Source organism: Hemitrygon akajei, chromosome 10 (assembly GCF_048418815.1).
Source record: "Hemitrygon akajei chromosome 10, sHemAka1.3, whole genome shotgun sequence".
NCBI lineage: Eukaryota > Metazoa > Chordata > Chondrichthyes > Myliobatiformes > Dasyatidae > Hemitrygon > Hemitrygon akajei.
Genome location: NC_133133.1, coordinates 18827942 through 19065018, shown reverse-complemented (window position 1 = coordinate 19065018; position 237077 = coordinate 18827942). Strand labels below are relative to the sequence as shown.

The following is a 237077-nucleotide window of genomic DNA, read 5'->3' as shown; positions in this document are numbered from 1 at the left end:
CACATTGCTTATAAATCTACATGCACTGGGTGGCTACTTTATTAGGTATGCCCATACATCTCATTGATGCAAATATTTCATCAACCAATCATATAGCAAGTCAATGCACAAAAACATGCAGACATGATCAAGAGGTTCAGTTCAGATCAAACAACAGAATAAGTAAGAAATATGATCTGAGTGACTTCAAAGTAAATTTATTATCAGAGTTCATATACAGATACATTTTCTTTTGGACATACTCTATAATTCCATAATAGAATAATAACCATAACAGAGTCAATGAAAGACCGCATCAACTTGGGCGTTCAACCAGTGTGCAAAAGATGACAAACTACAAATACAAAATTGAATAAATAATAAATATCAAGAACATGAGATGAAGCATTCTGAAAATGAGTCCATAGTTGGGGACTTCAACCAGTCTCCTGAACTCACTTTGACGGTGGACTGATTGTTTGTGACAGATGGGGTATACATATCTGCATATCTCAAACTGCTGATTTTCACATCACCACAATCTCCAGAATTAACAGAGAATAGTGTGAAAAGCAAAAACATACAGTGAGCAGCAGTTCCGTGGGCAAAAATGCCTTGTTAATGAGAAGTCAGACTGGTTCAAGCTTGACAACAAGGTGACAATAACTCAAATAACCACACGTTACAACAGTGGTGTGCAGAAGAGCATCTCTGAATGCACAACATATCGAACCCTGAAGTGGATGATTTACAGCAGCAGAAGACCACACTGGGTTCCATTCCTGTACCTAATAAAGTAGTCACTGTGTGTAATGTTCATTAATAGATTGTTTTGTGCTAAGAGTGTTAATTGGAAATACTTTATTTATTCCTTTTGATTTATCCCCTCCCAGTGGTGTTTAGATTATTGGTGACTAATGATATTCCATTTACAATTTTATTTATTTTATGAGAAATATTTTGCTTGGTTTGGCAAGACAACTAAAATCTGATTCCCAGATTTTATATTTAACTTCAATTAATGAGATGGAAGAATTTTGGTTGGCACAATAGAACAATACATTTTGATAACCTTTAGTCATTTTTGAGTGGTTGTGGCTACAGTCTTTCTATCATTCAACAAAAATGTCTATTTCTGTAAATTCTTTCCTGCTCCATTACCTTCTCTTGCTCTTGGATCCCCTAAGAGACCTGGTCTTGCCAGCCTCTATTCCTAGTTCTCACATTTCAAATCCTGCACTTTTGGTGGAAACTGTTGACCTTGTAGAACACTTAGCACTTTTACAATTGTTAGGCTGTATCTCTCAAACTTTCTGCACTGTAATCTTGGTGACATCCCTAATTTGGCCAGAAATTCCGATATGTGTTTCAACAGGTATCTGTCTGTCTTGTGTGCCATGGAAAGCTCAATTATTGGACAGGGGACCACACAAACTCACTTATATATCTTTTGTATTTCTTTGAAAATGAAGGTGAAATATAGTGGTAAATTCATCATGCTATGCAGTAACCTTTCCGTTGTGAGACTAATAGATACCACAGCTTAATTGAAATGACTTTGGGTAGTCCCACAGCTTTGTTTAGAGTGCTCCAGAACACAGATCTTCATTAATCAGAAGAGAGCAGGAAGCTGTTGTGAATACTATGATAGAGTTCTCACAATGAGTGAACAAGATTGCCTCTTGTGGGCTCTGTACTTGTACTCGGTGTCAAAATTGGAATCTTTATTTAAGTGGGCATATCATCTGAAACCACTAAGATCTGAATTAAAGCCTGCAGGCAATGGGAATCTGAAATATAAACAAAAAATTGCTGCATATGCTTGGTGTGAAAAGAGGAACTGTTATTTTGAGGTTGTATACTCTTGAAGGTTAGAAAGGTTGTAATAGGTTGCAGAGCAGGTGTGTTAGGGGTAAATAGGACAAAGGGAATAATCACTAGGTGAAGCCAGGATTGCCATGGTAATATGTTGATAAAACCTGGTGGACAAGATTGCTAAGGGAAAGACTTCTGTTTTTATTCATTGTAAGATCTAAGTTCCTTTCATGGAGCCCATAGGCTATAAACCTGTCATATAAACAAAATACTCATTGTGAGGCAGCCTCTGTGAATAATTACAGTTCCAAAATACTCATTTCTGCCCCCTACACAAGTTGCCTGACCACTGGGTTTTAAAGCATTTTTTGCTCTTGTCACAGATTTCCAGCACCAATGGTACTTTGCCTTTTGTGGTATTAAAGTAACTGTGATACCTGTGTGTCAGGTAAACCTGGGAGTAGGTTTTGTGAAATTTTGGAGTGGAAGATGTGTAGTTCAGAGTTAAGACAAGTTAGAATTAGTGGGAAAGAGTTGCAGGTGAAACTGAGGTAGAACTATAGCAAAAAATATGGGAAGTTTGAAGATTGGAAAGCACTTAACCCAACAGAAGGCAACTAGAAAAACTATAGAGAAAAGATGAAATATGAAGGTAAGCTAGTCAATAATATAAAAGAGGATACAAAATATTTTTTCAGATACGGAGTAAGAGAGATGAGTGTACATACCAGACTGCTGGAAATCATGAGGGAGAGGTAGTAATGGGTCAAAGAAATGGCAGACAAACTTGGTATTTAGCGTCAGTCTTCACAATAGAAGCCACTAGCAGAATGCAGAAATGTGAGAGTGTGGGGGGCAGAAGTGAACATTCTTGCTATTACTATGATACTAAGGTGGCGTTGTGGATAATGAAGTAGGTTTTCAAAGCTTGCAGAGAGATTTAGGCCAGTTAGAAGAGTGGGCTGAAAGATAGCAGATGGAATTTAATGTTGATAAGTGTGAGGTGCTACATCTTGGTAGGAATAATCAAAATAGGACATAACATAGTAAATGGTAGGGCATTGAGGAATGCAGTAGAACAGAGTGATCTAGGAATAATGGTGCATAGTTCCCTGAAGGTGGAATCTCATGTGGATAGGGTGGTGAAGAAAGCTTTTGGTATGCTGGCCTTTATAAATCAGAGCATTGAGTATAGGAGTTGGGATGTAATGTTAAAATTGTACAAGGCATTGGTGAGGCCAAATTTGGAGTATTGTGTACAGTTCTGGTCACTGAATTATAGGAAAGATGTCAACGAAATAGAGTACAGAGGAGATTTACTAGAACATTACCTGGGTTTCAGCACCTAAGTTACAGAGAAAGGTTGAACAAGTTAGGTCTTTATTCTTTGGAGCGTAGAAGGTTGAGGTGGGACTTGATAGAGGTATTTACAATTATGTGGGGGATAGATAGAGTTGATGTGGATAGGCTTTTTCCATTGAGAGTAGGGGAAATTCAAACAAGATCTTTCAAGAATCACTAGATTCTGGAATGGTGCTGGAGAACTGGAAAATTGCAATGCCACTTCACTCTTTAAGAAGGGAGGGAGACAGAAGAAAGGAAATTATAGGCCAGTTAGCCTCACTTCAGTGGTTGGGAATATGCTGGAGTCCAAGGATGAGATTCTGGGATCCTTGGAAGCACATGATAAAGTAGGTCAAAGTCAGCATGGTTTCCTTTAGGGGAAATCTTGCCTGGCAAATTTGTTGGATTCTTTGAGAAAATAGGCAGGATAGACAAGTGAGAATCATTGGATTTTCAGAAGGCCTTTAACAAGGTGCCATACACGAGGCTGCTTAGCAAGACGAGCCTGTGATATTACAGGCAAGATACTAGCATGAATATAGAAGATTGGTTGACAGGTAGGACGCAGAGTGGGAATAAAGGAAGCCTTTTCTAGTTGGCTATCAGTGATTAATGGTATGCTGCAGGCGCCAGTGTTTGGACCGCTTCTTTTCATGTTATGTCAAAGATTTGGATGAAGGAATTGATAGTTTTGTGGCCACATTTGTGGACGATTCAAAGATGGGTGGAAGGGAGGTAGTGTTGAGGAAGCAGGGAGTCTGCAGAATGACGGACAAATTGGGAGAATGGGCAGGTGGAATATAGTGTAGGGAAGTGTATGGTCATGCACTCTGGTAGAAAGTCTATTTTATAAATGGAGAGAAAGTTCAAAAATCTAAGATGCAAAGAGTCTTCATGCAGATTCCCTAAAGATTAATATGCAGGTTGAGTTGGTGGTAAAGAAAGCACATGCAATGTTCACATTCAGTTCAAGAGGACTAGAATATAAAAGCAAGAAACCGGTGGGTGCGTGGAATGCACTGCCAGTGAAGGTGGTAGAGGCGGATACAATAGGGTCTTTTAAGAGACCTCTTAGATAGGTACATGGAGCTTAGAAAAACAGAGGACTATGCGGTAGGGAAACTCTAGGCAGTTTCTAGAGTAGGTTGTGTGGTTGGCACAGCATTGTGGGCCAAAGAGCCTGAATATGTGCTGTAGATTTCTATGTTTCTATGTAAGGATTTAATGCTGAAACTTTGTAAGGCATTGGTCAGACTGCACTTGGAGTATTGTGAATGATTTTGGGCCCCATATCTTAGAAAAGTTGTGTTGACATTGGAGTGGGTCCAGAGGAATTTCACGTGAATGATCCTAGTAATGATAGCGTTGACATATGAGGAGTGTTTGAAAGTTTTGGGCCTGTACTTGCTGGAGTTTAGAAGAATGAGCGGGGAATCTCATTGAAACCTGTGGAATGTTGAAAGGCCTAGATAGAGTGGATGTGGAAAGGATGTTTCCTTAGTGGAGGAGTCTAGGACCAGAGGGCACAGCTTCAGGATAGAGGGGCATTCATTTAGAATAGATAAGGAAAATTTTCTTTAGCTAGAGGGTGGTGAATCTATGAAATTAGGATGGAGGTTGATGGGTTCTTGATTAATCAGGCATCTAAGGTTATGCGGAGGAGGCAGGAGAATGGAAAGGCGGAAGAGACTTGATGGGCCAAATGGCCTAATTCTAATCCTGTGTCATATGGTCTTATTTGATATAGAAAAAAATAGATTCTCAAAAAGTTTTTCTCCAGTAAGTTAACCACTTCAGGAAATCACAAGCCAGCGCTGAAGCCAGCATTTCAATTAGATGGAATATTGAATTTGGTTCATTTGGATCAACTTGTTGAGGATGGGTTGGAGGAAAGGATCTTTGTGGCCTCTGTATCTGAGAGCATGGCTGCCATTGGAGTGATCGAGAGGTCATTGTTGGAGCATTATTAGCCAGGATGATTATCAAAGTGGAGAAGATAGCTCAGTCATACTGATAAACATTGAATTAGAGGTCTTTTTATTTGGATAATATTCTTTCTTTGATCTGTAGGACCTCTGTTTTACTCCCTGTTAAGGTTTAGAAGAGAGATTCGACCCTTCGAGCTTTATTTATATCACTTTATATTGCCCTCCTTTGTTCCATGTGTCTGAACATCATCCAATAACCTCATTGCAAAATCTCCATGTGCAAATTTTTGGTGGGGCCAGATTTTAGTGTTTTGCCATCCTTCATGTGGAATAATGCAGTTTGATTACATGTTTAGATGGCAAACTCTTATTTTCAGGTTGCTCTGGATGCACTCTGGTAAAATTTTTTAATGCTCTATTTATTTGGGCAGGGCAGCTCTGCATTTTAATTTTAAATATATGAAGTGTCATTTTCTAGTTTCCAAGTCTTTCTGGGTTATATTAGGTTCACACACAATTTTAAGGTTATTTACTAACTCTGTAATCTGGCTGAAGGTAAGTTAACCTAGGTTCCCTACACCAAAATTGGGTGATAGCAGCAGCATAATCCGATGGCTAGATCTGGAGTACTTCATTATCCTGAGTTTTTGTGTCCTGTTCTTAAATTTGTTTGCTAGCCATTTGTGTATGGAGTAAACCAATGTATGCTTTCGCCTCTTGTAAAAGATATCCGGCTCCATGGGGTTGCAAGTAGTAAAACTTTTAGAAACTTTTGCAAAATGATACTTAAATTGCTTTTGTGTTTGGTTGTCACTAGAAAACATTTTGATTTATGTTGGATCTAAAGTGGATGACCTCAGTTCTGTAGATAGAGAGCAGCTAGAAATCAAGCTTCCAACTTCCATCCACAGAATTTTCTTTGCCTTTTGTATAACCTTCTTCATCAGATCTTTCTGCTTGAAATGCTGAAAGCATGAAACTAATCTGTCATATTGATTTTTCAGAAAGACTTTACCTTTTTTGTACTGCTGAGACAAATGAATCAAAAAAGAACAAAGTTATGAGATGAAATGTCTTGGTTCCTTTTGTAAAAGCCCTTTAAAGTAAATGGTATAGTGGAATAACATTGCAATAATTCTTAATTGCATCACCCCTACTGGGGCAATGGCTGCTGACAGCAGCTCATCAGTCTTTTGTCCTGTGTCAGTCCTACAAGTTGTCCCTAGGTGTAGCCCATCTTGAGTCTTCTGGGCGAAGATCCTTCCTCTCCCAGGGATGAGGTCTTTGGAGCTTCTGTAACTCTTGGGCTTTTATGGAGTGGAGTTGCCAGCCCTATGTCTAACCCCCTCCTTTTGCAGCTGGCTTGGGACCATTCATGGCAAAGTTATTACAATAATGGGAGATGCATTATTATAATATTATGGCCAAAAATTGGGGTTATTGCATCAATTTTATTAATTAAACTTGGGGACTACTCCCTCTTGTGGAAAGAATGTGTACATTGGAATTTCCATATGAATTTAAATTGAAATATAAGAATTTTCCCCCAAGTTCAGAGATGGGCCTATGGCAATCCTATGTTGAGATCAACGCTGACTGGCAATTTCTCTGATGCTACTGGTGCCAAACTCTCGGTTTCTGCTGTTCGTTTGGATTCATCAGCTGCATGGAGAGGGGGAGCCTGCTGCGGGGCAATAGCTTCCTCTCCATATCCTACTGCCTTGGATGCAAAATTCATGGTCAACCCTGACCAAAGGAAGGCCTCAGATGGGCCAAAATGCTTTGCAGTGAAGTATTTCTCAGATATGTTAAAAAAAATCATTTAGAAGTCCAGTAGTAAGCAAATGAACAAAGGACAGAACGTCTGACTTTGGTGTTAATTACTTGAGAGATGATTGCTGATTGGAACACGAGAAGTTCCTAATTTAATACAGATGAATGTTTTGCATCCACTTGTGCATTTGAATATTGTGTTACTTAGAGAATAGTGTCAAAATGTATCATTGTAAATTAAAATGAATTATTCTTTGTAATTGCGAGTCACCATGGAGCAGTTTGGTGCAGTATATAAAACTTTAAGCGTGAAAGCTAGATAATCTGGTAAGTTGCTTGATTATTACAATACAATTTTTTAAAATTGAAAATGAATTTGGTAAATGAAGTCACAGGATGAGCTAAGGATTAGGTCCTACAATTTCTAGTCAACAGTTTACACGTGCCCAAGTTGCTGGATGTTGCAGACAATCTTGGTGTCTGCAAGAGCTCTGTATGCATGTCACCTTTCTTGAATGGCTGAAGTCCAAAATTGGATCAATATCTGTACTAATCATTGAACAGATATTTCTACACTGATAATTTTGTTACTGAATGATGCCTAACGTTCTGTTCTCTGGATGAAAGGGTTATATTTTGGCATGTTGAAATAATGAGTCTCTACAACATGTGTACATTTATGTGTAAATTAGGTGGAAATTAACACTCACTTGTTGAAAGACTTGACTAATGTAAATGCACCTTTCCTGTTGACATAATGATCTTTTAAGAGACCTCTTAGATAGGTACATGGAGCTTAGAAAAACAGAGGACTATGCGGTAGGGAAACTCTAGGCAGTTTCTAGAGTAGGTTGTGTGGTTGGCACAGCATTGTGGGCCAAAGAGCCTGAATATGTGCTGTAGATTTCTATGTTTCTATGTAAGGATTTAATGCTGAAACTTTGTAAGGCATTAGTCAGACTGCACTTGGAGTATTGTGAATCGTTTTGGGCCCCTTATCTTAGAAAAGATGTGTTGACATTGGAGTGGGTCCAGAGGATGTGTCCAATGTGTTGAAAGATTTGACCAATATAAATGCACCTTTCCAGTTGACATAATGATCATTGTGTCCAGGCACCTGAATTAAATATTTTGGCCAATTATGCATTTAAGTGATGATAAAGCTGTTTGTCCCACACCTATCAGAGAGAAGACCATGTAGCATTCATTGCAGGACCACCAGACAGTCAAAAAGCAGTAAGACATATCAACACCTTCACCCACTAACCCACTACTCCACACCCCTCACCACCAACTACTTTATCATTTCCTGTCTGAGTCACCTTGTGTACAGACACTCCTGTGCCTAGTGTCACCTTATGGTCATACCATCACACATAAGCCAACTTATGTATTTATATTTATTGTTTTTATTATTCTTTATCTTGTGTTTTTTTTCTGTGCTGCATCAGATCCAGAATAGCGATTATTTTGTTCTCCTTTACACTTGGGTACTACAAAAGAAATTAAACAATCCTGAATCTTGAACTGTGACTTGTTTCAATGGAGTGGCTTTTATATTCTTGCAGAAATCAACTTTATAACTTAGAAGATAAGAGGTAAGAAAGTCTATAAGTTTGCTGATAAACATGGATATTTGGTGATATGTTTGCAAATCAGATAAGGGAGTTCATCGAATAAATGTAACTTTGTTTTAAAAGCACCTGTTTGTTGATTTCCATTTCAATTTATTTTATTAAATATAAACCTTTAAAAACCAGGTGATAAATCTCATTCTGTTATGGGAATTGACCAGGATGCTGGAGTGTGGGTGGGGGGTGGAATGGTGTACACCTATTGCTGAAAACAAACTTTTCTCATTTTTTGTGAGAATCAACCATATAAATGTGCTTAATTGTGCCTTTATCTATTTTCACCTCAAAAGATTGAAATAACTTTTTTTTTTAAAAAAAGAGGAGGTTGGGGCCAGTCTCGTATCCCTACTATCTATTTAAACTTACCTTAAACATTGAAATCAAGCTTGCGTGCACCACTTGTGCTGGCAGCTCATTCCACACTCTGACAATCATCTGAGTGAAGAGGTTTCACCTCATGTTCCCCTTAAACTTTTCACCTTTCACTCTTAACCCATGACCTCTGGTTATAGTCACACCCAACCTCAGCGGAAAAAGCCTGTTTGCATTTACCCTATCTATACCCTTCATAATTTTGTATATCTCTATCAAATCTCCATTCAATCTTCTATGTTCCAAAGAATACAGTCCTAAAATATTCAATCTTTCCTTATAACTCAGGTCATCCAGAATTAGCAACGTACTTGTAAATTTTCTCTGCACTCTTCCAACCTTGTTTTACATCTTTCTTGTAGGTAGCTGACCAAAACTGTGCACAATACTCCAAATTAAGCCTCACCAATGTCTTGTACAACTTCAACATAACATCCTATCTTCTGTACTTAATGCATTGATTTATGAAGGCCAGTGTACCAAAAGCTTTCTTTACAACCTTATCTACCTCTGACACCACTTTCAACAAATTTTGGACCTGTATTCCCAGATCCCTTTGTTATACCACATTCCTCAGTGCCTTCCCTGGTTGGTTTTACCGACATGCAAAACTTTTGCACTTGTCTGCATTAAGTTCCACCTGCCTTTTTTCAGTCCATTTTTCCAGCTGATACTGCATCACTCACTGTCCAATACACCCTCCAGTCTTGGTGTCATCTGCAAATTTTCTTATCCAGTTAACCATATTGTCATCAGATCATTGATAACAACAATGGCCTCAGCACCGATCCCTGCAGCACACCACTAGTTGCAGACCTGCAGTCAGAGCAGCAACCCTCTACCATTATCTGACTTCTCCCATATTGTCAATGTCTAATCCAATTTACTACATCATCCTGATTTGACTGAACCTCCATGGAGACAACATCCACTGCCTTGCCTTCATCCACTTTTCTAGTAACTTCCTCAAAAAAGATTTGTTAGACATGACCTACCACACACAAAGCCATTCTTAATCAGTCCATGTCTATCGAAACACATGTATATCTGGTCCTTTAGAAAATCTTCCGATAACTATCCCGCAACTGATGTCAGACTCACCGACTTATAATTTCCTGGTTTTAAACAGCACAACAACATTGGCTGTCCTGCAATCCTCTGGTACCTTTCCTGTCGCTAAGGATGTTTTAAATATCTCTGCTAGGGCCCCAGCAATTTCCACACTTGTCAGGCCCTGGGGATTTATCCACTCTGATTTGCCTCAGGATAGCAAACACATCCTCCATGAAGGATCCATGAAGTTGACACCACTTCTATTAGACTATCCATTTGCTGAGTAAATACAGATGCAAAGAATGCATTTAAAATGTCTCGCATCTGTTTTGGCTCCTCACATGGATTACCATTTTGGTCTTCCAGAAGACCAATTTTGTCCCTTGCAATCCTTTTGCTCTTAAATTATCTGTAGAATCCCTTGAGATTCTCCTTCACCTTGTCTGCTAAAGCAACTTCATGCCTTTTAGCCTTCCTGATTTCTTTAGTGTTCTCTTGCATGTCTTCTACTCCATAATAAACACCTCATTTGTTCCTACTTGCCTATAACTGCTATGCACCTCTTTTTCCCCCCCCCTTAACCAGGGCCTCAATATCTCTTAAAAATCAAGGTTCCCTAAACCGGTTATTTTTACCTTTTATTTTGACAGGCATATAAAAGCTTTGTACTCTCAAAATTTCTTATTTAAAGGCCTTCTATTTTCCAAGTATACCTTTGCCAGAAAACAGCCTTTCCCAATCCAGGCTTGCCAGATCATTTCTGATGCCAACAAAATTGGCCTTTCTCCAATTTAGAATGTCAACCCACAGACCAGACCTATCATTTCACATATTTACTTTGAAACTAATGGCATCGTGGGCAAAGTACTGGAGAGTATAACATCGGTAGCAGAGCGAAGGGCGCTGAGTAGGCTACGGTCAATTATGGAAAACCCTGAACATCCTCTATATAGTACCATCCAGAGACAGAGAAGCAGTTTCAGCGACAGGTTGCTATCGATGCAATGCTCCTCAGACAGGATGAAGAGATCAATACTCCCCAATGCCATTCGGCTTTACAATTCAACCGCCAGGAGTAAGATATGTTAAAGTGCCGGGGTTAGGACTCAATGTATTTAAGTAAACTACTTAAGAACTTTTTAAAAGCTATTATTAATGCTTTTTGAGAGGGTGATTTTAGATGCATATCATATTTTTACTGAGTTAAGTATTGTATGTAATTAGTTTTGCTACAATAAGTGTATGGGACATTGGAAAAAATGTTGAATTTCCCCATGGGGATGAATAAAGTATCTATCTATCTATCTATTGTGGTCACTGGATGCAAAGTGTTCCCCTACACAAACTTCTGTCACTTGCCCTGTCTCATTTCCTGAAAGCAGATCCCGTGTTTCACATTTTCTCATTAGGACTTCCACATACTAATGAAGGGAACTTATCTGAACACAATTGACAAACTCTATCCCATCTAGTACTTTTACAGTATGGAATTCCCAGTCAATAAAGTTAAAATCAGTTACTAAAACAACCTTGTGTTTCTTGAAACAGTCTGAGAGCTCTTTACAAATTTGTTTCTCTGAATCCCTAGGACTGTTGGGTGGTCTGCAATATAGCCCTGTTAACGTGGTCAATTCTTACTGATTTCTGAATTCCACCCATAATGCCTCACTAGTAGAGTTCTCCAGTTGGTCCTGTCAGAGCACTGCTGTGACATTTTCCCTAACTAGTAATGCCATCCCTCCTCCTTTAATCCCAACTGCTCTGACACGTCTAAAACGGGACCCCGGAATATTGAGCTGCCAGTCTTCCCCCTTCCTGCAACCAAGTTTTGAGCATAGTCTGCTGGAATATGAAAGTGAGAAAGTGGGCATTTAAACTAGTTTGAATATTCAGACATGATGTGGTGGAAGAAGCCAAACAAAATGGTATAAACAATATGGAAAATTCCTGATCTGCTAATCAGTGAAGTTCGAAAATGCTGGTATTCCCTCCCAGAGTGATACATGGTACCTTTAAGAGTTGCTAACTTGAGCTTCTGTCTCACTCAATAGAAATTAATTATTCTTTTAGGAATGTCATATTTATTAAATCAATCTATTACCTGTGTTAAACTGGTGTATTTGAAATATTTTATAATCTCTTTGATACTCTTGAAAGCCCACCAACTTTTACTTTGAACCAACTTGCTCTCAGTGATCCAGCAACTGCTTTTTTTTTCAAATTGTCACCTTCAAATTCTCAAATTTTTATTAAGTTTATCCAGACAGCTATTGTTCTTGGTTAAAGTTAAGTTAAAGTCTGTCCCGAGCCTTATAGGCTCATCAAGGCCGGTGCTTATCCCGGTTTCCGTGGCGTGATTGTTCCTAGTGCATACTCTTCAGTTTCAACAATCCCCACGATCTCATTTCCTCTACCGATCTCCATTCACCAACATTTTAAAAAAATTTCAAAAAAGGAACGCCAATAAATCAAACATAATTTCTCTTTCATTAAAATAGCTTTGCGAAAGTTAATTTTTAGATTCTTTATATTGGATTTTTAAAAAAATATATAAATTCCAGCATTTTCCCCAGTGATCAATGTCAACAAATAAGTTGGTAGTTTTCTTGTGCAGATCCCTTCCAATCTGCAGAAACTATAAAGTTTGGGTAGCATAGCATAACACTCTACAGTACAAGTGCTGCTACCTGTAAGGAGTTTGTACCTTCTATCTGTGACCACGTGGGTTTCCTCCCACAGTCCAAACACCCCCGGTTGGTAGGTTAGTTAAATTGTCCAGAGGGCTGGAAGGACCTACTCCATCCTGTATCTCAATAAACAAACAAACCAAAGCATCGAGTGTCGGGATGGCAACCTCTCAAATTACTGGAATGTAGCTTTATCACTTTTCAAGCTCATAGTTTCAAGTTTTAGCATCAATTTTCTTACTCAACCTCAGTTCTCCACTCTCTGCGGGAAGATTTTCCTTCTGAAAGCCACAAATTATTTAATCCTTCAAGAATGTTTGTATTTTGGTTTTAATTGGTGCTGAATATGTTAATTAGAGACCTACGATCATTTTAGCCCCAGGACAAAGGTTTACTATATCATTTGCACTTATTTCAATGGTGTCTACAAACTGTTCATTTACTGTTGACTTCCTATGGTGAAATATCTTGCTTTCCTAGATTTAATTTTCAACTTTGAAATTGGCGATAATGACTGCTTCAAAGAAAAGCCTTAACCACCCTGGCAATGGTGAGTTCTCCAGTAATGACCTGCAGTTTTTCACTGGTTTGAATTTTAACTAGCAATAACAGGAGCATACCTTCAAGTAGCAGTTATTACAGCTCATGCTTTCAGAGATTGGAGTTCAATTCTGACGCCATCTGTAAGGAATGTGTAGGCCCTTCCCATGAAATGCATTGGTTTTCTCCAGGTACTTTGGCTTCCTCCCACAGTCCAAAGATGTACCAGTTCATAGGTTAATTGGTTATTGTAAATTATCCCATGATTAGCCTCGAGTTAAACAGGTAGGTTGCTGGGAGGTGCAGCTTGTTAGGCTGGATGGACTTGTTCTGTTCTGTATCTGAATTAATAAATAATTCCCTCATTGCCTGTCTTCTTCTTTCCCCCCATCCCCAAAATGTTTCCATGTATTTGCACTCAAAAATCGAGATCGTGGGATATTTTACAAATTGATTACTACTGCAACTCTTGCAAAGTTTAAAACTAGCTTTGGAGTTCAGTCATGCCATTAAAATAAACCTGGTCAATAGTTCCCCATTATTTTGTTCAGTTGTGAGGTATGCTGGGGAATGAAACACAGCAATTCAAAAGCATGACCTCTAGGGCACTAGTGTCACGAATATAGTCGTCATCTCAAGAGTGACATTTCTGGGCTGGTATCTTGCCCCATTCATCTGAAATCACCAAAGCCAGTTTAAAAGCTGGTGAATTTTATATTAAAAACATTTCTGTTTACATATAAAATGGCTGGTTTTAAAAACTGGTTAGTGAAAAGGCACCAGACACAAATGAGGCCACAGTCCCAGACTGAGGTAATCTGTAGGTAATTTTGGGGGATGGGAAAGTAAGTAAAAGAATTGGTAAAACTGTGGCTGCTGCTGATAACAAACATAAAATGCTCCCCAGATCCAAGAGCTTTACAGTTCTGTTTGATTGTTACAATCAGTAGTAACAAGGAGATTCATCAAGCTAAGATGCAAGTAGATAGTTCGGAAAGTTTTTGGTTATTTATTTAGTCATCCCTTGTTACTTTACCCAAATGTCAGCTATTTGAGTTCTGTTCCTTGGCTGTTTTCAGTTGTGCTGCATTGAGGACCCAAGAGCTATACCTTGACCCTTTCATTGATGTCCAGCAACAAAAAATGATGCTAGAGCATGGACAGAACCCATAGACAGCTACAGTTTCAGTGCCAATTCTGTAGGCAAGTGATTCACTAAAGGAGGCAACCACGCAAAGATATTGCAAATAGGCAAATGTACATTATTATAAAGCTGATCAATGCCTAAAGATGTACCATTATTTTGAATAATTAGTTGCCCAACTGCATGACTTGATGGGTGGTGGTAAAATGGACTGAAAACTTTTACTTCTGAACCCTCTTGAATGGTTAGGGACATAATTAAGTGAAACCAAGACCCTCATGCACCCATTTACAATAAAAATGCTACTGAGGTTCATTTATCGCCTATAAAGAACAGCACAAATTTCCTTAACCCTGTAATTTCCAAAATGGTTTGTATTTTCATTCCCATTTACCACCATGCTGTAGACTACTTTTATACCTGAAGTCATCAGGTACAAATTATTTGAATTACCCATTTTGTATCTTAAAAAAAACCCTACCTTTCCTGCAGCTAAGCAAGAGTTGTATAGCAATCACTGTCATGGCACAAAGACCACAGGACCCCTTTTTAAAATTGCTACTGGTATAATCATCCAAATAATTGACACTTATGAACTAAGCACCAATGTAACCACTCGTAAGTACAACTATAAACTATCCATTGGGTCTCAAAATCAAACACAAGACCAAGTTTGAGAATGGAATAGAGTTAGTGGATTCTGGTTAATTGGGCTGTCAGTTAGTCAAGGCAGCCACTTATTTGGAACAACTCTTCAGGAACAAGAGCTAAAATAGCTGAGATTCCCTTTTTGTTTGGGACAGGGGACTGTTGCCGAACAGTTTCTAACTGTACCAGTCATGTGCACTTGTTCAACACTACAGCATGCTTAGAACAAAGTTTTTAAATAATGTCAGTTGGTGAGTGCTTGTTCTCCATTTGGGTTGACAGAAGCAAATTTGAAAAAAACATTTTTTGGTCATTTTTAAAAATCTGAACTTGATCTCAGACCCTTGCTAAGATGCATCACTTATCTACACTAGGTTGTTTATTTAAAACAAAAGAACACAGCAGCATTCACAGGTTGAATTCCTCAATAAGTATTAGGAACTAGTACAGTTTTTGTACTGTACAAGGTATTGGTAGTGTTCTAATTTATTCTGTATTTCATTTAAATACATTACTTTCTACTAAGATAAACAGTCTTTAAAAAATAGTTTAAAACTTTCCATGAAATTTCAGCTAATTTGAACAGCTGTTTAAATTAGCCCAAAATGTACTGGTCCCAGTAAGTCCCTTTTAACCAGAATCCATTGTAGTTTGAGACATTCACAAGACCTGCTGAGTTCCTGCAGCTTTAGTGAGTTCAATCTTCTAATCTATTTTACAACTGAATGCTTCCTGATGATCAGGAAGTATAATGTTTAGTCATACACCACAATGTTAAGTTTATAATTTTATTTACAAGTAGTGAGAAAATGTACAGTTTCTTACATGGGTTACGATAGTGCAAAGTTATACTGTCACTTCAATAGACTAATGTGCAGAAAAAAGGTACTTTGAACATCAGACAATACAAGGTACAGGGTCTCTTCCCATTTCCCACATCACTGCATTAGGTATCTGAATATACAAGTTTGGTCTAACATAACTAGTGGATTGCCGATGTTGGTAATTCTCGATAAAGTGAAAAGCACTTCATTTAGTTCAGTGGAAGGAAAAAAAAAGCATGCAGCAACAGCTCACACCTACACTCAACAGAACTAGAAACCATCACAGAAGTGACCACCCTGCTAAGCTCCAGGACCCTGGACATTTATTCAAAAAGGTTCAAAAAACTGATTTTTAAATACATAGACTAGCACCTTCTAGTAAGAGTTTTTTTTAAACTTGAGAACTATAGTGCTGGCTTCAGAAGAGGCACACATCTACTTTAAACAGAAGTGACGTTAACCCAACAGCAATTTAAACTTCTCACTGATATGCTGGATTTTGGTGAGGGCAGATGAGCGTCTTCCCACCGAGGAAAAACCACATGAAACCTGCACAAAATATGCAATGCAAATAACATTGTGTTACAGCACACCTTTATTATGTGCCTGATACTGCCCAGACAGTATGAAAAACCATCAGGAAAAGGCGGATGATGATAGAAGAATGTGAAATTAAAAGTTCCTTGGCAGGTGCCCTGGGTACAGTGCATGCACTTCGACATCTGTTTTGACTCAACGTCCAGGGGGCGAGGCTTCAAACGGGTGGCAGCAGTGTAGCAGTTTAGCTTGCAAAATAATGCGATGATGCTAGAACGAGGAGGACTCAGAATGCTTCATGATTCGCATGGCCCGACAGTGTTCGTAGGCACTAGGCAAGGTCAACAGTCCCGCCAGCTCTGTTCCACTATTGCAGATACCCGCTTTTCATATTCCCGTTTGTTCTCCTGATACAGCTGTGCCGCCTGACTGTTGGCTGGGCTGTTTGGATTTGGCTCGTCCAGTAAAGACTGAGAAAACAAAGAGAACAAATTTAGCAGGGACACATTATTCGTCGTTGTATTCATCTAAATGCCATTTCCCTAGGAAAGAAAAAGTGGATGAAGATTACCTACCTTCCCTGGGCTTTATGTTCTGCACTTGTCTCAATCTCCCCACACCCGGACTGATGAATGGAAGGCAGTACAAGATGTGTTATGTTGGCGCGTGGCCTAGTGGATAAGGTATCAGGTCTAGTGATCTGAAGGTCATTGGTTCGAGCCTCAGCTGAGGCAGCGCATTGTGTCCTTGAGCAAGGCACTTAACAACACATTGCTCTGCGATGACACCAGTGCCAAGCTGCATGGGTCCTAGTGCCCTTCCCTTGGACAACATCGGTGGCGTGGAGAGGGGAAAGGCTTGCAGTTTGGGCAACTACCAGTCTCCCATACAACCTTGCCCAGGCCTGCACTCTGGAAACCTTCCAAGGCACAAATCCATGGTCTCACGAGACTAACAGATGTGGTACTATACTGGGCAATGGATAACTACCATTATCCCAACAGCAATTTAGGCTGCTCACCGATGTGCTGGTTTTCTACCATCACCCTTGGCACAGTGTTAAAAAAAGTTACCTCTGACACTCACCTACTCTTCTCCCCCCCCCCCCCCCCCATTCCTTAAAACCATACCCTCTGGTATTAACTATTTCCACCTTGGGGCAGCACCATAGCAGAGTGGTTAGCACAACGCTTTACAGTACAGGTGACTCTGGGTTCAATTCCTGCGAGTGCCTGTAAGCAGTATGTACGTTCTCCCCACGACTTTCCTCCCACAGTCCAAAGGCATTCCGGGTCGTAGGTTAATTGGTCATTCTAAATTGTCCCGTGATTAGGCTAGGGTTAAATTGGGGGTTGGTGGGTGGTGTGGCTCAAAGAGCCATAAGGACCTACTCTACTCTCAATAAATAAACAAACAACATTCTATCCACACAGTGAACAAGACAGAAACAAGCCCATTGTGTGAATGCCAACCCATCATATCTTTCTACTAATAATCTCACATCCCTGCATTAATTCTATACAGGCTTCCCCTGCTATCTGAAGGTAGAGTGTTCCTATGAAACTGTTTGCAAGTCGAAATGTCGTAAAGCAAAGAAGCAATTACCATTAATTTATATGGGAAAAATTTTTGAGCGTTCCCAGACCCAAAAATTAACCTACCAAATCAAACCAAATAACACATAAAACCCAAAATAACACGAACCTATAGTAAAAGCAGGAATATGGTAAATATACAGCCTATATAAAGTAGAAGTATTGTATGTATGGTGCAGTTTCACTTATCAAAAATCAGGAAGATAGTGAGCCAAAATCTATTTGGAGAACAATAAAATCAGCACGTACACGCATACGCACACAACTGCCTGCACAAGGCTTCACGGTCATGGTAATCTTTCTCGGGGTAAACACACGTTAAAAGCGGGCATCTTTTTTTGGAAAAGTGAAAATCCTCTTTGGTTAATGAAAACAGGTACCAATGCATGTCTTTCATAACAGTTGAGTTGTGGTAAAGTGAACGTTTGAAAAATGGGGGCCACCTTTCATTGCCTTGTTGATTCAAGTACATAGAACATTTACAGCACAGTACAGGCCATTTCGCCCATGATGTTGTGCTGACTTTTTAACCTACTCCAAGATTAATCTAACCCGCTCTCCCACATAGCCCTCCATTGTTCCTTCATCCCTGTGCCTGAGTGTTAAATGCCCCTAATGTATTGCCTCTACCATGACCCTCTGTTTTATGCACTTATCACTGTTACCTCCCTCACCCCTCCCCCAATCATCTCAAAAGTATACCCTCATGTATTAGTCATTTTCACCCTGGCTGCCCACTGTCTATGCTTCGTTGGCATCTCTACCTTTCATCCTCCTTCACTCCAGAGTCCTCGCTCACTCAACATAAGACATGCTCTCCAATTTAGGCAGCACAGAGTAAAATGCATCCACATGCTTCTTAAATGTCACTGTCTCCGACAGCTCATTCCACATACCAACTGCTATGTGGAGAAAAATTATCCTAGATTCCTTAACCTTCTCCCACCACCTATACCCTCTAGTTTCAGACAAAGCTTACCATGGGAAACAAACACAGGCTATTTATGCCTCTCAATTTTGTATACCTCTTAATCACCTTAAAAACCTGTCAAATCTTTCCTTCAAACTAGGCAACCTCTTATGAATCTTTTCTGCAACACCACCACCTTCCCCCCCCCCCCCGCCAGTACCTTAATCACACCTTGAGTGTGGTGAGCAGGCCTGCAAAGCAATATTCCAAGTGCAGCCTAACCAACAATAAAATGGTATCTGAAATGTCTCAGTGCCTTAGCTGATCAATGCAAGCACATCCCCCTCCAGATCCTGTCAGTATTGCCACTTTGAAGGAACTACATACTACAAGCTCTCTGTTCAAGCACACTCACTTTGGGCCTTGCCCAAAACGTCATGTCCTGGCCTGGTTTAATTTCCCTTCATTCTGCCAGACCAGTTTGTTCCTGCTACTCTCCCCCTCAGACTTCTAACAGCCTCCCAACTGGAAATTGCCCCTTTAACTGTAAATGGCAGTTAACAATCAACTTTTTGAACGTTTGTCTGACATAAAAATTAGCTTTGCCTCAATTTGAGACCTCAAGTACAGGGCCAGTCAAAACACAAACACAAGAGTATCTTGAAACTAAGAATTATGGTCACTGGTTCTGCACTTGTGTTCAATTGGGTAATGCTGAGGCTTTATAAGGCATTGGTGAGGCCTCACCTTGAGTACTGTGAACAGTTTTGGGCCCCTCATCTTAACATGTGCTGGCACTGGAGAGAGTCCAGAGGAGGTTCACAAGGATGATTCCAGGAATGAAAGGGTTATCATACGAGGAACGTTTCATGGCTCTGGGTCTGTACTCGCTGGAATTCAGAAGGATGGTGGGGAGGAATCTTATTGAAACCTTTTCGAATGTTGAAAGGCCTAGACAGAGCAGATGTGGAAAGGATGTTTCCCATGGTGGGAGAGTCTAGGACAAGAGGGCACAGCCTCAGAATAGAGGGGTGCCCTTTCAAAACAGAGATGCGGAGAAATTTCTTTAGCCAAAGAGTGGTGAATCTGTTACACATGCAGCTGTGGAGGCCAGGTCGTTGGGTATCTTTGAGGCAGAGATTGATAGAGTCTTGATTGGACATAGCATCACAGGCTACGAGGAGAAGGCCGGGAACTGAGGTTGAGGAAGAGAAAAAAAAAGTTCAACCATGATTGAATGGTGGAGCAGACTCAATATGCCAGATGGCCTAATTCTACTCCTACAGTATGTCTTCTGGTCCATAAACCGAAGGTGAGCCAGGTCATTCACTGAAGCCTGAAGTCTACCACAAGCGCCAAGTCTAAGGTACCCAATTATAACCAGGCACCAGGGTAACAGTGAGGAGTTGGTACACTGCCACTCTCACCCAGTGTTGCTTCCACTATGGCAAACACCTAACCCGGGCTGGTCTTGAACAAAGCCAAGGAGCTAATGGCATCTCAGTTCCTGTTCAACAGACCAGCTAAATAGGTCAAGTACACGCACTTTTAAAACCACTGGAACCTTTCAACCACATTTACAAATGAGATCAAACCACCAACTTCAAATAGACTGCACCGATAAAATTTGCCCAATACTCAGTGAAGGGCCTGAACTCTTCTATATATCTGTACCCCATGGGGTCCCCGTTCTACAAAACTCTCCAGGGCCCATCAGCCCACAATGTCGAGCCAACTGTTTACCCTATGCTAAGATCAATCTAGTCCTTTCCTCCCCCATAGCCTTCATTTTTCAATCAATCTGTACCCAAGTCCTTTAAATGTCATTAATATATCCGCCTCTATCAGCAGCCCTGGCAGCCCACTCAATGCACTTACCACTGGGTTTAAAAAACCTGCCTGTAACATGCGTTGAGTGCGCTGTGCTGCACTGCCAGGAGTGCTCGTTATAGCCATTTCTGCACTGGAAAAAGTCTCTGGCAGTCCATCAATGCCATCTCTAAACCTCCACTCCAAAGAGTGACACCCTGTGGAGACATGGAATTTGGCGCAGTCGTCCTCGTGTGGAGTTCAGGAGTTGGGAAACCACGATGCACCATGGGTGACTCTATTATAGCTTGGGATGTTCCGGAGTTCAATCCCGGCACTGTTCCGTAAGGAGTCTCTGTACATCCTCCCTGTGGAATGCCTGGGTTACATCTTTTAGGTTTACAGTAACAGATACCAGAGTTCAATTCCCACTGTTGCCTGTAATGAGGTTATGCATTCTCCCCGTGTTTCCTCCGGGAGCTCCGGTTTCCAAAGACGTACTAGGTAGGTTATCCCACGATTAAGGTTAGGGTTAATCAGAGTTGTAGGGTTGTTGGGCAACGGGGTTCGAAGGACCACAAGGGCCTTGTGGTATTGCTAAATATAAGCATATACAACAGTACATGTAGTTGGTAAGACCACACTCAGAGAATGGACTTGAGCTTGTGCACAATTCAGGTGACTCAGCTACAGGAATGGCATTAAGCTGCACACGGTGCTGGAAAAATGCACAAGGATGTTACTGAAGCCAGGAGTGCCTAGGTTACAAGAAGCTGGATAGGCCGAGACTCCGTGGCCGCGATCGTAGGAAGCTGAGGAGTGATGTTACAGGCCACGAGGTGTAGATAAAGTGGATGGTCACCATCTTTTACCCCCAGGGTAGGTAAACTAGAGAGCAACTGATTTTAGATATGGGGGGGAATTTAGAAAGGCCCCGAGGGGCAACTTCTTTCCGCACAGTGGAAGATTTCTGACAAATCATGCTATTAATGGTGCTGGGTAGGGGATGAGATGCCAGAGAAAGCTGCGCAGCCAGGTACAATTATATTTATTGGACATTTGGATAGGTACCTAGTGGAAGAGATTTAGCACAGGGGTTCCCGACCTTTTCTATGCCACAGACCCTTACCATTAACGAAGGGGTCCCTGGTTTATAAGGAATATAAGCCAAACACAGGCAACCAGGAACACAAGATATCGGAACAGAATTAGACATTTGGCCCATCGAGTCTGCTCCGCCATTTCATCTTGGCTGATCCATTTCCCTCTTAGACCTAATCTCCTGCCTTCTCCCCATATCTCTTCATACCCTGACTAATCAAGAATCTATCAAACTCTATCTCAAATATACATAAAGACTTGGCCTCCACAGCTGCCTGTGGCAAAGAATTCCACAGATTCACCACTCTCTGGCTAAAGAATTTTGTCACCTCCATTCTAAAAGGACGCCCCACTATTCTGAGGCTGTGTCCTCTGGTCTTGGACAACCTCCCCCACCCCCACCACCAAAGGAAACAACCTGGTTAGCATTGACAGTGGCTATAGGATCTGCCTGTGTTCTGACTTTAGTCTCCGATCCCAATGGAAGAAGCATTAGTTGAGAAGGACAAGGCTGCCCGTAGGAAGAACGGTAAGTCACTAAAGGCACCTGTTGAACATTCCCCAGACCAGCAACACAGCGAGGAAAATTAGACGGAAAGACAAAGACGCAAGGCAGGGACAGACTTTCATATTCGGAACTACAATTTTCAAAACAACGGAGGTTCAGAGGTCAAAACAGCATCCTGCAAGTTATGACCGGGGAGCTTTAATCACTGAGACTAGCCAGAACTGATTTCAACCTCTCGATAAGTACCAGAACTGGTTTCAGTCAGTCTACCCAGAAGGCAAACCAAGGCTAATCAACGTGACAATGGAGCATAATACCAGACTGTTAAAACTTTGCCTGCTGTAAATGTTTACATAAATGAGAACTAATTTCTATACATGCAACGTGAACAGGAAATCTAAAATTTCCTGAATGTAGGATCAACTGCCAGAACAGAGCGAGGCAACCCAGAGCCAAATGAGACAGGAAGAAAGACCGGATAAAACGAAAAAAGTTAAGTTTAAAATTAAAACCCTACAACAGTTTATAACAGCAAACATCCAAATTATTCCCTTTGTCTACCCTCAAGGTTAAACTGGTATGTCCAAACTGTAAATCATGCTATTAATGGGGTCACAGTGACATTACCAGTCCCAAATGACTGCAATAGTTAGTTCCTTGCTACCTCACTAATCCAGCGATTACACGATGCTCAACAAGGGTGACCTCTAGCTTTCCACTGACCAAGAAGCTAGCCCATCTGTCCATCACGTCTAGCAGCACCCCTATCCTCCACTCATCAAGAAAGCACTTTCACAGAACTCTACACATCCCAGAATTACATCTTTTATATTCATATTCAGAGATACAGCTCAGTAACAGGCTACCCCAGCCCAATGAACCCACGACACCCAATTTCATCCATTCACCAATTAACCTGCAAACCCGTACGTCTTTTCAATGTGGGAGGAAATCCAAGCAGTCATGGGGAGAATGTACTAATTGCTCACAGGCAAGTGGCAGAGACGGAGGCAGGTTCTCGGCCTGAATTGTCCATTTCCACAGATGCTGCCTGACCTGCTGAGTTCTACCAGCATTTCGCGTGTGTTGCTGGTGCTGTAAAAGTATTACACTAAATCACTACACTTATCCATATTGCAGTTATAAGACACTGGGCACCAACTGTGCTTAGCTTTGGTTCTGATGTGAAATTAAAAAGAGTGCAGAAATGAGAAGGTGCAGAACAAGAGCAAAAAAGGGACTTTAACATGAGGAAATCTGCAGATGATTTTGTAAGGACTGAAGGTCCTGAGTTACAAAGAGGTTGCCTCGGCTAGGACTTCATTCCCAGGAATCTAAGAGATTGACAGCTGACCTGACTAGAGCTATACAAGATCATGAAGGATGTAGGCAAGGTGAAAGCAGTCTTTCACCCCGGGAGGCGGTGCTAAAGACAAGAGGGCACAGGTTAACGATCAGAGGTGAGGGATCTATAGGGGACATCAGGGGCAGCTGTTTCACATGAAGGGTAGTGGGCATTTGGTATGAGTTGCCAGAGAAAGTAGCTGAGGAGGGCTTATCAGCAACATTTAAAAGCCACTTGGAGAGGTAAATGGATAGGAGAGGTTTGTGTGCACTGGGGAACACAACATGGACAAGTTGATCAGAACATCTGCTTTCACGCTGCAGAACTGTGACTCCAAATACTTCTTTTTAAAAAAAAATGGATTTTCTGCCTTCATCCTCTCAATTTTTTTCCAGACCTTTTTTCTTTTCCACACTCTGCTGGCCTCCCCCGGGCAACCCTCAAGGTAGAACCACAAGAACTAAAAAACGACTCAACTTCACAGAACTGGCATTAGTTTACCAGCTCAGCAGCACATGCTGCCCTGTAACTTGTGGCCATCTCACCTTCACCACCAGCTCCCAGAAACCACCAGTCCTGCTGAATTAATGCTGGCACGGCTTGCAAAATAATCCTTTCAATCCTAACTGCAGAATTCCACAACAACCATTTTTACTTTCAATCCTGCTACGGTCTTAACAATTGACAACTCTCCAGAGATGGTGCACTGGAGAATTTCAGTTCAGACAAACGGCCTATTCTGTGCATCACTAAGTAAATAAAATTTTAAGTTGCAGGATTTTGTCATTTTCAGTGAACAAACAACTAACGGGGCAGCACAGTAGCAATGCATTTAGAGTAATGCTATTGACCCGGGTTCAATTCTGCCGTTGGTCTCATGGGCGTAACCGGGCAGTGTCAGCTCACTGGAGTGGAAAGAATTCATCTGAATGTATTGAAGTCATTTTTCTTTCAAAAAAATAATGGTTTTAAGTATCTAACACGTTGTTCCCCACTACACTGTGTTACCACATGCATTTCTTTCTGCAGCCTCATCTCATTTGGGACAAGATGTACCAGCAAGTAAAGAGAGACGCATGCTCAAGGCTAAATTCAGGGCGTGGGGGATGGAACAGAGAATGCTATATAGAATTGCACACACTGAAAAAATGGAAGTGAGTCTTCTCTGCAATGCCCTGAAGTGGGAAAGATCATCACTCACTGGCTATTTTATTATGTACATCTGCTTGTTAATCTAATCAGCCAATCGTGTGAGACCATAAGACAGAGGACCAGAACTAGACTATTCAGCCCATTGAGTCTGCTCCGCCATTCCATCATGGCTGATTCCGGATCCCCACTCAACCCCATACACCTGCCTTCTCGCCATATCCTTTGATGCCCTGACCGATCTGGAAACTATCAACTTCCACCTTAAATATACCCACAGAATTGGCTTTCACCGCAGTCTGTGGCAGAGCATTCCACAGATTCACCACTCTCTGGCTCTGTTCTAAAAATGTCATCTCCCAATTTTGGTGCTGTGCTCTCTAATTCTGGACACCTCCAACATCCACCCTAGCTTGTCCTTTCAACATTTGGTAGGTTTCAGTAAGATCCCCTTGCTTTTTTTCTAAATTCCGGTGAGTACAGGCCTAAAGCTGCTAAACGCTCCTCATATGTTAACCCCTTCTTTTCCAGAATCATCCTTGTGAATCTCCTCTGGACTCTCTCCAATGACAACACATCCTTTCTGAGATACCCAAAATTGTTGACAATACTCCAAGTGCATCCTGACTAGTGTCTTATAAAGCCTCAGCATTATCTCCTTGCTTTCATATTCTATTCCTCTTGAAATAAATGCCAACATTGCATTTGCCTTCCTTAACACAAACTCAACCTGCAAATCAATCTTCCAGGAGTCTTGCACAAGGACTCCCAAGTCCTCCTGCACCTCTGATGTTTGAACCTTCTTCCTGTTTAGATAATAGTCCACACTATTCCTTTTATCAAAATGCATTATTGTATTTCCCAACACTGTATTCCATCTGCCTCTTTTTTGCACATTCTTCCAATTTGTCTAAGTCCAGCTGCAATCGCTTTGCTTCCTCAGCACTACCTACCCCTCCGCCTATCTTTGTATCATCTACAAACTTTGCCACAAAGCCATCAATTCCACTATCTAGATCGTTGACAATGTGAAAAGTAGCGGTCCCAATACTGCCTGAGGAACACGAGTCACTGGCAGCCAACCAGAAAAGGCCCGTTTTATTCCCACTCTCTGGCTCCTGCCCGTCAGACATCCCGTTATACATACCAGTACATTTCCTATAACGCTACAGGATTTTATCTTGTTAAGCCGCCTCATGTGAGGCACCTTATCAAATGCCTTCTGAAAATCCAAGTAAATGACATCCACTGCTTCTCCTTTGTCCACCCTGCTTGTTACTTCCTTGAATACTAGCAGATTTGTCAGGCAAGATTTCCCTTGACAGACTTATTTTATCAACAGTCTCTAAGCACCCTGAAACCTCTTCCTTAATAATGACTCCAACGCTTTCCCAACCACTGAAGTTAGGCGAGCTGGCTGCTAAATTCCTCCCTTCTTGAAAAGTGGGCTGACATTTGCAATCTTCCAGTCCTCTGGGACCATGCCAGAATCAAGTGATTCTTGAAAGATTATGACCAATGCATCCGTCATCTCTTCAGCAACCTCTCTCAGGACTCTGGGATGTAGTCCATCCGGTCCAGGTGACTGATCCACCTTAAGACCTCTCAGTTTGCGTAGCAGCAACTGAGTGCATAAAAGCATGCAGACGTGGTCAAAAGGTTCCACTGTTGTTCAGGCCAAACGTCATAATGGGGAAGAAATGTAATCTAAATGACTTTGATCATGGAATGATTGTTGATGCTAGACAGAGTGGTTTGAGTATCTGAGAAACTGCTGACCTCCTGTGAGTTTCATACACAATAATCTCTAGAGCAGGGGTTCCCAAGGAGCAAAACTAATACCTGCTCCAGAGCATACAAAGAATGGTGTGAAGGGCAAATAAAAGAAATCCAGTGAGTGGCAGTTCTGTGGGTGAAAACACCTTGTTAATGAGAGGGGCCAGAGGAAAATGGCCAAACTGATTCACAACAAGAAGGTGACAGCAACTCAAATAACCACACATTACAACAGTGGTGTGCAGAACAGCATCTCTGAATGCACAACACGTCCAACCTTGAAGTGGATGGGCTATAGCAGCAGAAGACCATGAACATACACCCAGCGGCCAGTTTAATACACACACACACACACACACACACACACACGCACGAGGTACCTAATAAAATGGCCACTGTGTATATTCTATTAGACAGATTTTTAAAAGCGACAATTTTATAAGATACAATTACCTGTATAGATGTTAAAATTGAAGATACATCATATGTTGGACTCCAGCGATTCTGCAGTATGTCCAGACATATACTGCCATCTGCATAGACTAAAGAAAGTATATTCAGTTTAAAATTACACAGCAGTGGCTTCAAATATTTGACTATCAAACAATTACCATTAATTATCCTCCAGCTTCATAACTTCAGAAACTAAGGTTGGAATCTAACTCTGCATTATCAACAGCATCCAAATAGTTTAACCAGTCAGATGGATCAAACCTGGAACAATGACACCTCTCATTTCATATTCATCGCAAAATGGAATCAAAAGCCCTTTTACTGGCTGAAGCAGTATGTCCACTTGGGTTCAAATTTCACAAGCTTGAATGCTTACAGCAAGATGCTACTTGGCTATTAAGCCACACTTTGAAAGTCCAGCAACAGACAAAAAGTAACAAATTACAAAAAGAATTAGGGCACAATAAGTTCAAGTAGGATTACCAGTTTCCACTTTATGACACAAGGCCACACACAAAATGCTACAGGCAGTCAGCAGATCACAGGTCTCAGCCAAAGATCTCAACTGTTTATTCCTCTCCACAGACGCCGCCTGACCTGCTGAGTTCCTCCAGTATTTTGTGTGCATTGTTCTGGAGTTCCGGCATCTGCAGAATCTCATGTTTATGATAAATACAATTTTGCTCACTCATCACAAAAGGTCAGCCCAGTTCGTTAAAGGGCATTTTCAGGAAATAAGCCAGATTTACTTGGTTGCTTTCTTACAGAGAAATAAAGAGAGAATTGCTACATTTAAATTCCTACAGAGTCGCATGCCATCCTGATTGTGAAATCTTTCAATTCCTTTACCTTTACACAGACAAAAATGTAGTGCTCCCTAATCAAAAGCAATGGGGGGGGGGGGGGGGGTATCCTCAAACTGCACAGATATGGCAAGGGTTAGTAGAATGGTCAAAGCAGTGGGCAGAATTAGACTACAGGGCGATAACAATGAATTAGTGAAATGGCAAATGGAGTTTAATTCTGATAATGTGATGATGTATTTTAGACCATAAGTTAGAGGAGCAGAATTAGGCCATTCTATCACGGCTGATTTATTTTCCCTCTCAACCCCATTCTCCTGCCTTCTTCTGGTAACATGACACCCTGACTAATCAAGAACCTATCAACCTCTGCTTTAATTATACCCAATGACTTGGCCCCTGCACTGTGTGGGGCAATGAATCTCACAGATTCATCACGCTCTGGCTAAAGAAAGTCCTCAGGTCTTTTCTTGTATTCTGAGGCTATGCCTTCTGGTCCTAGACTCTCCCACTGTAGGAAACATCCTCTGCACATCCACTATCCAGGCCTTCCAATATTCATTAGGTTTCAATGAGATTCCCCTTCCTCATTCTTATAAACTCCAGGGAGTAGAGGCCCAGAGGCATCAATCGTTCCTCATATGTTAACCTGTTCATTCCTGTAATCATTCTTGTAAACTTCCTCTGAACCCTCTCCAATGCCAGCACATCTTTTCATAGACAAGGGTCCAGAACTGCTCACAATATCTGACCAATGCCCTATAAAGCCTCAATGCCACATCTACGCTCTTACATTCTAGTCCTCTCAAAATGAATGCTAATATTGCATTCATCTTCCTTACCAGCTCAACCTGCAAGTTAACCTTTAGGATTCCCAGGTCCCTTTGCACCTCTGAATTTTAAAGCCTCAACGTTTTGGGAGTACATATGGGGCTGGACATACACTCTGAATGGCAAGGTCCTAAGGAGCATTGGCATACCAGTGCAAAGATCCTTGAGGTTGGCAGCACAGATAGGTAACGTGGTTAAGGCATCAGATGATATACCAGCCTTCATTAATCAGAGGGCAGGGAGGCTGCACTCCGACCTCACAGAACATTGGTCAGACCTCAGTGTGCAGTTCTGGTCGCCACACCACAGGAAAGGTAGGAGTGCAGAGGAGTCACCAGGATGTTGCCTGACATGTAGCATTTCTATAACAAGATTATTGAGTCCTACACACAAGATTAACCACAGTAAAGTTTTTTTCCTTCAACAAAGATAAAGTCATAGAATATAAGCTTAGGTTATGGGTAAGAGACTTGGAGGGGATCTTTCCCACAGAGAGTGGCCAGTAGTGTGATGGAAGCAGGGTTACTGCCAGAATTTTAATGTCTAGATGAGCATTTGAATCACCCAGGCGTTAAAGGCAACGGGACAAGTGCCCGAAGATGGGATTTATGCAGACAGGTACCCACTGGAAGCATGGGTGCAGCAGGCTCAACTCCCTTTTCCCCTTGAATGGCTCTACAATTCATTAATAGGGCCAGGGACTTGATGGGATTCAAAATTCTAGGGTAAAGGTGACTTCTATATTTAGTACTGAAGGGGAAGGTACATAGGCTGTCGTAATTCACTAAGTATTATTTCTGTTGGGCACTATTTTTAACTGCTAATACACATACCTACTGTAATTGATTTACTTATTTTTTCTGCATCGTGTATTGCTTGCACTGCTGCCACTAAGTTAACAAATTTCATGACATATGCCAGTGATATTAAATCTGATTCTGATCACGATATGTCAGTGTAGGAAGTGGAAGTCTCCTTGGAGGTCGACAGTTCAGTCAAAACCTGAAATCTCTGTATCCAATGCAGCAATCTGAATTTTGTTCTCCCATTTATCCTGGAAGAACTGGATGCCTGAAAATGGGGAGCCCCATTCTTTGATACAGGAACCTGGAGGCCTCACTACGAGAAAGATATGGAAGCTTTAGACAAGGTGCAGACAAGTTTAACCAGGACACTGCCTGGCCTGGAGTACATGTCTAATGAGGAAAGGTTGAACGAGCTAGGGCTTTTATCTTTGGAGCGAACGAGGATGAGAGGCATAGATAGAATTGGACAGCCAGCACCTCCTCCCCACACAGAGTGGAAATGGCCAACATCAGAGGCCATCCTTTTAAGATGAGATGTCAGAAGTATTTTTTAAAAGTACAGAGTGGTGGGTGCCTGGAATGTACTGCCAGTGGTGGAGGCCGATACATCAGAGATAGTTAAGAGATAAGCACATGGGTGAAAGAAAAAATGGAAGGTGTGGGCTACGTTGGAGGGAAAGGTTTGATTAAACTTCTGTTTTAAGATGGCGCTACCAAAGATGTGCGACAGCTTACTGGTGGTCCGAAAGCTAAGGGATTTGATTGAACCCATTATTAAGAGCACACAGTTTTTGAAGTAAATTGTGGTAAACTATCACCGCAAGCAATGAAGAAGTGAGCGAAGGCAAAGTGAATTTGCAGGATGCGCCCAGCTGGTGTGCTGCAAAATCAACACATGGAATTGGAGCCGTGCTGGTTGGAGCGAATGACTTAAGGGGGAGAAGACAGGATGGAGGAGTTCTGATGCCCGTCCAACTAACCCGGGTACGAGACTAGATCACTCTAAACGCTGAGCCAAAATGGACGGGTTGAGAATGGCTTCTTTGGCAGCAAAATCCAGGTCCGAGGCAAATCGACAAGTGGCGTATTCAATGCCTGGGCCCTAATGCGAGGTACAATCTGAATGCCAGCTCACATAGACTAGAGAGGCAGGAAGTCAAGAGAGGTTGGAGAGGTCAAGAACGGCTCCTTCTGCAGTGAATCTAGGCCCAGAGTGATTTGCCGGCTGCGAAGCTAAGTCCTAGTGCAAGGCTTGGACAATTTAAATGCCAGGCTAGATAGTCTGGGGGCTTCTCTCTCTGCAACGCTAAGGCTTGAGACTCCCTCCGACTGCCGTGCTTCATGCCTGTGAACTTTGGGGCAATCTGCCCCACTAATATGATGAACTACTTTGGTCTACTCCTGGGATTTGGATCCAAGGACACAATCTGGCTTGGAATGCTGTTGCTGTTCGCTTCTACCGTTTATATGATTTATTTTGTGCTTTTTCCCCTCTTTCTCTGTTGGCACTGTGGAGGGGGGAGAGGGGTTTGGTCTTTTTTTTGATTGGGTTCTTTCCTTTGCAGCTGCCTGTAAGCAAACAAATCTCAAAGTTGTATAATTTATACGTTCTTTGATAATAAATGTCCCCAAGTTACGAACGTCCGACTTATGAACAACTCGTACTAACGAACGGCCTGCCCTAAAGCCTATCATATTAAAAATGAGTCAGCTCGAGGAAGGAGAACATCGTCCGCCATTTTAAGTCGGATCACGTTGCCATTAACACTGTGGTGAGTGTGTCCCATTTAACCTGTCTCAGAGCGGGTGCACTTTAGGACCCAGGGGGAGCTCAGGACCCGCCGCTCGCGGCTGCTGCTGAATCCGCAGTGTTTCTGTTCTGTTGACGGATGCGGTAAATGAGTTAAAATTATGGATCGACAATTCACTCTGTGATGAAGAATTTGTTGTGAGTAGGGGTCGGTTCAATCGTTTCAAAGTGAGGGCAAACTTACATAACATTAAAGTGCAAGGTGAAGCAGCGAGTGCTGATGGAAGTGCTGCGAGTGATTTTCCTGAAACGTTGTAAAAAGTTATTGAGCAGAGAGGTTACTTGCCAGATCAAATATTTAATGTAGATGAGACTGGCTTATGCCTACATTTCAAAAGAGGAAAAATGTGCACCAGGGCATAAGGCATCGAAGGATAGGCTAACCTGTTCCGACTTATGTACAAATCCCACTTAAAGACAGACTTAGGAACGGATCTCGGTTGTAACCCGGGCACTGCCTGTACTTTGAAACTCTGTGTAGTAGTTAATAGATTGGTACATCATCATGTTCTGAAGGCCCACACTGTACTGTTCTAATTCCTGTGTTCTATGTTATGTCCCAGAATTAGATCAAGATTCAATCGCAGACTATTGTTTTCCAAAGGTACCAGCAATGAAACCACAGAAACCAACATTCTGATAAATGGACCACACCGATACAGTTATTCTCTGGTGAACTAGAGGCAGTGCAGACAACAGCAAATCTGTATTTACTCTGAGATACACTGGAACAGGATGTACTCAAAGACGCTGGTATCACAGTAGATAATGCAACAGGAACAGGTGACCACTCCTACCCAAAGCAAAATATCTACAGAGAAGTTTGTGGTGACAAGCTGGAAATCAGTTTGTTTTCATACTCTAGGAAGCACACGGTAGCGATAGGAAGTACAGGAGAGAATGAACCAGGATGTTGCCTGGAATTAACATTTGTGCTATAAGGAGACAGGATTCATTCTTAGTGGAACAGTGAGGGCTGAGAGAGATCTTACCTCTATATATAAAAAAAATCACAAGGGATGCCGCCAGGTTGTATTTTTGCCCAGGGGAGGGGAGGGTTAAGTGTGAAAGGGGGAGGGTTAAGTGTGAAAGGGGAAATGTTTATGGGAACTTCTTCACTCGAGGGTGGTGAGAGTGTGGAACGAGGTGCCAGAGGATGCGGTATGGAGGGCTATGTGCAGTTGATGGGACTAGGCAGGTTAATAGTTCAGAATGGACTAAATGGGCCTGGGGCCTTCCCGTGCTGCAGTTTTTATGCCTCTGACTTGCCGACGAGAGGGGAGAAATTTAAAGATTTGAGATCTGCCGCACAGTGGGCGATGAATATCTGGAATGAGCCGCCTGTGGAGGTGGTGGAGTCACATACACATACAACATTTAAAAGGAATTCTGATGGTACTTTTACAGGAAAGGCAGAGTACAGCACTATTGCAAGCAAATGAGATCAGCGTAGCCAGGTATCACAGGGTGGGCTGAGGGCCAGCTTCTAGGTTGTACGACTCTACGATCCATTGCTGGCATCATCAAGTACACAGACACACACCACACAACTTTTATCTTCTCTATCGTTGCCGACATAAACTCATGCCAATAAACTGAACAAATCATTTACATACCATTTGGATGAAACATTTTTGAAACAAATCTAACTGTAGGTGGCTTGTTTGGGTATTCTTCTGTGAATTCTATTGTAAGTTTAAAAGTACCTGGAGAAGGAGAAAAATATTAATGTTCAGTTGTTGGTCACTTGTGCAGAAATGGTCTTCAAACCTGGAACAAAGTGGATGCATGAGCAAGGCTCGTCAGGCTTCCACAAGAAAAACAATTCACCAAGGCACACGTACGTATGTCTTGATACAGAAAGGAACAACCCGTTCTCCACAAGGAAACAGAGTGTGTACATTTGTGCAAAATAAATCCCAATAACCACGGCGTCCAATAATAAAAACAGGTGAACAATCAGATAGAAGGTGAACTGAAAGTACCAGGACGGGTACTGGTCTGTTTTTATAGTCAGATTTATTCTTTTTAGGATGACATTACAGAAATCATCTGGAGAAAAGGTCAAACTCTGCCCCAAGCAAGGTCCTGTAAACAACAGTGTTTCTAAAGTCCCAATATAAGGATTCGGCCCAAAACTTTGACCACCCCTCTGCATCCACAGATGCTGCCTGACCCACTGAGTTCCTCCAGCAGTTTGTTTTGTGCTCTTTATTCGAGCATATATTTTCTTTGATAGTCAGGTATCAAAGACCCCCACCATGAACTCTTCTCGCTACTACCATCAGGAGCTTAGGTCCCGCTCTACAAGGGTCAGGAACACTTAGTACCTACAACTATCAGGCTCCTGGTAACTTCCCTCACCTCAACTCTGAACCGATTCCACAACCCACAGACTCAACTTCAAGGACTCTACAAACTCATGTTCTTAGTATTATATATTTTTTTAAAAATTTGCACAATTTGTCTTGTTTTGCACATTGCTTGTTTGCTAATCTTTCTTTTTCATAAACTCTATTGTATTCCTTTAATTTTGTGTAAATAGCTGCAAGGAAGTGATCTCAAGATAAGATACGTACATACTTTGATAAGTTTACTCTGAATTTCACAGATCCTTTCTTCGATACCACATCACTATTCGTGGGTGAATAACTTCAATCATCACATATCTGAACTGATTCTACGACCTACACACTCACTTTCTAAGACTCTTTACAACCTACGTCCTCAGTATTTTTAAAATTAATTGTAGTCTGCCTTCTTATTTGTCAGTCTTTTTATGTATATTTTTCCTAAATTTTATTGCATTTCTCATTTCCTACATGAAAGAAATCTCAGGGTAGTACATGGCAACATATACATACTTTATTTACTTTGAACCCTGTGTTAGAGTATAATGGACATCGAGACTAGAAAGGATGTCAGAGGGAAGTGAGTGGCTGTAGTGGTGGAAGAGTGGAAAAAAACTCAAAATGTTAAGCTGCCTCCCCAGTTGTGGCCTATGATATGCGAAGATCTGTGGGTGTCAGCAAGATCTGGAATATGACAGACACAGTACCTACTTATTCAAATTGCCTGCAATAGTTTGCACTTTGGATTTTAAACAGTGTACTAAAGACCATGAAGCTCTACTCTATTAGGTATCAAATTTAGTTTTTTATTTAAAGATACAGCACTGGTCCAATGAGATACGCCACACAGTAACCCACCTATTTAACCCTAGCCTAATCACAGGACAATCTACAATGACCAATTAACCTGCTAGCAGGTACATCTTTGGATCGTAGGAGGAAACTGGAGCACCCGGAGGAAACCCACACGTTCAGGTGGAGAACATTCAAATTCTTTAGACTGCGTCAGAATTTAACTCAGAACTCCGACGATCTGAGCTGTAATACTGTCACACTAACAGCTGCCTGCTGTTCTTGGTAGAATAAACCAGTCAGTCCCATTTTTTCTGCTTGCTCTATAGTGTTACGAATTTATTAACTTCAAATACTTAGTTCTGTTTGGAAAGCAGAATTCACTCTGCACCTTGCACATGGCTAGTCCATTCACTCAAGATTATCAATCACTGTACACTCTTGATTTTTGCACGACTGTTAATCTATTCAATATACACATACTGTAATTTACTTATTTATTTTTACTTTTTCCCCTTCTATATTATGTATTGCATTGAACAGCTGCTGCTAAGTTCACAAATTTCATGACACATGCCGGTGATAAAAAACCTGATTCTGAATATTTTGTCAACTGTTTTAAATCTGCAGCCTCTCATTTTTAACCTCCAACAGGGCAAACTTTCTGCACAATCTCCACACAATCCTATCACCAAACCTTTTACACCCACCTGAGTAATCTGTGCCGTCCCAGTAACGTAAGGGGCGAGAGTGATGCACTGATCATTAATGTAGGCTCCATGCAGTTGTTATTCACATCTGCCTTTGGAATTACCTGCACCAACTCAAACCTGGAGCTCAGCACATCACAAAGCACACAGGCGCCACCCAGAAACATCGGGACTAGGACTGCCAGACCGGCTCACAGCTTCTTCCCTCCAGCTGTGACACTAATGAATACCCTGCCACCACAGAGGTCACGCACTAGGACAGTGAGCTGTTTACCTGTGCTGTGCACTACATATATTTTGAATTATACTTCATCTTATTTATGGGAACATTTTGGTTTATGTGCTGTGTAGGATATATTTTGTGGGTGCACTGTGCTCTGGAGGAACAATGCTTTGTTTGGTTGTATATACGTACAGTCAGATGACACCGAATTTAAACTTGAGTCTGTAGCACATCTGGGTGGCCCCTGACGATGGTCAATAAACACATGCTCTAGGTAAATTTGGTTTATCTATCTGGAATCCACGGGCAGCTTGGTAGCTGAGGTTAGCACAACACTTTACAGTACAGGCACCCTAGGGTTAAATTCCTGCTGCTGCCTATAAGGAGTTTGTACGTTCTCCCTGTGACTACAAGGGTTTCCTCCGGGTGCTCTGGTTTCCTCCCACAGTCCAAAGACAAACAAGTTGGTAGATTAATTAGTCATTGTAAATTGTCCCCAGGATTAGGCTAGGATTGAGTCAGGGGATTGCTGGGCAGTGTGTTTTGAAGAACCAGAAAAGCCCTTTCTGCACTGTATCCCAATAAATAAATTAATAGATCTCGTGTTTATGGCTACACTTTCAACAGTTGTCTTCTGATCAGTACTATTTCTCACAATGTACATCAAAACGCATCTCTGTTATGATTTGCTGTTTCATTGTACATGCTCTCTTCACACTGTTGTCATTGGGAGAGAAGTACAGGAGCCTTAGGTCCCACACCTCCAGGTTCAGGAACAGCTATTACCCTTCAACCATCAGATTCCTGAACCATCATGGATAAATTCACTCACTTCATCACCAAACTGATTCCAGAACCCATGGACTCGCTTTCAAGGACTCTACAACTCATGTTCTCAGTTTTATTTATTTACATTTGTCTGTCTTCTTGAGCACATTGGTTACTTGTCAGTCTTTGTGTGTAGCGTTTCATTGATTCTATTGCATTTCTTTGTTCTTCTGTGAATGCCCACAAGCAAATAAATCTCAGGGTAGCACATGGTGATGTATACATACTTTGATGTTGACATCAAAGTATGTATACAAATTCAACACTGACACTAATTTACAAACTGATCATTCGGTGTGCTTGAGTTACACCAAGTTTGCAAGCCTAACACACACTGCCAATACCGTTCTGCAGCACACCCTATACTGATATCAAAAATTACAGCATGTACAGAGAGCTGTAAATAAAATTAATCTCCATTGACATCACTTTAATCTGCTTTGGCCAAGATCAGCTGAAAATCCCGAATCAAAACCGACCAGAAGTGACGTGTATTTTGCCTCAAATTATACACGGCTATATGCGCGTGTACCTTCTACCCACGTTAGCAGTGAAAACGGGCTCAGTCACAACCATCAGGCCCCCAGACCAGTGTGTGGATAACTTCACTCACCACTACCCTGAGCTGAATCTATGACCTACAGAGCCATTTTTAAAAACTCTTTACACTTGTGTTCAGTTTTATTTTTATTTGCAGTTTGTCTTTAGCACATTGGTGTTTGTTAGTCTTTAGTTTTTTTTTGTAAAATTCTATTGCTTTATTCTCTGTAAATGCATGCAAGAAAATGAATTTCAAGGCATGGCACTTTGACAATAAATTTACTTTGAACTTTGAAATGTTTCCTTTATTTACCAAAAATAAAATTGTGAAGTTCCTTTACCTTTCCCTTTAATAGCAACTTTGCCCAAACTTGTTCAATCATGTCTGCCATCCAAGGTTCCCATACAACTTCTGAATAGCACAGCACATTAAAAACAAATGGAACAGGTGTCCTTTGTGATCGCTAAAATACTATCTTCTCACATTCCATCCAAACCATTCAAGAGTCAGTCCTCAGTGCTAGTTTATTTGAAAAATTGCAATGCATTCATTTAAATTGAGAAAATATAGCATTTCTATAAACTGAGTATTTGTCGATTTAAAAAGTGACCTTTGATTTACTGCCCGTTTGCCTACTTTTCTTCTCTTTGAACTCTCATGCATCCACACATTACTAACATACCAATTCCTCATCTAAATACACATAGCTGCAAGACGTTTAGACTTGGAGATAACGTTGTATCAACTTTAGCGTCCTCCTTTTTGCTGGACTTACCATCTTCAAAAGGGGTTCCTTCGGGCCTGATGAGGGAGAAAATTAAAAAGGGAAACAGCGTTATAAAAGAGAGGTACATACAAAGAGATCTAGCAGCCCCACTTAAAACTAGCACATTAAGGTGCAGTTAACAGGTAAAGCAGTTACGCAGGTTCTTATATATGTATATTATATAAACAGGTCTTTACAACGCCAGAAACCACCGCCCTACCGGGGACAGGACCAGGGAACGAGGAGGACAGGTGCTGATCGGCAGACGGAAACAGTGGGAGGGGAGAAAAAAGAAACAAACAGTGCTGGCAGGCCTCGGGCCGCCCGGCTCCTCACCCGAATATAACCGCATTCCACACCATGATGTTGTTCTCTGAGGGCGCTCCGCTCACGCCGGCCGGAGGATCCTCCTGCAACCTGAAGGCAAGAAGGAATTGAAAACCAATTCGTCCCCTGCCGGCCCCCCGCCCCGCCGCGTTTCCATTTTAAAAGTCAAAGCAGCGCCATGTTAAATTGTTGAGGGGGGGGGGGGGGAGAAAGGTGGAGAGAGGGAGAGGAGGGAAAATTGTCCCTCCTTCCCTCCCCCAGGCGCCACCCTACCGTTTGAAGTCTCTCATGAGGCGCCTCCGTGCTGGGGTAGACATCGCTGCCGCTGCCTGTGGCTTAATAAAGGGGCATAAAGGGCGGAAGGAACGCGGAGAGTGGCCGCCGTTCGCCCGCGACACGTATCAAAGAATATTGTTACTGAGCATTCGGTCCGCGCAGCCCTGCCGGCGAGGCTCCACGGAGCGCACCACCCCAGCTCGGGGGGGGAATCTCTGCGGGAATCCACAGCCGCCGCGGCTGCAGCACTGCACCGCACCTCCCCCTACCGTCCACAGCATGTCCCCCTTATCTATTTCCCAGTCTACTTTGTGCGTGCCAACCCTCACCACCGGGCCTGTAATGCGATTGTTGTCATTAGAGTCTCCCCCCCCCAACTTGCCTTATAATAACACGGCGGAATCACTGGTCACGTGAGCGAGGGACCCAGCAGTGACGTCATTGGACTCACCTGGGGTCTGGTGGGCTGCCGCTCGGCTCAGTAAAACTTGGCTGTACATCATGTCACGACAGCCTCACTCAGATGCCAAGGGTATCCTGGGTTTGCAAAGGATCTGGGACTGCTTCCTCGCCGACCTGCCTGACAGTTTCGTGTCGTGCGTTTGAACGTTGAGTTTCTCTTCCCTGTATCGCTCCTGCCGGTGCACCCGCGTGATTTAATTGGATTATATTGAAGACTCTCTTAGACAAGAATGGCTCCTAAAACAGAAAAAAAAATACAGTTTGCAAAATGCAAACAGTGCTTGTAATAAGAAAATGCTGTTATACAGAAGGGTGTGACCCACTGATTTGATATTGCGGATTACCTATTTGTTAAAGCTATTTTTTGGTCACGTATTGATATCTGCTTGAATGTCCCTGTGCAGTCTATTCAAAACACTGGACACTTGTTTGAAGTACAATAAGTCTGCAGTCTTTTGTCTTCAATAAATCTATCCAATTTTGGAATTGGTTTATTATTATCAAGGTACAGTGACAATAACAAAATTGTCTTGACAAAATAACCAATTTCAAAATTGTCTTGCAAATTGTTCACACAATTCAAACCATTATACAGTGAATTTGAGGCAGCACAAGGGAAAACAATAACTGAATGCAGAATAGAGCGTAACAGCTTCTGAGAAATCGCAAAGCACGTACGCAATAAGGTGCAAGGCCAAACTGAGGAGGACTGTGAGGTGAAAAGTATTTTATCGTTAGAACGGGGACCAACCCTAAACAGTTTATTCCAGAATCGGCTGCCCATGTTCTATTCCTGTCTATCTCATTGTTCCTATCATCAGTAGTAACAATCAGCTGAAGAAATTTGGCCTGTTCCCTAAAACCCTCACTAATTTTTATAGGTGCACCGTAGAAAGTATTCTTCTAGGGTGCATCACAACCTGGTATGGAAGTTGTCCTGTCCAAGACCGGAAGAAGCTGCAGAAGATCGTGAACCTAGCCCAGCACATCACACAAACCAATCTTCCGTCCTTGGACTCACTTTACACCACACGCTGTCGGAGCAGTGCTGACAGGATAATCAAGGACACGACCCACCCAACCAACACACTTTTTGTCCCTCTTCCCTCCGGGAGGAGGTTCGGGAGCTTAAAGATTCGTACGGCCAGATTTGGGAACAGCTTCTTTCCAACTGTGATAAGACTGCTGAACGGATCCTGAACCGGATCTGGGCTGTACCTTCCAAATATTCGGACCTGTCTCTCGGTTTTTTTGCACTACCTTACCCTTTCCTATTTTCTAATTATGATTTATAATTTAAATTTTTATTATATTTACTATCGATTTGTACTCCAGGGAGCACGAAGCGCAGAATCAAATATCGCTAGTATCAAATGTTTGGCGACAATAAAGTAAAGTAGATAGTAACTCAGCTCTTCCAGGTTATAATAGCCTGGGGTGGTAGTGGACATAAGCTCCCACTACCTATTAAATGCTCCCAATGAGTGCATCTCAACTGGCCTCTGACAACTAAGTCCAGCTCCTCGCCTTCACATGTGGCTTAGTCTGAGTCTGGCGGTACTGTTTCTACTGACAGGAGAAGGGACAAAGCCTTGTTACTGATGCGTTAAAACCGGTCGCTTTGGGCAGAGGGGACTCAGGAGCCGTGGTTGACTGATCATCTTGGAGAAAAAAAACTCTGCTGTCTTGTGGCAGCTGACCCATGCATGGCGAAAACTTCGGGAGTAAATCCCAAGGAAAAATCCGGAGCTGGTGTCCTTAAGACAATCCTGTATCGGGTTCAATGTTGACTGGCAAATCCTGCGAAGCGGCTTGTGCCAAACTGTATTGGTTGACAGTAGCTAACAACTCTGTTGTTTCTTTGGATTTACCAGCTTTGAGGAGAGGGGGGAGCCATGGGCAACAGCTTGTGTATCTTGTAGACAGCTAGGGCACAACATCCATGGCCGATCTCGGCCAACAGGGGGCCTCAAGTAGCACCTCACCCTCTTGTTCAGAAGATTGTGGTTCGAATGTTGTGCATTGCTGTTATAATGCCAGCACCTGGCCACAGAGATTACACACGCACTTCAGTGATCAAAATCAGAATCAGGTTTATTTTCACAGACATATGTCATGTAATTTATACGTACAACAAGCTGGAGGAACCCAGCAGGTCGGGCAGTATCCGTGGAAACGAACAGTCAGCATTTCAGGCCGAGACCGATCTCTTCCTGTCTGATGTCAAATTCAGATTCATAATTGTTCTGTTATATTGTCATACTCTCAATGCTATCTGTATATTTATTTGTTATTTTTTGTATTTGCACAAATTACCTTCTCTTACAGGTTGGTTGCTTATCAGTTTTTAATTGATTCTATTGCGTGCCGTATCTCTGAATAAAATAAAAATATACAACACTGACCTTTATAGTGGGGAGTTGGCAATTGTACTTGTTTCTTCGTGTCTAACAAGGCAAATGTGTTTGCCTTTAGGTACAAAGATTAGAAGTGACATTTTCAATATTGTTTTATGAATTTACCATGAAACTGAATATTACAAATCAATGTAAATGATTCTGTATTTTTCAAAAATTTCCACACCTCATAGCTGATGAATAAGTAAGTTTGATTAAAATACTTCTTTTTGTATATAAACTCATTTCCACAGTGTTAACCAAACTTCAAGTTAACAAAGAAATTTACAGCAGAATAAAGGCCCTTCGGCCCTCGATGTTGTGCTGACCTGTTCACCTACCGTAAGATACGCCTAATCTTCCCCGCCCCCCCCCATTGCCCTCCATTTTCCTACCCATCTAGGAGATTTTAAATGTTGCTAATGTATCTGCCTCTGTCACCACGCCTGGCAGTGCATCTCATGTCCCCACCACTCTGTGTAAAAAACCTGCGCCTGGCACCCCGCCCGTACTGTTTCTACCGACAGGAAAAGGGACAAAGGCGTGTTACTGATGTCTTAAAACCAGTCGCTTTGGGCTGACTTTCCTCTCGGATTAGATATTTGCACCCTAGTAAAATTATGCCCCCCTCTTGAAACATTTTTAATGTAATCTTTATGAAAAATAATAATGATGTAAAACAGCACACTCAAAATGCTAGAGGAACTCAGCATCTACGGAAAAGAATACACGGTCGACGTTTTGGTCCGAGACCCTTCTTCAGGACTGAGAAGGGGGAAGGTATTAATGCTGGAGTAATAAAATGGATTCAACAGTGGCTAGATGGGAGATGCCAGAGAGTAGTGGTGGATAATTGTTTATCGGGATGGAGGCCGGTGACTAGCGGGGTGCCTCAGGGATCTGTTTTGGGCCCAATGTTGTTTGTAATATACATAAATGATCTGAATGATGGGGTGCTAAATTGGATTAGTAAGTATGCTGATGATACTAAGGTAGGAGGTGTTGTGGATAATGAGGTGGGTTTTCAAAGCTTGCAGGGAGATTTATGCCGGTTAGAAGAATGGGTTGAACGTTGGCAGATGGAGTTTAATGCTGAGAAGTGTGAGGTTCTACATTTTGGCAGGAATAATCCAAATAGAACATACAGGGTAAATGGTAGGGCATTGAGGAATGCAGTGGAACAGAGAGATCTAGGAATAACAGTGCATAGTTCCCTGAAGGTGGAGTCTCATGTAGATAGGGTGGTGAAGAAGGCTTTTGGAATGCTGGCCTTTATAAATCAGAGCATTGAGTACAGAAGTTGGGATGTAATGTTAAAATTGTACAAGGCATTGGTAAGGCCAAATTTGGAATATTGTGTACAGTTCTGGTCACCGAATTATAGGAAAGTTATCAATAAATTAGAGAGAGTGCAGAGACGATTTACTAGGATGTTACCTGGGTTTCAGCACTTAAGTTACAGAGAAAGGTTGAACAAGTTAGGTCTCTATTCATTGGAGCGTAGAAGGTTGAGGGGGGATTTGATCGAGGTATTTAAAATTTTGAGAGGGATAGATAGAGTTGACGTGAATAGGCTGTTTCCATTGAGAGTAGGGGAGATTCAAACGAGAGGACATGATTTGAGAGTTGGGGGCAAAAGTTTAAGGGAAACACGAGGGGGTATTTCTTTACTCAGAGAGTGATAGCTGTGTGGAATGAGCTTCCTGTAGAAGTAGTAGAGGCCAGTTCAGTTGTGTCATTTAAGGTAAAATTGGATAGGTATATGGACAGGAAAGGAGTGGAGGGATATGGGCTGAGTGCGGGTAGGTGGGACTAGGTGAGATTAAGAGTTCGGCACGGACTAGGAGGGCCGGAATGGCCTGTTTCCGTGCTGTGATTGTTATATGGTTATATGGATATATGAGTGTAATACAGTGCCTGATTGCACTGCTGGATGGAAGGTTTCATGTTTTGAACGATCCAAACGAACTTCCATGGAAACCCAAGCAATGCAAAACATTTTAAGAATAAGCGGGGATCGTTGATAAAGTCATTAGAGGAAATTCAAGCTAATGTATTTCAAGATTTCTCTCCGGTGGATGAGCTTTTCATCTGAGACACTAGGGGGAGCAGTGGTCGATTATGAAGAACCTAGAAGAAGGTCAACCACCGAAGTTGATGCATCCAAATGATTTGAGAGCCCTTTCCAATACTGGCTGGGTTCATAATCATTTGCTTTTCCTTCCATTAAACTAAGACTCCATCTTAGAGTCAGCACTGGTCTGTTCACATTAGTTTTTAAAAATAAATACTTTGTCCCGAACATTTCTGTGCAATTTCTGAAGTGGATTAGCCACATTTTATGGGTGCTCATCACTGGTTATTTTTTATTTTATTGAGATACAACATGAACAGGCCCTTCTGGCCCTTCAAGCTGTGCCACCCGGTAATCCCCTGATTAAACCCTAGCCTAATCATGGACCAATTTACAATGACCGTTTAACCTACCAACCGGTGTGCCCTTGGACTGTGGGAGGAAACCAAAGTCCCCGGAGGAAACCCGCGCAGTAACAAGGAGAATGTACAAACTCCTTACAGACAGTGACGGGGATTGAACCCGGGTCACTGCTACTGTAAAGAGTTGAGCTAACCATTTGAATTGTATTCTGGTTCGAATGACCACCAATTTAAATACCTCTGGATTGAAAGCCCTTTAGAAAACAGCTTCTGTAGACAGATTAGGGAGTAAATATTCTCCTAGTCCTACTTCACTCTTTTCTTGAAAACAAGAACATTTGTCAATTGGAATATCAATCCCACTCGCAAAGTCAGGCTGGAAGTACTGAGGTGTTTGGCCTCAGACTTACATAGAATACACAGCAGTGGAACAGGCCATTGCAGTGCTTATGTCCCACTGGAGCTCCCTCCTGTCTTTTCTCACATAACCCTCTGCTCTTTTCTCCTTCATACACTCCCCATCAGTGCATCTGTACTAACAGGCACAGTAGTGTTGTGCTTAAACCAAATACACAATTAAAAACGGAATTGGAAGAAACAAGCTATGAACAGTGAAGCTACAGAGTTGTTGGAACTACTGTATGCCAAAGTCCTTCAGAGAAATACCTTTGCCACACTTTGTTGGGCTGGCCCACTTATGAACCCAGGTCCAAAAGTTTAGTTGTCTCACAACGAACTAGCAGTTCAGGAGCAATGTGGGATGAAAACTAAAACTAAACACCGATGCTGTCACAAACACCATCACTAGCCTACCATGTTTCCTACTATCTCAACGTTTTTCTTGACTAGCGTCACTTCATAATTTCCTGTCAGTTACCTTATGTAATCCTGCACCATATGTACTGTACGTATGATCAGTCTATATATAAAGCTATTAAGATAATAAGACCATAAGATATAGGAGCAGAATTAGGCCATTTGGCCCATCGAGTCTGCTATGCCATTTCATCATGGCTGATCCATTTTTCCTCCTTCATAACCTGACCAGTCAAGAATCTATCACCCTCTGCCTTAAATATTGATAAAGACTTGGCCTCCACAACTGCCTTTGGCAATGAATTCCACAGATTCATCATTCTCTGGATAAATAAATTGCTCCTCATCTCTGTTCTTAAAGGATGCCCCTCTATTCTGAGGCTGTGTCCTCTGGTCTTAGACTCACCCACCACAGGAAACATCCTCTGTACATCCACTCTATCAAGGTCGTTCAGCATTCGATAGATTTCAATTAAGTCCATAGAACCATAGAACACTACAGCACAGTACAGGCCCTTCAGCCCTCCATGTTGTGCTGACCCATATAATCCTTTAAAAAAGTACTAAACCCACACTACCTCATAACCCTCCACCCCTCACTCTTCTGAATTCCAGTGAATACATGCCCAGAGCCTTCAAATTCTCTTCATATGACAAGCCATTCTATCCTGGAATCCTCTTCATGAACCTCCTTTGAAAACTCTCTAAGATAAGGGGCCCAAAGCTGCTCACAGTACTCCAAGTGAGGCTTCACCAGTGCTTTATAAAGTCTCAACATTACATCCTTGCTTTTGTATTCTAATCCTCTTGAAATGAATGCTAACATCGCATTTGCCTTCCTCACCGCGGACTCAACCTGCAGATTAGACTTTAGGGAATCCTGCACAAGGACTCCCAAATCCCTTTGCATCTCAGATTTTTGTATTTTCTCTCCACTTGTAAAATAGTCAATCCTTTCATTTCTTCTACCGAAGTGCGTGACCATACGCTTCCGGACACTGTATTCCATCTGCCACTTCTTTGCCCACTCTCCTAATCTGTCTAAGTCATTCTGTAGCCTCTCTGCTTCCTCAGAACTACCTGCCCCTCCAGCTATCTTCATATCATTTGCAAACTTTGCAACAAAGCCATCAATTCGACCATCCAAATCATTGACATATGACGTTAAAAGAATTGGTCCCAACGTAGACCCTTGTGGAACACCACTAGTCAGCGGCAGCCAACCAGGAAAGGTCCCCTTTATTCCCACTCTTTGCCTCCTGCCAATCAGCCACTGCTTCATCCACACTAGAATCTTTCCTGTAATACCATGGGCTCATAGATTGTTCAGCAGCCCCATGAGGGGCACCTTGTCAAAGGCTTTCTGAAAATCCAAGTGCACAACATCAACCTTTGTCTATTCTGCTTGTTACCTCTTCAAAGAATTCTAACAGACCTCACCTGGTCCCTTGATATCACCACCCTGAACAAGAAGGCACAGCAGCGCCTCCAGTTTCCAAGAAAATTGAAGCAAGCGAGGCTTTCACCGCCACCCCCCCATTCTTAACTGTGTTTTACAGGAGCACCATTGAGAGTATTGTTGTGTCTGTGCAGCTACATATCAATTAAATAAAGCATGCAGGCCAGAGATGGCTTTAACTGGTGTACTCACATTGCAGAGGGAGGGAGAGGGAGAGGGAGAGAGGGAGAGAGGGAGAGAGGGAGAGAGGGAGAGAGGGAGAGAGGGAGAGAGGGAGAGAGGGAGAGAGGGAGAGAGGGAGGGAGAGGGAGAGGGAGAGGGAGAGGGAGAGGGAGAGAGAGAGAGAGAGAGAGAGAGAGAGAGAGAGGGAGAGGGAGAGGGAGAGGGAGAGGGAGAGGGAGAGGGAGAGGGAGAGGGAGAGGGAGAGGGAGAGGGAGAGGGAGAGGGAGAGGGAGAGAGAGAGAGAGAGAGAGAGAGAGAGAGAGAGAGAGAGAGAGAGAGAGAGAGAGAGAGAGAGAGAGAACACATTGCATGCCTAGACAACAGATCATATGTAGTGCAAAGGAGAGTCATTGTTTTAAAAGAAGTAGAACCATACATTACTCTTCCTTACCCTTTGGATTAATGTAATATAAAACTCTATATGTACAAAACATTCAATTTCCCTTACTCAAATCCATATTTCAAATAAACATGCTTTCACAATAATAGTCAATAACTAACTTCACAGTTCTAAAGGTTCAGTCTTTTGGGTGGTGCTCTGTTTCTTTCAGGATAGCGCCTCTGGACCTGTGGAGTGGCATCAGGTTTGGCAGGTGTCTTGTCTAAGACAATGTTCTCGGTTGCCGGTGTCACATTACAGTCCATGACATGACCATCACTGAGAGGAAGGTCTGGTGACTATAACGTGTCCATCTTGTTGGATGCAGTTGACTCAGGTGCGTTCTTTGGTTGAAGTATCTGACCCACTTGATGTCTCCATCAGTACATCAGTAGTCCAGTTCTAGTAGCTATCCTACAGTGTTCACTTGCCTTCTCAGTAATCACGTTCTAGGACCTCATGTCCAATCTCGAAGCTCCTTGCTGCTTCACTTGGCAACTGGTTGTACTGCTTATTCTGTACGTCCCTCCGGAGGTCTGGTTTCAGGAGGTCTACGCGAGATCTCAGGTCCCTGTTCGTGAACAGAATTGCAGGTGTTTGATTTGTTGTTGCATGAACAGAGTTCCAATGCACAAATAAGGAAGTTGTCCACCTTGCGCTTGGAATCTTGGTGTTGCTGTTTCGTCCAGTTCAATTCTGGCCTCCATGCCTTGAGTTTACCAATCCCCTTCTCAAACCTTCTCATTAGGATTAAGCAGCTGTGACAGCCTCTGGTTAGTGCCACCATTTGGGCTGCAGTCGCCTGTTGATGTCACCACTGAGAGTTTTGACTGAGTGCCAGTCTAGTTGGATTTTTCTCAACCATTCACAACCAAATAGCGCTGGCCCTCCACTTTTCAACACGTAAAGCTCTAACTGTTATGTTTGGCCTCCGTATGTCACATTTACTTTCAATTTGCTTTTGGGAGACACTTTCTCGCCTGTGTCTTCTCTAACAGTATTTTAGAAAATACACTGTTGTAGTCAGCCTATGAAATTGTAGAGAAAGCTGACCGTGTATCCAGCTCCATTTTCAGTTTTACGTCAGAGTATCTACTGTGATCTGCTTCAGTAACACTATGTAGTTTTAGGCATGACAGCATCAGACTCAGTGTTGTCCGGTTTTGTTTTACATTTGTTCACTTTATGCGCTTGCCTCAGCCTGAGAGCCAAAACCATTTTAAAGACTGGCGCGCTCAAGAGAATGGCAGCTCCACTTGCACCTCTGTCACTTGTATTTCCCCTTTCCAATGAACCCCTCTTGCTGAATGGTCACTCCCCAACTCAGAGAAACCGCCGCGAAACTCTGCCTTTAAAACCTTCATTGCCGCCCCGTTTAAAGAAGTACTTTTTACACACCCTGGACGTCAATTGTCCAAATCAGAGAAACTGGCTCGAAGCTCTGCCTTTTAAATCTTGAACGCAGACCTGACTGAAAGACTACTCTTTTTACGCACCTGCCTCTTGCTGAATGGTCGCTCCTCAACTCGGAGAAGTCGCCGCGAAACCTTGCCTTTAAAATCTCAATCACCTTCCTGATGAACACGGGTGATGCCAGCAGGCCTGATAAACTGATTGGATAGGCTGACTGTGGTGTAGGAGTCAGACACATTGGAAGCTGGTGTAGAACACTACGGAAAATCCCGGCAGTTCCGGGTAATGTTTCTCACCCTCTGCATGCCACCTTGGCTGAACAGAGGAGCAGTTTCAATGGTAGACTAAGACAACTGCTCTGCTCCAAAGAGCACTATATGAGGTCATCCTTACCCTTGACCATTAGTCTCTGTACTGAGTCAATCTATAGCCGGGGAAGTAATGACCCCCCCCTCCTGTTAGACTTTGTGGTAACTTATTTTTTATTCTTTCTACTTCTCTTCAAATATTTATATCTGTGCACTTGTAATGCTACTGTGACACTGTAATTTCCTTTGGGATATATAAAGTATCTATCTGATTAAAAAGTAGCTCTTTGTATGCACCTCTGACATTAATTATCCAACTCAGAGAAAACTGGCTTGAAGCTCTTTTTAAATGTTGAATGCACACTGAAAAGTTACTCGTATATTGTGTCTTACTGGATTGCTTTTATAATTATATATATATTGGATTTTTATGCTTATTATGGTTTTTTTTGTGCTGCATCGGAACCAGAGTAACAATTGTTTTGTTCTCCTTTACACTCGTGTACTGGAGAGTGAGAATAAACAATTTTGAATCGATGTTCTGCTCATGGGACAAGAGTTCCAGTTTCTTACCACTCATTAGGTAAAGAAACCTCTTGCAAGTTTCCAACTTGATTTCTCGGCGACTAAATTACATATTTAGCATTGGTTTATTCTTGTCACGTGTTCCAAATGAAAAGCTTGTCTTGCACACTCGTCGTGCAGATCATTACACAGTGCGTTGAGCTAGAATAAGGTAAAAACAGTAACATTGCAGAATGAAGTGCAAAAGCTGCTGAAAAAGTACAGTGCAGGTAAACTCTGCAGTGCAAGTTCATATCGAGGTAGACTGTGAGGCCAAGAATCTATCATTAAAGTTCCCTAGCTCAATCTCTCAGTAAGACTGGACTTCGTTTCTTGAACAAAATGAGTAGTGTGTATAAAAGATCAGGAGTTTATTAAGAACAGAATTCTGTACATAACAGCTGGTGTTGGTTGACAAGTAGCTCACAATCTTTCTTCTCTGGATGAGTGATGTCTTCAGCCTGTTCTCCTGTCCTGCCTTCTCCATGTGATCTTACACCTTCTTCCTCCTGTTTATCCTCAGTTGTCCATGGTCTTTCCTACAGTCTACTCACTTCCACTGACTCCATTGGACAGAAATCTGACAGCCACTGAACTTCTTTCAGCTCCATCCAGTTCAATAGCTCATGAAACTGTGGCTAGTATTTGACCACCATTTCCCCAACATTTCCCCACTCAATCGATTCTCACCTAACCCTTCCCGTCAGCCTCTGTCTTTCCCTTGTCTCCATTAAATTGATGACTATACATTTTATAGTTGCTTTCCCTTTGTGTGCATTCTCTCCAAAAACAGACACCATGTTGGAAACCTGGTCAATGCATAGACAAAGGAAGAGGCATTTACAATTGTACAAGTCCTAATAAGTAAAAGATCTGATACCATACCTCAGGTCACCGAATTACAGGAAGAATATTAATACGGTTGAAAGAGTGCAGAGAAGGTTTACAATGATGTTGCCGGGACTTGAGAAACTGAGTTACAGAGAAAGATTGAATAGGTTAGGACTTTATTCCTTGGAGCATAGAAGAATGAGGGGAAATTTGATAGAGGTATATAAAATTATGATGGGTATAGATAGAGTGAATGCAAGCAGGCTTTTTCCACTGAGGCCAGGGGAGAAAAAAAAGTGGGTTAAGGGTGAAGGGGGAAAAGTTTAAAGAGAACATGGGGGGGGCTTCTTCACACAGAGAGTGGTGGGAGTGTGGAATGAGCTGCCAGATGAAGTGGTAAATGTGGGCTCACTTTTAACATCTAAGAAAAATTTGGACAGGTATATGGATGAGAGGGGTTTGGAGGGATATGGCCCAGGTGCAGGTCAGTGGGACTAGGCAAAAAAATGGTTTGGCACAGCCAAGAAGGGCCAAAAGGCCTGTTTCTGTGCTGTAATGTTTTATGGTTCTAGTTATAAGATGTCACAAAGTAGAATCAGTTTCTTCACTACTGCCGACTAACTGTCAACACCACCCACCCAGTAAACTGCCTTTTCCAAACACTCCTTCTGGAGAGCACTATAGGGCTATTAAAACATAAAAAAAATTAATGCCATCTTAAAAGTTTCTTTCTCCAGGCAATTAACCTGATCAACCATTCTAGTTATTCCCTCCCACACCCCCTCTATTAACCCCATCACTACACTGCACTATAAACACTTTAAACTATTTTTTATAAAAGCTATTTACATTGTAAATAAATGCTGGTATTTATGCATACATTTTATTCTGTATCTACACTTTAACCTCTAACTTTATATAATTGTTGAATGCCATTGTCTTTTGTTGCACGTCACACCAGCATATAGCAGCAAATTTCTAATACATGTGTAGTGCCCTGGTTCACATCTTCACTGTTAAGCTGGAGGTATTTCATTTAGCAGCTCTGTAAGCTGTTCTCAGTCTGTTCTGCTTTCAGTTGTTTGGGTTGTTGTTGAAGATAAGGGATGATGAGGAATGTGTGCCATCCAATTAGTGGGAGGTTTTCTTGGTGAGGGACAGTAAGGTTGGTCTTGGGCTGTTGTTCGAGAGAAGATGCTGGGGCGAACCGGTGGTAGCATACGATCTGGTGGGAGACCCGTTTGTTCGAGATGGACTGTGAGTGACACTTGGAAGGTGGTGTGTGACTGAGGACCCAGCGCGTGAGTGACAGAGGAGATCAAGATGAGCTCCAGTTCCTGCACATCTGACTGTTTAATTAGAATGGGCCCTTTTCTTTTTGTTATTCTTTTCTAATCCTTCAGTTAAGATTCATAAATACAATTCCTTTAATCGTATGCAGTGTACCGTCTGTTATTTCGTGGCATTAATTTGTAACAGGGTAGCGAACGACACAGCATCCGCACAAACCGGGGTTTGGGGTGGGATCGCGCACACCTCAGTCTCACGGGTTTGGCAGGGCCAGAGGTCGTCTTCCCTGGACTTACACAGCCGAGGAAACCAGGGTGTTTCACGTGGAAGTGAACACAGCAAATAAATCTGATCCTCCCCCACCTCTCCACCCATTCCACTAATTCCACTTCCTTCTTCCTATACTCTCACCAACTCGCCAAAGGTATTGCCACGCACAGGGGGCAGCTTACAGTGACCAATACCAGTCTACACGTCCTGGGGCTGTGGGGGCAAACCAGAACACTCAGGAACCTGTGCAGTCACAGGAAGTGGAACTCAAGAGGTTCTGCAGAGGCTGCAAATCCTGAGCAACACACACTCAAAATGATGGAGGAACGCAGCAGGGCAGGCAGCATCTATGGAGGGGAACAAACAGTCAATATTTCAGGCTGAGACCCTTCATTAGGTCGAATGTGCAAGCTCCACAGAGACACTATCAGAGGCCAAGATGAACCTGGGACACTGGAGCCGAACATCCACACCAATCGTAAGAGTCTCCAGAATGGGATAACTTTTGATCCTTTGAAGAATTCTGCACAAAGGCAGGCTGTTTCTATATATACATGGCAGAGATGACTACTCTGGCCTTGGTTAAAGGTTTGTGTTAACTGTACAATTCTATGTGCAAATACTAACTTTAAGGCACTCATGGAGGCCAAGTCATTGGGTATATTTAAAGCAGAGGTTGATATGTTCTTGATTAGTAAGGGCATCAAAGGTCATGGGGTAAAGGCAAGATAATGGGTTTGAGAGGAATTTAAAAAATCTGTCATGAGGGATAGGCAGAGCAGACTCAATGGGCCGAGTGGCCTAATTCTGTTCCTATGCCTTCTTGTCAACCAATGCGGTGTAGATTGTAACAAACAATGCTGAAAGGTAATGTATCTATAACTACAGATAACTTGCAATGTCACAGAATGGAATTTTTGCTAGAACCGTAAATATTTACGCTTCCACCATCTGCACTTCCATCACGGTCAGATGATCTAGTGATGGTGGAGGAAACACTGCAGGTGACAAAGTATCTTTCCACGAGCTAACTCGTCATGGGTCCCAGGCATTTTTCACAATGCTTGATCATTCAACGTGTCGACACTGAGGTCTTCCAAGCAAAGCTCTGGATCTCCTTTCCATGATTCCTTTATCTCAGGGATGAGTTCGAAGAGCAGAAACACCAGGATTGTCTGTATAAATGCAGGAGAAACAGACAAAAATGTGATGAATTTACATCTTTACAGCACAATGCAGATTCATGACAGCCCTACTGATTCGTCCTTTACTGTTAGAACACAGAGCGAAATACAGCTCAGGGAGGGACAGGTCCCATGGCCCGCAATGTTGTGCCAAGCTAATTAAGCTAATAATTAAATGCCTAACTAAACTAATCCTTTCTGCCTGGGCAATCTCTACATTTCTCCATTCTCCGCACATTCATGTGCCTTTCACTGTTCCTTCTGAGCTGCAGAGGTACACAGATGCACAAGAACTGAAGTGCACCTGCGAACATAGCCTTTATTGGCACACTGCTGGAATTTTCTTATATATAATGTTAATTTTGAAATCTATAACCATATTACAATTACAGCACGGAAACAGGCCATCTCGGCCCTTCTAGTCCGTGCCAAACGCTTACTCTCACCTAGTCCCACTGGCCCGCACTCAGCCCATAACCCTCCATTCCTTTCCTGTCCATATACCTAACCAATTTTGCTTTAAATGACAATATCAAACCTGCCTCTACCACTTCTACTGGAAGCTCGTTTCACACAGCTACCACTCTCTGAGTAAAGAAATTCCCCCTCGTGTTACCCCTAAATTTTTGCCCCCAACTCTCAACTCATGCCCTCTTGTTTGAATCTCTCCTACTCTCAATGGAAAAAGTCTATCAATGTCAACTCTATCTATCACCCTCATAATTTTAAATACCTCTATCAAGTCCCCCCTCAACCTTCTATGCTCCAAAGAATAAAGACCTAACTTGTTCAACCTTTCCCTGTAACTTAGGTGCTGAAACCCAGGTAACATTCTAGTAAATCTCCTCTGTACTCTCTCTATTTTGTTGACATCTTTCCTATAATTCAGTGACCAGAACTGTACACAATACTCCAAATTTGGCCTTACCAATGCCTTGTACAATTTTAACAATCTATGTTAATATAATTGTGAAATACCCTGTAATTAAATAATCCATAAATTTTCTAAATAATAAATGTACCACAACCTTTACTTTGAAATGTTTTAGAGCTTCACCATATTTACATTGTCAGTGTTTCAAATTACAACATTATAACAAAGTGTAACAATAAACACAGAATGGAAGTCGGTAGTTCATTGTTAATAAACCACTGGCCCGCTGTATGCTGATACCATCTAGTCCAAACATTTTACCTTTGCCACTGTGCCTGTCAGCTGTTTTAACTGCCTGATACCATTTATTTGTGTTGTGAGTTGTGGTTTGTGTTTGTTTGATGTGCATATTACAAAAAAAACATTAAAGTGTCATGCAGTTTTCAGGTCGTGTAAAAATTTCCTACTCAGAACAATGGTTGGTCTGTGCTGTTGTATGTTGTGCCTATTTATGAGCCTCTTAAATGCCTCTTTTGTATTTGCCTTTACTATCATCCCTGGCAGCACATTCCAGTCACCCACTACTCTATATAAAGGATTTGCCTCGCACATCTCTTTTGAACTTGCCCCTTCTCCTTTTAAATGCATACCCACTTGTATTAGACTGTTTGACCCTGCGATAAAGATGCCAACTGTCTACTCTCTCTATGCTTCTGATAACCTCATAAATATTGTCAGGTCTCCCCTTGGCCTCCATCATTCCAGAGAAAAATCAAGGCAGGTTTGTCCAACCTCTCGTTACTGCACATGCTCTCTAATCCGGGCAGCATCCTGGTAAACCTCTTCTGCACCCTCTCCAAAGCCCACACGATCCTACGCGATATTCCAGATGCAACCTCACCAGGGTTTTATAAAGCTGCAACATAACTTTCCGACTCCTGAATTCAATTTAAATCCTAACTAAAGCATTTTGTGTGGGGTTGCCTAGTAATACTTTTAAGCTTGTCATTTTGTTCGAAAAAACCTTAGAAGCTGATTATTAATAATAAAAATAATCAATCAGTTCAAAAGTCAGGAAGTTATGTTGCTTCTTTATAAAACTCTAAGTTGCACCCGGAGTGTTGCGTGCAATTCCGGTCTTCCCATTATACAAGGTTTTGCAGAGGGTGCAGGAGAGGTTTACCAGAACGCTGCCTGGATTAGAGGGCATGGGCTATAACGGGAGGTTGGACAAACTTAGTTTGTGTTCCCTGGAGTGACGGAGGCTGAGGTATAAGATTATGAGAGGCACGGACAGAGTGGACAGACAATGTCATTTTCCCGGAGTTGAAATGTCTAATATCAGAGGGCATGCATTTAAGGTGGGGAGGGGGTAATTTCAAAGGAGATTTGAGGAGCAAGTTTTTTTCATATAGAGAGCATGGAATGTGCTGCCTGAGCGGTGTGAGAGGCAGAAGCATTAGAAACATTAGAAACAGATATTTCGATAGACCCATGAATGTGAGGAAAATGGAAGGATATAGATATTGTACAGCCAGAGGGGATTGGTTAGATTGGTCATTTGATTAATGATTTAATTGGCTCAGCACAATACTGTGGGCTGAGGGACCTGCTCCTGTGCTGTACTGTTACATCAGAACCAGAATCAGATCACCACCGGCATGCGACGTGAAATTCGTTAACTTAGCAGCAGCAGTTCAATGCAATATATAATATAGAAGAAAAATAAATAAAATTAAACATAATAATAGTCAATAAACAAGTAAATCAATTGTGTATATTGAATAGATGTTTTAAAATGTGCAAAAGCAGAAATACTGAATATTTTTTTTTAAAAAGTGAGATAGTGCCCAAAGCTTCAAAGTCCATTTAGGAATCGGATGGCAGAGGGGAAGAAGCTGTTCCTGAATCGCTGAGTGTGTGCCTTCAGGCTTCTGTACCTCCTACCTGATGGTAACAGTGAGAAAAGGGCATGCCCTGGGTGCTGGAGGTCCATAATAATGAACACTGCCTTTCTGAGATACTGCTCCTTGAAGATGTCCTGGGTACTTTGGAGGCTACTACCCAAGATGGAGCTGACTAAATTTACAACCCTCTGCAGCTTCTTTCGGTCCTGTGCAGTAGCCCTTCCATACCAGACAGTGATGCACCCTGTCAGAATGGTCTCCAAGGTACATCTATAGAAATTTTTGAGTGTATTTGTTGACATGCCAAATCGCTTCAAAATCCTAATAAAGTATAACTACTGTTTTGCCTTCTTTATAACTGCATCGATATGTTGGGACCAGGTTAGATCCTCAGAGATCTTGAACCCAGGAATTTGAAGCTGCTCACTCTCTCCACTTCTGATCCCTCTGAGGATTGGTACGTGTTCCTTCGTCTTACCCTTCCTGAAGTCTATGTTCTATGCTCTATGTTTTAAATGTTAGTGTGATGTTTCAATGAACACAGAAAGGAAAAAGCACAACTTGGAAGCCAGTACCCATAGCTCACTACAAATCTCAATTGAGTAAAAAAAAAGATAAGACAAAATTCTTATACTTTTCATCAGAGATCAGCTGTATTTGTGAGAGAAAACTCACATGAAAATGAAACAGAACACACTTAACTTATTCAGTAGATTCCAGTGTTCCAGCATGTTGCATTATTCAGCAGGACTTTGGCAGATACTGTGCCAACCTGATCTATATAGTTTTTTTAAAAAATCTGTCGGTCTGTGGCTTGAACATCACAACAGCTGATCATCCAAACTCTGATGTACCGAATTGTGAAGATTTACAAGCCTACTCAATTAAAGTTCTCCTTATCCCATTGCTAAATATCTGACCTAGTATCCTGAGACCATGCTGCTTAATTCCAGAATTTCCGGCTAGGATCTATCCTGACAATCCCTTTCAAAACCTTGTATGTTCCCCTTCGCATTCTTCTAAACTCCACTGAGTACTGTCCAATGTTAATCTCTCCTCACAGAACAATCTATTTATCCCAGAAATCAATGAAATGAATCCAAACCTAACACACTCCAAATACACTCAGTTGCCACTTTATTAGACACCTCTTGTACCTAGTAAAGTGGCCACTGAGTGTAAGTTTGTGGTCTTCTGCTGCTGTAGCCCATCCACTTCCAAGGTTTGATGCGATATGCATTCAGAGATGCTCTTCTACACACCACTGTTGTCATGAAGGAGAGTTTCGGCCCAAAACATTGACTGTTCATTTCCATAGATCCTGCTTGAGCTGCTGAGTTCCTCCAGCATTTTTGTGTCTTTTCCAGGGATGCCTGCCCTGAAGAAGTTTAAATCTTCTCTTCGACGGGGGTTTGGTGAAACTCTCCCTCACTGCTCCCCCTCTGTGATCCCTGCTGCTCTCCGAATCGACATGCTCACCCAGACCCACTATCACAGCCCTGTATCCTTTCTGAGAACATATCTTCATCCCTCCCCCTTCAGGTTTCACCTATCTCCTTGCGTTTCTCTCTCCCCTCCCCCCACCTTTCAAATCTACTCCTCAGCCTGTCCGGCCCGAAACGTCGACTGTACTTTTTTCTACAGATGCTGCCTGGCCTGCTGAGTTCCTCCAGCACTTTGTGTGCGTTGCTCGGATTTCCAGCATCTGCAGATTTTCTCTTGTTTTGTGTGTGTTACTGTTGTAACTTGTGTTTATTTGAGTTACTGTCGCCTTCCTGTCAGCTTGAACCAGTCTGGCCATTCTCCTCTGACCTCTCTCATTAACAAGGCATTTTCTCCCACAGAACTGCCACTCACTGGATAGTTTCTTGTTTCTCGGACCATTCTCTGTATACCCTAGAGCACCTTGTGGTCAATGAGAGAATGTGAGACATGGTCATATAGAAAATGTGACAGCCATTTTGAATGCAATGATAGCAAGGTGCGATGAATTTTAATGATGACGGTTGAAGGTGAAACAAAGGCAGGACATGGGAAGAATCATATTTTTCCTCTGACATGACCTTGGTTTAACATTTCATCCAAATGACAGGTGGACATCTCCTGGACAAGCTCCCCATCGTGCTGAAGTACCTAGACTGAGTTCTGAACCAACGGAATTGGAATTGGTTTATTATTGTCACGTACAAAGGCTGAGTGAAAAACCTGTCCTGTATTCTCTTCATACAGATCAAATTATTACACAGTGTATTGAAGTAGAACGCAGTAAAACAAGATGGAGAGAGGCATTGATCGAGTGGATAGTCAGAGGCTTTTTCCCAGGGCTGAAATGGCTAGCACGAGAGGGCACAGTTTTAAGGTGCTTGGAAGCAGGTACAGAGGAGATATCAGGGATATGTTTTTTACAAAGAGAGTGGTGAGAGCGTGTAATGGGCTGCCAGCGATGGTGGTGGAGGTGGAAACGATAGGGTCTTTTAAGAGACTCTGGATAGGTACATGGAGCTTAGAAAAATAGAGGGGTTATGGGTAACCCTAGGCAATTTCTAAGGTAAGGACATGTTCAGCACATCTTTGAGGGCTGAAGGGCCTGTATTGTGCTGTAGGTTTTCTATGTTCTATGTTTCCATGTTCTAATAGCAGAATGCAGAATAAAGTGTATGAGCTACTGAGAAAGTGCAGTGCAGGCAAACGGTAAGGTGTAATAGTGAGGTAGGTTGTGAGATCAAGAGTCCAATTTATCACACTATGGAACTATTTATTAGTCTTATAACAGCAGCTTAGAAGCTGCCCTTGAGCCTGGTGGTACGTTCTTTCAGGATTCTGTACCTTCTTCCCCATGGGAGGAGGGGAAGAGAGAATGTCTGGGTAGGTGGAAGGTTTGATGATGCTGGCAGACATAGAAGCATGGTGAAGTATAGACCGAATCCATGGAGGGTAAGTTGGTTTTGTGATCTGCTGAGCAGTGTCCACAACTCACTGCAGGTTTTTGTGGTCACCATCCCAAGCCGTTACGTATCCAGATAAGATGCTTCCTATAGTGGGAAGGGTTGACAGGACAAGCCAGATTTCTTTAGCTTCCTGAGGAAGTTGAGGTGTTGGTGAGCCTTCTTGGCCGTGACATCAATGTGGTTGGATCAGGACAGGATACTGGTGATATTCACTCCAGGAACATGAAACTTTTAACCTTCTCAGCCTCAACACTATTGATGAAGACAGGAGCTTGTGCACTGTCCACCCCCCCCCCCCCCCCATTCCTGGTCAATGAGCAGCTCTTTTGTTTTGCTGACATTGAGGGAAAGGTTGTTGTCATGACACATTTGACAATCTTGCAAACAACAGTCTTAAGCTGTCAACTGCATATAGTAAGAGAAGGTGGAGAGTTTTTGTGGTACTTACATATACTAATCTCTTATTGGCTTCCGTATCTTGAAATATGTTAAATAGATTGCTGACAATTTCATTTCCATGAAAAATCGTGCGAAAAATTACTGAAATAAAACACAGTGAGGATCACCAACTTGATGATAAAATGGTGAATAATTCTATTTCTGTGTCTACAGATGCAGTCAAACTTGCTGACTATTTCTAGCATTTTCTGTTTTTATTTCAGGTTTCCAGAAACTTCATAGAGTCATACAGCACAGACGTGAGTCCTTGGCCTAATGAGTCTATGCCAATCATGGTGCCCACCCAATCAGTCCCAATTTCCTGTGATTGGACCATAATCCCTAAGCCTTTCCCTCCAATTGCCTATCGTTAAATAATACCATCGTACCTGTCTCAACCACCTCCTTCAGCAGCTAGTTCCATATACTCACCAGCCTCCGCATGAAAACCCCCTTTTAAATCTTTCCCCTCTTGCCCTCAACCTATGCCCACTAGTTTTAGACTCCATTACCCTGGGGAAAAGACTGTTACCATCCACCTCATCTTTACCACTCATTATTTTATACACTTCTATAAGGACACCGTCCACTGCTCCCCCTAGGCTGCGCAGTAACCGAAATGCTCCCATCCACACAGTCTTTCTTGCCGCTCAGCTGGAATAAAGACAGGCGAAAAAAAGTTCACGAAATGTTGAAGATTTACTTTGTTGTATTGTGTTTCATTACACCCTTCTATTAATAAATAAAATGTAAAGTATGCGACTTTTGAGTTTTCATTCTAAATATTCATAGTATGCATATTATTACATTTAAGTGACGTGCAGTTTTCAGGCCGCATGCAGATTTCCTGCTCAGCGCAATGGTTGGTCTGCGCAGCTGTAAATACAATGAGAGGGAACCTTGTTACCCCCCCCCCCCCCCATCCTCCTACATACCAAGAAGTAAAAACCCAGCTTGGCCAACCGCTCGTGTACTTCAGCCCCTCTAGTCCTGGCAATACCCTTGTAAATAGAATATTTTCTACACTCATTCCAGCTTAACCCCATTTCCTGTACAGGGACCAATACTGTACACAGTACTCCAAGTGTGAACCATACAACTGCACCATAATGCCCCAACCCCTGTACTTAGAGCTCTGACTGATGAAGGCCTACATGCTGTCCACCTATGACACTGCTTTCAATGAGCTCTGCACTTGCCCTGCAGTTCCATTTCATCCCCTGCTGCCCTACCATTCATAGTAGAGGTTCTAGTTAGCTTTGGCTTTCCAGTTCTCACACTTTTCTATATTGAAATCCATTTACCATCTCTTGGCCCACTTCCCTAGCTGATCAAGAGCTCCCTGTGATCCACGACAACCTCCATCAACATGTCCTAATTTTGTGTCATCCACATCCATTTCTGTAAATTTCCACAGTCAAAACTTGTAATCAAATTAAAATGACACACATACACACACCCTGTGGTGAGCAAAGAGACCAAGGTCACAGTAAATGGCAATACTTGTGATAAATTGATAGGTTGAGCTAAATTTCAATGTCTGTGTTTTAATGTTAGTGCAAGTTAACGTAGGGCAGCATGGCAGTGTGGTGGTTCGGTTAACGCTATTACAACGCCAGCGACCCAGGTTCAATTCCCACTGCTGTCTGTGAGGATTTTGTGCGTTTCTGCTGGGTGCTCCAGTCTCCTCTCACCACCCTCTGAGTGACTAAGTTCCTCTTAGGGTCCCCTAAATATTTCACCTTTCATCCTTAACCTATGACCTCTAGTTCTAGTCTCACCCAACCTCAGTGAAAAAAGCCTGCTTGCATTTACCCTGTCTACACTCCTCATAATTTTGTATACGTTATCTATACCCCTGATAATTTTGTATAATTTCATGTAAAGTTCTGGATTTAAAAGATTTATTGGTATAGTACCACCTGAGTCCTTCAATCTACCTGAGCTTCCACCGGAGACGTTCTATACTCACTGGAATTTAGAAGATTGAGTGGGGATCTTATTGAAACATATAAAATTCTAAAGGGATTGGACAGGCTAGATGCAGGAAGATTGTTTCCGATGTTGGGGAAGTCCAGAACGAGGGGTCACAGTTTAAGGATAAAGGGGAAGCCTTTTAGGACCGAGATGAGGAAAAACTTCTTCACACAGAGAGTGGTGAATCTGTGGAATTCTCTGCCACAAACAGTTGAGGCCGGTTCATTGGCTATATTTAAGAGGAAGTTAGATATGGCCCTTGTGGCTAAAGGGATCAGGGGGTATGGAGAGAAAGCAGGTACAGGGTTTTGAGTTGGATGATCAGCCATGATCATACTGAATGGCGGTGCAGGCTCGAAGGGCCGAATGGCCTACTCCTGCACCTATTTTCTATGTTTCTTCTGTTTTCTTCCCCCTTTCTCCTTTCCCTGCAGCTTATGTTGTCAAAATATCCCCATTTGTAATATAAATAGAGCACAGAAACAAGCTCTACAGCCATCTAGACAGCAAGAACCTACTCCTCCACAATCCGTACATGGTCCATGACCCCTCTGTTGTTTAGCCTCAGTTCTGTAGACTGTGTCTGTCCCTGAGTAAATGCGGATACAAAAACTCCATTTAAGATCTCTCCCATCTCTTTCAGCTCCATGCTAATCTACAATAGGATCAATCTTACCTGCCTCGAGAATTCGCCAGCGTCATTGCGGTGATTGTGTATGTCCCGCCGCGTGCCGACGCAACGGTAGCGTGTGACGTCATCAGCTCCGCCGTTGCTAAGCTTCAGACACAACACCCTGAGGCACTGGTGTTAATTACAGGGGACTTCAACCATGTGACTTTGGACAAGACACTACCTGCTTTCTCCCAGTACGTGGATTGTTACACCAGGGGTAACAGGACTATTGACCTGCTGTATGCAAACGTACAGGATGCATATAGTGCATCCCCGCTGCCTGCACTGGGGAAAGCTGATCACAACCTGGTTTTGTTACAGTCAAGATATAAATCAATTGTGATGAGGCATCCCACTACCACACGCTCTTTTAGAAAGTGGACTCCTGAAGCTGAACAGGCCCTGAGAGACTGCTTCGGTACTACTAACTGGGATGTACTGCAAGGGGGGCTCTGTGGGGGCGTTGAGGAGGTCACTGAATGCACAACGGACTATATTAATTTTTGTGTGGATGCGGTTGTTCCTGTTAGAACTGTTCGCTGCTATCCCAATAATAAGCCCTGGATCACTAGTCACATCAAAGGCCTCCTAAACCAGAAGAAGAGGGCCTTTAAAGATGGTGATCGGTTGGAGCTTAAAAGAGTTCAGAAGGAACTCAGAGTACAGATAAGGGGGGCAAAGGAGCAGTATAGGAGGAAGTTAGAACAAAAGCTGCAGGAAAAAAGCATGAAGGAGGTGTGGGATGGGATGAAGATCATCACCGGATGTGGTGCAAAGCGGGGGGCAAACATAAGTGGAGATGTGGAGAAAGCGAACCAGCTGAACAACTTCTTCAATAGGTTCGACAGCACAATCTCACCCTCACTGCAGAACTCCACACCAGGCTTACTTCCCTCACAGGAAAATATCCACTCACAGGAGACCTGGCCCACGCCCAGGTTTACGGCTGCACAGGTGGAAGGTCAACTGAGGAAGATCTGTACCAGCAAGGCGGCTGGACCGGATGGAGTTTCCCCACGATTACTGAGGGCCTGTGCAACTGAACTGGGAGAACCACTACAGCGCATCTTCAACATGAGTCTAGATCAGAGAAGAGTACCCAGACAGTGGAAAACATCTTGTATTGTCCCGGTACCGAAGAAACCACAACCAAAGGAGTTGAATGACTTCAGACCTGTTGCCTTGACGTCGCACGTGATGAAGACCATGGAGCGGCTGATAATACAGAATCTGAGGCCACAAACCAGGCACGCCCGGGATCCGCTTCAGTTTGCGTATAAGGAGAAGGTGGGAGTGGAGGATGCTATCACGTATTTGCTGCACAAATCACTCTCTCACCTAGATGGGGTCAGTTGTGCTGTGAGGATTACATTCCTTGACTTCTCTAGTGCCTTTAACACCATCCAGCCCAAGATCTTAAAGCACAAACTAACGGAGATGGGAGTAGACTCTCACATGGTGGATTGGATAGTGGACTACTTGACAGATAGACCTCAGTATGTGCGGTTGGGAGACTGTAGGTCTGACACAGTGGTCAGCAGCACAGGAGCGCCACAGGGAACCGTACTCTCTCCGGTCCTGTTCACCCTGTACACATCTGACTTCCAATATAACTCGGAGTCCTGCCATGTGCAGAAGTTCGCTGATGACACGGCCATAGTGGGGTGTGTCAGGAATGGACAGGAGGAGGAGTATAGGAAACTGATACAGGACTTTGTGATATGGTGCAACTCAAACTACCTGCGTCTCAATGTCACCAAGACCAAGGAGATGGTGGTGGACTTTAGGAGATCTAGGCCTCATATGGAGCCAGTGATCATTAATGGAGAATGTGTGGAGCAGGTTAAGGCCTACAAGTATCTGGGAGTACAGTTGGACGAGAAGCTAGACTGGACTGCCAACACAGATGCCTTGTGCAGGAAGGCACAGAGTCGACTGTACTTCCTTAGAAGGTTGGCGTCATTCAATGTCTGCAGTGAGATGCTGATGATGTTCTATAGGTCAGTTGTTGAGAGCGCCCTCTTCTTTGTGGTGGCGTGTTGGGGAGGAAGCATTAAGAAGAAGGACGCCTCACGTCTTAATAAGCTGATAAGGAAGGCGGGCTCTGTCGTGGCAAAGTACTGGAGAGTTTAACATCGGTAGCTGAGCGAAGGGCGCTGAGTAGGCTACGGTCAATTATGGAAAACCCTGAACATCCTCTACATAGCACCATCCAGAGACAGAGAAGCAGTTTCAGCGACAGGTTACTGTCGATGCAATGCTCCTCAGACAGGATGAAGAGGTCAATACTCCCCAATGCCATTAGGCTTTACAATTCAACTGCCAGGACTTAAGAACTTTTTTTTTTAAAGCTATTATTAATGCTTTTTGAGTTAGTGATTTAGATGCATATCATATTATTACTGAGTTAAGTATTGTATGTAATGAGTTTTTGCTACAACAAGTGTATGGGACATTGGAAAAAATGTTGAATTTCCCCATGGGGATGAATAAAGTATCTATCTATCTATCTATCTATCTATCTTGTCCCTTGCTGTCCTTTTGTTCTTTGGACTCTGGTTTCCTCCCACAGTCCAAAGATGTACCGGTTGGTAGGTTAACTGGTCATTGTAAATTGACCCGTGATTAGGCAATGGTTAATTCATGAAATTGCAGGGCAGCGCAGCTCTAAGGGCTGTAAGGGGCAGCTCAATAAATAAACAAACAAATAAATTTTAAAAATGTATCTGTCGAAGCCCTTCAGAATGAAAAATCTTCGACCAGAAGTGTTAACAGTTTCTCTCTCCATATGTGCTGCTCAATCTCTGGAGGTAGTTCTAATGTTTACTATTTTTATTTTGGATTTCTAGCATTACTTAGCAGAGGATGAAACAGCTGGTTGTTCTAAACGTTTTTCTGATTTTCTAGAGAAGGCAAAACAGCTGGGAAATTCCTCTCTTCTTTGGAGCAAGTCCTGGGAATTACTCTAACCATGAGAAATTGATAAGTTTTGGTTCAGCAGGAAGACTGGCAGCCTTGGAAAAAGTTCAGGCCCGCTCCCTTAAGCAGGAAAAAATTGGAAGGATAACTGAGTTTTACCTGGAACTTTGCTCAGCAGTGTTTCTTCAGCCTTTTCTTTTGCAGAGGCTTTTTCTTCTTCAGATCTTTTTGGAGATGGACATACAGGGTTTCCATCTGGCCACAATCCCTCTCTCAGGTGATCTATGTACCAAGTTACCTGCTCTATACTGAAGAAATGGTCTAGGTATTTCTTTAAAGACCTATTGAGAGAAAAAAACCCAAAGAGTCAAACATCACACACTCTGAAAACTCAATAGCAAAACGTTTGAAGTGTGCTGTGGTCAGCTGTCTGAGTACTGTTAAGAATATGACCCTCACCAATTTTTACAGACGTACCATAAAAAGCAAGTTATCTGGATGTATCACAGCTTGGTATGGCTAGATTGCAAGAAACTGCAGAGTTGCCAATGTCTCCTGGTCTCAAAGTTAAAATAAACTTATCATCAAAGAACATATATGTCACCATAAACTACCTTGAGATTCGTTTTCTTGCAGGCATTTACAGGAAAATCAAGAAATACAATGGAATTATTTTTTTTGAACTATACATTAACAAAGACCGATAAACAGCCAGTGTTGAAATGAAGACAAATTGTGCAAACAATACACAGGTAGATAGACAGATGAGAACCTCAAAAGAGAGTCTATAGGTTGTGGAATCAGTTCAGAGTTGAGGTGAGTGAAGTTATCCATGGGGTTCAGCAGACTGATGGTTGTAGGTAATAACTGTTCCTGAACCTGTTATCATGTGCATCATGAAAACCAGCCTCAGCTCCATAGACTCTGTCTTCATTTAGCGCTGCCTTGAGAAAGCAGTCAACATAATCAAGGACCCTTCTTACCCTGGTCATTCTCTCTTCTTCCTACTTCCCACTGGGCAGAGAGTACAACTGCCTAAGAACATGAGCAACCAGGCTCAAGGACAGCTTCTGTCCTGCTGTGATAAGACTCTTGAACAGACATCTCATATGTTAAAGATGAGCTCCTGATCTTTCAATCCTGCTTTTCATGGCCGTTGCATTGTACTGTCTCTGTGACATACTGCACTTTCTCTGGACCCATCAAATAATATTCTGCTTTCCTTATGTGGAGCCTTGACGTACTGATCTGCAGAATGATCTGTCTGGATGGCACACAAACAAATGCTTTTCATTGTATCTTGGTACATAAGACAATAATAAACCAAGTCCAATTCATTTTAGGTTCGCATATTTCAATCACTTGGTTACATTTTGCCTCAACATGTAAATTATTTCTTTACGCATTCTCACTTCCTTTTACGAAAAGGAAATTTTGTTAAACATAGAGCACTACAGTACAGTGCAGGCTCTTCAACCCATGACGTTGTGTCGACCTTTTAACCTACTATAAGATCAATCTAGCCCTTCCCGCTCACATAGCCCACCATTTTTCTATCATCCATGTGACATCAGTGGTGGGTAAATTAATGGAAAGTATTCTTAGAGATAGTATTTATAATTATCTGGATAGACAGGATCTGATTAAGAGTAGCCAGCATGGATTTGTGCATGGAAGGTCATGTTTGACAAACCTTATTGAATTTTTTGAAGAAGTTACGAGGAATGTTGACGAGGGTAAGGCAGTGGATGTAGTCTATATGGACTTCAGCAAGGCCTTTGACAAAGTTCCACATGGAAGGTTAGTTAAGAAGGTTCAGTCGTTAGGTATTAATGCTAGAGTAATAAAATGGATTCAACAGTGGCTAGATGGGAGATGCCAGAGAGTAGTGGTGGATAATTGTTTATCGGAATGGAGGCCGGTGACTAGCGGGGTGCCTCAGGGATCTGTTTTGGGCCCAATGTTGTTTGTAATATACATAAACCATCTGGATGATGGGGTGGTAAATTGGATTAGTTAGTATGCCGATGATACTAAGGTAGGAGGTGTTGTGGATAATGAGGTGGGTTTTCAAAGCTTGCAGGGAGATTTATGCCGGTTAGAAGAATGGGCTGAACGTTGGCAGATGGAATTTAATGCTGAGAAGTGTGAGGTTCTACATTTTGGCAGGAATAATCCAAATAGAACATACAGGGTAAATGGTAGGGCATTGAGGATTGCAGTGGAACAGAGAGATCTAGGAATAACAGTGCATAGTTCCCTGAAGGTGGAGTCTCATGTAGATAGGGTAGTGAAGAAGGCTTTTGGAACGCTGGCCTTTATAAATCAGAGCATTGAGTACAGAAGTTGGGATGTAATGTTAAAATTGTACAAGGCATTGGTAAGGCCAAATTTGGAATATTGTGTACAGTTCTGGTCACCGAATTATAGGAAAGATATCAATAAATTAGAGAGAGTGCAGAGACGATTTACTAGGATGTTACCTGGGTTTCAGCACTTAAGTTACAGAGAAAGGTTGAACAAGTTAGGTCTCTATTCATTGGAGCGTAGAAGGTTGAGGGGGGATTTGATCGAGGTATTTAAAATTTTGAGAGGGACAGATAGAGTTGACGTGAATAGGCTGTTTCCATTGAGAGTAGGGGAGATTCAAACGAGAAGACATGATTTGAGAGTTAGGGGGCAAAAGTTTAAGGGAAACACAAGGGGGTATTTCTTTACTCAGAGAGTGATAGCTGTGTGGAATGAGCTTCCTGTAGAAGTAGTAGAGGCCAGTTCAGTTGTGTCGTTTAAGGTAAAATTGGATAGGTATATGGACAGGAAAGGAGTGGAGGGTTATGGGCTGAGTGCGGGTAGGTGGGACTAGGTGAGATTAAGAGTTTGGCATGGACTAGGAGGGCCGAGATGGCCTGTTTCCGTGCTGTGATTGTTATATGGTTATATGTGCTGATCTAAGAGTTTCTTAAATGTAGTGGTTACAGTACTTGAAAACGAACCAAACTCGCTCAGACTAAGCACGAGGTTGGCACTATATGGCGCTTCAAATAATGAAGTTCCAAAGTTCAAAAGAGTACATTTAATCATTTTTTTTTAAGAAACCAGAAAAGGTGAATGATCTTGTAGTGATAAAAAAAAACAAACGAAACTAAAACTGGCAATGTAACCCATTTATAAGATGGAGTTCAACCCAGGTAAGTGTGAGGTGGTTCATTTTGGTAGGTCAACTATTAATGGTAGGACTCTTGGCAGTGTGGAGGATCAGAGGGATCTTGGGGTCCGAGTCTATAGGACACTCAAAGCTGCTGTGCGGGTTGACTCTGTGGCTAAGAAAGCATATGGTGCATTGGCCTTCATCAATCATGGAATTGAATTTAGGAGCCAAGAGGTAATGTTGCAGCTATATAGGACCCTGGTCAGACCCCACTTGGAGAACTGTGCTCAGTTCTGGTCACCCCACTACAGGAATGATGTGGAAGCCATAGAAAGGTGCAGAGGAGACTTACAAGGATGTTGCCTGGATTGGGGAGCATGCCTTATGAGAGTAGGTTGAGTAAACTCTGCCTTTTTTCCTTGGAGCAACGGAGGATGAGAGTTGACATAATAGAGGTGAAAAAGATGATGAGAGGCTTTGATCGTGTGGACAGTCAGAGGCTTTTTCCCAGGGCTGAAATGGCTACCATGAGATGACACAGTTTTAAGGTGCTTGGAAGCAGGTACAGATGAGATGTCAGGGGTAAGTTTTTTTTTACGCAGAGACTGGTGAGCACATGGAATGGGCTGCTGGTGACGGTGGTGGAGGCGAATACGATAGGACATATATGTCAAACTCAAGGCCCGCAGGCCAAATCCGGCCCGCGGTGGAATTGTCTTTGGCCCGTGAGATAATATCTAATTACTATTAAACCTGGCCCCAGTAATCGAAGCGCCTATGGCGTATGATATGGCTAATGCTGAGTTTATTCAGGTACCAGGTTTTCAGGGTTTTTAGTGTTTTTTCGGCAGTCTTGCTCGGCAGTCTTCTTCATAAGAAACGGAATTTGTAAAGTGAAACACTTTGTAGTTATAGCAGAGACTGAGACACATGAGAGCAGGCTGAAAAAACGGAGGCAACGAAAGCTGCGTTCGCACGCGTCCGACTGATCCGGCCCGCATGAAGCTGCATTTTGCTCAATCCGGCCCGTGACCTAAAATGAGTTTGACACCCCTGCGATAGGGTCTTTTAAGAGACTCCTGGATAGGTACATGGAGTTTAAAAAAATAGAGGGCTATGGGTAACCCTAGGTAATTTCTAAGGTAAGGACATGTTCGGCATAGCTTTGTGGGCTGAAGGGCCTGTATTGTGCTGTAGGTTTTCTATATTTCTATAATGCTATGGGGGGGCATACAAGTCAACATTCTTGTGGTGTTTTGTGTGGGGGGGGTCGATGTTCTTGTTGCGTTTCATGTGAGGGAGGGGGTTGGGGTGTAGTTGATATTTGTGCAGCCGTTGGGTTTGCTGGTTCTCTCTGAACTGACTTCCATGGTTTTTCTTTGTTTCATGGCTGTCTGGAGAAGGAGAATCTCAGAGTTGTATACTGCATTCATACTTTTGTCATAAATGAACCTTTGAAGTAAGTTTTCTAATAACTATATGATAGCAATCTAGAGGGAAATTAACAATCTTAGTCTTCCAAGAGTGGTCAACAACAAATATCACCCTTTGGCTCACCCCCTGCTCTAACTCTCAACTAGACCAAACTGACCTAAAGACAACATGTGAATATGTAACTATACTCATTTGCTTCTACCACACCCCAACCCACATGATGGATTACCATAATGAACACGCAACACAAAATACAATATAGACACAGAAAATAGATACATGGATCTAATCCCTAATGTATCTGCCTCTACTACCACACCAGACAAGGTGTTCCATACACCCAACACTTGCTGTGTAAAAAAAAACAAACTACCTCTGACATCCTCCCTATACTTCCTCCAATCACCTTAGTAATTCCTCCTCTTACAGTATTAGCCTTTTCCACCCTGGGAAAAATGTCCCTTGGCTATCCTCTCTATCAATGCCTCTTATCATCTTGTAAGGTCCATCAATTCATCTCTCATCCTCCTTCACTCAAAAGAGAAAAGCCCTTGCTTGCTCAATCTATCCTCATAAGACATGCTCTCTAATCAAGAGAGTATCCTGGTAAATCTCCACTGCACCCTCTCTAAAGCTTCCACATCCTTCCTATAATGAGGCAACTGGCACTGAACACAATACTCCAAGTCTGGTCTAACCAGACTTTTATCTCGTAGCTCTTGAACTCAATCCCCTGGCTTAAGAAGACCAACACACCATACACTTTCTTAACCACCCTATCAACTTGCAGTGCAACTTTGAAGAACAAGAAGGGCATAACTAATGTTTGAAAACACATTTCACCAAACAGAGCAACATTTTCAAGTTCAGTATTTTATTGACTTAATCTAGCAGAATTCTCTCCATGTAATATGAAGATGTAAGTAATTATGGGGCAAGACAACTTCCCAGCTGGTGACCTGTGCTCCAGAAGAGGCATACAATATGCCTTCTTTACCATTCTTCCGAACTGTTTTGCCACTTTCAGGGAGCTATGGGCTTCGTCTGACTGTGGCCTCCAGTGTCCCAAGTAGAACTAAAGTCCATGGTCATGTTGGATTCTGATGTTTTAATCCAAGGTTCTTTTAGAAGTCAGGAAAGAGGCGCTAAACTTGTTACTTTTATTAAGAGTTAATGGAACAAAGACGGTGAAAGAGGTCTACTAAAGGAAGGAAGAGTTAAGATCTAAAATGGTTCTATTTGCTTGCTTATATATCTATCTTTCTATTTATCTACCCATATATCGATTTATGTGTGAATGTATGCACGTATGTGTGTATTTATGTATGTATTTATTGAAATACAAATTGGATTGACCTTTCCACCACTTCAAGCCACATTGCCCAGCAATCCCCTATTCCCTAGCCTAATCATGCGACAATTTACAATCACCAATTCACCTTTGGACTGTGTGGGGAAACTAGAGAATTAGGAGAAGACCCACGCCATCAAGGGGAAAACGTACAAACTTCTTAGAGACAGCAGTGGGAATTGACCCCTTGTTGCTGGTACTGTAAAGTGTTGTGCTAACCACATGCTACCATGCCTTTTTTTATTGCAGCTCTTTATATCAGAGTCAGGCATATTATCACCAGCATATGACGTGAAATTTGTTAACTTAGCAGCAGCAGTAGTTCAATGCAGTACATAATCTAGCAGAGAAAAAAATTAAAAAATAATAAATAAACAAACAAGTAAATCAATTACATATACTGAATAGATTTTAAAACTACAGACTAAGGAAAATTCCATTCAAATTTGTAGATAAGAGTCAACCAATGAGAAAATACTGCAGGACAAAGAATTGTCCAGAGCTATCCAGAATTATACTTTGTATAACCAGTAGGGGGACACACTGAACATTTATTACATAGTATTACCACCAGGAGGCAAAATAAACTGTTTTTTGCATATGTGCAGTGCTCAGTCTGGACAAACTGGACAGCTCATTTAGTGAGGCTTTATGAGCAGAACTGAGGAATACAAAAGGTATTGACCATGTTAATGTGATTATATTATAGACCACCCAACATCCACCGGGATTTAGAGGAGAAAATTTGTAAAGAGATTGCAGACTGTTGCAAGAAACATAAGATAGTGATAGTAGGTGATTTTAACTTTCCACACATTGACTGGGGCTTCCATACTGTAAAATGGCAGGATGGGAGTTTGTCAAATGTGTTAATCAGTACATAGAAGTCCCGAAGAGAGAATGTCTGATACTTGATCTGCTGTTAGGGAACGAGACAGGGCAGGTGACACAAGTTTGTGTCGGGAAACACTTTGCATCTAGTGATCGTAACACCATCAGTTTCAAGGTTATTATGGAAAAGGATAGACCTGCTCCTTGGGTTGTGTTTCTAAATTGGAGAAAGGCCAATTGTGGTGGTATCAGAAATGATCTGGCAAGTATGGATTGGGACAGGTTATTTTCTGACAAAGTTTGTGGATGATACAAAGGAAGGTTGAGGGGCAGGTGGTGTTGACGCAGGGAGTTTGAGGAAGAACTTCAACAGATTAGTAAAATGGGCAATGAAGTGGCAGATGGAATGCAGTTTGGCTAAGAGTATGGTCATGCAGTTTGGTAAAAGGAATAAAGGTATAGACTATTTTCTAAATGAGAGAGCAAATCCAGAAATCGGAGATGCAAGGGGACTTGGTGTCCTAGAGCAGGACTCCCTAAAGGCCAACTTGTAGGCTAAATAAGGAAGGCAAATGCAATGTTAGCATTCATTCCAAGAGGACTAGAGTATCAAAGCAAGGATGATATGTTGGGGCTTGATAAGGCCCCAGACAGCATTTGGAGTGTCGTGAGCAGTTTTGGGTCCCCTATCTATGAAAAGATGTGCTGACATTGGAAAAGGTCCAGAGGAGGTTCGTGAGAATGATCCCAGGAATGAAAGGGTTAATATACTGGTATGAGGAGCATTTGATGGCTCTGAGTTTGTACTTGGAGTTTAGAAGAATGTGGGGTGGCGGGGAGGGGGATCTCATTGAAACATCGAATATTGAAAGCCTAGATAGAATGAGTGTTGAGAAGATGTTTCTAATAGTGGGGGAGTCTAGGACCAGAGGGCATAGCCTCACTACATAAGGACAGAGATAAGGAGGAATTTCTTTAACCAGAATGTCAAATTCATTGCCACGGATGACTATGCAGGCCAAGTCATTGGGTATATTTAAAGCGGAGGTTAATAGGTTCTTGATTAACAAGAGAGTCAAAGGTTACAGGGAGAAGACAGGAGAATGGTGTTGAGAGAGAAAACAAATGGTGTAGTTGACTCAATGGGCTGAATGGCCTAATTCTGCTTCTGCATCTTATGGTTGTATCTCAGCACCAAGACAGGAGTTGCTGGTGCAGAGTTATTCACCATCTGCTGCTTCTTCAATGTCCTTCCTGCCATCACAAGGCCAGAAGAGTTGCTTGCACAATGTTCTGTCTGTTCCCAGCACCTCAGCAAAGGAAGCAAGCCATGCAATAAGCAGCAAGGCTTTGATCACATCCACAAAGATGCTAAGAAGGGAAGTAACACTTGTGCCAATATATGACCCAGGCAATGACTTTGAATCACTCAATTTTTCCATTCAGTTCCTGCAATGGGATTTGCACAGTCAGAGAGTCATAAAGCATAGAAGCAGACCCTTTGGCCCGACTCACCATGCTGTACCTCTGTTCTAAACAAATATCCTTTAAACATTGTTATTGTACCTGCCTCAACCACTTCCTGTGGCAGCTCATTCCATGTACGGACCGCCCTCTGAGTGAAGAAGTTATCCCTCAGGACCCTTCTAGACCTTTCCCCTCCTACCCTAATCTGGTGGTTCCCAAAGCGGGCAGTGGGGGTTTCTCTCAAGGCGATAAAGATGAGAGGCAGTGATGGGGAAGGGGTTCAGTAACATGGGGGCAGCTGTGGAATTGTAGGCTGAATTTTAGAAATTAATTATTTATTTTAAGCAATTGATCCTCAGTGCCTCATAAATGATTGCAACGATCATGTATCATCTTATCTTCTGCTAACCCAGTGTTTTCTTAGACTTTGCTCAAAGCGTGTTATAGTTGTTGAAATGCAATGTGACACCTCTGTGTCTGGCATGTCATGAGAGATCTGCACTGAAAAAATTATGCTATTTCTGGGTCTGGCCCACACTCTATTACCATTCACTGCTGTAGTACAGTGGTAACTAGAACAATTCACATACTCTAATTTTCAGTCACTTCGTAAAAACTTTCAGGAACAAAAAAAATTCAAAACATGTTGGCCAGCACTTCACAGCAAAGCAGTGATGGTTTGTGTGCTTCGTACAACACGTTGTAACTCCATGCTCAATCTGGAAAGCCCCACACAATTGGAGAAGATCTGATTCTGCCAGCAATAGGGAGGTGCGAGTACTGTTTTGCAATAGTCACCGGACCAAATAATTAAAGCAGTTCACTCAACGTTTAAAGACAAACAGATGAAATGTTTGAGAACGTGGCAGACACATTATGCAACATACTTTGGACAACAGAATTTGCTCTGTAGTTGGATGAATCAATGTTGCCAGGCAACCAATCTTTGCTTCTTGGCTATGTTAGCTTCATGAACGATGAAAGTGAGGTTTAAGAGTTGTTATTTACAAGGGCACAGGAAACAGAAACAAAATGTGAGTCGTATTTCAGGTTGTTGAGCCACTTTTCCGAAATGATGGATATTCCGCTCACCAACTTTCTTGCTTGTGCAACAGATGGGGCACCAACAATGACAGGATACCACTGTGGGGTTTTTACTTTCTTGAAAGAAGCTGTACCTAACATATTCACTGGCAAGATCTTGTTGCGAAAAAAAAACCTAAGTGATCAGCTGCACAAAACATTAAAAACAGCAGTAAGTAAGATCAAGTCCCATGCTCTCTATTCTCGACTATCTCAAGATCTTTTTATTGAGAATGATGAACAGTCCGAATACTTGCTGTTGCTCATAGAAGTCAGATCGCTCTCAAAAGAATACTGCCTGAGATGCTTTTATGCACTTTATGAAACTGATAAAATTCTTTGAAGACTGAATGCTTCATTCAATAATCAACTCGAGCGTATTAGGCATGACATTGCTTGTTTGTCAGAATTATTCACAAAGTTTAATCAAATCGATCCTCAATTGCAAGGAAATGGTGTGAATCTTATCAAAGTTAAATCAGTCATCTCCACATTTCTGTTCAAGTTAACCCCATTCAAATGCGACATTGGCTGTCATGACCTTTTCCAATCTCCAAGCCTCTCTGAGTTAGAGGGGAAAGAGAGAGAACACCAGGTGATGATCTTCAGTCATATTGTGCTCACCTGGATGAGCTGCATAAAGATGTCAGCGAGATTTCAGAATCTTCTCTTGTCCAAATACAGACTGGGTAATAAATCCATTCCTGAACACTTGTGACGAGGAATTAACAGGAAGGATGGAGGAAGAACTGATCTCACTACTTTGAGCTGAAGCCGAGGTTCACAAAATCGTATCAAACCTTTTGTTTGCAGAAAGAAATCTCTGAATGTTATCCTGCACTGTGGAAGAGATGAAGACGTTCTTTGTTGCCTTTCCAACATCATTTTTAGTGGAGCGTAGTTTCAGTGCAATCACCCAACGTTTTTCAAAGCAACGAAACAGACCAAGTTACTGAACGTGGGGATCTGAGATTCCTTCTGAGTGACATTCAGTCTGACGTTGAGAAGCTGATATCACTGTAACAAGCCTGTCCTTCCCACTGAGAAGTGAAAAAGCAATTAAGTAGTGGATAGTTGGACTACTAATGTATTTTCTAAAACTGTTGATGAAAATTGTTTTTACTGTAATTAAATAAAGAAATAATGTTATTTGTAGCTTTAAATAAATATTAATATTTTTTGCAATTATTCGTCACTGCTTTGAATTTGCAGTTCCTATTTTCTTTCACTGTGCATCGTAAATCAAAATAATTTACTGTTTTATGTAACGGCCAGAATGGGAGAAGGAGTGTTGGGGATATAGTCTGGGAGCCAAGGGGGTGTATCCCAAAAAATGTTTGGGAACTACTGCCCTAAACCGCTGCCCTTTAGTTTGTGATGATCTTTCCCTGGGAAAAGGCTGTATACATTCACCCTATCTCTACTGAGAGATACTGCATGGTAACAGGCCTTTCTGGCGCACTGAGCTCATGCTATTCAATTACAACCCTGTAAAGAGCTAACCTCCTCCCCAGTTCATCTTCGGAATGTGGGAGGAAACCGGAGCGTCCAAAGGAAACTCACGCGGTTATGGGGAAAACGCTCAAACTCCTTACAGACACGAGCAAAGATTAATCTGGGTCGCTGGCGCTGTAATATCCTTCTGCTAACTGCTACGCTAGGGTATTATCAACATTTAACCGAAGGCAGGCACACATCTTTTTTCAGCAGTAATTGAAAATAAAAGAGAAATAGAAACCTGAAATTATCGGGAAATACTGGAAACAGCAGGCCAGGTAGCAAAAGTAAAGTGCAAGGCTCCCTGTCTCTATTCGAACAACTTTCTGCAGACCGCTGAGTCGATCACTGGGGTCTCCCTCCCTCCTATTTGTGACATTTATTGGGACTGTTACAACGAAGGGCCCGAAGCATTGTTAAGGCTCCCTACCACCTGTCCCACGTTCTCTTTGACCCACTCCCATCAGGAAGGAGGTACAGGAGCATCAGGACTAGGACAGCCTGACTAGGTAACAGCGTCCTCCCTCAGGCTGTGAGACCGATGAATAACCTGCTACCATCAAGGTCTCGTCACGAGGACAACAGGCTGTTACTGCTTACTGTACTGTTCACCTGTGCAGTGCACGTCACATGCAGTTTGAATTAAATGTTATTAACTTGCTTGTGATGACAATAGACAATAGGTGCAGAAGTAGACCATTCGGCCCTTCGAGCCTGCACCGCCATTCTGAGATCATGGCTGATCATCTACTATCAATACTCGGTTCCTGCCTTGTCCCCATATCCCTTGATTCCCCTATCCATAAGATACCTATCCAGCTCCTTCTTGAAAGCATTTTGTTTTCTGTGTTGTGTGTGATATATGTTCTGTGGGTGCACCATGGTCTGGAGGAATGTTGTTTCGTTGTTTATATGTACAGTCAGATGACAATAAACTTGAAGATGAATTTGAACTAAAAAGAGAAATAAAGATGATGTTTCAGTTTGAAGATTCTATTTAGCATTGGAATGTTACTGCTGCACAATTACAGATGCTAGCTGACATACTGAGTGTTTCCAGTATTTTGTGGTGTGTATGCCTGTTTTCATGTGAAGGCTATCACATTCTGTAAGCAGGAACCAGGACCAGCCAAGGAAGTGAGTGCGGACTTCTGCTGGTGGAAGTCGGGAGAGCATCAAGAGACCAGCAGTGGAAAGGATAAGCAGCTTCAAATCCTGCTGAAGGGTCTCGGCCCGAAATGTCAACTGTTTACTCTTTGCCATAGATGCTGCCTGGCCTGCTGAACTCCTTCAGCATCTTGTGTGTGTTGACTTGGATTTCCAGTGTCTGCAGACTTTCTCTTGTTTGTGAGCAGCTTCAAGTTCCTGGGCATCCACATCTCGGGGATCGACCCTGGGCCCAGCGCACTGGTGCAATTACGGAGAAGCCATCCTGACAGCTCCCGTTCGTCAGTAGTTTGAGGAGATTGGGTCTGTTGCCAGAAACCCTTTCAACTTCCTACAGACGTATGGTGGAGAGCATTCTGACTGGTTGCATCGCAGCCTGGTAGGGATGTGCACAGGATCACTGGAGGCTGCAGACGGGCGTAGACTCAGCCAGCTCCATCACAGGCTGCCTCCCCACCATCGAGGACATCCTCAAGAGGCAGTGCCTCAAGATGGCAGCATCCATCATGAAGGGCCCTCACACACGCTGTTCCGATTACTACCACCATGGAGGAGGTACACACAGCTAACAATTTAGGAATAGCCTTCTCCCCAATGACAATGGACTTCTGAATTGTCCATGAACGCTACCATGTTATTCCTATTTTATTTATTTAGAGATACAGCGTGGAACTGGCCTCTCTGGCTCAACAAGGTGCATCGCCCAGCAACCCACCTATTCAGTGCCATAATGACCAATGAACCAACTAACCAGTATATTGATGAAACCCACAGGGTTCACGGGGAGAACATACAAACGCCTTAACAGATGATGCCAGAGTTGAACTCTGAGCTCCGGACCGCCCTGGGTTATAACAGTGTCACACTGACTGCTATGCTACCGTGTCTTCATACCGCACTGCTGCCACAAAACAACAAAATCATGACATGCAAGTCAGTGATAATAAACATGGTTCTGATGTGCAAAAGTCTCAGGAAACGTATATATAACTAGGGTACCTAAGACTGCTGTACAGTACTGTATTTGTCAACGTGGAGCAGAGAGCAAGTTTGTGAATCTGGTGGGAGCAAAGGATGCTGGCAATGGTGAGGGTGGAGCACCATGGGAGGGGTGCGGGACAAGTGGCAGAGAAGGAATGCTGGGGCAGGGGGTGGTGTGGGTGCAGACACACCCAGCCCTGAGACACCAGGCAAGGTCATTTGACTCCACACAATTGGTTTATTGATCATTACAGAATGTCTCTCTGGTGCTTCCCGCTCCCTCCCCTTCTCCCAACCATGATTCCCCTCTTTCTGCCCCCTTCCCACTCTCAGGCCACTATGGATACCCATATCAGAATAAGATCTATAATTGCTCAGAAGTGTCATGAATTTTTTTTTGTGGCAGCAGTGCAGTGCAATACATAAAATTACTAAAGTACTGTGCAATTGTTTTAGGCATCCTAGCGATATACTATATATGGGCACAGTAGTGCGTGCTATTTCCCGAAGTGACAGGCAAACAAATCCATAAGCCATTAGTCTGATGCATTAATCATGAGCCACTTACTTCTTCTTCATTGACAGGATATATTTTACCACTTGCATTACAACAGTTATCTTTAAATTGCGATGCTCTGCAAAAGAAAAATGTATTTGTGAGTAAAATTGATGGAAATCACATTCATTCAGATCACAAATATATTGATATCTTAAAAGAAGGTAACCACAGGAATTTAGTACAAAGATGAGGAACCGGGGGCTCACTGCTGTCCAAAAACAAGCCCAGTTTTGTCCCTGGTGATTCTGCCTCTCCACCACTGCATTCCATGCTTGTTTCGCTCTCCCTATTAGCCTTGTATCAGCCCTTTCTTTCCCGGAGAAAACGGTCTCTGGCTGTCCACTCGATCTACGCCCCTTATCATCTTGTACACCTCTATCAAGTCACCTCTCATCCTCCTTCACTCCAAACAGAAAAGCCCTGGCTTGCTCTACCCATCCTCCCAAGTCACTTTCTCCAATCCAGGCAGCATCCTGGTAAATCTCCTCTGCACCCTCTCTAGAACTTTCACATCCTTCCTAATGAGCTGACCAGAACAAACACTGAATAATTATACGTTGATTAATATCCTTGCATTCCTACAGTCAGGAGAATCAAACTTAGCTTCTATATTTCCGTATGCTAGAGCAATACCAGGATACACTAGATGCCAAGTGAAAACAACAGTAGTGGACACATCAAGTGGAGAGAAGTTTCTCAGAATAGACACATCCCAGAGGCGGAGAGTCAAAATCACAGTGAACATCCTGACTTCAATCAGCTGCTTAATTTGCTTGCTATTGTACTATCTGGAGATACGTCTCTACCAAAGGAGGTGTAAGGCACTCCTTCCCTCCGCTAGACTGCAGGTCACCCTTGGGCAAAGTGTAGCCCCTGCTTAGCCCCCTGAGTAGGGCCACATGAAGACAAGGAGCAGCTGGTGCATATCACAACTCCTGATTATGTGACCACTGACACCAGGCGACAATCTCTGAAGAGTATTAATAATGGCTGGGTTTGCCCGTCTTGTAAAGATTTTCTAAGAACAATCATGGTCATGAGACCATGATCACCTACATCATATGACTCGACACATGTGGATGATGATGAATGTACTGCCGTCAGTCAGAACATATAACAGCACTGAAAGAACCCTTTAATTCGCTCTACAAACTTCTCTTGAATAATCTGTAATACGTATATTACCAAGAGGTGGTAATCACTGTATTTTTCCATCCTGTGAGGCTGCCTTATTTTCACCTTAACTATGCAAACTATTTCTCAATGGTTTGTTCTCTCAATCACAAAGGTAACAGATATACTTTCAGTGGATGTCTGCGAGTCCACTGGGGAGGTCAAAGCTCGGTGTGTCTGCACAGGAGCTGTAGCCAGAGACCTATCCTGAGTTTAAAGGTCTGTGAATCTGAGAGGGAGGAGTGGAGTTCACTTCTGCTGCTGTAGTTTGTTGCTTGTTGTGGTCTGTGTTGTTCTGCCCAGTGTTGTGGGCACTGGAATGTGTGGCCCCCGGGTGTGTTGGTTGTTAACGCAAATGATGCCCTTCACTGCGTATTTCAATGCACACATGGCAAATGAATCTTCTGTTATAAAATATGTGTGATATATTTTTATGCATAAATATCAACACTGGAACTTCAGACTGTTGACATTGTTGTTTATGTACCATGCAATCTCCTTTGTTTTGTTCTCATTATATGCTTGGGTCAAATGTTTCAATTCTTAAAGGAAGGTGTACGTTGAACACAAAAATTCCACTGAGGTCTGTCTTCAGCTTGTTGTACTAAAATAGACAATATTGTCATGAATATGGAACATAGAACAGTACCATGCAGAATAGGCCCTTCAGCCCACAATGTTGTGCTAACCTCTAAACCTACTCTAGGATCAATATAATCCTTCCTTCTCAGGTATCTCTCTATTTTTCTTTCATCCCTGTGCCTCTTAAATGTCCCTGATGTATCTGCCTTTCCCACCACTCTCTGTAAAATAACTACCTCTGACATCACCCCTATACTTTCATCCAGTCACCTTAAAATGATGCCCTCTCATATTAGCCATTTCCATCTTGGGAGAAAGTCTTTGGCTGTCCACTATCTATGCATCTTATCATCTTGTACACCTCTTTCAAGTCACTTCTCATCCTCTTTCTCTCCAAAGAGTAACAGTCTAACTTGCTGAAACTATCCTCAACAGACATAACCATTTAAATAGGAAGAAATGCAATTCTGCTTCAAAAAAGGAAAAAGAAATCAAGGTTCACCTATCCATATTATTTCTTCCAGGAGCTTATGGACGTGGCCTGCAATTCCATCAGGCATTTCGGCAAGTCTTTCAGAAACTCTTGTGCTTTGCTTTTTGTGACGAACACTGTACTTTTTCACATCTTCATTGTCAGGGCTGAGGGGCAAGGACCTGAAAGTACCCTCAGTATCTGTATCCTCACTGTTTACTGTGGAAGGAAGTGATTCCACGGAATCTGTGTCCTGTACTTCCACGTTTGATGGACTAGTGTTAGCAGGCCCTACAGCATCGTCCCCATCATCCAGATCCTTGTCCCATGGGCCCTCTGAAATATCGCTCTCCACGTCAGTTTCCTGTGATACGTAGCAGACGTGTGAAAAAAAAATGACACAGAAATGATCGTGGAGCCCTAATTTTCACACTTCATGAATAATAACTTGCACAGATAATCACTTAAAGCAGTGGTTCCCAACCTTTTCTATGCCCCACACCCCTAGGAAATGTATGATTAATGTTCGTACCCCCTACAAAAGTAATATCACATTTGAAGACGAAGAAGTCTAATTTCTAATTTTTGAACCACATACAATACTGTGGGTGAACAAATTGAACTTAAAAAAATAAGCTTTTAACTCAGTGCATAAAATCAAATATAAATTGAGCAATTAGATTCTAATTTATTCAGAAAAAAATGTGAACAGTAAAATAAATCCCAATTGTGAACATAAAATTCAATGACTTCTTTGCTACTGCTTCTCATTCATGATTTTGTCAAAACATGGAACTTTCTTGCTGACTGTGATCTGCAGGTCTGCCTGTGGATTCAGGCGATTCCTGGATTTTATTCTTGATTGACAAAAGAGAACTGTATCCAGATTCACACAAGTATGTTGTTGCAAATGGAATGAGGACACGGAGTGCTTTTCCACCAAGTCTTGGGAACATATCCAGTGCTGCACACCAAAACTCCTCCAAAGTCTTGCTTTCAAATTGCATTTCAAGAGCTCATTTGTCTGCAAATCAATAAGCTCTTCCTTCAGCTCTTCATCGTCTGACATTTTCTCCAAATTGTAGGAATATGGATTCATGATCCATTCTTCTGAAATCTTCAGGTCTCCAGCGGCAAAATATCCATCAAACGATTCTGACAGCATTTCCAAATGAGCCACGATTTCTTCACGCACAGTAGAAGTTATGGATCCAGCATCATCAACCATCTCTTCTAGTGAAGGAAAATTTGAGAGACTGCCTCTTTCCATCCTTCGACGCCAAAAACGTAACTTTTCTTTGAAGGCATTCAATTTTTCACAAGCCTTCAATATGTTTATCCCTTTTCCTTGAAGAGAAACACTCAGATCATTCATACGAGTGAAAATGTCAGCTAAGTAAGCCAGCATTTGGGCGATTTCCTGTGATTCCATTGCCCCAACCAGATCACATTCACGCTCCTCCAGAAAAACTTTGATTTCTTCCCGCAGTTCAAAGAAGCGGGTTAAAGCTTGTCCTCGTGACAACCAATGGACTTCTGTGTGGAAAAGCAAAACTGTAATTTATTTTTTTTATTGAAGTTCATCATCAAACAAACATTTCCATAAGATGTATTTCAGACATTGTACATATATATCATATAATCATATATGTCACAAATCTCCACATAGTATTTATCTGAGGTATACACTTATAGAAAAGAGTGGAAAGAAAAAACAAGCAAAAGGAAAAAAAACTATCTACAAGTAGGGAGTGATCTTTTTTGTTTGCAACAGATTCATTGATTTGTGAGAATAAAATCAGGCCTATGAGGCATTATGTAGTTAAGCCATTTTTCCCAGTATGAATCAAATTGTTCCAGCTTATGATTAACAGATGCTGTTATTTTCTTCATTTTGTAAATGTCCATTGTAATTTCCATCCATACATTTAAAGTTGGGCTCTCCTGTGATAACCATCTCCTAGAAAGAGTCTTTTTACCAGCCACCAACAGTATATTCATTAAATATTTATCTTTTTTCAACCATTCTTGAGGTATATACCCAAAATATATGGTCTTACTCTCTAAGGGTATTTCACATTTAAACATGTCTTGTAGGGCATTGTGTATCCCCCTCCGATAGTCTTTGATAACAAGGCAGTCCCAAAAAATATGATAATGATTTGCATTTTGATTTCCACAATTTCTCCAGCAAATAGGGAGGTTACTATCATAATGGGATTTCTGAGAGGGTGTAATAAAATATCTTATCAAGTTTTTCCATCCGAACTCCCTCCATTTCTGTGAACTGGTACACTTCCATTGATAGCTCCATATTATTGTCCATTCTTCCTCAGATATAATTATCCCTCCTTCCTTCTCCCATTTTGTTTTAATGTATGAAGTTGAATGTGTTTTAAGATTTGACAGCCCCTTATACATGCTTGAAATGATTCTACTACCATTATCTGAATTATATGTTTTTCTAAAGAGCTCTATCAAGCATGTTTTCTTGCCTTGGTTGCATTTTTAAGTGTCCTATTAACATATTGTCGCATCTGTAAATACCGATAAAAATCTTGTTTTTCTAATAAGTGTTTCTCTTTAAGCATTTCAAAACTGAACAGTGTTCCTTCTTTCATTATGTTGCAAAGATCTGTTATTCCTTTAGCTGTCCAGTCCTTAAATCTAGCATCCAGTTTATTTGGTGTAAAATCCGAGTCATATGCACACCATTTAAGAATTGCAATATCTCCCTCTAGATTATATTCTTTTATAGTAGTTTTCCATATTTTAAGAGTCAATTTCACCCATGGGTTATCAATACTATTTATGTACCTTTGCAGGTTGTTATCAGCCAAAATTGCTTGTATGGGGTTGGGAAGTACCTGCTCCTCAATGTTTTTCCATTGAGTGTCATATGATGGGTTGCACCAACATATCACAGCTCTCAACTGTGCTGCAAAATAATAATCTCTAAGAGAAGGTAGGCCCCATCCCCCCCCTGGAAAAGCAAAACTGAATGCTCACTTCCCAGATCCTCACAAAATGATTTGAAGATGTGATGGTTCAAAGCACGCCCCCTGATCCAGTTGATGATCTTCACCAAGTATCAAGGACTTTCTTCAAATTTGGAGGCAATGGTTTTGATGCCAAAGCATGCCGATGAAGAAAACAATGGATAACTTGCAAGTCTGGAATCTCCTTTTTCATCAATGCAGAAAAGCCAGATTTATTTCCAAGCATTGCAGGTGTCCTGTCAGTGCACACAGAACCAATGACTTTGATATCTAAATCATGTTTGGCAAAGAAGTCTTTCACCAGCTGCATCACATCCTTTGCAGTTGTGTTTGTTTTCATATCTTTACAAAACAGGAAATCTTCCTTCACAGCACCATCATTGACATATCTCACTAATGTGATGAGTTGGCTACAACTGGAGACATCAGTTCACTCATCCAACTGAATAGAGATTTTAAGAGGACTAGCTCTGACATCTGAGATGACTTGGTCCAAAATATCTTCACTCAAATCACTGATTTGGTTGTGAATGACATTATTTCAAAGGGGCACCTGTTCAAATTTTTTTCTTGCTTCTTTGCCCAGGATAATTGTTGCCATTTCCAGCGCATATGGGTTGATGAGATCTTCCGCAATTGTATGGGGCTTCTTGGATTTGGCCACTTTATATGCCACTTGGTATGAAGCAAGAAGTAGTGGTTTTTCAACAGAAATGAAACCTAATTTTGGAAGAGTTCCTTGTGAATCAAAACGAGCTCTTTTGATTTTCAATGACCCAACATCATGTCCTTCAACATCAGCTCCGCCATGCTTGTTCTTGAAGTGCTCTTGAAGCTTGGAAGGCTTCAGATTTGAGTTGGAAAGCACAACGCTACGAAGAATGCACTGGGGTTTTTGCAAGCCATCATTTCCTGTTGTGCAAGTGAAACCAAAGCACACATAGTCATCATTCCATTTCCTTCTTTTTGACGTGATGAAGGGTTAATGAAGGGTTAAGGGTAAAGAGAAAAATATGAGCTAATATGAGAAAAACTATCTAAGTCAGGGATGACCGCTTTACTCAACCAGACACGCCTATAGCAAAGTATCGCGAGAAATACGCTTTTGAATATTATATTACGATATTACCTGTGGTTATGCCAAGATAAATCGTCAGGTGGAAATGCTACGGGGACGCAATGCGACTTATTAGGCTACTCTGTACTGAATTTACACACCTATTTCCGATGATTACCGGAGATATGAATTCCCATCACATGATTCAAAGTCCTCAGTGCTAACCATGCTAACACAATGCTAACACATGCTAACCGGTGCTAACACAATTCAAAATTATCAACAATTCAAGAAAAAAACCTTTTAAGAGAAAAAAAACCTTTGGAATTCAAAAACTTCTTTAATGCATTGACACAAATACAAATGAATGATTTCAGCTGCTTTTTATCAAAATGCTGCTTTTTAAAATTTTATAATTGAATAATTTACCTACTGTCTGCGGGTTTGGTTTTAACGCGAAGTCGTTACTCAATGATTGATTCGGGATGTATAAAGATTTTGGCATAATGAGATGATTTTTAACTCTGAGATGTAACCTTCTAGCTAACATTGATGAGACTCCTCAACTCTGACTTGGGCAGCGGGAGACTGGAGTGAGTTTACGTCTCTCTCGACTCGGGCAGTGGGAGACTGGAGTGTGCTTGGGACAAACGTTACTACCACTTCTCAAGGCACACTGGCAGCTGGCTGAGTGATGACTCGTGACTCGTCACTCAAGGACACAAGCCACTCTTTGTCGCAACCCCTGAAATTCCATCTCGCACCCCCTGGGGGTGTGGGCACCCTAGGTTGGGAACCCCTGACTTAAAGACTGTCTTCCCAGACACAACCTTCTCCAGCTCCAGAAGAGCACCTTCAGCTCTCACTTCTTACACAACCCTGAGACCCAGCTGCCAAGGCCCTAAGCATTACAATTTACTTCTTTCCGACGCACTTTAAAATCAAACTCTTTGATTGAACTTTGGTCAGCTCCTCCAAAGTCCCTTTGCCAAACTTTGTGAAAGGATACTCAGGTGACATTTTTAGTACATTTTAAGACATTAATGATTTCTCAGAACACTGCAGAAAATTGGGTTCCTTTGTAAGCAAACATCTAACTAGAGGGGTAGAGCCAGAGAGGTTTAAGGAATCTTCCTATGAACTAAGATGTGTCAAATGCTCTTTTTATTGCTTGTAATAATCTTGTGACAATAGAAACATACAGTGAAACATTCAGAAAGAATTGTGGTGATTAAATTAGAAAATAAAATATCAATAATTGGTAGGAGGCCAGACGATCCCCACAAGAAAAAGAAGTAAGAGTGAATGAAAATGTAAAGAACCACACACACACACACAAAATGCCAGAGGAACACTGTAGGTCAGGCAGGATCCAGGGAGAGAGAAACAAACAGAGAACGTTTTGTGCTGAGATCCATCGTCAGGACTGGAAAGGAAGGAGAAGGAGCCGCAGTCAGCATTGGAATAGAAGAACGTCCATTTAGAACAGGGATGGGGGGAATTTCTTTAGCCAGAGGATGGTGAATCTGTGAAATTCATTGCTACTAATGGCTGTGGAGGCCATGTCAATGGGTCTATTTAAAGAGGAGGTTGATAGGTTGTTGATTAGTAAAGGCATCAGAACTTACAGGAAAATGGGACTGAGAGGGAAAATAAATCAGCCATGATCAAATGACAGACTGGATGGGCTGAACAGCCTAATTCTGTTTCTATGGCTTATGGTTATATGGAGAAAACATGTCGACAGTAACAGTGTTCAATCAATAAATATTCACAGCACTCAAGTCTAAAGTTTCTTTAAAAAAAACTTGTTCACCAGGTTCAGAATGAAAGGGAAGAAATTTGCCACTTTCTGCGGTCATACCTCATCCTCCTCAGGAAACAGTGACGTTAGCAGCCCAATGTAGTCTCGGTCACTGGGTGAGAAGAAGTTAAGTACGTTTTCATTGCACAAAATGGACTCATCAGAGATCAATTTCTGTAACAGAGAATGCACCAGGCATTAATCTAACCAGAAGGATTTAAGATGTGTGGTTCTATAAAACAGCTTCCTAGCCAATGTAAGTGCAGAAGCAGATACAACATTGTAACAGACTCACTTCAACACTGCAATATTCCTGAAATAATCTACAGCCATCAACCGAAGGTTCTTTTTGGAAGGAGAATGCAGGTTCACTTCTAACATTTAAGAAAAACTTGGACAGGTATATAGATGAGAGGGGTTTGGAGGGATATGGCCCAGGTGCAGGTCAGTGGGACTAGGCAGAAAAATGGTTCGGCACAGACAAGAAGGGCCAATAGGCCTGTTTCTGTGCTGTAATGTTCTATGGTTTCATGGAGAGAGAAGTCCTGTCACCTGCCGGCCGTAACACATGATTTCTTATGCAAATACAGAAGCAACACAACACTTCAAATTTCACAAATGTTCTAATAAAGATTCCAGAATGCCAGTGTTCAATATAAGGTGCCTGGTGTTTAGATTCTCAGCAACGTTGAGGAACAGAAGGATCTTGGGGTCCACGTCCACAGTTCCCTCAAAGTTGCCACACAAGTTGATAGGGTTATTAAGAAGGCATATGGTGTGTTGGCCTTCATTAATCCAGAGACTGAGTTCAAGAAGCACGAGGTAATGTTGCAGCTCTATAAAACCCTGGTTAGACCACACATGGGAGAACGTGCTCAATTCTGGTCAACTCATTATAGGAAAGACGTAGAGGATTAAGAGAGGGAGCAGAGGAGATTTACCAGGATTAGAGAGCATGTCTTATGTGGATAGGCTGAACGAGCTAAGAGTTTTCTCTTTGGAGTGAAGGAGGATGAGAGATGACTTGATAGAGGTGTACAAGATGATAAGAGACAGAGAGTGGTGGGTGCATGGAGCACCCTTCCAGGATGGTGATAGAGGCAGATACATTAGAGATATTTCATAAACTCTTAGATGGGCACACAGATGATAAAAAAAAGGAGGGCTAAGTAGGAGGGGAGGTTTAAGTGTATCTTATGTCACAACATTGTGGGCCAAGGGGCCTGTACTGTGCTGTAGTGTTCTATGTTCTAGATTACCGAATGTGATCTCAGTATTTTTTTATATAAGGTGGATCAAAGGCACCTGGTGTCAGAGTCACTCAGCTTGGAAACAAGCCAAGCCTTTTGGTCCAACAGGCCAGAGAGGCATAGAGCACTACAGTATAGAAACAGGCCTTCCAAACCATCCGTGTTGAACTATTATTCTGTTTAGTCCCATCAACGTGTACTTGGACCTTAGCTCTCTGCACCCCCCCTCATCCACGTTCTTATCCAAACTTCTCTTAAATGTTGACCTCAAAATCACATCCGCCACCTCTGCAAGCAGCTCGCTCCACACTCTCACCACCTTTTGAGTGAAAGTTCCCCCTCATGCTCCCTCAAACATTTCACCCTTAAACCATGACCTCTAGTTCTAGACTTGCCCAACCTCAGCGGAAAAAGCCTGTTTGCATTTATCCGATCTATACCCCTTATAATTTTGTATGCCCCTATCAAAACTCCCCTCATTTTCCTATGATAAAGGGAATAAACCTTTCCCTGTAACTTAGGTCCTCAAGTCACAGCAATAACTTTGCAAATTTTCTGTAGGCTATGCTGCTGGCTGACCAAGATACCTAGCTAAGCGAGGCCCATTTAATTACATTTGGTCCATCTCCCTCGACATCCTTCCTATTTCTGTAAGTCTAAATGTCATTTATATGTTGTTAATGTACCTGCCGCACTCACTTCCTCTGACAGTTCATACCATATATGGGCCACCCTCTGGGTGCAAAAGATTCCCCTTGTGTTTCCATTAAATCTGTTGGCATAAACCAAAGTTCTCATTCCAGACTTTAAAGTCCTACAAAAAGTTGTCCTTTTTGACCACACTCCGCACTTCTCGTTTCTACCTCCTACCCGAGATCCACAAACCTGCCTGTCCAGGTAGACCCATTGTCTCAGCTTGCTCCTGCCCCACCAAACTCATTTCTGCATACCTTGACACTGTTTTATCCCCCCTTGTTCAATCTCTTCTCACCTATGTTCATGACACTTCTCACGCTCTGAATTTTTTGAATGATTTTAAGTTCCCTGGCCCCCACCGTCTTATTTTCACCATGGATGTCCAGTCCCTATATACCTCCATCCCCCACCAGGAAGGTCTCAAAGCTCTCCGCTTCTTTTTGGATTCCAGACTGATGCACCATCAATAACTCTCTGAGATGTGAGGCGAGATATAGGCTTTTATTGACTGGAAGAAAGAACAAGCAGCAATTGACCACCATACTACATCCTGGAGACTGAGGGCAGGGCTCAGGCCCCAATCGCCTTTATACCAGGGTCTGTGGGAGGAGCCACAGTCAGTGGGAGGAGCCACAGGAGCCGTCAGCAGGGGGGCGTGTCCAGACAGGTACATGTAGTTCACCACACGGACCTAACCAATTCCCCTCTACCACCACTCTCCTCCGTCTAGCGGAATTAGTTCTTACTCTCAATAATTTCTCCTTTGGCTCCTCCCACTTCCTCCAAACCAAGGGTGTAGCCATGGGCACCCGTATGAGTCCCAGTTATGCCTGCCTTTTTGTTGGCTTTGTGGAACAGTCCATGTTCCAAATCTATACAGGTATCTGTCCCCATCTTTTCCTTCGCTACATCGACGACTGCATTGGTGCTGCCTCCTGCACGCATGCTGAGCTCATTGACTTCATTAACTTTGCCTCCAACTTTCACCCTGTCCTCAAATTTACCTGGTTCATTTCCGACACTTCCCTCCCCTTTTTTGATCTTTCTGTCTCTATCTCTGGAGACGGCCTATCTACTGATATCTACTATAAGCCTACTGACTCTCACAGCTACCTGGACTATTCCTCTTCCCACCTGTCTCTTGCAAAGATGCTATCCCCTTCTCACAATTCCTCCGTCTCCGCCACATCTGCTCTCAGGATGAGGCTTTTCATTCCAGGATGAAGGAGATGCCTTCCTTTTTTAAACAAAGGGGCTTCCCTTCCTCCACCATCAACTCTGCTCTCAAACGCATCTCTCCCCATTTCTCGCACGTCTGCTCTCACGCCATTCTCCGCCACCCCACTAGGGATAGGGTTCCCTTTGTCCTCACCTACCACCTCACCAGTCTCTGGGTCCAACATATTATTCTCCGTAACTTCCACTACCTTCAATGGGATCCCACCACTAAGCACCTTTCCCTCCCCTCTTTCTGCTTTCCGTAGGGATCGCTCCCTTCGCAACTCACTTGTCCATTCGTGTCCCCCCCATCCCTTCCCACTGATCTCCCTCCCGGCACTTATACTTGTAAATGGAACAAGTGCTACACCTGCCCTTACACTTCCTCCCTCACCACCATTCAGGCCCCAGACAGTCCTTCCAGGTGAGGCGACACTTCACCTGTGAGTCGTCTGGTGTGGTATACTGCGTCCGGTGCTCCCGGTGTGGCCTTTTATATATTGGTGAGACCCGACGCAGACTGGGAGACCGTTTCGCTGAACACCTACGCTCTGTCTGCCAGAGAAAGCAGGATCTCTCAGTGGCCACACATTTTAATTCCACGTCCCACTCCCATTCTGATATGTCTATCCATGGCCTCCTCTATTGTCAAAATGAATCCACACTCAGGTTGGAGGAACAACACCTTATATACCGGCTGGGTAGCCTCCAACCTGATGGCAAGGACATTGATTTCTCTAACTTCCATTAATGCCCCTCCTCCCCTTCTTACCCCATCCCTTATTTACACACACACACACACACTTATTTATGTATTTATTCCCCCCACCCCTTTTTTCCTCTCTCTGTCCCTCTCACAATAACTCCTTGCCTGCTCTCCATCTCCCTCTGGTGCTCCCCTCCCCCTTTCTTTCTCCTGAGGCCTCCCGTCCCATGATCCTTTCCCTTCTCCAGCTCTGTATCCCTTTTGCCAATCATCTTTCCAGCTCTTAGCTTCATCCCTCCCCCTCCTGTCTTCTCCTATCATTTCAGATTTCTCCCTCCCCCTCCTACTTTCAAATCTCTTACTATCTCTTCTTTCAGTTAGTCCTGACGGAGGGTCTCAGCCTGAAACATCGACTGTACTTCTTCCTATAGATGCTACCTGGCCTGCTGTGTTCCACCAGCATTTTGTGTGTGTTTCCTGGGCACTTAGTAGGTTAGTGACCAAGATGGAGCTGATTAGATTTACAACCCTCTGCAGCTTCTTTCGGTGTTGTGCAGTAGTCCCTCTGTACCAGACAGTGACGCAGCCTGTCAGAATGCTCTCCATGGTACAATTATAGAAATTTTTGAGTATATTTGTTGACTCTTCAAACTCCTAATAAAGTATAGCAGCTGTGTTGCCTTTATAATTACATCGATACGTTGGGACCAGGTTAGATCCTCAGAGATCTTGACACCCAGGAACTTGAAGCTGCTCACTCTCTCCACTTCTGATCCCTCTATGAGGATTGGTATGCGACCTTCATCTTACCCTTCCTTAAGTCCACAATCAGCTCTTTTGTCTTACTGACATTGAATGCCAGGTTGTTGCTGCGGCACCATTCCACTAGTTGGCATATCTCACTCCTGTATGCCCTCTCATCACCACCTGAGATTCTATCAACAATGGCTGTATCGTCAGCAAATTTACAGATGGTGTTTGAGCTACGCCTAGCCACACAGTCATGTGTATCCAGAGAGTACAGCAGTGGGCTAAGCACACACCCCTGTGGTGTGTCAGTGTTGATCATCAGTGAGGAGGAGATGTTATCACCAATCCGCACGGATTGTGGTCTTCCAGTTAGGAAGTCGAGGATCCAATTGCAGAGGGAGGTACAGAGGTCCAGGTTCTGCATCTTCTCAATCAGGATTGTGGAAATGATGGTATTAAATGCTGAGCTATAGTCGATGAACAGCATCCTGACGTAGGTGTTTGTGTTGTCTAGGGATAGCTTCACTCAACTTCACTTGTTCCATCATGAACTGTTCCCACAACCTGTGGACTCACTTTCAAGGATCTTTATTGCATGTTCTTGATATTTATGGCTTAATTATTAATTGCTATTATTATTTTTTTCTTTCTTTTCGTATTTGCACAGTTTGTTGTCTTCTGCACACTGGTTGTCCACCCTGTTGGTGTGGCCTTTCAATGAACCTATTACGGTTATTGGATCTGCAGTGAGATCCAACGGCCAGGAAGGCGGTACTGCAATGCGAAGAGTGAAGAGCGAAGGGCATGACAAAGCGTAAAAGACGTCATGGTCGTCCACTGGAACCGAGGAAGACCCCAGTTTGTGATGCTTGTTCGTACCTCTGGACTTGGACTTCACAAATCAAGAGAGCGGAACAGCCCCAATGCAACGACTTTTCCACTTTAAAAGCTCTGTGCACAGGTTTCCTGTCATCGTCGGACTTGATGGACACACCACCACCACCATTATGGTTTTTGGATTTACTGAGTATGCCCGCAAGAAAATGAATCTCAGGCTGTATATGGTGACATAAACTGTATGTACTTTGATAATAAATTTACATTCAACTTTGAAGAGACAATATGTGTTTTCTCTATCCATGCCCCCCCCCCCGATTCTATACCTGTTTTGCTCTCTCGTTCCAGCCTTTGAAATCCTACAAAGTCACTCCTCTCTCTCTATAACAAAAGCAGCTTTGCATTATTAACTGGAAGCAGGCCCTTTAGCCACTTCCCCTCAGCTGAATCAATCCCACAACGTTTGGATCTGCCGTACTCCATTAAGGGATTATTTCAGTACAGCACCAGCACTAAATTATCTTTTCATGACTGAGCTTTTCTGCAGATGGTAGCATTAGGCTTTATTGAAAACCATCTAAAAAATTAGGTTAATTTAAAAGAAAACCTATTTATGCCACGTGATCAGGAAAATCTGCAGAGGTTTATAAGCTCTGCCAGCCCCATCACGGGCACTTGCCTCCCCACCAGTGAGGACATGTTCAAACGGCAATGCCTCAAGAAGATCACAGTCATCATTAAGGACCCACATCACCTAGGACTTACCCTCCCCTGATTATTACTATCGGGGAGGAGGTAAGGGAGCCTAAAGATGCACACTCAATGTTTTAGAAACAAACTCTTCCCCTCTGCCATCAGATTTATGAACAGTTAATGAATCCATGAACACTACTTCACCACTTTGTTTTCTTTTGGCACTATTTATTTATTTTTATACATTATTTTCACCTTCACGCCTTGCACTGTACTGCTTCCACAAAGCCATACATTTCATTGCATATGCCAGTCATATTCTTGATTCTGAGGTTCGAAGTTCAAAGTAAGTTTACTATCAAAGTACATGTTACCGTATACAACCCTGAGATTCATTGTCTTAAGGGTTTCTGTTATTAAGGACCTCCAGCACCCAGGGCATGCCCTTTTCTCACTGTTACCATCAGGTAGAAGGTACAGAAGCCTGAAGGCACACACTCAGTGATTCAGAAACAGCTTCTTCCCCTCTGCCATCCGATTCCTAAATGGACATTGAACCCAGGGACACTAACTCACTTTTTAAAAATATACAGTATTTCTGTTTTTTTGCACGATTTTTAATCTATTCAATATACATATACTGTATAAAGTATACCTAATAAGATTTATTATTATTTTTTCTTCTGTATTATGTATTGCATTGAACTGCTGCTACAATTTAACAAATTTCATGTCAAAAGCCGGTGATAACAAACCTGATTCTGATTCTCAATAAATCCATTATAGAATATTAACCAGAACAGAATCAATGAAAGACTGCACCAACTTGGATATTCAACTAGTGTGTGAAAGACAACAAACAGTGAAAATACAAAAAGAAAAAATAAATAAATAAATAAACAAACAATAAATCCAGAGAACTTGAGATGAAGAGTTCTTGAAAGTGAATCCATGGGTTGTGGGAACATTTCAATGATGGGGGAGGTGACTTTGAGTGAAGTTATCCCCTTTGGTTCAAGAGCCTGATAATAACTGTTCCTGAACCTGGTGGTATGAGTCCTGAAGCTCCTGTACCTCCTTCCTGATGGCAGCCGTGAGACGAGAGCAAGTCCTGGGTGGTGGGGGATCCCTGATGATGGATGCTGCTTTCCTGCGATAGTGCTCTGTGTAGATGTGCTCAGTGGGGGGAGGGCTTTACCCGTGATGGACTGAAGTGATTCCACTACTTTTTATAGGAGTTTCTACACAAGAGTGTTGGTGCTTCCATACCAGTCTGTGATGCAGCCAGTCAATATACTCAGATATTCTCCACTACATATCTATATCTTTGTTCTTTCGGTGGACCGTTCATATCAGATATTCATTTACGGGGTACATCACACAGAACCAAAGAACCATTGAAAATGTTTGACCATCTAACCTTTAAAATCCCGTTCAGCTGACGCTGAAAGTCTTCTCTGAATTCACTGTCGATGGTGTCAGCAGACAAGCCATTGAGCGAAGGCAGTTCTTTTTCACTAAGGGAGCTGAACACCTGAAAAACAAATAGAACAGATATCAAACAGTCCAAAGGGGTGAAATGATCTGGAGTGGGAGCCTTTTTCTGCATAACCTGCAATATTGACTTCTCTATCTGGAATCACAATCACACTCAGAATCAGAATCAGGTTTATTATCACCGGCATGTGATGTGAAATTTATTAACTTAGCAGCAGCAGTTCAATGCAATACATAATCTAGCAGCAAAAAAAACCCCAAGAAAATCAATTACATATACTGAATAGATTACAATAGTGCAAAAACTGAAATACTATTTTTTTTTTAAAGTGAGTTAGAGTCCAAAGATTCAATATCCATTTAGGAATCGGATGGCAGAGGGGAAGAAGCTGTTCCTGAATCACTGAGTGTGTGTCTTCAGGCTTCTGTACCTCCTACCTGATGGTAACAGTGAGAAAAAGGCATGCCCTGGGTGCTGGATGTCCTTAATAATGGACGCTGACTTTCTGAGACACCGCTTCCTAAAGATGTCCTGGGTACTTTGTAGGCTAGTACCAAAGATGGAGCTGACTAGATTTACAACCTTCTGCAGCTTCTTTTGGTCCTGTGCAGTAGCCCCTCCATACCAGACAGAGATGCAGTCTGTCAGAATGCTCTCCACGGTACAACTATAGAAATTTTTGAGTGTATTTGTTGACATGCCAAATCTCTTCAAATTCCTAATAAAGTACTGCCGCTTTCTTGCCTTCTTTATAACTACATTGATATGTTGGGACCAAGTTAGATCCTCAGAGATCTTGATGCCCAGGAACTTGAAGCTGCTCACTCTCTCCACTGCTGATCCCTCTATGAGGATTGGTATGTGTTCCTTCGTCTTACCCTTCCTGAAGTCCACAATCAGCTCTTTCGTCTTACTGACATTCAGTGCCAGGTTGTTGCTGCAGCACCACTCCACTAGTTGGCATATCTCACTCCTGTACAGCCTCTCGTCACCAACTGAGATTTTACCAGCAATGGTTGTATTGTCAGCAAGTTTGTAAATGGTGTCTGAGCTATGCCTAGCCACACAGTCATGTGTATTTAGAGAGTACAGCAGTGGGCTAAGCACACACCCCTGGGGTGTGCCAGTGTTGATTGTCAGTGAGGAGGATATGTTATCAACAATCTGCACAGATTGTGGTCTTCTGGTTAGGAAGTTGAGAATCCAATTGCAGAGGGAAGTACAGAAACCCAGGTCCTGCAACTTCTCAATCAGGATTGTGGAAATGATGGTATTAAATGACGTATGTGTTTGTCTAGGTGGTCTAAAGCCGTGTAAAGAGCCATGGCAGATTGCATCTGCCTGTTGACCTATTGTGGCAATAGGCAAATTACAGTGGGTCCAGGTCCTTGCTGAGGCAGGAGTTCAGTCTAGTCATGACCAACCTCTCAAAGCATTTCATCACTGTCGATGTGAGTGCTGGCAGGCGATAGTCATTAAGGCAGCCCACATTATTCTTCTTAGGCACTGGTATAATAGTTGCCTTTTCGAAACAAGTGGGAACTTCCGCCTGTAGCAGTGAGAGGTTGAAAATGTCCTTGAATACTCCTGCTAGTTGGTTGGCACAGGTTTTCAGAGCCTCACCAGGTGCTCCATCAGGTACTCCATCACTAGGTACTCCATCGGGACCTTCCATCTTGCTCTCTTTAGACATCCTAACATCGGCCTCTGAGACAGAGATCACAGGGTCATCAGGTACAACAGGGATCTTCACAGCTGTAGTCGTGTTCTCCCTTTCAAAGTGGGCATAGAAGGCATTGAGTTCATCTCGTAGTGAAGCATCACTGCCGTTCATCCTATTGTGTTTTGCTTTGTATGTAGTAATGTCTTGCAGACCCTGCCAGAGTTGCCATGCATCCACTGTCACCTCCAACCTCGTTCGAAATTGTCTCTTCGCCCTTGAAATAGCCCTCCGCAAATCATACCTGGTTTTCCGGTACAGGCCTGGGTCACCAGACTTGAATGCCACAGATCTAGCCTTCAGCAGACAACGTACCTCCTGGTTCATCCACGGCTTTTGGTTTGGGAACGTACAGCAAGTCTTTGTGGGCACACACTCATCCACACAGGTTTTAATGATGTCAGTAACAACTGCAACATACTCATCCAGGTTTGAAGATGAATCCCTGAATACAGTCCAGTCCACCAATTCAAAGTAGTCCTGTAGGCGCTCGTGTGCTTCCCCTGTCCATACCTTCTTGGTCCTCACTACTGGTGCTGCAGTCTTCAGTCTCTGCCTGTACTCAGGGAGTAGTACTTCCTGACGTGAGGGCATGGAATAGCACGGTAGGCATTCTTGATGTTGGTGTAACAATGGTCCAGTGTGTTGTTTCCTCTGGTTTTGCAAGTGATCTGTTGATGGTAGCTGCTCAGTGATTTTTTCAGACTGGCCTTGTTAAAATCTCTCAAAATGATGGTGAAGGTGTTAGGGTGCGCTGTTTTGTGCATGTTGATCCCATTGCTCAGATCATTTAAAGCCTGTTTGACATTGGCCTGAGGTGGAATGTAAACTGCTACCAAAATAACCCCAGAGAACTCCCGGGGTAGGTAAAAAGCACGGCACTTAACTGCTGGATATTCCAGGTCTGGTGAGCAGAATTGGGACAGCACTGATATATTTGTGCACCAAGAAGAGTTGATCATGAGGCATACTCCTCCACCTCTGCAGCTGAGAGACTATAGATCTAACCTGACTGTGCATAGTAAACCTGTCAATCTGGATCACTGCATCTAGTATGGAAGCGGTTAACCAGAATTCTGTGAAACAAAGGACACTTGCGGTCCTAATGTCCCTCTGATTCAGCACCCTGGCTCTGAGATCATTGATTTTATTCACCAGAGACTGCACATTTGCCAGCAAGATAGTCGGTATAGGGAGTTTAAAACCCCGTTTCCTTAAACGCACTTTTAACCTTGATCTACACCCACACTTCCTCTGAGGTGTCCTCTGCGGGCACTTGCAACACTTGCACTTGTGTTGCTTCTGTCAGTTTTAAGCAGCAATAGTTTGTTTAGATGCATTAAGACACTTCCATCACCAAAACTTGGTTTGTTAACTGCTGTCTTAAGGAGTTTGCATGTTATCTCTGTGAGTGTACTTCCTTCAGGTGCCCCAGTTACCTCCAATGTTCCAAAGACACACGGTTAGCGTGAGTATGTTGTGGGCATGCTGTGTTGATGCCAGAAGCATGGAGACACTTGTGGGCTGACTCCAACTGCGTTGGTCCTTGATGCAAGTGACACTTTTCACTGTGTGCTTCGATATTTCGATTTACATGTGACAAATAAAGCTAATCTTTCTTTCTTTACAGCTATTTTGTGAGTGTACTACAAGCAACTAAATAAATTTCTCAACGTCCTCAATACTGCTCAGTCCCTCAACTTTCAAATTTTGCCATATCACCAGTAATTTCTTAGGGCACATGCTCTCTCCCCTAATTGATAACATTTTTCTGACTATATCAAAGAGAAGGTTTCTTAAGGTTGTCATGACCAGGGGGTGGTTGTGGGGATGAGCTCCCACTATCTATTAAATGGTGTGCATCTCAAGTAGCCTCTGACAACCATGTCTAGCTCCTGGCCTTCACGTGTGGTTTAGCTACTAATCCTGGCTGAACTGTTTCTACTGGCAGGAGAAGGGACAAAGGCCGGTTACTGGCACCTTAAACCCAGTCGCTTTGGTTAGACGGGGCTTGTCAGCCGTGCATGGCAGTTCTTCTAAGAGATGGAAAACTCTGATCTCAAACTTCCACTGCCTTTGTGGCGATACTCTCATGGGGAAGGCTTCAGGAGTAAACACCGAGGAAATTTCTGAAGCTGGAGTCCTTAAGGCACTCCTGTGATGAGTTCCCAAGCTGATCAGCAACTCCTACAACGCTGCTGGTGCCAAACTCTATCGATCTCTGCCATTTTGTTAGATTGATCATGGAGCTTCTGGGGGGGGGGGGGGGGGGAGCTTGCTACGTGGGCAACAGATTGTTCTCTATATTGTACTGCCCTGGCTTGTTTATAATATGGACAGCTAGGATACAACATTTCAGAAAGACCCCAACCAACGGAGGGCCTCAGTTAAAGAGAACCATCTCCACCCATAATGCATTTTCCACCTCTCTGACTTTGCTGAGATTGTCAAGGATTTGCGCTCTTTAACGATAAAGATTAGCTTTATTTGTCACATGTACACCAAAACATAGAGTGAAACGTGTCGGTTCGTGTCAAAAATATCAGTGAGGATTATGCTGCGGCAGCTTGCAAGTGTCACTACGCTTCTGACGCCAACGTAGCATGCCCACAACCTACTAACCCTAAGCCTCAGTCACTGGAACGTGGGAGGAAATTGATGCACCCGGACAAAACCCATGCAATCGTAGGTAGAACTCCTTACAGAGGTGGGAACCAAACCCCGAAAAGTGATTGCTGGTGCTGTAAAGCGATTGCAATAACCACAACACTACCAATATTGGGATTCATCATAACTAATCCTTGAATACAGTTTCAAATGCCCCATTCTTTCTGAGGATTCCACCTCCTCCATGAAATTATGGTAAATTGTGAGTAGTAATGCTAAAATGCCTGTAATTAATAGAAACAAAAACAATGAATGCTTGGTGGAACAACACACACAAAATGCTGGTGGAACACAGCAGGCCAGGCAGCATCTACAGGGAGAAGCACTGTCGACGTTTCGGGCCAAGACCCTTTTTTGGTCTTTTTTGAGACCCTTTTTTTGAGAATGTTTGGTGGACATCTGTTTATATTAAACCTTGCAGCATTAATAGTGAAAATTATCCTTAATGATACAGACAACATAATAATGAGTGCACAGAACATTACACCAGACATGCACTGCATATTGCAAAGAATTATTATGGCAGAGAGAATGGAAAGAAAGATTAAATATGTAGTTAAAAACAATAAAGTAATTTACATTTGCCCCTGTGTTGATGACGATCTCGGAAAAAGTCAGCTCAATTTTGGCAAGAGCTGAAAGAACGTGAGGTGGATGGTAGATACGCTGAAAATCATTCAAGAACAGCTCTAAAGACAGAAAACCTTCCCGATGGGCTGAAGGAGTTCTCATTTAGAAAGGCGGCTTATTTCCTAAATCAGATGAGCTCTTTTGGACAAGGATGCCTCCTCTATGCACGATCATCTCAAGTGATTAGAAACTTGCTCCAGGGAGAAAAGGAGAGGGACGGTGAAACTAAAAATAACCACAGCAATGATCAAGTGTTTTTTTATAGATAGATAGATAGATAGATAGATAGATAGATAGATACTTTATTCATCCCCATGGGGAAATTCAACATTTTTTCCAATGTCCCATACACTTGTTGTAGCAAAAACTCATTACATACAATACTTAACTCAGTAATAATATGATATGCATCTAAATCACTAACTCAAAAGCATTAATAATAGCTTTAAAAAAAAAAAAAAAAAAAAAAAAAAAAAAGTTCTTAAGTCCTGGCAGTTGAATTGTAAAGCCTAATGGCATTGGGGAGTATTGACCTCTTCATCCTGTCTGAGGAGCATTGCATCGACAGTAACCTGTCGCTGAAACTGCTTCTCTGTCTCTGGATGGTGCTATGTAGAGGATGTTCAGGGTTTTCCATAATTGACCGTAGCCTACTCAGCGCCCTTCGCTCAGCTACCGATGTTAAACTCTCCAGTACTTTGCCCACGACAGAGCCCTCCTTCCTTATCAGCTTATTAAGACGTGAGGCGTCCTTCTTCTTAATGCTTCCTCCCCAACACGCCACCACAAAGAAGAGGGCGCTCTCAACAACTGACCTATAGAACATCTTCAGCATCTCACTGCAGACATTGAATGACGCCAACCTTCTAAGGAAGTACAGTCGACTCTGTGCCTTCCTGCACAAGGCATCTGTGTTGGCAGTCCAGTCTAGCTTCTCGTCCAACTGTACTCCCAGATACTTGTAGGTCTTAACCTGCTCCACACATTCTCCATTAATGATCACTGGCTCCATATGAGGCCTAGATCTCCTAAAGTCCACCACCATCTCCTTGGTCTTGGTGACATTGAGACGCAGGTAGTTTGAGTTGCACCATGTCACAAAGTCCTGTATCAGTTTCCTATACTCCTCCTCCTGTCCATTCCTGACACAACCCACTATGGCCGTGTCATCAGCGAACTTCTGATTTATTTATTTATTTATTTATTTATTTAACTATTTATTTAGTTTCACATATATTGTTGTTCCTTTTCATGCCTTGTGGCGCACTGAGCAGCCTTTCTGCCGTTTCCTTGGCTTTTGTCTGTTTTTTTTATGAGTTTGAGTTGCTAGCTCGATGATCAACCCATAATGGATGGAAAATGTGCAAGGAGCTGGCTGGATTCAAACTCAGGACTATTCATTTTGAAGCCCAATTCTGATACCACTACACCACTAACGTAAGTCTGCACCAAATGGGCGTTCAACCAGTGTGCAAAAGACAACAAACTGTGCAAATACAAAAAAGAAAGAAATAACAGTAAATGTTGAGAACATGAGATGAAGAGTCCTTGAAGGTGAGCCCATTGGTTGTGGGAACAGTTCAGTGATGGGGCAAGTGAAATTGAGTGAAGTTATCCCCTTTGGTTCAAGAGCCTGATGGCTTTCAAGTTCCTGGGTGTTAACGTTTCTGAGGATCTATCCTCGACCCAACATATTGATGCAATTACGAAAAAGGTATGACAGTGGCTATATTTTATTAGAAGTTCAAGGAAAACTGGTATGTTCCCAAAGACACTTGAGAATTTCTACAGATGTATCGTGGAGAGCATTCTCACCGCCTTCTATGAAGGGGCCACTGCACAGGATCAGAAAAAGCTGCAGAAAGTTGTAAACCCCTCCAGCTCCATCATGAACACCAGCCTCCTCACCATCTAGAACACCTTCAAAAGGTGATGCCTCAAAAAGCTGGCACCTATCATTAAGAACCTCCATCACCCAGGACATGCCCTCTTCTCATTGTATCATCAAGGAGGAGGCACAAGGGTCTGAAGACACACACTCAGCATTACAGGAATGGCTTCTTCCCCTCCACCATCAGATTTCTGAATGGACAATGAACCCCTGTATACTACCTCAATATTCTTCCTCTCTTTTAGCATTACTTATATAATTTCATACATATATGAAGTTAATAAACTATATATATATATAAAGTTAATAATAACTATGTATATATATTTAGTATAGTTTACAGTTTAGTTATTAAGTGCTGTGATGTACTGTGGCCACAGAACAACATATTTCACGACATATGCCAGACACGTGAAACCTGATTCAGATTCTGATTTTAATGCAGTTTTATAGTATTGTAACAGTATTAGTGTCCTAATTTGTTCTGAATTTTATTTAAGTATTGTGGTGAACTACATATACCTGTCTGGACTGCTCCTGTGGCTCCTCCCACAGACCCCTGCTGACTGCCCCTGCTGACTCCTCCCACAGACCCCCTGATGACTGCTCCTGTGGTTCCTCCCACAGACCCCTGCTGACTGCTCCTGTGACTCCTCCCACAGACCCCCTGCTGACTGCTCCTGTGGCTCCTCCCACAGACCCCTGCTGACTGCTCCTGTGGCCCCTCCCACAGACCCCTGCTGACTGCTCCTGTGGCCCCTCCCACAGACCCCCTGCTGACTGCTCCTGTGGCTCCTCCCACAGACCCCTGCTGACTGCTCCTGTGGCTCCTCCCACAGACCCCCTGCTGACTGCTCCTGTGGCTCCTCCCACAGACCCCCTGCTGACTGCTCCTGTGACTCCTCCCACAGACCCCCTGCTGACTGCTCCTGTGGCTCCTCCCACAGACCCCTGCTGACTGCTCCTGTGGCTCCTCCCACAGACCCCCTGCTGACTGCTCCTGTGGCTCCTCCCACAGACCCTTGCTGACTGCTCCTGTGGCTCCTCCCACAGACCCCCTGCTGACAGCTCCTGTGGCTCCTCCCACAGACTGCTCCTGTGGCTCCTCCCACTGACCCCCTGCTGACTGCTCCTGTGGCTCCTCCCACAGACCCCTGCTGACTGCTCCTGTGGCTCCTCCCACAGACCCCCTGCTGACTGCTCATGTGGCTCCTCCCACAGACCCACTGCTCCTGTGACTCCTCCCACTGACCCCTGCTGACTGCTCCTGTGGCTCCTCCCACAGATCCCTGCTGACAGCTCCTGTGGCTCCTCCCACAGACCCCCTGCTGACTGCTCCTGTGGCTCCTCCCACAGACCCCTGCTGACTGCTCCTGTGGCTCCTCCCACAGACCCCTGCTGACTGCTCCTGTGGCTCCTCCCACAGACCCCTGCTGACTGTGGCTCCTCCCACAGACCCTGCTGACTGCTCCTGTGGCTCCTCCCACTGACCCCTGCTGACTGCTCCTGTGGCTCCTCCCACAGACCCCTGCTGACTCCTCCTGTGGCTCCTCCCACAGACCCCCGCTGACTGCTCCTGTGGCTCCTCCCACAGACCCCTGTATAAAGGCGATTGAGGCCTGATGCCCGGCCTCATTCTCCAGGATGTAGTGTTGTTCATTCTTCTAGTCAATAAAAGCCGATATCTCGCTTCTTACGTCTCAGAGTGAGTTATTGATGGTGCATCAAGTATATAATTTGTTACTCAGTTAAATGGTACTTTATGTTTCAGATCCTTTTTAACTATTTGCAAGACATTTCGGCTAATTGAGGCAGCAGCTTAATTGGGCCAAAATGTACTGGTCCCGATTTGTCCCGATTAACTGGAATCCATTGTACGTTTGATTGTGCGTATTTGCTCCCCTTAGGAGACATCATTAGAGAGGTTAAACTTGACTTCCACAGTTGTGCAGATGACACATTGGTTGAGCTTGATAATGGTAACTCCCTATCTTCTCTGATTTCAGGTCTGACTGCAATAAACTAATGGATGAGCAATAATTTCCTAAAATTAAATAAAGATAAAACTTCTGGTTGGTCCCAAAGCAAAAGGGATAAACTTGGGAACTTGGCTTCCATTGTAAAATCAGCCTGTGCTCTGGTCACTTTCTTTACGTAAATTTGAATTTTAAATCCCACTTAAAGAGAGTGACCAGAACATCATTTCCACACTTGAGAAATATTGCAAAGGTATGTTTCTTTCTGTCACATAATGATGTTGAAAAACTGATTCACATCTTTGTATTGTATTACTGTAATGTAATTTTTACTGCCTTTCCAAAGCAATCTAGCGACAAACTTTAACTCATTCCAAAAGTCGCTGCTAGACTTTGAACCAAAGCCAGGGAGCATATCAAGTGCTAGCAAGTCTGCATTGGCTTCCTGTATCTTCTTGAATCGATTTTAAAGTCCTCTTACTTGTTTTTAAAGCTCTGAGTGCTCTGGGACAGAAGTACATCACGGAATTGTTTACGTTTTGCAATATATATTGCACTTTAATATCTTCTTTAATGCGTGCAATGCACTCAATGCACTGCTCTTGCTAACAACAAATTTCATGACATATGCTAGTGATATCAAACGTGATTCTGATTCTGAGGAGGTTGAGGACCTGAGTGCAGAGGAACTGAAAATTATTTTCTTTCTTATGCCCACTGATGCATACATACTTTGATAATAAATGTACTTTGAACTTTGGCTCCAAATAAACTGCTCATCAGAATTATGCACACAAAAAGCTGGAGGAACTCAGCAGGCCAAGCAGCATCTATGGAGAAAATTACAGTCGACATTTCGGGCCGAAAGCCTTCAGCAGGACTGGAGAAAAAAAGCTGAGGAATAGATTTGAAAGGTGGGGGGAGGGGAGAGAGAAACGCCTGGTGACAGGTAAAACTTGGTGGGGGAGGGATGAAGCAAAGAGCTGGGAAGTTGATTGGTGAAAGAGACAGAAGGCCATGGAAGACAGAAAAAGGGGGAAGGAGCACCAGAGGGAGGCGATGGATGGGCAAGGAGATAAGGTGAGGGAGGGAAAAGGGGACGGAAAATGAAGGGGGTGTGTGGGAGGCATTAGCAGAAGTTTGAGAAATCGATCTTCATGCCATCAGGTTGGAGGCTACCCAAACAGAACATAAGGTGTTGTTCCTCCAACCTGAGTGTGGCCCTATGCCGACAGTGGAGGAGACCATGAATGAACACATTGGAATGGGAATGGGAAGTGGAATTAAAATAGGTGGTCACTGGGAGATCCCACTTGTTCTGGTGGACAGAGTGTAGATGCTCGGCGAAGCGGTCTCCCAGTTTACGTCAGGTCTCACCGATATACAGGAGGCCACGCTGGGAGCACCGGACACAGTACATGACCCCAACAGACTCACAGGGGACGTGTCACCTCACCTGGAAAGACTGTTTGGGGCCCTGAATGGTAGTGAGGGAGCAGGTGTTGGGGTAGGTGAGGCTCTCCAGCACTTTGTGTGATTTGCTTGGATTTCCTTGGATTTCCAGCTTCTGCAGATTTTGTCTAGTTTGTGCTCATCAGAAACAGCCAGGTTAATTCACCAATACAACCTATTAGCTTGATATCCATTTGGATGGATGTACAGTGAAAACAACATCATTTGCCTTCCTGCGATTGATGCTCGAGCCAACTTGCTACCTTGTTCTGAAGCTCCTGAAATTCTCGGAAATTTCTTTTCACGGACCAGCATTCTTCTGCATCTTCCAGGTTTTCTACGTCGAAGGTACAAAGTGGGTCCTTCATTACATCCCAGGACACCTGCAGAATGTACTGTATTAGTCTCAAAAGTTCACCTCAGCTGCCCCAAGGTCCCCAGTTCAAAGCTGACATCGCTTAAAGCTGTGACATGCTTACACATCCAAATAATCTGCAAATACCACGCCTTCTCTCACATGAAACAGAGCAGTCACACATGTGACATACTACACGCTCCCTCACATGAAACACAACAGTCACGTGTGTGGCATTTAAGGTCAATGATACTGCCACAACACATTACCCAGTATGTGCCAAATTCAGAATATGTCTCAGTAGTTGAATTTATGCAGAATCATCGACCAGGTATGCAGGAAAAGATCAAAAAAATTGGTTTCTTTTAAAAAAAACACATTTGCAGAGGGACTGTTCATGTTCTGTTTTCTCCGTACATCTAGCAGGACTTCAGATAAGGCTTCTATCACAAAGAGCTTCAATCCAAACTGAATCTGAACCAACATCTAAAGAGAAAACTTAGGAGACAAATAAAAAGACCACATCTGACCCTACACTCCATTCCTTTCAGCTTCAAGGATTTCAGAAATGACAACGTTATGACTGCACTAGGGATACTGTAGAACATTAGAAAAAGGACATAGCTACCAATCAATCACAGGTCCGCACAGTGAGGTATAAATGATCCCTAGTTGCCAACGCTCAAACCGTAGAAGGGTATTTAGTATTGATTGGTATTCTTCCTGTTACTGTCATATGTACTTACATACAGGACATGCTTTTGTTAGCATATCCAACTGATAGCTCACTCCATACATGCACATCAAGGAAGCAAAAAGAAAAAAAGATGGAAAAAGAATGCGGAGTATAGTTTTGGAGTTAGTGCACTGCAGATAGTCAAATTAAGAGTGAAGGCAATCATGAGATAAACTGACAGATTAACAGTTTATCTTTTAACGTATGAGGAGTCCAGACAAGCATCTGATAACATCAAAATAAAAGCTGTCAATAAGCCTAGTGGAATGTGTTTTCAGGCTGGTTTATCCTTGACAGTGGGAAGGGGGATAAGCGAATTTGACCGGAGTGGGAGACATCCTTGATGATATTGGCTGATTTCCCAAGACAGAAGCAAGTATCACCAGAATCAATGGAGAGGAGACGGGTCTGTGTGACGGACTGGGTCGGTGGAGAGGAGACGGGTCTGTGTGATGGACTGGGTCTGTGGAGAGGAGACGGGTCTGTGTGACGAACTGGGTCTGTGGAGAGGAGACGGGTCTGTGTGATGGACTGGGTCAGTGGAGAGGAGATGGTCTGTGTGATGGACTGGGTTGGTGGAGAGGAGACGGGTCTGTGTGATGGACTGGGTCGGTGGAGAGGAGACGGGTCTGTGTGATGGACTGGGTCGGTGGAGAGGAGACGGGTCTGTGTGATGGACTGGGTCGATGGAGAGGAGACGGGTCTGTGTGATGGACTGGGTCGATGGAGAGGAGACGGGTCTGTGTGATGGACTGGGTCTGTGGAGAGGAGACAGGTCTGTGTGACGGACTGGGTTGGTGGAGAGGAGATGGTCTGTGTGACGGATTGGGTCGGTGGAGAGGAGACGGTCTGTGTGAGGGACTGGGTCGGTGGAGAGGAGACGGGTCTGTGTGACGGACTGGGTTGGTGGAGAGGAGACGGGTCTGTGTGACGGACTGGGTCGGTGGAGAGGAGACGGGTCTGTGTGATGGACTGGGTTGGTGGAGAGGAGACGGGTCTGTGTGATGGACTGGGTTGGTGGAGAGGAGACGGGTCTGTGTGACGGACTGGGTCGGTGGAGAGGAGACGGGTCTGGGTCGGTGGAGAGGAGACGGGTCTGTGTGATGGACTGGGTTGGTGGAGAGGAGATGGTCTGTGTGACGGACTGGGTCGGTGGAGAGGAGATGGTCTGTGTGACGGACTGGGTCGGTGGAGAGGAGACGGGTCTGTGTGACGGACTGGGTCGGTGGAGAGGAGACGGGTCTGTGTGACGGACTGGGTCGGTGGAGAGGAGACGGGTCTGTGTGACGGACTGGGTCGGTGGAGAGGAGACGGGTCTGTGTGACGGACTGGGTCGGTGGAGAGGAGACGGGTCTGTGTGATGGACTGGGTCGGTGGAGAGGAGATGGTCTGTGTGACGGACTGGGTCTGTGGAGAGGAGATGGTCTGTGTGATGGACTGGGTCTGTGGAGAGGAGACGGGTCTGTGTGATGGACTGGGTTGGTGGAGAGGAGACGGGTCTGTGTGATGGACTGGGTCAGTGGAGAGGAGATGGTCTGTGTGATGGACTGGGTTGGTGGAGAGGAGATGGTCGGTGTATTGATTGGGTCGGTGGAGAGGAGATGGTCTGTGTGACGGACTGGGTCGGTGAAGAGGAGACGGTCTGTGTGACGGACTGGGTCGGTGGAGAGGAGACGGGTCTGTGTGACGGACTGGGTTGGTGGAGAGGAGACGGGTCTGTGTGACGGACTGGGTCGGTGGAGAGGAGATGGTCTGTGTGACGGACTGGGTCGGTGGAGAGGAGATGGTCTGTGTGACGGACTGGGTCGGTGGAGAGGAGACGGGTCTGTGTGACTGACTGGGTTGGTGGAGAGGAGACGGGTCTGTGTGACGGACTGGGTCTGTGGAGGGGAGACGGGTCTGTGTGACGGACTGGGTTGGTGGAGAGGAGACGGGTCTGTGTGACGGACTGGGTCGGTGGAGAGGAGACGGGTCTGTGTGATGGACTGGGTCTGTGGAGAGGAGACGGGTCTGTGTGATGGACTGGGTCGGTGGAGAGGAGACGGGTCTGTGTGATGGACTGGGTCGATGGAGAGGAGACGTGTCTGTGTGATGGACTGGGTCTGTGGAGAGGAGACGGGTCTATGTGATGGACTGGGTCTGTGGAGAGGAGATGGTCTGTGTGATGGACTGGGTCGGTGGAGAGGTGTCGGGTCTGTGTGACGGACTGGGTCGGTGGAGAGGAGATGGTCTGTGTGATGGACTGGGTCGGTGGAGAGGAGATGGTCTGTGTGACGGACTGGGTCAGTGGAGAGGAGATGGTCTGTGTGATGGACTGGGTCGGTGGAGAGGAGACGGGTCTGTGTGATGGACTGGGTCGGTGGAGAGGAGACGGGTCTGTGTGACGGACTGGGTCAGTGGAGAGGAGATGGTCTGTGTGACAGACTGGGTTGGTGGAGAGGAGATGGTCTGTGTGACGGACTGGGTCGGTGGAGAGGAGATGGTCTGTGTGATGGACTGGGTCTGTGGAGAGGAGACGGGTCTGTGTGATGGACTGGGTCGGTGGAGAGGAGACGGGTCTGTGTGATGGACTGGGTCTGTGGAGAGGAGACGGGTCTGTGTGACGAACTGGGTCTGTGGAGAGGAGACGGGTCTGTGTGATGGACTGGGTCAGTGGAGAGGAGATGGTCTGTGTGATGGACTGGGTTGGTGGAGAGGAGACGGGTCTGTGTGATGGACTGGGTCGGTGGAGAGGAGATGGTCTGTGTGACGGACTGGGTCAGTGGAGAGGAGATGGTCTGTGTGATGGACTGGGTCGGTGGAGAGGAGACGGGTCTGTGTGATGGACTGGGTCGGTGGAGAGGAGACGGGTCTGTGTGACAGACTGGGTTGGTGGAGAGGAGACGGGTCTGTGTGACGGACTGGGTCGGTGGAGAGGAGACGGGTCTGGGTCGGTGGAGAGGAGACGGGTCTGTGTGATGGACTGGGTTGGTGGAGAGGAGATGGTCTGTGTGACGGACTGGGTCGGTGGAGAGGAGATGGTCTGTGTGACGGACTGGGTCGGTGGAGAGGAGACGGGTCTGTGTGACGGACTGGGTCGGTGGAGAGGAGACGGGTCTGTGTGACGGACTGGGTCGGTGGAGAGGAGACGGGTCTGTGTGACGGACTGGGTCGGTGGAGAGGAGACGGGTCTGTGTGACGGACTGGGTCGGTGGAGAGGAGACGGGTCTGTGTGATGGACTGGGTCGGTGGAGAGGAGATGGTCTGTGTGACGGACTGGGTCTGTGGAGAGGAGATGGTCTGTGTGATGGACTGGGTCTGTGGAGAGGAGACGGGTCTGTGTGATGGACTGGGTTGGTGGAGAGGAGACGGGTCTGTGTGATGGACTGGGTCAGTGGAGAGGAGATGGTCTGTGTGATGGACTGGGTTGGTGGAGAGGAGATGGTCGGTGTGATGGACTGGGTCGGTGGAGAGGAGATGGTCTGTGTGACGGACTGGGTCGGTGAAGAGGAGACGGTCTGTGTGACGGACTGGGTCGGTGGAGAGGAGACGGGTCTGTGTGACGGACTGGGTTGGTGGAGAGGAGACGGGTCTGTGTGACGGACTGGGTCGGTGGAGAGGAGATGGTCTGTGTGACGGACTGGGTCGGTGGAGAGGAGATGGTCTGTGTGACGGACTGGGTCGGTGGAGAGGAGACGGGTCTGTGTGACTGACTGGGTTGGTGGAGAGGAGACGGGTCTGTGTGACGGACTGGGTCTGTGGAGGGGAGACGGGTCTGTGTGACGGACTGGGTTGGTGGAGAGGAGACGGGTCTGTGTGACGGACTGGGTCGGTGGAGAGGAGACGGGTCTGTGTGATGGACTGGGTCTGTGGAGAGGAGACGGGTCTGTGTGATGGACTGGGTCGGTGGAGAGGAGACGGGTCTGTGTGATGGACTGGGTCGTTGGAGAGGAGACGGGTCTGTGTGATTGACTGGGTCGTTGGAGAGGAGACGGGTCTGTGTGACGGACTGGGGGTGGAGAGGAGACAGGTCTGTGTGATGGACTGGGTCGGTGGAGAGGAGACGGGTCTGTGTGATGGACTGGGTCTGTGGAGAGGAGACGGGTCTATGTGATGGTCTGGGTCTGTGGAGAGGAGATGGTCTGTGTGATGGACTGGGTCGGTGGAGAGGTGTCGGGTCTGTGTGACGGACTGGGTCGGTGGAGAGGAGATGGTCTGTGTGATGGACTGGGTCGGTGGAGAGGAGACGGGTCTGTGTGATGGACTGGGTCGGTGGAGAGGAGACGGGTCTGTGTGACGGACTGGGTCAGTGGAGAGGAGATGGTCTGTGTGACAGACTGGGTTGGTGGAGAGGAGATGGTCTGTGTGACGGACTGGGTCGGTGGAGAGGAGATGGTCTGTGTGATGGACTGGGTCTGTGGAGAGGAGACGGGTCTGTGTGATGGACTGGGTCGGTGGAGAGGAGACGGGTCTGTGTGATGGACTGGGTCTGTGGAGAGGAGACGGGTCTGTGTGACGAACTGGGTCTGTGGAGAGGAGACGGGTCTGTGTGATGGACTGGGTCAGTGGAGAGGAGATGGTCTGTGTGATGGACTGGGTTGGTGGAGAGGAGACGGGTCTGTGTGATGGACTGGGTCGGTGGAGAGGAGACGGGTCTGTGTGATGGACTGGGTCGGTGGAGAGGAGACGGGTCTGTGTGATGGACTGGGTCGATGGAGAGGAGACGGGTCTGTGTGATGGACTGGGTCGATGGAGAGGAGACGGGTCTGTGTGATGGACTGGGTCTGTGGAGAGGAGACAGGTCTGTGTGACGGACTGGGTTGGTGGAGAGGAGATGGTCTGTGTGACGGATTGGGTCGGTGGAGAGGAGACGGTCTGTGTGAGGGACTGGGTCGGTGGAGAGGAGACGGGTCTGTGTGACGGACTGGGTTGGTGGAGAGGAGACGGGTCTGTGTGACGGACTGGGTCGGTGGAGAGGAGATGGTCTGTGTGACGGACTGGGTCGGTGGAGAGGAGACGGGTCTGTGTGATGGACTGGGTTGGTGGAGAGGAGACGGGTCTGTGTGATGGACTGGGTTGGTGGAGAGGAGACGGGTCTGTGTGACGGACTGGGTCGGTGGAGAGGAGACGGGTCTGGGTCGGTGGAGAGGAGACGGGTCTGTGTGATGGACTGGGTTGGTGGAGAGGAGATGGTCTGTGTGACGGACTGGGTCGGTGGAGAGGAGACGGGTCTGTGTGACGGACTGGGTCGGTGGAGAGGAGACGGGTCTGTGTGACGGACTGGGTCGGTGGAGAGGAGTCGGGTCTGTGTGACGGACTGGGTCGGTGGAGAGGAGACGGGTCTGTGTGACGGACTGGGTCGGTGGAGAGGAGACGGGTCTGTGTGATGGACTGGGTCGGTGGAGAGGAGATGGTCTGTGTGACGGACTGGGTCTGTGGAGAGGAGATGGTCTGTGTGATGGACTGGGTCTGTGGAGAGGAGACGGGTCTGTGTGATGGACTGGGTTGGTGGAGAGGAGACGGGTCTGTGTGATGGACTGGGTCAGTGGAGAGGAGATGGTCTGTGTGATGGACTGGGTTGGTGGAGAGGAGATGGTCGGTGTGATGGACTGGGTCGGTGGAGAGGAGATGGTCTGTGTGACGGACTGGGTCGGTGAAGAGGAGACGGTCTGTGTGACGGACTGGGTTGGTGGAGAGGAGACGGGTCTGTGTGACGGACTGGGTCGGTGGAGAGGAGACGGGTCTGTGTGATGGACTGGGTCTGTGGAGAGGAGACGGGTCTGTGTGAGGGACTGGGTCGGTGGAGAGGAGACGGGTCTGTGTGATGGACTGGGTCGATGGAGAGGAGACGTGTCTGTGTGATGGACTGGGTCTGTGGAGAGGAGACGGGTCTGTGTGATGGACTGGGTCTGTGGAGAGGAGATGGTCTGTGTGATGGACTGGGTCGATGGAGAGGAGACGGGTCTGTGTGACGGACTGGGTCGATGGAGAGGAGACGGGTCTGTGTGACGGACTGGGTCGGTGGAGAGGAGACGGGTCTGTGTGACGGACTGGGTCGGTGGAGAGGAGACGGGTCTGTGTGACGGACTGGGTTGGTGGAGAGGAGACGGGTCTGTGTGACGGACTGGGTCGGTGGAGAGGAGACGGGTCTGTGTGATGGACTGGGTCTGTGGAGAGGAGACGGGTCTGTATGAGGGACTGGGTCGGTGGAGAGGAGACGGGTCTGTGTGATGGACTGGGTCGATGGAGAGGAGACGTGTCTGTGTGATGGACTGGGTCTGTGGAGAGGAGACGGGTCTGTGTGATGGACTGGGTCTGTGGAGAGGAGATGGTCTGTGTGATGGACTGGGTCGGTGGAGAGGTGTCGGGTCTGTGTGACGGACTGGGTCGGTGGAGAGGAGATGGTCTGTGTGATGGACTGGGTCGGTGGAGAGGAGATGGTCTGTGTGACGGACTGGGTCAGTGGAGAGGAGATGGTCTGTGTGATGGACTGGGTCGGTGGAGAGGAGACGGGTCTGTGTGATGGACTGGGTCGGTGGAGAGGAGACGGGTCTGTGTGACGGACTGGGTCAGTGGAGAGGAGATGGTCTGTGTGAGACTGGGTTGGTGGAGAGGAGATGGTCTGTGTGACGGATTGGGTCGGTGGAGAGGAGATGGTCTGTGTGATGGACTGTGTCTGTGGAGAGGAGACGGGTCTGTGTGATGGACTGGGTCGGTGGAGAGGAGACGGGTCTGTGTGACGGACTGGGTTGGTGGAGAGGAGACGGGTCTGTGTGACGGACTGGGTCGGTGGAGAGAAGATGGTCTGTGAGATGGACTGGGTTGGTGGAGAGGAGACGGGTCTGTGTGAGGGACTGGGTTGGTGGAGAGGAGATGGTCTGTGTGATGGACTGGGTCGGTGGAGAGGAGACGGGTCTGTGTGATGGACTGGGTTGGTGGAGAGGAGACGGGTCTGTGTGACGGACTGGGTCGGTGAAGAGGAGACGGGTCTGTGTGACGGACTGGGTCTGTGGAGAGGAGACGGGTCTGTGTGATGGACTGTGTCGGTGGAGAGGAGACGGGTCTGTGTGATGGACTGGGTCTGTGGAGAGGAGACGGGTCTGTGTGACGGACTGGGTGGGTGGAGAGGAGACGGGTCTGTGTGATGGACTGGGTCTGTGGAGGGGAGACGGGTCTGTGTGACGGACTGGGTTGGTGGAGAGGAGACGGGTCTGTGTGACGGACTGGGTCTGTGGAGAGGAGACGGGTCTGTGTGATGGACTGGGTCTGTGGAGAGGAGACGGGTCTGTGTGATGGACTGGGTCGGTGGAGAGGAGACGGGTCTGTGTGATGGACTGGGTCGGTGGAGAGGAGACGGGTCTGTGTGATGGACTGGGTCGGTGGAGAGGAGACGGGTCTGTGTGATGGACTGGGTCGGTGGAGAGGAGACGGGTCTGTGTGATGGACTGGGTCGATGGAGAGGAGACGGGTCTGTGTGATGGACTGGGTCGATGGAGAGGAGACGGGTCTGTGTGATGGACTGGGTCTGTGGAGAGGAGACAGGTCTGTGTGACGGACTGGGTTGGTGGAGAGGAGATGGTCTGTGTGATGGACTGGGTCAGTGGAGGAGACGGGTCTGTGTGACGGACTGGGTCAGTGGAGAGGAGACGGGTCTGTGTGATGGACTGGGTCTGTGGAGAGGAGACGGGTCTGTGTGATGGACTGGGTTGGTGGAGAGGAGACGGGTCTGTGTGATGGACTGGGTCGGTGGAGGAGACGGGTCTGTGTGATGGACTGGGTCGGTGGAGAGGAGACGGGTCTGTGTGATGGACTGGGTCGGTGGAGAGGAGACGGGTCTGTGTGACGTACTGGGTTGGTGGAGAGGAGACGGGTCTGTGTGATGGACTGGGTTGGTGGAGAGGAGACGGGTCTGTGTGACGGACTGGGTCTGTGGAGAGGAGACGGGTCTGTGTGACGGACTGGGTCGGTGGAGAGGAGACGGGTCTGTGTGACGGACTGGGTTGGTGGAGAGGAGACGGGTCTGTGTGATGGACTGGGTTGGTGGAGAGGAGACGGGTCTGTGTGACGGACTGGGTCGGTGGAGAGGAGACGGGTCTGTGTGATGGACTGGGTCAGTGGAGAGGAGATGGTCTGTGTGATGGACTGGGTCGGTGGAGAGGAGACGGGTCTGTGTGACGGACTGGGTTGGTGGAGAGGAGACGGGTCTGTGTGATGGACTGGGTCGGTGGAGAGGAGACGGGTCTGTGTGATGGACTGGGTCGGTGGAGAGGAGACTGGTCTGTGTGACGGACTGGGTCGGTGGAGAGGAGACTGGTCTGTGTGATGGACTGGGTTGGTGGAGAGGAGACGGGTCTGTGTGACGGACTGGGTTGGTGGAGAGGAGACGGGTCTGTGTGATGGACTGGGTCGGTGAAGAGGAGATGGGTCTGTGTGACGGACTGGGTCGGTGGAGAGGAGACGGGTCTGTGTGACGGACTGGGTTGGTGGAGAGGAGACGGGTCTGTGTGATGGACTGGGTCGTTGGAGAGGAGACGGGTCTGTGTGATTGACTGGGTCGTTGGAGAGGAGACGGGTCTGTGTGACGGACTGGGGGTGGAGAGGAGACGGGTCTGTGTGATGGACTGGGTCGGTGGAGAGGAGACGGGTCTGTGTGATGGACTGCGTCTGTGGAGAGGAGACGGGTCTGTGTGACGGACTGGGTCGGTGGTGAGGAGACGGGTCTGTTTAATAGTCTGGGTCGGTGTGGAGAAGGATGGTTTGTACAATGGATGGGTCAGTGAAGAGATTGTTTTACAATGGTCAATATCCAATTGAGTGGAACTGAAGGCTCTCTCATCTATTCATGTTTGTGGCCGATGTACATCTGCACATTGAGTAGTTTAAATATACTATAATGCCATACCTCAGAAATGGTGATCTTACAGTTTCTTAGCGATGACTGTTCTTCACTTGGAACCAAAATGTTTTCTTTCAGCCATTCAAATGCCTAAAAGACAAATACGTTGCTCTATGAACACTGTGGTATCAGAACAATAAATTTTCTTCTGATTAGCTTTACAGGTAGCCAGTCAGAATCCTTTCCCCATGGGGAAAATGTGAAATGCTGGGGGCATGGCTTTCAAGTGAGTGAGGGTAGGTTTTCAGGGAATGTGTGGGTCATTTACAGAGTGCGGCCAGTGCAGTTAATGCTCTGCTGGGGATGGTATTGGAAATAGCTACAATATTGTTATCTCAGAAGCTTTTAGTGAGGCACGTCAACATGCTGGGAATGAATTGAACGTAGGCAGAAGCGATTAGTTTAATTTGCATCAGGCTCGGTACGTACAGTATGGGGGAAAGGGCTTGTTCCTGTGCAGTAGTGTCCGGGTACTAAATGGAACATCTGTGTTTTACACCACACCTTCCACCAACGTTTCAGTTGCCCGATTAATCTATCCCGTTCCCAAACTAAAAACAGCTCAGACGATAATCCAAAGTTTAAACCATTGAAAGGTTCTTTTATGTAGCTCCAAGCACTCATGTCGTAGTTCCAATGAAAAACGGATTGGATTCTCTCTGCCACTGTAAAATCTGTCCCTGTCAGTTTGAGATATTTCCATTTCACGTCGGTTGTAAGGCAGACTTTTGAGTTTTTTCCTAACAGGAAGTGGCTGCCAGTAGGGGGCAGAGTGTCAAGATCAGCGTGTTGGCCTTTGCGACAGAGTCAAAATTTCCTCACCTCGAGGGCGTGGATCTTGGGAATTCTCTTTGTCGTCGAGTGATTCATGATTGAAATCAATAACATTTCAGACTAGTACAAGTGGCAACATGATCTTGGTGGTTATTATTTATTAAGATTCAAGATTCAAAGTTGTTTAATCTCATTGCCAATATACGCATGTAGAGGAGAGCAAAGTAATTGCCCCTCTGGATCCAATGCAGCACAATGAGATCAAGAACACAATAATAATTAGAAACGCAATATATACCTGCATAAAGTGACGATGAGCACAGGAGAGCCTGTACATAAGGTGACTGATAGGAAATGACAAAGTATTGGGTGCGGGGGGCCGGGTGTGGAAGGGTGGGCTAGAGGATGAAGGTGCTGATCAGCCTTGCTGCTTGGGCAAAGTAACTGTTTTTGAGTCTGGTGGTCCTGACATGGATGCTATGTAGCCTCCTCCCTGATGGGAGTGGGACAAACAGTCCATGAGCAGGGTGGGTGGGATCCTTCATGATGTTACTGTTATTATTTGTGGTAATATTACTTCATGTGGTGTGTGTGAGTTATATGCACTGTGTTGGTCTGGAGGAACGTAGTTTCGTTTGGCGGTATACACGCGTACAGTTGAATGCCATGGAACTTGAGCTTGGTTAGAGAATCAGTTACGATCTGACTGAATGAGGGCACCGCGAGATGTAATCTGATTTCTGTTTGTTGTATTATCAACCTGGCACCAGGCAGGAGATATAACAGGCAGCAGGGTCAATCCTGTTATTCATCTCCCACCCTCCCCTAACACATAGAACCTAGAACAGTAGAGCACAGTACAGGCCCTTTGGCCCATAATGTGCCAAACTCCTAACCTAGTCTAAGATCATCTAACCCTTCCCTCATTCATAGCTGTCCATTTTTCACTCATCCATGTGCCTTCCTAAGAGTTTCTTAAATGTATCTAATGTGTCCACTTCTACCACCAACCCTGGCAGGTCGTTCCATGTACCCACCAAAAAACCTACTTCTAACCCCTATATTTCCCTCCAATCACCTTCAATTATGCCTCCTCATATTAGCCATTTCTGCCCTGCCTGTCTATCTGATCTGCCTCTTATCACCTTGTATATCAAGTCAAGATCTAAGTTATCCAGTTAAGGTCATCGCAACCATTCCTCTTCAGTTTCTTCTTCTTCTCAGATTTTGGGTAAAGGCTTTCCACTGAGCTCACTGCTGTAAGTTGTTTTCTGCCAAGAGTCCATCTGTCACAATGAGTGCCACAAGAACAGGATATTCCATCACTAGATACTTTGGAGACAGTGGAAATTGCTCCAACAACTCTCTTGGGTACTTAGAACTTAGTGGTTGAGTGCAAAGGAAGCAAGTAGCTTTGTAATATGAAGGATGATCACAATAAAAGTCATTTCTGATCATAACGCTTCAACAATTGACAGCTCTGGGTCTGTACTCACTGGAGTTTAGAAAAATAAGAGGGGATATCATTCAAACCTACCAAATATTGAAAGGCCTAGATACACCCAGTGGCCACTTTTTGTACTAATAAAGTGGCCACTGAGTGAGCGTACATTCATGGTCTTCTGCTGCTGTAGCCCGTGCACTTCAAGGTTCGGTGTGTTGTGCATTCAGAGATGCTCTTCCGCACACCACGGTTGTAACGTGTGGTTATTTGAGTTACTGTCACCTTCCTGTCAGCTTGAACCAGGCTGACCTCTCTCATTAACAAGGTGTTAATGCCCACTGAACTGCCGCTCATTAGATGTTTATCGCACCATTCTCTGTAAACTCTAAGAGACTGTTGTGCATGAAAATCCTAGAAAATCGGCATTCTCTGAGATACTCAAACCACCCCGTCTGGCACCAACAATCACTCCACGGTCAAATTCACTGAGATCACATTTCTGCCCCTTTCTGATGTTTGGTCTGAACAACAACTGAACCTCTTGACCATCTCAATTTTTATGTATTGGGTTCTGCCACATGATTAACACACAAAATGCTGGAGGAGCTCAGCAGGCCAGGCAGCATCTATGGAAAAGAGTAAACAGTTGTCGTTTCAAGTCAAGACCCTTCTTCAGGCCACATAATTGGCTTATTAGATAATGAGCAGGTGTATTGGAGTACCTAATAAAGTGGTCACTGACTATACAGCAGACATGGAGAAGATGTTTCCAATAATGGGAGACAGCCTCAGAATAGAAGGATGTCCCTATATAACAGAAATGAGGAGGAATTTCATTAACCAGAGGGTGGTGAACCTGTGCAATTCATTGACACAGACCACAGCAGAGGTCAACTCATTGGGTAAACTTAAAGCAGAGGTTGATAGGTTCTTGTTTATAAAGGCCATCAAAGGTTAAGGTGAGAAGGCAGGAGAAGTTTCCATTTTCAAAATGGAAACATTAAACATCAAAATGGGGAAGAATAAGATCTCAGTGACCTTGACCATGGAATGATGGTTTGTGCCAGACTTGGTGGTTCTATTTTCCATTTCTTTTCTTTCCAGGTCAAAAATAAACAGACACTTTCTTGTGCATTTACACTTTGGTCCAAATGGGCCCACAGCAAGTACGTATTGCAAGGGATTTCCCAAGTCACTACATTTAAGTACGTTCAAAAGCCAGAGCAAGAAGATACTGATTTTCTTTCCAGCAAACGGCCAATGGGACACCAACATTACAGATATAGAGTGCCACGGTGACATAATGGTTGCACGATGCTATAACAGCTCCGGGCATCAGAGTTTGGAATTTAATTCTGGCGCTGCCTGAGTCGATTCTCGCCAAGGCCACGTGGGTTTTCTCGGGTGCTCTGGTTCCCTCCCACAGTCCAAAGATGTAGGATAATTAGTCATTGTAGGTTGTCCTGCGATTAGGCTGGTGTCAAATAAGTGGGTTGCTGCGTGGCATGACTTGTTGGGATGGAAGGGCCTCTTTCAAGATGGATGAGATAGATGGATGGATGGATGAAATACATGAGATGGCTAGATAAATAATTCTCCTTTTAGGGAAAATTCCAACTAACCTTATCGTTGGAAGAGAGATCATCTTCTTCGCCAGATTCACCATTAAGTTGCAGATAAGCACATCTGAAGTCCAAGTCATTTTCTTCATATTTATGGTATATTCCATCAACTTCATCCATGCTTGAGTCAAATTCAATGTCACTCTTCTTTTTGGGTTTCTTGAAGATTTTAATAAGACCGTTTTTTATCCTGCGATAAACTTGAACAGAACAAATATTCCAATCAAAATTAAATGCAATGAACTATGGAACGATGTTACACCACGAGAAAGAAATGTCATCATAGTGCGATCAGATTTGAAATGACTTGGAAGGTGGTAAAGAAAGTGTTAAAGTTCAAAGTTTAAAGAAATTTATTCTCAGAGTATATATAAAACTAATTTGCAAGGGGGATGGGACCCGGAGCGATAGAGCAGTGAAAGAAGTGCATGGAGTAAAGCCAGATCTAACATATAGAGAGGCTTTGAGGAAAGAGCAGCAGAATAAAGGGTATAAAGGTAGTAAGGTAGAAGGGCTAAAGTGTGTGTACTTCAATGCAAGAAGCATCAGGAACAAAGGTGATGAACTGAGAGCTTGGATACATGCATGGAATTATGATGTAGTGGCCATTACGGAGACTTGGCTGGCTCCAGAGCAGGAATGGATTCTCAATATTCCTGAATTTCAGTGCTTTAAAAGGGATAGAGAGGGTGGAAAAAGGGGAGGAGGGGTGGCATTACTGGTCAGGGATACTATTACAGCTGCAGAAAGGGTGGGTAATGTAGCAGGATCCTCTTTTGAGTCAGTATGGGTGGAAGTCAGGAACAGGAAGGGAGCAGTTACTCTACTGGGGGTATTCTATAGGCCCCCTGGTAGCAGCAGAGATACCGAGGAGCAGATTGGGAGGCAGATTTTGGAAAGGTGCAAAAATAACAGAGTTGTTATCATGGGTGACTTTAACTTCGCTAGTATTGAATGGCACTTGATTAGTTCCAAGGGTTTAGATGGGGCAGAGTTTGTTAAGTGTGTCCAGGATGGATTCCTGTCACAGTATGTTGACAGGCCGACTAGGGGGAATGCCATACTAGATCTAGTATTAGGTAACGAACCGGGTTGCGGGCGATCTGCTTGTCCCTGAGCAGGACTAAATCTCCAACTTGAAGATTCCTGCGAGGTTCTGTCCACTTTTGTCTGTGTTGCAACAAAGGTAGATATTCATGTCTCCAACGAGAACAGAACTGATTTGCGAGAGCCTGAACCTGTCTCCATTGCTTTGTGTTCAAATCCTTATCGGAGAAGTCCCCAGGTGGAGGGGGAGCTCCTGCCTTCTGCGTAAGGAGCATTGATGGCGAGAGTATGAAGGGGTTTTCTGCACAGTACCTTGTGGGTCAGTCGGGTGCGTTGCTGCAGAAACATTGAATCAAGGATCCTTCTGGCGATACCAATCATCCGCTCCCATGAGCCTCCCGTGTGAGAGGCGTCTGGTGTGTTGAACTCCCAGTTGCATCCCTGCTCACTGAGGTACCTTTGCACTGTTTTGTCCATCCCCAGCTCCTTGGACGCTCCAACAAAGTTCGTGCTGCAATCAGACCTTAACTGTTTTGCAGGGCCTCTTAGCGCAAAGAAGTGCCTGAGAGCATTAATGCAGCTGGATGTATCCAAAGATTCGATGACCTCAATGTGAACCGCTCTTGAACTCATGCAGCTGAACATGGTGGCCCACCGTTTGCTCTCTGCTTGTCCTCCTCTGGTGCGTCTAGTGGCGATATTCTAGGGACCAAATACATCGAGCCCCACATTTGTAAAAGGAGGGCAGGCTTCAAGGCGTTCTGGTGGGAGATCCGCCATACGTTGAGCTTCCAACTTGCCTCGCAGTTTCCTGCAGGTTACACATTTGTGAAGTACTGAATTGATCAGTGTTTTACCTCCCAAGATCCACAGTCCTGCTGCCCTTTATTGCTCCTTCCATCAGGTGACGGCCCTGATGCCTTACCTGTTCATGGTGATGGCAAGTAAGCAGTAAGGACACATGGCTGTCTTTGGGCAGGATTACTGGACTCTTTTCTGCAGCTGGAAGTTGGGAGTGTATTAACCGGCCTCCAATGCAAATGAGATCGTTCTTCAGGATCAGGTTGAGTTTCCTCAAAGGGCTGTCCTTCAGCATTGGTTTATTAGCTTGGAGAGCCGAAAACTCCCTTGCAAAAGCTGCTCTTTGAGTTGCTTTAAAGATGACGTCCTTTGCCTGGGCCAATTCGTCCGCAGTGCGAGGTAAGTTACATTTGTGCCATCCCTTGCATTTACTATTTCGGGATGAGTGTTTGTGAGATCTGGCCATGTGAATGAGGAACGCAAGTCCTCTCACTAAAGAATTCAAAGTGGAGAACCGCAAATCCTTACCTGCATCCCGCCTGGCGCAGACATCCTTGTTCACCGGACTAACGTTAGTACGTATCGATTCTTCGAGGTAGGTGACTCCTGTTTGTATTTGCGGCTGAATTTCCGAGTCTCTTTCGGGTTCGATCAGCTCAAATGTCTCGCTCATTTGAGTTTTTTCTGTTGGTGGCTGATACAGAAAGGGGGGTCCGGTGAACAAGGATGTTTGCGCCAGACGGGATGCAGGTAAGGATTCGATGCATGGTCTGCAGGGTTATCCTCTGTACATACATAATGCCATTGTTCAGGTTTTGATGACAGGTGGATACGTTGAACTCTATTATGAACGTACACGTAGAAACATTTTGATTCATTATAAATATAACCAAGCACTACTTTGCTATCTGTGTAGAACTTGATATCGTCCAGGTCTAGGTCTAGCTCGTCCTGGATAAGATCTGCCATTTCCACAGCCAGGACAGCTGCGCACAGTTCAAGCCTTGGAATCGTCGGCTCGGACTGAGGAGTGAGCTTCGCCTTACCAGTTACAAATCCTGCTTCATCTTGACCATCTTTCCCGACTACTTTCAAGTAAGCCACAGCACCGATGGCCTTGGTAGACGCATCTGAAAAAACACACAATTCTGTGTGCGCTGCCTCGGTGGGTGAGGTCGCAGTGTACCTACATCGGAAATGAAGCTGTTTTAGATCTTGAAGTGAATCTCTCCAAGCCTCCCACTTGCTGAGCTTGTCTTCTGGTTGGGGAGTATCCCAGTCAGAGAGCTCAGAGGTAAGTTCTCTGAGAAGGACTCTTCCCTGGATCGCAACTGGTGCCAGTAGACCCAAGGGATCGAAAACCCTGTTGACAGTGGAGAGAACTCCATGGCGGGTAAATGGCTTGATCACGGTCGGCACGGAGAATGTGAATGAGTCAGTCGTAATCTCCCAAAGGAGCCCCAAACTCCTTTGTGTGGGTATGGTTTCTCCGTCTAAATCTAGGTCTTTGATTGCCGGAGCACAGTCATCATGTGGAAAGGCCTCCATTACTGCCTGACAGTTTGATGCGAACTTGTGCAAACGGAGGTTTGACTCAGCGAGTGAGGCTTGTGTACGTCGGAGCAGATCGATTGCTTCGTCTTCTTTCTGTAGCGATATCAAGCCGTCGTCGACATAGAAGTGCCTTTCTACAAACTTAACGGTGTCATCGCCATGCTCCTGTGCGCCCTCTCTGATGGCTCTTCGCAGCCCATAGATGGCCACGGCAGGTGATGGACTATTGCCGAAAATGTGGACTTTCATCCGGTACTCAATGACTTCCTTGTTGATGTCATTGTCCTTGTACCATAAGAAACGGAGGAAATTGCGATTGTCTTCCTGTACTAAGAAGCAATGGAACATCTGCTGGATGTCCGCTAAGATTGTGACCTTCTCCTTCCGGAAGCGCAGCAGGACCCCGAGAAAGGTATTGTTGAGGTCGGGGCCTGTGAGGAGCACGTCATTAAGGGAGATACCAGGGCACTGAGCACTGGAGTCAAAGACGACCCTGATCTGATTGGGCTCTTGTGGGTGGTACACCCCAAACATTGGGAGGTACCAGCACTCCTCACCTTCTCTCAGTGGTGGTGCTACTTCAGCATGTCAATTAGCGAAGATCTTCTCCATAAATGCTACGTATTGTTGCTGCATCTCAGGTTTCCTTTTCAGGGTTTTTTGTAAGGACGTGAACCACTTGATTGCCTGCTCTTTGTTGTTTGGCAGTCGCTGGCGTGGTTCTCTGAAAAGTAGTGGGGCAACCCAATTATTTGCTTCGTCTCTGAAGACCTTGGTGTCCATTATTTTTAAGAAGATGGTGTCTTGTGCTGATGGAGCAAGTTTATTATCATGCTCAGTTTGAGCGAAGACTGACTGACCCAGCGTCTTGTCGGTTACTTTACATTTGTTAAAGCCTTGTCGTGCTTCCTTGATACACATGAAACTTGTGCAGGGTTGAAAAATTGAATGGCGGCCACTCTCTAGCACATTGGTCTTCAGTGTGTTAACTGTTGGTTTGTGTATATTGCCAAGGCACACCTCTCCTATCACCACCCAGCCCAGATCCAGGCATTGGGCAAAGGAGGCATCGTGTGGTCCATTGACCTGCTGCCTGACCTTGTGCACCTGGAGAACATCTCTTCCTAATAGCAGGAGTATTTCTGCTTTTGGATCCAGTTCTGGGATGTGCTTGGCAATGTAGTGGAGATGCAGCTGGTGTCGCACTGCGCTTGGCGTCGGGATCTCAGTGCGGTTATTCACAATTTCATTGCACTCTAAGAGTGGAGGGAGACAGATAACAACTTTACCATCCAGGGACTCGAGCTGGAAGCCTTCTGCCTTCCTTCCATAAGTTTCCACGCTGCCTGAGCAAGTTCTAAGGTAGTATGGGAACTGATTACTCTCAATGTTGAACAAGTCAAAGAACTCTGGTCTGACTAGTGAGCGATTGCTCTGGTCGTCCAGAATTACATAGGCTTTGATGGCCTTGTCTTTGGCTCCCTTAGGGTACACCTTAGTGAGACAGATCTTTGAGCAAGAACAGCTTGACTGAGCTTGATCGCAAACTTCTGTGCAGCTCGAGCTGACAACGGTTGTCCTGGAGTGAGCTTCTCCCTCCCTGCCGTCCTGTTGTGAGGGTAAAGGAGCGTTGTCGGTTCGCGGTAACGGGCCAGGATGCATGGCCCCATCGTGATTAGTGCTATTACATTCCGGGCACTTCGCAGAGATCATACACTCTCTAGCAAGATGAGAGGTAGAGGAACAGCATTTAAAACATTTTTTTCTCCTTGAGAAGGGCCATTCTCTCTTCAAGAGGTTTTTTCCTAAACGTTCTGCATTTTTTGAGGGGGTGGGGTTTGTTGTGCAATGGACAATTCTTGCTAGGGTCATTGTTAGTTGTAGAGACTTCAGTTTTACGCACTGAGACAGGTTTATTGATGTTAAAGTTATTCGAAGTGGATTTGACTGGCTTGATGTGAATTTTACTGCTACCTTGACTCATGAAGCTAGGGTTGTTTCGCTTTTTCGCCTCCTTGCACACAAACCTAGTGAAATACTCAAAGGAAGGAAATCGACCATCGTTCTCTTCCTTGTACTCTGAGCCAACAGACACCCACCTTTCCTGCAGCCCAAATGAAAGTTTGTCCACGATTGGTCTAATCCCGTATGAAGTATCTAGGTATGACAGGCCAGTTAAATAACCATCTTCTTTAGCGCCTTGAATTTCCATGAGTAGATCTCCGAGCTCTCTTAACTTAGTGTGGTCCTTGGCTGACACCTTAGGAAAATTTTCCAGACGTCGAAATAGTGCCGTTTCAATAATTTCAGGGGCCGCATAGCACTCCCGAAGTCTCCCCCATGCTTTGCATAAGGCTAGCTTGGGGTTGTTGATGTACACTGAACGTATGCGTCTCACCTGTTCGCATGATTCTTTTCCAGCCATTTCGTCATAAGATCCAACTCTTGGGTTGCTCCGAGCTGGACTCCATGAATAGCGTTGGCAAATGAGGAGTACAATGCACGGTAATTTTCAGGTTTATCGTCAAACTGGTATAGTCCTGAAGTGACGAGATCTCGTCGTGCTAAATACTGTGCCATGGGTTCAACTGCAAGTGGCATGCTGGCTGGGGGAATATGTCGGCGGGTATATGACTGAGGGTGTACATTTGTTATGGGATTTGCTGTTCTGAATTCAGAACATTCAGAGAATTCAGAGAGACATTGATAGGATGCAGAAGTGGGCTGAGAAGTGACAGATGGAGTTCAACCTGGAGTGTGAGGTGGTACACTTTGGAAGGACAAACTCCAAGGCAGAGTACAAAGTAAATGGCAGGATACTTGGTAGTGTGGAGGAGCAGAGGGATCTGAGGGTACATGTCCACAGATCCCTGAAAGTTGCCTCACAGGTAGATAGGGTAGTTAAGAAAGCTTATGGGGTGTTAGCTTTCATAAGTTGAGGGATAGAGTTTAAGCGACGCGATGTAATGATGCAGCTCTATAAAACTCTGGTTAGGCCACACTTGGAGTACTGTGTCCAGTTCTGGTCACCTCACTATAGGAAGGATGTGGAAGCATTGGAAAGGGTACAGAGGAGATTTACCAGGATGCTGCCTGGTTTAGAGAGTATGGATTATGATCAGAGATTAAGGGAGCTAGGGCTTTACTCTTTGGAGAGAAGGAGGATGAGAGGAGACATGATAGAGGTGTACAAGATATTAAGAGGAATAGACAGAGTGGACAGCCAGCACCCCTTCCCCAGGGCACCACTGCTCAGTACAAGAGGACATGGCTTTAAGGTAAGGGGAGGGAAGTTCAAGGGGGATATTATAGGAAGGTTTTTCACTCAGAGAGTGGTTGGTGCGTGGAATGCACTGCCTGAGTCAGTGGTGGAGGCAGATACACTAGTGAAATTTAAGAGACTACTAGACAGGTAAATGGAGGAATTTAAGGTGGGGGGGGGGTTATATGGGAGACAGGGTTTGAGGGTCGGCACAACATTGTGGGCCGAAGGGCCTGTAATGTGCTGTACTATTCTATGTTCTATATATATATATATACACACACACACAGTATGTCAACATATACAACCCTGAGATTCAATTTCTTGTAGACATATTCAATAAATCCATAATAGAATCAATGAGAAACTACACCAAATAGGATGTTCAACTTGTAAAAGACAACTGTACAAATACAAAATAAATAATATTTAAATAAATAAAGAAAGAATCAATAAATATTGAGAACATCAGATGAAGATTCCTTCAGAGTGAGTCCATTGGAAACATTTCAGTGATGGGGCAAGTGATGTTGTGTGAAGTTATAAGAGTCTGATGGTTCGGGGGTAATAGCTGTACCTGAACCTGGTGGCATGAGTCCTGAGGCTTCCTGATGGCAGCTTCAAGAAGGGAGCCTATCCTGAGTGGTGGAGGTTCCTAACTATGGACGCTGTTTTCCTGCGACAACATTTGTGTAGATGTGTCCAATAAGGAGAGGGCTTCACCCAAGGTGGACTGGGCCATATCCACTACTTTTTGTAGGATTTTCCATTCAAGGATGTTTCCATACCAGGCTGTGATGCAGCCAGTCAATATACTCTCCACTACGTATTTTTGGAAGTTTGTCAAAGTTTTAGATGTCATGCCAAATCTTTGCAAACTCCTAAGGAAGTAGAGGAACTGCTGTGCATTCTTTGTAATTGCAGTTATATGGTGGACCCAGGACAGGTCCTCTGACATAATAAGACCAAGGAATTTCAAGCTGCTGACCATCTCCACCTCTGATCCTCTGATGTGGACTGTCTCAAGGGCCTCTGGTTTGCCCCTTCTGAAGTCAATAATCATTCCCTTGGTCTTGCTACCATTGTTGTTATGACACCACTCATCCCTGACTTTCAATGTCCCTCCTATGTGCTGATTCATCACCGCCTTTGGCATTCAACCCACAACAGAGGTTTCATCAGCAAACTTGAATAAAACATTGAAGCTGTCCTTAGCCTCACAGTTATAAGTGTAAAACGAGTAGAGCAGAGGGCGAAGCACACAGCCTTGTGGTGAATATCACAATGCAGACAGAGACCGTCAAGTGTACTTTGGGCCTTTATCCCCAGAAAGCAGAGGGGAATTGAAATGGCAACCACCAGACCAAACCTTGGTTAGATCCACAAAAGGACAATGTTTGAGAAAGAAAATTCACAAAGCTGTTCCCTAGGTGAACCACTTACGAGCTTTTTTCTTCTGTTTCTTTTCCGCTTTCATCGTGGTTATGTCACCCTCACTGCAAGAACAAAAACAGGAACGTATCAACGTTATTGGCGTTGATGTCAACTTCCCCACAAGAGAAGGCAAAGGCAAAAGTACAACTGTCCCCAGTACAATAAGATGGACGCTTGACCTCACGATCTACCTCATTAGAACTCTTATAGATAGCGGGGTCAAGGGATATGGGGAGAGGGCAGGAACAGGGTACTGATTGTGTATGATCAGCCATGGTCACAGTGAATGGTGGTGCTGGCTAGAAGGGCTGAATGGCCTACTCCTGCACCTACTGTCTATTGTCTATTATGACCCTGCACCTTACTACACAGCTGCACTGCATTTTCTCTGTAACTCTTGCCTCATACCTCTGTAATACCCTTTACTCCACTGAAATACCGATACATCTGACTTCAGCTTCTCCTTCTCAAGTTCCAGGGCGAAATGTATTAACCATTTATTAACTTAACCCTTTAGCTTGTTAAGCCTGTTTCACCTCAGTACAAGACCAATCCAAACGGTTCCACTCACTTGTCCTCTCCCTGTATCCATGCAAGTTCTCTCCATTCAGATAAATTCCAGACTCCGGCCGAATGCCATGTCCGAATCTGCCTCCGTTACTACCCTGCATGTGCATTCCTGACTTCAAGTACTCGCTGCGCAATTTCCTCATGTCACTTTATTTCCCAATCACATTCATTCTATGTCCTCTGGTTCTCGACCTTTCTGCCCATGGGAAATGCACGCACTCTGTCCAGAGCATTCCTGATTTTAATGGTTCTATTCCAGCTGGCGAGTAGGATTAGTTTGGATGGAGCATCTCCAAATTCAAGCTCAAGTTTATTGTCATTTGACTGTACATATATACAACCAGACAAAGCAACATTCCTCTGGATTATGGTGCAACTGAATATCACACACAGCCCACAAAGCAGAATATTACCATAAGTAAATTAATAAAATATTGTTCAAAATCCATATAATGTGCAGCACAGGTAAACATTAAACAGTAAACAGTGAATAGTACAGTAAACAGCCTGCTGTCCTAGTGATGAGACCTGGCTGGTGGTCGTCTCACAGTCTGAGGGAAGAAGCTGTTATCCAGTTTGCTGGTCCTAGTTCTGATGCTCCTGTACCTCCCTCTTGACAGTAGTGGGGCAAAGAGTCTGTGAGGAGAAATCCTTGGGGCAAAGAGACTGTGAGGGGGAATCCTTGGGGCAAAGTGAGGAGGAATCCTTGGGGCAAAGTGAGGAGGAATCCTTGGGGCAAAGAGACTGTGAGGAGGAATCCTTGGGACAAAGTGAAGAGGAATCCTTGGGGCAAAGAGACTGTGAGGAGGAATCCTTGGGGCAAAGAGACTGTGAGGAGGAATCCTTGGGGCAAAGTGAAGAGGAATCCTTGGGGCAAAGAGACTGTGAGGAGGAATCCTGGACAGTACTTTGGGCCCTTTGTATACAACACACCCAATAAATTTCACAAAAGGCGGGGGGGGGGGGGGGGAAGACCCTGGTGATCCTCTCGGTGGTTTTTACTGTCCTCTGTAGGCTCTTGCAGTTTCTGTACCACACAATGATGCAGCCAGACAGGACGCGCAATGGTGCTCCGGCCTGTTGCCATGGTGCATCAACCTATGATTGTAATGTATTGGTCGCCAACCCGTCGATCGTGATCGACTGGTGGATCTTTGAGACTTTCCCAGTAGATCCCGAAGAAAGATGAAAAATAAATACACAAATACTGTTGAGAGATTGTTTCTGGGTTGCAGGGTTTTAGTTCCGTTCTTTCTGCCCAGTGCGCATGTGTGTAGCTCCCCCGCCACGCACTACACAGTGTACTTCAGTGGTCCCCAACCACCGGGCCGCGAGGAAACGATGTGATTTGTTGAACTTGAACCCACGCGAGGTCATCGGTCACATACAGTCGACTCTGTGCCTTCCTGCACAAGGCATCTGTGTTGGCAGTCCAGTCTAGCTTCTCGTCTAACTGTACTCCCAGATACTTGTAGGTCTTAACCTGCTCCACACATTCTCCATTAATGATCACTGGCTCCATATGAGGCCTAGATCTCCTAAAGTCCACCACCATCTCCTTGGTCTTGGTGATATTGAGACGCAGGTAGTTTGAGTTGCACCATATCACAAAGTCCTGTATCAGTTTCCTATACTCCTCCTCCTGTCCATTCCTGACACACCCCACTATGGCCGTGTCATCAGCGAACTTCTGCACATGGCAGGACTCCAAGTTATATTGGAAGTCTGATGTTCTATAGGTCAGTTGTGGAGAGCGCCCTCTTCTTTGTGGTGGCGTGTTGGGGAGGAAGCATTAAGAAGAGGGACGCCTCACGTCTTAATAAGCTGGTAAGGAAGACGGGCTCTGTCGTGGGCAAAGTACTGGAGAGTTTAACATCGGTAGCTGAGCGAAGGGCGCTGAGTAGGCTACGGTCAATTATGGATAACTCTGAACATCCTCTACATAGCACCATCCAGAGACAGAGAAGCAGTTTCAGTGACAGGTTACTATCGATGCAATGCTCCTCAGACAGGATGAAGGGGTCAATACTCCCCAATGCCATTAGGCTTTACAATTCTACCGCCAGGACTTAAGAACTTTTTAAAAGCTATTATTAATGCTTTTTGAGATAGTGATTTAGATGCATATCATATTTTTTACTGAGTTAAGTATTGTATGTAATTAGTTTTGCTACAACAAGTGTATGGGACATTGGAAAAAAAGTTGAATTTCCCCATGGGGATGAATAAAGTATCTATCTATCTATCTATCTATCTAAATGCAGTGACACCCTCGAGCCAGGGATCACTAGTTGGCCTCGCGCAGCCAGCGGGAAGTGCCGTTGCTACTGGCCTGGAGCGCGGACAGATGGGTGTCACCTCTAAACCTGTTTAGCACACCGAATGCTCGTGGGAAAGCCGGTGCTAAAATATTCGCAGACCTCAGGGTTTCGTAAGTAGCAGAGCAGCTACCTCGCTGCGATCTACTGAAACAAATTTTTGTCAGCTGATAGATCCCACAAGGGGGGCGGGTGCGCACTCTGTTGCACTCCTCCTCACTCGGTCGGTCGCTCTCTTTGGACTGCGACCGCCATGGCCCCGGCACGGGGACTTCCGGTCCTGACCTTGTCCTCTCACCCCACCCACGACCAGCCACACCTGACCAAGGCGTCTGGCGGCGGGCAGGCGGGAGGCTGGAGTTCGGGCCCGGAGGCTGTCTAATGAGGCAATGAAGCCCTCAAGACTGCTTCGGCACCCTGAGTCCAAGCACCCTGCATTTAAAGACGAACCCACTGAGTTTTTTCAGCAGAAAAAACATGAGCAAGCGGGACAGAAGCTAAGTGCTGAGAGCCACATAAACTAAATTGCGGAATAGATGGACATAAGGAACCTTATGTACAGCGTATCGCTGTATTCCGGCAATGTTTAACACCCCCGCCCGCGCCCCCCCCCCCCACCCCCGTTGGCCGGTCCGCAAGAATATTGTCAATATTAAACCGGTCCACGGTGCACAAAAGGACGCTGACTCCTGGTGTACATACATTTTTTCTACTTCTAGGTTGTGGGGTTTTACTCCCGGTCTTCTCTGCCCGCTGACTAAATGATTTAGTGGGGTCAATCTTGCCTTTCAATAAGGCCGAGGTAGGGGATCTTGGGCTTAAAAAGGTTGGTGACCACTACTGTAATGTATCCACTCACAACTTTGTCTTTTCCAGGAAAAATAATTCTATCTTCCCCAGTCTACTTACATAAGTTACATCCCTCAGCCCTCGAACCATTTTAGTAAACCTCTTGCGCAGCCTTTCACCTATTTCCAAAAGTGTGGGGTTTAGCAAGGCCTCCGTGTGTACACTGGACTTCTGGGGTGACCTCCTATCTCTGGAGAGTAGAGAATTGAGGTAACAACAAAAGAAAAGCTGAATTGGTGTTACAAGTGAGTATTTTAAGATGTTTCACCATGACTTCCTTACTCCTGATTAAAGATTCGCTTTATTTGTCACATGGACATTGAAACGTACTGTGAAATGCGTCGTTTGCGTGAACAACCAACACAGTCTAAGGAAGTCCTGGGGGCAGCCTGCAAGTGTTACCATCCAGTGCCAACATAGCATGCCCAAGACTTACTATCCCTAACCTGTAGGTCTTTGGAATGTGGGAGGAAACCCACACAGACACAGGGAGAACATACAAACTCCTCACAGTCCGCAGCGGGAATTGAACCCCGATCGGTGATAGCTGCCAGTGTAATAGCACTATGCTAGCAAGCCACCTACAGTAAAGTTCGCTGACTTTCCCAGGGTCTGATTACATCTTGTGACAGAACATTATCGCTAGAGATGATGATGAGGGGAGCCTTGCTGAAAATAATCAGTCCCGGTTTCAGAGCAAAAAGACAGATAAGAGTAATCCAAGTTGTATCAACGGCTCTGTACTTACGGAGTGATTTTAGTATTCTTCTCAGTGCTGGCAGGAACATTTGCAATAACGCCCTTTCCCTCAGAGGCAAGTGAGTCCTGATCCAGTAACATAATCAACGACTGATTGATAAAGTCTGCGTCACAAACCATGTTAATCGTTTTCTCCAAAACTGTCAGAGATAAGAAAGACAAGAAGGGGATAAATGCCTTCGAGCTTGCACTGTTGCACACAGCGTTGGTTGGAGTGGCATTTTTTATTCATCTATCATTTACAAGCTGGCTGTCTCTGAAACACAAGAGATTCTGCAGATGCTGGAATCTCTTGGAACTCAGCAGACCAGGCAGCATCTACGGAAGGGAAAGAACAGTCGCCGCTTTGAGCCGACACCCTTCATCGGACGGGAAGGGAAGGGGGGAAGAAGCCCAGAATAAGAGGGTGAGGGGAGGTGAAGGAGCACAGGATGGTAGGCGAGACCAGGTGAGGGGGAAGATAGGTGGGAGGAGATGAAGTGAGAAGCTGGGAGGTGATAGATAGATACTTTATTGATCCCAAAGGAAATTACAGTGTCACAGTAGCATTACAAGTGCACAGATATAAATATTTGAAGAGAAGTAGAAAGAATAAAAAATAAGTTACCACAAAGTCTAACAGGAGGGGGGGGTCATCACTTCCCCGGCTATAGGTTGACTCAGTACAGAGCCTAATGGCCAAGGGTAAGGATGACCTCATATAGCGCTCTTTGGAGCAGAGCAATTGTCTTAGTCTACTATTGAAAGTGCTCCTCTGTTCAGCCAAGGTGGCATGCAGAGGGTGAGAAACATGGTGCAGAATTGCCAGTAGGGTCCTTTTTTCTACCACAGCCTCCAGTGTGTCTGGAGGTGGAAAAGGTAAAGGTGGAAGAAGTAGGGATCTGATAGGAAAGGAGAGTGGACCTCCCGGCTTCTCACTTCACCCCCCTCACTCACCCACATATCTTTTCCCCTACCAGGCTTCACCTATCACCTTCGGGTGTGTACTCTTCCCCCTCTCCCCACCTTCTTATTCTGGCTTCTTCCCCCTTCCTTTCCAGTCCTGACGAAGGCTCTCAGCCCGAAACATCGACTGCTCATTCCCCTCCACAGCTGCTTCCCGACCTGCTGGGAGCCTCCGGCACTTTGTGTTGTTGCTCATCCCGTCTTCACACCTCTGGCGGCAGATTACGCAGGAGTGCAGTCCCATGGACGACGCCTGGCCTCTCTGACCACGTCATCTACGCCATGAGCCTATTCTGGTCTCGTCTGTTAAACCACAAAGGATCCCCACACCAACCCCCATTCCCGTTCCACGTGCTTTCCCCCGGGGACGTATCCCACGCGGACACATCACAGGAACTCGTCCATCACCGGGCAAGTTAAAGGATCAAGCAGCAGCTTTGTTTGCCATAAATATTTACACGTGTGAGGAGTTTCTTGTGATGTGTTGGTCGGGCGTGACATGTGAAAACAACAACATTCAAGATTTATAGAGAATTATATAAAAATAGAATTTGAGATTGAAGTACAGATGTGGAATAAAATGAGCATTTATTCATAAATACCAGCAAGTATTTACAATGAAAACAGCATTATAAAATGTGATTTAAAGTGTTTACAGTACAGAGCAGTAGTGAGTGTAATAGATAGAGGGGATGGGGGGGTGCTACATGAATAAGTCGAATGGTTGATCAGATTAACTGCCTGGGAGAAGAAACAGAAGATGGGGTGGAGTTTTTGATCAAACTTTTAAAGATCCACCAGTTCTAACCTAACTGCATCACATGACAGTACACAGCACAACCATTTGGGCTTAGTTGGCAAAACCAAAAAAAAAATCACATTTTACTTAAGAAGCTGTTGCCTTAATTGGAATTTCCACTTTCTCTGCCCCCAATCCACTCCCTCGACCTATTAGAAAGGGAGTTTGACAATCCTAAGGTTAATATTTATATATCAATTTCCATTGTAAGCTAATGAGTTTCAGATTGCAAACTTCTCAGCACCCCCGGTCCTCTGGGGCACAGAGGTCCACTTTGTCCAAATGTAGGGATCCCTATCCTTTGGTATGCCGCAGACCCCTACCGGTAACCGAGGGCTCCGTGGACACCGGGTTGGGAACCCCGGTTCAAAACAGGTGTTTTGACTAAAGGAAAGTGCATCAGGAGTGCAGGCCTAGTCATGTCAGGAAGAGAGGGGTGGGGGAGGAGAGAGAGGGAGGGAATAGAGAGAGAGAGAGAGAGAGAGAGAGAGAGAGAGAGAGAGAGAGAGAGAGAGAGAGAGAGAGAGAGAGAGACAGAGAGAGAGAGGGAATGACAGGGAGAGGGAGATAGGGGAGAGGAGGTGAGAGAGAGAAGAGGGAGAATGAGGGGAGAGAGATAGTGAGAAAGAGAAGGAAAGAGGGAGGGAGAGAGATAGACAGAGAGGGAATAGAGAGACAGGGAGAGGGAGAGAGGGTGGAGAGAGAGAAGGGTGATGACAGGGTAAGGGAAATAAGGGAGAGGAGGAGAGAGATAAAGAGAAGAGGGAGGAGAGGGTGAGATAGAAAGACAGACAGAGAGGGAGGGAGAGTGAGAAGATGGGGATGAGAAGGAGAGAGGCAGATAGATAGGGAGAGGAGAGAAATAGAGAGCGAGATGGAGAGAGAACGAGGGGAGAGAGAGAGTGAGGAAGAGATGGGAATGGGTATGGAGGGAGTTCATGAGATCGGGACCTTGCACTTGTTCCATCTCCTTCTAGTGTTGTTCTCTGAAACATTGTGGGCGTGTTATGTTGGCGCTGGAATGAGTGGTGACACTTGTGGACTGTCCCCAGCATAAATGAGGGGTGATTGATAAGTTCAGGGCCTAAGGTAGAAGGAGTCAATTTTAGAAAACCTAGCACATTTATTTTTCAACATAGTCCCCTCCTACATTTACACACTTAGTCCAGCGGTCGTGGAGCATACGGATCCCTTCTTTGTAGAAGTCGGTGTCTTGGACCTCCAGAAGTGGTCCACAGCAGGGGTGATTGATAAATTTGTGGCCTAAGGTAGAAGGAGATGAGTTATACAGCTCTCAACTGCATGTGCAGTTCAACTCTCTGAGTGATTATGCAGAAAGTTTGAAGTTGATAACTTTTGTGGTATTTCTGTTTCAGAAAATTGAAAATTGCAAGTAAACACTGTCTGAAAATGGACAACATCGGCCTTCATGTAGTCATCCGCTACCTCGGTCTCAAGGGCTTATCACCCAAGGAGGACCACAAGGACATGGAGGCAACACTAGGAGAGGATGAAAAATAAATGTGCTAGGTTTTCTAAAATTGACTCCTTCTACCTTAGGCCACAAACTTATCAATCACCCCTTGTACTTGGGTGTGTTGGTTAACTCCAATGACTCATTTCACTGTATGTTTCAATGTACACGTGATAAATAAATCTGAAACTTCAATTTCTCCTCGGCTGAGGTAGCAGAAGGACCAAATGACCAAGGACAAAACTGGAGAGTCTGAAGGACAGTAGGCCTGGTGAAGGTTTTGGAGACAGGGACTCCGCTGAGGTCTATGAAAATAAAGCTGACCATTTTAAAGAGAAGAGATTTTGCAGATGTTGGAGTTCTTGAGCAACACACACAAAGTGCTGGAGGAGCCCAGCGAGTCAGGCAGCATTAATGGAAGAGAATAAGCAGTTGACGTTTTGGGCTGAGACCCTTCATCAGGATTGGAAAGGGGGAAAGGCCAGAATAAGAAGATGGTGGTAGGGGGTGGAAGGCGGAGTACAAGCCGGCAGATGATAGGTGAGATCAGTGAGGGAAAGGTGGGTGGGTGGAGGAGGGGATGTGAGGGGGACATTTTCAAAGATTCCAGTTAGAATCTGGACCGTGCTGACTGAGGAGGGAGTGGAGGCAGGTACTCTCACGACATTTAAGAAGTGTCCCAAATTATCAGAGCATAGAAGGTTGCAGTCCAAGTGCAGCTAAATGGGGTTGGTGTAGGTAAGTACAATGGTCAGTATGGAGATGATGGGCCGAGGGGCCTGTTTTTCTGCTGTATGGCTCTCTGATATTACTGGTGTCCTCAGTCTAAACCCTTCAGCCTCGATCCTTCAACAACTCAGCCGGGTTGATACCTACCTTTCAGTGCAATAACTTCCCTTATCACATATTGGTAACAGTTTTCTTTCCACAACGAATCGGGAAGCAGATTGCATATCAGAGCTTCTGCACTCCTTCTCAGGAAATACACCTCTTCTTCTCGAGTTCGGAAGACCTTCTCTCTACAAAACATGACGACAAGTTCTTTTGTGAAAAAAAACACACCAAATTAGAACTTTTAATATACGGGACTACAGCTAGTTACAAAATCTCTATGGAAATCCTATCATTATACAGCCATATTTTAAACTTACATCATTGAGGCTTTGGCATGAGTTGAGTTGGATCCTGTGGTATCATTATAGACAGACAGGGCAAAATCCCTCTCCTATCTTTGTCTCAGTTGCCGCATAATGACTGATGCCAATGAAAGGGTTCACTTGCTCGGAGTTATGTGTGGTGCCACTAGCCAGTACCCTTGTGTAGGATCAGCGAAGGGCAACTATTACTTGTGGATCAGGACTGGCGGCTTGGATGAAGGGAGGATGTGCTGTGTCTGTGGTTGCTCTACACTGATGGTGTCATGCACCATTATAGACCCTCGTGTATCTGGGACACGCCCTCTTCTTATTACCACCATTGGGGAGGAGGTACAGGAGCCCGAAGACCCACACTCAACAGCTTCTTCCTCTCTGCCATCAGGTCTCTGAATGGTCCATGAACTAACTTGTAATTTGTCTTTTGCACGATTTATTTAGTTTGTAACTTATGGTTATTTTTACGCCAGGCACTGTACTGCTGCTGCAAAACAACAAATTTCAGAGCACAAACCAACTTGGAGAGTCCCAGGGAGGTTTCCAGACGGGGAGGGCACACGAGTCTCTGAAAATAAGGCTGAGAACTTTAAACCCAGGAGATTATGCTTGAAGTCTCAAGCAACACACACAAAATGCTGGTGGAACTTGGCAAGTCAGGCAGCATCTATGGAGAGGAATTAACAGTGTTCGTTTTGGGCCAAGACCTTTCAGCAGGACTGGAAAGGGAAGGGACAGAAGCCGGAATAAGGAGGTAGGAGAGGGAGGAAGGAGGTCAAGCTGGCAGGTGATAAGTGAGACCAGGTGAAGGGGACGTAGGTCGGTGAAGAAGGGGAGAAGCCCTTTTCTTTCCAGTCCTGATGAAGTGGCTCAGCCTGAAATGCTGATTGTTTATTCCTCTCCATAGCTGCTCCCTGACCTGCTCAGTTTCTCCAGCATTCTGCGTGTTTTACTCAAAATTTCATGACAAATGCAAATGATAAAAAATGTGATTCTGATTCTGACACTTCTTGTCCTCTTCTATAGCTTCCATCATATCAGAGATACCCAACCACTTTCCCCTGCATTTAACACCTTGAGCACCCTGTAATCTCCTTCCAGTTCTGATGAATGTGAAAAGTGCTTCTCAGGCTGCCTGACCTACTGAGTATTTTAATGTTCTTTCCTCTCTATATCAAGTGTAGCAACTGGAAGATGTCATTACAATTGTTGAGAGAACTACAAGTTTGTTACTTTCCTCCTTACAAAGCAACTGAAGACAAGACACACCAGTATCATTCAATAGATCAAAAATGAAATGCTGCAGAGGTTGAAGGTCTGGAGTAAAAACAGAAAATGAAGGAAATATTCATAATCTGAGGAAAAACTGGGTTGATGTTTCAGGTGAACGACCTTTCAGCAAGACAGAGCGGTTTCTGAGTTTACTAATTGTATCTTACCTGGCCCAGGTAAAACTGGGAATGTATCAATAATGTGAAATTCTGCAGATGCGAAGCTTGGCTGGATACATGGATGGTAGGGGTATGGTCTCGGTGCAGGTCGATGGGAGAAGGCAGTTTAATGGTTTTGGCATGGACTAGATGGGCTGAATGTCCTGTTTCTGTGCTGTACTTCTCTATGACTCTAGATGCTAGAAATCCAAAGCAACACACACAAAATGCTGGGGGAACTCAGCAGGTCAGGCAGCATCTATGGAGATGAATAAAGAGTTGATGATTCAGGCCGAGGCCCTCCTTCAGGGCTGGAATGGAAGGAGGAAGACACTAAAATAAAAAGGTGGGGGAAGGGAAGGAGGCTAGCTTAAAGGTGATGGGTGAAGCCTAGTGGGGAGGGAGGGGAAAGTTAAAGGGCTGAAGAGGAAGGAGTCTGAGAGGAGAGATGAGTGGACCACGAGAGAAAGGGAAGGAGAAGGGGACCCAGGGGAGATGCTAGGCAGGTGAGAAAAGGTAAAATATCAAGGTGTGGAGCAGAGGAAAGGTGGGGGAATTTTTTTTTACTGGAAGGAGAAATCAATATTCATGCCATCAGGTAGGAGGCTACCCAGAAGGAATATAAGGTGTTGCTCCTCCACCCTGAGGGTGGCCTCATTGTGGCACAAGAGGAGGCCATGGACCGACATGTTTGAATGGGAATTAAAACTTGGCCACTGGGAAGTTCTGCTTTTGGTGGAAGGAGCAGATCAATTCACAGGCCTTCAGCAATTCGTGACGATAGCAAGGTCAGATTCCAAGCACCCCGAAGTAATATTGCGAGTGAAGTAGGAAAGCTTCGCATTTCTTTATTCTGAAGAAATAATGGTGACTCCTTTGCTTGCATCTTCGGAAACAGCTCTATTTCTATCTTTAATATCTCTGTTTTTCCCTTTCAGGGTTCTTTCGAAGGCCCTGACCCGGAGTTACGCGCTGACTTCGGTTCTTTGCGGGAATGGGACCCGCTCTCCGGGTTTCACGACTGGCCGTTATCCAACATGCCAAGGGCTCGGCCTAAGAGCTCAGCTGGCCTTCGGAGGGCCGAGATCTCGTGGCTCTGGAGACGGGCGGGTCGAAGGTCGGTGTCTGGGCAGATCGTTGTGTCGTGGGAGATGGAAGATGTAAGGCTGTGTGCCCAGAGACCCGAGATCTTTGGGCACAGAGCTCAGAAAAAGCGACGCAACGAACCTCTAACATCTTAAACCAGCAAGTTGTTTGTTATGTCTCCCCTCTCGCTGTGAAATGGAGACAGCTCTTTCTCCCTTATTAGGGAGAGAGAGAGAGAGCCTGCAGTATGTCGAATACCGGGTGAACAATGTAGTCTTTGGGGTAGCTGAAAGTCTGTGTCTTTGCTGTTGCTTTGCTCACACTTGAGCGCTCGGTGGCAAGTGCCGATGGTTTTTTTTGCCGGTGGGGGGAGGAGGGGGGATCGTTGCTTGCCGCTGTTTACACACGGGAGGGAGGGGAACTGGGGGGGGGCACTTTGGGGTTCTAACATTTAACTGTCACTCATTCTTTGGGGCACTCCTCCGCTTTCGTGGATGTTTGTGAGAGGAAGCATTTCAGGATTGGATTGTACACATTCCTAAATGTACCTTTGAAGCCTTTGAATGCCGATTATCCATTGATAGTTCGAAGCAGGAAAGATAAAGATGAAGGTTTAGCTTTTATTTGTCAGATGCGCATCAAAACAACGAAACAAGCGGTAAGATGCGTCAGTGACCAGCGCAGCCCGGGGACTGTGCTGGGGGCAGCCCGCAGATGTTGCCACACTTCTGGCAGCAGTGTTGCAGGCTCACGAGATACGAACCTTTGGGATGTGGGGGGAGACCCGGAGCAAAGCCACACTGACATGAGGGGCAAACACAAACTCCCTCCTGACAGCAGCGGTGAGGACTGAACCGGGATCTTACAGCTCACGCTGTAAGGTGTAACACTAACCGCAGCCTACCGTGGCAGAATGGAGAAATATTCAACCAACAACTACTCTGCAACACACGCTGGGCCAAAGACTTGAACCCGATGATGAATGAAAATCAGGTTTTATATCACCAGCATATGTTGTGAAATCTGTTAACTGCGGAAGCAGCACAATGCAATACATGACAAAAGAAAAGAAAAAACTGAACTATGGCAAATATATATAAAAAAGTTAACTGAAATAAGTAGTGCCAAAATAGAAATTAATAAAGTAGTGAGGTAGTGTTCAAGGGTTCAATGTGCATTCAGAAATTGGATGGCAGAGGGGAAGAAGCTGTTCCTGAATCACTGAGTGTGTGTCTCCTCTCTGATGGTAACAATGAGAAGAGGGCATGTCCTGGGTGACAGGGGGTCTGTAATGATGGGTGCCGCCTTTTTGAGGCATCGCTACTTGGAGATGTCCTGGACACTACGAAGGTCGGTGACCACTATGGAGCTGACTAAGTTTACAACTCTCCGCGGCTTACTTCGATCCCGTGCCCCTACCTCCCCACACCAGGCGGTGAAGCAGCCAGTCGGAGTGTTCCCCATTCTCTCCAAATTTGCGATGAGATTAGATTTGGCGGTTAGATAATTTAGCTGCCGCTTGGCTACTTAACAAGGTGGAAGGGGATGTCAGTGTGCAGATTTGGCCTCTCTGGTTAGAGAAACATATTACTGCTCTGCTTCACCAGACTGACTCCCGGGATTAACGTGCTGTTATGAGGATATCAGAAGAATAAGGAATGAAATTCCCAAGGAGTACAACATTCCGAGAAGGATCAGAGACACTGGAGACTCTACAGAAGAAGTACCACTTTGGGATAGAAAGTCAACCATTTGGGATGAAGAAGACATTTCTCTGTGCAATGCATTGTAAGACTTTGGAGTTCTACCACAGAGGGACAAGGGACTCTATCACAAAGTCTCTGCAAGGTTAAGCAGATACATTTTGAGCACAGAGGGAATAGTACAGGGCTTGGGAGGAAGTAAATGAGACACAGGGTAAACACTGATCTTTCTGAATGTCAGAGCAAACTCCAGCAACCATCTGGTCTGCCTCTGTTTCTATTTCATTATCCTACAAATTTTTTACAGGCCTAGTCACATGTCAGGACTTGCACCAAGTTCTGACAAAAGACAACATCTCACTGGGTACATCCGGGTTGGATATGTTGACAGACTGCAGTTCTAAAAGTTATTGTTAGCTAGAAGCAATAGGCAGTGACTAAGTTAACACTGTACACTCAGGGGCCACTTTATTTGCTTCAGCATGTTGCGTGTTCAGAGATGCACTTCTGCACACCACAGCTTTAACGTGTGGTTATTTGAGTTATTGTCACCTTCCTGTCAGCTTGAACCAGTCTGGCCATTCTCCTCTGACCTCCTTTATTAACAAGGCATTTTCGCCCACGGAACAGCCACTCACTGGGTGTTCTTATTTTTGTTTTTTTGAAACATTCTCGGTAAACTCTAGAGACTGTTGAGTGTGATTATCCCAGGAGATCAGCAGTTTCTGAGACACTCAAACCATCCCATCTGGCACCAACAATCATTCCGTGGTCAAAGTCACTTAGATCACATTTCTTCCCCATTCTGATGTTTGGTCTGCACAACAACTGAACCTCTTGACCATGTCTACATGCTTTCATGCATTGCGTTGTTGCCACGTGATTGGTTGATTAGATATTTGCATTAACAAGTAGATGTACAGGTACCTAATAAGCTGGCCACTGAGTGTATATCCTGGGAAGAGTACAAGTTTGGGCAAAGGGAAAATTCTTTATTGCTTCAGCAGGCAGCCCTCTTCTCCGAATGCCTTTAGTTCTCAGCATCAGGGGTTAAGTATCTCAGTGGGACAGCTGCCAGATTTGTAGGCCAAAGGCAGGGAAAGAATGTTCAAAATACAAGAGGGAAGGGAAAGAGTTCAGAGCTGGAGATAACTCAGGAACTCACGCAGAAGGATATTAGACATGACAGAATGGGTAGGCTTTATAAAAGAGAAGATATCTGTTTCATACATACATAAAACACAGAGAATCACAGCACAGTACAGATCCTTCAAACTTTTAACCTGCTCTCAGATTAATCTAACCCTTCCCTCCTGCATAGCCTTGAATTTTCTATCATCCATGTGCTTGTCTAGCAGTCTCTCATGTATCTGCAGTGTGGCGAGGTAGAGATACAGCTCTACCAAAGGGGATGTAAGGTGCTCCTTCTCTCTGCTAGCCTGCAGGCCACCCTTGGACAAGGTGCAGCACCTGCTCAGCCTCCAGATCGGGGTGATGTGAAGCCGTGAGAGCAGGTGGTGGACGGTTGTACGAGCAGTCGGTGCACATCACAGGTCCCGATTATGCAACCCCTGACACCAGGCAGACAATCTCTGAAGTATTGATAATGACTGGGGTCACCCATCTAGTAAAGACACTGTCCAGAAGAAGGCAATGGCAAACCACTTCTACAGAAAAATTTACCAAGAACAATCACGGTCATGGAAAGACCATGATCACCTACGTCATACGACACGGCACATAATGAACGAATGCATGAGCAAACATATGTATCAGCCCCTAGCACCACCCTTGGCAGTATGTTCCATGCACCCACCGCTCTTTGTGTAAAAAAAAAATCCCCCAATAGTAAACACAAAGTACACTGCAGTTGCTGTGGTCAAATCAACACGTACAAACAAGCTGGATGAACTCAGCAGGTCAGGCAGCATCCGTTGAAATGAGCAGTCTACGTTTCAGGCCAAGACCTGACGAAGGGTCTCGGCCCAAATCGTTGACTGCTCATTTCAACATCCCCCAATACTTCCTTCCAACCACCACACCCCCTTGTATTGGCCTTTCCACCCTGGAGGAAAGTTTTTGGCTGCCCACTCGATCTATGCCTCTTATCATCTTGTACTCCTCTATCAAGTCACCTCCCATCCTCCTTCACAACAAAGAGAAAAGCCCTAACTTGCTCAGCCATCGTCAGAAGTTCTAATTAAGTCTGGAAGAAAGGAAGATATTTCCTCACAATGTACATGTCAAGTGTGGGACAGAGCATTAAAAGTGCGAATTGTACCGGTGGTTTGAGGCAGAGGTGGTTACTAAACGAGTGAGAGATGTAACAGGGAGCTGAGAGGCAGCTTGTCAGGGTACATGGAACGAGCTGGCAGAGGAGGCAAGTGGTGGGGGGAAGGTACAACTACAGTGTTTAAAGACATCTGGATACGTTCATGAACAGGAAATGCTTAAGAGGGATAAGAGCCAATTGTTGGCAAAGACTAGTTCAGGAAAACACCTTTGTCAGCATGCTTGAGAAGGGCCTGTGGCTGTGTGGTTACTGTGTTACTGTCTGTCTCTCGTATTCAGCCACTGGGTCTGTTAACCTGGCAACACAAGCTAGAATCATGTCATGCCGGATTAGGAATTCAAAATCAAACAATTAAATACATATGTATTTTTAAACCCTTCTAGTTCACGAATGCTCTACCAGTGAGGCCTCAATTCCTCCTGATCTCGTATGGAAAGGAAGGGGGAAGAAGCCAGAATATAATTCTTCCTTTCCAGTCCTGATGAAGGGTCTTAGCCCAAAATGTCAACTGTTTATTTCCTTCAATAGATGCTGCCTGACCTGCTGAGATTCTCCAGCATTTTGTGTGTGTTGCTCTGCAAAATCTCTTGTGTTCATGATAACGAGGTAAATGGTCAGGTCAGTATGTCATTCATTTTCACTCAAACTCTTCCCAATCATCCCTTGTTCGCTCTGCAACTTAAAATATGCTCAATATCCAACTTTCCCCCATTCTGGTAAAAAGGTTGCTGACTTGAAACAGTAACTTTGTTTCTCTCCATGGATGCTGCCTGACTGCCTGAGTATTTAAAGCACGATCTATTTTCATATCAGCAGTTAGTGTCACTTCAGAGACATGGGATATTACTTCCAGAAACAGGAACAAGCAATTTCGATAAACACACAGGGGTTTGTGTGTGCATGTGTGTGCGTGTATGTGTGTCTGTGTGTGAGTGTCTCTATTAACGTGTATGTCTTTGTGTGTCTGTGTGTGTTTGAGTGTGTGCATTTGTGTGTATCTGTATATGTCTGTGTGTGAGTGTATTTGTATGAGTTTATGTGTGTGTATGAGTGTGTAAGTGTCTGTGTATGTGTGTGTGTGTGAGAGTGTGTGTAGGTGAGTGTGTGTATTTGTGTGTATCTGTATGTGAGTGTGTGTGTGTGTGTGTGTGTGTGTGTGTGTCTGTGTGTGAGTGTGAGTGAGTGTGTATGTGAGTGTGTTTGTATGAACTTATGTGTGTATGAGTGTGTGTGTCTCTGTGTGTGTGTCTATTTGTGTGTATCTGTGTGTATATGTCTTTGTGTACGTGTGTCTTTGTGTGTGAGTAAGTGTATGTGTGTGAGTTGTGTATGCGTGAGTGTGTGTATTTGTGTGTACGTGAGTGTGTATTTGTGTGTACGTGTGTGTGTGTGTGTGTACGTGAGTGTGTGTGTGTGTGTGTGTGTGTGTGTGTTTATTTATTTAGACAGAGGGGACCAAGGGGGTGGTACCTCAAAAAGTTTGGGAACTACTGCCCTAAACCCATGCCCTTTACTTTTTGATGATCTTTCCCTGGGAGAAAGACTGTGCCCATTCACCCAACACAAAGTGCTGGAGGAACTCAGGAGGCCAGGCAGCATCTATGGAAAGAAGAAGGGTCTCAGCCCGAAACGTTGACTGTACTCTTTTCCATAGAGGCTGCCTGGCCTGCTGAGTTCCTCCAGCATTCTGAGTGTGTTGCTCGGATTTTCAGCATCTGCAGATGTTCTGTTGTTTGAGCATTCACCCTATCTTTATTTAGAGACACAGCACGACCACAGGCCCTTCCAGCCCAATGAGCCAATTAACCTACTAACCTGTGTCTTTGGATTCTGGAGAAAACCCACGCGGTCATGGGATTATGTACAAATTCCGTACAGGCAGCAGTGGGGTTTGAACCCAGATCGCTGGTGCTGTAAAGTGTTATGCTAACCACTACAGCACCGTGTGTTCGTGTGTGGAGGGAGATTAGAAATTACAAAATGGATGACAAATGGAATGGAAAATACACTAAAATCACAAATAGCAATGGTAGTAAAACTGGTAAGTGTTTTAGATTCACTCTTACTTTAGATAGATAGATAGATAGATACTTTATTCATCCCCATGGGGAAATTCAACATTTTTTCCAATGTCCCATACACTTATTGTAGCAAAACTAATTACATACAATACTTAACTCAGTAAAAATATGATATGCATCTAAAATCACTCTCTCAAAAAGCATTAATAATAGCTTTTAAAAAGTTCTTAAGTAGTTTACTTAAATACATTCCCCTTTTTTTTCTATAATTGAAACATTCCTTACCTTTTCTTTTCCTCCTTGGCGCTTCGCAAGTGGATAGTAAGGATCTGAATCAATCTAAGTTCTATCCTGGTGTAGTTCAGCTTCCTGATCTTCCGCACGATGTACTCCACGGCCGTGTTAAACTCACGAAGCAGAACTTGGTAGAGTTGCTGATCCTCTCTGTCCTCAGGAGGATTGTACCACAATAGGATGAACTGGGAGTAACTGCAATCAAATACTTGGGGAAGAAAACAATCAACTTAGACGGCTATTAGGTGAACAGGTCGGAGTTATGTAAACACTGCAAGAGACGTAATTAGGTCACTCCAAGAGCACAGAACAGTTCTGGGCACTGCAGAGCACAGACTTGCCTTGTGCAGGGGGAACGTGGGCAAAATTTACTGGGATGATACCTGCATTCCAGGGATTAAATCTGCAGAATTACGCAATGTAAGATTGGAATTTGAAAAGAAGGAGTCTGCAAACGTTTTTAAATGATGTCGACTCAGCCTGCAACACCCACATCCCTTGAATGAGTATTAAAAGCAAATAAAGTTCAAAGTAAATTTTACTGTCAGCCTACATATATGTCACTGCATACAACCCTGAGATTCATTTTCGGCAGAGAGGGAAGAGTAGATCGGAGCATCAGGAGAGGAAAAGTCCCTTTAGTGTGGTCAGTCTGTGGATTTCATTGCCACAGACAGCTGTGGAAGCCAAGTCTTGGGTATACAGTGGATTCTGGTTAATTGGGGCATATTGGGACCAGTATATTTTGGCCCGATTAAGTGTTCTGTGCCAATCAGGTGAAGCTTCATGGAAATGGTTAAAAAGGTATAAAAAAGACAAGCTGAGTAAGTTTGAAATACAGGATAAATTAGAATACTGCCAAGACAACTGCAGTACTATAAAATTATGCATTAGTTCAGGGAGTTAGGTGCAAAGCTGAAGAGCAGGACCTCCAGGGTAACAATCTCAGGGTTGCTACCTGTGCCACGTGCGAGTGAGGGAAGGAACAGAAAGATTATAAAGATTAATACGTGGCTGAAAGGATGGTGCAGGAGGGAAGGCTTCAGGTTTGTAGATAATTGGGCTTTGTTCCAGGGAAGGTGGGATCTGTTCCGAAGGGACGGTTTACACCTGAACTGGAGCGGTACTAACATTCTGGCAGGGAAGTTTGCTAGTGCTTCTTGGGGGGGGGGGGGGGGGGTTTAAACTAAATTTGAAGGGGGCGGGGATCCAGAATGTGAGAGAGGATAGCGAGAGGAAGAACAAAGGACAGGTGGGGACTACACGGTTCCGGAATATTAAGTGTGTAGTAGAGAAAGGTGAGGCGGAACAAGTGATAAGGAGGACACATGTACAGAGGGATGGTCTGACGGAACATGAAGTTAAATGTGTTGAAAGAATAAGTAAATTTAGGAAGGACAACAAAATTCTAGGGGCGTATAGCCCAATGGGAGTTCGGGGAGCTGGGTTAAGCACAATAGGCAGCGATTCAAACAGAGAGAGGAGAAATGGGCTAAAAATTCTATATCTGAATGCATGAAGTGTCAGAAATAAGGCGGATGAGCTTGAAGCTCAGGTGCGAATGGGTAACTATGATGTTGTTGGGATAACGGAGACATGGCTGCAGGGAGACCAGACCTGGGAAATGAATGTACAAGGGTATACATGCTATCGTAGGGACAGAAATGTGGGCAGAGGGGGTGGGGTGGCCCTATTGATAAGGAATGAGATTCAGTCCTTTGCAAGGGGGGACATAGGGTCAGGAGAAGTAGAATCTGTGTGGATAGAACTGAGGAACAGTAAGGGCAAAAGGACTCAAATGGGTGTTGTCTACAGGCCACCAAACAGTAGCATGGATATTGGGTGCAAGTTGAATAGGGAGTTAACACTGGCATGTGGCAAAGGTAATGTCGCAGTAGTTATGGGGGATTTCAACATGCAGGTGAACTGGGAGAATCAGGTTGGTGCTGGACCCCAGGATAGGGAGTTTGTAGAGTGCCTACGGGATGCATTCTTGGAACAGCTTGTACGAGAGCCGACCAGGGACAAGACTATTCTGGATTTAGTGTTATGTAATGAACAGGATTTGATAAGCGATCTTGCAGTAAAGGAGCCATTAGGAGGTAGTGATCATAATATGATAAGTTTTTATCTGCAATTTGAGAAGGATAAGGGCAGCTCGGAGGTGTCAGTGTTGCAGTTGAACAGGGGAAACTATGGAGCCATGAGGGAGGAGCTGGCCAAAGTTAACTGGACGGATATCCTAGCAGAAAAGACAGTGGAACAGCAATGGCAGGTATTCTTGGGAATAATGCACAAGGTGCAAAATCAGTTCATCCCCCAGAGAAGGAAGGATTCAAAGGGGGGAAAGGGGCCACAGTGATTGACAAAGGAAGTCAGAGATTGCATAGCATTAAAAAAAAGGAAGTATGACAGAGCTAAGGTGAGTGGGAGGACAGATGATTGGGAAGTTTTTAAGGAACAACAGAACTTAACTAAAAAGGCAATACGGGGAGAAAAAATGAGGTACGAACGCAAGCTAGCCAGGAATATAAAGGAAGATAGCAAAAGCTTTTTTAGGTATGTGAAGAGAAAGAAGATAGTTAAGAACAATGTTGGGCCCTTGAAGAATGAATTAGGTGAAATTGTTATGGGAAACAGAGAAATGGCAGAAGAATTTAATGAGTACTTTAGATCTGTTTTCACTAAGGAAGACACAAGCAATCTCCCAGATGTATGGATGGGCCAAGGACATAGGGTAACAGAGGAAATGAAACAGATTGACATTAGGAAGGAAACGGTGATGAATAGACTGATGGGACTGAAGGCTGACAAATCCCCAGGTCCAGATGGTCTGCATCCTAGGGTACTAAAGGAGGTGGCCCTGGAAATTGCGGATGCATTGGTAACCATTTTCCAATGTTCCTTAGATTCAGGATCAGTTCCTGAGGATTGGAGAATGGCTAATGTTATCCCACTTTTTAAGAAAGGAGGGAGGGAGAAAACAGAGAACTATCGACCTGTCAGCCTGACATCGGTGGTGAGGAAGATGCTAGAGTCCATTATTAAGGATGAAATAGTGGCATATCTAGATAGCAGTGATAAGATTGGGCCAAGCCAGCATGGATTTACCAAGGGTAAATCATGCTTGACTAATCTATTGGAGTTTTTCGAGGATGTAACCAGGAAGTTAGACAAGGGAGATCCAGTGGATGTAGTGTACCTCGATTTTCAGAAGGCATTTGATAAGGTCCCACATAGGAGATTGGTGGGTAAAATCAAAGCTCAGGGCATCGGGGGGAAGACATTGACATGGATAGAAAACTGGTTGGCAGATAGAAAGCAAAGGGTAGCGGTGAATGGGTGTTGCTCAGAATGGCAGGTGGTGACTCGTGGGGTGCCACAGGGTTCGGTATTGGGACCACAGCTGTTTACAATTTAAGTCAACAATTTAGATGAAGGCACTGAGAATAACATCAGCAAATTTGCTGATGATACTAAGCTGGGTGGCACTGTGACACATGATGAGGATGTTAGGAGAATTCAGGGTGACTTGGATAGGCTGGGTGAGTGGGCAGATACTTGGCAGATGACGTTTAATGTGAATAAGTGTGAGGTTATCCACTTTGGGAGTAAGAACAGGAAGGCAGATTATTATCTGAACAGTGTAGAGTTAGGTAAGGGGGAAATACAAAGAGATCTAGGAGTCCTTGTTCATCAGTCACTGAAGGTGAATGAGCAAGTGCAGCAGGCAGTGAAGAAGGCTAATGGAATGTTGGCCTTTATTACAAAGGGAATTGAGTACAAGAGCAAGGAAATCCTCTTGCATTTGTACAGAGCCCTGGTGAGACCACACCTGGAGTATTGTGTACAGTTTTGGTCTCCAGGGTTAAGGAAGGACATCCTGGCTGTAGAGGAAGTGCAGCGTAGATTCATGAGGTTAATTCCTGGGATGTCTGGACTGTCTTACGCAGTGAGGTTAGAGAGACTGGGCTTGTACACGCTGGAATTAAGGAGATTGAGAGGGGATCTGATTGAAACATATAAGATTATTAAGGGATTGGACAAGATAGAGGCAGGAAATATGTTCCAGATGCTGGGAGAGTCCAGTACCAGAGGGCATGGTTTGAGAATAAGGGGTAAGTCATTTAGGACAGAGTTAAGGAAAAACTTCTTCTCCCAGAGAGTTGTGGGGGTCTGGAATGCACTGCCTCGGAAGGTAGTGGAGGCCATTTCTCTGGATGCTTTTAAGAAGAAGCTAGATAGATATCTTATGGATAGAGGAATCAAGGGATATGGGGACAAGGCAGGAACCGGGTATTGATAGTAGTTGATCAGCCATGATCTCAAAATGCAGGCGCAGGCTCGAAGGGCCAAATGGTCTACTTCTGCACCTATTGTCTATAATACTTATTGACTGAGGAATTCATCCTTGGCACTGTAAATTAACAAATTCAGTGCAGACACCTGGTGCAGATAATGGAATGCTTACACACAATGCTTTCAGCGATTGTATCCTCCAAATCTTCATTTTCATTGTAACATTTTAGATGATTGTGGATACGTTCAAATTATTCATAATTCCTAACATGTTGCAGTAGTGAAATCATTTCATTTTCAGTCCCAGCCGTTTCTGGCGTTTCCAAACCCGAATGCTTGAAACAGGGAGCAAAACAGTTTTGAATTGTCTTACTGCTTATTTCTCACCAAGTATCAGTGACAAAATCACTGCTTTTCGAACACAAACACACGCACTTAAAAACGGTTTGCTCAAAGTCAAATGGCCAAGTAAGCGCACGTGACTGACGCTAGTTAGAAACTGTTCAGCAACTTTCTCCTGGCTCAATTAAGTGGCATAGCGTCCCAAATAAATGAAGGGAATTCTGGCTCATTTCTCAATTAGTTTCTGGTCTTTAACAAATATCCCAAATAAGCAGCTACCCCAATTAACTGATGGCCCAATTAAACAGAATCCACTGTACTTAAAGCGGACATCGATAGGTTTTTGATTACTAAACATGTCAAAGCTTACGAGAAGGCAGAGGAATGGAGAGTGGGGTTGAGAGAGATAATCAATATCGCTGTCTGTAAGGAGACTGTACATTCTCTCTAGTGACCATGTGGGTTTCCTCCCACAGTCCAAAGACGTACCGATTGATAGGCTAACACGAGGAAATCTGCAGATGCTGGAAATTCAAGCAATACACACAAAATGCTGGTGGAACACAGCAAGCCAGGCAGCATCTATAGGGAGAAGCGCTGTCGACGTTTCGGGCCGAGACCCTTCGTCAGGACGAAGTGACGAAGTGAGTCCTGACGAAGGGTCTCAGCCCGAAACGTCGACAGTGCTTCTCCCTATAGATGCTGCCTGGCCTGCTGCGTTCCACCAGCATTTTTTGTGTGCCGATTGGTAGGCTAATTGGTCATTGTCGATTATATTGTGATTAGGCTATGATTAAATCGGAGGATTTCTGGGCAGCACAACTCAAAGGGCTGGAAGGTCCTATTCTGCGCTGTATCTCAAGAAATAAATAAACAGGCCAATCAGCCGTGATTGAATGGCAGAGCAGACTTGATGGGCCAAATGGCCTAATTCTGCTCCTATGTCTTACAGCCTTATTTTAAAAGGATAGAAAGCAAAACAATACAAGGTGCTGATGCTGCATCATTGTCAATACAAAAATTCAATAATTAGAGCAAGCAGTGGATCCATTTAAAACACTCGCATTATCAGACAGTTTTCCCCGCAGGTCGTGGTTTGGCTGGTGATAAACATATTTTTTTCTCTGGGGATTACCAATATGTAGACAAGTCTGCAGAGTCTATACATGAAGAAGAATGCACTGGGATTGTTAAAATAAACACGCAGATGGGATAAATTGGCAAAGGCAGATGGATTGGCCTGGGACCACGTATCCCCATGCACTCCTGCCAATCTGAGACACACAAGTCTCGCAGAACCACACAGGAGACATGTGATGGTTTCAGCTCCCAACATGCACTGTTGCGCAGCTCCACTGTTACTTCGAACTTCAAGATTCAAGATTGTGTATTGTCAATCTTCAACGTGCGAGTGGAAAGGAAAATAAAATGATTTTTACTCTGGATCTGATGCAGCCCAAAAAAAAATGCATAAAGAACACCACAAAAAATAACAAAAAACACAAAAAATCAATCCAATAAAACACAATGTACAAGTAACTGTTACTGCAAATACACGGACTGATTGTACGTAAAGTGAGAAAACAAAGAACCTCACAGTAATGGGGCAGCACAGTGGCCTGGCGTTAGCACAACACTTTACAGTACACGCAAGCAGGGTTCAATTCCCACAGCCGTTTGTAAGGCTTTAGTACTTTCTCCCCAAGACTGCATGGGTTTCCTGCAGGTGCTCTGGTTTCCTCCCATATTCCAACCGGTTGTTAGGTTAATTGGTCATTGTAAATTGCCCCATGTTTAGGTTAGGATTAAGTCGGGGGATTTCTGGGCGGCTTGGCTCGAAGGGCCACAAGGGCCTGTTCCGCACTGTAACTCAATAAAATTAAAAAATAAATTCACTGACCCTCTAATCACACACACAAAAATAGATAGTTGTTCACATCATAAGTTGAACAGGATGAGGAAAGGTCCAACTCAAGATCTTACTCTTTAGGAGGATGAGAGGTGACTTGAGAGAGGTGTACAGGATATTAAGAGGCGTAAGTCGAGTGGACAGTCAGAGATTTTTTTCCAAGGGCAGAAAAAGAGGGGGGGGAACTTTGTGATTGGAGTTAAGTATAGGGGGGGGTGTCAGAGGTAAGTTTTTCTCACAGAGATGGGTAAGTGTGTTGAACACCCTGCCAGGGGTGGTGGTAGAGGCAGATAGAATCGGGCCATTTAAGAAACTCTTAAAAAGGTAGATGAATGACAGAAAAATGGAAAAATATATGGGAGGGAAGATAGATAGATAGATACTTTATTCATCCCCATGGGGAAATTCAACTTTTTTTCCAATGTCCCATACACTTGTTGTAGCATAACTAATTACATACAATACTTAACTCAGTAAAAAAAATATTATATGCATCTAAATCACTATCTCAAAAAGCATTAATAATAGCTGGATTCATCTTAGAGTAGGTTAAAAGGTTGGCACAATATCATGGGCCGAAGGGCCTGTGATGTGCTGTAATGTTCTATGTTCTGTGGAACTGGGCAGGTTACAGCTTAATAAGACCATGCCCGGGATCGGGCATTTATTGGGTGTTGGAATTGTCATACCACGGCCAAGGAATGGAGGGGAGAAAGTGTCCTCAGGCAGTCTCCATTCCCAACAAACACTTCACTTGGAAAGAGAGATGAGGGGATCTGGATAATGAGAAGCTGGAAATATGACGAAGGGTTCGGCATCACATCTGCCGAACCAGAGAGGAGCTGAGATTATTTCCCATGTTGCACACCCTCCCACAGGGACCAATTCTAATGTCAAAATCCTAAGTTCTCAAATAAGTTCTAAGTTACAAGTTTTGTTCCAGTGAAATTCTGCCTGAGGTTACCAGCACTAAATAAGAGTACTGACAATATTCAGAACTATGAAAACATATATATGGAGCGTTATAAATAATGATCTGTAATTAAATGTCATAGCCTGTAGACTGAGCATCCTATGCACCATCAATCTATAAGCAGGGACTTGGACTATGTTATTGTTTGTGACTGTATGTTTTTCCGCTACCGTAATTATATGTGCCTTGTGTTGTGTGTCTGTGTTCTGCACCTTAACCCCAGAGGAACGCTGTTTTGTTCGGCTGTACTCATGGACATGGTTGAATAACAACTTGACCTTGAAACTTGAATTTGAACTTGAATGAACTAAAGGCTAATTTCTTCCCCATTTCTTTTCACCCTTGCGTTTTAAATAATTCACTGGAATAGATAGTTTTAATGAATTTGGATAGGCAGTTTTAATTATTAAACACGAGAAATTCAGCAGAGGCTGGAATCCGAAAACAACACACACAAAACGCTAGAGGAACTCGGCAGGTCAGGCAGCATCTATGGAAAAAAGTCATGAAGAAGGGTCTCAGCCCAACACGTTAATTGTTTATTCATTTCCATAGATGCTGCCTGACCTACTGAGCTTTAATTTATGCTGTGTCGGTTTGTCAAGGATGTATAAGAATTTCTGCCCAAAGTCTTCAGACAACAGAGAAGTGAAGGTACCTTCTGTGCAGCTAAGTGCAGCCCCAATGCCATATTCGCACTTGCTGATGACACCACAGTCACTGGCCAAATCAAAGGTGGGGGTGAATCAGCACATAGGAGGGAGATTGAAACTCTGGCTGAGTGGTGTCGTAACAACAACCTCTTACTCAGTGGCAGCGAGACCAAGGAGCTGACTATAGACTTCAGGAGGAAACCAGAGGTCCATAAGCCAGTCCACTTTGGAGCATCACAGGTGGAGAGCGTTACCAGCTTTTAATTCTTGGGTGTTCTTATTTTGGTGTGATTATTTTGGGGGAACTGTCCTGTAGGTGCAATTACAAAGAAAGCATGGCAGTGCCTCTACTTCCTTCGGAGTCTGTGAAGATTTCGCATGACATCTAAAGCTTTGACTGACTTCTATAGGTGTGTAGTGGAGAGTATATTGACTGGCTGCATCACAGCCCGGTATGGAAACACCAAGGTCCTTAAATGGAAAAGCCTACAAAAAGTAGGGAATACGGCCCAGTCCAATACAGGTAAAACCCTCCCCACTATTGAGAACATCTATCTGAAATGCTGTTGTCACCACCCGGGTCATGCTCTCTTCTCACGGCTGCCATCAAGAAGAAAGTACAAGAGCCTCAGGACTCACACCAACAGCTTCAGGGACAGTTACAACCCCTCAACTGTCAGGCTCTTGAACCAAAGGGAATAACACAACTTCACTTGCCCCATCACTGAACTGTTCCCACAACCAGTGGATTCAATTTCAAGGACTCTTCATCTCATGTTCTCGATACTTATTGCTTAGTTATTATTATTATTTCTCCTTTTTGTATTTACACACTTTATTGTCTTCTGCACTCTGGTTGATCACTCTAGTTGGGCAGTCTTTCATCGATTCTGTTATGGTTATTATTCTATAGACTTATAGAGTATGCCCACAAGAAAATGAATCTCAGGGTTGTATATGGTGGTATACAGAATGCACTTTGATAATAGATTTACATTGAACTTTAACTTTATAGCTAAAAGACCCTAAGACATAGGAGCAGAAATAGGACACTCGGCCAGTCGAGTCTGTTCTGCTAAAACAACAAAAGACAAAATAACAACACTTAAGAGATGCCTGGATAGGTTTTGTACATGAATGGGGAAGCTTTTAAAGGGATACGGCCCAAAAGTGAGCAAATTGGACAGGCTTAGTTGAGCATTTTGGTTGGCATGGATGAGTTGGGCTGAATGGCCTGTTACTGTGTTGTATAGTTCAAAGACGCTACAAGAGTGACCTGAAACTTCAAACTATCACAGGAAAATGCAAATGCAGGAACGTGGAGCAAAAATACTGCTGGATGAAGTCAGTGGGTTAGGCAGCACCTGTGGAAGGAGACAGAAGGTTGAGATCCTTCATCTGGACTGAGTGTCATAAGTCCAACCCCAAAATGTTGACTGTCCATTTCCCTCCAGGCTACTGCTAGACCCACTGAGTTCCTCCAGAACTTCCTTTGCTACAACTACCACTTAAAAGCTTCAAAATGTATCCTTAGATTTATGGTGAGAAGGGGCACAGAAAGTCACTGGAAAGAGAGAACGGTAGTGTAGCGGTTACCACAACGATATTACAGCTTGGGCTGTCAGAGTTCGGAATTTAATTCCGGCATCATCCTTTAAGAAATTTGCATGTTCTCCCCATGAATGCGTGGGTTTCCTCTGGGTGCTCTGGTTTCCTCCCACAGTTCAAAGACGTATAAGTTGTAAGGTTATTGGCCATTGTAAATTTCCCTGTGATTAGGCTCAGGTTAAACAAGCGAGATGCTTGGGTGGTGCAGTTCGTTGGGCCGGAAGGGCCTGTTGGCGCCATATCTTTAAATTACTAAAATTAATAAACAATGCCAAATGCAAAAAAAAAGTTAAATTTATATCATTACATGTCAAATTTGTGAAGCCGGTCAAAAGAAGAGTTTATAAGTAGAGTCTTTAATTGCATTTTGTTTGAATGAACTATAAATGTCACTATGAGTACTGCAAGGTTTTGACATTAGTAAGTTCCTGATTTCCTCAGTTATCTTAGACTTACAGGCCAGCAACCAATGCTTCTGCTTTTTCTGCTGAGTGACTATTAGACAGCTAAACTCGGGCACTGGAAGAGAATTTGTCTGCAGTCTCATTATAGGAAATTTTTATCAATTAATTCAAGTTAACGCTTATTGTCATTTAACCATACACTGCCAAACGAAACATTGTCCCTCCAGACCAAAGTGCACAATGCAGAGCATATAATTCACACACAACATATGAAGTAATATTACCACAAACAAATTAACAAATAATAAAGTGCATTTATGTTACAAGTCGAAAACATAAGTAGTATAATGCCTCTGATACTTCATACGTGAAGAGACCTGGGTAGTTGCAGGGAGTTCAGTGGTCTCACGGCCTGGGGGAAGAAGCTCTTTCCCATCCTAACAGTCCTTGTCCTAATGCTGTGGTACCTCCTGCCTGATGGTAGAGGGTCCCAGAGACTGTTGGATGGATGGGAGGCAGCATTGAAAATACTAACGGCTCTGCATGCACAGCACTCCTGGTAAGTATTTTGGGTGTGTGGAAGAGATTCCCTCAGCAGTCTTCACAATCCTTTGTAGGGATTTGCTGTCTGATCCCTTGCAAATCCCATACCAGATGGTGATGCAGCTGGTCAGGACACTCACAATGGTGCTCCTGTAAAAATTCATTAGAATGGAGGAGGGGAGGGTGGAAGGTAGACCCTCGCTCACCTCAGTTTCCTCAGGAAGTGGAGAAGCAGCTGTGCTTTTTTGATAAAGAGGTTTTGTTGAGGGATCACCTCAGATCAATTAGTAAAACTTACATCACAGTATAATCTTTGTAGGGTCTAACTCCATGGAAACCACAGTACAAATGGAATAGGGTTTTATTTAGTATGAAACAAAGGAATTCTGCACTTTATAGATTTACCTTTCTTTAGTGACTGATGAAGGGATGAACTCTGAACACTTCCATCAGTCGTATCCACTTGTGTCTTAGCTAGGTTTACGTCCTCTGTAGAAATCTGTTACGGGATTAATATTATACAAGAGATTAATATGTGCAGATGTTTTAAACAGCTATTCCTTGCATGATCTATTAGTAGTGGGGAAAGTTTACAAATAGTTTCAGAAGCTTACTAACTAACAACGTCACTCAAAGCATCAAGCTCACTTCAAATTTCAAAGTAAATTGATTATCAAAGTTCATATATGTCAGCACATGTACTTTGGGTGGGGGGGGGGCGGAGATCCGTCCCTACAAAGGTGGTGTAAGACGTCCTTCCCTCTGCTAGTCAGCTGACCACCCTTGGGCAAGGTGTAGCACTTGATTAGTCCCCCCCCCCCCCCCCACCACCACCAAAATTCAGGGTCACGTGAAGTTACGGGAGCAGGTGGTGGATGGTCGTACGAGCAGCCGGTGCACATCACATGTCCTGGTTATGTGACCACCGACACCAGGCAGACAATCTTTGAAGAGTATTAATAATGGCCGGGGTCACCTGTCTTGTAAAACACTGCCCAGAAGAAGACAATGGCAAAGCACTTCTGTAGAAAAATTTGCCAAGAACAACCATGGTCAAGACCATGATCGCCCACGTCAAGCAACATGCCACATGATGATGGTGGAGATGATGATATGTCAACCCTGAGATTCATTCATTTTCCTGTGGGCAATTATGGTAAATACAAGAAACATAATAGAATCAGTGAAAGACCACACCTAACAGGACAGAGAACCAATGTGAAAAACACAACAAACTTGCAAATACAGAAAAAGAGAAAAATAATAAATAAGCAATAAATATTGAGAATATGAGATGAACTGTTCTTCAAAGTGAATATGGTTCAGTGAAGTTAAGTTAAGTTCTATTTCGAGAGCCTGATGTTTGCGGGGTAATAACTGCTCCTGAACCTGGTGACGCCGGGTAATAACTGCTCCTGAACCTGGTGTCGCGGGTCCTAAGCTCCTGTACCTTGCAGAAGGATTTTGGCCTGAAACGTCAACAGTAAACTTTTCCACAGACGGGGCCTGGCCTGGCCTGCTGAGTTCCTCCAGGTTTTGTGCATGTTGCTTTGTACGTTCACCGTGATGGCAGCAGCGAGACTAAGGCCTGGATGGTGGGGGTCTTCGATGATGGATAGTGCCTTCCTGTGACAACACTCCATAGAGATACATATGTTCAATGGTGGGAGGACTTTACTGGGATGGTCTGGGTTGTACCCGCTACTTTTTGTAGGCTTTTCTGTCCAAGAGCATTGGTGTTTCCATACCAGGCCACGATACAGCTAGTCAATATACTCTCCACTACACATCTGTAGAAGTTCATTTACTTATTCAATAATCTATCCAACAAATAATTCACTTCTCCCTCCAACTAAAGCATATTTTTAAATGTTTAATTCATTAAGCTTTACAATTCAACCGCCAGGACTTAAGAACTTTTTAAAAGCTATTATTATTGCTTTTTGAGATAGTGATTTAGATGCATATCATATTTTTTACTGAGTTAAGTATTGTATGTAATTAGTTTTGCTACAACAAGTGTATGGGACATTGGAAAAAAAGTTGAATTTCCCCATGGGGATGAATAAAGTATCTATCTATCTATTATTTCAGCAAAACAGATATAATTTTTGAATTAATTTAAAGGATTTATAAAACACAAACCACCAAACATTATGGCACAGTATAGGCCTTTCAGTCCAATACGTTACGCCAACTTAACCTACACTAAGATGTTAACCGACAGGAAGATAGATCTAACCCTTCCCTTCTACAGAGCCCTCCATTTTTCTGTCATCCATGTGCCTATCTAAGAGTGTCCTAAATACCCCTAAATGTATCTGCCTGCACCACCACTATCCAGCAGCACGTTCCACGCACCCACTGGCCTGTGTGTGTGATACTCAGCTCTGACATCCCCTCTACACTTACCTTCAATCACCTTAAGATTACGTCCCTCTCCTTCCAACCAAATGTTATCACATATTTTAAATGCTTAATTTATCATTACAGCAAACAAAAACCTTTTACAAATTAAGTTGAAGAACCTGTTTACAAAATTAAACTGCACTGAGTTCAGGAGAGGGTCCGGGGGAGGTTCAGGACAATGATCCTGGGAATGAAAGCGTTAACATATGAGGAACATTTGATGTTTCTAGCCCTGTACTCACTGGAGTTTAGAAGAATAAGAGGGGATGGGGAATCTCATTGAAACCTATTGATACTGAAAAGCCTTGATAGAGTGGATGTGAAGAGGATGTTTCCCATGGAGTGGGAGTCTAGGACCAGAGAGCACAGTCTCAGAATGCAAGGACATGCCTTTAGAACAGAGGTGAAGAGGAATTTCTTTGGCCAGAGGATGGTAAACCTGTAGAATTCTTTGCCATGGATGGCTGCAGAGGCCTAGTCATTAGGTATATTTAATGAGGGGTCAGGACATCAAAGGGAGAAGGCAGGAGAATGGAGTTGAAAAGGATAATTAAAACAGCCATGATGGAACAGCAGAGCAGACTTGATGGGCTGAATGGCCTAATCCTGCTCCTATGTCTTGGCTTCAAGTGATTCAAAGACACCAATCCTGACTGTGAAGGCTCAGCAGCCTTAAACATTGCAGAACGACTGCTAAACATTTATCCAATCAATTGAGACCATGGTTACAAGTAGCAAACTGAAACTTCAGGTATTACAACAGAAAAACCGAGTCGGCAAACAGAAAGTGAAACTCATTCATGAACTGAGCAAACAGAAGAGTTCAACTAAAGGTTGAACTCTTTAGGTTCAACTAAAGAATGCTAAAGGTGGGTTCCGAATCAGACTCAGGTTTAATATACACGAGGAAATCTGCAGATGCTGGAAATTCAAACAACAACACACACAAAATGCTGGTGGAACACAGCAGGCCAGGCAGCATCTATAGGGAGAAGCGCTGTCGACGTTTCAGGCTGAGACCCTTCGTCAGGTTTAATATAATTGGCATAAGTCATGCAATTTGCTGTTTTGTGGCAGTAGTACATTTTAAACAACTACAAATTACAGTAAGAAATGTATAAAATCAGTACTGTAGTGCAAAACGAAAGCCCAGCCATAGTGAAGTAAAGATCACAGGTTGTTTCATTGCCTGTTCAGAAATCTGATGGTGAAGAGGAAGAAGCTGTTCCTAAAACATTGAATGTGTATCTTCAGGCTCTTGTACTTCCTCCTCAATGCCAGTGATGGGAAGAGAGCATCTGCTGGGTGGTAGGGGTCCTTAACGATGCTACCTTTTACAGGCATCACCCTTTAAAGAGGCCTTCGATGCTGCGGAGGCCCATGAGGAGGCTGGCTGAGTTTGCAATCTTTCTGACCCTGAGCAGTGGTCCCTCCGTACCAGACAGTGATGCAACCATCTCCTTAATCCAAGGCTTCAACAGCCCTCATATTAACTCAAAGCTGTCATCCCTGAATCATTCCCTAGACCGCTACAGTGGATTAAAGGGACGATTACTGAAGCTCACCCTAACACTTCATTGAAAAGAATGAAGGGATCAAGAATTTCTGTTGACAAGGCCCCAATTATGAAACAGAAAGTGTACTGGGAGATCACATGGCGCCAATTAACAGGTTTTCCCAGAATACTTAGTCATTGCTGGCTGTGATTTGGATAATAATTTTCAGTTCAAGTTTATTGTCATTCAACCATACACAGATATACAGCTGAATGAAAAGTCATTCCTCTGGGGCCAAGGTGCAAAACACAGTACACACAGCACACGTAGTTATGATCCAACACATGCAGTCACAGAATAATATCAGCACAAGTCCCTGAGTGACACGGCCTGAAGATTGACAGGTTGGCATAAAGTGTGAGGTGCACATTTATGTAAGACAATATCATATTACTGACACTATTATAAGAAAACTAACAGTCATATAAATCTGTGAAAGGGCAGCAACAAAAGATGAAGAGTGACCGGTGTAGGATGAGAGTGTGACTGTGAGTTGGAGAGTTGGGGTGGGGCAGGGGAATGGCACGACAGGGCATTCAGACAGGATGTACATGTGTGCTGGGGAGCAGCAGGTGTCAAGAAGTCTAACAGCTTCAGAGCAGAAGCTGCTACCCAGTCTGACAGTTCTGATTCTGGTGAGATGTTGGGAGGTGATAGGTGGAAAAGGGAAGGGGTTGAAGAAGAATCTGATAGGAGAGGAAAGTGGCTCATGGGAGAAAGGGGAGGAGGAGGGGCAACGGGGAGGTGATGGGTGGGTGAGGAGAAGAGGTAAGAGGAGAGCTGATGGAAGAAGAGAGAAGGGCAGTGAGGTAAAATCAACTTCTTCATCCAACTCTGTTTTAATTTCGACTTATGACAGTCAGTTCTGTTGACACAACTTCTTCAAATACATTTGTATTTGCTCTCTTGTGATAGACTGGAGATTTTTGTGGGTGGTGACTCAGAGAACCAGGAAAAAGCCTGAGGTCAGAGGGATAACTTAAGATTAGCAACAACAAAAGAAACATACATGCTGTGTCTTACACAGAGGAGATTTCAGATGGAGAAACAGCATGATGTAGCAAATCCAGAAATTCTCATAAACTAATACTGACAGTCTCAATAGTGAATCTTAATTCAACATCAGCTCAAAAGAATACTGGGAAGGGAATATCTTGCCTTATGACCTTTATATTTTAGCATTTGTGTTTTAGATAGATAGATAGATAGATAGATACTTTATTCATCCCCATGGGGAAATTCAACATTTTTTCCAGTGTCCCATACACTTATTGTAGCAAAACTAATTATGTCAAGAATATGTTCAAGCTGGGAAACTGAAGTAAAGTCAGGAAGCATCTGCGGGAAGAGAATGAGAATGAATGTTTCAAGTTCAGAACCCTTCATCAGAACTGGAAACAAAATAATTCAGACCACCAGTCTTTGACCTGAGACTTTCTTTCGCTTTCACAGATGCTGCCTGACCTGCTGAGTATTCCTTGCATTATCTGTTTGTATTGTTGACTGTGCACACATTACCCATGGAGACCATTTCTCACCCACACCCTGTTATCGGGAGAATTAGAAAAGTGCACTCTACAGGGAGGTGGTGATTTGATCAATATAGATTCATTAGATGATTGAATATATTACAGGATAGCATCAGGTACCCAACAAGAATAATTCAAATAACTCAACCTTGAAAACCCAGGGAATGCCCTCTTCCCATTACTATCATTAGACTATAAAACCGTAAGACATACGAACATAATTAGGCCATTTGGCCCATCGAGTTGGTTCACAGCTGATTTACTATCCCTCTCAACCCCATTCGCCTGTAACATTTGACGCCCTTACTATTCGAGAACCTATCAACCCCCGCTTCAAATTTACTCAAAGACTTGGAGCAATGAATTCCAGTTTCACCATCCTCTGGGTAAATAGATTCCTCCTCATTTCTGTGCTGAAGAGAAGTCCTTCACTTCTGAGGTATTCAGGGAGGAGGCACAGGATTTGCAGACCCACACTCAATATTTTAGGAACAGCTTTCTCCCCCTGCCATCAGATTTCTGAACAGTTCACAAACCCACTGCCTCACTATTCCAAAGTAATTATTTTTAGAGTCATAAAGAAGTACAGCATCGAAACAGGCCCTTTAGCCCATCTAGTCCATGCTGACCCATTTAAGATGCCTTGTCCCAGCAATCTGCACCCAGATCATAGCCATCCATATCCCTCCCACCCATGTACCTGTCCAAACTTCCATTAAACATTCAAATCGAAATCACACGCACCATTGCACTGGCAGCTCCTTCCACACTCTCACCACCCTCTGAGTGAAGGAATCTCCCATCATGTTCCCTTCAACTTTTCACCTTTCACCCTCAAACCATAACTTCCAGTTGTTGCCCCACCCAACCTCAGTGGGAAAAAAAGCCTGCTTGAATTTTCCCCATCTAAACCCCTCATAATTTGTCTACTTCTATAAAACCTCCCCTCAATCTATTTTCCAAGGAATAAAGTCCTAACCTATTCAATCTTTCCTTATAACTCCGGTCCTTCAGACCCAGCAACGTCCTTGTAAAATTTCTCTGTATTCTTTCAACCTTGTTTACATCTTTCCTGTAGGTAGGTGACCAAAACTACTCACAATTTGGCCTGCTCCGGTATTTTTTGTGTTGTGTAGCTTGGATTTCCAGCATCTGCAGACTTACTAGTGTTTGTGATTTGATCACAATACTCCAAATTAGGCTTCGCCAATGTCTTATGCAACTTCAACATAACATCCCATTTTCTGTACTCAGTACACTGATTTATGAAGGCCAATGTGCCAAAGCTTTCTTTACAACCCTCTCTATCTGTGGCCAATTATGGACCTGTACTCCCAAATCCCTTTGCTCTACGCTACCCTACCGTTCACTGTGTAAGACCTACCCTGGTTGGTCCTACAGAAGTATAATAGCTCACACTTGTCTGCATTAAATTCCATCTGCCATTTCCCCAGCAGGTTCGGATCCCGCTGCAAGTCCTCCTCGCCGTCCACTACACCCCCCAATCTTGGAGTCATCCGCAATTTTGCTGATCCAGTTCATCTCAATTTTTACTGAAACTTAAGGTATCTTTTTTTTTGCACTGCACGACTGCAACAAAACAACAAATTTCACAACATATGTCTGTAATAATAAACCCGATCCATAATTCGTGTATTTTGTTGTGTGAGCCTTCCTGACGGCGATCCTGCTGCGAGTTCAGGTCTTCATTGTACTTCACCGTGATTATGCACGTAATGATAAATTCCACCCGAGTTATCAAAGGCCACCAGCGAACAACTGCAGAACTCAAAAGTTTTCTTTACCTCAGAAAAACTCGGTACTGGTAACAAGTGGAATGCAGCGTGAAGAATATTGAAGTTTCGGATCGCTTGAACAACTTTGAAAGGGGTGGGTACGTAGGTGAGAGAGATCGGTGGCACTTCCTACCGCACTCTCCCGCTCCGTGTAAACGGGCGCGCTACAAACTCACCGGACTCTCCGGGCAAGCACCGCCGCCAGCAGCGCCGCTATCCCGCTCGTCGGCCAGCCAAGGGGCGGCCCACCAAATGATGCACAGCACCAGTAAGATGAGGTCCCACTGGAGAAAGAAAACGGCGATCAAGATCCCGAACAACAGCCCGGTCCGCGGCACCATAACTGGGAAACAGAGGGCAAGGGTTCGTCTCCTTTGCAGGAAGGAAAACTTCAAGCACTATTGGCTGATTCCGAGGATAAAGTGTGGTGAGTCGCTACAGCTCCGCCACCAAGTGACTGATGTGATCACCAGCTTACTTCCTCGCTGATGAAGGCGTCTTGATTGATGCCTCCTTTCAGAAGTAGGAGGGAGTTGGTGCGTCGGTAAAGTCAGCTGAGTGAAGACTGAGAACGCCTTCTAGCTTTCTTCTTTCTGCATCTGGAAAACTTCTACTCGGCTTTTTAAAATTCCAGATTTTAATCGTCTCGGTGCCCCAGAGCGTGGTAACCTACCCGAGTGACTATCGCCCAGTGGCATTTATATCCTCAGTTGGTGAGGTGTTCTGGGAGGCTGTTGTTGAAGCTGATGAGCTCCCGTCAGTGGCGACTTGGATCCGCTCCAATTCGCCTACCAAAGCAACAGATCTACAGCAGATGCTATCTCGTTTGCTCTTCACACAGCCCTGGACCGCAAAGACGCATGCATCAGGATGCTCTTCATCCATTACAGCTCAGCATTCAATACCATCATCCCCTCAAAACTAATCAGTAAACCCTGGCCCTCAACACCCCCTTGTGTAATTGGATCCTGGATTTCCTCACTTGTAGACACCAGTCCATTCAGATTGGCAAAAGCATCTCAGATTCCATTTATAAACCACAAATACAATACAGTTAAAAAATGAGACAACGTTCTCTGGAATGATATCACGAAAAAGCACAAAACAGACCACGCAAGAAAAACCACATAACGTTTGGTAATCCCCAGACCAGAGTCCGGAGTGGCTGCTGCATATCGATATCGCGCTACCGTCTTAGCACGTTCCCCGGAAAGAAACTACAAACCCATCAGACAAACCTAAAGCTACAAGACATACACAAAACCACATAGTTACATATAGTTATAGTTAACATATAGTTTCAACAGCGCAGACAATACCATAATTGATAAAAGACTAACTGGCAAAGACCACATAATTATAACTCATAGTTTCAACAGTGCAAAGCAACACCGTAATCTGATAAAGAGCAGTCTATGGCACGGTTTAAAAGAAAGTCTCAAAGTCCCAACAGCCCATCATCTCACGCAGATGGTAGAAGGAAGAAAAACTCTTCCTGCCATGAACCTCCAGCGCCGCAGCTTGCCGATACAGCCTCTGGGAGCTCCGACCACAGCCAACTCCGAGTCTGTCCGAAAACTTCGAGCCTCCGACCAGCCCTCCGACACCGAGCACCAAGTGCCATCTCTGCCAAGCACTTCGACCCCAGTACCGGCTGCCAAGCAACAGGCAAAGCCCAGGATTCGGGGTCATCTCCTCCACAATCTCCATCAGCACAGGAGCACCGCAGGGATGTGTACTTAACCCCCTGCTCTACTCACTTTACACCTATGGCTGTGTAGCTCAGTACAGGTCCAACACCATCTACAAGTTTGCTGACAACGTCACTGTTGTGGGCTGCATCAAGTGAATCAGCAAACAGGAGGGAGATTGAAAATTTGGCTGAGTGTTGTAATAACAACAACCTCTCACTCAATGTCATTAAGACCAAGAAACTGATTGTAGACTTCAGGAGAGGGAAACCAGAGATCCATGGGTCAGTAATCATCAGAGGTGGCGAGGGTCAGTAACTTTAAACACACTGGGTGTCTCTATCTCAGAGGACCTGTGTTTCTTTGTTCTACTGTGAATGCCTGTAAGAAAGCAAATCACACGTGAAATGTATGTATTTTGACAATAAATTATGTTCAACTTTGGCATGGAATCTCCAGGATCTAGAAAGTGAAATCCTGCTGTGGGAAACTTCGGGAGAACCAAAATTCCTTGGGTATGTGTTCCTTTACCTCTTCGAATATTCAGCTATTAATTGTAATAATATCATTCCAAATAAACTGATTCCTAAGCTCTGGAACCTGGGTCTTAGCACTCAGATCTGCAGCTGGATCTTCAGCTTCCTCACAGACAGGACCCAGGCTGTAAAAATAGGGGACAAGCTCTCCTCTACAATCACTCTGAGCACCGGTGCCCCACAAGGCTGTGTACTCAGCCCCCTGCTGTACTCACTGTACACCCATGATTGTGTAGCCAAGGTTCCATCGAAATCATTATGTAAGTTTGCTGATGACACCACAATTGTAGGCCGTATCTCGGGTAATGATGAGTTTGAGTACAGAGAGGAAATTAAGAACCTGGTGGCATAGAGCGAAGACAATAACCTATCCCTCAACGTCATCAAGGCGAAGGAATTGGTTGTTGACTTCAGAAGGAGTAGCAGACCGCATGACCTCATCTACATCGGTGGTGCGCAGGTGGAACAGGTGACTGACTTGGTCTAACCAAGCAGAGTCCACTGCCTAGAAGGCCCACCAGCACCTTTACTTCCTGAGAAAGCTGAAGAAATTTGGCCTGTCTCCTAAAACACTCACTAATTTTTATAGGTGCACTGTAGAAAGCATTCTTCTAGGGTGCATCACAACCTGGTATGGAAGTTGTCCTGTCCATACCAGGGATCCCGGGCAGGGCCACCTCCCAGGCGGAAAACACGGAGGCCTGGGCCAGTCGCGGATACCTGGGCAGGTGTGGGGCACAACCCTTAGGGAGCAATAGATGGAAGGGGCAGAACCCCCACTGGGCAGCAGCAGTCCAGCCGGACCTGCCCGACGGAGGCAACAGGTAAGAAGCTGGGTCCAGGGTAAGCAGGGTAAACAACAGTGATCCACCGGGTACATTGGTAAATTGGGAAAGGCAACTGACAGCGTGGCAGCACAAGCAAAGAGAATAAGGCGGAACAGCGGGGCCAGCGCACAGGAGAGAAGCAGGGGAACAAGACCAACCGGATAGAGCATATACAGAACAGTCCAGCGACCAGGGCAGAGCAGGATTCCGAGCAGAGCAGCAACCAGGGCAGAACAAAATGACCACCCGCCCAGTCTCCATCCCACGGCCCCTTATAAACACCTGCAGCCGAATTGGCCACAAGTGTGCCTCCTTGATCCAGGCTGAGCTTAACAGGCTCAAAAGGGCCGGGAGGGACAGCTGCAAGACCCGGAGTCCGGAGCACTCGGACCGAATCGAGACCCAGAACGCGGATTCCGGACCGGACTGGACCCTGACAGTGAGAGAGTGTGCAGTACTGGATCTGCTATTAGGGAGTGGGACCGGGCAGGTGACCGAAGTTTGTGTAGGAGAATGCTTTGCGTCCAGTGACCACGGTGCCATCAATTCCAAAGTAAATATAGAAAAAGATGGAAACACGAGGAAATCTGCAGATGCTGGAAATCCAAGCAACACACACAAAATGCTGGTGGAACACAGCAGGCCAGGCAGCATCTATAGGAAGAAGCACTGTCGACGTTTTGGGCCGAGACCCTAAGTTAGTCCTGACGAAGGGTCTCGGCCCAAAACATTGACAGCGCTTCTTCCTGTAGATGCTGCCTGGCCTGCTGCGTTCCACCAGCATTTTGTGGAAAAAGATGGGTCTGGTCAGCAGCTTGAGATTCTATATTGGAGAAAGGCCAATTCTGATGGCATTAGAAAGGATCTGGCGAGTGTGGTTTGGGATGGGCTGTTTTCTGACAAAAATGGTAAGTGGGAGACTGCAAAAGTGAAATTTTAAGAGTAGAAAACTTGTATGTGCATCTCAGGTGAAGACAACAGGTTTAGGAACCTTGGTTTCAAAGAGATATTGAGGCCCTCGTTAAGAAACAAAAAAGCATAGCAAGTATAGGCAGGTAGGAACAAATGAGATGCTTATGGGGTATAGGAATGCAAGAGAACACTTAAGAAAGAAATCAGGAGGGTTAAAAGAAGGCATGAGGTTGCCTTAGCAGGCAAGGTGAAGGGAAATCCTAAGGGATTCTACAGATATGTTAAGAGCAAAAAGATTGCAAGGGACAAAATCGGTCCTCTGGGAGGTCAGAATGGTAATCCATATGTGGACCCAAATCAGATGGGAGAGATCTTAAATGCATTTTTTGCATCTGTATTTACTCAGGAGATGGACAAAGAGGCTATAGAAGTGAGGCAGATTGGCACCAATGTCATGGACCCAATATGGATTACAGAGGAGCTGGTGCTGGCTATCTTGAGGCAAATAAGAGTGGATACATCCCCAGGGGCCTGGCCAGGTGCAGAAACTGCAGGGCTCCTAGCAGAGATATTCAAGTCATCCTTAATGACAGGTGAGGTACTGGAGGGTTGAAGGATAGATAACGTTGTTCCACTGTTTAAGAAAGGCTCTAAAATTAATCCAAGAACTTGTAGCCCAGTGAGTCTGACATTGGTGGGAAAATTACTGGAAGGTTATCCAAGGGACCAGATAAATGAGCATTTGGATAGACATGGACTGATTAAGTTCATCTGCCATTTCTTTGTCCCTTATTACAACCTCACCAGCTTCATTTTCCAGTGGTCCAATATCAACTCTCACCTCCCTTTTACTCTTTATATAATCCGAAAAACTTTTAGTATCCTGCTTTTTATTACTAGCTAGTTTGTCCTCATACTTCATCTTTTCGCTTCTTATAGCTTTTTAGTTGCCTTTTGTTGGATTTTAAAACTTCCTAATCATCCACCTTCCTACTCGCTTATATGCCCTTTCATAGAACCATAGAACATTACAGCACAGAAACCGGCCTTTTGGCCCTTCTCGGCTGTGCCGAACCATTTTTCTGCCTAGTCCCACGGACCTGCACCTGGATCATATCCCTCCGTACCCCTCTCATCCACGTACCTGTCCAAGTTTTTCTTAAATGTTAAAAGTGAGCCCGCGTTCACTTTTGTTGAATTTTGTTCAGTCTTGTTGAGGACTTCTCCTCCTCCACCCAAAGAGTTTTATTTTTATGTCTGATCCCAAAGAATTTCAATTCCATGCTCACTTGAAATCGCACATCTACTCTTCGCTAAAGGAGTCAACAGCCAGCAAACAAGATTTGGTTTCTATATTCAAATAACAAATTATTAGATGTATAGGATGTTTATGGCAAGTTGAGCTACAACTACCGCTCTATCTTAGACCAGAATTTTTTTACTTGGCTTTTATGCAGACCCAAATTTCCCACGTCAGCCACGATTGCCTAGCCCTGCCATTTGAAAACTTCTTCTGTGGGACATATCTATCAGCGCTTTGAGAATTATTCCCAGAAACCTCAGCCACCTCCATTCTGCCATCATCCTGCCAGTATCCTCCTCCAATCCACTTGGGCAAGCTTCACTCTCTGGCTCTGTAATTCCCTTTATTCCATTGTGATACTGATACACATGACTTACGCTTCTCCCTCTCAAATTGCAGTATGAATTCAATCATATTATGATCACTGCCTCCTCAGGGTTCCTTTACGTTAAGCTGTCTGATAAAATTGGGGTTATTACACAACACCCAATCTAAGATAGCCCTTTCTCTAGTAGGCTCAAACTGTCATAAGGGGCGTTGGGAGCGGATCCAAAAGCAAGACACAGACACTGAAGTACCAGGAACAGGACCAGGTGTGAGAAGGAAGCAAGGAAAATGGGGAAGAAAGAACACTGGACATGACACCGGCCCCGGACAAGACAAGGATTCCGGGCCTGGTCTAGGATTTGACAAAGATAGCGGAACCAGGACATGGAACTTGGGACTAGGAGCCTGGGCTTGGACTCTGAGCCAGGGACAGGACAAGGTCCCAGAACCTGGGTCTTGACTCGGGCTCGGACTCCAGAACCCGGCTCGGACAAGACGTGGCTACGGGACGAGGAGAGGCACAGGGCTGGACATGAGACTCCTGGACAAGGGAATCCCAGCACCGGGCTGGGCAAGGTACATGGACATGATGAGGACACAGAGCCTACAGAGAGACAGGGACATGGAACACCGAGCCAGGACCCCTCCTTGGGCACAGAACACCGAGCCGGGACCCCTCCTTGGGCACAGAACACCGAGCCGGGACCCCTCCTTGGGCACAGAACACCGAGCCGGGACCCCTCCTTGGGCACAGAACACCGAGCCAGGACCCCTCCTTGGATACAGGACATAGGGCCGGGACTTATTACACACAACACCAAACACGACAAGACAGTTCCCAACGCTAGGAAGCGGCAAACGGCCAGACCTCCCTAGCGAAGGCATGGACACAGACAGACAGTTCCAACAGGGCGAGGCTCCAGGAGGAAAGGGAAGGGATACAGACAGGAAGAATCCAGCAGCCAGAGGCTGAATCCTGAAGCTATTTATGAGGCCAGCCCAAACCAGAATCAGCTGCCTCAACAGAAACTAGGGAAACCCAGAAAACCTGGAATAAGGAATTTGGACCAGACCGTGAACCGGAATGTGGATTTCACGGACCGGACCATGACACAAACACAAGCTGCTCTAAAAAGCCATCTTGTAGACATTCAACAAACTCCCTCTCGTTGATCTGACACCAACCTGATTTTCCCAATCCCCTTGCAGATTGAAGTCCCCCATTACAATTGTGACTTTGCTCTTATTGCCAGCTCCCTTTGCAATCTCAATCACACATCTTGGCTACTATTTGGAGGCCTATGTACGATTCCCATATTGGTTTTTTACCCTTGCAGTTTCTTAACTCCACCCTCAAAAATCTGACATTCTCTGACCCTATGTCACCTCTTTCTAAAGATGTAATTCCATCTCACACCAACAGAGCCACACCACCACCTATGCTTTCCTGCCTGTCCTTTTGATACAAAGTATATCCTTTGATGTTAAATTCACAAGTATGGCCATCTTTCAGCCACAACGTTATACCCACCAATCTCTAATCATCCCACAAGTTCGTCCATCTTATTCTGAGTACTATGTGCACTTAAGTGAAGCCCCTTCAGTCCTACAGTCTTCACCCTTATGAACTTTGCCTCTGTAGTACAACTTAACTTATTGCTCTGTCTGCAGTTGTACCCAATCATTGGCCTGTCTTTCCTTAAATTCATGTTACATGTTACTTCATCTACTTGCAAACCTTCTGGCTCATCCTCAGCTCTATCTTCCTGGTTCCCTTCTCCCTGCCATATTAGTTTAATCCACTCCCAACAGCTCTAACAAACCTGCAAAGGTCGACTGGTCTGGGCAGGTTAGATGGTTTGACATGGACTAGATGGGCTGAAGGGCTTGTTTCTGTACTGTACTTTTCTATGATTCTATGACGATGAGTCTATGACTATGTGGTGAGGGAAAGATTGAAGTTAGAAGATTAATGACTGTTTAATGTCATTTCCAGTACATAAGTGTAAAGAAGAAAGAAATAATTGTTACTCCAGATCCAAGGCAGTATTAAAATAACATAGTAAGATAAAGAACATGATATTAAAAAGCACAATAAATATAAATAGATAAGATAGCTTACATACATACACAGATTGATTGATTGTACATATAGTCACACTAGGCACAGGAGTGTCTGTACATAAGGTGACTCTGACAGGAAATGATAAAGTAGCGGTGGTTGGGGGTGTGGAGGGGTGGGTTAGTGAGTGGAGGTGTGGATCAGCTAAGGCTGCCTGGGGCAAGGAACTATTTTTGGGTCTGGTACTCCTGGCGTGAATACTACAGAGCCTGCTCCCTGAAGGAAGTGAGATAAAACTGAAGTAAATTGATATTTCAGATGAACTTCCTCAGCATTGTTTGAAATATTCCCATTGTGTCTGTGGTAATTCAGTGGTTAGTTCTGAGTCAGAAACTGTGGGTTCTCCCCAGCATCTTGGACAATACTGATCCCTCAACCAACATCATTAAAGAAGCGACTAGTCATCTCATAGCTGTTTGTGGGACTCTATATTATAAGAAAATATACATTTCAAAAAGGACACATCATTGGCTGTTGTGAATTGAGGTTGGGAACAGCAGTGTACGCACAGTGGCCACTTTATTAGGTACACTTCTACCCCTGCTCATTAATGCAAATATCTTATCTGCTAAACATGTGGCAGCAACTCAATGTATAAAAGCATGCATGCAGACTCGGTTAAGAGGTTCAGTTGTTGTTCAGACCAAATATCAAAACGGGGGAGAAATGTGATCTAAGTGATCTTGACCATGGAATGATTGTTGGTGCCAGACAGGGTGGTTTGAGTATCTCAGAAACTGCTGATCTCCTGGGATTTTCACACACAGCAGTCTCTAGAGTTTACAGAGAATGGTGCGAAGAACAAAAAAAAAACATCCAGTGAGTGGCAGGTCTGTGGGTGAAAATATCTTGTTCATGAGGGAGGTCAGAGGAGAATGACCAGACTGGTTCAAGCTGACAGGAACTCGGATAACCAAGTGTTACAATAGTGGTGTGCAGAAGAGCATCTCTGAATGCACAGCAACTTGTACCTTGAAGTGGATTGGCCACTGAAGCAGAAGACCACAAACATATGCTCAGGGACCACTTTGTTAGGTACAGAAGGAATAAAGTGGTCACTGAATATATAAATGAGTTTGTAGCACAAAAGTGGTTTTGACCTCTGGCGGGTTTCTTGCTTTGACAAACTTCTATAGATGCACAGTGGAGAGTATTCTGGCGGGTTGTATCACAAACTGGTATGGAGACAGAGAAGCAGTTTCAGCGACAGGTTACTATCGATGCAATGCTCCTCAGACAGGATGAAGAGGTCAATACTCCCCAATGCCATTAGGCTTTACAATTCAACCGCCAGGACTTAAGAACTTTTTAAAAGCTATTATTAATGCTTTTTGAGATAGTGATTTAGATGCATATCATATTTTTTACTGAGTTAAGTATTGTATGTAATTAGTTTTGCTACAACAAGTGTATGGGACATTGGAAAAAAAGTTGAATTTCCCCATGGGGATGAATAAAGTATCTATCTATCTATCTATCTATCAATGCCCAGGAACAGAAAAGACTACAGAAAGTGGTGGATACAGTCCAGTCAATCATGGGCAAAGCCCTCCCCGTTGTTGAGTACATTTACATGGGCTCCTGCCACAAGAAAGCAGCAGCCATCATCTAAGATCTCCACCATCCAGACTATGACCTCTTCTCAATACTACTAGGCAGGAGATACGAAAGTCTTAGACCCACACTACCAGGCTCAGAAACAGTTATTACCCTACACCCATCAGGCTCCTGAACTGGTATGCATAAGTTCACTCACCACAACTCTGAGCTGATTCTACAACCTACAGACTCACTTTCAAGGCCTCTTTACAACTCTTGCTCTCAGTACAGTGGATTCCAGCTAATTGGCAACCGCTTATCTGGGACAACACTTAACGAACAAAAGCAAATCAAGATAATAGCCGGATTCCCTTCATTTATTTGGGGCACTGCACGACTTAAACGGGGCAGGAGACTTGCTGAACATTTTCTAACTAGCATTAGTCGCATGCACGTCATGTGGCTGTTAGACACCATACATAGATTGAACAGTTGTTAACTGTTTTCGTAGATGCTGCCTGGCCTGCTGAGTTCCTCCAGCATTTTGTGTGTGTTGCTTGGATTTCCAGCATCTGCAGATTTTCTCTTGTTCGAGTTTTTAAGTAGCATCACTTGTGTGTTTGTGTTCAGAAAGCAGCAATTTTTGTCACTGTTCGTTGGCGAGTAATAAACAGGAAGACAATTCAGAACTGTTTTGCTCATTGCGGTTTCAAGCATTCAGGCTTGGAATGCCAGAAATGGCTGGAAGTGAAAATGAAACGATAATAAATTGTACTAAGACTTTGACTTTGCATTAGGGAACAACTCTAGCAAATGTGAGCTGCCTTGATTGTCTAGTGAGGTCAACTACAGCAGGAGATCAAGAGTTGTGTACATCTAACAGCATAATGCAGTTAGTATACTGAATTAAAGGGTTGTGGGTGTAAGTCCCACTTAGTCCATAGGATTAGGCCATTCAGCCCATCAAGTCTGTTCCAACATCGATCATGGCTGATTTATTTTCCCTCTCAGTCCTGTTATCTTGACTTCTCCCCATAACCTTTGATTCCCTTACAATCAAGGGAGGCTTGAGTCCAATATCTAGCCCTTTGCGGTGCTATAGAAACACAACAATAATGGAAATGATGTCCTTCAGGTGAGATGTCGAACATTGGCATAATCCTACTTGAAGTCAAATTACAGGATTTTTGTTACATTTCTGTTTGCAGTGGATTGCTGGTAAATGTGTAACTTATTGTCACATGTACTGAGGTAAAGGTAAGAAACTCTGCTGTGTCATGTTATCCACACAGATAGACCATAACCATATAACAATTACAGCATGAAAACAGGCCATCTCGGCCCTTCTAGTCCGTGCCCAACGCTTACTCTCACCTAGTCCCACCGACCTGCACTCAGCCCATAACCCTCCATTCCTTTCCTGTCCATATACCTATGCATTTTTTTAAAATGACAAAATCGAACCTGCCTCTACCACTTCTACTGGAAGCTCATTCCACACAGCTACCACTCTCTAAGTAAAGCAGTTCCCCCTCGTGTTACCCCTAAACTTTTGCCCCTTAACTCTCAACTCAAAGGTATACCATAAGATATAGATAAACCCATAAGATATAGGAGCAGAATTAGTGAATACAGGCCCAGAGCCATCAAATGCTCTTTGAATGCCAATTCCTTTGAATGCTCTCCAGTTTCAGCACATCCTTTCTAAGATAAGTAGCCCAAAACTACTCACAATATTCTTGTTGAAGCTTCATCAGTACTTTATAAAGTCTAAACGTTACATCCTTGTTTTTATATTCAGGTCCCCTTGAAATGAATGCTACCATCACAATTGCCTTCCTCACCACAGACTCAGCCTGAAAATTAACCTTTAGGGAATCCTGCACAAGGGCTCCCAAGTCCGTTTGCACCTCAGATTTTTGTATTTTCTCTACAATTCGAAAGTAGTCAACCCTTTAATTTCTTCTACCAAAATGCGTGACCATACACTTCCTGACACTGTATTCCATCTGTCATTTCTTTGCCCATTCTCCTAATCTGTCTAAGTCCTTCTGTAGCCTCTCTACTTCTTCAAAGCTACCTGCCCCTCCACCTGTCTCCATATCATCTGCAAAATTTGCAACAAAACCATCAATTCCATCATCCAAATCATTGACATATGACGTAAAAAGAATCAGTCCCAACATAGGCCACTATGGAACATAACTAGCCACCAGCAGCCAACCAGAAAAGGCTCCCTTTATTCTCACTCTTTAACTTCTGCCAATCATCCATTGCTTTATCCATCTTAGAATCTTTCCTGTAATGCCATGGGTTCATAGCTCGTTAAGCAGCCTCACGTGTAGCGCCTTGTCAAAGTCTTTCTGTTAATCCAAATATACAACATCAACTGATTCTCCTTTGTCTCTCCTGCTTGTTATTTCTTCAAAGAATTCCAGCAGATGTGTCAGGCAAGATTTCATCACATCAGTGCATTGAAGTAGTACAAACCCAAAGCAGTAACAGAATGCAGAATAGAGCATTACAGTTACAGAGAAAATGCAGTAGACATTAACGTGCAAGGTGTGTTAGGCTGTGTGCTCAACAGGTCATTGTATCATACTGGGGAACTGGTCAATAGTCTTATTACAGCAGGGAAGCGGCTGTTCTTGAGCCTGGAGTTACATGCTTTCAGGCTTTTGTATCCTCTGCCTGATAGGAGGGGAGGAAAGAGAGAATGTCTGGGGTGAGTGGAGTCTTTGATTATGTTGGCTGTTTTAATGAGGCAATCTGAAGTCTAGAGAGAGTCCATGGAGGAGAGGCTGGTTCCCGTGATGCGCTGAACTCTCAGCAGTTTCTTGCATTCTCGGACAGAGCAGTTACTCTACCAAGCTTTCTATGGTGTATTGATAAAAATTGGTGGGGGTCAAAGAAGATATGCCAAATTTCTTTAGCCTCATAAGAAAATAGAGGCACTGGTGAGCTGTCTTGGCCATAGCATGTACATAGTTGGGCCAGGATAAAATTATTGGTGATGTTCACTTTTGTGTATTTAATATATCAGTAATATTGTAAATATATCGTTTGATTAAGCATTCTTTGTTGTTCACACAATTCATTAAGGGTTATATGTAAATATACGTGAATAGCATATGTCACAATGCCACCAGGTCATGAGTGTGCACCTCACTAAAAGTGAAACGAAGTAGCTTATCTGTTGATTAGTTTTATGTTTTGGAGTTACAGTAGCATTAAAATTAAGTGTTAAAATGAACTCGAGACGACTACCTACCTACTGATGTGCAGGACATTCATTTTTCACAGTGGGGAGAGGGAGATATTCAGGTTAAAATAAAAGTGCAGCACATTTTTTTCTTCAAAGTGCAGTGAGATGTTTGAGTAAAAATAGGCAGAAAATGGACGAAATTCAAGGGTTCATAAACAGTGAGTACCGCATGATAATAACCATACATTTTAAAAATAAGAAATGGCTGGCTACATTGGAATGATAGATGTGTTTGATTGCACAAGGGATAACTGGATATTGCATACTGAATGAATTGAGCATTTTTTGAAGCAACTGATATAGCCAATGAAAAGCGAGTACCAGTTTTACTGAGTGCATTGGGTTTAAAGGCATGTAGCCAGCATAGAAGCTTAACTGCTCCAACCAAACCAAACGAAATGAACTTTGCTGACATCGTGAAATTAGTGCAGGAACGTTTAGATCCGAAAACATTGTTGAAGGCACAAGACTTTATGTTTCATAGGCAGATTCAAAAGGAAAGGGAGTCCATTTTAGCACATGTGGCTGAATTGAAGAGATTGTCTGCGTACTGTCAGTTCAGGGATTGGCTTAATGATGTACAGAGAAATTGTTTAGTTTGTGGAATCTTACAGGAAAGTATTCAAAAACAGCTCCTAACTGAAGCGCAACTCACATTTAAAAGAGCAGTTGAAATTGCTATATCAATGGAAACAGCAGGTAGGGATGCAATTGAGTTGCAGTCAAGATTGAAAATGAGCTTGAACAAAATTGTAATGTCTAAAACAGAAACCTGCAGGCCAAACAAATTGTGTTACCATTGTGGCAGGGGCTCACATACACCAGATCAAAGCAGGTTTAAAGGTGAAACTTGCAGAAAATACAACAAAGTTTGACACATACAAAGAGCATGTCGGGCAGACAAAAATAAACATACTGCAGGGGGAAGAGAAAAGAATAGAAAGTCAAGTTGCAGTTTCAAAAAGAGAGCTCATGGTGTTGATGAAAAATCTGATAATGATGATAGTGACATAGGGCTAGGTAGAATTGAGATTTACAGTTTGTTCAACTGCTCAACTAACAATAGAGAAGTAATGTGGCTTATGCCAGAAGTCATTGGCAAATTAATTAAAATGGAAATGGAGACTGGCTCAGCTGTTTCAGTCATTCAGTCACAAAACCAGTTTGAGCAGCATTTCAAAGATACTAAACTGAAACTTGCAGATGGCCAACTAAGAACTTATACTGATGTAAAGATAACTTCTGTGGGACTGACATTCATTACAGTGAAATACAACAACCAAGAAGCCACAATGAGCTTATATGTGGTAAAAGCAAGAGGATACGCGTTGTGTGGTTGTGTTTGGCTGAGACAAGTACAATTTGACTGGAGATCCATCCAGAAAATGCTGCCTCTTAGAGCTCATCTGTGAAAACAGCTTAAATTCCTCTCTTTAACATCTCCTTTTTTATGATTTAAATTTTATTAAATCCTTCTACAAATTTTCCCTAAACCCTTGAGTCAGTGTTGAAATTATGTAAATCATAGCTTACAAAACATAAAAATATCCATAAAATAAAAAAACATGGCAGAAATAAATATCAATATAATAATCATGTGCGTCTATTTAGACCTCTAATAACATAAAAGACTGCCATTCAGCAATATGCTTCACCGCTACCTTCACCACTATCCCCCCCCCCCACAAGGAAACCTAAATATTTTCCCCACTTTTGTGTATAGGTATCCATTCTATCAAACTATTTGTAAGACATGCATTCAAAAGCTGCCACTTTGGCTATTTCTGTGGCCTGCTCCTGAAATGATGGTTCCCCCCCCCCCCCCCCCCCAAGTTTCTCCGACCTCTAAGTGTAGTTTGTCTTCCTACCATTATACTTGTCTGGATCCAGTTTTGAGAGTGTTTAATCCCCAAGTAACCCAAGTGTGTCTCCCAAGACAAAAAGTCTGGGGCAGAAAGGGAGCTGAATACCCGAAACTTCACCAAAATACTTATGTATCATAATCCAAGATTCTTGAATTCTGGGACAGGACCAGAACGCATGTACTAAGTCCCCTTTATCCGCCTCACAGCCCCAGCATTCAGGGGTGTTTTTCAACCGTAATCTATGTAACCTTGCTGGAATCCAATAAAAACGGTGTAGAATCTTAAACTGAATAAGGCGCACCCTCAGGTCTCTTGACATTGTTTTGCCATTTTTGCAAATTTTGTCCCACTCTTTTGTCTCAGAAGTCACACCCAGGTCTTCTTCCCATGCTCTTTTAAGACCCAACAGAAATTTGTCCCCAGAGATTTGTGTTAAAGCTGAATAATAAGTTGAAGCTTTGTGACCTTTACCATATGCAGCCAGTACAATAGACAGTATCGCAGCAACTTGTGGGGGTTGTTGTGTAGAACCAAAAGTTGTATGTAGCAAATGACGCAGTTGAAGATATCTCCAAAATTGTGACCTATAAATATCATACTGTTGGGTTAATTGATTAAAAGATTTTAAACTATCACCATTGTAGAGGTCTCCCAATTTAATTATGCCTTTCCCTTGCCATTCCCTCCAGAAGAAAGGGGATTTATCAATACACAATTTTGGATTAAGTCAGATACTCGAGGCTTCATTCAAATATGGATTAAATTTAAATAATCTGGCTATCTTATTCCAGAACAAATGCATATGCAATATAATTGGGTGAGACCTTACCTCAGGAGGCAACTTGATAGACAAACATTGTAATGGAGGGATGGGAGGAGGAGCAGAACACTCAATACGACACCAAGGAGGTGCTCTCTCCGGAGGGAGAGACCAGTGTGCTAAATGTTTAAGAGTAAAAGTATAGTAATTGTATATTAACTTTGGCAAACCCCCCCCCCCCTTTCAACTGGCAAATGTAATCTGTTAAAGTTTAACCATAGGCGTTTACCATTCCAAATAAAAGCCTTAATTATTTTATCAAATTGCTTAAAATATGTTAATGGGGTTTGAACTGGTAACGATTGGAACAGATAATTAACCTTTGGAATGCTATTCATCTTCAAGGCATTTACTTTTCCCGACATTGACAAATACAATGATGTATTTGTCTACATCACATGAAATTCTCTGCAATAATGGATCAAAATTTACATTTACTAAATCCTTCAGTTGAGGTGGAAAATTAATACCTAAATATCATTTATCCTTCTTTGGCCAGTGAAATTGGCCTGGGTAAAAAGCAGATGCAGGGCAATATGCAGTCAATGGTAGTGCTTCCGATTTTGTCCAATTAACCTTATAACCTGAGAATCTAGAGTAAGACTTTATAATGTTAAAAAGACATGGCACTGACCAACTAGGATTCAACAATAATAATAATATATCATCCGCATAAAGCATCAGATGTATGATCTGTCTTTGATTATCGTGGGTGAGAAGCACTGGGATGGCCTTATTTCAGAGCATTGTGTAAGAAGACCATGAAACGTTTCTTCATGAAGAAGAAGGAAAGTGGAGCTGAAGGACAGAAGAGATGAAAGTTGGAGGCAGAGGAAGCCAAGAAGTTGAGCAAGTTCTTCATGCCCTTCTTTGAAAATCCTGGAACAAGTAGTTCGACACGTTCCATGGAGTCGCATGCACCTGCTACAAGTTTGTTAGAATCTGAAGGTGGATGAAGTACAAGTGCATCACGAGCCAAGGAGGAAGTCAAGTTAGATAAATCCGAGTATGATGGGATTAAGAGTGAGGCTGCCACAGAGAACGTGGACATAACAGGAGGGGAAGACGGTGGTGGTGGTGGTGTTGAGTTTATTGATGAGACTTAACCTGACGACACTGAACCTAGTGAACTGGATGGTGTCAAAGAGCCTTGAACTGTCATACCAGAGGCGATTGAACTGCATGACATTGGACTTCTGAAGTTCGACAAGGATACTGGAAAAGCAATTCTGCCTGACGTGTTGAGAACAGAAATAATAAAGCTGGGTTCCAAGTATTTCCAGAACAGTGAGGGGCCTTTCCTACCAACAAATAACCGCTCAATGAACGAAACTTGGTTCAAGAGGAAATTGGGAAATGGTCGTGGTGAGGAAGTGACTCGCTCATGGCTGGTCTATTCCCCTTCTAAAAAGTCTGCATTTTGTATCTGTTGTCTTCTCTATTCCCAGTCAGACCATCAATCCTCATTGGAGCAAGAAAGTGGATTCAACCAGTGGAAAGCACCTGAAAGGATTAGTGTTCATGAAAATGCCAAGAATCATCGGGAATGCTTCACACAGTGGAAAGAAATGGAAAGAAATTTAGCTGGAAACAGAGGAGTTATTGATACGGTATTTCAGTCACAGATTGAGAAGGAAAAGCAGAAGTGGTGTGATTTCTTGACGAGAATCCTTCACTGCATAAAATTCCTTGCGACTCAGAACTTGGCTTTGCGAGGACACAGGGAGTCACTTCAGCTAGACAATCACACCAATGTGGGAAATTTCCTTGGCTTACTGAAACTACTGGCCATCTTCAACCCTGTCATAAAAGAACACCTCACTCATTTGGAAAGTCATCCTGGATCCATGTCTTATCTTTCACCGGATGTCCAGAATGAATTCATCCACATGATGGCATCCACTGTTCACCAGAGTTTACTGAGAAGCATTCATAAAGCCAAGTACTATGGTCTCATGTTCAACTTGACTCCTGATCAGGCACACCGTGAGCAGATGTCAGAAGTAGTGAGGTATGTGGAAGTTGATTTTGAGAGGAAAACAGTCCATGTTAGAGAGTCTTCCCTTGGTTTTATCCAGATAAGCCCGAAGGATGCTGACAGCTTGGTTGAAGTCATCTTGAAACAGCTAGAGAAGGACAAAATGGAGCTACAAGATTGTCGGTCACAGTGCTATGACAACGCTGCTGTGATGGCTGGACACAGAAGTGGTGTTCATCAAAGAATAAGTGAGAAAAACAACCTGGCAGTGTTTGTGAATTGCAACCATTGCTCACTCAACTTGGTGGGTGTACATGCAGCCAAGCAGGATACAGTGATGGTCACGTTTTTTGGAGCCATCAAAGATCTCTACATGTTTTTCTCTCATTCAACACAGCGCTGGGAAAAACTCAGAAACGCTGTGCCTGTGGTTGTTAAGTCGGAGTCCGAAACCAGGTGGATTGCAAGGATAGAAGCAGTGAAACCCGTTAACAAGTACCTTGAGTAGATACTTCAAGTTCTCCAGGACATGATAGACAATGAAAACAAGATCAATGAAACAAGAAGTGACGCAAGGCAGCTGTACAACTGCATGTTGAGTTACGATTTTCTGATTTTGCTAGGATTTTGGAACAAAGTACTCATTCACATTGACCATATTCAAAAGAGGCTGCAGGATCCTAGCATGAACTTCCATGATGCTGTCCTGGATTTGAAAGCCCTCCGAGATCATTTTTATGATGTAAGAGAAGTGTTGGTCAGTGAGTCACTCGAAGAAGGAGTCAGTCTCTGTTGAGAATGGAATATTGCAAGTTGAAAGACATCAGAGACGAAAGAAACGAATGTCTGATAAGAACTCGAGAGACGCTGGGTTAACAGCTAAGGAGGAAATGGAAAGAGTCATGAAGGGAACACTCGACCATCTTCACAGAGAAATGGATGAAAGGTTTGCTCGTTTCCATGACACTGATGCCAAGTTTGGGTTCCTTCTCGATGTCGAGGGACTGTGTTACGGCACCGACAGTAACGACCTAAAGAAGTGGTGTGAAAATTTGGGCAAATTGTACAGCTCTGATGTAGATGGAGAAATTTTGGATTGCAGAATGTTGCTATCAAGGCAGGTCAACATGAAAATATCAAGACCTGAAGAGCTTCTTGAATTTATTGTTCAGTATGGAGATGAGAGAGTCTTCCCCAATCTTCGCATTGCTATTCAGATAATGCTAACCATCGCAGTTTCCATCACCAGCTGTGAGAGATCATTCAGCAAGTTAAAACTAATACTTTCATATTTGAGAGCCTCCATGGGTCAAGGCAGACTCTGTGATCTTGCTCTGCTGAGTGCAGAAAGAGAAGAAACTGAAAAAACTGACTTTGATCACATCATAGACCAATTTGCATCAGTGAAAGCAAGGAAGGTGCGGTTACAATTTTCATGTAGTGCCATAATTTGCTAATTAAAAGATTAACGAGCTTGACTTGCATTTTTGAGCTGATATTGTGAAAAAGATGGTGTCAGATGTTTGGACAGGGGCACAATTTTAGTGCTTGCCATAGGCGCTATTTTCCGTAGATACAACCCGGCCACAGAACACAGTCAAACGTCCCTTCCACAAAGGATTATGGTCCATGAAACACCCAGGCCAGTTTTAACTGCTCAGAAACAATGCCGGTGCAATTTTACAGTCAACACTTTAACAACATGTCAGCCCTAATGAGGATAAGGTAGCCTCAGTACAATACAATCCAGCAAGATTTAAAAACAATAACAAACACAACCTGACTCACATCAATTTAACTAGCGTAGCTAAACTACCCCATCTCCTCAATAAATTCTCTTGCTTTATGTGGGCACTCAAAAAACTTGAAACCGTCCTTAGTCTCCATTCTTAGCTTGGCTGGGTAAAGCAGCGCAAAGCTCACATTCCGCCCCCGAAGCATCTTCTTACATTCTTTAAACTTTCCTCGTTTTACTTGTGTGGGTCTGGAGAAGTCTGGGAAGATCGTAACATGATTGTTGTCCCAGGAAAACTTGCCTTTGACCCTCGCCACTCGCAGCACAAAATCTTGATCCTTTGACCTGAGGAGCCTTGCGAGGATAGGCCGAGGCCCATCTCCGGTACTGGGTTTAGGGCCCAGTGCTCTGCGTGCACGTTCTGTTTCCAGCTTTTCCTCCCGATCGCCAACAGGCTCCGAGACCAGTTTATCCATGAACGCGATGATATCCTGCCCCTCTTTTCCCTCTGGAATGCCGATGAATTGGAGATTGTTGCACCGATTACAGTTCGCCATGTCCTCCAGTTTATCTGTTAGCTGGTCAATATCCACTTTGGTAGCCAATGGGTTGACTTCTCGTTCCCTTTCTGCCGCTTCCAAATAGTCATTCCACTTCTTGACATCTGCAAGCCTGGTTATCAGCGATGACAGCTTAGACTCCACTAATGATATAGATCGGCATATACCTTCAAGGTCTACCAGGCTGTCCGAGCTTTTTTTTAAAGCTGCATATATGTCAGCCAAGTCATGACTCGCCTCTTGTTGATCTCCCTCAGGCAATGGTCCTCCGCCATTTTGATCAGAGGATGTCTGCCCGGAGCACTGCGACCTCAAATGTCTCTTAATATCTCCAGAAGCCATCGTTTTAGGTTGTTTTGACATCTTACACAGACAGTGACACTTTAGAGTATTGGTCGCCAACCCGTCGATCGTGATCGACTGGTCGATCTTTGAGACTTTCCCAGTAGATCCCAAAAAGAAAAGAAAAATAAATACACAAATACTGTTGAGAGATTGTTTCCGGTTTGCAGGCTTTTAATTCCGTTCTTTCTGCTCAGTGCGCATGCGTGTAGCTCCCCCGCCACGCGCTGGCCCCCAACCACCCAGCAAGGAAACAATATGAGTCAGCTGCACCTTTCCTCATTCCCTGTCACGCCCACTGTTGAACTTGAACCCACACGAGGTCATTACCCAAGCGCGTCAGGGATCACTAGTTGGCCTCGGGTAACCGGCCACCTTGTGCGGCCGGCGAGAAGTGCCATTGCTACTGGCCTGGAGTGCGGACAGATGGGCGCCGCCTCTGAACCTGTTTAGCACACCAAATGTTCATGGGAAACCCGGTGCTAAAATATTCGCAGACGGCCTAATTCGGGCTCAGGGTTTCATAAGTAGCAGAGCAGCTACCTCGCTGCGATCTAATGAAACAAACTTTTGCTGGCCGATCAATCCTACAAGGGGGGCCGGGCGTGGGCCTGTCGCTCTCCTTGCTCGCTTGTTCGCTCTCTCTGGACTGCGACCGCCGTGGCCCGGTACGGGAACAGACACACCTGGCCAAGGCGGCAGGCGGGCGGGCGGGAGGCTGTCTAATGAGGCAATGAAGCCCTCAAAACTGCTTCGGTACCCTGAGTCCAAGCACCCTGCACTTAAATACAAACCCGCTGAGTTTTTTTCCAGCGTTAAAAACGTGAGCAAGCGGGACAGCAGGTAAGTGCTGAGAGCCACGTAAACTAAATTGCAGAATAGACTGGACATAAGGAACCTGCTTCGAATATCGCTGTATTCCGGTCGTGTTTACCCCCCCCCCCCCACCCCCATCGGCTGGTCCGCAAGAATATTGTCAATATTAAGCCTGTCCACGGTGCAAAAAAAGGATGGTGACCCCGGTGCTCATACATTATTTCTACTTCCGGGTTGCAGGGTTTTACTTCCGGTCTTTTCTGACCCTGTGCGCATGCGTGTAACTAATCGATTTGGAGTCGATCTTGCCTTTCACTATAGCCGAGGTAGGGGATCTTGGGCTTCAAAAGGTTGGTGACCACTGCTTTGGAGCTGCAACAATGATAAACTAGACTGTAAAAGTGAATTTTTAAAGGATAATTATATACCACCAGTGCTTAGCACTGTTCTAAGCAGCCGTCTCTGTCATTGCGTCATATGACTCCCCCTAATGTCTCTGTGGTGAACTACATATACCTGTCTGGACATGCCCCCCTGCTGACTGCTCCTGTGACTCCTCCCACAGACCCGCTGCTGACTGCTCCTGTGGCTCCTCCCACAGACCCTCTGCTGACTGCTCCTGTGGCTCCTCCCACAGACCCCTGTATAAAGGCGATTGGAGGCACTGCTCCTCCCTCAGTCTCCAGGATGTTGTGTGATGGTCTCTTGCTGCTGACAGTGCTCTCTTCCAGCTAATAAAAGCCTATCTCGACTCACGTCTCCGAGAGTTATTGATGGTGCATCAGTCTCCTTTTTTCATTTTCAAGGTGGCTTCAACAAGACCCAAACTGCAGTTTATTTCACAGTGATGAGTTCCCATTCGACGAGTTCATCGACTGGCCAGCCATTTTCTGACATTCTTCAGGTGTGGCATGGAAGATGCCAGGGTGAGGCTCTGTGCGTCCTAGTGGGCAACCGATTCCAGGTGGGTGCCACTGACTGAGGCATTGTGGGAAAAGGAACATCAGGATTTTGTGGCGGTGGGTGCTCTGGATGGAGGTCTCTGTAGTCGAGCAGCTACTTTCTCTCTTCCTCTCGATGGTAGGGAGAGTTTGCTGCTGATTCTCAAGTTGGAGAATCTCGGAATAAAAAGTGCCACACCATAACATCGACTGTTATTCTCCCCTCTCACTCTGAAATGGGTGACATCTCTCTGTCCCTTGATAGTGAGAGAGAGAGTCTGTGGCATAGTTTAATTGTCCACAGATCATGGTCTCTTTGGGGGTTCTAACATTTTTCTGTCAATCATTCTTTCAGAGTTTTGTGTTTCATGGATATCTGTGAAGAGTAAGAATTTCAGGTTCTCTGATAATAAGTGGAACCATTTGAATTTGCATGCCATATCCCCTACAATGGAGTCAACTGAAAGCAAATTAAGAAAGGTACTAGATGATGCCACAACGGTTTTTAAGGATGGCATTGCAAAGCACAAGTATATCAAAGGTAAAATGGAGCTAAATAAAAATGCCACACCAAAATTTTATAAAGCCCATCAGGTTCCTTATACCATCCGTGATAAAGTAGCCACTGTGTTAGATCTCATGGAGGCTGAAGAAATTCTTTCAAAGGTTGAGTGGACCCCATGGACAATGCCAGAGGTCCCAGTAGCTAGGAAGAATGGTCTTTCAGGATCTGTGGTAACTTTATGGTCACCAACAACCCAATAGTGAAAGTAGACAATACCATCTGCCCAGGATAGAGGATATCTTTGTAAACCTTTCTGGAGGAAAACCCTTCAGCATAGTGGACTTAGTTGAGGTCTACCTACAGATGGAGATGGAAGAAGAGTCCAAAGTGTTTCTCACCATAAACATTCACAAAGGGTTTTATTTTAGGAATAGCATCTGCACCTACACACAAGCAAAAAGCTATGGATCAGGTGCTGCAAGGTTGCCTAGGCAACAACTCAGTACTACCTGGATGACATCATTGTTACTGGTGAAGATTTCAAGGAACATCTCCAATATCTCAAGACAGTGTTAGAAAGACTAGAAGATTATGTTCTTAGAGCATGATGTAACAAGTGTGAATTCTTTAAACCAAGCATCACTTACTGTGGTCACACTATTAGTGCACAAGAATTACACAAGTGTGCTGAGAAGATTCAAGAAGTGGTTGATGCTCCTAAGCCAAAGTACGTGTCATACGAGTTTCAGGGTAGAGCATAGTAGTGAAATTTGGCAGGAGCCTATTATAGTAATTGACAAATCCTAAAAAGGACCACAACTGTGACATGTGCTTACTGATCATCAACCACTGGTGACCATTTTCACTCCACAGAAGGGTGTTCCACTAACAGCAGCAGCATGAATGCAAGATGGGCTCTGTTTCTTGGATGACATAATTACAAAATCGAATTCAAGAGCACAACTAACCACAGAAATGCTGGTGGACGGTTCCGTTTACCCTTGGAAAAGGAAATAGAGGCAAAACTTTCACCTTGTAGTTTATAGCTAAGCAGGAAGGAGTATAGTGCATTTAATATATCAGTAATATTTGAGTAATACTGTAAACATATTGTTTGATTCTGTTTACATAATTCATTATGGGCTATATGCAAAAGTACGTGAATGGCACACGTCATTAAGCCACCACGTCATAAGTGTGCACCTCACTAAAAGTGGAACAAAGTAGACACACTTCTCCCAGTTCACTGTGTTTTTCTTTCAATTGTTTTTATGTTTTGGAGTTACAAAACATAACATTCACTGCAAGGAAGCTCTCAATCCTCTTAACCTCTGCTCCGGTGATGTAAACAGGAGTATAGGCACTGCCCCTCTTCCTAAGATCAAAAACCAGCTCTTCCCTGAATTACAGCATTGTTACTTACAGAAGGTTACTGGTCCAGGTGCGGGGCAATGGGACTAGGCAGAATAATAATTCAGCAGGGACTACGTGGACTGCAGGGTCTCTTTCTGTGCAATCACTCTGACTCTAAAAGAACATAATAGGCTGTAAAATGTTTCAGGGTGCTCTAATGTTGTGACAGATGTTATATAAATGCAAAGTTTCATTCAGCTTTCTCAAGACAAATTTCTGAGTAAAACCAGTTATCTCACCAAGCATGGCGAAATACTCTCTGCATGTTTCTAAACCAACATACTGGAAATTTACTGTTGAAAAAACTCAATACAAAATTTTAGTTTCACTTTTATTTGACTGCACGATGTTGTTATTCTTTGCCCAATTTCCTTTCTTGAAGCAGTTCTGAAACTTTGCTCAGCTTGCTGACATTATTTGTGCTTCAGCTTTCTCTCGGGATTGCCGCCTTGTTCTGGTGGAGAGGCTTACGGGTTCCTGAGATCCCAAGAGTGATGTTGTCTGAAGCTTAGCTCCTGGTAGGGTCACCCACAGGGGTAAGGTTGGGGGGGGGGGGTTTACAGATAAAGAGTGATCCAACCAAGACCTCAATGGTGGGGCTGGCAGAAGATGAAGACACATCACAAGGTTGAAGGCTGCAGCAGGAAAGGGTCCCCAGTTGTATTGGATGCCATGCCACTGGACCCTGACACCAACCCGTCAAGGACTGTGTAGTGGCTGCCCATGCATCGCCCTCCCCTCATTAAGCAAAGTCACACACGTGTGTTCTCTATTAATGGAGAACATCAAGCTCAACTCCAGTGGTCTTACTACTAGTAGGTGCTCCAACCTAGTCGCTGCTTTTCACGCATGATTTAGGACTTGGTGGTGAGGTTTGGCAGGGAATGATATTGTGGAGCCAGCACACAGTTTGTTCTCAGCCATGCTAGGTTGGTGCCTGAATGTGTGGTGACACTTGTGGGCTGCCCCCAGGAGTTGGGTTGGTGAGCAGAAATGATACATTTCACTGTACCGTATGATTTGATGCACGTGTGATATATCCAGGCATCCGGATCTGAGACTGGAAAGCAGTCAAGCAGGGGGATCATGCCTGGTCATTTTGGGTCGGCAGGACTGGGACAAGTTGGCCTATGCAAGGTTTAAACTCAAGCTGTTGACCATCGCTCTGCCTCGACAGATGCCGCTTAACTCTTTGAGTTCCTCCTAGAGTTTGCTTCTCTTTCCCTAAGGTGGGTTTTATTGCACACACTGCTGGTCAGGCTGATGGCAGCTGGACGGACTATTGTGGCAGACAGAGCACCTTTGGAAAGTCAGCCATTTATTCCCTTCCATGGACGCTGCCTGGCCTGCTGAGTTCCTCCAGGGTTTCATGGTCTCATCTTCCATCGCTGCAGAGACTGTCTGTGCTTTGAAGCATCATTTACCTGGGGTCAATGTCCATGTGAAATTACAGAATCTGAATCAGAATTGTGAAACTTGGAAAGATTTACACATCAACGCAGAACCTTAACTTCTGTTTCAAGAGAAAACAGGGAATTACTGGTCTGTTAGCCTAAGACCAGTGACTAGAAATGAAAACAACTCAGACTGGAAATCTGAAACAAAATAAAACAGAAAGTGCTGGAATTGCTTAGCAAGTAAAACAGTATCTCTTTCTGCAGATGTTGCTTGACCTGCTGAGTGTTTCTAGAATTTTCTATTTTTGTTGTAGCTTAATATAAGTAAGGTTCCTTAAGGTTGTTATAGCCGGGGGTGGAATTGGGGACGAGCTCCCGCTACCAATTAAATGCTCCCAATGGCATGCACCTCAAATAACTTCTGACAACCAAGTCCAGCTCCTGGCCTTCACGTGTGGCTTAGCAACTAAGCCTGGTGGAACCGTAAATACTGACAGGAGAAGGGACAAAGGTGGATTACTGGTGCCTTAAAACCAGTCACTTCAGGCAGATGGAGCCGTGAGGTGTGGTTGGCAGCTCATTTGGGAGAAGGAGAACTCTGATCTCAAATCTCCTCTACACCTTGCAGCTATACCCACTCATGGAGAAGGCTTTGGGTCAGGAGTCAACCCCGAGGAAAAATCCTGAGCTGGAGTCTTGAAGGCAGTCCTACGCTGAGTTCAACACTGACCGACAACTCCTGTGATGCTGCTGGTGCCAAACTGTATGGGTCTCTGCCCTTCCTTTGGAATCATCAGCTGCATGGAGAGGGGGAGCCTACTACACGGGCAGCAGCTTGCTCTCCATATCATACCGCCCTGGTTTGAGTACCAGCTTGCCAATCACAATGACAAGACACAATATCCATGGTCAACCTTGACCAGCACAGAGTCTCAAAGATCCGTAACAAGGAATTGCTGGGAATTATAATGAAGCATGCAATTAATATAGCTTGTAACTTTTTAAATTTAAAGTTACAGCATGATGCAGGCTCATTCAGCCCAACAAGTCCACGTCACAGTTGAAGCCACCCATGACAACAACCCTGTTATCTTTGCTCCTTTCCAAAATCTGCCTACTGATCTGCTCCTCGGTGTCTCTGTTCCTATGGGGGGGGGGGTCTATAGAACACTCCCTATATGGTTCCCTTCCTGCGTCTGACTTCACCCACACCAACTCAGTAGACAACCCCTCTACAAAGATCTCCCTTTCTGCAGATGTGGTGCAGGCCCAGATTAGCAATGCAAATCCACCCCCCACCTCTTTTACCTCCCCGACTGTCCCTTTTGAAACATCTAAACCCTGGAACAGCCAGCAACCATTCCTGCCCTTGTGACAGCCAAGGATTTGGAATGGCCATAACATCATATTTGGTTTCTATTTGGTGAGGGCATTAAAAGTTAAGGCGAGAAAGCAGGTGTATGGGGTTAAATGGGATCTGGGATCAGCTATGATGGAATGGTGGAGCAGACTCGATGGGTTGAATGGCCTAATTCTGCTCCTACGTCTTATGGTCTAAAAAGGAATGGGTCTCTCTCATGTAGGCAGGCTTTTCTTTTTTTGTAATTTATTTTTTATTGAAGTTCATCATCAAACAAACATTTCCATAAGATGTATTTCAGACATTGTACATATATACCATATAATCATATATATCACAAATCTCCATAAAGTATTTATCTGAGGTACACACTTATAGAAAAGAGTGGAAAGAAAAAACAAGCAAAAGGAAAGAACTATGTACAAGTAGGGAGTGATCTGTTTTTTTTTTTACAACAGATTCATTGATTTGTGAGAATAAAATCAGGCCTATGAGGCATTATGTAGTTAAACCATTTTTCCCAGTATGAATCAAATTGTTCCAAATTGGATAAAATTCTCTTACGTTTGATTGGATTTAATAGCCCATTGACATTAAAAGAAATGAATTTTACCTTGTCCTTAGCCATCTGTATTTATCTGTCAATGTATCATTGAAATTAGAATAAAATTTAATCGATCTACTCCTTGAACAAATAAGAACCAAGAAATGCAAATAATAACAAAAATGGCAACAAACGTGTGATTCCAAGGCTGGGGTCTCTTGTAGATGACCCTGCGTTGAGCTAGAGGAAATGTCTAGCTGTGGGGGATAACCCCTGTAGGCAGGCTTTTCAAAGCAAATTTATTATCAAACTATATATGTTATGATACGGCAACAATGAATATAGAATCGAGACTGTTTTTTTACAAACAAATTAAACACTTATTTAAACTCAGCTCAACCACAAATGAAAAGTTAACAAATGACTAACTTAATCGGAAGTTAACGGCTATATGGCAACTCGAACAGTTCTTAAAGCGTTAAATGTGATCACAGTTCTTAAAGCGTTAAATGTGAATGTGGTAAATGCGGAAGTCCAAATGATTTACACAATCAATTAGGAGAGACTTTCCTGAAGTAATGAATTCCTCGACGACGTGATGTTACTGCTGATCACAGCTGAAATATGCCTTGCCCGAAGGATTTACAATGAAGGAAATTAAAACGGCTTAAAGGAACTGACCTTTCCTTGGCGAATAACACTGCACCCAGCCCTTTCTGCTTTCACAATGCAGGTGCTATCTCGGATGCAGGTTACTACCTTCTGAACGAAGATTAATTAAGGTCGATCCTGTATTACCACCGACGACACCAAATTTACTCGATCCTTCGGGTTCCCGCACTCCCATAAATTCTTCATTCTCCGACTGGACTAAAACTGGCAGCGTTGTGGTGAAACTGCTGGCAATAACCTTTGAAACTTAAGATAGAAAGTAAAACTCCACTTTAAAACAAAACTGCATCATGAGATGAATACGCAGCATAACGGAGTCACTGACGAATTAAAACATGAACTGACCTGCGTCACAGCAAGGCTTTCCCGTTTTATACCTGTTGAAACAGGCCATCACGTGACCTCTCACTGGTGGGAATATTACATCATGTGACCTCACACTGGCGGGAAATTACATCACCCCACCATCACGAGTTACTCATGCTTACCAGATACTCAATTACCCGCCATCACGGACATCTACACTACACGCTGCATCTGCAAAGGAAACAGCATTATGAAGGACCCCACGCACCCCTCATACAAACACTTCTCCCTCCTGCCGTCTGGGAAAAGGCTCCGAAGCATTTGGGCTCTCACGACCAGACTATGTAACAGTTTCTTCCCCCAAGCTATCAGACTCCTCAATACCCAGAGTCTGGACTGACACCTTGCCCTATTGTCCTGTTTATTATTTATTGTAATGTCTGCACTGTTTTTGTGCACTTTACGCAGTCCTGTGTAGGTCTGTAGTCTAGTGTAGCTTTCTCTGTGTTGTTTTCTTTTACGTAGTTCAGTCTAGTTTTTGTACTGTGTCATGTAACACCATGGTCCTGAAAAACGTTGTCTCATTTTTACTATGCACTGTACCAGCAGTTATGGTCGAAATGACAATAAAAGTGACTTGATTTGACTTGACTTGACATCATGGTCATAAGACAGTCACAAGATACCCACGGGGTATATAGCACAGATATGTTCCCAAACACAACTCCGAGATTTGTTTTCTTCTGGACATTCACAGTAAATTCAAAGAAACACAACAGTGAAAAAGGACCTGGTGCTTTCCCAGCATATATGACAAACAAACTCCTCTCAGGCTTCCAGCCGGGTACAGTTACAAGTTTTAACTGACGTTTCGATGACAAACTCTGCCATCTTCATCAGGGATGGCTACTCTGTTGGTATTTATACCTCCGTTACCATCCCTCCTGATTGGCTAGTCCTTATCCAATTAGGTTTCCACTCTCCCAGCTTATTTATAATTCGTGAACACAAGAGAATCAATGAAAGAATACAGTTAACAAGATGGACAAACAATCAATGTGCAAAAGACAACAAACTGTGCAAATACAAAAAAATATAATAAATAAACAAACAATAAATATTGAGAACACGAGATGAAGAGTCCTTGAAAGTGAGACCACTTCAGTGTTGGAGTGAGTGAGGTTGAGTGAAGTTATCAGGAGTCCTGATGGTTGTTTCCGAACCAGGTGGTGTGTATCCTGACCCTCCTGTACCTCCTTTCTGACAGCAACAGCAAGAAGAGAGCATGGATTGGACAGTGGTGGTCTTTGATGATGGACTAGTGTGTAAGTGTGGGGATCTCTGCCTGAGCCCCAGCTATTTATAATGTAACTTTTTGTTTTGGCTGAAGAAACAAGATGGCATGTTCCCAAATTAGCTGATGACACCATGGTCAGTCAAATCACAGAACGGAAGGGAATGTAAAGTTTGGCGGGAATGTAGACACATTAAGTGGCTGGGTGAGAATGGGGCACCCCAGAAGTAGCCATTAGCACGATGCTGTACAGCTCAGGGTGTTGAAGATTGGAGTTCAATTCCAGTGCCATCTGTGAGGAGTCAGTACGTTCTACCCCGTGACACTATGGCGCCTTCAATCACAGCTTGGGGTTCGATTCCCACCTGTCTGCAAGGTCAGATCCCCCTGTGAGTGTGTGGGTTTCCTCCAGGTGCTCCGGTTTCCTCCCACATTCCGAAGACGCTCTGGTTAGGCATGAACAGTGCATGGTAATCTGCTCAATCCGCTCGTCTATCCCAGGCCACCAAACAAAGCTTAGAGCCAACACTTCCACTTTGACCGTGCCTAGATGACCAACATGTAGCTCCTCCAACACTTTGTGGAGGTAGTTAATAGTGTTGTTCCTATGCCATTCAGTTAGCCGTTCCCACACGAGAGGAGTTCATGTACTGTACAAGCAGCACTGTCAATAAAGTTCAGTTGTATGTCCTGTATGCTGGTGTTCTGGTGTGCTCTGCACTATCCCTCAATAATGAACACAACGTGGTGGCAGAAGTGGCTGATCGTCGATGAATTTGTGCTACAGACTTGGATGGCACAACAACTCTCAAATCCCCACATATAGCAACCCCTGTCAAGGGCAAGTTTATCCCAGGACTGGTAAAAATGGGGGGAACTGGAATTTCTGCTGCACATTCCAGCCGTTTTGGGTTGCCATGTAGACCTGAGACAGTGTAGAATATTTTCTGGTTTCTCTTTGGATCATCTCTGCCATAATAGGGAGGCTTTCAACTTGCATTAGGGAGAATACATCAAGAGGAGTGTCCTCTCTTGTAAAGTTTTCAGGTATTTACTTTTCCAAGGGTAAATGGGACAATCCATCAGCATTTCCATGGTTAATTGTCCTCTTGAATTCGATCTTGTAATTGTGTCCTCCAAGAAACAGAACCCATCTCTGTATTTGTGCCACTGTTGTTAGTGGAACACCTCTCTTTGTATTGCAAAGGCTGTGGGGCATTCACTCATGACATGTGACATCACTGCCACTGTACCATAAAGCGAGGATTCACAACAAGCTTCACTGGACATTGTAGATCATAATGGGTTAATATAGTGTCTGCCATCACCATTTCCTTTGCCACCTTTGTCCATTGCCATTTCTTCCCGATCTGTAGTGATGAGTTCAAGGGGTGGAGCACAGTAGCCAGGTCTGGTAGGAACCTGTTATAGTAATCGACAGATCCTAAAATGGACCGTAACTGTGACATGTCATTTGGCCTTTGTTCATCCACTGCTGCTTGAAATTTCTCAGCACACAGAGTAATTTTGTGTGGCAGTGGTTGGCCACAGTAAGTGATGCTTGATTTAAAGAATTCACACTTGTTGCTTGCTTTCTGTGCTCATGTAATCTTTTTAACGCTGTTTAGACTTTGGAGGTGTTCCTTGTCACTGTTACTGGTGACGATGATATCATCCAGGTAACACTGTGTGCCTGGGCAGCGTCACATGGCTTTCTGTCAGAGTACAGGTGCAGATGCTACTCCAAAAATAAACCTATTATAGTGATAGGTGTTTATACTGAGAAACAATTTGCACTCCTCTTCCAGGTCCATTTGTAGGTAGCCCTCAGCTCAGTCCACTTTGCTGAAGTGTTTCCCTCCAGAAAGGTTTGCAAAGATAGCCTCTACTTTGGGCAGAGCTTATTAATCTACTTTCAGTACTAGGTTGCTGGTGACCTTAAAATCACCACAGCTCCTGCCAAACCCATCCTTTTTGGCTACTGCAACCACAAGTTACTCACGGGCACCACTCAACTTTGTGAAGAACTCCTTCAGCCTCCATTTGATCTAACTCACTTTTATCATGGATGGTATAAGGAACCTGATGGGCTTGATAAAACTTGAATTAGCATTTTCATTTAACACTACTTTATGCTTCTTATGTTTGAGTTTTCCAACGCCATTCTTGGCATCGTCCAGTACCTTTCTTAATTCGCTTTCAGTTGACAGTACTGCAGGGGATGTGGCATGCAACTGGTGGATCAGTCTCCAAGCAATGCTGGCCCTCCTGTTCTAACCACATACAAGCCCAATGTGGCTTACAGGTTGTATTTCACTGTTATGAATGTTATTCCCACAGGAATTATCTTTTCTCCAATACAGGTTCTTAGTTGGATATCTGCAGGCTTCAGTTTAGTATCTTTAAGATGCTGTTTAAACTCATTTTGTGGAATGACTGAAACAGCTGATTCAGTGTCCAATTCCCTTTTAATTAATTTGCCATTCATTCTGGTGTAAGCCATATTGGTTGTCACTTGTTAGTTTTCACTTTATGAATTTCAAGGCTACCCAGTCCTGTGTCACTCTCACCATTTGCAGATCGTTCATCAAAAACGTGCAGTCTATGGCTCTCTTTGAAACTACAACCTGACTTTTTATCATTTTCTCTACCTTATGCAGTTCATTTATTTTTGCCTGTCTGACATGCTCTTTGTATGTGTCCTAGTTTGTTTCATTTTATGCAAGTTTCACCTTTAAGCACACATTGGTCTGGTGTATGTGAGCCCCTGCTACTATGGTAACACAATTTGTTTGGCCAGGCTGGTTTCTGTTTAGATGTTGCAATGATGTTCACAATCACTTTCATTCCCAACTGCAACTCAATTGCATCAATCTGCAGTTTCCTTTGATACAGCAATTGCAACTGCTCTTCTGAATGTGAGTTGTGTTTTGGATAGGAGCCATTTTTGAATGCTTTCTTGTAAGATTCCAGAAATTAAGTGATCTCTCAGTCCATCATTAAGCCCAGCACTGTACTGATAATGGTTGGTACAATTCCTTCAACTCAGCCACATATGCCAAAATGGACTCCCCTTCCTTTTGAATCCACTTGTGAAACCTAAAACTTTCTGCAGTCAACAATGGTTTCGGTTCTAATTGTTCCTGCATTGCGTTCATTGTATCAGCAAAGATCCTTTCAGCTGGTTTGTTCGGAGAAGTTAAACTTCTAAGCAAACTGTATATTTTTCCACCCATTGCCACTCATTATTTGTCGCCAATTTCAGTTGCTTCAAAATACTGCTCAGTTTGTTTAGTATTACATCATCCAGTTAGCTTCTGTGCATTTGAAGGTGGCAAAGGTGGGGGCAAAGGTGCAGAGGAAGGACCCAAATGCAGGACACAAAACACTGCTTTGTGGGGTTAACTAAACAGAGTTTATTACTAGTTACAAGGAGAACTGTGATGCAAGGATAGAACAGAGAGAAATCAAGGAGAGCAAAGTGGAAATGGGAATAGGCATAATAGACAAGGACTCAGGCCTTGGACTAGGCCGGAACTCAGGGTCTGGGCTAGGACTTGGAGCTCAGGGATCGTAGCCAGGATTTGGAGCTCGAGGTTCGGAGCCAGGACTTGGAACATGGACCTCGGAGCCAGGATTCGACACTTGAACCTTGGAACCTGGACTCGGATCACGGACCTCGGAGCCTGGACAATACTTGAACACCAGAGCCTGGACTTGATATTGAACCTCGGAGCCAGGACTTGATACTCAAGCACAGGACATAGAACACTGAGCCGGGACTCCTCCTTAGACACAGGACGGAGTCAGGACTCTTCTTGACACAGGGTCAGGACCCTTCTAGGGTACAGGGCCGGGAACCCTTTTAAACACAGGACACGGATACGGAGACCAGCCAATGATAGACGGTACTATAACTGGGCACAAGTTTGCTCCAAGCAGCGGTGAGCTCCTGACTCACCTTGCCGGACCCAGTCTGGTGAGGGAAGGCGGCTTGCTGGCACTTGCTTCGAGAGGAAACTTGGCTTGTTCTGGCAAGAAACTCAGTTGGCTCCAGCTAGATGACTTTGGCTTGCACAGGCTTCAGTGACTTCTTTAACGTTCCATAACGCTCTTGCCCCGAACGGCTGAAGCTGTTATAAACTGCTGATTCAGTTGAGAGTAAATTGCCTTTAATCACCAAGACTGAGGGACATGGGAAAACAGGGAATTAAAAGGAAACAAGGAGTCAACGGTCCGGATCATAACACAAACAAGGTAAATTTAAATGGAACCCAATCTGTACCATGACACTATCTTTCTGATGTAGCCGGACATTTCTGCTTTTTACTCATTTATTATTATTACCTGGCACTCACTGTTAATGGATCCCGTGAATTAGTGTGTTTCCTCCTGGTGCTCTGGTTTCCTCCAAATTCCAAAGATGTACGGGTTAGTACGGGTGATGTAACGGGTGATGACCTCATTGCTTGTTAATTTCATCCATCTTCTGACTTTTTTAACTCAAACATTTCTCACCCTTTCCAAATGAAAACATGCTGTTCTTCAACAGCTCGGTAGTGGGCTTGGGTTGTTGGGCTGACTGTCACAAGGAAACACAGAAAGCAGATTTATTCTTAAATGGTGAGAAATCGGGAAATATTAGTGTTAAAAAGGGATTGAGGTGTCTTGTACATAGGTTACTGCAGGCTAACGTGTGCAGTTACCAGGCTATTTCAGAAAGCATATGGTATGTTGGTCTTTATTATGGTAAGATTTTAACTCAGGAGTAAAGGTGCCTTTTATAGGGCTGAGGTGAGACTGGGATATTGTCTGTAGTTATTGCTGCCTATTCTAAAAAAGGATGTATTTTCCTTTGAAGGAGGGCTACAAAAAAATCACTAGATTCATTCCCGGGGTTGGTGGGTTCACTGTTTGAGGTAAGATTGAAATGGCTGCAGATGAATTCTCTGGAGTTTAAAATATTTTAAAAATTCTTTCAAAGCAAGAATGACTGCGCCCATGCAGAGAGAATGTTTGCCTGGCTGGGAGGACTGGAACCAGAATCACAGGATGAGGTGGAGGCCACTTTGTGCTGAGATAAGGAGAAGGTTCCTCAAATGGAGAGTAGTGAGTCTGGAGGGCAGTGGTAGTTTACTCTCTGAGTTCATTCTAAACAGTGATCCACAGATTTCTGAATTCTGGGGTAAACGTGGAAGGTGAAGATAAAGGACGACGACACCAAGGTAGAAAGGGGGCACAAGAAAGCACAGGTGCTGGAATCTGGAGCAAAAACAAACTGCTGGGAGAACTCAGCAGGTCAGGCAGCATCTCTGGAAAGGGATAAACAGTCGATGTTTTGGGCCAAGACCCTTCAATGGGATTGGAGAGGAAGGGGGAAGAAGCCACAGAAAATGAGGTGGGGGGGAGTGGAAAGAGTACGGGCTGGTAGGTGGTAGGTGAAGCCAGGGGAAGGTGGGTTGGTGGGGTAGGGTGGGTGAAATGAGAAGCTGAAAGGTGATAGGTGGAAATGGTAAAAGGCTGAAGAAGAAGGAATCTGATAGGAGGAAAGAGTGGATCATTGGAGAAAGGGAAGGAGGAAGGGCACGGGAGGGAGGTGATGGAGAGGTGAGGAGCAGAGAAGGACTGAGAGGATAAGCAGAATGGGGAATGGAAAAAGAGAGAAGGGGAGGGAGGAAAAAATTACTGGAAGTTTGAGAAATTGATGTTCAATTGCGATCAGGTTGGAGGCTACCCAGACGGAAAATGAGCTGTTGCTTCTCCAACCTGAATATGACCTCATCATGGCAGTAGACCAACATGTCAGAGTGTAATGGGAATTTGACTTGAAGTGGGTGGCCTTGGGGAAATGCCATCTTTTGTGGTAGACATAGCTTGACGAGGTGGTCCCTCGATCTACATTGGTACCTCAATGGATCTGGGAGAAGGGAAACGGACAGTTGACATTTCAGATTGAGACCCTCATCCCGCCCATCCAGGCGAAGGGTCTTGACTTTAAACAGCGACTGAACTGGAAAGTCAACCATGACTTTATGGGTGGTGGCGGGGTTTTGGAGGCTGCTTTCCTAATCCTTGAGAACAACAGATTTGCGATAGTTAACCAGATGGGGTTTTAGACCAAAATTCAGATATTTTTGCAGTCACATAGGACCAAGTTCTTCCGGTGGCTTTTACGGGGTCAACCAAAGGTGTTATTGTCCTTTTGAAACATTTATTTTTCGATTGCTCGTTGGCGGAGAAACTGATGGAGCTGGACTTGGTGCGGGTCATACCGCTGCCTGCATCAGAGGGGTGTTGGAGGCGGTGTGCAGTCTAACAGCGAGTGATCATCTTAGTTGCTCTTCTTGTGATCACAAGGCCCTCTTGGACATTGTTAATGTGGAATGCTGTAAGTCTGATTCACTGATTTGTTGGCGGACAGCAGGGGCCCACGCCATGATGTTGCCTGTTTACAGGAGAGGCGTCAGAGTCGGTGAGCTCCACTTGAGGGACTGTCACATGGTATCCAAGCTGGAGTCGGTGCTGCCCCCAGTGTTCACTCGGCAGAAGACAAGTGGTGGACTGCAGATTTCTGCAACATTCATGGTCTCAGAGTCTTAGACTACTGTGCATATTTCTTGTGTGACTGTATTTAACTGATATTTTATATGTGCTTCAACACACACAAAATGCTGGTAGAACACAGCAGGCCAGGCAGCATCTATAGGGATGTTTCGGGCCGAGACGTCGACAGTGCTTCTCCCTATAGATGCTGCCTGACCTGTTGTGTTCTACCAGCATTTTGTGCGTGTTGTTGTTTGAATTTCCAGCATCTGCAGATTTCCTCGTGTTTGCTTTTTATATGTGCTTGCTATCTTATGTGTGCTATATGCGCCCTGTTCTGTGTGTGACTGTACTACATGTTGTACCTTGGCCCTGGAGTAACACTGTCTCGTTTGACTGTATTCATGGGTATTCATGTATGGTTGAATGACAATTAAACTTGAACTTGAAATTGTTTGCAATTCCAAATTATTAACTAAAGTTAAATTCTTTAGCTGTGCTGGTGGGATTTGTATTCAAGACACTAGACCAGATGTCCAGATTCCTAGTACACTGACTGAACTGCGACTGCTCCCATCTCAGCTGTGTGTTGTGCAACATTTCTCTTACCATAATATGGACTGAAACTGTTTGCCCCTCAAGTGTGTGCAAGTCTTTAATCACATATCCCGGCTAGGACTCAATGTATTTAAGTAAACTACTTAAGAACTTTTTAAAAGCTATTATTAATGCTTTTTGAGAGGGTGATTTTAGATGCATATCATATTTTTACTGAGTTAAGTATTGTATGTAATTAGTTTTGCTACAATAAGTGTATGGGACATTGGAAAAAATGTTGAATTTCCCCATGGGGATGAATAAAGTATCTATCTATCTATCTATCTATCTATCTATCTATCTACCTAGTGTCTCTCCGGTTCCTTAAGGTTGTTATAGCCAGGGGAGGCAGCTGGGACAAGCTCCCACTGCCTATTAAATGCTCCCAATGTTGTGCACCTCAAATAGCCTCTGACAACCAAGTCCAGCTCCTGGCCTTCACATGTGGCTTAGCTACTAAGCCCGGCGGAACCGTTTCTACTGGTGCCTTTAAACCAGTCACTTCAGGCAGATAGGGCTCATGGTTGGCAGCTCATCTAGAAGGAAAACTCTGATCTCAAACCTCCACTGCCTTGTGGCTATACCCTCTCATGGAGAAGGCTTTGGGAGTAAACCCCAAGGGAAAAATCTGGAGCTGGAGTTCCTAAGACAGTCCTACATTGAGTTCAATGCTGACTGGCAACTCCTACAGTACCTCTGCAACCAAACTGTATCAGTCCCCGCCAACAAGAGAAAATCTGCAGATGCTGGAAATCCAAGCAACGCACTCAAAATGCTGGAGGAACTCTGCAGTCCAGGCAGCATCTATGGAAAAGAATATTGTTGGTGTTTTGAGCCAAAATCCTGTGTTGATCAGTCTCTGCTGTTCCTTTGGGTTCATCAGATGTGTGAAGAGGGGAAGCTTGCTACACGGACAGCAGCTTGTTCTCCATATTGTACTGCCCTGGCCTGCATATCTAGATAGCTAGGACGCAATGTCCGTGGTCAACTCTGACTGATGGAGGCCTCATCCTCCTCCTCCTCCTTCTCATTATCATCATCATCCTCCTCCTCATTATCATCATTATCATCATCATCATCATCATCATCATCATCAACAACAACAACAACAACAACAACAACAACAACAACAACAGTGTCTCTCACCAATTCACTCCTTTCGCTTACACTTGAAGCAATTTATAGCAGCCATTGAACCTCCTTTCCTTTGGGATGTGGAATGAAAGCAGAATATTCAAAGGAAAAAGATAGGGTTGAAAGAGAGTATTTGGCACATTGGCCTTCCTACAATAAAGTATTGAGTACAGCACAAACATGAGAAAGTCTGCAGATGGAGGAACTCAGCAGGTCAGGCAGCATCCATGGAAATGAATAAACAGTCGACGTTTCAGGCCGAGACCCTTCTTCAGGACTGAGAAGGAAGGGGAAGATGCCAGAGTAAAAAGGTGGGGGTGGGGGAAGTAGGATAGATAGAAGGTGACAGGTGAAGCCAGGTGAGTGGGAAAGGTCAAAGGCTGGGGAAGAAGGAATCTGATAGGAGAGGAGAGTGGACCATAGGAGAAAGGGAATGAGCAGGGGACCCAGGGGAAGTAATCAAGTCAAGTTTATTGTCTTTTAACTATATACATGTATATAATGTGTTACGAATGTGCCACAACTCTGAGGGGCCGAAGGGTACAAAGTTGCCCCCTCCTTTTTGAGAATCGCAAGATCGCTATTAATTCGGGTCTGGGACCCAGGAAATGAGAGAGAGACACGCAGAATCCACAAGGTTTGGAATGTGTCCTGGCCTCAGCGAAACGGAACCACTGATAACGGCTATTGTCTCTTGGAGAAGGAATTGTGTATTGAGTACTGTACTATTCATTGAAGCCCCTCAGGGGATGACCAGAGTGGGCTGGTTGAGGGATTGCATCATCCCAACCTGACTGACATCTGAGACCCCGTGAGTAAGGATAAAAGAGGGCCTGGGGAACAACCCCTTCAGACGCACCAGGAGAAACGCTAGAAATCCCGTGACAGCATTTAATAGCGACAGCTGGTGGGGGGGCTCATGTGCGTCCTTCCCTTGCCTGGGATTGGCGGGCTCACCACGGAAGAACAGTTTAGCTAAAGGAGAGGCCACAAGTGAAAGGCCATGACAACGAGACTCCTGATGGATCGAAATCATAAAAGGAAAATCGGCAAGTTTTTCTCCCAAAACTCTCTCTCTCTCCAACCATTGAAAACCCAGCGGTCCCCAAAGGCTGCAGCCTGCATGAACTGAGTGAACTTTATATTTCCATCGGACAATACATTATCCCCTAGACAACGATAGAGCTTATTTCTTATTGATTATTATTATACCCGCACTTTTAGATTTAGTATTGACGACGTATATTATCTGTATATTTGCATTGATATTATTTTTGTGTATTATTACTAATAAATGCTGTTAAAAATAGTATCATCAGACTTCAATGGACCTCTGTATCTTTGCTGGTAAGACACCCAGTTACGGGGTTCGTAACAAATGTATATAACCATATAATGTATATAGAAATGAGACAACATGTCTCCAAACCAGGGTGTAAAACGAAGGTAAGGATAAAACCTACAAATGAATCAGACATAAATAACAAACCGAAGAGCATTGATATTAAATATTGTAAGTATGGAACAGATTAACCAGTAACACTTTGAATACAATGTTGCAGGAGTTCAGAAGACTAAAACCCTGGCAGATGAGAAGAAATAATGTGAGAATGCTGTTCTTGGACTACAGTTCAGCATTCATCACCATAATTCCATCCAGGCTCAACAGGAAGCTCAGAGACCTCAGCCTAGACCCTGCCTTGTGCAGCTGGATCCTGGACTTCCTGTCAGATCGCCGGCAGGTGGTAAGAGTGGGCTCCCTCACCTCCACCCCTCCGACACTCAATACAAGTGTCCCCAGGGCTGTGTACTAAGTCCCCTCCTTTACTCCCTGTATACTCATGGCTGTGTTGTCACCCACAGCTCTAAATTTGCTGACGACTCTATGTTGATTGGCCTAATCTCGAACAATAACAAGGTGGCCTTCAGGGAAGAAGTCATCTTTCTGACACAGTGGGGTCAAGTAAACAACCTCTCCCTCAGTGTCACAAAAACAAAGGTGCTGGTTGTGGACTACAGGAGGAATGTAGACAGGCTCACCCCTATTGACATCAATATGTCTGGGTTTGAGAGGGTAAACAGCTTTAAGTTCCTCGGCATCCACATCACTGAGGACCTCATGGGATCTGCACACACCAGCTGTGCGGTGAAAAAGGCACAACAGCGCCTCTTTCACCTCAGACGGTTGAGGAAGTTTGGTATGGGCCCCCAAATTGAGAGCATCCTGACTGGCTGCATCACTGCCTGGTATGGGAACTGTACTTCCCTCAATCACAGGACTCTGCAGAGAGTGGTGCGGACAGCCCAGCGCATCTGTAGTTGTGAACTACCCATGATTCAGGATATTTACAAAGACAGGTGTGAGAAAAGGGCCCAAAGGATCATTGGGGACCCAAGTCACCCCAACCACAATCTATTCCAGCTGCTATCATCGGGGAAACGGTACCGCAGCATAAAAGCCAGGACTAACAGGCTTCAGGACAGCTTCTTCCACCAGCCCATCAGACTGATTAACTCACTGATGATTAGAGTGTATTTCTATATTACATTGACTGTTCTATTTATTATAAATTACTATGATTGCACATTGCACATTTAGACGGAGACGTAACATAAAGATTTTTACTCGTGTATGTGAAGGATGTAAGAAATAAAGACAATTCAATTCAACTCAGAAGGTCAGGGTGGGGAATAAAGGAAGGGGGGGAGTTTGTTTACCAGAAGGAGAAATCGATATCCATGCCACCCAGGTGGAATATAAGTTGTTGCTCCTGCACCCTGAGGGATGTTATGTTGAAGTTACATAAGATGCCAGTGAAGCAAAATTGTGAATATTTGTGCAGTTTTGGTCACCTACCTACAGGAAAAAAAATTAAATAAGATTGAAAGAGGACTGAGAAGATTTACAAGGATGTTGCCGGGGCTCAATTACCTGAGTTACAGGGAAAAGTTGAGTAGGTGAGGAGTGCAGGAGGATAGGGAGATTTGATAGAGGTACTGGATACAAAATTATGATGATAACAGAGAGGTTAAAAGCAAGCATCCTTTTTCCACTGAGGTTAGGTGAGACTGGAAATAGAGATCATAGGTTAAGGGTGAAAGCAAAAAATTTTAAGGGGGATCTGAAGGGGAGATTCTTCACTCAGAGGGTGGTGAGAGTGTGGAACGAGCTGGCAGCTGAAGTGGTGGATATGGGTTCAACTGCAACTTTAGAGAGAAGTTTGGATAGGTACGTTGGAATGGATAGATATGGAAGGCTATGGTCCAGGTGCAGATCAATGGGGCTAGGCAGAATAACTGTCTGGCAGGACTAGATTGACAAAGGGGTCTGCTTCTCCCTGTAATGCTCTGTGACTCTAATAGGTCAGCCCGCCCCCAAAGCAGGACATCTTGTCAGTATAGACATCTGCCCTGATGTGAATCCAGGAAATACAGCCAGGCCCCACGGGGCTTAGGCTGAAAGACGCTGCCCGGAGATAAGCCAGGTGCATTTCCAGGTGCCCATGTTTCTGCTGATAATAATCTGGTAGGCAAGGAAGAGGGAGCCGCAGTACAGGGAGCTGGCCACTGGTGGGCAGCAACGATACAAGGAAGAAGCCTTCAGCACAGTGACTAACTGCAATGCCAGTATCATCTCAAAGGTTACAGGCGCTTTTCCACTGAATAGCTGGTGTAAAGCACACAGTCCCCAGCAACAGAAACATGTCATGGCATTCTACCTTCAATATTTCTTATTTCCTGTATTTACATTCCTATAAACTATACTTATTCATATAAACATTCCATAGACGCCATGGTATCGTAAGTGGTTAGCACGTTATTACAGCTCAGGGTGTCGGAATTCGGAGTTCAGTCCCAGTGTCCTCTTTAAGGAGTCTCTGTACTTCCTCCCCATGGAATGCATGGGTTTCCTCTGGGTGCTCTGGTTTCCTCCCACAGTCCAAAGACCTACTGGGTAGGTTAATTGTCCTGCGATTAGGCGAGGGTTAAATCGGGGATTGTGGGGGCAGCACGGCTCAAAGGGCTGAAGTACCGATTCTGCTCTGTATCTCTAAATAAATAAAATATTCCAAAGTTAAATTGAGTTGCTTAGTGAGTAAGAATTTACAGTTCATTTTTTATTAATATATCACTGAAAATTCACTATACCTGTGAATTTAATTTTTTTTCACACAAGATTCAATGGAAAGAAAATAGCGAAGAAAAAAAACGGAGTTCAAAGTCAGCTTATTATCATTTCACACATACGTCACCATATACAACACTGAGATTAATTTTCGTACTCAAGAAATCCATAAAAGAATGTTATTTCATCCGTCCCTGAACCTTGCGGCACTTTGGGCATCAACCCTGTCCTTTCTTTAGCACTTCGTCTGTTTTTACGAGACCGAGTTGCGAGCTCGATGCTCGCAGGAAGTATGCCACCTCAGGGTTGTAAGCGGTGATATGTATGTACTCTGATAACAATACCTTTTACTTTGAATGTTGAACTTTGAACCCAGTACGCATGGAAAGTGTGCAAGGAGCCTAACGGAATAATAACCATTATAGAATCAAGGTAGACCGCACCAACTTGGGTGTTCAACCAGTGTGCAGAAGACAACAAACTGCAAACACAAAAAAAAAGAAATAATAATAATAATAATAATAATAATAAATAAGCAATAAATAGTGAGAATATGAGATGAAGTGTCCCTGGAAGTGAGTCCGTAGGTTGTGGAAAAGTTTAGTGATGGGGCAAGTGAAGTTGCGTGAAGTTACCCCCACTGGTTGAGGGGTAATAACTGTTCCTGAACCTGGTAGTGTGGGTCCTGAGGCTCCTCTGCCTCCCTCTTTTATACCAATTAGTTTAAACCAGTTTTCATAACATTCAAGTCCAAGATTATTTATTGCCATACTTCAATACATGAGAGTAACAGAGAACAAAACAATTGTCACTCCAGATCCAGCATGTAAAAAAACACAATGTATCGAGATCACATTAAAAAAGAACAAAAATATAACTCAATAAATAGCCTGGTTAAAGTCTCCTGCAATTATGAGGAGACAGTGCAGATGCTTGTCCTGTAGAGAACTTGTTACTGTAAAGCTCCCCCAGCGTTAGCACTGTCTTGGTAATGGAGCTGAGAGCAGATTAGCTCTTTTGGGAGCCTCCTGCTGGGTATTCCAGTGACATGGTGCCCTCACTGGAGCAGGCTGAATGTAATTTGGGTTATAGGTACAAAATATTCTGTGAATACATGTCTCCTCCATAGAGAGAGTTAAATGCTCAAAAGTCCTGGGAGCTCACATCACGGATGACCTCACCTGCTCCCTTCGTATCACCTCCCAGAACAAGAAGGCACAGCAGTGCCTCCACTTCCTAAGATTGAGGCGAACAAGACTTCCACACCCTCACCTTAACAGGGGCACCATTGAGAGTGCCCCGACAAGTCGCATCTCCAACTGGTATGGGAGCAGTCAAGCACTAGACCAGAAGTCCCTACAAAGGACTGTGAGAACAGCTGAGAGGATCATAGGGGTCTCCTTACCATCCACTAGTGACATTTATCAGGAGTGCTATTATTAAGGATCCCACCCATCCATTCAGTATTCGCTTTGACTTTCTACCATCAGGCAGGAGACTACGATGCATAAAAATAAGAAAGATCAGGATGAGAAACAGTTTCTTCCCCCAGCCGTCAGGCTTCTGAACTCCCTGCCACATTGTATTCAAAGTCTCACCGGTTAACCTGTTCCGTACCTTACAATATTTAATAGTAATGGCTTTAGTTTGTTGTTTATCTGTGATTCATCTGTAGATTTTCTTCTTACCTTCATAAGTTATTGTGTGTTATGTGCTTTACACCCTGGATCAGAGAAACGTTGTCTCATTTCTATATACATTATACACGTTATATACATGTATGTAGTTAAATGATAATAAACTTGACTTGACTTGAGTTGCTGGAAATCCAAGCAACACAATGCTGGAGGAACTCAGCAGGTCAGGCAGCATCTATGGAGAGGAATAAAGAGTCGATGTTTTGGGCCGAGACCCTTCTTCAGGACTGAAAGGGAAGGAGAGAAATGCTAGAATAATAGGTGGGTGGAGGGAGGGTAGCTGGAAGGTGGTAGGTGAAGCCAGGTGGGTAGGAAAGATAAAGGGCTGGAGAGGATGGAATCTGATAGGAGAGGAGAAAGGGAAAGAGGAGGGGACAGGGGGAGGTGATGGGCAGGTGAGATGAGGTAAGAGGCCAGATTGGGGAATAGAAGAAGGGTGGTGGGGGAGGGATTTTTTTTACCATAAGATGAAATCCATGTTCTTGTCATCAGGTTGGAGGCTGCCCAGGGTTGCTCTTCCACTCTGAGGGTGGTCTCATCATGGCACAAGAGGAGGCCATGGACCGACACATTGGAACGGGAATGGGAATGGGAATTAAAATGTTTGGCCTCTGGGATGTTCCGCTTTTGGCAGATGGAGTGGAGGTGCTTGACCAAGCGGGTTCCTGCTGGTGCTATTTACAAGGAACGCTGCCACAAGAAAGCAACACCCATCATCAAGAACCCCCATCAACCAAACCATCTCTCTTCTCGCTGCTGCCATCAGGCAGGAGGTACGTCCCGCACTGCCAGCTTCAGGAACAGATTTTACCCTACAACCATTAGGCTCCTAAACCAGTATGGATAACTTCACTCACTGCAAAGCCACAACCTATAGACTCGCTTTCAAGATATCTACAAGCCGGTATTATTTATTTACTTTCTTATGTTCTTTGCACAATTCGTCTACCTTTGCACATTGCTTGTTTGTCAGTCTTTGCTGGTCATAGTTTTTCATAAATTCTATTGTCTTTCTTTATTTCCCTGTAAGTGCCTGCAAGAAAATAAATCCCAAGGTAGTATATGGTGACATACAGTGTGTGTACTTTGAGAATAAATTCACTTTTAAACTTTGAACTTTATTGGCCTGGGAGAGGACGTAGGCACTGGTTTGCTTATCATCCTGGTGGATGTTGAGGTAACAACACGTCAGGTACGTCTCCAGTGGTTTGGGTGCCCAGCAGGGAGGAGAGTTCTCACAGATGTCTCATAGCCCTCAACCACCAGGCTCTTGAACCAAAGGGGATAACTTCACTCAACTTCACTTGCTCCGTCTTTGATATGTTCCTACAACCAATGGACTCACTTTCAAGGACTCTTCATCTCATGTTCTGAAAATTTATTGCTTATTGTTACTATTCCTTTGTTTTTGTATTTGCAGTTTGCTGCCTTCTGCACTCCGGTTGAACATCCAAGTTGGGTGGTCTTTCACTGGTTCAGTTATGGTCATTATTCTATGGGTTTATTGAGTATGCCTGCAAGAAAATGGCTCTCATGGTTGTACATACCTGGAAGTTTTTGAGTGTTTTAGGTATCAAACCAAATATGCTCAAATTCCTAATGAAAGATAGGTGCTGTCTTCCTTTCTTTATAGCTGCGTCGATATGTTGGGACCAGGTGAGATCCTCAGAGATCTTGACACCCAGGAACTTGAATTTGCTCACTCTCTCCACTTCTGATCCCTCTATGAGGATTGGTATGTGTTCCTTCGTCTTACCCTTCCTGAAGTCCACAATCAGCTCTGTCATCTTACTGACATTGAATGCCAGGTTGTTGCTGTGGCACCACTTCACTAGTTGGCATATCTCACTCCTGTACACCCTCTCGTCACCACCTGAGATTCTACCAACAACGGTTGTATCATCAGCAAATTTATAGATGTTATTTGAGCTATGCCTAGCCACACAGTCATGTGTATACAGAGAGTAGAGCTGTGGGCTAAGCACACAACCCTGAGGTGCACCAGTGTTGATCATCAGCAAAGAGGATATGTTATCACCAATCCGCACAGACTGTGGTCTTCTGGTTAGGAAGTCAAGGATCCAATTACAGAGGCCCAGGTTCTGCAACTTCTCAATCAGGATTGTGGGAATGATGGTATTAAATGCTGAGTTATAGTCGATGAAATCATCCTGACATAGGTGTTTGTGTTGTCTATGTGGTCTAAAGCCGTGTGGAGAGCCATTGAGACTGCATCTGCCATTGACCTATTGTGACAATAGGCAAGTTGCAATGGGTCCAGGTCCTTGCTGAGGCAGGAGTTCAGTCTAGTCATAACCAATCTCTCAAAGCATTTCATCATTGTTGATGTGAGTGCTACCGGGCGATAGTCATGAAGGCAGCTCACATTATTCTTCTTTGGCATTGGTGATACACAGTTTTATAGCATTGGAGCTTTCTAATGTGTTCTGTATTTCATTTAAATACATCATTTGTTACTCAGTTAAATAGTAGTTTGTCCTTTTAGTACCTTTTTTTAACAATTTCCATGAAACTTTGGCTAATTGAGCAGCCGCTGGTACTGGTCCTGATGTGTCCAAATTAACTGGAACCCATGTATATATGGTGAATAAAGTTGATCCTTGATCCTTGAAGATAATGTTGAATATTAGCTTTATTTGTCACATGTACATCAAAACATGCATCTGAGTCCAACTAAGCTTCGTACATTGTCTTTCGCCTCTCTTTTGGCCGGACATGCAGTCCTCCTTAGGCGGAGAGATGCTGCCTCACCCACTCATGCTCAATAGCTCAGAGACATCACGTCCTGCTTAGACCTTGAAAAGATTCATTATTCACTTCTTAATTCAGACATAAAGTTCCAAAAGGTGTGGGGACCTTTTCTTGAATATTTTCATAATTCCCGTTTAGATTAAGGGTTCATCCCTCCTTTTTTCTTTTGCATTTAAATCCCTTACTTCCAGCTTCTTTCTGTTAAGATTTACGTTTTTTTGTGTGTAATCATATTATAGCTCAGGTAGTAGGCAATATACCTTCTTTTTATGAATACAGCTCTGTGGTGATAAACGTTCTGATTAACTTTTCTATACTGTATATTGTAAGGTTGGCTTGGAGTTGGGTAGTGGGAGGGTGGGGTGGTAACTAACTTTATACGATTCCTCTATGGGTGCTTTTCCTTAACTGTTATGAATTGTGCATTTCATATGTTTGTTTTGTACTGTATAAACCTCTTTTTTACTGGTTTTTCTTTGTTGTTGCATTGTAGAAACTTATAAAAAACTTAATAGAAGAAAACATGTCCCGCTTGGTGGCACAATAACATCAGCGCCGGACTCCAGAGTGAAGGTTCCCGAGTTCGAATCCAAGTCGGGTTGAGCGTCGAGCTCGCAACTCGGCCTCGTAAAAACAAGAATAGCTTGCTACGGAAACACCGTCATGACGGTGCCCCGATAACTCCACTGCCGAGTTAAGGGCTATTCTTCTTCTCTTCTTCTACGTGAAAACATACAGTGAAATTTGTCATTTGTATCAATGACCAACACAGCCTGAAGATTTGTTGTGAGCAGCCGACAAGAATCGCCATGCCCCGGTGTCAACATAGCATGGCCACAACTTACTAACCCTGATACATACGTTTTTTTGGAATGTAGCAGGAAACCAGAGCTCCCGGGGGAAACCCACACCATCATGGGTAGAACGTACCAACTCCTTACAGACAGTGCCTGGAATTGAACTCAATCGTCTGATCACTGGCACTATGAATTGTTACACTAACCGCTCTGCTACATTGGCACTCGGGGAACATGAGAGATGGGATGCAGTCCAGGACCTCAATGTGGACCTTTAGTAATGATATTGGCGGTGGACAGCAGGGGCAGATTTTCAGTGGACATTATTCATAGAATGTACGAACACTGCTGTTGGGGAGTACTCTGGAGTTACCAGTACGCGAATACACAGACATTAATTTAAACAGGACTCCGGCTTCTGCTCTTATCAGTTCTAAATGTAAATAAATTCAGGAAGTTTGCAATTACCCTTCAGCATTTTTGTAAATTGCAAGCAGTGAATTGAAGTTAAAGCACAGACTAAGAGATTGAATATGCAAGAGCCAATCATTAAGACAACGGGTTTGTATTTATTGGGTTGCGTCAAACCAAGCAATGTGGCTAAATTACTTGCACCGTTGTGACCGAGTTCAAGCCGACAGATCAGACGAATGTTGTCACTTAGCACATCAAAATGGTCACAGGTATAGATAATCAATTGTTTTTTTTGTGTATTTACTGCAGTAGTGTATGCAGAGAGCCCTGACAACATTAAGTTTGGGAGCAAACACGAGGAATTCTGCAGATGCTGGAAATTCAAACAACACACACAAAATGCTGGTGAAACACAGCAGAGCAGGCAGCATCTATAGGGAGAAGCACTGTCGACGTTTCGGGCCGAGACCCTTCCCTTCAGCCCGAAATGTCGACAGTGCTTCACACTATAGATGCTGCCTGGCCTGCTGTGTTCCACCAGCATTTTGTGTGTGTTGTTGTTAAGTTTGGGAGTCTGGCTCTCTGTTTGGGAGTTTGGGAGTCTGGCTCACTGTTTGGGAGTTTGGGAGTCTGGCTCTCTGTTTGGGAGTTTGGGAGTCTGGCTCACTGTTTGGGAGTTTGGGAGTCTGGCCCTCTGTTTGGGAGTTTGGGAGTCTGGCTCTCTGGGAGTTTGGGAGTCTGGCTGACAGTTTGGGAGTTTGGGAGTCTGGCTCTCTGGGAGTTTGGGAGTCTGGCTCTCTGTTTGGGAGTTTGGGAGTCTGGCTCACAGATTGGGAGTTTGGGAGTCTGGCTCTCTGTTTGGGAGTTTGGGAGTCTGGCTCTCTGGGAGTTTGGGAGTCTGGCTCTCTGTTTGGGAGTTTGGGAGTCTGGCTCACAGTTTGGGAGTTTGGGAGTCTGGCTCTCTGTTTGGGAGTTTGGGAGTCTGGCTCACAGTTTGGGAGTTTGGGAGTCTGGCTCTCTGTTTGGGAGTTTGGGAGTCTGGCTCACTGTTTGGGAGTTTGGGAGTCTGGCTCTCTGTTTGGGAGTTTGGGAATCTGGCTCTCTGGGAGTTTGGGAGTCTGGCTCTCTGTTTGGGAGTTTGGGAGTCTGGCTCTTTGTTTGGGAGTTTGGGAGTCTGGCTCTCTGTTTGGGAGTTTGGGAGTCTGGCTCACAGTTTGGGAGTTTGGGAGTCTAGCTCTCTGTTTGGGAGTTTGGGAGTCTGGCTCACTGTTTGGGAGTTTGGGAGTCTGGCTCACAGTTTGGGAGTTTGGGAGTCTGGCTCTCTGTTTGGGAGTTTGGGAGTCTGGCTCTCTGTTTGGGAGTTTGGGAGTCTGGCTCACTGTTTGGGAGTTTGGGAGTCTGGCTCTCTGTTTGGGAGTTTGGGAGTCTGGCTCACTGTTTGGGAGTTTGGGAGTCTGGCTCTCTGTTTGGGAGTTTGGGAGTCTGGCTCACAGTTTGGGAGTTTGGGAGTCTGGCTCTCTGTTTGGGAGTTTGGGAGTCTGGCTCTCTGTTTGGGAGTTTGGGAGTCTGGCTCACTGTTTGGGAGTTTGGGAGTCTGGCTCTCTGTTTGGGAGTTTGGGAGTCTGGCTCTGGGAGTTTGGGAGTCTGGCTCTCTGGGAGTTTGGGAGTCTGGCTCTCTGTTTGGGAGTTTGTGAGTCTGGCCCTCTGTTTGGGAGTTTGGGAGTCTGGCTCTCTGGGAGTTTGGGAGTCTAGCTCTCTCTGTTTGGGAGTTTGGGAGTCTGGCTCTCTGGGAGTTTGGGAGTCTGACTCTCTGTTTGGGAGTTTGGGAGTCTGGCTCACAGTTTGGGAGTTTGGGAGTCTGGCTCTCTGTTTGGGAGTTTGGGAGTCTGGCTCTCTGGGAGTTTGGGAGTCTGGCTCTCTGTTTGGGAGTTTGGGAGTCTGGCCCTCTGTTTGGGAGTTTGGGAGTCTGGCTCTCTGGGAGTTTGGGAGTCTGGCTCTCTCTGTTTGGGAGTTTGGGAGTCTGGCTCTCTGGGAGTTTGGGAGTCTGGCTGTCTGTTTGGGAGTTTGGGAGTCTGACTCTCTGTTTGGGAGTTTGGGAGTCTGGCTCACAGTTTGGGAGTTTGGGAGTCTGGCTCTCTGTTTGGGAGTTTGGGAGTCTGGCTCTCTGTTTGGGAGTTTGGGAGTCTGGCTCACTGTTTGGGAGTTTGGGAGTCTGGCTGACAGTTTGGGAGTTTGGGAGTCTGGCTCTCTGGGAGTTTGGGAGTCTGGCTCTCTGTTTGGGAGTTTGGGAGTCTGGCTCACAGTTTGGGAGTTTGGGAGTCTGGCTCTCTGTTTGGGAGTTTGGGAGTCTGGCTCTCTGGGAGTTTGGGAGTCTGGCTCTCTGTTTGGGAGTTTGGGAGTCTGGCTCTCTGGGAGTTTGGGAGTCTGGCTCTCTGGGAGTTTGGGAGTCTGGCTCACAGTTTGGGAGTTTGGGAATCTGGCTCTCTGTTTGGGAGTTTGGGAGTCTGGCTCACAGTTTGGGAGTTTGGGAGTCTGGCTCTCTGTTTGGGAGTTTGGGAGTCTGGCTCACAGTTTGGGAGTTTGGGAGTCTAGCTCTCTGTTTGGGAGTTTGGGAGTCTGGCTCACTGTTTGGGAGTTTGGGAGTCTGGCTCTCTGTTTGGGAGTTTGGGAGTCTGGCTCACAGTTTGGGAGTTTGGGAGTCTGGCTCTCTGTTTGGGAGTTTGGGAGTCTGGCTCTCTGTTTGGGAGTTTGGGAGTCTGGCTCACAGTTTGGGAGTTTGGGAGTCTGGCTCTTTGTTTGGGAGTTTGGGAGTCTGGCTCTCTGTTTGGGAGTTTGGGAGTCTGGCTCTCTGGGAGTTTGGGAGTCTAGCTCTCTGTTTGGGAGTTTGGGAGTCTGGCTCACTGTTTGGGAGTTTGGGAGTCTGGCTCACAGTTTGGGAGTTTGGGAGTCTGGCTCTCTGTTTGGGAGTTTGGGAGTCTGGCTCTCTGTTTGGGAGTTTGGGAGTCTGGCTCACTGTTTGGGAGTTTGGGAGTCTGGCTCTCTGTTTGGGAGTTTGGGAGTCTGACTCACTGTTTGGGAGTTTGGGAGTCTGGCTCTCTGTTTGGGAGTTTGGGAGTCTGGCTCACAGTTTGGGAGTTTGGGAGTCTGGCTCTCTGTTTGGGAGTCTGGCTCTCTGTTTGGGAGTTTGGGAGTCTGGCTCTCTGTTTGGGAGTTTGGGAGTCTGGCTCACAGTTTGGGAGTTTGGGAGTCTGGCTCTCTGGGAGTTTGGGAGTCTGGCTCTCTGTTTGGGAGTTTGGGAGTCTGGCTCTCTGTTTGGGAGTTTGGGAGTCTGGCTCTCTGGGAGTTTGGGAGTCTGGCTCTCTGTTTGGGAGTTTGGGAGTCTGGCTCTCTGGGAGTTTGGGAGTCTGGCTCTCTGGGAGTTTGGGAGTCTGGCTCACAGTTTGGGAGTTTGGGAATCTGGCTCTCTGTTTGGGAGTTTGGGAGTCTGGCTCACAGTTTGGGAGTTTGGGAGTCTGGCTCTCTGTTTGGGAGTTTGGGAGTCTGGCTCACAGTTTGGGAGTTTGGGAGTCTAGCTCTCTGTTTGGGAGTTTGGGAGTCTGGCTCACTGTTTGGGAGTTTGGGAGTCTGGCTCTCTGTTTGGGAGTTTGGGAGTCTGGCTCACAGTTTGGGAGTTTGGGGGTCTGGCTCTCTGTTTGGGAGTTTGGGAGTCTGGCTCTCTGTTTGGGAGTTTGGGAGTCTGGCTCACTGTTTGGGAGTTTGGGAGTCTGGCTCTCTGTTTGGGAGTTTGGGAGTCTGGCTCACTGTTTGGGAGTTTGGGAGTCTGGCTCTCTGTTTGGGAGTTTGGGAGTCTGGCTCACAGTTTGGGAGTTTGGGAGTCTGGCTCTCTGTTTGGGAGTCTGGCTCTCTGTTTGGGAGTTTGGGAGTCTGGCTCACTGTTTGGGAGTTTGGGAGTCTGGCTCTCTGTTTGGGAGTTTGGGAGTCTGGCTCACAGTTTGGGAGTTTGGGAGTCTGGCTCTCTGGGAGTTTGGGAGTCTGGCTCTCTGTTTGGGAGTTTGGGAGTCTGGCCCTCTGTTTGGGAGTTTGGGAGTCTGGCTCTCTGGGAGTTTGGGAGTCTGGCTCTCTCTGTTTGGGAGTTTGGGAGTCTGGCTCTCTGGGAGTTTGGGAGTCTGGCTGTCTGTTTGGGAGTTTGGGAGTCTGACTCTCTGTTTGGGAGTTTGGGAGTCTGGCTCTCTGTTTGGGAGTTTGGGAGTCTGACTCTCTGTTTGGGAGTTTGGGAGTCTGGCTCTCTGTTTGGGAGTTTGGGAGTCTGGCTCTCTGTTTGGTAGTTTGGGAGTCTGGCTCTCTGTTTGGGAGTTTGGGAGTCTGGCTCTCTGTTTGGGAGTTTGGGAGTCTGGCTCTCTGTTTGGGAGTTTGGGAGTCTGGCTCTCTGGGAGTTTGGGAATCTGGCTCTCTGTTTGGGAGTTTGGGAGTCTGGCTCACAGTTTGGGAGTTTGGGAGTCTGGCTCTCTGTTTGGGAGTTTGGGAGTCTGGCTCTCTGGGAGTTTGGGAGTCTGGCTCTCTGTTTGAGAGTTTGGGAGTCTGGCTCTCTGGGAGTTTGGGAGTCTGGCTCACAGTTTGGGAGTTTGGGAGTCTGGCTCTCTGTTTGGGAGTTTGGGAGTCTGGCTCTCTGGGAGTTTGGGAGTCTGGCTCTCTGTTTGAGAGTTTGGGAGTCTGGCTCTCTGGGAGTTTGGGAGTCTGGCTCACAGTTTGGGAGTTTGGGAGTCTGGCTCTTTGTTTGGGAGTTTGGGAGTCTGGCTCTCTGTTTGGGAGTTTGGGAGTCTGGCTCTCTGGGAGTTTGGGAGTCTAGCTCTCTGTTTGGGAGTTTGGGAGTCTGGCTCACTGTTTGGGAGTTTGGGAGTCTGGCTCTCTGTTTGGGAGTTTGGGAGTCTGGCTCACAGTTTGGGAGTTTGGGAGTCTGGCTCTCTGTTTGGGAGTTTGGGAGTCTGGCTCACTGTTTGGGAGTTTGGGAGTCTGGCTCTCTGTTTGGGAGTTTGGGAGTCTGGCTCACTGTTTGGGAGTTTGGGAGTCTGGCTCTCTGTTTGGGAGTTTGGGAGTCTGGCTCACAGTTTGGGAGTTTGGGAGTCTGGCTCTCTGTTTGGGAGTCTGGCTCTCTGTTTGGGAGTTTGGGAGTCTGGCTCTCTGTTTGGGAGTTTGGGAGTCTGGCTCACAGTTTGGGAGTTTGGGAGTCTGGCTCTCTGGGAGTTTGGGAGTCTGGCTGTCTGTTTGGGAGTTTGGGAGTCTGGCCCTCTGTTTGGGAGTTTGGGAGTCTGGCTCTCTGTTTGGGAGTTTGGGAGTCTGGCTCTCTGTTTGGGAGTTTGGGAGTCTGGCTCACAGTTTGGGAGTTTGGGAGTCTGGCTCTCTCTGTTTGGGAGTTTGGGAGTCTGGCTCTCTGGGAGTTTGGGAGTCTGGCTGTCTGTTTGGGAGTTTGGGAGTCTGACTCTCTGTTTGGGAGTTTGGGAGTCTGGCTCTCTGTTTGGGAGTTTGGGAGTCTGACTCTCTGTTTGGGAGTTTGGGAGTCTGGCTCTCTGTTTGGGAGTTTGGGAGTCTGACTCTCTGTTTGGGAGTTTGGGAGTCTGGCTCTCTGTTTGGGAGTCTGGCTCTCTGTTTGGGAGTTTGGGAGTCTGACTGTCTGTTTGGGAGTTTGGGAGTCTGGCTCTCTGTTTGGGAGTTTGGGAGTCTGGCTCACTGTTTGGGAGTTTGGGAGTCTGGCTCTCTGTTTGGGAGTTTGGGAGTCTGGCTCACTGTTTGGGAGTTTGGGAGTCTGGCCCTCTGTTTGGGAGTTTGGGAGTCTGGCTCTCTGGGAGTTTGGGAGTCTGGCTCTCTCTGTTTGGGAGTTTGGGAGTCTGGCTCTCTGGGAGTTTGGGAGTCTGGCTGTCTGTTTGGGAGTTTGGGAGTCTGGCTCTCTGTTTGGGAGTTTGGGAGTCTGGCTGTCTGTTTGGGAGTTTGGGAGTCTGACTCTCTGTTTGGGAGTTTGGGAGTCTGGCTCTCTGTTTGGGAGTTTGGGAGTCTGACTGTCTGTTTGGGAGTTTGGGAGTCTGGCTCTCTGTTTGGGAGTTTGGGAGTCTGGCTCACTGTTTGGGAGTTTGGGAGTCTGGCTCTCTAGTGTCAGGATTTTAGAGTATCTGTACAGATTATTTTCTCCCAAAAGCATTTGGACCTTCAGAGGCTTCTTATCAATTACAATATGTTTCCACTATGCATCTAAAGGCGCAATTTGTCAACTCAAACTATTAGAATAAACAATGTCATTGTAATGATTGAAATTGTACTGAATCTCCGGCAGATTTTCTCTTGTTCGAATCACCTGCTATTACCTTTGATCTTAAGGTATAAAAATCTGAAATACCTCTTGGTTTGTGAGCCTCCACTGAGAGTGTCTGCAGAGTGAGGCCAGCTTGTTGTGACTTCCATCTGTGTGTTGCTCCAGTGACTTCCCGATGAATCTATAGGGAACCGTGCATGTTTATCTTCTCAGAATCAAAATCAGGTTCATTATCACTGATATTTGTCATAAAATGTATTATTTTGTGTCAGCAGTACAAGACATAAAAAATACAATAAGAAATATACATAAAAATAAATGCATTCAGTATTGCAAAAGAACAGAAAGTGAGGTTGTGTTCATTCTGAGTCTTCAGGCTTCTGTATCCTCGCTGATGGAAGAGGACACGTCCCGGGTGATGGGGGTCCTCAATGATGGATGCTGCTTTCTAGAGGCATCACCTATTGAAGATGCCCAAGCTTGTATATCCTGTTTTTATGAATAAAGTTTAATTTTTGAAATTTCGAACAAAAATAAAGAGTACCTTTGTTTTCGCCATTGTTCAATGGAGACTTCTTTTTCCTGAGTCCTGACGAGGGGTCTCGTACCGAAACGTCGGCAGCGCTTCTCCCTATAGATGCTGCCTGGCCTGCTATGTTCCACCAGCATTTTGTGTATGTTACTTTTTTCCTGTCAGCTTCAGTGTGTGAGTTGGCAATGAACACATAGAGTCACAGAGAACTTCAGGCACAGAAACAGGCCCTTCAGCCCAGCCAGTCAATGCTGAACTGTTATTCTTCTTAATCCCATGGACCATTGCCCTCACACCCCTCCCATCCAAAGCACTCATAAATATTAAAATTGAACCACTTCTGCTGGCAGCACCTTCCACGTGCTCACCACTCTCTGACTGAAGAAGCTCCAGGCACCGCTAGAGTAATTTTAATATCTGCCTGCTAGGGATGGTAAAATAAGTCAAAAATTTAAGATGCTTCAAGTCACCAGTAGATATGTAGCCAAAAATTAAACAGTGGTTTCTGTAGGCTCACAGAAAGATCAGCGTGTTTTGCAACCTGAATTCCTTGCCTGCTGAAAGAAATTTCAGGAGAAGGTCACTGAATGTTTTAGAGAGAGGTAAGCAGGAGGTGGGACCTTGAGAGGAGCAAAGAGTCTGCCAAATGGTATTGATTCCTGGTCTGGCAATACCTCAGTTATAGGATTCTTTATCTAATCATTCCATTCCTTGTAACCTCTTCCCGTCATACAGTTCTCTGATAACACACACAAAATGCAGGATGGAACTCAGCAGGTCAGGTAGCATCTATGGAAATGAATGAATAGATGCTGTTTTGGGCCGAGATCCTTCATCAGGACTGGAAAGGAAGGGGGGAGATGCCAGAATGAAAAGGTGGGGGGGGGAGGGGAAGGAGGCTAGCTAGAAGGTGATAGGTGAAGCCCGGTGGGTGGGAAAGGTAAAGGGCTGGAGAGGAAGGAATCTGACAGGAGAGGAGGGTGGATCATAGAGAAAGGGAAGGAAGAGGGGACCCAAGGGGAGGTGATAGGCAGGTGAGGGGAAGTAAGAGGCCAGAGAGAGGAATTGAAGAAGAGGGAATTTCTTTTTACTGGAAGGAGAAATTGATATTTACACCATCAGGTTGGAGGCTACCCAAACAGAACATAACATGTTGCTGCTCCACCCTGAGTGTGGCCCCATCGTGGCACGAGAGGAAGCCATGGACCGGCATATCAGAACAGGAATGGGAATGGGAATTAAAATGTTTGGCCACTGGGAAACCCCACTTTTGGCAGATGGAGCAGAGGTACTCGATGAAGTGGTCTCCCAATCTACAATGGGTCTCACCAATGTAGAGAAGGCTGCATTGAGAGCACCAGATGTAAGTCGCCACACACAAAATGCTGGAGTAACTCAATAGGTCAGACAGCTTCTATGGACTGGAATAAAATATTGATGTTTCAGGCTGAGACCTTTAATCAGAAACATTGACTGTTTATTCCCCCCATAAATGCTGCCTGACTTGCTGAGTTCCTTCAACATTTTCTGTATGTTCCTCTTGATTTCCAGCACCTGCAGTATCTCTTGTTTTCCAATATCTCAGCTCCTCCAACACTGTGCAGTTGCAAACCCACGGTCACCATGCCTTCATCTGTCAGGGCCAGGAGTGCTGGTGTTCCCTCCTTAAATCTTTCCATCTGCTCCCTGTCTCTCCTCTTTTGAGGGTCTTTAAAAACTATTTTATTGACTAATCTATTGTCTGATCGCAGAGCTCACTGTAAAACTTCAATAACACCGGAAATGATTTTTCTACTACAAAAAGATGAAAAGATTTTATCCAGGGACTTCCTGAAGACTCATGAAGAGGGCCAAGGAAGGTTCAAATCTAGAATCAGAGAATACACAGGGGACTACAGATGCTGGAATCCGGAGCAACAAACAATCTGCTGGAAGAACTCAGGGGGTGAAGCAGCATCTGAACGAGGAAAGGAATTGTCCATGTTTCAAAACAAATTCCTGTGTCAGGACAAGTTTCCAACCTGTACCTTCGGCAAGTATTGTGAGCAGTTTGGAGCCCAATATCTGAGAAAGATGCAGTGCTGGCATTGGAGAGCGTGCAGAGCAGGTTCACAAGAACAATGCAGGGTATGAAAGTATAAATATATTGAGGAGCGTTTGATGGTTCTGAGTCTGTACTCACTGGAGTTTAGAAAAACATTGAGGGATTCTTATTGAAGGTTACCAAATATTGAGAAGCCTAGATAGAGTGGATGTGGAGAGGATGTTTCCAGTGTTGGGGGAGTCTAGGACCAAGGGCACAGCCTCGGGATACAAAGACAAACCTTTAAAACAAAGATGAGGAGGAATTTCTTTAGCCAGAGGCTGGTGAATCTGTGGGATTCATCACCAGAAATGGCTGCGGAGGCCAAGTCTTTGGGTGTATTTAGATTCTGATTAGTTAAGGGCGTCAAAAGTTATGGGGGGAAAACCTTGTGCACAGTAAAATAAAATGAATGGTTGAGTCATAAGATTGTGTGTGTTCTGGGCTCAGTTATTTTAGTGTCGGCAATGACAGTTACTTCAACAGCTCAACTCTCTGAGTGAAGAAGTTCCCCCCTCATGTTTCCCTTAAACATTTTACCTTTCGCCCTTAATCCATGACCTCGAGTTCTATTCTCACCCAACCTCAGTGGAAAAAGCCAGTTTGCATTTATCCAATCTACACCCCTCATAGTTTTGTTTCCCTCTATCAAATCTCTTCTCATTCTCTAATGCTCCAGGGAATAAAGTTCTAACCTATTCAGCCTTTCCCTATAACTCAGATCCTGAAGTCCTTGTAAATCTTTGTAAATTTTCTCTCTACTTTTTTAATCTTACTGATATCTTTCCTGTTGGTAGGCAACCAGATATGCTCACAATACTCCGAACGAGGCCTCCCCAAAGTCTTAAACTAATTCAATATCCCAACTGTTGTATTCAGAGGTCTGATTTATGAAGGTCAATGTACCAATATGTACCTGAGACACCACTTTCAAGGCATTATGGATTCTTCATCTTTATGGATTTGTCATCTTTTATTGCCGCTGTTTTATGTAAAATTGTGCTATTTTTATTTTGTGACTGTATGTGATAGATTGTAACTATATGTGCTGGTGTGTGACTATATGTACTGTGTATTGTAACTTGGCCCCAGAGAAACGATGTTTTGTTTAACTGTATACATGAGCATGGTTGAATGACAATGAACTTGAACAGTAATCCCAGGTCCCTGTATTCTAGCACAACATGGACGAGGATTTCAGCCCTCGATGGGGCTGTGCAAGGGATAGGGAGTAGGCAACGTTTCACCAGCTGTGACTCCATCAACTCCTCAAAACCTTGGGTCAAGCGGGACTCCAAATGTGCTATGAGGTCAGATATAGCCCAAAGCAGTGAATGGGCAGGAGGGGGTGGGGAGGGAGGGTCCCAGGAATGAGTTAAGACTGAGGATGAGAAATGGCCTGTCCTCCTTTATCACTGGAAAGCAGAGACAGGTATAGGAACAGGGGAAGTGGTGACAAGTGTGACTGACTGCCGGCAGAAACTTAGGATTCTGAGGCCTTGGATAAAGTCGAGGTGCTTGGCTGTAGATCTTCTTGCAACATGATTATCCCTACCCTGGCACTTACTTCTCAGGGTATCCTAGCCACACAGAACTGTTCCAGTCTCAGTGACGTACATGGAACGTATAGTAAAGGCCAATCTGCCCATGCACAGCGGCTAGCATAACAATCCATAACACCAACTGTGAGATCGATGTTCAATTCCCGCCGCTGTCTGTAAGGACTTTGCATATTCTTTCCTATGACCACATGGGTTTCCTCACACACTCCAAAGACGTACAGGTTAGGATGAGTGAGCTGTGGGCTTGCTATGTGGGTGCCAGGATCATGGCGGACACCTGCGGGTTGCCCCAGCACAACCTCAGACTGTGATGGTCATTGATGCAGAATAACGCATTTCACTGTATGTTACAGTGTACATGTGACAAATAACGCTGATCTCTGGTGTCTACACTTCTCAGTCATTTTCCAATAGCAGATTTGTTTGATTTACCTCTCTGCCATGTTCCCTAAATACATCTACGTTCACTGTCTGCTCTTCAAACAGTAATGAGTTCACTCATAAGATTTTTGCGAATTCCTTACCAAATTAATGTTTATAATTAGTTTTGGGTTCCCTCTTAAGACCATAAGACATGAGACACAGGAGGAGAATTAGGCCATTGGCCCCATCAAGTCTGCCCGTTTTAATAGAAACATCCTCTATCTATCTTGTAAATCAACAGAGGCATATTCTTCTCAAGCCATAGACCTCCAGCCTGTTCATTCTTTCTTGATTATCCAATTATGGCATCATCTGTGTTTATTTTTATTTAGAGAGAGTTGGCCTAACAAACCCATGCCCCCAATTATACCCACGTGACTAATTAGCCTATATCTTTGGAATGCAGGAGGAAACCTGAGCGATCATGGGGAGATTGCACAAACTCCTTACAGACAGCGGCTGAATTGAACCTGGGTCACCGGCCCTAATAGTGTTGCACTAACTGCTATACCACTGTGCCTCCCTCCAAAACTATTTGCACCTTTCTCCACGCTTCAGCTGTAACACAGAGATGGAAGCGATAATCCAGAATCTGGCAATGCACAAAATGCTGGAGGAACTCAGCAGGTCAGGCAGCATCTACGGAGAGGATTGAGTAATTGATGTTTCAGGGCCAAGACCTGTCACCAGGACCGCCTGACCTGCTGAGTTCCTCCATCATTTTGTGTGTCTTGCTCTGGATTTCCAGCATCTGCAGAATCTGGCTTCAAAAGCCTTCTACGGCTGTCCCTGCCTTTCAATTTTAAAGCAGATAATGTGAAAATGATGAATTCAGCACGGGGTATCAGAGCTGGCTGTAGTTCCCCTCAATCTGAGATTGATTTTCCGTGGATGAGGAAACAGAAAAACATGTTTAACAAATTCTCCTGCCAGAGCACAAGAGCAGTCAGCTGCCTGCCTTCAGTTGCTATGCCAACAGTGACAAATACTGCACAATGGCTTAAAGTTCCACGGGAGAAGCCTATGCGTCATGAAGAGGCCGTCATGCTTTCCATATAAGGGAATGATGTGTGATCTGCCCACCCAGATTCCCAGGGTGACCTTAAAGCAAGGGAGGTAGGGAGAGATACTTTCCAGACCATGACCACTATGCCATAAGACCATAAGACACAGGAGCAGAATTAGACCATTCAGCCCATCAAGTCTGTTCTACAATTCTAGCTTGTCTGATTTAGAAACTTAGAAACCTATAGCACAATACTGGTCCTTTGACCTACAATGCTTAACCCCATTCTCCTGTCTTTTCCTCCATAATCTTTGATGCCCTTACTAATCAAGAACCTATCAGCCTCCACTTATATTCAATATATTCAATGTCCTAGCCGCCACTGCCACCCATGGCAATGAATTCAACAGATTTACCACCCTCTGGCTACAGAAATTCCTCCTCCCCTCTGGTCTGAAGGGACATACTTTTACTCTGAGGCTGTTCCCTCTGGTCCTAGACTCCCCCAGCATAGGAAGCACCCTTTCCACATCCACCCTATTTAGGTCTTTCGATATTTGATAGGTTTCAATGAGATTCCCCCCTCACTTTGTTGATACCAACTTGATGACTTGAGAGATGATATGACGGAGAAAGATAAAATCGAGTGAGGGCCAGACAGGTTTACAAACACTGCATTTTAAAGGATATATTGTTGGCAAAGTTTGTTGTGAGCATGGATTTGTTACAGGTCCTTTGTATAATAGAGGATTCCAGTGACAGGCTGAGTGGGTCAATTTGTCTTGTGTGACTGCACATGGTAAGAAATAAGTAAGAGACAGAAAGGGAAATAGACAGCACTATCTATCAGATACCCATTTCTGCAATCCAGTCCCTTCTTGGTAGTTGTACAGTCCTCGAGGTGTACGGGGTTACTTTCAGCAGTCAACACTAAAGGTAAAGCTCCAAGCCATTCAAAATCATGTGAAAAAGTGTTTCTTTTTATACAGATTAAATGTTCATAGAGATCAAATCATTACACTGTGCATGGAGCAAGAATAGGGTAAAACGGGAATGAATGCAGGATAAAGTGTGAAAGCTGCTGAGAAAGTGCAGTGCAGAGAGACGATGCGGTGCAGGATCAGAGTGAGGTAGGTGTATTGTAAAGTTGTGTATTATTTTAATGCTGCCTGCTCACACCCTCCTCTCAGAGGACAAGCACTTCCTACCCACCCAGATCTAAATACATTTCCTCCCTCTCCATCCTCACTTCTGTACTCCAAATTCAATTACATGTACTGTTTTCCCACAGGAGTAAAACTTGAGGGAGGGTGCGGCTGAGTGGTAATTTAAGGATTTTACGGAGCCTTACAGCTCTTTTAGTGCCATTGTCATGCCTATACCCACCATTAAAGTTCCCTGGGTCCACGGATCAATATAGAGTCAGTGCCTAAGTACCTTTAGAAGGAAAAATAAGGGAGGGAACCCTCTTCATGTGAGGTCAGCCAAGTCCTGGGGTGGATCGACCACAGTGAGGGATGTGGGACCCACCGACCTACTGGCAAACTACAGGTTGCCTGTGGACTGGTCGGACAAGTTGGAGTCTCATGGGATGAAAACCAGACGCCATATCGTGTCTGTACACGATAAGGTAGGGTTCCCTAAGGCGAGCTGGAGGGACGCATTCTGGCTGTCAGCAGCCAGCGTACTGCACCAGCAGGAGACAATCGCACAGAAAGAGCAGGAGACGGTAAGTATCAAGAATGAGATGGAGGTGCTGCACCAGCGCTGTACCGCCAGGGGGAAGCTACCTGGCTGGCACACACCTGTGCCAACGACAAGGATACGGAGATCGCCTGCCGGCTAGTGAAGGTACAGCAACTAGAGTAGCAACCAGATCCCATTAAAGTTCGAACCTTGATACAGATGGGAGATGATCCCAACATGTGGATGAGGGATGGGAATATCTGACTGGATGGTAAGGGTGGGGAAGAGAGAGCAGGGCAGAGTCCTATGATTCTCCCTTGAGATGATTGCCCTTCCCCCTACACAGCCAAGATGGTGCAGGCCAGACAGATGACCACGTGATCTCATACCCAGCATGGGGGTCTTCAGCCTGTGGCCCCTCTGACCCTCATGGGACAGGAGGAGGAGGAGGAATGCGGGGTGGGGGGAATATTACAATAGGCCCACCTGAGACTTCTAGAGTCAGCAGCACAGTTTCAGAATAAGGCTTAGGTCACTACATAGAATAAAATCGCAGAATATGGAGCAGTATAGCACAGGAAGGATCCATGATGCTGACAACCTAATTAAGTTAACAACATCTAATTAAACAAATCCCTTCTGGCTGCCCATGGTCAATTTCCTTCCATTCTCTGCATATTCTTGTACAGTACTGTGCAAAATTCTCAGGCACACGTATATATACCTCGAGTGCCTAAGACTTCTGCACGGTACTGTATTCGACAACACGGCGCGGAGAGCAAATTAGCAAATCTGGCGGGATCAAAGGAGGTTGGGAAAGGTGAGGGAGGGGTGTGGGACAAGTGGCAGAGGAGCAGTGGTGCAGTGCTAGGGGCAGTGGTGGGGGGGGCGGCGGTGGGAAGTGGTGCGGGTGCAGACACACCCAGCCCTGAGACACTAGGCAAGGTCATTTCATTCCAAGTCAATTGATCATTACAGTTGGTCTTTCTGGTGCTTCCCACTCCCTCCCCTCTCCCTTCCCCTTTTCTCAACCGTGATTCCCCTCTCCCTGCCCCCTTCCCACTCTCAGTCCACAATAGAGACCCAGATCAGAATCAGGTTTATCATCGCTCACATATGTCATGAAATTTGTTTTTTCTTTGCGGCAGCAGTACAGTTGAAAATATAAAATTACTACAGTACTTGCAAAGGTCTTAGGCATCCTAACTATATAAATGTGAGCCTAAGACTGTGGGACAGTCCTGTGTCTATCGAAGAGCCTCTATCACAACTACTGTCGGTGCGTTCCAGGCACCCACGGATCTCAGTGTAAAAACTTGCCCCACACATCCCCTTTGAACTTTGGGGTTAACGTAGCGGTTAGCGCAGTCACTTTGCAGTGATTACTGATCACCGTTCAACTCCCACTGCTCTCTGTAAGGGGTTTGTTCTTCTCCCTGTCACAATGTAGGCCTTTCCCTCCATCATCAGATTTCTGAATGAATCCATGATCACAACCTCACTGTTCCTTTTATTTTGCACTATTTAGTTCTTTTATTTCTTATTGTAAGTTAATTAATAGCAAGTTTTTTATGGCTTGCACTCTACTGCTGCCAGAAGACGACAACATTTTATTACATTACCTCTGAGGCCACTTTATTAGGTACATCTGTACACTTGCTTGTTAAGGGAAATATCTAACCAGCCAACTACTTGCATCAAAGCATGCAGACACGGTCAAGAGGTTCAGACCAAACATCAGAATGGGGAGGAAATGTGATCTCAGTGACTTTGACCATGGGATGACTGTTGGTGCCAGATGGGGTGATTTGAGTATCTCAGAAACTGCTGATCTCCTGGGATTTTCACATGTAACTGTGCTTAGAGTTTACAGAAAATGGTGCAAAAAAAACCCAAAAATCATCCAGTGAATAGCAGTTCTGTGGGCAAAAGGTCAGAGGAGAATGGCTAGATTTCGTTCAAACCAACCGGAAGGTGACAATAGCTCAAATAACCACCCACAGCAACAGTGGTGTGCAGAAGAGCATCTCTGAACGCACAGCTCATCAAATGGTGAAGTGGATGGGCTATAGCAGCAGGAGATCGTGAACGTACACTCAGTGGCCACTTTATTAGCTACAGGAGATACTTAATGAAGTGGCCACTGAGGGTATGTCTGTGATAATAAACCCGACTCCCATTCTAGAGATAGAACTGGGAAAGAAGGTTAACTGTGATATTGATTAACAGCAGGGCATGTTCAAAGGGCCAGATGCTCCTGGTTCTTACACTGGGATGATTATTAATTGTGCCTTAACGAACAACACTCTTGCCTCTAAGTAAACAGCCATGGTTACAAGTCCTTTACCACAATACAGCCTGGCTTTGCACCCCAGTTTGCTATCAAAGGAGCACCAAGGTGTGGGCTAAACGAAGGCGCTATTTGCCTTTCAAATTAATGCAGATTTATTTCATCCTTTAACACAATTATATGTATGTACAAGCTGGTTGTTACATTTCCAACATTACATCTGTGTTTACCTTCACTGGCTCTTCTCAATACGACCATCATGGAGGAAGTACAGGAGCCTGAAGACCCACAATCAATGTTTTAGGGACAGTTTCTTCCCCTCTGAACATTACTTTGTTATTCCTTTCTTTTTTCACTGTTTATTTATTTTTCTGGTTTCTAATGGCATCGCAAGGAGATAGGGTTGTGACGAGAGCTTTCGGCACCTCGGCCTTCATAAATCAAAACATTGAGTACAGAGGTTGGGATGTTAAATGGAAGTTGTATAAGACTTTGGTGAGGCCAATTTTGGAGTATTGAGTGCATTTCTGGTCACCTAATGACAGGAAAGACATCAATAAGCTTGAGAGAGTACAGAGAACATTTACAAGGATGTTGGCAGGTCTTGAGAACCTGAGCTTATAGGGAAAGATCTAAAGATTAGGACATTATTCCTTGGAGTATAGGACTATGAGTGGAGATATTACTGAAATGTTCAATATTATAGCTGGCCAGTGGCATCAGCACCAGACTTCAAGGTGAGGGGTCGTAGGTTTCAATCCGGACGGCTCCCCGCACAGTTTTCATCCACGCTGGGATGAACATCAGGCTCGCAACTCATCCTCATAAAAAGCAGAAAAAAATTCTAAAGAAATTGCAAGGTTGCTGCTCAAAGTGCCACGAGGCACGGAGAGGAAAAACAATTCAAAATCATGAGGGATCTAGGTAGTGTAAATGCATACAAGCTTTTCCCCTGAGGTTGGGTGAAACTAGACTAGAGCTCATTCCGTAAGTTAAGGTTGAAAGCTGAAACATGTAAGGAGAACTGCTTCAGAACTTCAGAGGCTGGTACAAGTGTGGTCAGAAAATGTGGTGGATGCAGGTTTGATTTCAACATTTTAGAGAAGTCTAGAGAAGTACGTGTACAACACGCTGGAAGAATTCAGCAGGTTGGGCAGCAACCATGGAAACGAACAGTCTACGTTTCAGGCCGAGACCCTTCGTCAGGTCTGAAGAGAGAGGGGGCAGGGGCCCTATAAAGAAGGTGGGGAGAGGGTGGAAAACCAATCAGAGGAAAGATCAAGGGGTGGGGGAGGGGAAGCAGGGAGGGGTTAGGCAGGAGAGGTGAAGAAGGAATGTAAGGGGATAGCACTATGGGTTGTAGAAGAAGGCAGAATCATGAGAGAGGTGATAGGCAGCTGGAGGAGGAGGCAGAGGGAAACTGGGATGGGGGAAGGGAGGAGGAGGGAATTACCGGAAGTTGGAGAATTCAATGTTCATGCCAAGGGGCTGGAGACTACCCAGATGGTATATGAGGTGTTGCTTCTTCAACCTGGGTTTGGCCTCATCATGGCAGTAGAGGAGGCCATGTATGGATATATCCGAATGGGAATGTGAAGCAGAGTTGAAGTGGGTGGCAACCGGGAGATCCTGTCTGTTGTGGTGGACAGAGCGGAGGTGCTCGACGAAGCGGTCCCCCAATCTGCGTTGGGTCTCGCTGATGTAGAGTAGGCCGCCCCGGGAGCACCGGATGCAATAGATGACCCCAACAGACTCACAAGTGAAGTGTTGCCTCACCTGGAAAGACTGTTTTGGGCCTCCTCTTCAGTCCTGACGAAGGGTCTCGGCCCGAAACATTGACTGGTCATTTCCACGGACACTGCCCAACCTGTTGAGTTCCTCCAGCGTGTTTTATGTGTTGCTTTGACCACAGCATCTGCAGTGTACTTTGTGTGTAGATAAGTACAAGGATGTGAGGGGTATGGAGGGCTATGGTCCAGGTACAGGTCAATGAGACAAGCAGATTAACAGCTCAGCATAAACTAGATGGGCCAAAGGGCCTGTTTCTGTCTGCAGTGCTCTATGACTCTATAACTATCTGATTTCTGAATGGTCCAAGTACTACCTTGTTTTCCTTTTTTTGGTAGTTTACTTATTTTTCTGATTTATCAAAATCTTACGTCTTTGCACTGTATTGTAACAAATTTCATATCACCTAACGACGTCTCCGTCAGTAAGTGTCAACCATGGATGTTTCGTCCTAGCTGTCTAAATATTCTCAAAGAAGTTCTCAAGTGGCAAGGGTAGGCAAGCGTGGCTGACAAGGGAGGTTAAGGACTGCATAAAAGCCAAGGAAGGGCATGTAAGGTAGCAAAAGTGAGTGGGAAGTTGGATGCTTGGGAAGTTTTTAAAATCCAACAAAAGGCAACTACAAGATCCATAAGAAGGGAAAAGATGTAATATAAGGGCAAGCCGGCTGGTGGCGTAGTGGCATCAGTGCTGGACTTTGGGGTGAGAAGTCCCAAGTTTGAATCCAGCCGGCTCCTGTTAAGAGCTGGTGATCTTTTTTTTAAAATTCACCCGGCAGGAGGCAATGGTAAACCACTGCTGTAACTTGCCTAGTAGTTAAGAAGGCCCATGGGATGCTAGGCTTCATTAACAGGGGGATTGAGTTCAAGAGTAGAGAGGTCATGTTGCAACTCTACAAATCCGCGATCAGCCATAATGGAATGGCGGAGCAGACCTGATGGGCTGAATGGCCTGATTCTGCTTCCTATGTCTTATGGTCTTATACACATGCCTGGGCAGTATGATATGAGGAGCAAGTTGTTGCAAATGTAGCACTTCACGCATCTGATGAACCCAAAGGAACGATAGAGACCGATACGGTTTGGCACCAGCAGCATCGCAGGAGTTGCCAGTCAGCATTGAACTCAGCATAGGACTGCCTTAGGGGCTCCAGCTCTGGATCCTTCCCCCGGGGTTTACTCCCGAAGCCTTCCCCATGAGTGAGTATGGATGCAAAGCAGCGGAGGTTTGAGATCAGAGTTTCCCTTCTCCTAGGGGAGCTGCCAGCCACAGCTGATGAGCCCTACCTGCCTGAAGCAACTGGTTTTAAGGTGCCGGTAACCCACCTTTGTCCCTTCTCCTGTCAGTAGAAACAGTTCCACCGGGCTTAGTAACCAAGCCACAGGTGAAGGCCAGGAGCTGGACTTGGTTGTCAGAGGCTATTTGAGGCACACACCATTGGGAGCATTTAATAGGTAGTGGGAGCTTATCCCCATTACCACCCCGGCTATAACAACCTTAAGGAACCATCTAAAGTCACTGATAATTAATCGGATTCTGATTAAGTACTATTCAAATCTTATATCTTCTTTTGCACTAGGATCTTAGACCCACCTGCCCTCTGCCACTGTGTTTCACAAACATGATTTACGTCAAAGTCTGTAAAATCATCAGACAATATGACTCGGTGGGTCCCTGCTGGTGTTTGATTTGTAATCATGTGTACAGGTTTTCCGTTTTTTTCCCCTGAAAATGACATGGTGAAAGGAGGAAACACAAGGCTGCGTGTTGTAACCGCTGACAAAACCATAACCATCACTTATCAGCCTAAGGTCAACAGGAGGCCAAAGAACTACAGTTAAATGACAGTGCCATGCAAAATCTGATTGAGACTAAAATAGCAGCAGTGGCTGAAAATCTGGTCTAAATACTCAGCGCTTTCCCAGCTACAAGGTCATAGGACAGAGGAGCAGATTTGGGCCATTTGGCCCATTGAGTCTGCTTAGCCATTAAGTCATGCTGATTTACAAACCCTCTCAACCCCGTTCTCCTTTCTCTCTCTATCTTGAATATTGTAATGTTTGACGGCTTTACTAATCAAAAACTATCAGTCTCCACTTTAATAACAGGATGATGAAAACTGCACACAATATTCTCAAGTGCAGCATCACCATAAGACCAAGAGATACAGGGGCTATTTGGCCCATCAGGTTTACTCCACCCTTCAATCATGCTTATTTAGCTTCCCTATCAACTCCATTCTCCTGCCTACTCTCCATAATCTTTGCCAAAAGACCATTAGATATAGGAGCAGAATTAGGCCATTTGGCCCATCAAGTCTGTTCCACCATTTCATCATGGCTGATCCATGTCCCTCTCAGCCCCAATCTCCTGCCTTCTCCCTGTATCCCTTCATGTCCTGACTAATCAAGAATCTTTCAACCTCTGCCTTAAGTGTGCCCAATGACTTGGCCTCCACAGCTGCCTGTGGCAACAAATTCCACAGATTCACCAACCTCTGGTTAAAGAAACTCCTTCTCATCATTCTAAATGGACGCTCCTCTATTCTGAGGCACATCTGCTCTCACCCCATCCTCCCACCACCCCACTCGGGATAGGGTTCCCCTTGTCCTCACCTATCACCCCACCAGCCTCTGGGTCCAACACATAATTTTCCTTAATTTCCGCCACCTCCAACGGGATCCCACCACCAAGCACATCTTTCCCTCCTCCCCTCTTTCTGCTTTCCGCAGGGATCGCTCCCTACACGACTCCCTTGTCCATTCATCTGCCCCCCTCCCCCATCCCTTCCCACTGATCTCCCTCCCGGCACTTATCCTTGTAAGTGGAACAAGTGCTACACCTGCCCTTACACTTCCTCCCTCACCACCATTCAGGGCCTCAGACCTGTGAGTCGGCTGGTGTGGTATACTGCGTCCGGTGCTCCTGGTGTGGCCTTCTACATATTTGTGAGACCCGACACAGACTGGGAGACCGTTTCACTGAACAACTACACTCGGTCCACCAGAGAAAGCAGGATCTCCCAGTGGCCACACATTTCAATTCCACGTCCCATTCCCATTCTGATATGTCTATCCATGGCCTCCTCTACTGTCAAGATGAAGCCACACTCAGGTTGGAGGAACAACACCTTATATTCCGTCTGGGTAGCCTCCAACCTAATGGCATGAAAATTGATTTCTCTAACTTCCATTAATGCCCCCTCCCCTTCTTACCCCATCCCTTTTCTATTTATTTATTTATTTATTTATTTATCTATCTATCTATATATTTATCTATCTATTTATTTATCTCCCTCTGTTTTTTTCTTTTCTCTCTTTTTTCTCTCTCTGTCCCTCTCACAATCATTCTTTGCCTGCTCTCCATCTCCCTCTGGTGCTCCCCTCCCCCTTTCTTTCTCCCTAGGCCTCCCGTCCCATGATCCTTTCCCTTCTCCAGCTGTGTATCCCTTTTGCCAATCACCTTTTCAACTCTTAGCTTCACCCCACTCCCTCCTGTCTACTCCTTTCATTTCTGATATCCCCCTCCCACTTTCAAATCTCTTTCTAGCTCTTCTTTCAGTTAGTCCTGATGAAGGGTCTCGGCCTGAAACGTCGACTGTACTTCTCCCTATAGATGCCGCCTGGCCTGCTGTGTTCCACCAGCATTTTGTGTGTGTTGCTTGAATTTCCAGCATCTGCAGATTTCCTCGTGTCTGTGTCCTCTGGTCCTAGACTCTCCCGCCATAGCGAACATCCTCTCCACATCCACTCTAACGAGACCTTTCAGTATTTGTTAGGTTTCAATGAGGTCACCGCTCATTTTTTTGAAATCTAGGGAATACAGGCCCAGAGCCATCAAACACTTTTCATGTGACAAGCCTTTCAATCCTAGAATCATGTTGGTGAACCTCCTTTGAACCCTCTCCAATGTCAGCACCACCTTTCTTAGATAAGGGCCCAAAACTGCTCTCAATACTCCAAGTCAGGCCTCACCAGTGCTTTATAAAACCTCAAAATTACATCCTTGCTGCCCCTACTACTGCAGAACCAGTCATCTGCTTTAAATATGCCAATGGCTTGGCCTCTGTAATTGTGGGCAGTAATGAATTCCAGAGATTCACCATCTGGCTAATTCCTCTTCCTCTCTGTTCTAAAGGGACGTCCTTTTATTCTGAGGTATCTTCCTTGGGTCTGAGATCACCCCCCACCCCCACCCCACTACAGGAAACAGCCTCTCCATGTCCACTCTTTCCAGGCCATTCAATAATCTGTATGTTTCCATAAGACCGTAAGATATAGGAGTAGAATTAGGGTATTTGACCTATTGAGTCTGTTCCACCATTTCATCATGGCAGACCCATTTTTCCTCCTGCCTTCTCCCCGTATCCCTTCATGCCCTGTCCAATCAAGAATCTACCAACCTCTGCCTTAATTATACATAAAGACAGCTGCCTGCGGCAAAGAATTCCACAGATTCACCACTCTCTGGCTAAAGAAATTCCTCCTCATCTCCATTCTAAAAGGACACCCCTCTATTCTGAGCTGTGTCCTCTGGTCTTAGACTCTTCCACCACAGGAAACATCCACTCCACAACCACTCTATCAAGGCCTTTCACCATTTGATAGGTTTCATTGAGATCACTCCTCATTCTTCTCAACTCCAGTGAGTACAGGCCCAGAGCCATTAAACACTCATATATTAACGCTTTCATTCCCAGGATCATTCTAGTAAAACTCCTTTGGACACTTTCCAATGCTAGCACATTCTTGCTCTGATATATGTTTGAATAATAGGGCACTGAAGAGTGTGGTAGAACAAAGGGATATAGGAATATAGATCCATCGTTCCTTGAATGTGGCGTCACAAGTAGATAGGGTTGCAAAGAGAGCTTATGACACATTGGCCTTCATAATAAGAGCATTAAGTACAGGAGTTGGGATTATAGGATTGGGGCATAGAATTTTTAATTTTCTTGTAGTTTAACTTTCCTATGCTTGCTTGTATTTTTATATAATCATCTATATGCATATAAATTTTCAGGTAATTACAGTACAGTTGCTTCAGTTTTCTAGAAACTTCTCAATTTTCGGTAGCAGTTGTCACGCCATCTGAATCTGGCTATTTTATAGGTTAATTGTTATCACTGGAATTTTTGTTATCTCTCGTCTGAGACAACCATGTCTGCTTTTCCCTTTGTCTTCCCCTTGTTCTCTCAGCTCTCTCTTGATCATTTTTATTGTGTGCATTTCTGGTCACCAACCTACAGGGAAGATATCAATAAGTTGAAAGGGTGCAGAGAAAATTTACGAGGATGTTGCTGGGACTTGAGGACCTGAGTTATAGGGAAAGGTTGAATTGGTTAGAACAGCGTTCTTCTGGAGTGTAGGAGAATGAGGGGAGAGCAGAAAGATGTACACAAACTTACCAGGGGTATAGACAGAGTAAATACAAGTAGATTTCCCCTTGGGGTTGGGTGAGACTAAAGCTAGAGGTCATGGGTTTAAGGCCGAAAGTGAAATATTTCAGGAACTTCTTCAGTCGGAGGGTGCTGCTGGTGTGGAACGAGCTGCCATTGGAAGTGGCGGATCCGGGTTCAATTGCAATATTTAAGAGAAGTTTGGATAGGTACATGGATGGGAGGGGTATGGAGGGCTACATTCTGGATGTGGGCAGATGGAACTAGGCAGAAAAATGAGTCAGCATGGACTGGATTTACCTGTTTCTGTGACTTTGGTTAAACATTCCACCTGGAAGTGCGCAGCTCTAACAATAGGGCACACCCTTCAGTACTACTCTGTGTAAAGCAAGCAATGTCAGAATCGGAATCAGGTTCATTATCAATGACATGGGGAGTAATTTGTTGTTTTGTGGCAGCAGTACATTGTAAGACATGAAATAATTACTGTAAGTTATAATAAAAAGTAAAATAAATTGTGCAAAATAGGAACAACTTTTTCCCCTCTCTCATCCAATTTCTAAATGGTCATTGAACCTGCGAGCACCCTACCTCACTTTATATTATTTGTTTTTGCACTACTATTCTTAATTTAAAATTAATATACATATACATATTTATATTCTTACTGTAACTAATTTCATGACATACTCCGCTGATATTAAGCCTGATTCCGATTCTGAACAGTGAGATAGTGTTCCCGGACTCTTCGAAAATCTGATGGTAGCGGGGAAGAAACTGTCCCTGAAAAGCTGAGTATGGGTTTCAGGCTCCTGTACCTCCTCCCTGATGGTGGTAACCAAAAGAGAGCATATTCCAGATGATGATGCTCATGGAGACCATCTTCACGGGGACGTTTGAAGATGTCCTTGGTACTGAAGAGGTTTATGCCCTTTGATGGCGCTGACTGAGTCTACAACCCTCTGCAGGCTCTGGTGAATCTGCAAACTTCCAAACCAGGCGGTGATGCAACCAGTCAGAATAGTTCCCATGACTTATCTATGGAAACGTGCTGGAGTCTTGGGTAACAGCAAATCTCCTCAAACTCCTTAAGTAAGTATAGACACTGGCATGCCTTCTTCAAGATTTCTTCAGTATGTTGGACCCAGGACAGATCCTCTGAGATGTTGATGTCCGGGAACATGAAACTGCTCACCATTTTCACCACCATATATGTTCCATATATATTACATGCTACATGCTAATCAGTTTCACTTAATTAGAACTTCTACTACCATCACCAATAAGAAGGTAACTAGTTATTATAATTGTGCATGAAGGAGCTCTAGCATTTGCAACTATTCAAGAGATACTTCGTATACAGTAGCTGTTAAGCTCCTTGGAACGCGGGGCAGTTGTAAAAGTTGGTTCGCAAGCCCCAGTTTTTCTTTCCTCGGTCTGGCCGGGGAGAATATGTCTAGTCACACACGGGAAGATCTGCAGTTGCTGGAAATCCAAAGCAACACACACACACAATGCGGAGGAACTCAGCAGGTCAGGCCGCATCTACGAAAAGCCATAAACAGTCGACGTTCCGGGCCGAGACCCTTCATCAGCCCTCCTTCGTGCACGAATTATAATAAGGAGTTATCTTTTTTGTTAATGATACTGGCGGAGGTTCTGATTAAATTGCGCCGAATTTGGAAGTAGGGTATAATGTCCAGTCGCTAATATATTGTTTGTTAAGCAGGAGTAATTAGAAATGTGCCTAGTGCTTGAGTCTCCAGATTTTAATAAATTGTGGACCTTCCGGGTAGTTACCCCTAGGTTTATTTTTGTTTCATTCAAGAAACCCAGCCTTTGACTGGACGCGTATCTCCGGGTTCCAGCCTCAGTGAAGAACACTAACGTGCCAGCTGCCTCGGTTCAATATTTAACTTCAATCGAAGTTCCTGGTTGACGTATAACGCCACATCTCTCCTTGTAAGGCAGAGGAAATCTGCACGGCTCTGTTACAATCTGTCCTTTATCGCAGTGCAGGTGAATCGTCACGTGGTAACGTGTCCTTCAGCTGTTCTCCAACACTCACCTCCCCCACTTGACATCTTCCACCTGCAGCGCAAGTTCTGCTTTAGCTTAGCTGTAGAGAGCAAAGTGCCTATTATCTGTACCACAATACATATTTTTCCCTGGGTTATTATTTACTCCCGGTTAGTAGTCTGCGATCGATCTGTCTCCGCGTTCTGACGTGATTGTTCAGCCCCGTGACAATACTCACATGACCCGGGATCCGCGGGATGGCTGATCAGCTGTCGGAAGTGTGTGAGATGTCAGGGTCGGCTGTTTGAGCTGGGCCGCTCACGCTGCGGGTTCAGCTGACGCGCACAGCCGCTGATGTCTACCGCCCGTCTCGGAAGCGTCTCTGCAAATAACCCGCAGTGCCAGGGATGGGGCCCAGATGCTTTTTTCAAAATGATTTGCTGCAAAGCAGCTTGTGCATTTGTCAAGGGCGCCGTTTCATTGATACATCATCTGTATTGATTAGGTTTGAATAACCTTGTTCGCCCTCTGTTGATGAAGTCAAAATGGGGCGCTTCAAACGGCATGTGACGGCGGATATATTTACACTGTTTCAGCAACAACGTCGTTCGATTCATTTCATTTAATGTGTTAAAGTCCCTTGACTACTGTAACTAAGGGGGAAAGATGACGAAAGCAATCTTTGCTGATGAATTGTCAAGATTACCAAATGTTTAGCAATATCAACAGTATCCTGACCAGCAGCATTCCCGTCTTGTACGGATAGACAATAGGTGCCGGAGTAGGCCATTCGGCCCTTCTAGCCAGCACCACCATTCACTGTGATCATGGTTGATCGTACACAATTAGTACCCCAGTACCACAATCGGGATATTGCAAAGCATCTGACTGCGAGTTCCTACGAAGAATTGAGAGGACTGCTGAGGGAATCATCGGAGTCTCCTTTCCACCGATCAGAGTGCTGTGTATCCAGGGCCCTTAGTATTGTCAATGATCCCTCCCATCCGCCCAACGATCTATTTGACCCCCACCATCAGGCAGGAGATACCATAGCATTAGGGATTAATGCTAGGATGGGAAACAGCTTCTTCCCCCAGGCCGTGGGACCACTGAACTCTCTGCAACTACCCAGGTCTCCTCCCGTATGAGGTGCCGGGAGTGTAACGCCGTTCGCTTTTTAATTTGAGTCGTAAATGCCCCTTAATATTTGTTCATTTATTTGTGCTAATATTACTGTGTTATGTGAGGGTTACATGTACCGTATCAGAGGAACGTTAGCGTTTGGAAGTACACATGCATACGGTTGAAGGTTAATAACAGTAACTTGAACTTCAACACTTAAGGAAACCTCTACTTTGATGATTTGTCACTGACTCCATAACCTATGACTAAACTTCCAAAGAATCTACAATGCAGTGTTATTTTGTTATTATTTACTCCATTTGCAGATTTTGCTCATTGCACGTCAACTTTTGTTATTTATAGTTTTTCATACATTCTATTGTAGTTCTTTATTTTCCTGCAAAATGCCTGCAGGAAACGAGTTTCAAGGCGGTAAATGGTGATACAAGTGTACTTTGATAATAAATTTACTTTGAACTTTGAGGACAATCCAATCACCGGCGCTAAGTTTGCTAAATGTGTTTAAAAGGCAGGAAACTTTTATGGCCCATACGGAGGACTTTTAACCCATTGTTTCTGTGTCAATTTTGGGGGGAAAAAACTAACCTTTGCCTTCTCTCCCCACTACCTCACACTTACCTTGACTGAATTCCTGTTACTACATTTCTCCCCATTGACCAGAGCCACTATCATCCGCCGATCTAAAGCTTCCACCCACAGTCTGATTTAAAACCCAACAATAGACTTCTTTTGGTTTTGCAACACATTTGATTGGAATTATTTACCTGCTAAACCTTGTGTAACTACAATAAAAATATACAACCCTGAGACTAACTTGTGCGGGCATACTCAATGCATCCATAATAGAGTACTAACCATAACACAATCAATGAAAGACCCTATCAACTTGGGCATTCAACCAGGATGTAAAAGAAAAGGAACTGTGTAAATATAAGAATAAATAAATAATAAACAAATAAGCAATAAACATTGAGGACATGAGATGACAAGTCCTTGAACATGAGTCCATAGGTTGTGAGGACATGTCAATGTTGGGGCAGGTGAAGTTATTCCCTTCCGTTCAAGAGCCTGATGGTTGAGTGGCTATAACTGGTCTTGAAATTGGCGTTCTGAATGCTGATGCTTTTGTACCTTCTTCCTGATGGCAGCAGTGAGGGGAGAGTGTGTCCTTTACCTCACTCCCCCCGCCCCCCCGCCTTCAGCAGGGATTGCTCCCTCTGCAATTCCTTTGTCTATTCGTCCCTCCCTACTAATCTCCCTCCTGGCACTTATCCCTGCAAGTGGCTGAAGTGCGACACCTGCCCATTCACCTCCTCCTTTACCTCCATTCAGGGCCCCAAATAGTCCTTCAAGGTGAGGCAAGACTTCATCTGCAAATCTGTTGGGGTCGTGTATTGTATCCGGTGCTCCCAATGTGGCCTCCTCTACATTGGTGAGACCCGATGTAAACTGGGGGTCTTCTTTGTTGAGCACCTCCACTCCAGCTGCCAAAAGTGGAATTTCCCATGGCCAATCATTTTAATTCCTATTCCCATTCCCATTCTGGCATGTCAGTCCACGGTCTCCTCTTGTGGAACAATGAGGCCACTCTCAGGGTGGAGGAGCAACACCTCACATTCTGTCTGGGTAGCCTCCAACCTGATGGCATGAACATCAATTTCACCTTCCGGTAAAAAAAAATGTTCCGTTCCCCCTTTCTTCTTCTTCTGTTCCCCGCTCTGGGCTCTTATCTCTTCTTCCCTGCCTATCACCTGGTTCCTTCCCTTTCTCCCATGGTCCAATCTTCTCTCCTATCAGATTCCTTCCTCTCCATCCTTTTGCTTTTCCTATCCACCTGGTTTCACCTATCACCCTCTAGCTATCCTCCTTCCCCTCCTCCCACCTTATTTTATTCTGGCGTCTTCCCCCTTCCTTTTCAGTCCCGAAGAAGGGTCCCAGCCCGAAATGTCAACTGTTCATTCACTTCCATAGAAGCTGCCTGACCTGCTGAGTTCCTCCAGCATTTTGTTTGTGTGTTGCTTTGGACTTCTAGCATCTGCAGAATGCCTTGTGTTTATAGATTAAACAACAATTGTGAAATGCAGAGCAGGAAAACTCGGGTAATTGTAGGGGACAATAGAACAGTCTTCTACTTTGAGTAGCATCTTTCATGGCTTCAGGACATTGCAAAGCAATTCTCAAAACAAATGCTGATATTATAGCAGCCAATAATTGCACTTTATTCTCCTTTGGAAAACAATGTGATACTGATTATGGTGGATACATATGAACAGGACATCAGAATTTTTTTTCTGCTCTGCTTTTAAGTTGTGTCATAGAAGCTAACTGACAGAGTAGATGGGGCCTGTGGTTAATCCCTGCACTTGAAGTCTCTTGCATACGGAGCGTTTGATGGCTCTGGGCTTGTACTCTCTGGTATTTAGAAGAACAAGGGCGATCTCATTGAAAGGCAAACAAGAGAAAATCTGCAGATGCTGGAAATCCAAGCAACACACACAAAACGCTGGAGGAACTCTGCAGGCCAGGCAACCTCTATAGAAAAAATTACGGTCCTCATTTCGAGCTGAAACCCTTCGGCAGGACTGGAGAAAAAATGCTAAGGAGTAGAATTGAAAGGTGGGGGGGGGAGTGGAGAGAGAAACGCCTGGTGATAGGTGGAACTTGGAGGAGGAGGGATGAAGCAAAGAGCTGGGAAGTTGATTGGTGAAAGAGACAGGAAGCCATGGAAGAAAAAAA

General features: G+C 44.5%; 2 protein-coding genes and 1 long non-coding RNA gene across 3 annotated transcripts; all 3 read right to left on the bottom strand.

Moving 5' to 3' along the window:
- Positions 1–15691: 15691 nt before the first annotated feature.
- ube2a (ubiquitin-conjugating enzyme E2A (RAD6 homolog)) lies at positions 15692–38141 on the bottom strand. Its single transcript, XM_073057848.1, has 6 exons — positions 37986–38141; positions 37722–37802; positions 37395–37420; positions 32791–32880; positions 26925–27013; positions 15692–16748 (listed from the first exon to the last, which is right to left on the bottom strand). The coding sequence occupies exons 1-6, from the start codon at positions 38027–38029 to the stop codon at positions 16620–16622; spliced, it is 459 nt and encodes a 152-aa protein (XP_072913949.1). The 5' UTR covers positions 38030–38141; the 3' UTR covers positions 15692–16619.
- A 10656-nt stretch (positions 38142–48797) lies between these two features.
- Positions 48798–161819, bottom strand: LOC140734195 (uncharacterized). Its single transcript, XM_073057847.1, has 16 exons — positions 161137–161819; positions 154076–154169; positions 142931–143147; positions 133838–133980; positions 129733–129883; positions 125257–125309; positions 117150–117349; positions 113316–113399; positions 103607–103726; positions 92930–93043; positions 85420–85533; positions 79530–79863; positions 77282–77348; positions 63914–64095; positions 58196–58287; positions 48798–52009 (listed from the first exon to the last, which is right to left on the bottom strand). Exons 1-16 carry the CDS (start codon positions 161299–161301, stop codon positions 51890–51892), a joined length of 2250 nt encoding a protein of 749 aa, XP_072913948.1. The 5' UTR covers positions 161302–161819; the 3' UTR covers positions 48798–51889.
- A 39116-nt stretch (positions 161820–200935) lies between these two features.
- LOC140734194 (uncharacterized) lies at positions 200936–233982 on the bottom strand. The gene is made up of 3 exons (XR_012100496.1): positions 233437–233982; positions 214496–214592; positions 200936–202355 (listed from the first exon to the last, which is right to left on the bottom strand). It is a non-coding gene; the product is annotated as an uncharacterized lncRNA (long non-coding RNA).
- Positions 233983–237077: the final 3095 nt, after the last annotated feature.

What these genes read in the sequence shown, in the direction of transcription:
- ube2a (XM_073057848.1), bottom strand. Translation starts at nt 38,029, where the DNA reads ATGTCTACCCCAGCACGGAGGCGCCTCATGAGAGACTTCAAACG. An exon ending in TGGAATGCGGTTATATTCGG is followed by an intron (nt 37,421 to 37,721) that starts GTGAGGAGCCGG and finishes CTCCCTCATCAG; the next exon opens with GCCCGAAGGAACCCCTTTTG. An exon ending in AGGAACCCCTTTTGAAGATG is followed by an intron (nt 32,881 to 37,394) that starts GTAAGTCCAGCA and finishes CTCCTTCTCCAG; the next exon opens with GTACTTTTAAACTTACAATA.
- LOC140734195 (XM_073057847.1), bottom strand. Translation starts at nt 161,301, where the DNA reads ATGGTGCCGCGGACCGGGCTGTTGTTCGGGATCTTGATCGCCGTTTTC. An exon ending in GCCAAGGAGGAAAAGAAAAG is followed by an intron (nt 133,981 to 142,930) that starts GTAAGGAATGTT and finishes CATGTTTTGTAG; the next exon opens with AGAGAAGGTCTTCCGAACTC. An exon ending in ATCTCTCTTCCAACGATAAG is followed by an intron (nt 113,400 to 117,149) that starts GTTAGTTGGAAT and finishes TTTGTCTTTTAG; the next exon opens with GCATTTGAATGGCTGAAAGA.